General features: G+C 39.0%; 2 protein-coding genes and 1 non-coding gene across 8 annotated transcripts; 1 reads left to right on the top strand and 2 right to left on the bottom strand.

Annotated features, from left to right (window-relative positions):
- Positions 1 to 80796: 80796 nt before the first annotated feature.
- Positions 80797 to 80902, bottom strand: LOC116281674 (U6 spliceosomal RNA). The gene has a single exon (XR_004191135.1). It is a non-coding gene; the product is annotated as a U6 spliceosomal RNA (small nuclear RNA).
- An 18428-nt stretch (positions 80903 to 99330) lies between these two features.
- On the top strand, positions 99331 to 140768 carry SAMD3 (sterile alpha motif domain containing 3). 2 transcript variants are annotated; one of them, XM_072966311.1, is made up of 10 exons: positions 99331 to 99424; positions 100105 to 100296; positions 103387 to 103498; positions 113025 to 113210; positions 113459 to 113543; positions 119794 to 119961; positions 134769 to 134969; positions 139519 to 139690; positions 140195 to 140277; positions 140484 to 140768. In XM_072966311.1, exons 1-10 carry the CDS (start codon positions 99346 to 99348, stop codon positions 140766 to 140768), a joined length of 1563 nt encoding a protein of 520 aa, XP_072822412.1. In that variant the 5' UTR covers positions 99331 to 99345. The 2 variants fall into 2 exon arrangements, with proteins under 2 accessions (XP_072822412.1, XP_072822411.1); XM_072966310.1 differs by having other exon boundaries at positions 99346 to 99424; positions 100105 to 100273; positions 103391 to 103498.
- Positions 140769 to 143076: 2308 nt separating this feature from the next.
- On the bottom strand, positions 143077 to 251559 carry L3MBTL3 (L3MBTL histone methyl-lysine binding protein 3). Of its 5 annotated transcripts, none has more exons than XM_031680070.2 (23): positions 251481 to 251559; positions 247883 to 247961; positions 230001 to 230117; positions 223237 to 223348; positions 222794 to 222868; positions 221254 to 221413; positions 220004 to 220133; positions 217812 to 217896; positions 216219 to 216310; positions 214176 to 214280; positions 213225 to 213360; positions 211490 to 211581; positions 208567 to 208718; positions 200579 to 200655; positions 196005 to 196090; positions 194166 to 194276; positions 186035 to 186149; positions 184468 to 184570; positions 175134 to 175283; positions 163394 to 163473; positions 152160 to 152329; positions 151866 to 151928; positions 143077 to 144908 (listed from the first exon to the last, which is right to left on the bottom strand). In XM_031680070.2, exons 3-23 carry the CDS (start codon positions 230100 to 230102, stop codon positions 144765 to 144767), a joined length of 2340 nt encoding a protein of 779 aa, XP_031535930.1. In that variant the 5' UTR covers positions 230103 to 230117; positions 247883 to 247961; positions 251481 to 251559; the 3' UTR covers positions 143077 to 144764. The 5 variants fall into 5 exon arrangements, with proteins under 5 accessions (XP_031535930.1, XP_072821957.1, XP_031535929.1 ...); XM_072965856.1 differs by lacking the exon at positions 251481 to 251559 and adding an exon at positions 250425 to 250676; XM_031680069.2 differs by lacking the exon at positions 251481 to 251559 and adding an exon at positions 249493 to 249733.
- Positions 251560 to 278575: the final 27016 nt, after the last annotated feature.

Here is a 278575-nt window from a genome sequence, read left to right as displayed (position 1 = left end):
TCATTATGCAATCTGTTGGTCTCGTTTTCAAGAAAAGCTTGTTTCTGGAGGTGGAAAATGTAAGGAGAGAGAAAGAGAGAACAGAATCCCATGCAAAACTTTAACAGGAAAAAATAAACTTGGAAATCAGATACAACACTGAGGAGAAACTGCTGTTGAAATGGATTTCTTTGGTACAATCTTCTTGTCTTGACTAGAAGAATTTGGAGATTTGACACTTTCAGTAGAAATTTCACAAAATTGTTTTAAAAAAAAGTCTAAAAACTAAAGGGGTTGGAAGTTGGAAGGGGTGGAGAAATGAGTCACCCCTATAAACCATCTGTGATTTTGTTTTTACCCCCACCCCTCCACATCTATACTCTTGAGCCCACAGCCACCTGCTCAGCTCTCTTAGGTGTTCTTACACATTTATCCAGGCACCCGATCAAAGGGGTGTGATTCCATGGAGCCTTTTTTCTAGTTGTAGCTTCTACATTTTATAAAGAAATATCCTGAAGCCACATTTTTCTGAAAAGCTCCTGAGAGAGAATATTCCTGGTTATATGCACTGGCTGGTAAGGTCCACAGAGATCGCTAAACATGACATCCTAAGACAAGCAGTGACACATTTGAAATGGTCATCTAATCATTATACACATTGAAGGACTGAGCCTCCCTCAAAGAGGGACTGATGAGGGCCATGAAAGAAGGAATAAGCACATTCTTTTGGACCCAGATATTGATGATTCATTTCTGAACTTAGATTTCAGTGATTCAACCAAAAAATAAGAAGCAGAAAAATGGACTCCTTACATAGCCTTATGATCACCCAAAGAGAATTATTTACATTTCTTTTTATCTTCTTTTTAAAATAATGACCGTTAGTCTCAGAAAAGGCAGAGGTGAAATATCCTATAAACAGAGGATTATCTCACTTTAGTAGACCAAGCAGTTCCCAAGATATTAGTTATAAATTCTTCCCTGGCACTGAGTGCTCAAGACAAGCTCAGGTAAATTATTTAATCTCTGCTAATGGCCAGTATCTCTCCATCTGGAAAGACTGTGGTGAAAATACTTCGTCAGTAATGGATTTTGAATTTAGCTCCATGTCCTCTTTTGAAGTAATGGATGGAACTTCTCACCATCAAGCTGCATTGCACTTCACACATAATATTTTTTGCCGTGTCCTTCTGTGATGTATAAATTTCCAGTGGAACAAGCTCATCTTATAAGAGTGCATAGAGGGAAGAGAACATTCTCTGTAATTCAAGCTTAACTATATGCTGACAGAGGGACTTTGAACCTCATTTCTTCCATCACTTAAGTAGGAACAAAATACCTATCTCAAAGTGTTTTTACACAAATTAAATGAAATAATACATACAAGATTCTTTCTACCTGTGACATAGATCTTCAACATATATTTAGTTAAACACATGTACACACCAAACTTATTTTAATGCTATTAACACAGTTAAAAAAAAAAAACTCTTCCTCTGGAATCTAACAATTAACTTTGAGAAAAACAGTGTTGCCATCCATTGGGTTTACATCTATAAAGTACCAAGAGTGAACAGTGTTGTTTTTCCTATTTCAGAGTTCTTCACTTTTAAAAACTATCATTGTAAACCCAATGCATGCCAACACATTTTTAATAAATTAATTTTGAAAACATACATTGGAATAAAAAGGAGTAAATACTCTTAAGTAGATCATGAAGCAAGGCTAAAGGAACGCATATTAGAAAGTTTATGTGGGATTATACTCATTTTCTTTTGTCATAAAGGTGGCGCATAGCATCTTCAGACCTGAGAAAACAGAAAAAAAAATCCTCAGCTAGAAAATAAAAATATCTTCAATGGAAAACAAATAAAATTCTTCGCCAGACTCTTATCTGAACTACTTTGCTCCAGCAGTGAAATAAATTGGTAATGTTAAAACCCCTGAGGAATCTTTGCTGGCACCCATAGTTGCTGTTTCAAAGAAAGGGGTAAAGAAGGACAAAGTCAAAGAAAATGATCTATATGATTTTATCCTTAACATATGGAATTAGGTAGAAGGAATCCAGGAGAAAGAAAAAGGTAGCAGATATACATTTAAAAATAAAAATTTAAAGTCATCTTTATTTCAATGTGATTTTGACCTCCATTTTTCCATATTTTTAATTTTTTCTCTCTTATTATGTACAATTTACTAATAGTTGAGTAGATTTAGCAGCAGAAAGATGTTGATAATTTCTGTTCATTGAATGTGCAAGTTAGAGTACCACCCTCCTCAGACAGGTATTTTATAACGTTGAGGTGATAATATTAATTAAATATTTTATGAAATCTGTATTGACCTCCCTGTTTGATAGTAAGTCTGATTAGCTTCTTTTTACCTGAGGAGCACTGGCAGCATACATTTTAAAAATGCAAAACTGGGCATTTTTCTCCCCAGTTCTTTCCCCTGGACAGATTTTACACCTATATAAAGGGAAGGATCACCACATAGCTTCTGGCAATCCAAGAAGTACTTTTAAAAAATATTCTATTTTGTTACAAGAATCTACGCACAGAAGATAGATATTTGACTGAAATGATAAAAGGAAGTGGTGGCCCACCTGTGCCACTGTCCATGGTACTGAACCAGCCATAGGTCATGAACACTTGGCTACTCAGAGTGTGGTCCGTGGATCCACAACGTTGCCAATCACTGGGCAGCTGTTAGAATAGCAGGAGCTCAGGTCCCAGCCCAAAGCTACTGAGTCGTACTCTGCAAGTACTAACATCCTCAAGTGATTTGTCTGCTTTTGAAATTCTGAAAAGTGTTGTACTAGGACACAGTTCACATTGCCTTGTGAGTTCCCTGGAGCTCTGCTTATCTCAGCCTTCATTACAGTCCCCTCTAGAAGCACACCCCGAATTCTGCTCTTTTAGCTACATTTTATTTGGTAATGGCAGTGTGATGTTACCCAGAGAGCATAACCTTTGAGTCAAACAGCTTGGTTAAAATGTCAACTTGTACTGACCATTGTGAGCTTCATTGTCCTCATTCATAAAGTGTCAATAATTGTAGTATGTCCTTATAATGCTGTTTTAAGGATTCAATGATAATAAAATCATATTTTAAAAAATACTTAGCCTGGTAAACAGCAGATGTTCAAAACATCTTTCACCCAGTGTGTGAGTGCTACATCCTCTACCAAGAAGAGATGCCCTCTTAGCATGACACGTCTTAGGCACGGTGACATTTATTGTAAAACAGTTTAATCTCCAACTTCTTTTCAATCAAATCAACACCACAAACGTATTAAATTAGTTAATAAAATGAAACTTTAAAACCTACCAAATCTTTCAGTTTAGTGTTCCTCCGCCCATAATTATGAGCTGGAATAAAGATAAGGTCTTTGTTGACAATTACAATAGATCTGTTTTCACTAAATTAGAACAAGATGACTTGGCATTTTGAATTTGAAAGTGTTTACAAATATCTGAATGCCTTAATTATACCACCAACAGAAATCTGTACATCACACAGCTGATTTTGTAAACAGTAATCATTTACACTTATGTATAGACTTTAATTAAGCCATAATGTTGGTAAAATAGAATGCAGTTTAAGCTGTGCTGTTTAGAAGCCCTGGGAATACCCTTTCACACATTTGTTTTAGAACACGAAGAAATGTTGACATATTTATTTTTCAGAAGTAACGTCAAACGTGATCATCAGTTCTATTACAATAGTCATTTAATGTGTTTTGACACTTGAGATCATTGCTCATTGGGTAACTACTGATCTGAAAATACTTGTTTCTATAAGGGAATGAGATATAATGAACTTAAGCAGGTCAAATCTTCTCTTAGGCACTACATTTGATTTTTTGAATTGCTGGAAAACAGCCTTGGAAATACCTTAGCTGTCATTCCTTTCAGTGCTTTCATTTTTTAATTTATGAACACAATATAAGTTCCTATCTCAGGATCATATAACTAGAGAGTTGTAGGACTAAGAGTAGAGTGCAAGTCTTCCTATTCTTATTCAGTGCCTAGTCAACACTTATAAAACATGGCTATTGATAGGCTGCTTTAAAGTCTCTCAGGTGACTGAGAGATTTCACTGGAAGTAGATAAACTTCCCCAGCTTTACCATGCCTCCACAACCCAAGAAACCATCCTTATGATAAAATAAGTAGAGCTTCAGTTTTAGATTGTTCTTGTATTAATTCAGAAAGCACATATTGTATTGAACATTATATTCAGTTAGGGTTCTATAAAAATGATTCAGAGCCCTTTTCTTCATATTTGTGGCCTGGTATGTTTGGCACTTTCTTAGGCATATAATTTAAGTGTGAAAAGTGCCCTAATCAGGATACAAAATAGTGATACAAAATAAGGGTCATCAGAAGTCCTTTGGGAAGCTGTAGTTCAAAGGAGATTTCAAAGACCTGGAGATACAATATCTTGGCCTTAAAAGACAAGAAGGCTTCAAAAGGTAGAGAAAGGGGATCAGAATTCAGAGGAAGAACTGTGAATACAATTTACATAGGGGAAAACAGTGTGGTTCATTCAGAGGTGTGTCAGTAAAGCCAGTATGGCTGGGGTGTGGCCAGAACTATAAAAAGAAGTTTGGAGAGATAGGCAGGGACCAGCTCACAAAGGGCCTTGCACTCCAGGTTAAGGAGTTTAAGTTCTATCCTGGAGAAATCAAGGAACATGAAAATGTCCCTTTGGTAGCAGTGGTAGAGTTTGGATGGAAGGGATGGGTGACTCAGAAGAAAGCAGGCAAAAATGTTAGATTTTTTTAACAGCCCAGGTAAGGGAAGATGATGGACTGAATTAAGACTTTGGGAATAGGGATAAATTGGAGAAATTCAGAAAGTAAATGTCTACAGTTCCTAGCACTGGTATTCAATGGGCAGAGCAATGGATTGTCTTTTCTATTCATACTACTTCTGCTAAATAGGAAATGAAGACTAAGGGTTCACCGGCTATTTCTAACACAATGCTATGTCCTCAAAAACTTCTAATCCATTCAAAAGTTAAAATATAGATATATATGAAAGCAATGGATTGCAGTATTGTCCATAGAAACAAAAATATCATAGCGAAACTTCATATACTTACTATGAGGTAGGCACTATTCTGAGCATTTTATGTTTATTGACTCTTGACAACAATTTTTTGGAGTGCTATTTTGTTCCATTTTATAACTGAGATAACTGAAAACTAGGGAGGTTAAGTAACTTACATAGGTTGGTAAATGGAGGAACTGGGCTTGGAGCCCATGCAGTCTGATGTCAGAGTCTAGGCCCAAGGACTATGTTAGCCATCTCTTAGTGAAAACTGGAAATCACTCCTGTGCTTATCACTAGTTAAGTTATGATATGTTCATACAATAGAATACCATGCAGCATTAAACAGAAAGATCTATATCCAGTGATATGGTAGATGTCAAAGAGACAACTTTAAGTGAGAAAAGAAGTTGTTGAACATCTTGCATAGTGTGATCCCATCTTTGCTAAAAAGTATGTGTATGTGTGTTGGTGTGTGTGTGTGTTGATGTGTGTTTTGTGTAAGGCATGGACGGAAACATATCAAAATATTAGCAGGGGCTACAAGTAGGAAATAAAATTAGAGTGAGAGGATTCTTCTAGTTTTTATTTTATACAATTTTGTTCTTTTAAATTGTTTTATAGTGACATTATATTGCTTTTATAATGAACATTCAAAAAATGACAATAGCACCCATTAAGACCTTTCTCTCCTCTGTGGACCTAGCAACAGGGTGGATCTTACTTATAAATGACAGATTTAAGAAGGTCACCTTCATATTTTCAGAGCTTGTCTCCAAACCTGACATATATAAGCAACAAGAAATTTAAAAACCAGATTTCACGTTATAGCTCATCAGCTAAAATATAAAATTTCTGGGATCCTTACTGAGATCTGCAAATTGAACTGAAAGCTTCCTGCACTTTCACTGTATGTAAAAGAAAGTCCCAAGAAGACTTCTGCAAATGCAATCAATCTGCAGCTTCACTGTGTTTTCCTTCTTTTCTTTTGTATGTGGGAAAGAGTAATTTACTTCAAAATGTGGGAAAAGGCAAGGTAATGGTTGCCTGATTTTTTTTTATATCCTTCTAACAAGGGCATTATCTGCTTACATTCTTCTGCCTCTATGGGAGAATGCAACTTTTTGCTGTAGCATATTTGATTAGCAACCATCAAATGATTAAAAAAAAAAAAAGAAAGTGATACTTATTGCTTTTAGAGAAATTAATCCTATTAACTAGGCTTATACCTAATTTAGCATTTCTTTTCCTACTGAGAAGATGAATCCCCATGCTTCAAGTGTTTGTCAAATCAGCTCTTTTGTCTTCCTGTAAGCTTCCTCATTAATTACTTAAACAGAAGTCGACATGTGCCAACAATATTATTGAGACCGGCGCTTTCACAAAGTTTACCAAATATAATCATGAACAATGCTCTTTTACAGTGTGTTTTATAACGTTTATAATGTGTCAGAAGGTTTTCCTTCACAGATGTATTAATTACCCAATAGAGAATTTGAAATGACTTTTTTAACCTCAAGAGAGAGGATACATACTGGAATGTCAGAGCTCAAAGAGTCTAACCTGCTCAGATTCTGATACCTAATAAATGTCAAGCTAGAACAAGAACACGGGTTTCTTGTCTTGTTGCTCAATATCTTTCTATGCAAAAATACTCTCTTCTGGAAAATGACTGAAGTGAGAATACAAGTGGTTTGCCAGGGGTGACTACGAATGAAGAGATGAACGATGGACAACCTACTGGATCAGCAATTTTGAAGGCATGATTGAAGGAAGATTTTAAAAATTAAAATGAAGAGATGATTTATGAGAGAATTTTACAAATCACATGGCCTTTTAAAGACAAAACAATTTATCAAAGAAATTCAGCTTTCTCATCTAATGATTTAACCTATGCTCCAAGTTCATGGCACAGTAGTTATAAAGGTAGAAATCTGCTTTCCTCAGCAAAAGGGATATTTTGATAAAAGTGTTTGTGAATCACTTGCAGAAGGAGAAGCAAAGTAACACTGAGATGAGTCAGTCAGATCTGAGAAATATGAATTAATTACTGAATAGTTTAGTGTCTGATTGTCCTCTTATTTTTTTCCCTATACAGATGTACCACAGATGAGTGACTCTTCTACAGGAAGGGAAACTACTAGTTCTAGAAAAGGATAAAGGATTGAAGGTAGAGAACATTTTGATGGACTCCACCTTAGGCAAAAAAGAAGAAAGTCAAGAAGGCTATTGAGGCCTCTGTTACCATCTATGGGAAGGTCAGACGCTATAAAATTGTGGTAACAACTATTTATTCCTTTATTCAACACACTTTTCATGAGTTCCTACTACTATGTGCCAGGCCAACTGTCCTCACTCTTGATAACTTGGATCCCAGAGATGCAGAAAGTCATTACCTACAGAATAAAAGCATGAGGCAGTGATAAGTGCTATGAAGAAAATCAAGTAGGGAAACAGGCTAGAGAGTGATCCTGGGCTGGGTATGTGCTTTTAGACAGAGGCAACAGGAAAGTCCTCTCTTGGAGGGGATGTTTGAGCAGAATATCTGAATGGGACAATGGTGGGTCTGGCAAATATCTCCAGCAAGGGCAGACCAGGCTGAGGGAACAGCAAATGCAGAAAGACTCTGAGGGAGAACGTTCTGGGCATGTTTGGGGGCCAAGAAGAAGTCCAGTACGTTGACACAGATGAGGGTGAGTGGTAAGAGGTTGAAGAGGAGGAGGAGTCAAGGTCCCACTCTTCTGGGCCTTGTAGGAGTTAAGCATCAATTCCACGTTTGATAGGAAACCAGTGAAGAGTTTAAACATGGGAGAGATTTGTATTTTATACAACCAATCAATTCCTCCCTACTGACACCCTGCCCCCTTATACATATTTGGAAGGAAGGACGGGTGGAAGAAAGGAGGGAAGGGAAAAAGAAAGAGAGGAAGACTGTGTTAGCTTTTTATCTGGAAAATTTTCCTCCTGCTGTGTCATGACACCTGCCCCCACTATGGCCAACTGACCCCCTTCATCTCCTCGAAGTTTCCAATGAATCGTGAGTGACTAGAAAGTATCCTTTCATTCTCTTGGTCATGACTAATAATATAGTTAATTCACTTATGATCCCAAGTTGTGGAGACTGGGGCTGATTGGAGTGTTGTCAGGGAGAGTGAATATTCAGTGAAATGAAATCCTTTCTAAGTTAAAAAGATTAATTGAAATAGATTCTGAGAGTTGTTGATAATGCATCTTTGAAATTGCCCTTTATACCAGATTCAATATAAAATTATACACACACACACACAAAACCCAGAGTACCTAAAAATCAATAACAATAATCCTAAAAGTAATTAAATTCTATTATCATTTCCAAAAAGTTAAGTCTTCTCCCAGAAGTTTTCTAAAAGTACTTACTTGACTCCATTCTAGAAAAGTCAGGTTTTGTTCCCAGTAGTTTTGAATCAAGGCCCCCCACATGGTCTGAATTTCCTAGGTTCACCAGTTACGCTGCTTACCAAAGTGTGGTCAGCGTTTCCTTTTCTTTCACACACTATGGATAAAGACCTTGTCACAATAGATAAAGACAGTGTCACATTTTAAGTTATTATTAAAGAAAAAGATGTACATTTTCAGTATTATGGGATTCCATCAAGATGATATGGTATTTCATATTTTTTAAAAGAGAGAAATCCTTGAAAAAACAGAAACACGCTATGGTTTGCAGAGCCTTTAAAGTGAGTTTTAAAGTGACTAACGTTAATTAATTATGAATGTGATTGTAAGATATTAAAATTAATAGCCCAATTCTTGGCTAAAATTAATTGAAAATGATGCTTAATGCACCGGTTGCTTAGCAATTACATCTTTATGTTTTCAGATTAATTTTCCAAAACGGCTGCTCAGTTCATGCACGATAGCCAAAAACCAGCTCATTATGGATTCCAAACAATTTTTCCTGAGGTTTGTAAGCAAAAAAAAAGAAAAGATTTTAAAAAAAGAAAGATTCTAAATCTCTGGTCTTCAACCATTTTATTTTCTTTGTTATCATTTATTAGACTCAGAGCCATTTTGAGAATCTGGTGAAAGCTATGGCTTCTTACCCCAGGAAAAGACACGTGCAATCATATCCACAATTTTTCCCTGTGCTTAGAATTCACTGTTGCCCTGATATCCTTTAGGATATCCAGCCAATTATCCATAAACGCAAGGTTAAGAACCCCTGTCCAAAGGCTAGGTCAATGTTTTATGTCAAGGTTAGGAGACATGTCTGTGTCTTTGCTTTGTAGGAACTATTTCCCCGCCAAGTTTAATCCATTGATAAACTAATAGGGATCATTTTGGAATATTTGAAATTTAATGAACCAAATTTATGAAGGTGTTTGGATGTGGAAAGCACATAATTACACATTTTAGTATTTCAGCCAGTCTGCAGGGTTAGAGGAAATAGGGAAGACATAGTGAAATGCCATCTTTTTGTCGTTTATTTCCTGAAAGTCTCCCTAAGAGCATGTTTCAGTGCGTTTCACAACCTCCTACGATAACAACAAACATCCCACTCACACATGCAGCCATCAGCACTGCTTGAAGTGCACCAGCTCCAAGGTGCTGACCTGGTCCTTCCTCATGGGCGGAAGATGAAAGTCACTCCACACCGTGACAAAGCTCTGACTACAGGCACACCCCTATTGACTGTCCTATGGCATCTACAGTTCCAGGATGTCCTCATTTACCTGTATATAGTCTAAATGTCATTGGAATTTTTAAGCCAGAGTGGACTTCATTTAGCTTTAAGGCAAATAAAGCCTGCTTTTATTCCGTTTCTTATTCAACAAATCTCAGTAGTTTCTTAAGCAAGAAAAAAAACAACAAACAAAAACGAAACCTGAGTTAAAAATAAGAAAATAAGTTGCATTGCCATTGCATCTTTATTCTTAAAGTTACTGATGCTTTCTATTTTGTATTGTCCATAGAATAGTCGAAGTTGTCAATTAGCTGAAGAATGCTGATGTCATGTGTTGTGTTCAAAAAAGGTAGAGTGATAGCTTGTATTAGTTACCATCACTTAAATTTTCTTTCTTTCTTAACAGCTAATTGTCAAACAATACACAAAACCCTTAAAACTGAGAGTTTGTGGAATCTAATGTCAGGAGGCCTCAGTCATCAAAGGCACCTAAATCTCTGTGTGGTCCAAATGTATTGGCAATCTTTTAATGCTTCTGGCATCCATTTTTGCTTCCAGACAGATTTCACTCAAAGATGACACACCTTGTCTGGAGACCTGACTGCATCAGGGAAATTAAACAGCATCAGGGAGAAAAAAAGGTTCAAGAAGAGACTGAACACAATTTGAAGCAACATAATCTTGAATTTAATCATTGATGATGTCAGATGGCTGGCTACAATAACAGGAAGCCACACGAAGGTGTTTGTCAGGGGAAGAAAAGTCTCAAAATGTTATAAATATAAATACAATCAGAATATCAAATTTGGTTAGATACAGTTTGTGTTTTTAGAGATTTCAAGGAATTCTTGTGAAATTACAGGTGAGACTTGGAGACTCCATCCTGATTTTACCTTAACCCTTTTTATTTTCGCTTAAGTGATTAATGTTTGTGGTAAGCAGAATAATGACTACCCAAGATGGCCATGCCTCCATGCCCTAGAAACTGTGAGTTTGTTATGCTACATAGCAATGAAGAACTAAAGTTGTGGATGGAATTAAGGTTATTAATTAGCTGGCCTTGACATGGGGAATTTATCCTGGATTATCTGGGGAGATAGAGGGGGAGGGCAGTGTAATCACAGAGTCCTTGTAGATGAAGGACAGGGTAGGAGAGTCAGAGTCAGAGAGAAATTTGAAGATGATATGCTTCTGGCTTTGAAGATAGAAGAAGAGGCCACAAGCCAAGAAATGTTGGAAAAGGCAAGGAAACTGATTTTCCTCTAGAGTCTCCAGGAGAAATTAGCCCTGTCAACACCTTGACTTCAGCCCAGGCAGATTTATCTCAAACTTCTCACCTCCAGAGTTATAAGATAATATATGTGTGTTGTTTAAACCACTAAGTGCATGGTGATTTGTTATAGCAGCAATAGAAAACAAGTAAAGTATTATTGAACACATATTTTTCAACCATCTCTGCATTAAAGATTGGGTACATATTGAGGTATGAATCATAGTCCAACACCCTCAATAAGTTTAGTGGAGGATAAGATTATATTTACAAAACATCTCCTCTGCATATTATGTAGTAAGTCCTGGGGGGGGGGTAATTTCCCTGTGCTATACAGAGTAACTTGTTTATCTATTTTATATATAGCAGTTAGTATCTGCAGATCTCAAACTCCCAATTTATTCCTTCCCACCCTCTTACCCCCCTGGTAACCATAAGTTTGTTTTCTATATCTGTGAGTCTTTCTGTTTTGTAAATAAGTTCATTTGTGTCTTTTTTTTTTTTGGTTTGGTTTTAGATTCCACATATGAGTGATACCATGTGATATTTTTCTTTCTCTTTCTAAGTGAAGTAAACTTAGAATGATGATCTCAAGGTCCATCCATGTTGTTGCAAATGGCATGATTTTATTCTTTTTTATGGCTGAGTAGTATTCCATTGTATAAATATACCACAATTTCTTTATCCAGTCATCTGTCGATGGACATTTAGGTTGCTTCCATGTCTTGACTATTGTAAATAGTGCTGCTATGAACATTGGGTGCATGTATCTTTTTGAATTAGAGTTCCCTCTGGATATATGCCCAGGAGTGGGATTGCCTGATCATATGGTAAGTCTATTTTTAGTTTTTTTGAGGAATCTCCACACTGTTTTCCATAGTGACTGTACCAATTTACATTCCCACCAACAGTGTAGGAGGGTTCCATTTTCTCCACATCATCCTTAACAAAGCCCCAGTTTTGATAATGTTTGAGCAAATAAATGAATTAATGATTGTGTATCTGATTTGCTAAAGTCTATATCATGTAGTGAGTATATTGTCCTTCACTCAGCAGGTGTAGGCAATGGTCCTCTCTCAGGAAGTTTCACTGTGGAGTTGTCTCCTTGGTGGTGACTGGCTTGGGCTGAGTCCTCACGTTCCCTGATGCGGTTGTTCTGGTGACAGGTTATCCACATTGGACAACTGCTCCGTCAGGTTTAGGGCTGGTCTTGTAGTCGCGGCATATCGTTTCCCCTTTCTGAAACATACCTACCCATGAGGGGAGAGAACTCAGAATCTTGGCCTCATTTCCATTCTCCCTGGAGCATGACAAATGCTACTAATCAACTTCCCGCAGATTACTTGGCTTGTCTATGTGACTAGGAAAGCCAACCTGAGAAAATTAGCAGCTGGAGGCCTGACCTTTTGCTACTGTTAGGCCTTGGTCCATTCCCTACAGCTCAGAGACAAAGGTGATTTGGTGTTGCCAAGTATTTCTGCAAATGTTATACATCTTTGAAATAAAAAGGATTGATTGTCCTTTCTACACTGAGCATGCATTCTGCCTGTCTGCTAGTAACAGATTTGTCTACTGTTAATACGACCTGGTTGTCAATATTTCACTGCGTTTCTCAGATGACCTCACTGACAGCACAATGTGCTCTGGGAGCAGGGGAAGCTGGGCTTTCATTCTAGATTTGCCATATATTGCTTACGTCACTTTGAGCAAAGGGGAAGAAACTAGCATTGTTGAATGTTTTCTATGGACCACTCTCTGAGTAAGATACCAGATATGCACGTAAGCTCTTCAAATCTCCCAATGACTCTGTAAGGTAGGTATACTGATCCTCATTTTGCAGATGAAGAAGTTGTACCTCAGAGAGACTATAGAACATGCCCAAGATCATTGAACTAATAAATAACAGAATTAGAAAACTAACTTAATTCTGCTAGTTGCAAAGCCTTTGCTGTTTCTACCATACAATATTGCCTCTGGAACTTGGTCATCTCATTCATTAAGTGAAAAAAATAAATCAGATGGAACTCTGGGTTTTCTCGGTAGAGACTCAAACAAGATAAAAATCCAATGCTGTGTAGACCACAGCCTTTCTTTTTTTTTTTTTCTCCCATTTCTTTTTATGACATTTCTTTAATAGAATGCATTAGGTGGAAGTATTGCAGGATTATTCACTGAGATAGTTATTTGTTTAAATGTGTTTCCCTACTCCCAATTCTCCCACTGCCATTTTCAAGCAGTGGACAAGGCTCTGCTCTTTCGACTCAGAGGATATATGTGGCAGGTGGGAAAGCAGAAGCCACATGAAATCAGAGAATTTTCCTAGTTTTTGTGAAAGTCTAAACTATTTGAGATTACTATGATGAATGCTCCAAGCATAGATGAAAGAGAAAGTAGCACCTTTGAACAGAGGAAGATGGAAAGATTTCAACAGAGTAGGAGAAGAATGGAGATCTGTGTGCAGGAACCCAAGCATAGCCCCAGGACAGAGCCCTAGAGGAGTGGCAGGTCCACAGAGGGGTCTGGCTGTCCTCTGGTCCCACTGAGGCTGAACCTCAAGCAAGGCTTTGCAACCTCCATGTGGCATAGAAACAGAGCACATGGGTGTGAGGCATGAGCTTAAGGTGACCACGATGAACTGGAGAGGAAATAATCTTTCCTCAGTCTGTCAGTACCACGTACACTTCCTTGATTCTCATGCAGCCATCGTGACTAAGACTGAATTTCTCCCCTGTCTGTATAGAAGCTTAGAATAGATTTTATCTGAATGTAAAATAATAAATAAAGGTGATACTTCCTGCCACAGAGTTTATAGACTGAATCACACCTGCTCTACAGTACTGGATGTGATTCAAACATGAGTCAGGTGCATATGGAAGCTTTATTCAAACCTAGCTTCCTGTTCTTTATAATCTCTTATAAGGTCCCCTTTTCATGGTGTAATTTTAAAAGTATTAAATGTGAGCTACTCTAATTCTGTATTAAATTATACTGAGCTCCCATTAGAATTGCTAATTGATCCACGTCTATTTAACAATATAACCGCTAGTAGTCACTCATGGAAATATCATTCAGGAAAGAGTTCAAATGCACTAGATCACTGGGCATACTTAGGCTACAACACAGATTTCCGAATCTTGGTTATTTCTGGGAAAGAGGTAGAGCAACTGGATCAGAGGAGGATACACAGGGATGTGAGCACTTGTGATGAGTTCTAAAGTCCAGACCTTAAGTGAGTGGTAAGAGCACAGGCTCTTTTATTATATATACTTCATAATTTACATATGCATAACAAATACTGATTTGCATGTATCCAATAGACATTAAAATATTTTTCAAGGCTGAAAACCTCTAGCAAGACCCAGGTATTGACATCTCTATTTGAATATGTATTGTATTTCTCCAACTTAACATGCCCAAAAGGTAACTCCTGCTTTCCCCGCATAAGTTCTTTGCCCAGTCTTTTTCCTTCTCAGTAAGTAGCGCCATCTTCTACAGCCTTAGTCACTCAAAATGAAAAAGTTAGGAACCATAGTTCATTCTTCTCTCCTTCCCTTTCCACATCTAAATTCTCACATTCTGTCAATTCTACCTCCTAAAAAACACCCTGAACTATCAACTTTGCTCCATTTCTACCACTGCCATCCTAAACCAATCATCATCACATTTCGTCTTGGCTACTGCAGTAGCCTCCTAACTGGTTTCTTGCTTCCACTTTTCCATCCCATAAACCACCCTCCACATAACAGTCAAAGATACTTTGAAGCATAACTCAGATTCCATCATCAAGGCTCTGTGATCTACTACTGACCATCTGTGCAACTTCATCCCTAACCACTCTTCCCCTGCTGTTGTCTGTTTTGCTTTCCATTTCTTAAGCTTGCTCAATTTTCTTACCTGTAGTTCTTTTTTCTTGCTGTTTTCTCCACCTGGCATGATTGACCCCTAATCATTGGAGGGCCTACTTCACCTTGATGTCCATGTCTTTTTTTTTTTAACATTTTTTACAGATTTATAATAATTTTACAATGTTGTATCAAATTCCAGTGTAGAGCACAATTTTTCAGTTATACATGAACATATATATATATTCATTGTCACATTTTTTCTCTGTGAGCTACCATAAAATCTTGTATATATTTCCCTGTGCTATACAGTACAATCTTGTTTATCTATTCTGCATTTTGAAATCCCAGTCTATCCCTTCCCACCCCCCACCCCCTTGGCAACCACAAGTTTGTATTCTATGTCTATGAGTCTATTTCTGTTTTACATTTCTGTTTTGTTTATTTGTTTGTTTGTTTTTAATTTTAGATTCCACATATGAGCGATCTCATATGGTATTTTTCTTTCTCTTTCTGGCTTACTTCACTCAGAATGACATTCTCCAGGAGCATCCATGTTGCTGCAAATGGCATTATGTTGTCGGTTTTTATGGCTGAATAGTATTCCATTGTATAAATATACCACCTCTTCTTTATCCAGTCATCTGTTGATGGACATTTGGGCTGTTTCCATGTCTTGGCTATTATAAATAGTGCTGCTATGAACATTGGGGTTCCTCCTGAATATATGCCCAGGAGTGGGATTCCTGGGTCATATGGTAAGTCTATTCCTAGTTTTTTGAGGACTCTCCATACTGTTTTCCACAGTGGCTGCACCAAACTACATTCCCACCAGCAGTGCAGGAGGGTTCCCTTTTCTCCACAGCCTCTCCAGCATTTGTCATTTGTGGATTTTTGAATGATGGCCATTCTGACTGGTGTGAGGTGATAACTCATTATCGTTTTGACTTGCATTTCTCTGATAATTAGTGATATTGAGCATTTTTTCATGTGCCTATTGATCATTTGTATGTCTTCCTTGGAGAATAGCTTGTTTAGATCTTCTGCCCATTTTTGGATTGGGTTGTTTGTTTTTTTCTTATGAAGTCATATGAGCTGCTTATATATTCTGGAGATAAGCCTTTGTCAGTTTCATATGCAAAATTTTTCTCCCATTCCGTAGGTTGTCATTTTGTTTTACTTATGGTTTCCTTTGCTGTGCAGAAGCTTGTAAGTTTCATTTGTTTATTCTTGCTTTTATTTCTATTGCTTGAGTAGACTGTTCTAGGAGAATATTTTTGAGATGTATGTCAGATAACGTTTTGCCTTGATGTCCATGTCTTGTCTCAAATGTCACATCCTAAGAGAGGACACACTTTGCCACATGGTATAAAGTTGTAAACACATATGCGCACACACACACACACATATATATATACAACAATCACCCCCTGGCATGATATCAGGAGTGTTCATTGACCTGCTCCCCATTCTATTCCTAGGGCCTAGAATAGTTGCATTATAAGTAGCAGATATTCAGTAAAGACTTGTTGAATAAGGGAATAATGGCTATTCCAAAACTATGTGGCTAGATCTCACATTTCTGCTTAAAGTATTTCTAGTCATTTCATGGCTTGTTTTTACTACTATAAAAGAACCTTTATTTTTACCATTTTATCTTTTAACTGATTAGTATTAGCACATAGTAAAAACTAATGAATTTTGTATAATTATTTTGTAAGCAGTCACTCTCATAAATTGTCTCATCAAGTCTAAGATTTTTTTAAAGTAAAGTCTCTTGAATTTTCTACTAGACAATCTATTTTTCCAGAGATAATGTTCATATTATCTTCTCCTTTATCATTGCTGTATGTCTTATTTGCCTTACTTGTATTATTGCATTGGAAAGAAAACCCAAAGCAATGTTGGATTTTAATGACGATGGTAAACAGTAGTCACGTGGTTCTGATTTTAATAAAAACAACTGGTGACATCTTTATTTGGAGTCTCTATGAAAACTCTAATTTTTCCTGCTCATTGATCCAATATGTTAATGATTAAGTTACAAATATCTTTCATATTCAATCATAGCTTTATTTAATTTCTATTCATTTTTACTTCAGCTTATATTCTAAGAAATAGCTTATCCTTTAAAATGACTTCTGTAGATAGCTAATCTCATTCATGTTGGGTTAATTTTTTTTTTAGTATCAATGTCAGCAAATAATCTTATTTCATATTCTTAAAAGGGAGAAAGAGTGCTAAGGAATAATGCTGGTACCCAGTTATTTGGAGGTTATATATGTGATAGAGATTTGATGTTGGTAATTCAAAGCAACTTCTTTTCCCAGTTCTTCCAAGTCTGATCATGGGAGCAGGCAGCACTCTCAGAGCCAACACCTCTCCAGCATATTAGGAGGAGATCCCAAGACATCTTAAATCTACCCTTTCCACCAATGAAATTCGGTGCCCCTAAATCCTCTTCCTCCTTCTTCTCACTTGTAACTACAGTTCTGGGTTTTTAGCTTTGGCTTTTTTCAAAAGTTCTTCTAGCTCAAGATTATCTGTTATCAAATTCTCCCCCCTTGAAATACACTTGCTCAATAAAATATTTGAATGTTTCTCCAACTGAGTGGTCTTGGAGGCTGTCTTAGTCCCTTTGGGCTGCTGTAATAAAACACCAAGACCAGGTAGCCTAAAAACAATAGGAATTCACTGTTCACAGTTCTGGAGGCTGGGGGTCCAAGGTGATGGCTGGGGGAGGGTCCTCCTTTTGGCTCCTGGTCAGTGCATTTTCACCACGTCCTCATATGATGGAAGAGTCAACAGATCTCTCTGGAGCCTCTTTTATAAGAGCAATAATTCCATTCATAATTTAAACACCTCTCAAAGGCCACACCTACAACACTATCATATAGGGCATTGGGGATTTCAACATATGAATCTGGGGGAATACGAACATTCAGACCATAGCAGATCATGCACTCGAGCACTTTATTCACATAATACTTTTTTCCCCCTCTCTCCCTCTTCTAAGCTGTAAACTATCCTCAAAATCATAGCTACATAATTGAATTTCACAAGTTCGCCTCCATTGAGGTCCTGATATTAGTAATTTTTTGGTTAGTTGCGGAGATTAAAACTTTGGTAGCAACATAAACTCATACATACTTTTTAAGTGGAAAGTTTTCAATACAAAATATAGCCATTTTAACTGTACCCCAGTACCATCCCGACACTACAGCCATACCCTAGCATGGCATTCCGAGCCTACAAGTCCCCGTCTTGTATCTATCTCAAGTTTGGATAATATCTTCCCATTCTCGAGGTCTGGCTAACTTTCAGGTAACTACCTTACTCCATCATACATGAGATGTGTTATCCTGCAATTAGTCATTGTTTTCCCACCTTCAACAGGGTCACTGGATGGTTAGCTTCATTCCACGACCCTGCAGGACCTCATTTTGGGTGCTGTGTGTCTGAAAGTGGATAGTAAAGATGTGGGGCAGGTGTCATTGTTCCTCAAAATGAATGTAGTTTCAGTGACAGAGGCAAGCCTAATCAACTGTGCTAAAATTTACCAGTTTTTTTTTTTTTGAGATTTGTTGTTAGTGCTAATCTTTCTATTTAGCTATTATAAACAAGACCATGGTAATGATAGCAGCTACCATATTGAAGATAATTATTTAAAATATGGTCTATCTAATTCAAAACAGAAAGTGGAAGTGAATTAACAGTGATCAACACGTATAAATGTGATCATATTTACCATATAAATTCTGAGTATTAAATGACAAAATTAAAAGCACATAACATTTAGCAAGGTACCGGTTACATAACCCTCAATGTGTTGGTTATTATAAATATTAATATCTATATCTGTTCCATACAGGCTATAAATGCCAACTATTAATGTAGTAAGTCTGCACTAGGCCATTTGCCAAGTTGACCTTTTATTTTCATGCCTTTTTGATGCACAAGTTTAATGGCTATTTTTACTAGATTCATTTTCTTGAAATAGTACCTGGCTTATTGTCCACTAATTTATAATTTGCCAGCAACTGAATATGGAATTTCATGTTTTTTAGTCCTAAATTCTCTAAGAGTTAAGCTTTTCGATTTCCTAGAGAAAATTAACGACTTCTTTAAAGCTATAAATTTGAAATTTAATGATAAATTCAATTTCTGAGTCTAATTCTAGAATCTAGAGGAAGGTAATATCTTTTTACTGGTAGCCATTTTAGAATCAACTCTTTATCTTCTGATTAAAAAGAATCATGTTCCAATTTTGACTGGTCTGTTTGATGGAAATAACTATTTCACAAGGCAAGACTTATTCTTCATAGTGAACCCAATTGACTTATATCTGTCCCTCTATACAATTTTTATGTTCCAGGGGTTGCAAATGCAATCAAGGAAACGAGAATAAGGTCCAGGAAAGGAAGGTGAAAGATTTCACAATTTATGAGGTGCATACTGGGAAGGACTATATCACGATAAAACAGACGTTTTCCTATGAAAAGAGACAGAAGCAGATAAATTATCAGAGAATTACTCGGTTATTGAGTATAAATCTGGTATTTTTAAATCCAAAGTAAATTTCAATTTAAAATAGAACTGTCTTGCTGTCAGTTATAGTTGCTGCAGTGTTTCCTCTGTCTGCATCAGGGCAGCTAACCATAGTTGGGTGACTTGTATAGTTTATAAGTCAAGGGTAGATTGGACCTTCACATTATAATTGATGGTACCAGTACCCACCTTTTGAGCTGTGCAGTATACAATGTATACAACTGTACTCAGTGGCCTTAGATACATTAGACACACTTAAAATTAGTAGCAATATTAAATTCCTATTTATTCATTCCACAAAAAGAAAAAAAATCACATTTCAAAATAACAAATATTTATGGACTGACTTATTACAATGCTTAAGAAAGAATCCCTACCCAAAAGGAGTATAGACGGAAAGCCGGACAGAGAAACAGAGAAATAGACTATAATACATGTATTTAGTTCAGGCAAATGCAGACAAACAGAAAAATAGACCGTAAGACATGTATTCATTTAGGGAAATGCACAAGGTGCAATGGGACAAGAGAAAAGGAGCATTTAATACAACATGGGATTGCAGAAAAGAATTCCAGGAAAACATATCACTTGGACTGAGCAATGCAGATGACCAAGAGTTTGCAAATAAAGAAAAATAACCAAGCATTTCTAGGGAGAGAAACATCGTGGATAAAGTCGTAGAGGCAAGAAATGTAAGAGTATGTGCCAGGAGACAGAACCAGCTCAGTACTATTTAAGTTAAAAAAAAAAGTAAAGAATAAGGACAGATGAGGCTATATTTAAGGCAGATGCAGTGAGACATGAACTGAGTCAAAGAGTCCAAATTAGAGATTATTACAATAATCCAGATAAGACTATGGTAAATGCTAAAACTAGGCTCAGTATGGCAGAAACGAAAGAGGGACTAGATTAGATAAATATTCATCATTCATTCATTCCTCAAATATGTGTTGAGCATCCGGGACTGTGATACGATCTGAGTTTATAGACGAAATCCCTGCCCACACGGCAGCTGCAGTCACATGCAGGAGGCACACAGGAGACAAACTCGAGGATTAGATGTCTGACGAATGTGGTAAGTGAGCAAGTAAACCAACGCAGGCTGACTTCTGGATTTTCGGAGGGACAACTGATTACATTTCAGGTCCATTCCCTGAAATCAGTAATACTGGAAAGGAGCTGGACAATGACAAGTTCAGTAAGGGACACACTGAATTTGAGTCACTTCAACCATGACATTTAAAGAATAATCTCAGTTCTGAACTATGCCAAGAGTACAAAGAAATATATAAATTCTAAATGAACAGTAGTGAGATTTCTGCTAAACTAAAAACCTGCTTAGGTACAGCTTTTGTTTGCAAATGGATACAATTCTCCAGGGCTGAATCGCACCTGCAGAATTTCATTAAAGGCTACACTGAGATTTATAGCAATAAAAAACACTTAAATTAAAAATGGCAAGATTATCATTTAAAATGGTTTTAAAAAAAACCCCACAAGACCTCCTGACTCCTTGGCAAGCTTGCACAGCAGTGTCTCAGTGTGAGACGCAGAGAAGGATTAGTTTTTATGTGAAGGCTGCACCCAGACCAGATTAGGTGATGGCGTTTAGGCAAGTTTTATGCATGAATTAACATTTTTCTGTTTCAAGAAATTTTCTCCAAGATATAATTTGTGTTATTTTAGTTCTAGTTATTTTCAAGAATAACGGTCAAATCCTTTGGGTTTAGGAATTTACTCAATATACTGAAAAGATCATTTGTCTTCCTCTAAGTCTAATTTCCCTGATAAGTGGAGTTTTCACCTAGTTTCTTCAAAGGAAGAGAAAAAGTTTCAAGGAAGAGGACAACACTTAATAAATGGGTACAGAAAATGCTTCGTAATTTGAAAAAGGCTAAGAATAAAATTTTACGTTTTTATGGTAAAGAAGCCAGATACAAAATTAATTATGTTTTAATATTACATAAATTGATACTACCATACAAAAACATGGGCTGCCGAAAGTATTCCTCACACATATTTTTGACAGTAAAATTAACCACACTTAACATACTCATCATGCTAATGGCTTTTGCCAAATTGGGGCAGCAATGTACTTTAAAAAACTTACTGAATTTAAAGGCCTGGTTTCAAGTCTGAAAATAAGGAATTAATCAATTATCTCAAAGTAACTTCTAACTAGAAAAGTCTATTATACCAAGTCAATATTTTGGGATTCAACTAATCTTTCTTAACTATTATCCTAATGTTTAATAACAGTTGATCTATCTAAGATATAAAGAAACATTTTAAAACCTTCCTTGTAATTAAAGTGTTCTATTTCTCAATCATGCAAGAATAATATATTCATGAAAAATGTTCCAGATGTTAATTGCCAGATTGTATTTATTGTCTTCCCTTGTGCCTCTCACATGCACCATCATACTTTGGCCATTCATTTATTCATTCATTGCTTTAAATATGTATTGAGCATATGCTTCATATCCAGCACTTAGAAGGCACTAATAAAAGGAAACAAGAAGGCACAGATTTTTATTTTCCTTTTTCTTTACATTCTCATTGCGAAACTGAGCAGGACCCTACAAGGTCTTACCAGAGGCAGACCCCGGACCCCTACCCCATGTCCTCCACCTCTTATTTATGGAAAAGCTTTAGCCTCCTAGACCTTCCTTGAGTTCCAAGTACAAATTTATTCAGAGAAGTGGGAAAATGCAGAAACAAAAGAAAACAGTCAAGCAAGACAAAATGATAATAGTTTAGCCATAAAACAAAGGACATCTAGTTCCTTCTCAAGGGCTATAGATAATATACTGAGCCATATCTTTGCATTGTTTTGCAGGTACTAAAATCGCCACCAGGTGAAAAAAGTTAACTGCATGCTCACCATAAGCACACAGATAACACACTGGTTGGAACCAGGAGGTTGATGATGTTGACTCCAGAAATACCACCCTGTTACCTCACCACCAACCAATCGGAAGAATATACACAAGCTGATCAGCCATCCCTTGACCCTTTCCCTCATCTTGCCTTTAAAAACTCATCCCTAAAAGCTATCAGGAAGTTCAAGTCTTTCAAACATGAGCTGTCCACTCTCCTTGCGTAGCCCTGCAGTAAACACTATACTTTCCTTCACCACAAACTGGTATCAATAGGTTAACTTTACTGTACGTCCGCCAAGCAGACCCAAGTTTGGTTCAGTAACAGTGGGGGTATAAGCTATTATGTGGTGTTTACCATCTGCTCCATTAGTTTAAGCACTCATATTAACTCATGTAATCCCTGCAGTAACCCTATGAGGTTAGTACTGTTGTTATCCTAGTTTGCAGATAAAGAAAATGAAGCACAGAGGGGTTAAGTAACTTGTCCAAGGTCACACAGTTGGTTAGTAAGTGGTGGTCCCAGAAACAGAAAGGAATGGGGAAAATTCGCAGTGCAAAATGTTAGTGTGTCTTTGTACATAATTTCAGAGAAACACAAACAAAGAGAAAGAAGTAAGATAGCGAGATGTGGTGACTTGTCAGGGATTTGGCTCCAATAGAATTTCAAAAGGAAACAGGGAACGTGGATTGATAAGAAGGAAGTTGGGCCTGGGGACAGGAAACCCGTGCAGCCTGCTAGGTACAGCTCGGGAGCCTGGCTTTTGTAAGAGTTGGCAAAGAGGTACCCGTCATCCTATTCTGTCACTTGTCTATATTTTAGATATGTCTAACATTAAGGATCATTAGAGAACATAACAGGCAACGTTCTTTGCTGTTTTGACTTTTATAAAATGCTTCATCGTTAACTCCTGGTAAAACAGTTTTATTTCACATGTCAGTGGCTACTGGCTTGATAGTCATTGTTTGAACTTTTTGCCTCTTACTCCAGGAATGTTTTCTATTGTTAATATCTAAATGTCAGAAAGAGCTAGTAGTTTGAGATTCAAATTCCAGTTTCTGTTTACCAGGAAATCACAACCACACTGCCACCTAGTGGGTCTTAGCAGCAGCCACCATGATTGACAAATTGTAATTTAAGTATCTCAAGCCCACAGTTCTTTAAAATCTCTGTTGTTTTATTATATCGGGTGCTTGGAATACAAAACTCATTTCAATATAGAAATGATATCATGAGTGGTTGTTAGGTTTCCAGCTCGTTCACAGAATCATTCATTTCAATGTACTTTGAATGAACACTTTCCAGTGGTGTTGCTCCAACTGTAGTCACAGCTTCATGGAGTCTTCTTGTATCAGGTCACATGTTCCTTCTGCTTGTACTGTTTTGAGACTGTTTCCATGAGAAAGTGCCTGACTCCCAGCCTTCCACTCCAGCCAAGTTGTCTCAGCCTGTCCCCTGGCCTTGGGCAGAAAAGGAACGTCCCTGGGGGTCAATCCCTTTCTCAGCCTGCTGCTGGACCCTGGTGCTACAACTCAGCCACCAGGTGGCCGCAGCCTCTGTCCCTTGCCCCCGAGCTCGGGGACCAGCCCGCTTGAATCTCCTCCTCTTCTACCCTCGCCTGGCCCACTCCACTCCCTCCCAGTCTTGCCTTGCTGGTGGCTCAGTCAGCCTCACTGAGGAGTTCCTGCCAGCGACCTTCACCTTGCCTTCTTGGCTCCTCTTGACTGGAGAGGTAGTTTTCTTCCCTACTTGTTCCTCCTTCCCAAATATTTTAGTGCATAGTGAATTAATACCTTGGTTGCCTTATCACAGCGAAAAGGGAACACAGTCACTTAAGAAAGTTCTCATTCTTCTGATTTTCTGTGAAAGACTCTCTCGTTGAGTTGTGATCCATACATGTCTATGGGACTGTTTGCTGAAGAGAAGCTGCCTTACCATCTGGACTTTCGTTCTAATTATTTGGTTACTGATGTGTTATGACATTAGAGACTTTTGCATTTTTTATTGCATCGCCATTGCCTACGATGAGACCTAACACATACAGGTCTTCAAGAAATACTTGTATGAATGTTCAGTGAGCCAGAGAGCTCTAATTCTTCTTGGGAAGATGCTCGTGAACTGGCCACCAATTTGTCTAAATCTGGACAGTCACCTTCCCACCAGCATTTCAAGATCCAAAAAGGGGTTGGACTGTGCCACTGTCTTCTTTCTCCCACTCCCTTGTCATCTTATTGCCTATGGTTGCTAGGGAAAATGACAACCCATAGAAACAGTAAGAGCAGTAAGGCACAGGACAGCTGTGTGGTAAAGCCAAACCGCGTTTCCTAGGATTTCTCCTTAGTCCACCCGCATTGTGTTCTTAAACCATCGTAGACCAGGAGTCAGAAGGTCTGGGTGTGCAATCTGCTCTGTCATCTGGTGGCTGTGCAAACCAGGGCAGTTAACTAACTTTCTGAAACCATTTTCTCATTTATTAAATGGGAATGATAATAATACAGATTTACAATCCCTCATCTGCAATTCCAAAATCCTAAGATCTATGAAAACCAAATGCATTTTCATAGCTCATTTGGTTTCAAAATTTGAGCTAACGTTAGGCTCTTTGGAACTTTTATTTATACTCTTGATGTTTTGTTTAATGTATGATAAAGACATCAGCATATCTTTCTAAAAACTTGAACATTCTGAATTTCAAAATCTGGCTCCAAGGTATATACCTTAACACAGCACATCCTTGGGCCCAAGCATTTCCTAAAGAGGACTGTGGATCTTTTGATACCTCATGGGGTTGTTGCGAGGTGTGATCTTATCATGAATGAAAGCTGTTATCACAGTGCCCGGATGTATTAAGCCTTCAGTAAATGTAAGTTATTACCATTTTTAAATCTTAACTCCTTTTAAATAAAAGACATTTTCTCAGTCCTAGATGGGCACAAATGATCCATAAGCACGCCCTTCCCAGCAATATGTTCCCATTTTCTATTTCCTCTCTCGTCTTTCTTTTTTTTCTCACATTTTCTTCTCCTTCCTTCCTCTCCTCCTAATGGCCCATTTTCCCCGTCTCTTTGAGAATGTGATGAAAGATATGAATCTTCTTCCCAGGAAATCGCCCCTTAGCACATACACACATGTGCACTTCAGGGGCACCACCAAACTCCCCAAAGTCTATCAAAGGATCCTGCACTGGGGAGCTCATCTTTATGGAGTTCAGTAATATTATATATGTAAGAAAAATCCCATTCATCTGGTAGATTTTTTATTTTCTTTAATTTAAAATTATTTCTGAACTATGTCATGCTCAAAAAAATCCTATGCTTAGTTTTAATAACAATTGTCCGGTGTTTGGAGAAAATTGAAATATCATCAAAATAAATAAAAGGATTAAGTTACTTCCTGAATGGCTTAGTCAGGTGAGTAAACCAAGCAATCTCTTACAGACGCTCCCAGTTCTATTTTTTCCTATGATTCTGTTCTTGTCAACAACTTACATTCATGTAATGAGAACAGTTTATAAAGTGATTTCACATATGTCATCTCCATAAATCCTCACAAACCTCTTGAGAGCCAGGAAAGGCAGATATTGTCTTCATTTGACAGACAAAAAAATGAAATTTCAGAGGAAATATGTATATGGTGATTTGTATCTGAAGTCACATAACTGGATCTCCAAATGTCCGATCCAGTCATTAAACCACCATATATCACAGGCTCTTGTGACAAGTATTCCCATGTACACCTTCTCTGTTCCAAGTTTTCACTAACATTCTAAACCATATCTGCATTTGACTTCTTTTTGCCATACACATAATTATATTTGTATATATTTTTGTATATTGAGAATATATGCTTCATATATATTTCTGGCATACTGTAGGATGGTTGTGACCTCTTCTCTCCCCTCCCACGCTTTCTATTGACTTTCCATCCTAGCACATTGAAGTTATATGACATGCCATTGTAACATAGATGTCGTGAAAATCAAGGACAAGAACACTATGTTATTTCTCAATGCTTATTAGCTTGAATGTGCAATATACTACACAATTCTTAACAGGGCCTTTCTGGCCTGTCCATATACTGGGAGTCAAATAAGTTATAATGCAAAGGAAGTATTCATTTATATTTAGTGACTATGTGCTAACCAAAATGTGTTAATGTGCTAGTATTCCAAAAGCACTGATCATTCCTAGAATTAGCTAGAGGGCATTCTGTCACATATAGCTACACCTGGAGAAAGTTCAAAAGAAGTCAAATGACAGGTCAAAGCGTTACTGATGGGACACTTAGTCTATTTCAGCTGTGATGTTTTACGAGTCTCCTACTGAGAGACATTTACTCCTCAGGGATCCAGTAATTTTCCCAGAGCCAGACATTTATCTGTAAAGGATTTCCACCTGTCATTTTCTTAATTATTGAATTTAAATTCAATATCCTCTTTGGTTACTTATGGCTAAATGTCACCTGCTTCCCAAAAGTCACGAGTCGGGCTCTCAATAAGAGGAGATACACATGAGCAAGTATGACTAATACCTGAATAACTCTTTCAGATTGTGTTCAGATTTCAGATAGCTAATATCAGGGGAGAAGCAGCCAAGTGGGTCCACTGACTAGAATATTAATAACAATAAACCAAAAAAAGTCCGTAAATTTTTCAGGGGTTTATATCTCACTCTTAAACTACTTGGATTACTGCCAATGTTATTTTCAAAGTAGAGAGCAAGTTTACTATAAGGATATATGGCTTTGATTTTGTGGGTATAATTAAGACCTATAATCTTTACAACTTTAAATGAGGAATTATAACCTAACTGGTGTGTGTGACTGAGCAGGACCCTTTGGGGACTTCCCGGGACAGACCCTTCCCCCATGTCTCGCTTTAGCTCCTCTCTGAAGTACCCAGATAACAGTATCTCATGCCTGTTTCCTGAGTTTTTCAGATTCAGAAAACCACCACCAAATGGAAGAGATTAACTACTTGATGACCATGAGCACGTAGGCCCCAGACCTTCTGGCGCCTAAGGATTGATCACCATCAATCAATCGGAATTGTGCACAGCTGATCACACACCCAAGGCTGCCCCTCCCTCAACTGGCCTTTAAAAAGGCTCAGCTGTACCCCTTCCAGGGGTTCGAGGTTTTTTGGACATGAGCCACTCATTCTTACTTGGCCCAGCAATAAAACTTTCTCTGCTCCAAACTCTGACATTTTGGTTTGTTCGGCCTCACTGGGCATCCGGCACACAAATTTGCATTTGGTAACAATTTTGGTGAAGCCATTCTAGGAATCTGTGCCCGTGGCAGGTCACCCCCAGCTGGGGCAGCCCTGTTCCTGGGTCCCGGCAGCTGCCAGAGCTCACTCTGCACCAGGGAACTGGGAGGACTCTCCCTGGCAGCTCCGGCCCCCGCCCCGTGCATGAAGCTGTTTGGAGCTGAGACGCGTCTAGAGCTGCGGTTCACACCAGTGCTGCCTGTGGGTGAGTAGCTCCAGCTTGTGCAGGCTGGGGATTCTCTCCACTTAATCTGGGCTCATCCCCTTGTGGGACGGGAGCTGCTCTGGGTCCATTCTCTTACGGGAGCTGGGCTCACCTTTTTGAAGGTCTCTGTCTAGGAGTGGACGTGCATTTTGAGACTACATCTCCTCTGGTTTTCTGTCTGTGTGACTAGCTTTTTTTTTTTTTTTTTTTTGGTACATTGTTTTGGGACGTGCCACTCCGGCTTGCACAGGATGGGAAAATTCTACCTATTCCACCTGGGCTCATTCCCTTCTGAGAAGTAAGCTCTTCTGGGTCCATTGTCTTTCAGGAGCCAGGCCATTCTGGAAGCTTTTAACTTGGAGTGGAAGTGGAATTTGAGGGCTACACTGCATCTGATCTTTTGTGGGACCATGTTTGTTGTTTGTATGTGTGTGTGTGTATTAGTACTCACATTGGCTGGTTGAGACCTCTTTGGTGAGTAATGGTGTTAACAGAGAATATAGATTTTGTCTCACACAGGAAAGAATTCAAGAGCAAGCTATAGAAAAGTGAAAGTAGATTCATTCAGGGAGATATGCCGTAGACAGAGTGCAGGCCATCTCAGAAGGCAAGGAAGGAGGCCCAGGAGGATGGGGTTGTCTCAGATGGTGAGTGGGCCTGGGAGCTAGGCACACATTTCACAGACAGAATGCGGGCCGTCACACCCAGAAGGGAGAGTGGCCACAAGTTGTCAGGGAGTGGTTAGTTTTTATGGACTGGGAAATTTCATATGCTAATGAATGTGAGCATTAGTCTAATTGTTTTGGGGATGGTGTGGGGATTTCCAGGAATTGGGCCCCACCTACTTTGTGGCCCTTTCTGGTCACCCTGGGAACTGTCGTGGTGCCTGTGGGTGTGTCATTTAGCATGCTAATGTATTACAAGTAGCCTATAATGAGGTGCAAGGTCTACTGGAAGTCAAATCTTCTGCCATCTTGGGCTGAGTTAGTTCTAACTAATATCCTATCCTCAACTGCTGTGTCAGTCCTTCAGTGGTTGTGCCCTGTCCCCCTTCCATCCTGTCTCAACGGGACTCGCATGTGGTAACAACAGGGTATCCTCCCCTGTGGCATTGCCTGCAGAGTGCTGGTTGGGATTTTTCCCTTCCTAGCCTTGGTTATTCATCCAGCTTCATCTCTGATGGAGCACTGGTTGGAGCATTGATTTGTTATTAAAAGTAGGCTGGTGCAGGGAGATCCCAATCAGTGCTGTCAGTGACCGACAGGGAATCCCCCTCTTTGAGGCCAGGGAACTGTGACCGTGAGAGACAGTTGTAAATTGTGGTTTGCATGATAGTTTATAACATCGGCCATGAAGAATTAAGTATGGATGATCAGAGCTCTGTTTCCATCTTATAGTCCCTCTAGGGCATATTTTGCAAACTAGGAGATCTGCAGCTATGCTTCCATAAATGAAAGAAAATCTTATTTCTTATTGTACATTGTGTGGGCTCAGTACTCCCTGAGATCTGGAGAACAATGGCCCCTAATGGCTCTGTTATTATATCAAAATAGGTCTTTTGCAATTTGACTTTTATCTTGTGTGTGTATGGATCTCAGTACCTGAGTCCAAATCCTATTCTCTCTTCCTGACTTTGCTGAAAGTGAGCTATGCGAATGTGAGTGAATGGGAAAAAACCAAAAACACACACACACAAACACACACACACATTATTATCTAGTGGATATTTGGGAACTGAAAAAAAAATCCCTGGAAATAGGCTGGGTTTTGTAAAGCAGTCAGAGGAGGAATTGGCATTTCTCTTCCTGTGCCTTTGAGATATAGATGATCTACCTGGGCTCTCAAGGGGAGAGTCTTTGGTCATTTATAGGCAGTGAAGCTGATGCTTTGCAGAACTGCTTCATCTTCAGGAAGGTTCATAAAAAGGACTTTTTGACAAGTGCAAGTTTCTTTTAAATTATACTGCTGAGGTTTTTAAAAAACTCAAGTGGAAAACCGTGAGATCTCTGGTTCTGTCTGTCTTTATATAAAAATTAACTTGTAAATGAGCTCTAATTGCCTTAAAACTAATTGCCTACAAATTAAATACTTATAAAAGAAACTAGACAACAAATTTCAGGTTTATGTAGTCTAGGAAATATTCAATATTGAATTAATACCTGATATTAAAGCTAGTTTAAGTTTGTTGGTATAATCAATATAGACATATCTTTCATTGTAGCTAGATTTACTAAAGGTTTAATATTTATGCTTTTGTTGCAGAGTTTTTCAGCAGAGAAACAAATTAACTTGGTATGATAAAATTCTTGCGGGTGAATTGAATGCAAACGAAATAAGAGCTTTTGGGTGAACTCTTTGAAAATAGTTGTGTTTTAGGAGTATCTACTTGAAGATGATCTCTCCAGATATTTGGTAATTTGAAATTTTAGAGTTGTGCTGGATTGGGTTAAATGATGGAAGTGTATTGAATAGTTGAATAGCTAGTTCATCCCCAAACAAAGTAACATAATGAAACATTAACCGGAGATTGAGATTTTTAGGAGTTGAGAATACGTAATTAAAGTTACTGAAAATGGTAAAGGAAACATTTTGGTGTACAGTAGAAAAGTAGGATGTATGTTTTGAGTGAGACGAAGGTATGAGGAATGAAATTACACTTTGTTAGGGGGAGACAAAGTGATTTGATCTTAGAGCTGGGGATGGGGTTTGGATGAAGAAAAAATAAGGGACAAACTAATATGGATACAGAAAGTTGTGGAAAGTTTATAGAAAGAGAGCCCTAAAAAAAGGTGCATGATTGGGCTGAGATTAGATTAAACTTAATTAGGTAGATGAATTTTGTTATTAAAAGTAGGCTGGCGCAGGACTAGATATGGTTCCTCTCCATTAAGAAAACAAATTTATTTAGAGTGCTTCTGAAAACAGATTGTGTGAAACTTTTTGATATTTTTGACAAACTTCTTATCAAATTCAAATTAAAGTTCTTTTGACTTCAGCTGACTGGGATGCTTCAGAGGGCAGCTGAGGCATCTCAGAGAAAAATATTTAACTAGGACTGGTTGTGATGTTGAAATGCACAGGAAACATTGTCAAATGCGTGATAACCCTCTTCGGATTATTCGATATGGATGACTGTTGTTGATGTGGACTTTCTAGAGGTTATAAGATTCAGATAAGGCTTCTGAAATTCAGATATATCCCAGTATAATGCGATCAGTTGTGATTCTAGTTGTTATCTTAGAATATTGTGAGTCACAGCAACTTGATTAAGTTCCTTTATCAAAAACGTCCTAATCAGATCTTTTACCTCGCCTTTTTGAGTCTTTGGTCATTTATAGGCAGTGAAGCTGATGCTTTGCAGAACTGCTTCATCTTCAAGAAGGTTCATAAAAAGGACTTTTTGACAGGTGCAGGTTTCTTTTAAATTATACTGCTGAACTAGGTAAGGTACTTAAGAAGCCTAACGAAAACTGATTTCATAGAACTATTAGTAAGGAGTACTGAGTGCATGGGATTGAGTGAACTGGTGAAGATGGTCGCAGTTTTTTGGTTTTGTCTGAAACGTGACTGGTTTTTGATCTATATTTTTTAATTGAACTCTTTACCAAATGACTATCTCCCTATCAATATTGTCCCCAATGTTTAGGATAGAGAGTTCTCTAAGGGAGTTGTCAGTATAACTTCTCATGATGTATGACAATGCTTGTTTTAAGTCTATGGCTAAAAGCACATGTACAATGCTTGTGTATGGGCATAAGTGGTAAAATGTATAGTCCCCATTAGCACACCTCTGAGTCTGTTCATGATATCTGATTAGTTTTCCCTCAGTGTGGATAACTAGGAAAATACAAAGGGGGCCTGGCACTGAAGGACATGATCTGAACTTGCGGCAAGAGCCACACCCCAGTATCAAGGGACAGATACTTTGATCATCAATGCTTTCTGTCAAAAATTTATAATCAAAGAAGGAAATGGTGAAAAAATCTGCTCACACTGAAGTATGGGGAAGTCATTCTGGCTTATACATGATTTGACTTAAACTTTACTGACCAAAGCAGCGTATTTTATGGCCTTTGGGACCTGCATTGTACATCTGCTTTCACTTTGAGGAGGTGAATGCATTTGAGAGTCAAAATGGAGTAGCTGTGGTTCGGACATCCAAGGCAAAACTAGGTGGCCATTGTGGGTGTAATCACACCCATTCCTGTGTTGTTGAGAACTCAACTTTTCTGAGCTATGTCATATTTGGGATGCCATCAGCCATTCCAAAGCAGTGTCTGTTGGCAGATAGCAGCTGCAACCTTATGACCTCAAGGTATCCTCTTGTAACTATTAAATTTTTAGACAAAAAAATTGCTTTAGATCAGATATTAGCAGAAAAAAGATATGTGTAGTGGCCCATAGCTCTTGTTATATATACACTTAATACCACATCAGAAGTTAAAACCTAGTCAGACAATGTTTAATACCACATCACAAGTCAAACCTACTTAAATAAAAGTAGACGACTGGCTGCCTGGCCACAAGTCCCCCCTAAAGTGCCAGGTCCAGACTGGCTCCAAGTTTATTCTTCTGAATTCCTCAGGGAATTAGATCTTAATCACACAAGACTTGGATCCAGGAATTGGAATTCAGGAATATGTTCAACTTCGGTGTCCGTTCCCCAGAATGAGGTAGGACTATGCCCAGTTTCAGCAGGAAGTAGCTGTCATGGCCCCATTCCCTTAACGGTTTGGGGAGGAAAGGAACAAGATTGGAGACTGAAACCAAGTTTCTCTGCTAAATTTATGATGAACTTCTCTATTCAACATATTATTTCTCTTCTTGTCCACCTGTTCTCTTCAAGACTGAGGAGTATCAAAGAAAAGAGGGGAATTGTAACTGAGCAGGACCCTATGGGGCCTTCCCAGGACAGACCCCTCCCCTGCTGTAGCTCCTCTCTGAAGTACCCAGATGATTGTACCTCATACATAATTCCTGAGTTTTTCAGATGCTAAAAGCCACCACCAAATGGAAAAAATTTACTACTTGACGACCATGAGCACATAGTCCCCAGATCTTCTGGCGCCTAAGGATTGATCACCAACCAATCAATTATGCACAGCTGACCACATGCCCTGGGACACCCCTCCCTCAGCTGGCCTTTAAAAATGCTAAGCTGAAATCCAGGGAGTTCGGGTTTGGGAGGCATAAGCCACCCATTCTCGCTCAGCCCAGCAATAAATCTTCATCTGCCCCAAACTCTGATGTTTTTGTATTTTCTGGCCTCACTGTGTATCAGGCACATGAACTTGTATTCAGTAACTGGTGTATGTTTAAAATTTATAAAAGGTTTCAATAAATACTGTCTTGCTCAAAGATCCCTGCTTTTTGGGTTCCTTCACTTCAGAATTTCTTAAGAGCTACCTTCTGCACTTCAAATGTTTTATATTTTCCATTTCAAATGTTGTTTTTATTGAAAAGATTATAACAAAGTATAACAATCAGGGCTTTAGGCCAAAAAAAATGTGAAAAGAATGTATTTTGTACCTTTAAATTTCTTTTCTTCATCTTTAACCAAAATCATTAATAACACCTCCCCAACTCAGGTACTTTTATGCCTTTTCTACCTTCCCTCTCACCAAAACCTAGTATCAAAAAGCAGCTGGGAATTCCAGTTATACACAGTGGCTTAAACATATGTGTTTATTGTTGATCCTTTGTAATACTCCAGAATGAAAACAAATTCATAAAAGGGCACAAATCTACCAAAACAAAGAGAATGGGAGAACAGATAACAGCAGATGAAAGATGTCAACAAAACTTTGGACTCAGGGAAGCAGGTGGATGAATAGTAATCGACTTACCAGATCAGAGAAAATAAAACTGTGAGCTTGCGGGAGGGGAAGTTGCTTAGCTCTGCTGAACCTCAGAAAGACTTAAATTTTAGAGACAGTAGATATATCTGAAAGCAGAACTTGAGGGCAAAACTGCAAACTGGAGGATAGGTTGAATGTTTATGTGAGGCTCAGTTAGACCCCAGGTTCCCTGAGAGTTGTTTCGACCCTTTTCTACCTCTGTTGAAGAGATTTATGTCTGGAGAGATTTACAGTTGAAAATGGAGAGGGTGGAGGTATTAATGAAAGGCAAAATCAAAATAAGGGAGTTAGAATCTCCTGACTGAGGGGTAGAACCCTTCAAGGCCCTTGCTGTCTCCCAGCTTGCTACAGCTGGGCTTTCCTTTTCCAGGCAGGGGACAGAAGAACTTAAGTAGCCAGTGGTGCTCAGTCCAGGGTGATTTGCCCCTTACGGGGGACACTTGGCAATGTCTGGAGACACGGTTGGTACTGGCATCTAGTGATAGAGGTCAGGGATGCTGCTAAGCTTCCTACGGATGCACAGGCCAGCCCCACATGACATGGAATTATCTGGCATGAAATGTCAATAGAGCTGAGTCTGAGAAACTCTGCACTAAGGCAGTGATTTTCCAAAGTGTGGTCCCCAGATCAATAACAGCTGCATTGCCTGGGAACTTGACAGAAATGCAAATTCTCCCAAATCTCTCTACAAATCTACTGATTCACAGACCTGGGGGTAGGGGTTGGGAGTGGGATGGGAGAGGTGAAACTCACCCTCCAAGTAACACTGACCCAGCTACAGTCTCACAACCACTGCCGAACTGCTGCTCCGAGGAAACTGCAGCCCAAGGGAGAAGTCCTACAGACGCTGAGAGCTGGTGGTCCTCCAAGACTAAAGTCTGTCACTGCCTTAGCATTCTCATTGCATGCAAAACCCCATTCCTACCCCCTGAGAACCATCAGCTTGTTAGTGCTTTACTCTTTAAAAAGAACACACATCCAGATAAATCACAAGATTACCAAGAAAGCCAGGGGCCAAAATGCACAAGAGTTATATAAGTGTGCTTATATGTACAGTTGCCCCTTGAACAACGTGGAGGTCAGGGCTGCTGTACATATAAAAGTTAGGGTTCCACTATACTGTAGTCTATTAAGTGCGCCATAACATTATGTCTGAAAAAATGTGTATACCCTAATTAAAAAATACTTTATTGCTGAAAAGTGCTAACCATCACCTGAGCCTTCAGTGAGTCATCGCAGCAGCTCGCTGATCACAGATGATCACCATAACACATATAATCATAAGGAAACATTTGAAATACTGCAAGAATTATCAAAATGTGACACAGAGGCATGAAGTGAGCAAATGCTGTTTGAAAAGTGGTGCTGGTAGACTTGCTTGATGCGGGGTTGCCTCAAGCCTTCAATTAGTGAAAAAGCAAAGTACCTGCCAAGGGCAATAAAGTGAAGTAAAATAAAACAGGGTATGCCTGTAATTAATATCCGTACTCAAGAGAATAAGGTGGGTTTCCAAAACAAGGCACAGAATCAGAACAGGGACCTCAAAATCAGGGCTCAAGCTGTAATAAGAATAACTTGATGCTGAATCTGAGTGAACCTGCTACCAAACCAAACTTGGGTCCCCTCGCCCTGACACTGATCTACCGACACGGGGTTGTGGTGAAGGAAAGTGCAGCGTTTATCGTCAAAGCCCCAATACAAGGAGGGTGGGTGGCTTGGGCTCTAAAACCCAGAACTCTCCTAAAGTTTTCAGCAAAAGCAATTCTAAAGGCCAGGTGAGGGAGGGGGCTCGCAGAGTGGGTGATCAGCTCCTGCACAATTCTCCGATTAGTTGGTGTTGAGGTAACAGGGTGGCTAACGTTAACAATCCATAGGTCTGGGGGCTACGTGCTGATGGTCATCGAGTAGTTAATTCTTCCATTCGGTGGTGGTTTTAGCACCTGTAAGACAACTCAGGAATGTGCATCAGACACGCTCTTCTAGGTGCTTTGGAAAGGAGCTACAGCAGCAGGTAAGGGGAGGGGTCTGTCCCAGAAAGTCCCCATAGGGTCCTGCTCAGTTACAAATGAAGTGAAATGACTTCACTATCTTCTAAGGACTGAATTGGTTCTGGACACACAGTGGTTCAAATGAGAAGACTCTGGCTCTGGCTGAGGGGAGCTGCAAAACTTAGGGACCAGGAAGGTCTTTCCTGGCAAGGAAAGAGCACTTTGTAACAGTATCTCAGAAAAGTACGACTCAGGAATCAATGCACCACTTTATTTTTTGTTTCTCACTGTGGTTTTCCAAATTTGTTCAGTGAAAGTCATCTTCTGTTTTTGAATAAAACCTTTGGCAGTTTCATGACTTCTCATCATTAAGCTAACAGAACATTCAACCATCACTTAATCTCAATTTACACATTAGAAATGCCCGGCCCAGGATATCAATCAACATTTCCATATTTATTTGTTCCACATTTATTCTCCTGCCTCTCTCTCAGTTACAGCCCACAAAGGCAAGAAGCTGTTCATGAGGAACAGGTGTTTGCTGGTGGTGCTGCTTCTCTCCCTTTCACTCTGCTTCTGCCATCGTTGCTACAAAGGCTACAAATGATAAACACTGGAGAGGGTTTGGAGAAAAAGGAATCCTCCTACACTGTTGGTGGGAATGTAGTTTGGTGCAGCCATTATAGAAAACAGTATGGATTCCTTAACAAACTAAAATCAGACTTATCATATGATCCAGCAATCCCACTCCTGGGCATATATCTGGAGAAAACAGTAATTTGAAAAGACACATGCACCCCAATGTTCACAGCAGCAATATTTACGATAACCAAGATACGGAAACAACCTAATGTCCATTGACAGATAAATGGATAAAGAAGATGTGGTATATATACACAATGGAATACTACTCAGCTGTAAAAAAAAGAAAAAATAATGCTATTTGAAGCAACATGGATGGACCTGCAGATCATCATTCTAAGTGAAGTAAGCCAGAAAGAGAAAAATACCATATGATAATATCACTTATATGCAGACTCTAAAAAAAGGAACTTATTTATAAGTCAGAAATAGATTCACAGACATAGAGAACAAACTTAAGATTACCAGGGGGTAAAGGAGGTGGGAAGGGATAAATTGGGAGTTCGAAATTTGCAGATACTAACTACTATATGTAAAATAGATCAATGACAAGTTTATACCATATAGCACAGGGAACTATATTCAATATCTTGAAGTTTAACCTATAATGAAAAAATATAAAAATGAATATAAGTATGTATATGTATGACTGAAACATTATGCTGTACACCAGAAATTGACACAATATTGTAAACTGACTATACTTCACTAAAATCCCTTGAGATCTCAAAAAAAAAGAACTTCTCATAGATGCCACTCCTTCTTCCTGCTCTCAATCCTTTTATATTTGAAGTTGGCAAAGAGGTTAAAAAATACAGAATCAGCTCTCAAACAGTTTTTTCACAAGTTCTGCATATGAGGATTTGTCTCAGTCATTTTGATATCTGACACCTATTGCATTGATGCCTCAGTTGAAAATGAGGTAGAATGAATCCTACCCTTACTGACTTATATAATTATACATAGGGAGGAAAACGGGGAGCTCCAAGAAGGAAATGTATGGTATATCAATCCCCCAAATTAAATAAATAAAATATTTCCCTCCTCCAACTCTGGGTTGAAACTACCCACCCTTTTCTTGGCTAAAGACAGAGTAGTTTGCTCTTTTAAAAGTTCAGCCATGCCATATAACTCAGCAATCCCACTCTTGGGCGTATACCCAGAGAAAACTGTAACTCAAAAGGACACATGCACCCCAATATTCACAGCAGCACTATTTACAATAGACAAGATATGGAAACAACCCGAATATTCATTGACAGATAAATGGATAAAGAAGATGTGAGATACACACACACACACACACACACACACACACAGTGGAATACTACCCAGCCATAAAAAAGAATGAAATGTTGCCATTTGCAACAACATGGATGGACTTGGAGAGTATTATGCTAAGTGAAATAACTCAGACAGAGAAAGACAAATACTGTATGATATCAGTATTCGTACATAATACAAATATAATACTGTATTACATGTGGAACATAAAAAATCAGTGGTATTAATTAACTAACCGGGGTAGGGGATTAAGGGGTACAAACTGTTAAGTGTAAAAAATGATACAAAGATATATTGTATAATGCATAGAATATAGCCAATTTTAATAACTTTAAGTGGAATATAACCTTTAAAAATTGTGAATCACTATGTTGTACAGCTGTAACTTATATAATATTGTACATCAACTAAACCTCAGGAAAGAAAAAAGAAAACCTCAGTCATGGTTAGGAGGGAAAAAGAATCTAGGACTGGATGCCCCATAAACTGGGTCAGCGCACCAATCTATGAGCCAACCTAAATCTTAGGATAAAAGATGGGTATTCAGCAAAGCATTTCCTTTTACATGTATTTGATCCTTCCACTGGGATGTTTCCAGACTGGAATCTAGCAGATGAATCAGGAAAAAGTCTAAAAGCAGTAGACCCACAGATGCCTCTACAAATTTTATTGTGAACACTTCAGGTGTTCCCCTTGCTTTAAGTCTCAGCCAACTTTGAAAAGTATAGGATGACCAGCCCCTGGAAGACACTTCCCTTGCCTTCTCAGGAAGACTCAGAATACTGCTCTGCAGGAACCCAGTACCCTGAGAGCAGCAGCAGCCCTGCCCAGGGCAGGATGGTGGGCTGGGGTGAGGGCTTCCTCTTACCGCTGCCCTTTAGCTAGACACATAGCTTCTCCAAGCCCCATTCCTTCATCTGTCATAAAGTGCATCTTTAATAAAATCGAAATGATTTCTTAATAAGTTTCCAGCCCTAATATGTTGTGATTCTGACCATAAAATTAAACAATTTTGGTAGCTGGATGAATAAAATCAATACTCACAGCAGAAAAGACTCAATTGAAAGAAAAGATTCAATCCAAATAATTCTAACCTTGCTTCTGAAAGAATGAAAAAATGGAAGAATGGGTAGGAGGTCGATTCTGTTTGCTTACTCCATCAGTTTTCCTTTTTAAATATAACTCCTCTTTGCTGTAGCTGTGTGATTCGGCGGGAGAGGTGAGATGGAGCACCGAATGTGTAGTTCTTTGTCAGGGCTCCCCAGCTCTGCTTCCCAGTCTTTATCCCATCCTCCCAGCACTGCTCAGCCTGGGATCATAGATCTAAGGTATTCTTCACTAGTACCTACCGTTGCTTTACCACTGCCAGACTCTCCATTCTCAGTCCCTGGGGGAAGAATATCAGCTATGATTTTCATTTATTTTTTTAAAGATCTAAACCTTCTAAATTCAACATATTGCTTTGGTTTCTGAATGCCTCATGCTCAGATCTAGCCAATGCAGTAGAAAAATTTAGTGGCTGTGTTAATAGATACACATTTGCAATCAGTCTTCAGCTCATTATTTTTGCAATATAATTCAGATCCTTAAGCCTCTGAGATCTACAATCTACAACTGCAGGGCTTGGGAATTTACAGGTGTTAAATAATCCGCACAGAGCACATTTACTGTAATTTTGAATTCAATAGAAGTACATTATTTATTGCCAGGAAAAATTGTAGTACTAAAATAGAATAGAAAAACTATAACATTCAAGGAAATTGGGTTCCCTAGCTCATAACCAGAACTATATATATGTGTGTGTGCAGTGTATTGACATTTTGTTACAATGTGGTATATTGTGCCTTGATTTTTAAACGAAAAGAATTTAAATGTTTTTATTAACTGACAAGTATTTTTAGAAGACAAAGATAATTAATCTTGCAAAACAAATAATTCCTTTGGTCAATAACAAAGTGAAATATATGAAGTATTTCTTTTAATAATACTCTATCCATGAAGGGTTCTAAAATGCATTACATATGAAATGAAATCTTCTCATAAGGCAGTATAAAGGTTTTACTAAGATTACATACACATTATAGACATTGCAATATTTATAAAGACATGGAGGCAATTATGGTGATGGCATTTTACAGTCTTTGAAACACATTGAAACTGATTCTGTGACTCAAATGGAAAGGCCTGTCAGAAAATTCTGGGAGAATATTATCCCCTAATATAAGAATAAAGAAAACATGGCTACACTATTTTCTCATTTTTCTATGTGTCTGCAGTCTATGTAGGGTTTCAATTTAGGACAGGAGGTTATGCTCAGAAAAGATATTATCTTAATTGAATAACAGAATTACCTGCAATCTTGTAAATTGGAGAAAGCTTTTTCTTCTTCATATGATGTTATTAGGTGATTGCTTTCTGAGCCGGAAGGAGAACACTGGGCAGGCTGAGGTATACAATTAAAAAGGAGTTAGGTGTGGAGCTTTCACTTCCCAACGGGACAGGAGCTTAGAGGAGGACAATCAAGGACATCGTGACAAATGCAATGGCAATGAAAACAGTCTGGATTCTGACTCCCCACTCAGCACAATATTAGGTGCCCCAAATCCTGCAAATTGCCTTCCTTCCTCTGGCAAAGTGCTAAGAAGCTCATACTTTTTGGTGACGTTTAAGTTTTTGCTGCTGTTTCAAGTCCACTGCTTTGTTGGTGGCTGTGTGAGCTGTGACTTCACTACTTCAGAGGACCTGTGCCTCTCCATCTAATTTACTGACCTCGGTAGCTTCTGACGTCAATGATTTTAAAAGCACTAACACTGACTTCACAGCTCCAATATTAAAAGCAACACAAATACATTCAACAACAATAGCAACCATCTCCCAACATTTTTCTGTGTTCCAGGCAGAGTGCTAACACCAGCACCATCTTATCTGATTACTACCACAGCACCACGAGCTAAGGAACATTATTGTCCCTGTTTTCCAAGTAAGGAAAGCAAAACGTTCTGACAGTTACACAACAAGCTGGGCTACAAACCCAGAATTTAGAATCTCAACGCCCAGCCTCTTATTGCTTACAGTCTAGTTTTCCACTAGCAAAGAAAGAATATTTTCTGACAGTTTACAGCATGCCAGACATGGTGTCAAGCACTCCAGGTGCATCTTCCCACTGTTGACCACAGTACTGAAAATACTCTGACCCTCCTTCAGTGAAACTGGAGAAGCTTCTCTTCCCACTGAGGTCAAAATTATATAAAAAGACTGCTGAAGGCCACAAGTCTTAACACCAGTGATTAGACTATGAGTCTTAATTTTGCCACTCACTGATTTTGTAAAGTTTTCCAATTGTCTAAGCCTATGAGTTTTCATCATTAAAATAAAGTTAACAGTTGTATCTATTTTGTGAGTTATTAAGAGAATTGAGAATTATAACCTATAAAGAATAATGTGTATTCATATTCCTCTCTCAATAAACATTGGCTATTTGTATATTAGTATTGGTATATTTCACCTGAAAAGTGGCCTCATGAATCTCTCTCCCAAGTATACTGAGACACCTTTACTTGGAGCTAGGTCACATGGCCATTGTGAATCGTGTCCAGGAAGAATTTTCAGCAGCTTGATTTGCTTCTACATCAAAGTAACTCTACTTCTCAAAAAGGAATTTCTGCCTTGATTTGAAGCAGACGTTATAATCCCCTTGTTCCAGAGTCTTCATCTAGTTTTCTGGGACCTACCCACCAGCCCCCAATTTATTTCTCCCACCTGTATCTCTTACAAGATGTGGGCACCATCAAAATCGGGGTCTTGGAATCTTTCCAGATCAGTTTACAGATGAGATTTCTCTCCCAGGATCTTTCCTACAAAGAGATAAAGATAAAAATAAGTATCTGTAACTCTAGATATAGCAGCATAAATCTCTGAACTTGCCAAATCAAGAAGGTTGCAATGGAAGGACGGAATGAGGGACTCTTGGCCCTCTCGAGAATTTACAGACATCTAAAAATCTTCTGGGACTTTATCTTAACTTCCTGAGAAAGACTCCCCCAGGAACTTGTTGGTCATGCCTTCCAGTTCCTGGTTCAATCGAGACTAACATAGAGCTAAACAGAGCAAACCCAGTAAAATCAAGTGAAAACCAAGCAGAACCTTGTTTGATTGGAAAGGCCTAACGTGAACAGAATATGAGAGCAGACGCCTAGGATTTATCACATATAACTCATCAAGTTCTTCATGTTCCCTAAAAACTTAACTTAAAAATATTGGATGGGAAGCTTCCTATGAGATGGGACTCTTATGCCTCATGGTCAGCCACTTATGTCAGTGTCAAAAGACAAGTCTCAACTGGTAATACAGAAATGGACTTTTTACAAATCTTCGGTTCTAAAATAGTCACATTTGGTAGATGCTAAGCCCTTCCAGGCCAGCATCTAGCTACTCATATTTTCAAAAATTAATTAAAATGATCAAATTAAATAAAGTATTGGTCTACTACATTTTATAACCAAAGCTATTTAAAACTTATTCTAACTTCTGGACATAATCATTAACAGCCATTTGACCTAAATTAACTCTGTAATAAAATCCTATAAAAATGCACTGAGGGTTACAGTTATTCAATTTTCAAAAGTAAATTCTCTGTCTCTCCCACAGTTTGTGAAACAGTCCAACTAAATGTTAAGCCATTTCTCTCTTGTTAAATTGTAAACCTGGACTTCATAAATTAGCACTCTAAGTCCTCCCTTAAAAATATTTGAGTTATATTTTTAATAAGGCCTTAGAATACTTATTTTTGTGATTAATGAATACTTTTTTTAGCAATTACCAAAAACAGAAAGAAAGAAAAAGAGAGAAAGAGAGAAAGAAAGAGGAAGGAAGGAAGGAAGGAAGGAAGGAAGGAAGGAAGGAAGGAAGGAAGGAAGAAGAAAGAAAGGAAGAAAAGAAGAAAGGAAGAAAAGAAGAAAGGAAGTAAAGAAGAAAGGAAGAAAGAAGCAAGCAATCAAGCAAGCAGGCAAGCTTAACCTATCCTCCAATACTCACCACAGGACCAGCTGTGTAATTTGCAGGGCCCAATGCAAAATAAAATGTGGGGCCATGTTTTCAAAAACTAGGAATTTCAAGACAGCAACAGCAGAGCAATAAACCAAGAGTGGGCCCTTCCAAGCATGGGGCTCTGTGCAATGCACAGGTCACACAGGCATGCCGTGAGCTAGCTCTGCTCACGGCCGTATTCACCCCATATGCGGTCCCTCACACTTAGTGCTTCCTTTTTCACTGCATGTGTAAGTTTAGATATGTGTATAAAGTTTGTGCTTTGTGATTTTATAAATATTAAAGAATATTTTAAATACGTAAAAGCCCAGAAAATGCAGGAAAAATGGGTTAAAATAATTCAAAAATGTTAGTAGAGAGTGAGATAGCGTAAAAGTCAAAACAGCAGCTAGGTCATGCATATCCTTTGCCACATTATAGAAACAGAACCTCAGCAGTGATTCCATAGTTAAAACTTAAATCAGTACTTTCAAATCTTTACAAAAAAGAAATAACAGGTTCAGATGGTTTATCAGCTGATTCTATTGAATGTTCTATGAAGCAGTAATTCCATGTTCATGAACTTTTCAGAGAATAGAAAGAGTATTCCCTGGATCTTTCTAAGAGTCTAGTATGAATCTTGATGCCTGTTTTGGTTAATGTTCTCCCTCTACTCTGCACTTGCCCTCTACGCTCTTTTCTATACCCCTGGGGCTAGAAGCCAGCAAACTACGTGTCATAGACTCCTTGCCATCTGGCTTTCTGTTAGTTTCTGCTGATTTGAGGCACTGACAAGAGATTGAAAAATGAGAACAATGGAGAAGTGGTTTTTCATTGCTGGCAGCTCCTCCAGCAGTGGCAGCTCCAGCTGGGCAGTGGCGGCCGCCTATGACAGTGGTGAAGTGCTTGCTCAGCTCCCTTTCAACGGCAGCCTCAGAATCGCAGCAATCATGGGAACTAGATATCATCGAGTGATTACTTTTTTGTTGCTGTTGTTCTCCTCTAACTTGTCCAGTAAGTTTGTAATAAATGTTATTCCTTATATTTCCTCTTCTTGCAACATCTAGAACGGCCCTGTATTCCTCTGCTTGGATGCTGACTTATTCAGTGCTTAGATCATCCGAGAATAGTTTGAGAAAGAATTAAACACTTTTTGTATGAGTGCAAAGGTCCCAGATAAAATACTAGCAAATCAATTTAGCAATGCATTAAAAAAGATAATATGTGGTTGCCAAGTTGTGTTTATTCCAAGATTTCAAGGTTGTTTGAATATGAGCAGATCAATCAACACATTTCACACCAATAATATCCGAAAGGAGAACAAACATATGATCTTCTTTATAGACTCAGGAGAAACACTTGATGGAATTTAATGTGCATTCATGATTAAAATTCTCATCTAACTAGGAATAGAAAGAGATCTCCATAACCTGCTAAAGGGACTCTCCAAAGGCCTTATATAGCTGTCATTTTCCTGAATGTCAGAATGCTGTGAACGTTCTCTTTAGAAACAGGATTATAAAGGATTCACAATGAGTCCCACTATCACAATGTCTACTTAAGATTTTTCTGGAGATCACAGTCAGGAAAATAAGGCAAAAAAAAAAAAAGTAAAAGGATAGAGTATTGAAAATTAAGGGTGAATATTATAATTATTTAGATCACATATGTGATGTAGGTTATTATCTATACAAAACCCCCATAGAATCTATAGAAAAATTATTAGGATTAAGAGTTTAGCAGAGTTGCTGAAAACAAAATTAACGTAAATTAATAAATTTCATTTCTTTATACCAGCAACAAACAAAATGCAATTTTACTATTTATAATAGCAACCAAAAAGCCCATAAAAATGTATAAGCACTTTGCCGGAAAATTATAAAATTTTTATTGAAAGACATTTAAAATACATGAATACGTAGAGCAATGCCATATTCTTTGAAAGAAAGATTCAACATGATCAAAAATATATATCGATTTAATCTCATTACTTTGGATAGAATTCTTATTAAAAGCTCAGCATGATTTTTTTGTGTGTGGAGCTTGGCAAGGTGATTCTATGCACTGAAGATCAAAGAGTCCTGAGAAGAGCCAAAATTCTTCTGAGGCAAAAGGATAAATTGGGGAGATTTGCTTTAACTGCAGTAAAAAGATATAAAGGCCTGCTAATTAAGGTATAAATACGATATTAGCATAGAGATAGAGCATTTGGCTGAGGAACTAAAAAGAGAGCCGTAACTAATCCACACACTTATGGAAACCTGATTTATGAAAAATATGCATTTCAGATCAGATGGAAAATGAGGGAATATTCAATGATATTGACAGAACAATTGTTTAACCACACGGGAAAAAAAGAAAACTAATATGTACCTCACATGATACACAAAAATCAACCCTAGGAGGTTTAAAACCTGAAATTTGAAAGGGAAAACATTAAATTGTTGAGGAGAAAATATGGAGAAATAGTTTCAGACACTTAAGTAAGAACTGATTAAGGAAAAACAGAAACGACAAACTTTAAAGGAAAAGATTGATATACTCAACCACTTTAAAGCCTTATGCTAATCAAAGCATTTTTAGAAGATGTAAAGCTAGACAGAAACTGGGAGATTATACTTGCAACACATATAAATAGTAAAAATTAAAATCTGGAGCGTATTCAGGAGAGGGTGATGTGATTGTACATGTGGTTTTAAAAGCTCTCTAAGGCCATTGTTTGTTTAGTACACTGTATAGGTGCAAAAATGACAACTGGGAGAGCAGTTAAGAGGCAAGTTAGGTGAATAATAATGGAATTTTAGACTGTAGTAGTAGCAGCGGAGGAAAAAGAGACGTAGACAGGTTCAAGATATGTTTTTGCCTGTATTGCCTGTGGAACTGCTGACAAATTTTGTGTTTTGAAGAAAAAGAAAAAAAAAATTGATGTGGTTCTAATTTGATTAGGTGCTTGATCAACTGGATAAATGGGGTTATATGATAAGAATATTTATTTCTGTTTATGGAGATGCAGAGGGAGGAAGAGTTTAGGGTTGAGGAGGAATCAAGAGCTCCCTTACGGCCATGTCGAGTCTGAGTTGCCTATTAGATGTCTAAGTGGAGATAGTGGCTCCATTAAAATAGACCTTGGCTGCTTTAGCTCAGAACTCAGCAGAGAGATCAAACTGAAAGTGTTAATTTAGAGGGCAATGGCCATGTAGGGTACCCATGTGCCCTTTCTTCCCCCTCTGAACTGTGACCTGAAATAGAGAAGGTTGTGACTTTTGACTTTGGGGAAGAAAGACAGAGTGAAAAAGACTGACTTAGAGGAGACATGCCTCCCTAATGTTGGAGACAAGCAAGGTATTAAAGACAGCAATGTCCAGTAGGCAGGGAAGGCACTCAGTTGATTGGCTCCAGGAAGAAATATATGATGGTAAATAATAAGTTTTATTACCCAAGTTGTAGTTTTCTAACGTCTTCGCTGAATGCCTATGTGGGGGATAATTAAGCTGTTGTGTCCATGGCTACAGCCAAGCAGGGAGAGAAGCAGCTGCAGCCTAGAGAAGCAAGTAAAACATAGAAAGTGGAAACCAGTAGAAAAGCCTAGAACACCGTCCGCGGCAGCATACTATGGAATGATTGACTACTCAGATTCCGTTTCCTATTCTGTCTGAGGCAGAGGCTGGGGGACGGGGCAAAAATTACTGATTAATATGGACCAATTACATTTATTTCATCTCTCCTGCTAGAGGTTGTTGATGGAACTGCCTAAGCCAGTGTAAAAATGAGAAGTGAAGAGAGTTTTGCTGGAGACTTTTGGAACAGAAATGTCTTGATTCTTAAGAGAAAGCTATAAAAGGTCAACCTCCTTTCTCCTAGACTTAAAATGGAACTCTGTAGTTCCAGTTGCTATTGACCACCATCCTGGTACAACAAGAGAAATCTGGGATGAAACTGAACCTGAGGATGTAGTGGAGAAAGACAGCAAACACCCAGCTCTGAGGCATGCCTTGCCCCTGGAGATCCTCTGATATGAGTCAATATATCCCTTAGCTTTTGAGCCCAGTCTGGATCAGATTTCACGGGGGTTGAAGATGAAAACACTTTAACTGAAACAAATATTGGTACACAAAAATCAGAAGGATTTATGGAAAAATTAAACGTTTCTGGAGCTCCAAAATATGAGACAAAGAAAATGCAATAACAAGAGATGGATCTCCTGCAGAAATTCTAGATGAATGACTGGACCATGGTTGCTAGATACTGAAGAGAAAATTGACCTTAGAGATGAAGGACTCGAGGATATTTGGGATATTCAGGGTACTCAAAATTGTGTAATTTTCTGAAGAACCAAAAACTAGGGAATTACGTAACTTCAAGACCATCCTAACAGTCATATTGAAATCTAAATAAATCTTTGGGAAAAAAATAAAATCCTTGGAATTAGAAACAATAAAGATAGAATAATAATGATTAATATGTTATTAGAAAATGCATGAAATGAATTTAGAATGAATTCAAATGAAAAAGGAATAACATTTTACCTTGAAACTTATGCATTAATCCTTCTTTCTGAAGAGTCTGAAGAGCTTCACAAATAAGATAAACATTAATAACTGGTGACTGAGTAAAATTCTTTCTTAAAAAAAATACACACAAAAGACTGTTCAGGCAAAGATTTTCTTAGGCAGATTAGTCTTAAACACCCTGAAGAAAAGCTTATTCAAAACTCTCTGCAGTAATTTTCTGAGCTGTGTAGAATGTGTAAAGCCTTTTGAAGTCTAGTGTATATATTATTTGACATCCTTAGGCTAATCCCAATTGAAATACAGAAAAAAAAAGTGACCAGTTTCTTTTAAAAAAATATGAAACTACAATTTAAAAATGAATAGTTTACTCTTACTCACCAGCTCTTCAAATCCATATTCCCTAATGTCTACTTCCCCCAAAGCGTCCTGGGAGTGAAATCTATGTTCCTTACAGAATATGAAAGATCATTTAAATGAAGGCAGCCCGAGAGGTTGTCTGCCCTCTTCTGGTCAGTCTTGAAACCAAACCAGGCTCAGCCAGGCGCAAAGCCCAGGCTGTGAGTTTCTCTCCTTGGCCGTCTAGCATGAAACTTATAAAAGACAAATTCAATCCTTATTTAGAAAAGTTTGGAGACCTAAGAAACAAATCATAAAGTCTTTGTAGCATGAGGCACTAAATACAAATGTTCAGCCTAAGGCAGCATAGAGCACCCCTAAACTTAAGCCTAGACCAAACTCACTTCAGACAATAGTGTCAGCCCTCATTGAACTAATATGTCAATACCATGTATTGATCTTACATCTTTAAAGAGCGGGTTTTTTCAAGTGTTGTTTATGGAGACTATGGAAACACTACAATTCGGGTCTATTCTTAGGACTATACAATAACTAATAAAAACTGTATCCTACTTAAGGGTATTATTGTCACCTGCCAGAAAAATATCGGTATATGGTTTTCTGTGAAAGAAAGTACTTACCTAGGTAAAAACATTTTTTTCAATATTTGCCCAAGGGAAGCAGGCAGTGTATCTGGAAGGCGTCTGCATTCTGATGACTAGAGTGATATGAGTAGAGTGATGCCTTGTATTCTGGGTTGAGGATATTTGTGAGCTTTTTTTCAGTAGCTTAGATCAAAGGTGACAGATACATGTCACGCTTGGCTCACACCAGGAACCTTGGGCAGATGTAAGACATTGTCATTCAAGCACAGCATTCCATTTTCACTGGCATCAAATGCTATCCCCAAATACTTTTCAACTCAGTACCCCCAGGAAATAGAGTTGGGCCATAATATAAAACCAAATTGTTCCTCTAGCATCGATGCAACTGTCTGCGTCCTTTTACCCTAACTGTGGATTCTCTAAACATAATTTTAGACGCTAATGCAGGTTTTCAGGGACTTTGATACCGAAAGAGGGCAGTGCCCTAGATTTCTATCTAATCTCTAGATAGAAACAGCCTCCAGTGTAAATAAGTAAACCAGCATTCTAAATTATAGAGCAATCATTTATGAGTTTGATTTTTCAAGATTTGTTTCTGAGAAGCAAATTAACTAATCAAATTGATGAAATTGTGAAAAGCCAGGGTCCAAGCCTTGGGTCAGAGTGGCCCTGCCAACTTACTGCTAAGCTGTGAGTCTTCCTTGGTGCCAGTTCTCGATCTCAGCTCTGTAAGTGTAGCAAAAAATGACTTCTTACTCATTCATAATTTAGTAAATCCATGTTAAACTTTTGTCTCAAAGGCAGACAAGTATTAGGTTAGTCCTAATAATAACTTTGTTTAACTGACCTTTTAAAATTTTGAATTCCTTTTTTAAATTTCTATTTTCTTTTCTTAAGCTAAATTATTTTTCATCCTAACACAATTGGCTTATGAGGTACATTAAGAAATAGATCTGTCCACATACAGTTACTTCAGTGGAATGGGGAGCTGATTAAATATACACTTATGTGACTGAAGGAAAGCTCTCAGTTAATTAAGTAATTCTGAAAAACCAGTAAGAGTTGGAAATGGCAAATTCACATGAGTATTAGCAAATGAAATCACATATCAACAAATTGTTTCAGGTGATGCTGGTGTGGTATGTTCAGATGCAGAGAAATAAATAAACTATAACCCTCTGAGATTATGGCAAAAGAATTGATGAATAACTTTGCATGAAATTAAGGATGCATTACCAAGATACTGCCTACAAAAAAGCAGTGAGACTTCTTAAACTGACAGATGGCTAACTAATTTGCTGGTTCTCTATAAAATTATAGAATAAGCCATGAATCTGAGTCTCTATTAAATTATAGAATAAGCCATGAATCTGAGTAGCAAGGCTTAACTACCATCTTATGAAGGTCAATTATCTTTGATACATACAACACAAATATTTTGTAAACCAAACATCAGAATGAAAGTTCTGAAAAAAGAAGTGTGCCAAAGGAGCTATTAGAGCAGAATATTGCAATTGTGCTCGTTCCAATAAATCCAGGATGATTGGTTACTATCTTTGTACCCAAACCCCAAGGCAGAGGAAAACAACAAGACTAATAAACGTAAAAATTTATTTTCCATTTCAGAGTTTTGAATTGGTATAGTTCCAGACTTTAAGACAGTGATTATAATGGTGTACAGTTAATAATAATAGCCATAATTTTCTGCACATTGACTCTGTGCTACCCTACTCTGAATATATTACACGTATCATCTAATCTCATAACAACTCTGTAAGGTGCTTTAACAGGGAAGGAGACTGAATTACAGAATGAACACAGTATTTGCTCAAGGGAACTCGGCTCCCAAAAGGTGGAGCTAGAATTAAATCTTTGCAGCTTAACTCAAGAGCCAAGTATTAACTGTAGTGCTGTACTGTGATTAATTTGCCGTGTCACCTTGGCGAGGCTATTGTATCCAGCTGTTTGGTCAGACACCAGTGTAGATGTTACTGTAAAGGTATTTTTAAGGTGTAACTAACATTTAAATTGGTACATTTTAAGTAAAGCAGATTATCTCCCATAATGTGGGTGGACCTCATCCAATCAGCTGAGGGTCTGCAGAGCAAAGACTGAGGTTTCCTGAAGAAAAAGGAATTCTGCCTCAAGACTGCAACATAGGAACCCTGTTTGAGTTTCCAGCCTGCAGTTATGGGACACAGGGCTTCAACATCAGCTTTTCCTTGAGTTTCTACTTGCCAGCCTCCTCTACAGATTTCAGACTTTCCAGCCTGCATAACTGCATAAGCCAATTCCTTAAAATCAATCTCTCTCTTTCTTGAACTAATACATGTATATTGATATAATCTGAAAGTTCTGATATATTACTGTGTTTATTCCTCACTATATATAACCTTACGCTCTAGGTAAAACAAGTATTACAAACATATTAGAGATAAAGAAAATGAAGCCAGTACAGGGTGGATTATTTCTCTAAATCATAGCACTAGTAAGTGATAAAGCCTGCACTAAAATGTGAGCCAGAGATTACAAGACCTGCCAGCAGATGTGTTCTGTTTGGCTGCAGCAGATGTGTTATATTTCTGTAGAGATTTGAGTTTTTCACCACCTACCTGGGTCTTCCTACTCCATGGTTTAAAATATGTCCTCTATCTCACATTGCCTGTCAAATAAACAAGTACCACTTATCAGATAATTCAAAGAAACATTAGGAAGAAGAGAACACTGAATTGAAAGCTTTAGATATATTTTGCCTCCTAGCCACTTTCTGGGGCACGGCACGCAAATGGGCAAACATGTGGAAAATAGAATGAAGAAAACTAACATCTTCATTTGTTTATTTAAATACATGTAGAGTGTCTGTTGCACAGTGTGTACACTTGTCCTTTCAAAGATGGCAAAAGGAGTGTGTTAATACTGAGTCACAGAGCAGTGGGTCTATGCTAAAAGCCTCTTAAATATTCCTAGCATTTAAATTAGTTCCAATAGTCACAGCCTTCTCCTAAGCTGATACATCAGGTCACCTGTTTAAAATATCAAATTTTAATATTTATTATATGCACAGTATTACAAGGCAAGCAAAATAAGGTTGTCAAACAAGCAGACCACAGGTGACACCATTTAGATCTAACAGATACAATGGGAGATTATAGTGTGGTGCTGAGTCCTTAACTGAAGAGTGGTGCCTGGCAGCAGAAAGTAAAGAGCAGCACTGTGTGAACACTCAGATGTCATCTTATGTGAAATAGCCACACAGTGAGTATTTATTAAGGAGATTGTACTACTCATAAGATTGTGATCATCAGCCTTTAGCTTTGCTCAGCAATCTGACTCTATTTCACTTGGCAACTCACTCTCCCACATGCTTCAGTGAATTTTGCAAATCTTACCTCCTATCTTGAAATCTTCAGTCCCTTCCTCCAATCCCAGAAGAGCTTATCTACTTCATTAAGATATAGAAGCCATCTGATGTGCACTCCCTAACCCCCACATCATACCCATCCTCATTTCCCATTTACACAGGAGGACCTGACCCTCCTCCTGCCTAGAGCCAGAACTTCAACTGGTTCCCCAGCTTCCATCCTGTGACGGTGGATTTTCTGTCTTGGCTAGGCTATGGTACCCAGTTTTTGGTCAAACACCTGTCTTCATGTTGCTGTGAAAGTATCTTTTTTAAGTGATTAGCGTTTAAATTAGTAGACTGTGAGTAAAAACAGATTACCTTCCATATTATGGTTAGCCTTATTTAATTGAAGTTGAAGTCCTTAAGAGAAAGACTGAGGTCCTCAGATAAGGAAGAAATTCTGCCTCCAGATTCAAGACTAGATCATCAGCTCTTGACAGAAATTTCCAGACTGTCAGCCTACCCTGCAAATTTCAAACTTGCCAGCCCGCACAATCCCATGAGATGATGCCTGCAAATCCACCCCCTCGTCCTTCCTGTTAGTTCTGGGTCTCTGGAGAACGCTAATACAGCTCCCCATCTACCATCTACAGAACAGCCTCTGTGAAAACAATATTATCTGTGTAACATGCTGGCTGCTCATGGCTGGAAGCTCCTGCTACATGGAGATGAAGACACCATGACTTTTTAGCTGTGCTAAAAAGCTGCACGGTTGTAATTTTTAGCTGTACACTTCTCACGGGAGACCCTGACTACCTACCTCTTTGCTTACTTCTCTCCCTTATATGTTCTACTTCTCCTTGGCTTTTTAATAAACATAGGCAATTGGGTTAAACAAATAGGATATGAATTTCCACGACATCTTCAAATTACCATGTTATTTCTCTTCTCTGCTTCACACTTTTTATAGTTATTTATTCTGTTTTTCTCTTTTTTGTGCCTCCTGTTCATATACTTGCTCAATGAGTGAAGAAATGAATGAAGAGTCTTCCAGATGAAAAATGTTAGGCACTATGGAGACTATTGAAAAATATAAAAATTACTCCTTAAACAAGGCATATATTGGTATAAATAAGCATGTGTTATACATATTATATATAACAGATTTGTGTGTATATATTTATTTAAAGTCATGTGATAGCTATAAACAAGGCGGCATGGAGATGGGGCATCCAAGGGTTGGGATTCTTCAGAAGATTTCCAGGAAGAGATGAAACTTAGATGAAGATCATTGTAGTAAAGGACATATTCCAAGAGCCCATTTAGAGGACAGAAGAAAAAAACTGGAGCCAAGTAAGGAGACAGATAAGATACAAGGCAACCACAAATAATTCCGGAGGTAGACAAAGGTAGAGGGTGGAGAGGTTTTAAAGGAGAGAATGAGTTTCTCTAGGGTAAGTCCAGTTTTGTGGAGAGGACTAGGAGGAACACTTAAAGAAAGTGAAGAGGTGTCGAAAAGAATAGAACAAAAAGAAGAAAATTATATATGTATATATTTTCAATTTTAGGCAATTTTTCAATATTTTCTGAAAGTATATAGAGAAATAGTTGAGGCAGAAGCTAGACTATCCTGTGTTAAGGAGTATGTGAAGGATTGGAAGCAATGAATGCTAAGTCTTCTTTCAAGGAAAAAGGAAATGTTGTCCCTGCGATGCCTCCCTACCCTCCATCCCACGTCTGTCTGTCTGTCTGTCTGTCGCTAAGGCTCACTCTTCCTCTTACAGATGCCATCTATCTTGATCCTTCCTTTCCCTTTTTACCCCTCCTCTCTCCTGCTTTAATTTGTCTCCTAGACTCTCATCTCTCCTCTCCTCCCTGCATGGATGATGAAATGAGGAGGATAAAGGCAGCAAGTGTCACAGAAGGGAGAGGGCAGCATGAAAGAAAGTGAATAAAAGCCTGGCCTCTGGAGGGGAAGGAAACTGCCTTTAATCCTGCTGCTGTCTGATCTTGAGCCAGTTATTTAAATTCCATGGGCCTTCTTTTCTTCATCCCTAAAACACAGACAGTACCTTCCTTATTGGTTTGTTATAAGGTTCAAGTGAAATTAAATCTGTTGTGAAGACACCTATATGCATACAAGGTGCTCATCATTTTTATTATGATACCAAACGAATGTTCCTAAAACACTGCCTTTATTATTTTACATCCGTTGACCCAAAGCCTTCAGGGTCCTACCATTTCTTATCACTTTAAATGTAAATTTCTCTCTCCTAGATTTTCTTTCCCCTGGACCAGGGACCTGTCTGAGTCATCTCTGCAATCCCAGTCAACAGCTTAGTACATTTAGTCAACATACATGTCCTTTATCTAGGAAGTGGATAGAGTTGTTACCTTTCCACTAGGATAGAAATAAGATGATTTTGGCTTCAAGTTGCAGAAAATATAACTAGCAGTGACTTTATAGGGTAGATGCTTATCTCACATAACGTAATTCCAGAGGTAGTAGATTTCCGATTAGTCAAGCAAATTAGCCATGACTCTGTGAAGTCAAGTTCCTGCTCTCCTAATCCGCCATCCTCAGCGTGCTGACTTTTCATCCTCAAGCTTTTCTCCTTCGAGATTCCAAAATGGCTACTATAGTTTTGGGCATCGTATGACCTCCTAGGACCACATTCAAAGCAGGAAACCAAGCCAGGAGGACAAGCCACAAGAGAACTTTTCTTATTCGGCTCTCTCTTTACCTTATCAGTGAGGCTGCTTTTCTGAATTTCATTTGCTTGAGTCTCTTCCTCTCAACTTGCTCTGTAAATGTTGGGAAGCCATGACCCTTTAGGGACCTTCTCTATTTACCTCTCCTTGACAACTTTATGCATTCTCAAACTTTAAAGAGATAAATGCAGACAACTTCTAACTTTATATTCCAGCCCAAATCTCATGTCCAAGCTCCATTGTTCATATAACCAATTCATATCTCCACTTGGCATCATACTGTACGTAATATTTTTCAACTTTCCTTCATCATTTTGCATCATGTTTTAGAGAATTATCCATGTTGTCCATGAGATCTAGTATATTTTCAACTGTTCAAGGCTAATCTAATGTAGAAATTAACCACAGGTTAGCTATCTGTTTCCTTGACTTGGGACAGTTGGTCCTAACTTTCTGTTACAAACAGAGCTGCAAATGAAGAACTTTCACATGTCCACCTGATCTACTACTGCGGAATAAGGAGCACTTACTTCGCAGTATAACTGTGGGTTTGCCCATTTCTCCTTCTGATTGTATAAAATGTTCTCTATATATGCGACTGGAGGAAGATAGATTTTGAAATGTTATCACTCACTTGTGACTTGAAACATCGCAGTGTGTAGTAATCATCTTTATCGCTCATAATGCTTTTCCCCTCAAAGTGCACTTTTTATATTAATACAGCAACACTAGCTTACTGATGATTATTATTTACCTGGTCATCTTGTTTTCATCCTTTTACAGTGAATTATTTTGTGTCAATATATTTCTGTTTCCTTATAAAGAGAATTTTATTGGATATTTAAAACTCAATTTATAGCCTCTGTTCTTTACCTGGGGAATTTTGTCCTTTGACATTTCTTGTGATTAATGAAATTTTGGCAATTTACCTCCATCTTCTCATTTTTCCCCCTTTCTCTTTAAAATGCTTTTATCTTTCACTGCCTTCTATAATATTGACCAAGTTATCTTTATTCCTTTTTCTCCTCTAATTATTTATATTATTATGCAATCAATTTTTTATTATTCAAGTAATTATGTTGAAATTGTTAACATGTATACTTGATTAAACAGGGGCTAAAATTAATCATTCTATAGAACAGGGAACTATATGCAATATCTTACAATAATTTATAATGGAAAAGAATTGAAAAAATGACTACTTTGCTATAGAGCTGAAACTAACACAATATTGCAAAGCAACTATATTTCAATAAAAAATAGTAATAATAATTCTAACCTTCTCCCAGACAGTGATTACCCATTTTCCTTATTTAATGTTATAAGATGTATGAAGTTTTATCAGAGCCCAATGTTTTGGGGTCTTTTTTTTTCCAATTTAATTGAGACGTAATTGACATACAGCCCATATACGTTTAAGGTGTACAGCATAATGATTTGGCTTATGTACATAATGAAATGGTGACCACAGTAAGTTTAGTGAACATTCATCATCTCATGTAGACACAAAATAAAAGGAAAAATATTTTTTCCCTTGGGACGAGAACTCTCAGGATTTACTCTCGTACTGTTTTTTTAATTCCCCCCATTAATAACCATTGAGACAGCATTGTTATTATTCTAAATAATAAAAAACAAAAAATACCATTGTCTTTTGGCTTCTCTTCTTGCTCTTGAAGGTTTGTGTCAGAATAATTGTTTCTTTTTAGACAACACATCCTTCTCTGTGATTGCCTTCAAAAGCCTCCCTTGGTCTTTGGTTTTCTACAGTTTTACTATGAGGTTCTAGGTGTGATTTATTTTTATGTAACCTGCTCATGACTCATAGTGTTTCTATAGTCTAAGGATTCATGTGTTTCACCAGTTCTGGAAATATCTGTCATTACCTCAACACACATGGTTTCTCTCTTTTTCTCCCAGTCACCTCCTGTAACTCCTACCATCCGGTGTTCTCATCCCAACCACCCTATCTCTTCACTTCTCCTTCGTATTTTTTAGTTCTTTATTCCTCAGTGCTGCATACTCTGTGTCACGTTCTCCAGTCTCTCTGTTCACTTTATTTATTTATCCTTTATTTAGTTGTTATTTTATTTTCTATTCTGTGTACCTGTTGACTTTTTACTTCTAGAAATTCCACTTATTCTTTCTCAAACATACAGTTTTTCATGGTGTCCTGTTGTTTCCTTATGATTTAAATTCCACAGGTTTTGCTTTAGTCTTTTCAGAGAAACTTATTTGTGTTCCAAGGAGCTGAAATTCTTGGGTTTCTGTCCTGCTCGCTGTGACACGTGCTGACTTTTGCTCAGGACGAATTGTTTCTCTTCAGCACGGGTTGAGGGCTGCTTCTAGAGTGGTTTTGTATTTTCACTTCTCCCACGTGCTGCAAGGGTATCACCCTGCTGGCTCCAAGTTTTACGTAAACTTCTTCCCTGAAAGAGTTCCAGGGGTTGTGAGAAGTGTTACTTTTGAGCCCTAACCCTGCATGAAATACAAGTTTAGAGTTTAGAGTTGCAGAAAATTCTCTTGTTTCAGCTTCCTTGTCTTCTTTCTACACCAATGGGTGGATTTTTTTTAGACTACTCTGTCTCTGAGAGTTTCCCTGAGATTTAATACTTTGAGGGTCCCATATTTATTCAAAGGTCTGTTTCAATCTCCCTCTTCTTTTGAGTATAAAGCTTCAATTTCTGTCCCTCTATGGATGTGAAATTCTGAGCCTCTGGATTACCAAGACCCAGAACACTTTCCAGCAGCCACGGCAGCTCAAGGTCCCACACACTTCACTCTGCCATCAGAGTAGTCTGTCCTTCCTTGTTTGTTCCCCTATACATTTAGAATATTTTCTTTATAACATGTAGCCAGCATTTAATAGGTGTTGGTGGTAAGAGGATTCCTGCTTCTCTTTGTGCTCCATTTGTTGTATCTCTTTAAGGCCATTTCCCCAGTTACAGAAGCCAACATAAGGGCAAACAGCAAGTTCAAGCCTGTGTGTATGTGTGGACACAAGCATGGCTTGTGTGAATGCGTATTGCGTGTGAAAATAGGCCTCCATCCGGAAAGACTTTCCTGAGAACCTTTGGAAGAAGAAAACTTTGCTAAAGAGACACAGGAAGCCCGTCCCAGACAGAGGACACAGCGCTTGCAAATGCTCAAAGGCTGGCAGGAACATGGACTACTTGCGATTTGTAAGTAGGTCCATTCAACAGAAGCATAAGCTGAACATGGGGAAATGGCCAAAGTCTAGGACTGCATGATGTAAATCCATTTTAATTCCATTCTAAGAAGCTTAGATTTTATCCTAAATACAATCAAAAGCCCTTAAAGGATTTCAAGCAGAAGAATGATAAGATTTGGTTTCCTCTACAGAAGCCAATATGAAGAGATGCAGGGTGACAAGAGACCCTGGCGCTAATCCATATGTCTTCCTCCACGCTATCAAAGGTCATCTGGGGGCAACGATTCTGAGGTGGGGGAGGGGATACAGAGAAACAGTGCCAGGACAGATAACCTGACACCAAGGGTGCCAAAGCTGGAGGAGGGATCAGATGGGAGTCTGGGCAGAGGGTCTGAAGTCCAGGAGAGCCAGAAGAGGATTCACGAGGTTGCCAAAACAGGATCAGAGGCCAGCATCCAAGTTTGGTTAAAGTGCCAAGACATCTAGGCCAGGAAGACGCAGGCCAGCCTAAAGAAGTGGTGAGAACAGGGATGAAAGTTTGCTGCTATCAGTTACTATATGTTGTCAACAATAATAATAAAGCTTTTAGACAACAGCCATTTTCACTCATTCACATAACAGGCACTCAAGCCCCCTGCTTCTTCATACTGCCTTTCTGATCGGGTCTCTTTGATTCATCAGCACCACTGCAAATCCATCCTTAAGTAAAGTCAACAGTAAAAAGGATGAGCAAATGTAATAATAGGTAAATAATATTTTGCCCTGCTTTGACTACAAAGAAATAATTCTTTAATGTAGTTACAGCTGTCTCTCTGTGGGTACAGAGATAGGAACGACATGTGGGGCAAGGTGGCGGTGTTCTTGCCTGAAGAAACAGTCTGGGCTGTCTTGATGTCCCATTTTCTCTCTAAAAGGAATCTGGCAAACCTCTAGGTGCCTGGCAGGTGTTTATCTACCCTTACTCCAGTGAGAGAGAAACAGCATGACGATGTGATATTCCAAACTTATAACAAAACCCACTGTATCCCAGATGATGAGCTCTTACTGGTGATGCTCCAGGGAAGTGGACACTGTTGTCTGGCTTTTGGGTTATTTGGGGAAATGCAAGCTGTGCCTTCTCCATCTTGGCAGCAGTGCACCTCCAACCCTAATTAAATAGTGTCCACAGTGGTGCATGCCTGATAGCCATGAAATTTAAATAAAGAGGAAATAACCATTTTGTGCTGTAAAATCAATAAGCCAGACAGTTTCCCTTGTTCTATCATCTTGTACTGTGGTGATTCCCACTGTGCTCAGTTAGAGCACATTTTTAGTGTGAACAGTTATATTTGAGTATATTGTCACATGTATTAGAATTACCAAATAGACACTTGATGGTCATAGAGATGAATGATTACAGACTCTTTATACAAAAACGAAAAAGAGAATCAAAGAGGAAGCTACTGTCGCAAGGAATTTTCAATCTGCAATACAATGTTCCAAATAACCACAATACAAGACACTGTGTGATACGTGCCAAAATAGGGTCATGAACAATTGCCAGAAGGGCACCGAATTCAATTTGGGACACACTGAATTTGAGGGGCAGGAACCAAATTCATGTGAAAACTTGATTAAGCAATTGAGAAGCTGGAACAGAGCTCAGATGAGAGGCTGGTGTTGAAGTCTAGATTTGGAAGTTGCCCATCTAGAGGTGATATTTTGAAGCTTTGAGAGTGAATCTGAGCTCCAAGGAGAAACATGTGAAACAGTAGAAGAGAGCCAAAAAGTGAGCCTTCTGGAAAGTGCTCCTGGAGGGGACAGGAAGAGGAATGCCATCAGGAAGGGCAACTTGGGAATGGTTAGAAGAGAAAGAGGTGTGAGATTGTGTACCATTATCAAGGGAAAAGGAAGAGAGAATGTCAAGCTAGAGGGAAGACCTGCAATGCAAAATACTTGGGAAGTTTAATAATTTGGTCACGATGAGGCCTGTTACAATCTGCAAGAGACTGGCTTCAGTAAAAAGGAAGAGAAAAGGAAGATTATGACAGACTGAGTAGTGAATGGGAATCTGGAAAGCAGAAGCAGCAACTGACCCAGTCATTTACTTCTGGGAATTTTGACAGATTTATTCATACAAATGTTCCAAGGAATATGTACATAAATATTTCCTGTATTATTATTTATAATATCAAAAATCCCCTGAGGACCTTTATTTATTTTAAAAAAACTTTTCTTAAAGCACAGTTGATTTACAGTATTATATTAATTTCAGTTGTACAACGCAGTGATTCAATATTTTTATAGAGTACACTCCATTTAAAGTCATTATAAAATATTGGCTGTATTTCTTGTGCGGAACCCCTGAGAATATCTTAAAACCCATTAGTAAGATACTGACTAAATAAGTTATTATTTATTCATACAACAAAAACATTGTGTAACTATTACAATGAATAAGATAAATCAATGTATTAATGTATCTACAAGCTCATATGAAGGCCATATGAAAATATTTTGGAGAGGGAATTTCTGAAAAAGTGATTTTTAGACTATCTATGGTTTACATTTGTAAGTGATCACATCTTGACTTAGGTGTAACTACATAGGGAAATTCTTATTTGTTTAATCCTCTTGCCTAAAATCCCTGGGAGGGATGTTGAAGTTGAAACAAAGAAGAGATTGCTTCAGGCCAAAAAAAAGCCCCAGAAAACATCATGAGATCTGGAGTTAACCTCTGTTTGACTCATAGTTTCATGGGAACTATTAAGATATCCAGCTATACCTCCAGGCTTTACAGATGTGGAGCTGGAGGTCCAAGAATATTTATGGAACCAGTAATAATTGATACCCATTTGCATAATACATAAAGTCTTAACAAATTTTCAAAGATACATACTTTAAAGCAATTTTAATTTGACTTTAATGTCAGTATCACATGTATAATTCATGGGATGATTTGCATTTTGCTATGAAATGATAGTAATACTTTGAAGAAGAGCTGTTTAAATGATCAGAGACTTGTTGCTCATAATTACAGGTTATTCTGAACAAAATGACAACTGTCTTTTGTACACTGTCCAGATGGCTATGGTTGTTAAAGAAATTTCTTTTATGAATAACAGCGATAAAGTTAAATCTCAAGGTCACCAAGATATCTGTAAAGATAGACACCTAGGCTTTAAAGCACTTATAGAAGTAATTCATTCTATCCAACCATCTATTTCCATTCAGAACCACAAATAAACCTTCAAAACCACAAGGCAGATCATTTGTTCCTTGAAGACAGGGACTTTCCTCACAGAGTTTAATACATAGTCTTGCACTTAGTAGCTGCTCAGTAAATATTAGAATTAATTATTTGAGGAGACTGGACCAAAAGCATGGTCTTTGGAGTGAGCCAGACTGGATTCCAATCCTGGCTTTTCTACTCTCTAGCTGTGATGACTTGAAGCAAGTCAATCTTCTCATCTATAGGCAAACTATATTTCCACTGGGCTATGCCAACATTTTTCTGTGCCATTTGGGGCACACATGAAGCTCTCATTAATAAGAGTCATGCAGATTTTACTGGCTCATTTTTCCCCACATGCAAGTTTCATAACCTCAGTATGCTGTACACCCCTCCCCAAGTGTTTCTAGAAACCCTGAAGGGATCTCACGTACCAAGTTTGCTCCTTCTGGGTACTGCCTTCTCTGCTGTGCCCTATTGCTCCCCCAGGGACCAGCCCTGCTTCTGTCGGCAGGAGGCACCTCAGCAACACTGTTACTCCACGTGGGACAGGTAGGTCCCCGTGCTTACTCTGCCTGCTGCCACTCGACCTCTGTCCTGCGGCAACCTCTGTTGCTCCTCCAGGTGCCATCCCCGACAACTGCTCTCAGGGGCTCGAAGTTGTTTGGTGATTTGTAGAGAAGAGGTGCCCCTCCCCTGGGCAGTACTTTCTGTTAATTTCCAAAAATGTGGTGCTTTTTTTGTGCTGGTGACAGAGCTCTTTCATTCTCTCTTTCTTTTCTTCTTTTCCCTTCTCTCTCTGTCTCTCTCTCTCCATTCCTCCCTCCCTGTCTGTATTTCACTCTTTCTTTTCCTTCTCCTTTTTGTTTCCTTTCCTTAATTTGCAGAGCACCTGCTTTCTATAAGCCTAACATTTCAATAGTGGCTGTTCTAAAAGCTGACACGTGATGAATCTCATCCAGAATTCCTTTTCTTCTTCTGTTTATTACTGTTCCTCTCAAAGTGCCTGGCTCCTCTTTCTCTTAAGAAATTGTTTCTCCCAGAACACACTTCAGCCTCCATGAAACTAGAATTGTGTTGGCCCATGTAACCAGCTCGCCATGTAGTCTGACATGATGTAGACAGACTATACTCAAAGTGAAATCCCCAACAAACACAGAATAAATTATAAGATTTGTTATATTTTACAACCTTCTTAATAGGGTTGTTGGAATTTTAAAACAATCACTGACATGGAAAGCAGTTGGTAAATGTTAGCTATTAATTCTAATAGTAGTACTTTATGGTACTTTTTATTATATTAGCATGATTTATTTAATATGGTTGTTACTTAGTGTCTTATGTTCAATATAAGTTTCTTTTTGGTACATTTAAAAAATTTTCTATTTTCTAATATTTAGTTTTTTTATTGCATCCTTCTCTATCCCAGGAAAAATTAGCAGTTGATGCTCACCTACATTCAAGTTAAGGACTTTTAAGGGAGTTACTCTAATCCAAAATTTTAACACAAACTTTAACTGTAAAATCTTGGCTATTAATAAACTTAAAAGCAAGTTGTTTGTTTGAAAAATGAAAAACTAGCATGGGGATTTAATTAGTTAATAAATATATATCAAGGGCTGTCTGCCCACCACTAAGCTCGTATGAAAGGAGAAAACAGAAGAATTAAAACCCCTGAGGCCAGTCCTTCTGAAAAAATATAAGTTAGAAAGACCAAATTTTAAAATAGTAATAAGAGCTAACCCACATGGTAATTAAAAGCCTCTAATAGTTTATCAGGGAAAAGGTATAGTAAGAAAGGCTGAATTAGTCCTATACAGTATGATGGAGAGAGTCAAACTAGCAAAGAAGTCAATAAATGAACTTAAACAGGGAGACAAGGAAGCAAGGGATTGTAGAAAATCACTAAAGATCGGAAGACTTGCATTCTCGTTCTGATTGCAACTTTATTCAGTTACTGAGACTTCCAGAAAAATCACTTAATCTCATTGTTATCTCCATTATTAGCTCTTGTTTCAATTATAAAAATGAATTACTTCAATTTTAAAATGAGGAGTTGTACAAAATTGAAGTATTTTCACAGACTTTAAAGTTATAGAATTATAATTTTACAGGGTTGATATTATACAGAGTTTATTTTTGGACTACAATGAAATTAGAATAAAACTTGATAAAAGAAGGATACCTAGAAAATGTTTGATAATTAAACAACACACCTGTAAATAGCTCATTGCTCAAAGAAGAAATCACAATGGAAATTTTAAAATATGTGGAGTGCAGGTAAAACAAAACCAAGAGGAAAGTTTATAGCATTAACTGCTTATATTAGAATGGAGGAAAGGTCTCAAATAAACAGTGAGAGTTCCTACCTCAATAAAGAAGAAAAAGAGCAAAATAAACCCAAAGCAAGCAAAAGGAAGGATATGATAAAGAGCAGAAGTCACTTACATTGAAAACAGGACAATAGGGAAAAATCAGTGAAAATGCTGATTCCTTGAAAAAAAAATTGATTATAAAAACTCTAGCAAAATGACACAATAAAAACAGAAGAAACAAATCATCAATATCAGGATGGTGACTAGAGGTATTACTGCCAATCCTCAGCCATTTAAACGATAGTAAGGCAATACTACAATGCTATGTCCATAAATTAAACACCTTAGGGAAAACAAAACAAGTCCTCAAAGATCACATGTTACTAAAACTCAACCAAGATGAAATAGATAATCTGAACATTTCTATAACAATGAAAGAAATTAAAGTCATATTTTTTTTAAAGCTCTCAGAAAAGGAATCTCCACCCCAGATGGTTTCGCTGGAGAATTTTACCAAACATTTGAAGAATTAACACCAATTTTATGTAATCTTTTCAAGAAAAATGGAGGAAGAGGAAAACTTCCAAACTCATTTTAAGAGGCCAGTATTATCCTGATACTGAAACTCTACAAAGACAGTATAATAAAAGAAAACTACAGATCAGTGTCTCTCAAACTTAGATGTAAAGATTCTCAACAAACATGTTCACATATTAAACCCAATAATATATGAAAAGAATTATATGACATGACCAAGTGAGAGTTATTCCAGGTATGCAAGGCTGGTTCAACATTTGAAAATTGACCAATATGATACACTACATCAACAGGCTAGAGAAGAGAAATCATATGATCATATCAATTGACACAGAAAAAACATTTGACAAAATAAAACACCTATTGATGATTAAAAAAAAAACTCTCAGTGATTTAGGAATAGAGGGGAATCTCAAGTATTTAGGGAGAGAGAGATGAAAAGTAAAGGGATAGGAAAGAATATACCATGAAAACAATAAAAGTAAGAAAGCTGGCATGATTATGTTAATACCAGACAAAGAAGGCCAAATGAAATACACAAGAATGTTCAAAACAGCTTTCTGCATAATAGGAAAAAACTAGAAACCCCCCCATGTATTGCCATGTATTCATTCAATGGAATACTAACAACAGTTTAAAAGAGATCAAGCTACTGCAATGCAACAGCATGTATAATATGAACATGAACAAGCAGTAACATGTATTACCATGGACAATAACATAGATTATATGATTCCATTTATATGAAGTTCAAGAAGAGGCAAAACTCTATGATAACACAAGTCAGAACAATAATTACTTCAAAGGTATCAGCAGGAAGGAGCACAAAGGAGTCTCCTAGGTGGCAGGAAATGTTCTACATCTTGATCCAAATGCCAAGTTGCTGGATGTTTATACTTATGTTAAAAATCATCAGGTGTATACTTAAAATGCATACATTTTGCTGTGTGTATGTTATAGCTTTAACAAAAATATTTTAATAGTCAGTAGAATTTTATAAAGTAAAAATTCAGTAATGGAGGGGCGGAGGGTAGAGCTCAGTGGTAGAGCACATGTGTAGCATGCACAAGGTCCTGGGTTCAATCCCCAGTACCTCCATTAAAAAAAAAATAATAAGCCTGATTACCTCCACCCCCCCCAAAAAAACCCTCAATGATTCTATAACATTTTGAGTAAGTTAGATATGAATCATTGCTAGAAAGTTTGATTCTACTGGAGAGGAGAGTCTGTGTAGCGAGGTGGTGGGAACAGTTGCTGAGGGACAGAGAATCAGTGGCCTTGGACTCACTGGTTTTCTTAATCTATCAGCAGTTAAATTATTCTTTTATTTTAAAAATAGATTAAGTGAATGACAACTACTTATATTAACCCAATTCTCTATTATTTTTAAAATACTCTGGATCAGGCCAATGCAGCTATTGAGGCCAAAAGACTTGTACACCAGAAAAAAAAAAGGTTTCAGAGAATTATTAACAGAGCAGCTATTCCCAGAAGAATGTGAGCTAGCCAAATAATGATTTTTGAGTGCTTGTAAAATACCTTTGTTTCATGCAATTTCATAAAGCTGAGTTAAGCACCTTACAGAATGATAGAAAAGTGAACTCATCCATTTAATGGCATCTGGATCAGCTGGAACATCTGGATTGGATGTTTAAAATAAATTTGAAACCAAAAAATGTTTTGTTTTTATTCCAATCCTGTTTCATTTATTACATTGGGAAAAGAGCTTAGGCAGCAACATCTGTTTCCATGAAAACTGGAGAGGAGAGCGTATAGACAACACATATAATCATAAACAGACAAGTCAGGGGACAAAGACGCTGCTGCTAGAAAAAGAAAATGACATGAAGCAGTAAAACCTAGAGGGCTCTCCAAGCAAGAAGATTTGCTTTTACGAATCAGAGCAGGCAAGAAAATACTCTGTAAAGAATGAGAATGGCATACAGTAGATCTCCAGAACTGATTCATCTTGTGTTTGTCTTCTTTGACTGACACCTCCCAATTACCCCATCCTCCCAGTCTTGGGAACCACTCTGCTACTTTCTGGTTTTATGAGTTTGACTACTTTAAATTCCTCATAAAACTAGGATTATGCAATAAGCCATAATATATTGTCTACTTAAAAATTTGCTAAGAACATTATATTAAATGCTTTTACAGCAAAAATAAATAAATAAATGAGGCAGAAGGAAACTTTTGGAGATGACGGGTAAGTATAAGGGCTTAATTGTGGTGATGGTCACATAGGTGTATACTTGTCTCTAATCATCAAGTCGTATATATTAAATATGTATTGCTTTTTACATGTCAGTCATACCTCAATAAAATGGCTTTAAAAAATAGAATGATAACGGATATGCAAAAGGAAAAATAGTCCTTCAGTTTTACATGGCAGTAAGTAGTCAAGATTTAGTATGGAGTCATCAGAATCCTTAAAAGATCTCTGGAGTACAATTATAAATTACTGTCTTAGATTCAATATAAAGAGCATATAAATACTTTAAACAACAAATTCTTTTAATGTTTTAATGTTACAACTACTAGCTACAGAAGAGAATTTGGTATAAGGATCTCATTTCTAATTGTGCTAAAAGCCGTGAAGCCTGGAGTTCCATGGATATGCAGCAGTTCCATTAAGCAGCTCATCAGTGGAGTCAAGGATTCAACTCTTTCCATCTTTCCAATATGCCATCTTCAGCTCATCTGTTGGGTACTTACATTGGCCCTCATGGTTGCCAGGTGGCTGCTATAATCCAAGACATATAGACACAAATGTGGCTGAAAAAAATAGGAGTACTTTCTACTATGCATCATTTTTTGTTGTTGAGGAAGAAAATCTTTCCTTGCAAGATTCCCAGCAGGTTCCTCCTCAGTCCTCTTGACTAGAATGAGGCTACATGCCCAACTTCTTTACAAGAGAAGGATGGACGAGCAGGAAGAGAAGAATCTGATCTTATCTGCCTTCCTAGTAGGAGGAAAACTCTGTTATTGAGGGAAAGATTTGAGAAGGGAAAATAACTGTTGGGTATATGACAGCTACCCTCTCACTGTAAACATTTGAAGAGTAGGGTAAGTGAGATAATATAGAGGAATTGATGGGCATAGATCTGATCTTACAGAATTTATTAGAATCCTCACTCTGTATCACGGACTGGTTCTGTAAACCTAGGCTAGCCATTCTGATCCTTCATTTGTTAATACATAAAAAGAATAAATAATGTATATGTTGTAAAATTGCTAGAAGATTTAGAGATAAAGAATATACAAACTTTGTGTGGTGTCTGATTCATGAAACACAATAAATGATACTTATTATTACATTAAATCAACCCTGTTAGCACATGACCATTACTAACAGGATAGGGTTTCTGTCCAATTATACATTTAAATATTTTCTTATTCTTTGTAGGTTCATCTTCACATTCTTTTATTTCTTCATTTCCAGGGCTAATGTTTTGACTGATTAACAGGCATTAAAAAATTAAATTGTTTGGTGGTATAGAAAAATGTCTATAAAGTAAGATCAGTTAACAGGATTAAAATCAAAAAGTGTTCAAACATTAGTGCTAGAAATTCAAAACCTCATTGTACTAAGAGAAGACCTAATACAAAGTAGGCATTTAATAACTGCAAGTGAATGAATAAAGCCTGGTGAGGTAAAGTGAGTTTCCTATGTGAAATGTTATTGGTTGACTTCTTGTGTGTACATGGTGGCATTAATTCAAAATTCTTCCCTTTTGCTCCTGGAAATCACGTTAGAGCTTCAAATCACTTAAAAAAAAAAATAAAACCGGGAGAAAATAAATTTTCCAGACTCTGAAGTAGAGGCAAAGGCTGCTGAAAATAGCTGAGGTCAAGCAGAGAAATCAAGAATTCTAAGGAATGAAGTGGAGGGAAGATACACCCAAAGATAATTTAATAGGCAAGAAAACTCACTAGCTTGAGATATCAGCAGGACTAGAAAGCTATATTTCTTAGAAGTAAAGGACATCCACTGAAGTGCAGTAGCTGTTGACAGGAGCATTCCTGACATCTTTTTGGTTTCGAGGACCAGTGGAGGCAGAGGAAAGTGGGACATTCACACAGGCAGCCATGTTTTCAGGAAGCAATCTGTCTCTGAGACAGGAAGGAAGAAGAGCCTTTATACCAATTAGTGTGGCTTTCTCCATTGTCCGAGGAGCCTAACTTATGCCAGTGTTGATGAATGAGTATAAGCAAAATATGGCACGTTAATACATTGTAATATTATGTGGTCTGGGAAGGAATGAAGTATGATTCATGCTCCAATATGGCTGAACCTTGAAAACAGTGTACTAAATGAAAGAAGCCGGACACAAAAAGCCACACACTATATGATTCCATTGATACGAAATGTCCAGAATAGGCAAATCCAAAGAAATAAAAGGTAGATGAGAGGCTGTCTGTGGCTGGAGCAGTGGGGAGGGAGGACTTGGGGAATGACAGTGAATTATGTGTTCTTTTTGCAGTGATATAAATGTTCTAAAATTTAATTGTGATGATTACACAACTCTGTAAATATACCCATTTAAGTGACCTATACACTTAAATGGGTAAATTTCATGTTATGTGAAATGTATCTCAGTACAGATGTGAAGAGAGGGAGGTTTTTATTTAGTAGGTATAGCTGCTTCAACAGCCTTTCCTCACCCCATCTCTTCCCAGTCTCCTTGCATTGAGTCAAGGGTAAGGGCACGATTAGACCCTCTGTTGAGAACTTAGATCAAGAGGAGGAAAGCCTTGGAAGTTATCAAATGTGTTATGTTGCTGTGTCCAAAAATGGTGTTATTTCTGTGGCTGTCTTTGGGAATATAGTTGACCCTTGAACAACACAGTTTTGAACTGCAAGAGTCCACTTATACACAGATTTCTTTTTCAATAAATACATATACATGCTGTAAATGTATTTTCTCTTCATTATAATTTTCTTAATAACATTTTCTTTTCTGTAGCTCACTGTGTTGTAACAATACAGTATATAATACATATACAAAATATGTATTGATCAACTGTTTATGTTATCGGTAACATTTTTGGTCAACAGTGAGCTATTAGCAGCTAAGTTTTGGGAAAGGCAAAAGTTCTACATGGATTTTTGATTGCACGGGGATAGACCCTCCTAACCCCCTTGTTGTTCAAGGGTGGACTGTACTTTTATTTAATGTGCTAAGCTTATGCCTGTTTTTAGTTATGAATCTAGCAAACCTGTCTCACTGTGGCGTCGATGATTCAAATCCACACCCATAGTAGTGTGCATATGTTGCAGACCAATATGCAGGCTCATGTGCCTCTCCACCCCCACCTAATTCCCGTGACTTCATTCCCAGGAGGACCATGTTGTTTAGTTTCGAGCACCATGTCTGACCAGGGTTGGCTGATGTCATCGGGACGCCTTCCTGTAGATCTTGATCATAGAGCTTGTTTCTGGACTTCCTCTTACTGCTTATGGGTCTCAGTGAGACTGTTTTGAACATGAAATGACCAGAGAGGTTTTTCTCCCCTAGATAACCTCCAGTATGATGTCAAGTCCTACTCAGAAACATAGCTTCTCTGGGAATGCCTCTTTGATGAAGGACTTGCCCTGAGATCGGTCCTCCTGGGCACCTTCATATCGTTGGTTCTCCATGTCCCATAACTCATGTGCTTATGAGCTGGGTCTAGACTGGTGACTTCTACAAAGCAGTATAGAGTATGTCAAATATCCTTTGAGCTTGTCATTTCACTGTGCCCAGTTAGCACAACTCTCCTGCTGGTTTCTCACTTTTGCTCCTTGTTTCCTTAATCCTGTACAATAGGATTGAAAATGTATGCCTTGGAGTACAGGTATGTCTGATGATGCAGCAGCTAAAATATCGATCCTGGGGCGGCAGAACTCCAGCCAGTGTTCACAGCGTTCATAGCTGCGAAATGTTGGAGTGAAAGCATCAGAGTCTCTCTCCTGAAAGTTCCCAGACACCAGTCTTTCTCAAAAATGAGGTTTGGATGCAAAGAAAAAATGAAAACAAGGTTTGTTTTTGGTTTTTTGGTTTTTTAAAGCTGTTTCTACTAGAATAAGACAGATAGCTTTGGAAGAAGTACTCTTTGGGCAATTAGAGTGAGTAATATTAGAGTCATAAAGACAAAGAAGAGCTAAATTCAGGACCTTGTGTCCAAATCATGCTGATTGTTTAGACCGCCAACGCTTTTATGTTCTTTCCTGGGGTGTCTGATAATCTGCATGGCCCAGACTTATGGCTGTGGGGTATGCATCTAGCCCCTACCCAAGTTGTATTACCAAGTTTTCCAGGAAAGGGAAGGGAAGTCTGGAAAAGCAGATATTTGAACAATTAGCTCATTGATGATTTTTATTATATTTGTCTTTTCCAAAGTCCTCTGCACAGGCTTGTTTTACAGACCTAGTATTGAGTGCTTTATCAGATGCTCTGTGAGCCGGACATCGATGATATTTCTGCCCTTGAGGGATGGTTTTAATCAAGTTTTTTCCTGCTAGCCATCTAATATCAATTTAAAATTTCCCAGTGCTCCAAGAATAAAAGCAGGAGTCATCATTAAGATTTTTAAGAGGCGTCTTAGCCAAGCTGCTTATAAATGAAACCCAGATCCTTTCTCTAAAGCGTTCTCTCCCTACCCCTCGCCCCTCAAGGAGAGGCTGGCTTTTTACTGCAGTTTTATCCATTGATAGGGTTAGCGTTAATTTCTTCAATGCCAGATATTGCCAAGCTTGGAGTATCTTCCTTGCTTCCTTCTCTGTGCTGAGTCCCTATGGGAATCTAGGGTAGCATGGGGCAGACAGATGCAGTGGGCAGACTGGCATCCCCTGGGTGACAAGCGGTGCTCTTCCTGTTTGTGCCTCAGACATCTAATGTTTTCCCTTGTTAACGAGGTGGGCCCCCAACTCCTCCACTATGGTTTTGTTTCTGTGCATTTTCTAACTGTCAAGGGTATTCATGAGATAAAAGGAAAAAAGAGATTAAGATGCTTATGAGGCAGACTGGAGAGAACACAGCTCCCTGCAGTATGGCTTTGATCCAGACACCAGGTGGTCCCTTGTTGGAACCACTGGCTATCTTGTCTGAATAAATTTTCAAATGCTGTAAGTGACTTTTTGTTAGTAGAAGCAAAGAAGCACACGAATCAAAATTTTCAGATTGGAACACAAAAGACACCGAAAACAAAATGATTCATAGCAGTTCACAATAACAGGGGGAGCCAAAGTATACCAGAAAAATGCTAACACACAGAATGTGTGTCTGTGATGCAACAGCAGCAAGGTGGAAATACGGCACAAAATATTGAACTACACAACGAAGAGCAGAATGCACTTCACACCAAATATACTATGAACCCTTATGAACCAAACGATATAACAACAAATCATAAAAGAAACAAGACACAAGCAGGAATATCCAGAAACACTGGAGATAGGCAATTGCGACGCACCTCACCAGACCGTGATGGATACAATGATCCAAAAATTAGTAGAGACCTAGAAGTGCTATATAATGCTAGCAGTTTCTTCATGTTTTCTCCAAATACTTTAATAAAATTAACTACATGCTTGTCCTGAGGCACATGTCATACAGGAAAGACAGGATAGACACCTAACTTTGTTGTTGTTCTGGGATTTACCAGTTTGCAAAATATTGGGTTGTTTACCCAGCATCTTCCAAAGGTGATTGATCCAATGGTTTTTACTTATTATCAATTCATGGCTTTAAATCTACTTGATGTATTTCAATCCATTAAAGAGATTATTCATACTGATGCTCAAATTGTCCCATCTTTGTTCACTGGGAGCATTTTCAAGTTGATTCCTGAGTTCTTTGATATGACAACAAGAATCTTTAATAGCTTCTTCAATTTCTTATATGACAGAAAGACTCAGCCTTATTTAATCACTTCTTGCCTTAGGCTGGGACTCAGTCATTTCTTCAAGGAGAACTGGTTCCTTTGGAAATAGGTTTTAGGGATAATAATCTGTTCTAGGAGGGCTTGATGTTTCTGGACCTTTTCAGTGGTCAAAATTATATATATGCAAATATAATAAAATTATATATTTATACATTTTAAATAAATCATGAGTTCACATTGGAATTTCAAGTTCCAGTTTACAGGTAGAGAGATCTCATTTTAGATTTTTCTGTTTCACATTTTTAAATGCTTTTTCCCCACACCTAAAATCCTATTTTCTAACATCAATGTAATTACCCATTTCATATACACGTAGCAGTCTCAATACCAACAATACCAGCACTGCCACCAAAGATATGATTACTGAAAAGAGTTTATGATGTTTTTTGTTCTTTTTGTCCTTACAGTACATCCACTAGTGATGTACAGTCAAATTAAGGAATTTTAGAGCCATTTGAAATAATTCCACTTTTGTATGGTTATGCCAGCTTCACATATTATTGTGTTCCTTTGTTTCATTTTGCTTTTTTTGCTTTCAGTTTGTAGGGATGGCTTTTTAAAGTTTTTATTTTGCTTTATAATTATGTAACATATTTACATAGTTTCAAAGTTAAATACACAAAATGTGATATATATGTAAAACATTTTTGTGTATCATGATTTCTTATATATTTTCTAGAAGTTTAGTTTTGATCTTGATTTTCAAGGACTCTCAGTGGTTCTATGAGTTACTGAATCTCTAATAAACTGGTTCTTTTTGCTTCATCTGCTATAATTGGCTTTTGCTACTTGCAACTAAGAAACTTAACTGATATAGCAGGAATACCCCTTGGTTGGCAACTAACTCCATTTGCGGATTGATTTATACTTCCCTGAGACTAGCTTTGCATGAATGAAATCTTAATGTGTCAACTTGAGAGTTATTAAAGTGTCTATTACACATTTACCACCCTTTTACCTTGTCCAAGTGATTTGCCACGAAACAGAAAAAAAAAAAAAGTTTCAGGGCAACACTTGAACTCCACTTCTAGACATGGGAGAAGCTGGCATAAATTTTAAGTATCCACCTCAGTTGCCACTTCGTATCATTTCTGCCTCACCCTGTTATGTACAGTTTGACACATGTTTCAAGAGGTTCATTATATTCCCTGAGGCCCATTCATGGGTCTGTTCCAAAGAAAAGTTGAGAAGTTCGTATTCTCAAGAGTCTCCACTTAATTGTGTTGTGGCCACTGAGGTGCTCTTGGGGAGCACTTCCCTTTACTAGGTTATAAAACACACAAGGCAGTGGTGCACATCCTCCTCGCAGAACACAGTGACTCCTGATCTAAATGGAAAATCGCTTCCTCTCTTTGAGTTCTGTGTCAGTGTGAATTGAGATGTTATCACAGAGAAGTTGTGAAAGGGAGCGCTTCCTCTTAACTACACTCAAGTACACACAGTGCACTGAAAAAGTGAGAGGTTTGGACACTATGAATCAGATCTGGTGGTGAAACGTAGAGATGTCAAATCAAAAAGGAATCACTTGCTCCCTTTCCATGCTGAGTCCTAAGAGTCTCCAGACATTTCTGATCATGGTGTGTGTTTTCTCCTCATACTTTGGCAGCAGAAACACCTCTTAACTACCTTTCAGATTAGTTTAGCACCTGCCGCACAAGTTTACTTTTTTGTTTTTTGGGTTTTTTTCGGTTTTTTTTTTTTTTTTGAAGATAGCTATGCCTTAGGCTGTAATTTCCATTGTTCTGTAGAACATTTTCCTATGGGCATTCATAGGCATGTACCCTAAATATGCCAGATTCAAATGAATTTTGGAACTTCTACAGAGAGTTCACCCTGTATGGGAATTCATGTCTCCGTGAGCATATCGGGGCATTTCAGGCACAATGCTACTTTCCAAGTATGTGCGCTAACATTCTTCATAGCTGTGATCTCCTAGAATGTGGCTTGGAAGTAAAAACAGCGAAATTTACTCAGGGCTCACTAGGTGTCAGACACAGTTCTATAGTTTAGTTCTACACAGCTCTACAGCACCGTTCAGTTAATCACAACAATCCTATAAAGTCGGTATACCACTGAGCTATTTTATAGGTGGAGAAAAACGAGGCACAAAGATATTAAATAATTTACTCAAGAGGACATAGCTAAACACACATTAGCTAATAAATGAAGGAACCAGAAATCAACTCTAGACATTATGACTTTTGAGTCCATTTTTAACTACTATCCTTGCTGCCGTCTAATGAAAATTGCTACCATCCAAGTGTCTCAGTCACTCATATGACACATCTCATAAGGTTAGTGAAGCTTCAAATTGTCTGTTGTTCAGAAATTTTACTCTTTGTCAAAGGCAGGAAATAGTTTCCTCTTAATCAAATCATCCAATAAAATGAAATTTGGAATCCAACTAAAATATACTTTCAGTTTATTAGGAACAAATTTAACAGTCTTCTTTATACAGGAAAAGAGCCATTATTTGAAATCTACCTTCTATTTTATATTTGCAAACTGATTAAAACTTTACTAGTCGTTTATCTAATGAGAATTTAATGGCACCTACTCTTTTCATCTAGGGACGTAAACAAAGAATCCAAAATCAAGTTGTAGACAGTATATACTTATGAGAACAAAGTAAACATACAAGTAGCAGCTGATGAATTTCAAAGATTTTTATTATACAATTAATGGGGCGTTTGTGGTGTGTGTGTGTATATGAGTGTGTGTGTGTGTGTGTATATGAGTGTGTACGTGTGTGTAGCATAGACAGGAGATATCTTCTTCCCCCCCCACCCCGTTGGCCTTGGGGGAAACTACTAAGCTTCATGATTTTTAATGGTTTTTAAAAGAAGTGGGATTGTATACATATAAAGTCTTGCACATAATGAGTATTTTCTATGATTGAAGAGCTCAGAATTTAATAAGAACTCAGCTCAAATCTTGGTTCTGTGCCTAATAGTTATGTGACTTTGTGCAAGTTGTTAAACCCTGTTGAACCTAAGTTTGTTAAACTGAAAAAACGAAAACACTCCCTGCCTTGTAAGGAGGTGGTGAAAACTGAGATAATGGATGTCAAGTCCACAGCATCTAGCATTGCAGATGTCAGCGCCCACTCTCTCTTCCCGTTTTGTATTCTCTGCTCTCTTAGGAAAGAGCGGTGAGACCTGGGAGGTACAGTTTGGAAGTAGAGGTGCCTCCTACTTAGGGGAAAGCTTTGTCTCGGAAAGACTCAGCCAAACTTGGAGGGCCCCAAGAAGGGGGAGCAGAGAGCAGAGAACTCAGGTTCTAAATGTTAAAAAGGAGAGGAAAAGGGAGTCTTAAAATTTCTCTTGCATGTCCACCCTAACTCACCAGGACAGCAAAGTAGCTGGGATTCAAGTGGAGACATAACGAGCAGACGTTCGTCCCCATGTAGTTATCTGCCCTGGCACACGAGGGAGCTCTGAAGCTGTGAGCAAAGATGAGGTCCCTGGAATTGTGGGGCAGGAGCAATCGGGGAAGAGGCTGTTGTTCCTTACCTCGGCGACCTGAGACTACCACTAGTGGGCTGGTGCGGCAGAATCCCTGAATACCCCCAGGCAACTAGGGACCTGGGCTGGTGCCCAGTGACAGCCTGCTGTTGACCCCAGACTTGCTCCCTCCCCCTGCAGTGTCTGACTCCAGCTGTTAAAGTAATGCCACCAGAGCTAACTGCCCCCCTAAGCTGAAGGCACCCTATCCCAACTGCATTTCCCCATATTTTCCTCCACGCAGTGCATCCCCAGGGTCTTTATTATGGCTCTGCTTCCTGATCTGGGCAGAAGGGGCGCCTTGCTGGTGGGCCAGCTCTGGACATTACTTTACAAGTCATTCTGGGAAGCTCAGCTTGGAGCCTTCTCTTCCCAGATCTTTACTGGGCCAGCTGTGTGCTTTTCAGAGAGGCCTTCCCTGCAAACCTGATCATTGTAGCCCTCATTGCCTTGTCATTGTCTGTCATCTTGCCTGTTTGATTTCTTTTACAACACTTATTACTATTCAAGATATCTTACTTTATTTGCTTATTTATTTATGAACATTCTTTCTCCCACTGGAGAGCAAGCTCTAGCAGAACAGAGGCTTTCGCTGTTTTTGTGAATGAAGTTTCATTGAAACACCTTCACACCCATTTATTGACACATCATCTGTGGGAGATTTGTGCTACAACAGCAGAGTTGAGTGGCTGAGACAGATAACTTTCTGACCCACAAAGCTTAAAATATTTATTATCTGGCCCTCTATAAAAAAAAGTTTGCAGACTTGTGATCTAATTCATTTTCGACCATTAGAATAGTGTTTGGTATGTAATCGGCATTAAAGAATATTTGAAGAATAAATAAATAAGCACTAGAGAGAGAAATGAGGCCACCTGCTTCAGGGAAAATTTCCCCATCAGGAGGCTTTAGATGCTGTTGCACTGAAACGTTATATTAACACAAGTAGTTGAAGAATCATAACAGATAATGTTAGCATTTATTTTTAAGGCTCTTTTTCCCCACTGGTTTTCGTAGTTGTTGGTAGTGGTGGTATATATGATATGAATTAGGACTAAGATTCCTACTGTATTTTGAGAGCTATGCTAATATAACAAGAATTTTTCATATTTCTAAATTATTATAATTCTTTTCCTCTAATTAAAATTATTTTAAAAGATAATAAATATTCATCATTGAAAATGTAGAAGAGGACATAAATTATCTCTATCCCATTTTTCTGGGACACATAATGGTGGCATCAGTATTTCCTTCTCAGTCTTTCTTCCAAACATAGTTTTTCAAAGTTGTTTTTATATTATATGGAGAATTTTCTACTGTGATTTTTAATTTCACATAAAAATATTTTTATACACATTAGTTAAGTTTCTTTTGTTGCAAGCTAGAGAAACAATGAAACAAGGGCTATGAAACTTAAGTAAAAAAAAGAAAACGTGTTGGAAAGATTTTGGGGTGCAAGTAGAATCAAAGGGAAGATTAAATTGCAAAACAGGCTCTTGGGAGGCAGCAGAACAGATCTGCTGCAGCTGTTTCCAGCCTAGTGTCACATCATCGGTATTCAAATTTCAAGCAAGGAGAATCCAGCTGGTCCATCAGGAGCCCTGTGGCCGCCCCCTGGCCAGAGGGTACCTTGGCATCTTGACTGACAGCTCACCAAGGATGGATGCAATAGGAGAAAGGAAATGTGTCCCAAAGCACAGAGGTGGTACTACCAAAAGGAAAGGGAGTCCAGGCAAAAACAGATGCCCACTGGGACACGTTATTATAGATTCTTCATACATACATTTAGATTATTTTTGAAACTGATGTAAGCCTCAATGATTTAAAATGCTAGACGTGGTCACCAGGAAGGAGAGGGAAGGCAGGGAAAAGACAAGGGTAGGGGAGGAGGAGGTACAAACTACTATGTGTAAAAGAAGTAAGCTACAAAGATATATTACACAGCACAGGGAATATAGCTAATGCTCCATGATAAACTGTAAACATTTTGAATCACTATGTTGTACACCGGAAACTAATATAATACTGTATATCAACTATATGTCAGTCTACCAAACAAATTAAATAAAATTCCTTTGCCTCTGACCTCACAGATAGATTCTGTGATTACTCACCTCTCTGACATTTTGTTGTCTCTGAGTATTATGGCTTATTCCAGGTGGTCCCTCTTTTATGCTTTGGTTGTGTCGATATTTTACTAAGACCCTTTGAGGCACTGTTGATAAGATGCTTGTGCCAGGTGGATTGATCAGCAGTGGGGCTGCAGGGCTCCAGAGGACATCTCTGCACCTTAGGGTGTAGGCTAAGGAAAAGGTTATATTTGGGAAGAAAACTTCCAGAGCCCAGGTCAGCAAGAGAGGAGAATGCAGAGAATCTCCTCTTTTTCCCATTTTCCCCACGGAGAGGCACGCTAGGCCAGGCACTGCAGCCAGGGATGGCATCCCAGGAGAGAGGGCCAACTCGTCTGGTGTTCTGCCTTCATCCAGGGCGAGTGTGAGAACAGCTTCATGGAGAAGGCGTTTGCGTGCCAGGTGTTAACAAGATGCCAGCTGCCCAGCACCATGGGAAGCCAGTGATGCTCTAGGGAGCTGGACTTAGGTTCAAACCCTCTTTTTTGTTTGTTTGTTTATGAAACAATTTTATTAAAAGTTTTCACCTGTATATTCAAACCCTTTTATTAAGAGAAGTAGACTCTGGTCCCAGCTAGCTTGTCATTGGGACAATCCAATAGTGAGTGTGTCAAGTGGCATGTTACACTTTTCTCAGGTCCAGGACCCAAATATCTGCATTGTGGAAAGGAAAGGAAATTTTTTATGGAAAGCAAAACAAATTTTCCCTCAAAGCTTAAGCCAACCTATAAGTATACGCATGTGGGTTTTCACTTGCACAGTAGGATGTGCTGGCCAGTAGTAGTTTTTTCTGCCACTAACTGTGAGACCTCAGACAAATCCCCCAAATGCTTGCTCCTTCCTCTCTCTCTTCCTCTCCCCGCCCCTTGCCCTCAACAGTGTTCTCACCCACAGTAGAGGTTAGTTGGACTTGATATATCTTCAGCCTCTTTTGGTTCTCAACTTCTGTGAATTTATAGCTCTAATATGGGAAAACCAAGAAATGCCTTCAATACTGAGTTTTCTTTAATGATGTAATATTTCAAATTTCTTTGTAGATTTTTAAATTAAATCAACCTAGTCTCAGAACAGCTTGTAAAGTACCTCCATGTATCTACTGAAGGGTATTTGCTAGATAGCTGGTTTACGACTTATTCATCTCTAGCTCTTAGTTACACACAGGACACTGGAACACCCCATACCACTGAGCAGTATCGTGGAAAGAGCGAGAAACTTTTAAGTCAGGAAATGAAAGGGTGCAAAGTAGCTGTGCAGCCTCTGGACGGTCTCAGATGCTATCTTTAGGTGTTTCCCAGGCACCCTCCTCCACTCTCAATGTCTGAGAAATTGAGGGAAGAACATCTCCCACATTTACCTCCTGTGCCCCATCCTTTCCTGCTCCAGACATGCAGTCAGAGAGTAATGAGTTCACTGTGTCCACATGGGCATGAGAACTGCAGGGGGTCAGGTACCCCGCTTTCTCATGTCGTTTCCTAAGGTCTTTTTAGAACATTACAGTTCTTAGACCAAATTTTTTTGTGTATATTTTCTTATCTTTTTATCTTTCTTTATGATGGGTTTTTAAAATAGTCAAACATAGTCTCTTATTATTGTTCCTCCTTACTCACAGGATGCATTTTGGTTAAAAATTTCACTTGATGGAATCAAAAATGAAAAATTAAAAAATTATTCTTGATTTCCAAATATCATTATACATTGCCTTTTATAAGGAGAGAAAGAATACTAACTGTTAAAATAATCTACCTACCATCCTCCAAAACTATTTCCTTTTTAAATATATATCGGTTATTTGGCTTAAACGTCAAATTTTATCACACTGCTGTTAGGCCTCGAGTTTTAAGGCTGTTGGGGTTTTATTTCTGTGCATATGATTTTAGCTGAATAAAATTAATTTTATAAAATATTGGGAATGCTGACAATTTGGTTATATATATGGTTATTTATATATACAGGCTATACAGTTGTTTCATGTCATCATATACATTATTGCTAGATATATATATATATATATACTTTTTCCATTAGTAGTTTAGTTAACTCACTAGAGAAAAACATAAATGCTTTCATATTTATTATAACGAAACTAAAATATAAATTCAGTTTGTTAATTTAAAGAACAATAATATAAAGAACTATGATTTGTCATATATAGAAATACAGAATCACCATGTTGTTTACCAGGAACTAATATAATTTAAAACCAAACAAACAAACTCATAGGAAAAAAGGCCAGAGGTGGGGGTGAGGAGAGAGGGAATTAAATGAAAGTGGTCAAAAGGTACAAACTTCCAGTTACAGGTAAATAAGTACTAGGGATAGAATGTAAAACATGATCAATGTAATTAACACTGCTGTGTGTTGTATATGAAAGTGGTTAAAAGAGTAAATCCCAAGAGTTTTCATCACAAGGAAAATTTTTTTTCTTCATTTAAAATTTTGTTTCTATATGAGATGATAGATGTTAACTGCATTTACTGTGAAAATAATTTCATGATGTATGTAAGTCAAATCATGATGCTGTAAGCCTTAAACTTTTACAGTGTACATCAACTGTATCTCAAAACTAGAAGAAAAAAAGAACTGTAATTTTTCCATTTCCCTTTAAATCACAATGAAATTTAAAACATTTTAGGAAGATACATAAGGACAATGAGCTTTCAACCTCTGACATGACAGAGAATGAATATTAGTCTCAGACCACCCGTTCCCACCCATAGGATAGAAGAATCAGTGTAGGGCAGACTCCAAGCAGGGTCCTCCTGCAAGTTCAAGGACAACCATTTTACTTCCTAGGTCAAGTTTGTTATGCAGATTTGGTAGACTATGAAACTTTTGGGGTGATGGAAATGTTTGTTATCTTGATTATAGTGATGGTGTCACAGGAATATATATATGATATATACATATGTATCTGTATCCATATTGTGGCATACATTCAAGGATATATGTGTGTGTGAGAAAATTTATCAAATTATGCCCTTTAAATGTGCTCAGTTTATAAATTAAACTTCAATAAACAGCAATTAATTTAATAAATATAAATAACTCATTTAATAAAGTTACTTTTTAAAAAATTTCTTTAATATTGGGAGGAAATAGTCAAATGACAAAAAGATACATGAACGTCACCTAAAAAATATAGACGGGTCTTGAACATATGAAGAAATGATTAACTTTACACTTAAGAGAAATAAAAGTTAAACCTCAGCTAACTACATAAAAGTTACAGGAAGCCCATAGTTTGGCAACACACCATGGCAAGGAGGGGAAAGAGGAGCCACTCTCCCACATTGCTAATAGGAATGAAGAAAATGATAAAATCCTATGAAGGGCATTTGGCAATTTCTACCAAAATGACAAATGCATTTAATTTTGATCCAGCAAGCTCTCTCTGGGGAATATAGTCAACAGATTCCTGTACTTACAATAAATGGCATGTGCCAATATGCAACACTGCTTCTATGAGCAGGAGTTTGGAGACAACCCAGGTGAACCACTATGACACTGGCTAATGAAGCAATGGTGCATCCACACAATGTACTGCACAGCTGCTCTGATAAGGAAATAATTCTGAAATATCTTTTTTTATTGTTGGATATTCTTTAATTGTTTGTTTGTTTGTTTGTTTATTTGTTTGTTTGTTTTTTTGCTTTGGCAATTCTGGGTCTTTCATGGTCCCATACAAATTTTGGGATTGTTCATTCCAGTTTGGTGAAAAATTATCGTGAGCATTTTTACAGGGCTCACACTGGATCTGCAGATTGCTTTGGGAAGCATGGCCATTCTGATAATGTTGATTCTTCCAATCCAAGAGCACAAGATATCTTTTCCACTTCCTTGTATAATCTTCAATTCCCTTCATCAATGTTTTACAGTTTTCAGAGTATAGGTAACCTCCTTGGTTAAATTTATTTCTAGGTATTCTGTTGTTTTGATGCAATGGAAATGTTTATGCCAGTTATAAAATTCTGGGTTTTGAAGTGAAAAAAAAATATGGAACACTTCACAAATTTGCGTGTCATCTTGAACAGGGGCCACGCTAATCTTCTCTGCATTGTTCCTATATTAGTGCATGTGCTGCTGAAGTGAGCACTGAAACTTACCTTTAGTAAGAATGTGTTTGGTGTGCTCCTTTGAGCAGAATGAAGAAGCATCAGAATGCATACTTCTGTTCTCTTATGTTTGCACATAGAAATAATGTAAAAGTAGTAGAATATAATCAACAGGGTTACCTACAAGGAGGGGGTATTTGGTAGATGAGGACAAGAATAGGAACGAGAGACTTCTCTGTATTTCTTTTAATATTATTTTTATTTTTTAAATAAGTGTGTTTCTCAACCAAAAATATTAAAATATATTTTGTATTTATTAAAAAAGCAAAAAAAGAATCAGTCATTCTATGTCAACTATTTATTATTTGGATTTGCTAATAATCAAGGAACATTATCTGATCAGCAGTGATTCAAAATTCATGTAATTGCAATCCCTAATGAAAGGTTTCTTTCCCAAAGAGACTCTAAGAATTTAGGTATTTTGAGAAGCATACCAGTATGTATATCTAAATGTAATTAAACAACAAAACATAGTTCTGAAAAACCTATAGAATTGTCCTAGAATGACCATATGAGTGAATGGGTTTGTATTCATATTGTAGGAACATATGAAAAGCTTACCCACAAACCTCACTTTTTAAAAGGAAGTAATTTGGTCTCAACTGCAGAAGCAATTAGCATATATTAGAGAGTAATTTTCCATAAAATTAATTTTTAAAATACAGTTGATTTTTACTCTCAAGCGCTAGATTAATCTTCAGCACGTCAGCTTCCATGGTGATAGAAATCAAGTGATTGTACTTCAGGGTTTTGATTGAAAAGGAAAACCTAGCATACCCAAAGGCTAAATGTCACCTTCAGCCACTCTGGTTTGTCAAAGTGGTTCCTCCCTACGAAATCACAGTCAAATTGAAACTCAAGCAAGTGTTTGACATTTATTTCTCCACTCAACTCAGAATTCTATATGACCTCATTTGCTTTTCACTCACATCGCTGGATGGCTGGGAGGACCGTATGAAGCTTTTGTTAATCTGAATGTTAAATCAAATCCTTTCCATTTTGAGCTTGAAATTTAATGTCAGTAATCATTAACAAATCAGAGAGTTAAGGCTGTCTAATAATCAAGGGCTTTATACAAGATGACAAATCCATTTGGGGACAGTTTTGGTTTTTATTTTTCCTAGCAGCTTTCACAGTATAAATCAAAACTCCTAACCATCCTGGCCCACCTCCATGCTAGGCCAAAATTGCCTAAGAATAATTTGTTGGCGTGGTTCCTTACCCCAATTGGGAAAGGTGAACCCTGGGTGATGTGTGAAGGCAAATTGCCCCATGAATTCAGCTAATACCTCCGTTTGATTTTAGAAATGAATAGACAGTGTTTGGTTGCTGGTGTTTATTTCTTTGAAAGAAGTCAGAGGAAAGGAGAGGTTTCTGTTTTGTCCCCTGCCTCTTCTGTTCCTCACTTGCCTGTTTCTCCCCTGGATGCAGGAAACTTCAAGGGCAAACTGGGTTGCAGAATATAAAGAAGGTTCTCACGTCTCCCCTGCCCTGTATCTGGGTCAGCTCAGCCAGGCGATGTGGCAAACTTGGATGGTTTTCAGGAGTTTCTGAAGAGTCCTGTGGCTGTGGTCTGCTGTGAACTGTGAAAGAGTTCTCCTCCTGTTATTTCCGTTTTAGTCTTTGAAACCAAAAGCTTTCAGGGTGTTCAGGGAGAAATAGGGCACTGGGTCCACACATTATGCTCTATCTCCCCAGTAATTACAGATCCCATGAACTCAGTGCAGTTCGGTACAATTACTGTCAGCATCATAAAGGGCTTGGCTGGCCTTTGTCCCTGGGAGTTAACTTCTCACCCTTGGAATTTGCCAAGTGATGGAAATGTCTTTGTTGTGAATCAACCAAGCTTGCCCACCTAATAAACTCTTAATAAAACTTTGGACACCGAAGACTGAGAGCACTTCCCTGGCTGGCAATGCTCTGAGTATTGTCACATTTCAGTACTGGGAAGGGACCACATCTAGAGGAAGATGGAAGATTTGCATTTGAAACTCTCTCAGACTGTGTCCTAAATGTCTCTTCTCTTGGCTGCTTCAATTTATACCCCTTTGCCATAATGAAACTATGATCATATGTACTCTCAGTGAGCTTTGTGAGCCTTCTAGTGAATTATGGAACCTACAGTGGTTGTGGGGACATCCAAATTTGTAGCTAGCTGTTCAGAAGTGACGGTGGCCCTGGGCACCCCTAAACTTGCAACTGGATCTGAAGTGAGATCAGTCTTACAAAGGACTGTGCCCTCAGACCTCAGGGTCTGACAAGTTCATTGGACTGTTCTTCTGACGCCTCTAGCCAGGTCTGTCTCTGAGTATCAGAAACAGCACACGCTTCAGCTTGTGTCACAGTGAATGACCCGAGACCCGAGTGCCACACCTGTGAAATGCTCTCTTTATCTCCCCACTGGCCAATTCTTCTGTGAAGCACCTTAGAAGATAAACATTTTTCGTACACAAAGTTGGCCCACTAAGCGAATAGCACTCCACACTATTATTAAAATCACAGTTAGTAAAATAACAATTAATGCTGTGTCAACATTTGCTGTTTGCTTTTCATACACTGTCATGACCCTATGAGCAGGCACACGTATTATCTTCCTTTTTGCAAAAGAAGAAACTGAGACTTGGTTATATAATTTGCCCAAGGTCATTTGTGCAAAAAAAAAAGGAAAGGCCAAGTTTTGAACTTCAGCTGTCTGACTCCATTACTTGAACCCTTACTTTTTAAAAAACTGAGTTATAATTAACGTACAGTATTATATTAGTTTCAGGTGTATAACTAAGTGATTTGATATTTTTATACACTGTGAAATGATCACTGTGGTAAGACCAGTTACTGTCACCACCCAAAGTTGTTACAATATTATTCACTATATGTATATTACATCCCTGTGATTTATTCATTTTAGAGCTGGAAGTTTGTACCTCTTAATCCCCTTCACCTATTTTGTCTGTCCCTCCACTCCCTCCCCTCTGGCAATCACCAGTTTGTTGTCAATGTCTGATTCTGTTTTGTTTTGTTTTGTTTTGTTTGGATTCCACATATAAGTGAAATCATACAGTATTTGTTTTTCTCTGTCTGACTTATTTTACTTAGCATAATAGCCTCCAGGTCCATCCATGTTGCTACAGATGGCAAGATTTCATTCTTTTTATGACTGAGTAATATTCCCTTGCATATATACCACACTTTTGTATCCATTCATCAATCAATGGACACTTAGGTTGCTTCCATATCTTGGCTATTATAAAAAAATGCTGCAATAAATATAAGAGTATATATACATCTTTTCAAATGAATGTTTTTAGTTTCTTTGGATTAATACCCAGAAGTGGAATTGTTGGATTGTATGGTAGTTCTATTCTTATTTTTTTGAGGAATCTTCATACTCTTCTCTGTAGTAGCTGTACAACTTACATTCCCACCAACAGTGTACTAGAATTCCCTTTTCTCCACATCCTCTTCAACACTTGTTATCTGTTGTCTTTTTGATAATAGCCATCCTGACAATTGTGAGGTAGTATCTCATTGTGATTCTCATTTGCATTTCCACAATGATGAGTGATGCTGAGCATCTTGTTATGTGCCTGTTGGGCACCTGCATGCCTTCTCCAGAAAAATGTCTATTCAGGTCCTCTGCCCATTTTTTCATCTGGTTGTTTTATTTTTTTTTAATATTGAGTTATTTAAGTTCTTTATGTATTTTGAATATCCCCTTCTTATCTGATACATCATTTACACATATCTTCTCCCACTCAGTAGGTTGCCTTTTCATTTTGTTAGTAATTTCCGCCACTGTGCAAAAAGCTTTTTAACTTGATACAGTCCCTTTTGTTTATTATTGCTTTTGTTCCCCTTGCCCAAGGAGACACAGTAAAAAAAAAAATTGCTAAGAACCCATGTTAAAGAGATAACTGCCTATATTTTTGTCTAGTTTTGTGGTTTCAGACCTTATATTTAAGTATTTAATCCATTTAATTTATTTTTGTGTATGGTGTACAAAAATAATCCAGTTTTATTTGTGTGTGTGTAGCTGTCCACCTTTCCCAACAATACTGATTGAAGAAGCTGTCTTTTCCTCACTGCATATTCTTGTTTCCTTTTTGTCTTAGATAAATTGACCATATAAGCATGAGTTTATTTTGGGGCTGTCTATTCTGGTCTGCTGATCTGTGTGTTTGTTTTTGTGCCAATACCATTACTGTAGCTTTGCAGTATAGTTTGAAAACACGGAAGATAATACAGCTGTATTTTTTTCTCAATATTGCTTTGGCTATTTAGGGTCTTTTGTGGAGCCGTACATATTTTAAGATTATTTGTTCCAGTTCTGGGAAAAAATGTCTGGTATTTTGAGAGGGGTTGGATTGAATCTTTAGACTGCTTTGGGTAGTGTGGCCATTTTAACAGTATTGATTGTTCAGTCCATGAGCAGGTGTATCGTTCCATTTATTTGTATCATCTTCAATGTCTTTCCTCATTGCATTTCCTCATTTCCTCACTGCATGCTCCAAGAACATAGTGCCTTCAATTGTTCCAACATGTAGATATATTTCTGGAACTGGTAGTTTTGGTTTCCCAAGTAGATTCTGAGAGAAAGTAGATGCAAAGAAATATTAGGATAGAAGAGGAGAAGTGAGACAAGGAAGGTAAGACAGCCTGTAAAAGGTAAGCTAACAAGCCTGTTGCCTCGTTAAATAACAACTTCATCCTGCTTGGAACTCTTGAGGTTTGGATAGAATTTGTGCCTCTGAGATATCTACAGTGACTTTCCCCAACCCCGTGGGGGTATTTATACACCAAATCCTATTACTCCATTGTTAAGACTCCTCGACTTGCAGCCTGCCCTGAGCATCATGGGTGCTAGTTGCTAGGGAAGGCCCCCCAGGGCAGGAGAAGTAAGCCCTTCCCACACTGCAGAAGTTAGGCCTGGGAGGTTATGGGTGGCCACTGACAAGCTCCGTTACCCATTCCTCAGAGTTAAGGGTTTAGTGATACAGAAACTGTCTCCCTGTGCTTTCTAATATAGGAGCTGGAAGCACATGTAACTACTTAAATTTAATTAATTAAAAGTAAGTAAAATTAGAATTTTATTTCCTCAGTCACATTGACCACATTGCAAGTGCCTAGTAATCAGGTGTAACTAGGGGCTACTATGTCAGACAATGCGGATATAGAGCATTTTCATTAATGATAAGAGTTCTGTTGTTCAGTGTTAGTCTATGCTGTTATGTAGGAGAGTTGAAGGATATACGCTCTAGAGAGCAATTTGGGGAGTGGGGGTATAGCTCAGTTGGTAGAGCGCATGCTGAGCATGCACAAGGTACTTGGTTCAATTCCCAGTACCTCCATTTGAAAAAAAGAAAAGAAACCAAAATGAAAGCAATTTGGAAAAAATTAAAATAAAACCCTTACATTTTTGTTTACACCTTTGACTGAACCATCTTGATTGGTCAAGGAACTAATCTTTGAACTATGAGCTATTCATGAACAAATATGTTTACTGTAGCATTATTTTCAATAACAACACATCCACACAAAACCGGAAACAATTTAAACATTCAACATTTGGGGTGAGCTAATTAAATTACACTTTCATAAGTTGGAATGCTATCCATTAAAAATTATATTTTAAAAATTTGAATAATGTGGGGAAATTCTTTAACAGCAGGAGAAATGGCAGAAATAAAAATAAAAATAACTGTACAACTATATTAAAACATACACATTATAGGGTTTAAATATTTTTCTATATATCTTACATTTTTCCACATTTCCTATAATGATAGTTATCTCTATAGTCAAATAAAATAAAAACTGTACACACATACTTGTTAAGGTCTTTGAAATCTTTATTTATTTTCCTAAGGCATTAATAATGTTCTTAAACAGCACGTGACTACAGGCTGAATTGAGAAACCAGACACTGAAGACCTTCCCTCAGGTCTGATTTTGTCTTTTCAGAACTTTTCAGGAATGATTATTTGACCAATTTTTAAAAGTTCCTTACAATCTTGGCACTCAACCCATATTTCTATCATTTGACCACAAGCTGTTAATAAGCCTTCTTTAACCAGGACTGAATTTGTTCAATCAACATATTCAACAAAGGTGGGGTTGAGGAGCCCTCCTCCAGCAAACGGGAAGGGTCCCAGGGTTGTGCACATGAGAGGTGAACAGATCTCACCACAGCCGTAAGCACAGCGGACGCCCCGTCCTGGACATGGCTGGGGCAGCCCAGCAGTCCCCTTGCCCTTCGTGACTTCCCCTGCTCGACCCCAGCCTGCTGAACCTTCCCACCAGAAATTCCTTTGGGTTTGACATAAACGTTCTAAGTGCAAAGAGTTCCAGTATCATATCATTCTTCCAATAGGCTCAAAGTAATAGCTACAGCGTCCAGGTTCTTAGGAACTCCTCAGGAACTTGGTGGAAATAAATCTTTCTTTTCTTCAGTAATTTAATCAACACTATTCTGCATCACAGCTTTGGCTGCATGAGTAAGATACCATACCACGGGGTCATTCTTTATTTCAAGCTTTAGTTCCCAAACACATCACAACTTACTGTAAGACATTTGATAGTATTTGTATGAGCAGATACTTGTCTCATGAACTTTGACTACAGCAAACTAGTTTCTCCAGCCGTGAAACTTGCCTACATTTCAGAGTCTGCAGCTGTATCTGTTTGATACCCATTACACTGGTCACCGTGGGGACGTGTGCTGACTCTTTTTCCTTGAGCTTCTCCTCTACTTGCTATGCAGTTCATCCCCGCGTGGGGAGCTGTGCATTCCACTCGCTATTCAGCTGACCAGCTGTGAGCTTACTCATGAGGAGCTGCGCGGGCTTGCTTTGTGCCAGGCATAGTACTAAGTGTTAGAACTACAAAGCTGGATAAGACACAGTCCTTATCCTCAGGAAATGTCTAATGGAGAAAACCCAGGCTGATAATCAAACAATGTTATTTCCGTATGATGAATGTCATAATAAAAGCATAATATGATGTTATGGCGCACCTAATTCCTGCTTCACCACCTCCTGTTTCTCTTCATTCCTATGACTTACTTAATATTTTTAAAAAGTGTCTACACACAGGTATAAGTCTCAGTCCAATAAATCAGTAACGTGAGGCATTAATTTTTCAGTCTTTCATAGCAATTAAACATCAGTCTCTGTGTCACAGTTCCACCAGAGTAAGGAGAGAGAAAAGCAACCTCAGGTCCTCCAGGAGCTCCCCAACTCCCACTCCTTAGGCCAGTGCCACGGATCCCATAACAAGGGGACTGAAGTATTGAGAGGGGGCACAGGGACAGATGGCATCTGGACTTTGGTGGTTGGATACACAGTTTCCCATCAAAACATCCACTGTCCTCGTTGACATGGTCCTTGGGTCCAGAGCCTCGCTGCTACATCTGGACCATGCTTGGGCACAGGAAACTTGACCCAGGCCTCCCGGGGTCACATCTGTGCAGACTCAGAGCCCAGCGTTGCTGCCCGGGTGTGGCTCTCTCCCTGGCTGTGCTGCTGAGAAGGCAGCGGTACCCCCCTGAGAGGACGCTCTCTCCAGTCTGGGGAAAGGCCTTCTCTCTTTATGTTTCACGAGAAGACTCTCTAAACCTACTTACCTAAACTTCCCTGAGAACCCAGGCTTTTGTTTGTAATAACCAGAAACACGTGTGTTCACTTCTGGTTCTTGTCCTATTCCTCTCCAGTGGCAATGAGCCCACAGCCCTCTTGGGAGAGGGGTGGTAGTGAGAAGGAGATGCGGGCTTGGGAGTTACCTCAGATGTACACAGGAATGTGTCTGCTGAGCTCTGTCTGCCCGCACCTCCCACCGCAGGCCTCCAGGAGAGCCTCCCTTGAGTTAATTGCATACAATTCAAGAGGAGGCTCAAAAAGAAGGTGTTTCCATGGCAGTCTTTCCTTGTTTCTAGAAGTCTGTTCTCTCTGCCTCGCTTTACACCATTAGTTCTCAGCCCTGATACACACTGGATTCCCCTGAGAGAGCTTTAAAAAATATATTAATGCCTGTGATGCCTTCTCCAGAAATTCTCCTTTAATTGGACTGGCAAGGAAGCTGGGCACAGCTCCCCTGGAGATTAACATGCAGCCAGAGGTAATGATGAAACATTGCTATCTCCATCTCCTCCTGGTCCTTCCAAGCTCCATTTTGCCAGCCTGGCCCTTTGCTTTTTACTTTTCCACATCACAGCATGCAGAGGAAAAAGTTTATTTTTTGTGTACAGTGGGTGAAATGCATAAGGTTGCTTGAAGGCTCTGTGCACCTGGAAGAGGTGCTAGCTATGGCAAAGAGAGAGGTCAGTTCTCACCACCTGTCAACAGATTGTGGGCAACCAGTCTATTCTGGCACTGCGGTTGGGCACCTCTGTGTTATGACAGTCATCGGCCCCTGTATTTACAACCTGTGTATCATTTCCTTCAAAGCATATTCACACAGTTGTTGTATCTACGCACGGGAATATTTTACTCAATAACCTCTGAGGTCCTATTATGTGTTGTTAGTGCTCAGCACAGGGTTACAAAAGGGAAAAGACAGAGTTGTCACCATGCAAGGGCTTCCAGTCTATATTAGGATGAAAGTGCCTATAAGGTTGGTTTCATTAAATGCAATTCATTTTACGTGCCTTGCTGGGCCTGATAAAGAGTACATCCTAATTCAACAAGCTGTGTGTCCTTGGGCAAGTCACTAAGCATTTCTGAGACCCTCTTTTCCCCATCTAGGAAATGAGAGGATTTTGCCAGATTTGGAAGATCCGCGTAAGGTCTCCACATCTGTTACTGATGTAGCGGGAAATCAGAGTATATTGAATGAGTCCTCTGACATTTATAACCATGAAAATCCACTTACTAAAGCAGGGACGTGAACAGATACTTGTACATCCGTGTTCATATCAGCATTACGCATCATAACGAAAGGTGGAAATGACCCAAATGTCGATCAACAGGTGAAAGGATAAATAGAATGTGATGTAAATATACAACGAAATATTTCCAGGCTTAAAAAGGGAGGAAAATACATTGAAAGCATCACACTAAATGAAATAAGTCAGACACACAAGGACAAATATTCTATGATTCCACTTATATGAGGTACCTAGAATAGTCAGATTCATAGAGACAGAAAGTAGAACGGTGGTTACCAGGGATGGAGGATGGGAGTTATTCTTTGACGTGTAGAGTTTCAGTTTGGGATGATAAAAAAGTTCTGGAGATGGACCATAGCAATGGCTGCGCTCAGTGTGAATGTGCTTAACGCCACTGAATTGCACACGCAAAAAAGGGTTACAATGGTAAATTTTATGTTATGTATATATTCAACCACAATATAAAATATCAAAAAAAGGTTACTACATTTATTTTATATTCTTAGTTTTATGAAAATCTTTGTGGATACATTACTACATTAATTTCAGTGATATTTACATGATTATTTTTATAAACTGCTAAAAAAAGTTCTCAATGGTATAATTTATGTCTAATGACATGTTAGGATGGTTTGTAAATTTGGCCTCTTGGGCCCTATAAATTGAAATGAATCATGATGAATATTTCAATGTCTTCTCAAACTTGACTAATCACAAGAACTACTAGAAATGATTCAAAATACTCATTACAGGGACTCGCCCCAAGCTAGCTGAGTCAGGATCTTCAGGGGGAGAGTTTGGGAATCAATATTTTCATGATCCTGTATGTATTTCCCTGTGCTATACAATACAGTCTTGTTTATTAAGTACCCCCGGTGGACTCTTATATTAGGTAAGTTGAGAAATAATTTTTTGAGATAAAATTCTGAGTCCTGAGTTCAACTGAGAGAGAAGCAGGGACTCAGCAGCAGCCCTGCACCCCTCAACAACACGTTACCCCTCTCCACCCCTGGCCTGCCCATCAGGCCCCACTGGGGGACAGCCTTCACCAGCACCCTTTCCTGGGAAAGCTGACGGTATGCTGAAGTATTGCAAATATTTCTGCAACAGTGGGTGGAAAACTGCACCAGAAAGAGGACAACCTGATGTGGATAACTCAACAGGGGATTTGGGCAATTGGATTAACAGGGTAATGTGATCAGTAGACAATGAAGCTGGGATTAAGCCAATAGCAGGCTGACGGCTTAATTCACTTAGGCATCTCTCCTTAGCATTTTACCAAGAACAAGTGGCCAGGCCAGCACTTTTTAAGATGTATTCTCAGTGCCAAAAAATTTGAAATGACAAGTTAGTTTTAGGACTGGTCATGGAAATACTGATTGTTTTTTTCCTATTTTAATCTTTGGGGGATGATCTAATTTCTGAACGCAATTTATTTTTCTTTCTCTTCTTCCAAACTACTCCCACCTTCTCCCGGGTATGCCACACTTGTTCTCAAAGGCAATCAAAGAACGGAAGAAGTGAGGAGGGTAAGAGTTAAGCCTGAAATGCAGAGATTTTTACAAATTTACCATAAAATGAATTTTAAAAATGTGTTTACCATGTTCAACATGAAAACTGCATTACATTCCTGTAGTCTTCATTTCCAATATGATTGTCTCATCGTTTACTAGTTATCATTCATCATAATCTTTTCCTTTTCTCCTTACTCTCTCCCCTGTGCTGGCTTGCTCTTTTGTTCAGTCTTGCTTTTATTTTCTCTCTTTCACTCTCTCTCTCTCTCTCACACACACACCACCCTCGCACACAAATTCAAGCACACACACTCAGACCAATCGACTGTAGACTACCTATTGGTACCACTTTTACTTTTTTGCCCAATTTTTTTTTAAAAAGAGTAGCTTGATATCAACAAAAAGTTGGAACATCCCAGTCTGTCTTCAGAGAAACCAGGGCTGACAAAAGTATGAGCGTTGGTCATTCAACCTGCACCAGCCTTGTAGGAGAACCACAGAATCCTGTGCCTTTTTCGTCCCCACACCTCCCACCTGTGGTTTGAGTCACAGAGCATTAAGAAGATCCTCCACCTTGTGTCCTCTTCCCTCAGAAGGGATCTTAATAAGTCAGACCGACACTTGGTACAATGGATCAAGATGCCCCAGCTTGGCTCTGCCAGGTAAGCCTCCTAGGAGGATGGAGAAATCAACTGCCATGTGCTCTAACAGAGGAGTGGCTCTGAAGAAACAGTTTAATAACTGTAATATTTTAATAGCATCAGTTCTTGCCACCATTCAGAGCTATAAAACAAGCAGTTCTCACCTGTGCCGTCGCATGCTTGTTGAGCTTTGCAACAAAAATTACACTAAGCCAGTGTCTACAATCAATAAATTCTCGTGCATTTTACTTCAAGGGTGGAGTTGCCAGGAATATGAAAGCCCCAACACACTGGGGCTTGCTGACACACGAAGTTTTAAGCCCTTGACTTTGATTCAAGGCCTAAACTCTAATACGTATATTATCATCTCTGCCTTAAGGTTGCTATGGCAAATGCTTTTCTGATATGTATTATTTCTTCTAGAAGTTAAAAGAAAAGTGAATTAAGAACTAAGTGTATTCAGAGATAGTTATTGCACATACACACACACACACACACATATATATATATACACGTGTGTATTTATCATTCTTCTCAAACCTCTTCCTCCAGAGCTGACAAACACCAGCTATCTGAGGCCCGGCCTGCTGCTCTCTTGCTCTGTGCTCCCTGTACCAGACACTGCATCTGAGTGTCTTACTCTTCTCTCAAGGGAGCAGCCACTACTCAGTTTGTTGCCGTTCAAAGTATGAACCCAGTGTTGCAAGAACTCTGACTTTTCGAAGGAAACCAAGATTCCAGATTTGTAGGCGAAATCTTCTGTCTTTAAAACAGAACAAAGTAACCAACCCCACTTTGATGGGCTGGATCCTGGCCCCGCACACTCTTTTAATTTTCTGGTTTAGAACCGATGAACTGAGGCCTCTCCGGCAGTCATCCTTAAATATCACTTTTTATCTTTCATTTTTAAAACCCTAACTTTCCTGAGAATAACAGTAAAGTTCTTTAATGGAAACAATTGTGAGAGTAGCAAATTAAAAAATAAAATGCATAGATTCCACCAAACCGAGAGAACCTCTTTTACCTTTTGGTGTATTTTCCCAGTCAACCTATGCATGTTGTTCTAGTTTTATTTCACTCTTTGTACAAATTGGGTTGCACTATTTTAAACCTATTTTCAGTTAATTATATTTCACAACTATTTCTCTAAAACAGGCTTTAATCACTGCATAGCATTCTATTTTAAATATCAATGACCATAATTCATTGGTCAGTTCCTATTGCTAAAACTTAATTTGTCCAGTTTCTTTGCATTTCTAACTATTGCTTTGGCAAACATCTTTGTGCTCATTCTGTTAATATCCTTAATCTTAGAACTGTTATTTTGGGATCAAATTGTAAGAATATTTGGAAAATTTTTTGTATATAAGTAGCCTTTAAAGTTGGATAGATTGAGATTCAAATCAGCTCTTCCTCTTGCAAGCTATGAGGCGTTCAATGAATTTCTTTTGTAAACTTCAGGATTTTTATATATAAAATGAGAATAACACAACAGGATAAATTGTACCAATTTATACTTCCCTTAAGAATATGTAAGAGAATGTTAGACCTTACACTCTTGCTAATATTTTTTCACCTTTTCCAACAAAGTAAATGAAAATGGTATTTAATTATTTTAAATGTGACGCATTTTTAGATATTTAATTGTTTAAAGTCTTGTTTATGAATTGCCTATTCCTATTTTTCTATTGGCGATTTACCTTTTTATTGGTTTTAAGGAATTATATTCCTTATAACAATATATGATGTGTACGTATACATACATCTTTTCATTTTTTGTGGTCAAATCTCCCAATCTTTCATTTTTATTTTATAATCTTATTTTAGATTCATTTGATTTTTAAATTTAATTTTTCATATTTACTTATTTAATTCCTCTGAGGAATTTATTTTGTAGGTGATGTGAGGCAGCATCCGAACAAAATTTCCCTCACCACCAATCTGGAAAAACATCTTTTTAATACTTCCATATGTTTCTGTTTCCAGGTTTCTATTCTGTTTCAAGGATCTGTCCTCTTTTGCTCTAGAACCATGCTTTTATATTTATTATAACTTGATACTTTTGAGCATCTGGGAATGCAAGTCCTTTTACCAAGCATTTCTAGGTCTTTTTCCCTATGTATTCTTTGGGAAAACTACCACTATCATAGTAAGTAAAAATATATAAACACATCTGTCTATGGACTGGAATTTATAAATTAATTCTGAAAGAATTGATGTCTATCAAGTCTTCTCAATTACAGATTCAGCTTTTGATAAAAGTTAACAGTGCAGCTCACAGTTACTGTCTCTGACAAGAACCCAGAGAATACATTTCTTGTTGCTGATTCACAAGCTTTGATCGTCAGCTAAGCAAAAGCAAGGACACTTCATAAGTCTGACTCACAGACCAAAAGGCCTGGGTGTTTGTGACTCAAAAGCCCCAAAAGACCTGGTACTCTGGCTCATTGCTATTTTTGTTCATTAACTTAATTAAACCTCCCAGATAGATTGCTGCTTAGTTTCTTTATATGTGTAAAAATAAAAAATTTAAGTTCCTATTATTCTATTCCTCACTTCTGTCCCTCAAACTTTGGAGGTGGTGTGAATTACAGATACCTCTGATAAGTTTTGCTAAATAAAGGGAACCCAGAAAAGTAGTAGTTTTTACAAAATCAAGATTCAGTCAGATTTGCAGATACTAACTGCTATACATAAAACAGACAAACAACAAGTTCATACTGTATAGCACAGGGAACTATAGTCAATATCTTACAGTAACCTATAATGAAAAAGAATATGAAAACGAATATATGTATGTGTATGTATGACTGAACTATTATGCCATACACTAGAAATTGATGCAACATTGTAAACGGACTATACTTTAATAAAATAATTAATTAATTTAGAAAGATTCAATCAGTAAGTTCAACTATAAGAAATGACTAATCTTAAACTCTTGTATGTACAATAATCGCAATTTCATTTGGCTTAGCTTAACGTATACTGACAGCTCCTTTTGGTGTGTTTCACTTGCCTGGTGTCAGCTAGCTTTGTAGATCTCACTCCCTTTTTGCCCATGATGTATGAAAAAAATAAAAGTTGTATTTCCACAATTTTTGAAAGATTAATATAAACATCTATCTTTCTAAAATGAAAAAAAAATTGGTGCATATAGGAATGTTTAGTAAAAGTTACACCATTCCTTCTCATGTGCAATTTACTTCAGAAAGAATACCCTTTTCTGTAATTCATCTGGCTCAGCTGCATAAAATAATCTTTCTAAAGCATGGAATATACAATCAGCTCAATGACTTTCCCAAGCTTAAGTGTATCTATAAAGTCTGAACTCAGTATTCCATGCTCTCCAGAGATCTTTCCGACCCCGTCTGCTGTTAATCACCGCAATGTGTTCACCATTCTAGGCAGTGTGGTTCCCTTTCAAGTCCCAAAACATGACTTGTTTACTTCTGGCCTTTTACTTTTAATTCATTCTGTTGATCCCACTTCTTCTGGCTTCTTCATTGTCTAAGCTGTATCTTTAATTCAGATTCCAAATCAAGATTCATTCCTTTCCAGGAGAATGGGAAAATTCAGCCCCTAGTGCTATGTACAGCAGCCATCGTAATTGACTTATACTCTGCTTGTGTGATACAGGAAAATGGGGTACGAGAGGATGGCCATGTCCCAGGTCTCAGGCGAGTCCCTGATGCACCCCGCCGAGTGAGGGCCATTGGCTTCATGCAGGAAAGCATTCAAGAGTGAGCCATAATTGAGTGAAAGTAGATTTATTCAGAGAGATGCCCACTCCGTAGACAGAGTGCAAGTTGTCTCCAAAGGTGACAGAGAGTGACCATGAGTTGTGGGTTTGTAACTTCATATGCTAACAAATGAGAGGTTTATTACAACTATTTGGGGGAAGGAGCTGGGATTACTAGGAATTGGGTCATTACCCACTTTTTAACCTTTTATGGTCAACCTTGAAACTGTCATGGCACCTGTGGGTGTGTCATTTACCATGCTAATATATTACAATGAGCATATAATGAAGCTCAAACTCTACTGGAAGTCAAATCTCCTGCCATCTTGGGCCTCAGAATTGAATTTTGGGGCCTGGGAGTTGAATTTTTCGCCACCTTGGTGCTAGTGCTGTGTCATTCCTGTAATAGTTGTGCCCTTCCCTCTTCCCTCCTGTCTCGTATGTACATGTCTTATCATCTTGGTAAGGCTTCTAACTTCTTTGGTGTATCATTGTAGACCTAGCTCTGAGCTATCTAGGCAGTGAACACTTTGATGACTAAGGCACGCACGCTATTTTAGTTGACTGTTCCAGTTTTCATTCCTCCTCATCTGGTGATGGTTGGAATGAACAGTGGCCCAAAGTGGTTGAGATGTTGTGCTCCAATGAAGTTCAATGATATCAGTGCTTCATGTTGAAGCAAGGCTGCAACCCAACAGCCTTGGGTTGCAAGGCTGGACAGTGCTCCATGTGACAGCCACATCCCTATTTTTGTCTCTCAATTCTCCTTCTTTTTCACCAGTGGGACCTGAGTTTTGCTAAATGGCTGGTCCTTTCAAGTGCAGCCATGGTAAGAGATGCCCTTTCCCAGGGCAGGATGATACATTGATCCAAGGGAGGGTATGTGCTGCCACCAATGCTTTAAAAAATCCTTTTGTTGTCTTAGCTTTTGGACCCTGGGAAAATAAAAATAAAAAATGCAAACAAAAAGCAAAGAGACAAAATATTTTTGTATTTTCTTAAAAAGTATTTATTTGTGGCTGATGTTCTAGGCCACATTGCTCTTTAAGATTATAAACCACATTCACAACAGTTTGCACTATCATCTTCCTTTGGAGTTTTACCAGATTTGTTAAATAAAACTTGCCCACATTTAGGTTGCTTTAGCTAAAGTCTTACTTCTTCCTGGCTTTAATTAGATGCTATCCTTTAAGATTTAATACAGGTTTATTTAATTGAAATATAATTTAATCAAATAATGAGATGGGTTTGGCTGGAGTATTCAAACAACATACTCAATTATTTTTATTCATTTTTATTATTGTGTCTTAAAATATTTAGTGATAATACTTGCCCTCACATTTCAACATCTTCAGATATTTCTGAAACTGCTGGATATGCAATAAAGCTGCTGGATACCGCTCTTCTCATTTGATATATTTTTTATTCTTTCATGACATATAAGATCATAAATAATATATCCATGATATATGTGAGAGGAAGTTGTAAGGCTGGTACTTAAAGATGTCACGTTGTCTAAGTATCTTTATCTTATTAAATATTCAGAAAAACAAATAGGCAAAAACTATACTTCTTTAAATCTTATTATGTCTGTATGAGGTTATAATTTGATAACTGCTTTGGTTTTCCCAGAAGTAGATTTTGTGAAACTCCCGGAATTAAAAAAATATGAGAGGGTTTCCAAGGATTCATTTTTTTTTTCAAATTTCCTTTTATCCATCGATGGCTGCAGGGCAGTATCTTCTGCTCTGCATACCTTTTAATCTTGAAGTTTAGAGAACTGTTGTCTTTTTTTTCTTTCTTGTCTATTTTTTTCTAAGTCCTGCTCTTCACAAGGAAGCCAGAAGTGTGACAGGAAGGTGTGATTTTTAATTTACACCAGAGTCTCGCAAATAATGACTTTTCACACCCTGCTATTGCTGCTTAGCCTAGGGGAGGAGTTCTGGCTACTGTTGTGGCAAATTAAATCCACTGCTGTAATTCAGAAGGACGTTCTTCTATATTTAACCCTTGTTTCCAATTTTGCAACTTGGTATATGTGAGTACTTATGAGAATGAGGCTTATTACTTTGAAGTGCTCTTGTTTTCTAGGAAATGATTTTTGAAGACTGTTATCTTTTCAGATTGTCAAGAATGAAAGGTAAATGTGTTCTCTCCACCATCCAACTGTGATGTTGAAAACTGTAACATTCAAATACACAAAAATGAAAAATACAATATAATATTCATTTTGAGAACTTCTAGCAATAAAACTTAAACAGATGATCTAACAGCTGTTTTTATCTTTCTTTGTGATTCCATTTCTCTAAAAGTAGCTTTCCCTCTGTCTTAATAGAAGAGTTAGTATCTTACTGCACAAGTAAATCTCTATCATTTCATCTGAAAGATGAAATTGAAAGTAATGTTAGCCACTATATATAAAAATAGATTAAAAAACCAAATTTCTTCTGTACAGAACAGGGAGCTGTATTCAATATCTTGTAATAACCTTTAATAAAAAAGAATATGAAAACGAATATATGTATATATATGCATGATTGGGACATTGTGCTGTACACCAGAAATTGACACGTTGTATGCAATTGACTGTACTTGAATTTTTTAAAAAATAGATGCAACTAAAAAAAAGTAATGTTAAAAAGATTAAACTGTTAAAGCTTTTTTCAGTTTCTCCTCAGTCCATAAAAGTAATTTGGATTGAATTATTAAGGAAAAAACAGAGAATGTGCTGCCTAAGGGAAATAAGAAAAATTATTGTAATTGGCTTGCTTGTTTTAAGTTTTCCAAGTGGTTACAGAAGAATAGTGCCATGCAGATATAACTGAAGAGCTAAAGAATATACCTTGTCAACTTCTTATGCACTTCTTTCACTTACAATTATTAATATATTGAATTATTTTCCCATTTTGAATCTGCCAACTAATTTTTTCTTTAAGTTTTCAATTAACCTGCTAGTGTGTCCTAGCTATTTTACCAATCATAATGGTGTTCAATAAAGTTCTAGAACTGAATGGAATATGTAAGAATATCATTGAAAGGAAGGAAAGAAACATTCAGATTCTCCTGAGAATTTGGCTCTTACTTCCTCCTCTTGCTGAAGCAAAGCAATCTCTCCTCCCTGGGGAGCAGCAAGGGGTTAACCAGTCTTGGTTTACTAAGTATCTCTGTCAGGCTTTTATCTGATTCTTCCTCCCTTGCCCACCCCTTTTGTAAATGTCAACCATTTCCTGATGAGCCTAGTAGTGGTGAATTTCACACCTTTCTTTTCTTTGTGAAGAAACCTGGGTGTTAATGGTACAGGATTGGGTACCATTGTACGTCTCTAGCTGTCTGTTAGTAAAGCTGAGGGATGCCTGTAGAAAAAAAGTAGGAGAAGGTGAAGAAATTTGAGAAATGAGACTAGGAAATAGGTTCAAATTGATCTCATTTTTAAAAAGAGTGTTTTATTAGCAAATTTTAGATGTGTGTTCAGAAAAGAATAATTTTAAAGAAGCTTAGAATTAAGAGTCTAAAAGAGTCTGGCAGAGGAAGGGCTGAGATTAGAGAACAGATTGGTAAAAACAAATGAATAAATGAAAGAGCAACAATCAGAAAGAAAAACTGAAGACTCTCTCTTTTTATTCTACAGGTGTACCTACAGGATACAGCAATGGAAACCTGGTCAGTTGAGCAGGTCTGCAATTGGTTGGTGGAGAAAAACTTAGGAGAGCTAGTTCATAGGTTTCAAGGTGAGTTGTTTACACTTTCAAAAATGTTAATTGAGCAGCCTAAATACTGAATGTCCTCTGTTACTGATTTTTTTTCCTAATGCATGTGAACATTGATGTGGAGTTGCTGTGGGGAACTTTCATTTCTCTACTGACTGTAGTAGGAGAGTTTGCATTTGACCTGATATCCACAAGAGAATCTGATATTTCAAAAACAACTCAAATAAAATAAATCTTGAGTTACTTAAAATACATATTTGATATATGAATTTGATACTGCTTTTGTCCATAAGTATGCACTGTGTGCATTGTTTGTGCAGCCTTGTGCAGTGTTGGATTTACACGTAGTGAATATTGCCTGGGAGGTACCATTAAGAATACTTTTCCAAAAAGATTTCTTTTTCCTTACAAAAGCAATGTCTGTTAAAAAGAATCAGAAGAGGGGAGGCGTTGATGTGGAAAGAAAATGTTTTTATTATGACTCCATGTTCTGGTACTTTCTTAGGGGCAGACATGGATTTGGAATTATGCAATCTTAGTGTTCTATTTTTGTCAAAAACACAGATAATTTTATAACTGCAGAGCACAACTTTAGATACTCCTTCTAACATCAGAAATAATTTTGCCTGCTCAGAGCGTTGTATCTGACAGTCCTTTACCTGGCAGGCATGTAGAGACATTCTTTTTCTTCTTTTTCCCAGAGGAAGAAGTCAGTGGGGCTGCTCTTCTAGCGCTTAATGATCGAATGGTTCAGCAACTAGTAAAGAAAATTGGGCACCAGGCTGTTCTAATGGATTTAATTAAAAAATATAAGCAGAAGAGTCAAGAACTGAAGTCCCCGGGAAGCCCTCAAGAAGCAGCCCAGGTCCTGCAAATGGAAGCAGCCCCAGAGTAAGTCTGTGTGTGAATGGCCTTATTTTTGATGCTGTGCTTTCCCGATGATGGCTGTAGCATGACCTTTAGGGTTTAAACCTCTTTGAAAATTGTTACTGTTTTCAGCTAGATCGTGTGTACAGTATCTCTGATACCGGTATAAAAGACACTCTTTGCAAAGTTTTGTAAGTCAAGATACATTTTTCTTTAATGCAGCAGTTTTTAAACACTAACTCCAGTTGTTAGGGAAGACCTATGAGCCCAGAGTCCCTATATAGAAAGCTCTGTCACAAGCAGTTAAAATGCACGTACGACACATGTGGAAGTGGACTTCTGCAGCTTAGGTCTTAACATTAGGATTCGAGAAAAGCATCTTTTTCTGCTCTCCTGCTTTCCCTGAAGCTATTTATGTGTGTATTTATTTATTTGCCAAGGATTCCTTATTGTAACTAATTTATATTCTCCTCTAGAGGCCTTCATAATATAATTTGCTAAAGACTTGCTGCAATGGAGTTTCTCATTTTTCACAGTATTCTGACTGCTATCATAGCATCCTGCAAAATCACGTATAAAAATTTGTGGTGGCTCTGAGGTTTAGGGATGTTTTTATTGTTTCTTGATTTATTTTTAAGCTTTTATTTGGGGGGAGGGATGGTAATTAGGTTTGTTTGTTTGTTCTGCAATGGAGGTCCTGAGGATTGAGCCCAGCACCTTGTGCATGCTAAGCACACACTCTACCACTGGGCTATGCCCTCACCCTTTGTTTGTTTTTTAATCAAATAACAATAAACTGCAATCGCTGACTTCTGCAGTAAAAGGGAATGGTAACAGAAATTATAAAATCAAAATCTTCACAAATCTATCCCCCAGGATCATTTTAGGCATTCTGATTTGGTTTTTCCATATTTGAGACTTTTTGGAAGGTTTCTAAGGTTAAATAACTGCTGAAGACCAATTATTCATGAATTTTAAAAATAAGATTATGATGTTTGGTGAAATCCATTTTATGTTTTTACTTTAGTTTTTCTTTTCCAGATTATGTCTGTAAATATATATATATATATAATATATATAAATATATTATATATATATATATATATATTTTTTTTTTGTCTTGCTCTTTTAGAAGCAGCAGAGAGACCTGACTTAAGTAATCAGAGTCCTTGAATAGTTGGATGTTTGGGCCATGGGAGGGGATAGGCAGGCTTAAAGGAATGGTCCACGGCTGGTCTGGAGATTCCACCATCTGATTTATTTGAAGGATTTCCTCTAAACGTGGTTTGACATATCTATGTAAAAGCATACTCGTCAATATATGACTTTCGATGAAGTTCCCATTGCATGCTTTCACTCCTTTCCAGCAAAGGGAGGGTGGAAACCTCAAGCAGAGCTCGAAGTAATTTCCCAGCATTCTTGGACGAGTTGGACTCTTGAGCTGGAAGTTCCCCTCAGTTGCCTGGAATCTTGATACTGCCTTAGGCACAGCTTGGAAGAAAACAGACAGCCTTGTTTCCACTGCAAATCAGTTTATAATGTTCTCTAGTAAATGAGAACTAGCTGGACTGCCAGGAAATCTGGGCTTCATTCCTGGTTCTACCACTGACTTGGACTGATTATGGTAAATGTTGACACTCCTGTTGCTTCATCTGTAGGTTGTGAAAAGGAATACAGTACTTAACTCCATGTTTACTCATACGGATGTTAGAAGTAGCATTATCTTTGAGAAAATCTCTCCTCCTTCACTCAGACCAAAGTAGTCTTTTGTTAAGTAATCAGCTTTGTTAACCTGGTTAAGAAAGCCCTTTTCAAGGAGCCAAGCCTCCGAACACCGGTCTTCTAGGGATTGATGAGTGAAGGCATTTCACTCAAGCCAGTAACTAGTTGACTCTAAGGATTGTTTTGTTTTGCATTCAGATTAAATTATTCTGGTGCAAAACCACAATTGCTGGTGGGTTTATTGTTTATATATGGTTGAAATGTTTATTGGCTGTATTTGCTTATTGTCAATGTATTGTCACTTGACAAATATATTGTCACGTGGGAATCATGATAATGGAAAAAGGCATGAGGAAATATTATTTATTTAACATGCTATCTAATTAAATTCTTTTAGGAAGGACTTAATAAAGATAGGAAACTCGGTGTAGTAAAAAGAACCCTGAAGCTAGGTATCAAAACACTTGATTTCCAATCACTGTTCAGATATTAGCTACTCATCTAACCCTGAAGGTTTGCTTGACTTTTCTTAGTTTCAACTGTAAAATGAAGTGGGTAGAATAAATGATGCTTAAGACTCCTTCTAAAGAGTTTATAAAACAGCAGGCTAGATCAGAGATTGCAGATGGATTTCAACTTGAGTTCAAATTTCATTTAATGCCTGATGATTGCCTGGTATGTTATTTTGGAAAAAAAAAATTTACAGGCCACTTCTAGACAGGATATTTTGCATCCTACTCCAACTTAGGCAAATGATAGGAATATGTAACAGGAGTATTTGCCGTTGCTTTTTGGTGGTGTTCTTGTGGAATCTGGTAGCAGAATCACTGGACAGGAAGTTGGAAAACTAAGGTCAGCTGGTGCTGCTACTGAGTAGCTTGTGGTGGTGAGCAAGTTGCTTTCCTTTCTGGGCACCACTCAGAAAATGCAGGAGTTAGTGGAGTGTGATTCTAAGATCATGAAATTTCACAGAAAATAAAGATCTCCCCAAATGGCAGGGAACAGAGAAGGGGTCTGACAGAGTTCACCGTTTTCTTTGTTTTTTGTTTTTTTTGGCCAAATAAGAATATTAACCAATAAAGGTACATTCTACTATCACCATTATTTCATAAAGCAAACAGTTATCATACCGCCATTTATAAATATGACAGATTGGTGGAAACAGCACTGTGGACTAGCATCATCTGCCTCCTGGCATGGATACCCTGATACTGAGAGATGGCCCCCAAGGGTTCTCCTTTCAGTTCTCTTAGTCATGACTCTGAAGTGGAGCTTGGAAACGGACACAGATCACGGAGTTGACGATGGGCTGACCCCCACCTTCAGAGCCACTGTGACAGCAATGGTTGTGGCTCCTGTCAAACAGCCCCTGACCCACCTTTTCTTTCTTGGTGACAGGGATGACCAGTCCTCCAGTCCAGCCAGTCGTGGGGAGCAGGTGCCATCTTCCCATCCAGCTGAAAACCTTGATCATGGACTAATTGACCAAAGAGTCCTGAAACAGAGGTGGGATTGACAACATCTCGACCTTTTAAGGCTAAATCATAATATTTACCATTATTTTTATGAGGTTTCATGTACTTACATGTATTTCTAAGTGGAAGCTATTTGCTTTTCTGGAAAGGATTTTTGTATCAAGTGATGAAGGCTACTTGGTAAAAGACAAAGGTTAAGTTTTCTGATCTTTGCATTGGAAAAGTGAAGTCTGAGATGATATTATGCATTTTTCAAGTACACGTTGTTAAGGAAAAAAGATTTCTCTATCATAAACTGTCCACAGGGACAGAATTTATTCTGTGAATAACATCCTATAGAATATGACTTCCATGGAGTCCTTGTTTTTGTTTGGTAGTTGTTGTCTTGGCCTGGCTGTTCCTGATGGAGACACTGCTTTGGTAAACATTTCCTTATATTCCTACACCGGGTTTTGTGAGGTATAGTATTTCATTGTACAGGCTGCATTGGAAGAGAGGAAACCTATAGACCTAGAGAACCAGACGCAGGAAGGGGGCGCCCAGGCCAGGTCCTGAGGGGGACTGTAGGTGAGACATGGTACAGGAGTCCTGGCCGCCCAGCCGGCATATCCCAGCCACCCGGCCTTGTGATACATGTTGTTTCCAGCAGCTGATGAGCAAATGCTTTTTGTTACACGTACTGTCATTGAAAGGAGAGAGGTCAGCTGGTATAGAAGCGTAACTAGGCAATAGTCAGGCCAGGGCGTGGTCCTTTATAGTTTTCACAAATCCTTAAATTATTGTCTCATTTTGTCCACACAGTAGTCCTGCAAGGTGGGCATTCTTGTCTCTTTTAAAAAAATACATTTTTTTATTGAGGTCCAGTCAGTTTATAATGTTGTGTTAGTCTCTGGTGTACAGCATAGCGATTCAGTTACACACATACATTTTTTTTTCAGATTCCTTTTCATAATAAGTTACTACAAGATATTGAATATGTTCCCTGGGATATACAGTAGGACCTTGTTGTTTATCTGTTTATATATACGTTCTCTCTTTTTTGTGAATGAGTGAAACCGAGTTTAGAGAAGTCAGGGAGCTTCTAGCTAGGTTTTCTGTTCGGGCCCTTCTCACCTGAGCACGGGCTTTACCGCTGTCAGGGTGGGAGTCCAGGGGACCAAAGGCAGCAGCCCCGCCCCCGGCCACCGGGCCCCAGCCGCCCTTTGAGCACAGGGAACACTGCACCTTCGATCAGGAGCTCCTACAAAACAGGTCAGCTCTGGGCATCCTCTCTGTTCTCTTTCTCTCTCTACCACCTTCAGCCTCACAGTCTCAGCCCTGGGCTCAAAGCTCCTCAGGGCCTCCCAGTCTGAGGGTCTGTCTTCCTCCTTGGCTCTGGCTCCCATCTGGGGTGGCGAACAGGACGGTGGGAGGCGAGGTCCTAGGTGAGACTTGGTCCCCGTGGTCTTCCTGGTCTGTGGTTCAGGAGATGTAAAGACATTTCAGTGGTGGCATCATTCATCTCCTTTCTGCTCCTGGGTGCTGGTTGGTTCCAAGTGCTGTCCTTCAGTGTGGTTCCAGGTGTGTGAAGTCAGCCATGAGGTCTCAGTGACCGCATCATGAAGCTGCCACAAGCAGCCAGTCCCTCCTCTGACTGTTCAGGTGTGAGTACAGACAGGAAGAGCGACGACTCTCCCAGGAGTCCAACCCTAATACCGCTGTGAATCAGTTTCCAACTCTGCAAAATGGGAATAATAACCACAATGCTTTCCTCATGGTGCTCTTGTGAGGACCACCATCTAAAAATAAATAACACCTGCTCAGTGCTGAGCACAGTGGAAGCACCGGAGAGCACTCAGTGTACCTGTCTACACAGCACTGCTCCAGGTGGTAATCCCCTCTCCTGAGGGCTTCTTTCCTCTCTCTACTTACTGCCGGTGCGAGAGGAGGGTGCCACCTCTGTAGGTTCTATGGGCCTTTTCTCTTTCCTAAGCCCTCTGCTGACAGTCCATTCTCATATGGTCCTGCGATCCTGGCCAGGCAGGATTATCATGCCCATTTTTTCCCGTGGCTGGTCAAAGGCACAGCCTGTGCTTCATGGTATTTCTCATTTTTATAGTGTCTGGCAAGGGGGAGAAAAAAACAGAACTGGATTAGAAATGGAGAGAAATAAGAGGGTTTGGAAACCAGGGCCAATACCCCCATATCTTCCTTCTAATCATAAAGTCTCTCCTAGTCTATATGACCCCTGCCGCCCATCTCTATCCACGAGCATGTCAGAGTTAAACATGTCCAAAAATCAACTCATGTCCCTTGCCTTAGTATATATTTGGCTGTAAGAAATACGAATCCATACTAACTTAAAACAAGGGGAGTCTATTGTAGGAAAAGCATTTCACAGCATGCAAGGGCAAACATGTAAAGTCCCCTGGGCACAGAGGAGCTGGTGCTGGAAAGCCAGGGGTGAAGCCGTCCCCCTCGCTGGTGGAGCCAGGCGAGGGCCACCTCTGCCTCTGCTCTGCTTCCTGCATCTGCCTCGGTCCCTTGCTTCTCCCTCTGAGGACGGGTTTATCCTCCTACTCCTGGCTGCTCTGCCCGGTTCAGACTGGCTGGCCTACGAGTGCCTTGCCCCAGCACTGCCTCCAGGGGGCGTTCTCCCTGGAAACAGCTCAGGGCGTCCCAGCCAATGGATTCAGTCTTTCGGTGTTGCTTAGTCCAGGATCTGGGGAAGAGAAACTGAGGGGTCTAGTGTGGGTCAGGTGTCGCCCTCCTAGGGCAACCAGCTGTGTAGGGGCAGATAAGGACAAGGCAGGGCTACCTGTTGTAGATACTTTTGCTCTGATCCTGCCCTTTACCTGGGGCTGTGGATTGGGGTGGGACAGATTCTCTCCCTTCCCACATCCCTTTTCATCCAGCCATGTGAGAAATGTATATTTAGGTCTTCTGCCCATTTGTTGATTCGGTTGTTTGTTTGTTTGTTTCTTTTTTGTTATTGAGTTGTATGGGCTGTTTATATATTCTGGAAATTAAGCCCTTGTCAGTTACATCATTTGCAAATATTTTCTCTCATTCTATAGGTTGTCTTTTTGTTTTGTTTATAGTTTCCTTTGCTGTTAAATACACTATCTTTCAAAACAGAGTTAAACTCCAGGAGTTTATAAGCCATGCACAAACAACAGGCTAGGAAGCAGATGATTGGCTACAAGGCTTTCATGAAGCCAACTGCTTTCATGAGGCAGGGAAGGGTGGTGGACCACGTGCCAACTTTGAGGTCTCACACACCTGTCTGGGAATCCTGACTCTTCCATTCCTCACCAGGTGGTCTCAACACAATGTGAGATGGGAACACCCACCCGCATGTGTAGTCTCTGAGGTCCAAATGAGTTAACAATTAAAGTATCTAAACTGTTATCACACCATATAAGGTGCCCGGCATTATTCTTGTGATCTTTTTTCCTATGTTCCCTAAAAGGAACATGTTTTTTCCATCCAGATTATTTGCAGACAAGAAGTAAAGGAAGGCTCTAGAGACAGGACGTTCACCTGACTTTGGCTCTTGAAAATTCCTTAGTAGAAATGTGCGAATGCCAGTGGGTGAATTCCGTGTCCTAAGGAAACACTAGGGTGCTGTGACACAATGCAGTTTTCTTCAGTGATAGGTGATTTTGTGCTCTTTATCCAATTGCTTAAATGCCCTTTCATGATGAAAGGTTTATAAGGTCCCATCCTCAACATGCGAAATCTTTAGAAAGTTTGTTTATTTTTGCAATGCCAGTCTTAGTTTTTCATCTATGCTATTTGAAACTATTTGCTTCCCTTTTAGTATCTAAAAACGCATGAAATCAGATAAACGGGTAGAAGTTTCCTAAATGTTATTATAAAAGCACTTTGCTTGAACTTTAAATATATATGTGTAGTTGTTTTGCTTCAGCCTTTGGGGGTAATTATAAATTAGTCGTGGTTGCACACATATTTAAAAATTACTTTAACAATTTTTTTTCCTGAATCAGGTGCTGCTATAAAATGTTGTAGAATGATCTTACCCACCTGTCTAAGCTCAGTGGGGCAAATGTCAATGGGTCGACACCTGGTGTATTGTTTGTAGGCACTGTCACACACACAGCTCAAGTAAGGGGCAGCACAGTTGTGTGTGCATCTTCTCCAGCACGTAATAAAGGGAGGTTCAGTGAAGTGCACCAAAGACAGCACGAGTGGTAAATGATCACATTTAGATGCTGAATCCCAGGTCAGTGAAACAGCAAGGATCCCTCAGAGTGAAGTGCAGGATCCCACATCTCCTATCCCATGGGTGTATAGAACACCCATACCTAAGAGCTCTGTGTTTTGGAAGTGTTACGCTCGAACTCTAGTCCTTGATTGGAGATTCCCAGTGTCCATGAACATAGTAAATGCTCTGAGGAGTCCTACAGTAAGAAAACCCATTTAACTCTGTTTGACCAAGAGTTCTTTTTTTTGTATAACGTCTATTAACATTACAGGAAACACCTGAAGAAATACTGACCTCTTATCGAAGCCAGGATTCATTCATTCCATAGTAAATATTTATGGAGTGCTTACTCTGTGCCAGGCTCTGGGGTAGGCACTGAGGAGACAGTAGTGAGCAGAGCAGACCAAGCCTCCCACTTCACAGAGTTCACATTCTAATGGTGAAGAGAATAATGAGTATATATGATATTACATTATATGTGTGTGTTTAAGTGCTATGAACACCAATACTGCAATGGAAAGGGGAGAATAGAGAATGAGTGGTGTGTGTATGTGCATGTGTGTGTTAGCCACAGGAGGGTTCTATTCAGATGGGGTTTTCAAGGAAGCCCTTCAACTGTGAACTAGGTGATGCTTGAGCAGTGGTCCAAATGAAATGAGGAACATTGGCTCATGAAGCTAGAACTGAAATTTCCTTCAGTACAGAAGATATCTGTGGACCCATCCAAACAGGAATTGCAAAATCAGGGAAAATTGGGCTTACATGACTGATAAATAATTTTCTGACTCCTGCCTATTCTCATTAAATCTAATATGGAATCTTTAGAGAGATGAAAGTAATCTTGATTTCTATTTTTCCTCTTTTGTTCAGTCCAAAAGTTACTGAATATACACCATGAGCTAGGGATGAAGTCAGGGGCAATTTAATCCTTGCCTAGGGGAACTCAGAGTCTAGTAGACAAGACATATAATTCTGAACTACAAAACAGTAGTACTGAACCATTCTGCAATAACAGAGTAGGTAATATATCATTACTTTTTCTTTTGTATGAGGAATGAGAAAGAAAAAGAGGGACTCAGACATGATAGCTCCATGAGATCTGTTTTTGTGGCTGTCATGCTAGTAAGTGTAAATATAGAGGGTAAAGGCTAGAAGTTTCTGGATCTTTGTGCATCCATCAATGCAAAGAATAACTAGGGAATGGGAAGAAATAAAAGATTTATTTATTTTATGCTTCTTTTTTTGATTAGTCAATGCCCCCCAAATCTTCTGGATCTTTGAATCTTGCCCTGGCAACCAAGGTCAGGGAGGATTTGAGAGGTGTCTGTCTGTCTGTGCCACAGCACAGTGCCTGATGCCAACCACCTCTCTACCCTACTTTATGCTTGATTATATGTTCACACATGCCTTTCAGAAGCTAAATTCCTTTGCAAGTCTCATAGATTAAATGGCAGATGTGATAGCCCAGAGCTATTAAACATAAATTAAAAGCAAACATCAAAATGCTGAGAATGTGGAGCAAACATTTTCTGAATTAGGGGTGGATACCATCAATTGAGCAGTAGAGCAGCATTTCCTTCATAGTCCACGCATGTTTTACAGCGACATTGTTCACTGTTTTCAGAGATGGCCTCTCCCCTTGTCATTGGCATGTATCTCTCTATTGGGCTTTTAAAACTTCTTGTTTACTTTGTTTTCTTAGCAGTGGAAAGTCTTGCCTAGGTAAAATAAAGCAGGTAAATCTCAGAGTACTGGCATAATAACATAGAGGCAACATTTCTGTTTCACTTTGTAGTTTGGTGAAATTTGGTCCCTATTTTGAAGATACATATTATAAGGTCCTTTTCTGTCCTATGGTAAGATGACAGCAAATTCTTTAAACTGAGCCTCCTATAGCTTCCTTTCTCTTCCTCTATGTTCCAAGAACATTTAAGCGTTTAGATGTTGCTGTGGGTACATGCCATTTAGTTTCAGAGTTGATAATATAAAACTGGGCATCCCAATATATACCATTTTCAGTGTATGAAGTCATCTGCGAGTTTGTGTGTGGAAAAGAATCAAATAGAAGTAGGATCTCAAAACAGAGTGGCTTGTGGAACACAGTCTTTCAGTTCAGCCCCTGGGGATCACGGTGTTTGTCACTGCCGTTCCTTGCAGTGGTGGGGGCACTGCCACTGGTGGCATGTCATGTGTGAAGGGCCAAGCCCTGTGGTGGGACTGGCTGTTCTTCACTGCAAAGTGCTCCCCTTGCCCCTTGCTCTTCTTCTTTGAGGACCAGAAAGCAAAACCATTTTACAAGACTAGAAGAGCATCACAGTCCCTCGAGGTAGCAGATTATCTCCAAGCTGGGGGCCCTTAGAGAAGGGGAAACCTAGGGCATTGGGGTGAAACAGCTGCTGACACATGCATGGTGTGCTCTAGAGAATTAGTAGGCTTGAGTCTTGGACGGAGCTGAGCATTTGCATTGGATACTGGATGATAATAAATGGCACACAAATTGGACCACATTATGAACTGCCCTAATTATTAAGCTATACACACAGGAGATAAAACTACTAGTCCCACCCTCATTTATGCCTCCTCTGCTCCCTGCCAAGGCTTAACTTCTGTCTTCTGTACACTGAGACTTTTTCCTTAGAGAGCTGGAGTTCAGCTGGATTTGTTCTGCACAGAGCCATCTTCCTTACTCTAGGTGAGCCCCAGATTGTCTGTTCTTTGGGAGCAAAAGAATTAAATGATTTTTCACTCTTACCATGGCTAGAAAAAGTTTTTAGAGTCCGTGAGCTTTTTCTGGAGAACCTCCATCTCGTAATTTTTTTTTAATTAGCACATACTGCAGTAACGATACTGTTAATTATCAAATGTGTCAGCTTAACTTTATTGTACGTTTTATTTTATTACAAGTATAAACTGAGTGCTTACTGTAGTAGACTCTGATTCAATTAGACTGGGATCATTAACACGTTTTAAAAGTTTTCCAGATGATTGGACTGTGAACCCAGGACTGAGGTCCACTGGCCTAAAGATCTCTTGTTTTGTGGTGGCTATCTTGTTGAAGAGCACTGGCTATCAGATTGGAACAGAAATATTAGCATCCTCTTAGTTTAGGATTGCTTTCTGCTCCCTGCACTTAGTTTGGGCTGACTTCCAGGGTGTTCTGCCCAACTCTACCTCCATAAAGATGTGAGGAATCTTAACCTCACAGTAAAGATTTTTAAAATCCAATGCAAATATCATTTTGTAGTGGATAGTGGTTGTGCCTGCAGTCATCTGCACCCAAATTAGAATATATTTTAAATTTCTGATGAGTCCCTTTTCTTGTTGTAATGCTAGTTTTGACTTGTATTAGTTAGCATAACTTGTATTTTATTCACTTCCAGAGTATCTTGTTAAATTGCTTAAATGTAAAGGAAAGGAAAATTTGATGCCTCTGATTTTGTCTGATGATTCTGTTAGGAGCAGGACGGAATATCTGGCTTGGATAGAGCCTGCATGTGACTTGATACATTCTAGGCATTTGACAGAAATAATACTGTGCTATATAGTCCCTCCCCCAGTGTGGAAAAGAAAAGACATATAGGAAAAAATACAGAGAACAAGAAGGTAAAAATTGTCTCAAGCCCTATTTTACAGCATTGGAGTATTGAAGTTATCCATTGATGCTGTACTAAATAAAGACATGGCAACCTCAGAAGTTGAAAGGGGGTCATGCAGTTTAATTTAGCTGCTTGAAACTCCAGGGGAAAAGGAAATAGATGTTAAGATGTTGTACTGAAACCAAGTTTAACACCTGCACAGTTACAGCACCTTTAAAAAGAAATCCTGGAAAGGCACAAAATACAGAGAACAAAACTTGCCGTTACTTTACACGCTTGGCCTGAGTAGATAAGGGAGCGATCATGGGAGAAAGAAATAGGAAAATGGAAAAGCAAAAGACACAGGGATTGTAGGAGAGTAATTGCCACAAAGTACACCCCCAGTAAATACTGGCTGAATGAATGAATGAAATGAGAGGAGAACATACTGGAAAATAGCCTGGGCTGCAGCACAGATTTCTCCTGGAAATTGCCTGTTGCTGTATTGAATCACCTGTTAAATGATCAGTGTACTTATTTTAGCTAGGGCATATTTTCACCACGGATCCAGCTATTGCCAAAGAGGGAGAAAAGGAAAAAGAGCTTATCATGAAAAGAGAGGGGAGGGAGTTCTTTCGCATCTTGTTTTTATTCCCTGTGTTTCATTATACCTCTTGCTGTCTTACAAAACGTGACCTAAAATTCTAAAGGAAGCCTGGCCTTTCAAAGCGCGTCTGAATTTTGTCTGGACTTCTACGGATTCCATGCTTGTACCAGAAAATTAACCTGCTTGGGCTCATATAGGAAATCTCTGTGTCTTTGTCTTCTGCTTGGCTTGACTCTTTTACTTCACTTCCATTCCAGTCATCCTATTAGGGAAGCAGATTGAAAGCTCCCTATTGCCTCTGGTTAACTTGCTTGGAAATTTTACTTTTTACACACTTGATCAGTCACTAACTGTAAGGTTTCAAAGTGATTCTGATACTTAATTTTATAAACAGTCTTATTGAGGTTTAATGTTCATGACATAAAATTCACCCATTTCAAGTATACAGCTCAGTTAATTTTAGCAAATTTATGTGGGTATGCAACCACTGTCACAATCCATTTTGGAATGCTTTCATCACCTTAAAAAACTGTTTGGTGTCCTTTTTTTTTAAGGCACTCTCCACTCCCATCCCCAGCCCCAGGCAACCACTGATCTGCTTTCTGTAGCTGTCATTTTCTGTAGCCTTCTGCAGTAATTTCACCCGAATGGATCAGAGTATCTGATACTCATATTTAATTTAGAAACTAAATTTATTAAAATAGTCAAAGACCAACTAAATTAAGTGGCTCTTGTATTTCACTGCGAACAGCAGCCGAATAAATTAATTAGAAGAATTTTCTTAATCAGATGCTAACTTTTTTATTTGTGTCATTGGCTTTGCTGAATTGCAACTGACTCTCTTTTAGTTAGATATCTTGTTCAGTTTTGAGCTATGCATTACATATTACGTCTTCAAGATATACGGATCAATATTCTTTCCAACTTCAGACTTTATTCTATAGTCTATATTTGTGATGACATTTTCCCCAGAAGGACAAGTATTTATGGGGAAGGAAACAAAGATGCCTACGGAGACTTCAAATATTTGCAGGTAGATGATTGGATGGAAGATGGATTGATGACTTTGACATAATTCGATCTCAGGAAAGTGGTTTATATCGTAAGTTTTCATAAGTTGCACATATCTGAAACAGAATTTCACTCTTTGTGTGTTTATATTTAACAGAAGGAATGTGAAGCATGTCCTAGCAAGAAATAAAGCATTACAGTGGATGAAGTCCTATGTTTTACCAGAGTTTCCTTACGACATCAAATGCATGTTAGCAGAACAGAAGTGTCCTGATCACAGCATGAGGATAAGGATCATCGAGTTTCTCCAGGCTGACATGACTAAATATCTGGAAGGCTCACTGTGAGTAATAACAGGGCAGACTCACTGCTTTGGGAGAGGGTGTGTTTTCAGAGTAGAGTTGAATTCATTGGGAACCAATTCTCTTCAGATTTTGGAGGACGTATTGGTAATTAGTCCAATTTTGCCCAATATTTGAATATCTACCTTGTCAGATAGAAAGAATTGAAGAGAAGTAAATGTAGTTTGGACTTATCAGAAAGGATGTGGGCTTCTGGGACTGAAAATCTCCTCCTCGTTGTGCTGAACAGGTACCCCACCACCCAGCAGTACAACGACGTGGTCAGCACCCTGCTGCAGGCCCACCCCTTCCTGGACGAGGACGGCGGTGGCTTTGTAAGTGAGCACGTGGCGCCATTCTGCTACTCTCCACCCATCTTAATATAACAGCCTGTATTGTACAGTAATTGCGTGCCTCATTCCCCTTTCCTCAGTCCCTGTCTCTGTCTGTCTATCTGTTGCTCTTTCTCTGTCAGTTTCTCCGACTCTAGTCTCTCTCTGTTTCTGTTCCTTTGGCCGTCCCTTCAGTCTCTTGCTATAAATCTGTTTCACTTTTAGCTTTGGTCTTTCTCTCTCTCTCTCCCTCTGGCTCTGTTATTTTTCATTTGTTCGTTTCCTTTTTTGGTTTTGTTTTGATGATTTCTCTGTGTCTGTCTGTCTTCCTTTGTCTTCTTAAAAAAAAAAGAACTATTTTTTAAAACAGCCTTAGGTTCACAGCAAAAATTGAGTGGAAGGTACAGAGATTTCCCATATACCCGCTGCCCCCACACATGCAAGTGCCTGACATTGAACACTGCCCGCCAGAGTGGTACCTTTTTTACAATTGCTGACCCTTCATTGACACATCCTTATCACCCAACGTCTATAGGTTACATGAAGGTTCACTCTTGGTGTTGGACATTCTATGTGTTTGGATAAATGTATTTATCATTATTGTAACATATATAGTATTTTTACTGCCCTAAAACTCCTCTGTGCTCCACATGTTCATCCCTCCCATCCTCCTCCTTTGTCTTCTTCCTCTCTCTGCCATCATCTTCCTATCTCTCAAAGCTGTTTGGCAGCTCACTTGTAATGATGAATCTCTAGGAAGGATCTTTAAAGAGATGCGATGAGCAGAAAGAGAAGGATGTGGCCACACCTGCATCCGTACTATCATCACTAGGCTAGGGTGGAGTGGTTGTCCGGGTTTGAGGTCTGGCCCTCCAGCCTCACCTCTCGGTTCTCGGCTGTTCTGACAAAAGCCAATCCTGAAGATGTTCTGGGATCGCAGTTCCCAATTCTGGCTGCACGTCTGGATCCCCAGAGACTCTAATTTAGTTGATTGGAAGACGGGACCATTTTTTTAAGTCCCCCAGATGATTCTAATGTGCGGCCAGGGTGGAGAAACACCGCTCCAGAGGTTTTGGTACGTGCTTTGCTCTCCAGACCCACATGCCACTCGGCTTTAAAAGCCTGGAATCTTCACTGCCCAGTACTTAACACTCCTGACCTGTACTCTTAAAGATAGTCATGGTGGTTAAAAAAAATTGAATGTAATGTGATACTGGAACTATATGATTTAAAGGACAACTGGGAAGAATTACATCTTTGTGTACCTAAAGACGTACTGTCTATTAGTTCTCATATCTCTATATGCTGTGTACATCCACATTGGTAGTCGTATCTAAACAAGATAGATGTCTTTTGTACCTTATTGCAGATATTTGTGTGAAATTTTTTTTGCTGTGCTTTCTTGAAGACATAGAATTTAAGAATTAGTTCCAATTTGAATAACAAAAGATAAATGCTAATATCTGTGAATATAAAAACAATTTAAGGTCTCTGTTTTCCTTCTTTCTTCCCTCCCTCCCTCCCTTCCTCTTTCTTTCTTTTTCTCTCCTTTTCTTTCTTTCTTTCCCTCCTCCCAAGAAAAGGTTCATTATATATGGATAGAATTATAGAATTTTCTGAGCAGGGTGGAGAGGGCCTTAAAGATTCTCTTTCACCACCCAGACTCAGGAAAGACATAATATCAGGAACCAGTAACCACTGAAGCTCAGACTAGTATTCAGGAGTACTTGCTTTTAGTGTGACATCCGTTCTAAAATATGCTGTTGCATATAAAAGCGCCCTTCAAAATAAACCCAATTTAGTCTTTAAAAAGCAAAAACAAAAAAACAAAAAAACCCCAAACAAACCAGGGGTCCTAATGCTGATAATCACCCCAACATGACTGACAGAAATTAGTTATAAGAATTCCTTCTACACTTGAGATATAATGTCTGCCAACAAATTCATGTTATGGTGTATAGAACTAGTTATATTTTAAAGGAACAATCTAAATTTTCTACTTCAATAAGTTATACATTCATGGGATTCAAATTCAAAAGCTAGAAAGATATAAATGGAAAAATCTTCCCTCCTCTACCCTCCAGTCACCCAATTTTCCTTCTCAGAAGTAACCAGTATTATTAAAGAGTCCTCCCAGAGAATCTTTATATATATATAAGCAAATACATATCTATCCAATTACATTTTGATCTTTACTTTCATGGTTATCAAAGTGAGACAAATAGAAAGTAATGAATAATGCTTACTTTAATCTTGTGTGCATTTTACCCACTTTTGTTTCCAGTCATCTTGACTAAACATGGTTAACTGATGAGACCTGCAAAACTGCTTAACACATTCTGGCCCAAGTTTGTACACATAGAGTGGAAGGGGAAACTCTGGTGCATGGTAGATGTTTACCCAAACTCTCTCTGCAAGTATGTTCAAGGTTGTATTTCTAATGTAACAGTGGAAGATGTAGAAAAGTTCTTAGAACATTAATGTGTGTGTCTGAAAGGGGGGGGGGGGGAGAAAGAGCACAGACAAGGAAGCATTTGGCTTTAGGACTAATTTAATTCTCAAATTTTTTATTGAAGTATAGTTGATTTATAATATTGTGTTAGTTTCAGATGTACAACAAACTGATTCCATTTTATATATATTTTTTTTTTTCCAGATTATTTTCCATTATAGGTTACTATAAGATACTGATATTCTCTACTTTTTATTTCAAAAATTGTCAAATCTACACAGAAGTTGGAAGACTGTTACAGTGACCACGCTTTACCTAGATCCAGATTTCTCAGTCTGGGCAGTGTTTGCATTTCAGGTGGATAATTCTTTGTGGTGGGGGCTGTCCTCTGCATCGTGGAATATTTAGCACCATCCCTGGAACTCACAAGTTGTAACCCACCCAAACTGTTGTAACAATCAACCGTGTCTCCAAACTGCCAGATGTATCCTGAGGGGGGCAGTATCTCTGATGACTGAGAATCACTGATCTAGAGTCACTAGGGATGACCACTGCGCCACACTGACTTTTCCTCTCTCATATTCCTTTGTCTGTTTCGACTGAACATTTGATAAAAGGCATGTTGCAGGTGCCTTTCTTAAACACCTCAGCTTCTATCCTGTAAGGGTGAGAGCAATCTCCTATGTAACCACAGACCATTTTATACCTAAAAAATTAACAATAATTGCATATTATATACAAACCATATTCCTATTTCTTCAATTCTTCAAACAATATTTTAAAAATAGATTTTTTTGCTATAAAATCTAAGCAAGGATTATGTATTGCATGTAGTTATTATGTCTCTTTAATTTCTTTTTGTCTAGGACAGTCTCCCAGCCTTTTTAATTTTTTCCTAATGTTTATTTTTGGAATAAGTCTAGTCCAGTTGTCATGTAAGTTGGTCCACACTTTGGGTTTGTCTAAATGTTTCCTAATCATTGTACCTGGGTTTAACATGTCAGGCAAAGATCTGCTAGTGATGCCTTGGACTATTTGCATATCTGATCAGGAGGCCATGACTTCAGGGCTGTGTTTTATTTCAGAGTGACCAGGGGAGAGCAGTGTCCATGGAGCAGTTTGCATACCCCTCTAGCTGGAGAAGCATGGAGAAAGGGGATGACTGTTCAGTGACAGGAGGATTTGCTATTGCGGCATCTGCGTCAGGAACTCTCAGTGCCAGGCCTGTAGCAGACACTCAGGAAACACACATTGATTGAGTGCTCACGTGGACCATTTCATTGATTTGTCCTTTTTCTGTTCCCATCAGACACTTAGTAAGGAGAGAAGGGAGAGGCTGGGAAGAAGATATTGGCAAGTTTAAAATGTCCTAGTTGATTGCAATGATACCTCCTACCAGGTCAGCAGGTTTGGAAGCCCTTCAGAGCTGTGGGAAATATGAGGGAAAAAATGCATTTGTACTAGTTCATATTTCAGGGCTAAGAAAAATATAAGCCACCCATTACTTCTGTACTGTTGTAAAACAGTGATGGCAGCATCCAGACCCACAAGCCTACGTGAGGTAAGGAAGTGTCTCTGACCCATACACACCCGTGCGCTTAATTGTGGTGAAAGCCGTCACCCAGTCCCCAGCCAACAGCGCTTCTCGCCAGCGCTGTCCAGGGTTTATGAGCAGCACTTTACTGTACAAATATTTCCCATGAGTAGCTATCCATTTGAGCCTCCCAAAAACCCAGTGCAATTGGCAAGACTAATCTTAATGTTCCATTTTACAGTTGAAGAAACTAAGGCTGAGAGGTTGCTTGTTAAAGATTTCTTAGCTAATATATACTGGAGCTAATCCTAGATCCTGGGTCTTTCCAATTTAGGTCCCAGTGCTTTTTCAAAGGCAGAGAATATTCGTATTGAGACTTAAGCCAGGGAACCAGGAATGACAAAATCTAAGTGCCAGACACTGGACTAATGTGATTTCAGTGGCGTTTCCCATTTGCCTGAGCTCGTAAGATATGCCCAAAGTCACTCCGTGACTTAACCGTCTAGTAGCCAAGATGAGGGGGTAAATATGGACCCCATTAACTGCAAAGGGCCATTTCCTTCCCCACCCCTACTCTTGGGCCTATTGAAGCACATGGCATCGCAGGGAAGATGAGGGGCTGAGAAGCAGCCTTGAGGCCCAGGCTTTAAGAGACGTTGGGTGACTCCTCACACAGTGAGTTACTTATCAAGCAAGGCCAAGACTAGAGTCTTGCTTCTAGTCTGTTCCTTCAGCACCTGGGTCCCTCTACTTTGCAGAGGACTGGCATAAGCCATGCCGTGTTTATAGTTTCCAGGGTGCATCAAGCACTGGGCTGGGCTTGGTCAGCAAAACAGGCTTGGGCTGTCCCCATGTGCTTATAGCCTAGAGGAAGGAAGGCGAAGGAGGAAGCAAGGGGAAAACTGAAGAGAAGAAAAACGAAAAGAACAAAAAAGAAAAGAAACAAAACGAGAAAACTATCCCATAGATGAGGGTAAACTACCAGTGTGGTAAGTGTTGACAAGGAAAGGGAGGAGCTGATAACCAAGGAAACTGAGCTGTTAGTGAGGCCATGAGGGAGTGATGGCCAAGCTGAGATCTGAAGGGAGAGTAAGAGTTACCTACATGCCAGCAGGGTTGGGGAGAAGAAGGACAGAGCTTTCCAGTCCAAAACCAAAGGCCCAGCGGAGGGAAGGAATGTTAGGAACGTTGGCAAGTTGAGAAAGAACCCCAAGTGTGTCCCCAAGCTCTTGTCCACCTCTCTGGTCTTCCAAACTATCCACATGCCCGACAGATTCTTCCAGAGCTCAGATCTGACCATCTAGGCTTCCCATTCAGCATAGCCTAGGAGGGCTTCCTAACCCGGATCTGCAACCGAGTTATCTATAAAACTTTTTTAAAATACAGACATCTGGGCTCCTCGAAGACCTTCTGGATCAGAAGCTCACCCCAGAACTTGGAGGAAATGCAGATCCTCAGTCCTACCCCTGACCTACTGAATTAAAGGCTCCAAGGGTGGGACCCAGCAACCTGCGTTTTAACAAGTCCTCTAGGAATAGTGATTCAGGCTGGAGTTTAAGAAGTGATGCTTCAGAAAAAGAATCATGGGTGAAGTTTTCCTATGGGAGTCCAGTGCAGCCTGTTCACAGAGAGGGATTTGAAAAGATCTGGTTCCAGATTACCTTGAAGGCCTTTATGGGGTAACCATGCCCTTTGGGATGGGGCTGGCTTCTCTCTCCTGCCTTGTTTTCTACCACATCTTCTACCATTTGGCATCTTGGGCTCTCGTTCTAGCTGCGCACAACTCTCGGCTCCAGCCCATCCTCTCCTCCACTGCACGTGCTGCTTCATCTGATGATGCATTTAAAGAAAATGCGTGAGTCCACACATGCATAAGCGAGTATTCAGTTCTTTTCTAGGAAAGTGGAGTGCATTGTGGAGACAGCAGAGTAAGGCGGAAAGTGTCCAATTTTAGGAACTATGAAATCTAGACTCAAGAGCCAGTATATTTAGCTATACGATGCTGTATATAGTTGTACACACACATACACACATACAGCTATATAGTGCTATCACTGTGTGCTATATAAAATATATGTACCTTTTATAGCAACATTACAAGATTGTTGTTAGGATAAATAGGATAGAAATATTATTTCTATTACTGTGATGGGAAAATAATTTCAAGCCCAAAGCCCTTTTGACAGACAAATAAAGATTTTATTGTTTACATAGGATTATTCCAATCTCCTTGAAGACTAACCACCCTGTTTTATCATTTTACACAGTTTTTATGGAAACGAGCCCTCAAAGATCGCTTTAAATATGTTCGAAGACCCATAGAAGATGATGAACAAGTGCTGAGAAATAAGTGTAAATTTGGCCACCGAAGAGGCCAGACAAGAAAATCTCTTGCTGATGTAAGATTTGATGAAATGAAAATTGTCCAGATAAAAGTAAGATTGCATCTTTCATTGTTCTGACAACTTAGTGATTGGTTGATTGATTAAGGGATAATAAGTACTAGCATTTAAAAGAATTAAAACAAAATTTGCATTTTTTATCCATTTGAAAATTTGAGGTATGGATCAGAAAACAAAAAAAAAAATGTTTTTGCACATGAATGATAGTATTTCCAAAAGAGGACTTCTAAAAACTGATCAGAGAGTGTTTTTGAACATCTCAAGTTTATTCTTTCACAACCTTCAAAAAAACCTGGTGAAACCCTTACGTTCCAGATCTTTGAATGATTTCTTCTCCTCTCATCCTAAAATGCATCCTGTGTTCTTATTGCTCCAAAGTTATCAATACTCATATTGTAGGATCAAGTAGCTGCTGGCCGAAAGTTTTCCAGGAGAGACTAATCACATGCATGGACACAAGACTCCACACTGTTCCTGCTTTGCCCAGAAGGTGTCCAACACCAGCCTAGAGGCAGCTGTCAGGATCCTCAGGCCGAGGGCCCCAGGCGGGACCCCAGATTCCTCCCTCTGCAGTGGGTTTGCTATATATAATGTTCATGTGGGTCCTAATTATCTGAAATTCTATAAATATTGCTTAACTACCTCACAGCCGCCAAATATGCTCAGAAACAAAAATGTCGCCTGCTAATCAAGTAAGTTGAAGTCCCTAGGAAGGATGTCCAAACCAACAAGTATAGTAGCTACATCTCATGTCCCCCCAAATTCTGTTTCTACCTCAATGCAACATGAATACATAAATCTAATTTTCACTACAAACACATTTAACGTTAGAGAATATACTTGTTGTCAATATTCTATCTTCTACTTCAGCTGGTGTAATCATTTGATTGTAATAGAGTGACCTATGCCAGTTCATCTTAGTTTTATTTTTACTGCTTATAAACTCCAGGGGACTGGAGTATTTTTTAACATATTTTGTAAACCATTCATCCCAACATTATACATTAAAAAAATTTAAATGAAAGTGTATTTTTAAACATCTTACTATAATTTTCAATGGAATTTTCAAATGACAGGCCAGTTAAGATAATACAATTTTATGTCTACTCTTGATGAAAAGACAAGACAGATGAAAGGTACCTATATTCAGTGATGTAACTTTATTAAAACTTTGACTGCAATAGTCCAATTATAAACTAAAATCATAAGACAGAATTACATTCATTTAAAAATATCTTTTATATTCTCAAAATAAAAGGCACTTTGTAAAGGAACATAATTACATTATGCATACATATACTCAAAATATGTGATTTTCAATATACTACAAATGGAGTTCCTTTGTAAGTGAATCAAAATTTTACAAATTCAGTCTTCCTTCTTCCTCTATGAGGCATGTCCCACCAACATTCATTGGAATAGACGAATGGTAAAATCAGAAAAGTAGCAATTATCCCCAGCAAGAGTAAGCCCATGGGGTCAGAGGCCACCCCAAGTGACACAACTAAATGACAGTTCCTCTTTTGGGTTGACACATTGTCATTGACCCAGTTTGTACAACCATCTTTCTGTTCTCTCTTGAAACCACCTCAGTTCTTCCTGTAACTACATCCTTTGTAGTTCCTACAAGACATGTCTAAGGTGAATCCTACTAAGACCCACATGGTGGTCTTTGCTACCAAAAAACAGAGCAGGAATGTACCAGGGCCCAAGATGAGCTAAGTTGCAACAGAATGTAGTTTTGATCTTCCTGCCAGTTGGGGCAAAAAGAGATCATAAAATGGTCATTGTTTGCATCTCAAGAGCCAACATTTTTCCTGCCAAGCAAATCTAATTGGTAAGGATTCACTTTTCTCCCTCTTACAAATGGAGCTACAAATTGCTGTAGCATCCCTGTTTATGACCTAGTGTTCTGTTAAGGCAAAAACATGAAAGAATGGAGAAAAATTTAGACTAGAATGTTACAGAAACAATGTGTTTCTATATTTTGTCCTCTCTGTGGTGACTGAGCAAATGGAAAAACACTAAGAAGAGTGGAGAGACAAATCCATTGACTGTATCACTTATCTCATGGACATTTATACTTCAGGCGAGTAGCCTAAATTATTTCCCAGCCTTCATTTTGAACTTCTGATGGCTCCTTTTTAACATCTTTACAATTTCTGAAAATTAAAAATATTTGGATTAAGCTACACTTTGGCAACTTTCACATCTTTTGAAATTACTTGACTGGGCACGATATTTCTGTAATATAGAAAAAAGTTATTTCCTGTGCTGTGGAGATGGAAAATGTGGATGCAGGCAAGAAGCCAGGAGGCAAGCCATTCCCTCAAAGGCAGGGAAGTGGGTTTGCTAAACTGGGGTAAGATTTGGAGAAGGAGTAAGGGAGGGGAAGAGATTTTTCATTTGATTTGTTTCGTTTCTGTTGCTTTTCCCTTTGGTGGTTGGAAGGAATTTCTCAAAGCATTAATGGTAGATGACTTAATGAAGGAAGGTGCATTTCTTTGTCCTGTTACATGGGCTTCTGCAGATAACCAGGCAGCTACAGAATTTGTATGAGTCTGAGTCTAGCCACAGATCTTTTATCCCTAGCCCTCCACCTCCCTCAACCATAGAGTTCAGTGTAGCACTGATTAAACTCTGCTACCAAACCCCAAATTTCAGCAGCATCAAAGCATCCACCCATGAGTCTTAAAAATGCCTAGGTTCCTCATATCCACTTCTAAAAAGACTTGTAACTGTGGCATGCAGATGGTTATACTTGTCCGAATCCCAGACTATGTTTCCAGAACAATCCTATAAAATACTGGGTTTAAATGCAATGTTTAAAAATCCTTTTTCAGCGTAATGATACCACGTCACTGCTGCTTGTACACTGATGCAGCCAAATGCATCATCGGTGGTATCCCTACCTATACCTCTGACGTTTGTTTTACATCCAAGCAATGTAGCCCTGTAAGTTGATAAATCTTTCCTTTGCTTAAATGCCCTTTAGTATACTTCTTTATTTATAAGCTGAGATACAATTAGATTCTCAAAACAGTAGATTAACTGAGTAATTTCTTAAGTTGCTGACAGCATTATCAGGTTTAAATGATGAAGGCATTGGTTTTTAAAGCTTACAGGAATTGTATGGAGCCACGTGGCTGTGTAGTGGAATTAACTTTGTAATGCATTACTCTGTGAAAATCTCAGGTGTTAGAGCTGAGCGAATCAACCTCCTCACCTCATGGCATGTTATTTTCACTGTGTAACTGAGTAGGACCCTGTGGGGCTTTCCTAGGACAAACCCCTCCCCCATATCCCCTGCTGTAGCTCCTCTCTGAAGTCCCCAGGTAATGGTATCTCATGCTTATTTCCTGAGTTTTTCAGGCAAGGAAAACCGCCACCAAATGGAACAAATTAACCACTTGATGACCATGAGCATGTAGCAGCCCCCAGGCCTTCTGGTGCCTAAGATTGATCACCTTCAACCAGTCAGAATTGTGCACAGCTGATCACATACCCTGAGACGCCCCTCCCACAACCGGCCTTTTAAAAGGCTCAGCTGCAACCCTTCCGAGTGTTCTAGGTTCTTTGGGCGTGAGTTTCTCGTTTTCCCTGCTTGGCCTTGCAGTAAACTTTTCTCTGCTCCAAACTCCTAGTTTCTGGCGTTTTTTGGTCTCATCAGGTACACAAATTTGTGTTTGGTAACAGTTTTGGTGAAGCCAGCCCAGGGGTCTGTGCCCATAGCAGGGAGACCCCAGGCGGGGCGGGGCGGGGGGTGGGGAACGCAGCCCCTTCCCTGGGTCCCAGCAGCTGCCGGAGCTCACTTCACTCTGGGGAACTGGGAGGGACTGTCCCCGGCAGGCGCCAGCTGCCCCAGCATGAGGCTGTTGGGAGCTGAGACACGTCCGGAGCTGCAGTCAACGTGCCATGCCACTTAGCGGTGAGTCGCTGCAGCTTGCACAGGCTGAGAATTCTCTCCTCTCCATCTGGGCTCTTCCACTGGGAAATGAGCCGTGCTGGGCTCATTGTAAGCCACTCTGGGTCTGTTCTCTTTTGAGAGCTGGCATTCTGTTTGGAGGCCTCCGTCTGGAAGTGAAAGTGGAATATTTAGACTGCACCTCCTCTGATTGTCTGTGTGCCTGTAGCCTGTTTGCTGTGTTTTTGTGTGTATTATTTTAGGGTGAGCCACTCTCGCTTGTGCAGGATGGGAAAATTCTACCTGCTCCACCTGGGCTCGTTCCCTTCTGAGAAGTGAGCCATTCTGGGCTCTCTGGGAGCCGCTCTGGGTCGAATCTCTTTCGGGAGCCATGCCACTCTGGAAGCCGCCATCTGGAAGTCAAAGTGGAATGGCTACACCTTATCTGAGGGGACCATGTTTGCTGTTTGTATAGTGTGTGTTGTAGTACTTGCATTGGCTGGCTGAGATGTCTTTGGTGAGTCAGAGGGCTCACATGTGACGACAGCAGGGTATCCTTCCCTATGGCATTGGCTTTGGAGCATTGGTTGGAATGTTCCCTTTCTAGCTTTGGTCATCCATTCAGCTTCATCTCTTAAGGGGCATTGGTTGGGGTACTCCTCTTTTGGGACTAGGCAACTGTGACCCTGAATTGTTGTTTGGTTGATGTTTGATGACATTGGCTATAAATAATTAAGTATGGATGATTCGAGCTCTGTTCCACCTTATAGTCCCCCTAAGGGTATATTTTTGAAAACTGGGAGATCTTCAGCTCTGCTCCCATAAGTGAAAGAAAATTTTTATTGTAATGCTGTGTGGGCCCGGTACACCCTGAGATCTGGCGAAGAGTGGCCCCTAATGGCTCTGCTGTTATATCAGAGTGGGCCTTTTGCAACTGCTTAGGCTTTTGTTTTGGGGGGCAGTGTGTATCTCAGTACCTGAGTTCAATTCCCGTTCTATCTTCTGGTTTTACTGAAAATGAGGCATTGAATGTGAGCAAATAATTTTATAGACATGTACGTATGTATATAAAATTATCCATTACTCTTACTGTTATATGTGTTATTGTCTAGTACTGTTCTTTCTTTTAAATGAAGTGGATATTTGGAAACTGGGAAAAAAAAAAACCCAGATGGTTGGGTTTTATAAAATCAGAGGAGGAATTTGCACTTTTTCTTCCTGTGCCTCTGAGATGTAGATAATCTATGTGGTCTCTCAAGGAAAAAATGGTTTTTTAAACTCAAGCAGAAAAATTGTTAGATCTCTGGTTCTGTCTGTCTTTATATAAAAATTAACTTTAAATGAGCTCTATTTAACTGACTTAAAAGTAAGTGCTTATAAATTAAATACTTCTAAGTATAAAAGGAGCTAAACAGAACACATTTTGGATTCATGTGACCTAGGAAATATTGAATTGATATCTGATATTGGTGTAATCGATACAGACATGTCTTTTACTGCACCTGGGTTTCCTGAAGATCAGTAGGTTCACGTTTTTGTTGCAGAGTGTGTTAGCAGAAAGAAAGCAATTAACTTGGTATGATGAAGTTCTTGTGGGTGAATTAAATGCAAATGAGAAGAGCTTTTGAGTGAACTCTTTGGAAACGGTTGTGTTTTAGGAATGTCTGCTTGGAAATGATCTCACCAGATATTCGGTGACCTTCAGTTTTGGAGCTGTGCTAGATTGGGTTAAATGATGGAAATTTATAGAATAGTTGAATGGCTAGGTCGTTCACAAACAAAGTGAGATGTTAAAATATTCACCAGAGACTGACATTTTTAGAAATTGAGGATTCCAGCTTAGATGTGTAATTAAAGATACTGAAATGGTAAAGGAAAACAAGGGTGTACAGCAGGAAAGTAGGATATATGTTTTGAGTGAGAAGAAGGTATGAGGAATGCAATTGCACTTTGTAAGGGGGAAAGAAAGTGATTTGGTTCTAGAGTTGCTTGTTTCTGGGTGGGAAAAAATAAGGGACAAATTAATATGGATACAGAAAGTTGTAGAAAGTTTGTAGAAAGGGAGCCCTGAAACAAGATTGTGTGCGTGGCTGGGCTGAGGCCAGACTAAGTTCAGTTAGGTGAATGGATTTCATTATTAAAAACAGGCTGATGCAGGACTAGATCTGGTTCATCTCTGTTAAGAGAACAAGTTTACTTAGAATGCTTCTGATAACAGATTGTGTGAAACTGTTTGATATTTTTGACAAACTTTCTATCAAATTCTAATTGAAGTTCTTTTGACTTCAGCTGACTCTGGGGTGCTTCAGTGGGCCCTTGAGACATCTCAGGAAAAAAATGTTTTCACTAGGATTGGTTGGTACGTTGAATTGCATGGGCAGCACTGTCAAATGAGTGACAAGCCTCCTAGGATTATACAATATGGATAAATAAGGTTGATGTGGACCTTCTAAAAATTATGTAGTCTCTGAAATTTGGACCTGTCTTGGTATAATGCTTTCAGTAATGATTCTGATTGTTTTCTTGGAATGTTGTATGTCATAGCAACCTGATTAAGCTTCTTTGTCAAAAACATTGTAATCAGATCTTTTACCTCACCTTTTTGAATCTTTTGTCATTCATAGACAGTTAAGCTATTTTGCAGAACTGCTTCATCTTCAAAAAGAGTCATTGAAACAACTTTTGACAAGTACAGGTTTCTTTTAAGTCATGCTGCTATGCTGAATAAAATATTTTTAAAGTCTAATGAAAATTCTGAATTCATGAAATTGTTAGTAAAGGGGATTGATTTCATGGGATTGAGTGAACTGATGAATATGGCTATAATTTTTTGATTGTCTGAAGTATTACTGGCTTTTAATTTGTGTTTTCTAATTGAATTATTTAGCAAATGTTTGTCTCCCTGTCATTATTGCCCCCAATATTTAGGATAGAAAGAGAGTTCTCTAATGGAGTTGTCACAGAGTATAACTACTCATGATGTATAACAATGCTTGCTGTAAGTCTGTTGCTAAAATACTTGGCTCCAGGACTCCAACTTTCCAAGATAACAACCAGAACCATGACTGATAGCATCATACCAGGACATATCCAAATTTCAGAGACTATGTAATTTCTATAATGTCCACATCAGTAATTGGTTATAAGAGATTAAATATATGGCCTATAAAGTGTTTTCCCAGTGACATAACTCTGAGCCTGTTCATGGTATCTGATGAGGTTTCCCCCAATGTGGTTAATTAGGCAAATAGAAAGGAGATCTAGCACATGATCTAAACCTGGGGCAAGAGCCACACCCAGCATTGAGGGACAGATATTTTGATCATCAATGCTTTTTATTGAAAGATTTGTAATCAAAAGGGGGAAATGATGGAAAAACCTGCACATATTGAGGTATGGGGAAATCATTCTGGCTTGACTTAAAGCAGGATGCTTTGGTCAGTAAAGATTATGGGCTTTTGGACCCACATTGTACATCTGCTCCAGCCTTGAGGAGGGGAATGCACTTGAAAGTCAAAATGGAGTAGCTGTGGTTTGGATATTCAAGGTAAAACCAGGTGGCCATTGTGGGTGTGATTTCAGGCATGCTCCTGTTGTTGAGAACTCAAATTTTCTAAGCTGTGGCACACTCAAGATGCCACCAGCCATTCTCAAAGCAGTGTCTGCTGGCAGATGGCAGCTGCAACTTTATGACTTCAAGGTCTCCCCTTGTAACTATTAAACTTTTAGACAATAAAATTGCTTTAGATCAGATGTTAGCAGAAAAAGAGACATGTAGTGGTCAGCAGCTCTTGATATATACATATATATGTTAATACCACAGCAGAAGTTAAAACCTATTCAGATAAAAGTAAACAACTGGCTATAAGCTTCCCCTAAAGGGCCAGGTCCAGACTGGTTTTCAAGCTTATCCTCCTGAATTCCTCCAAGAATGAGACCTTAATCATAGAAGACTTGGCTTCAGGACTTGGAACTCAGGAATATGTCCAACTTGATGTTCATTCCCCAAATCGAGGTAGGACTATGTCCTTTTCAGCAGAAAGTAGCCAGCGCTGTCATTGCCCCATTCTCTTAACAACTGGGGAAGGATGAAACAGGATTGCAGATTGAAACCGAGTTTCTCTGCTGAGTTTATGATTAACTTCTCCATCCAAAATATTATTTCTCTGCTTGTCCAACACCTGTTCTCCTCAAGACTGAGGAGTAGCAAAGAAAAGTGGGGAATTGTAACTGAGCAGGGCCTTATGGGGCCTTCCTGGGACAGACCCCTCCCCCATATCCTCTGCTGTGGCTCCTCTCTGAAGTAGCCAGGTAATAGTGTCTCATGCCTATTTCTTAAGTTTTCCAAATGCTAAAAACCACCCCCAAATTGAAGAAATTAACTACTTGATGATCATGAGCATGTAGCCCCCAGACCTTTTGGTGCCTAAGGATTGATCACCATCAACCAATCGGAATTGTGCACAGCTGACCACATGCCTCCCTCAGCTGACCCTTAAAAGTGCTCAGCTGAACCCTTCAGGGAATTTGGGGGGTTTTGGCCACGAGCCACTCATGCTCCTCATTCATCCATCAGTAAACCTTTCTCTGCTCCAGACTCCGTTTAGGTTTGTTTGGCTGCACTGAATGTTGAGCACAGCAACTTGCATTTGGTGATGACTGTCCTGAAAGGCTAGGCCTTTCTCTCATTCTGTTCATTTTTTTTTTTTTGTGCTCATTTCTCTCTGCCCTCTTCCCCACCTCTGCTCTTGGGCAACCCTTCTAATGTGTTTCATAAGTGTCTTTCTGTTTGTAAAGTGTTCCAAAATGTGTACTATCATTTTGGGTTTATATATCTGACTTAATGTAAGTGATATTCTATACTTCATTCGTGTTTCACTTTTTCACTGACACCCTTTAAGACTCATTTGTGTTACTATGTGTATTTCTAGCCCATGACTGCAACAATTAAGTAGTCCTTCTCTCAGGCCCCATTCCTCCCCACCAGGAATTGCACAGCAGTGAACACGGTCATTCCTGTCTGATTATGGGCCCAGCTGTGTATTATTTCTTTGGGTTGTACACCCAGAAGTGGAACTCATGGGGCAGAGGGCTTGCATGTACTTAATCTAAGCAATTATTTTCCAGAGTGATTTTGTTAGTCTCACTCCCACAGTCCTGCAACCTCTGTATTCCTGCCAACGTTTGGCATTAGCAGCCTTGTAAAATTTGCCTAGTCTGATGGGTAAAGTGTAACCTCATTCTTGTGATTTGCATTTCCCTGGATAACTTGATGCATCTGAGCATCTCTTCATCTGTTTGTTAGACTTTTGAGTTTCTTCTTTTAGAAAATTACCTCTTAAGATTCATTGTCCAGTTTTTAATGCACTGGCATCTTTTCCCTGTTAATCTGTAGGAAGCAATCCTTCCTGTGCCCTAAGTCACAAAAATAATCTCTCTTACTCATTCTTCTGTTAAGTTCAGTTTGCACATTCATGTTTAGATCTTTCTGGAGCCCATCTTCCTATATGCTAGTAAGTAAGGATCTCCATAGAGTGAGTCATTCTTACACCACCAATTACTAAAAAATCCAACCTTTTTCCATTGGTTTATGGTGGCACTTTTATTGTATGTTAAGTTCCCCAATAGATTTTCAGTCTCTCTTATTCCATTGGTCTCTTAATCTATTCTTATATCATTGCCACATTACATTTGATTACTTAATGTTACTTAGAATCATTTAGCACTTAGTGTAGAGGCATCTCTTCGGTGGTTCACCCTCATCTTCTGAAATAAGGAGAAGAACAAGCAGTCCTTTGTCAAGAACCCATCCCTGGGACTCCTTTTTTAGCACCTGCCTTCTCCCAGGAGAACTGGAGTCTGGGTTAAGGGTGCTGAGTTCATGTGGGAGGTTTGGACCAAAGGAGGGTTTCAAGCATCTGCCAGCACAAGGAGCAGCAGGTAAACTCTGTCTTGCTCTTGTGGGGAACCTGCTGTGACAGGATGGAGATGGCCTATGGGGGGATCCTGCTCCTGTCCTCCTGACCCTGGGGTGAGGGTGGGGGTGACATCCAGTTGACACAGGACACTGGACCCTGGACACTCACACTGACACAGCCTGATGCACATCCTTTCCTAGGAGTCTCTTCATCCAGAGGATTTCCTTGGTGATCCTCTTTGGGCCTCTACCAAATGCCCTATTTGAAAAATCAGGATGTAAACATACTTTTAAGATGCTTCATTTCTTTTTTAATGCTATTTGACAAATGCACACATTTTCTTTCCTTAAGATACTGAGGTTTCTTTCAGCCAGTAGAGCCTTCAACTTATTACCATGAACTTTTCACTCATGGGATATAAGCTGACTTTGATAATAGTCAATGCTTCTTTCAAATTCTTCTGAAAAAAACTTGGCTCAAATCTTTCATGTGTACAGCTCTTCACATTTATGCCTGATCTTTTCATTCACTTTGAAAAGATTCTCCTCTGTCTTTATGGAGTAAATCAATTCTGAATTGGATATTTGAACATTTATTTAGTTTTCTTGAAGCAGTACAGGAAGGACTTTGAATTTTCTACAGGAGCTTTTTCTTTTTCTTTTTTTCCTAATTGCTGTGAAGTCCTTTCAGTTTGGAAGCAATTAATGTGATTTTTAAGTGCATAGATTTTTCTCTATATCAGTTAATTTAAACTACATTTTGTTTCCTTTTAAGAGTTTTAAATAAGTAGCGTAATCCAATCAGTTTCTTCAAAATTCTTTTTGATATCATCTTCTCAGAGATTTTCATTTTATGCATGATTTGTTATATCCAGCTCCAAGTTTCTACAGTTCATGTCACCTTCCCCAGAAATAGCCATCACTGTAGTCTTTCAGTTTCCTGCTTACCATCTATTTAGTGGTTCTCTTCATTATTGAAAGTGACATATTAAAATCCCTAACTATTATTATTGAGTTGTTTCTTTCTTCAGTTCTGTCGGTTTTTGCTGCATGATTTTTGAGATGCTTTTGTTAGGTGTATGTAAGTTTATAGCTCTTATATCTTCCTAGTGTTATATCTTCCTAATGGAATGTTCTATCTTCCCATTTCAAATATCGTTTTTTTGTCTCTAAGAACAATTTTTGTCTTAAAGTTGATTTTGTCTGATGTTTATATAGACATACTGTCTCTTTTGGTTATTGCTCACATGGTATATCTTTCCCCATCTTTCTACCATCAATCTACTTGTGTCTTTGAATCTAAAGTGCATCTCTAGTAGACAGCATGAAAGTGGATCATTTTAAAAATCCAGTCTGTCAACTACCTAATGCAATTACTGATAAGGTAGGATTTATGTCTGCTATTTGTTTTCTATATGTCATATCTTTCTTGTTACTTTATCCCTTAATTACTGCATTCTTTTTTGTGTTTAAGTAGATGTTTTCTAGTGGTTTTAATTTCCCTTATTATTTCTTTAGTAAATAAACATTTTTAGTTATTTCCTTAGTGGTTGCTCAGGGCATTACAACTAACATCTTGATTTATAATAATCTAGTTTGGATTAATCCCCCCATTTAATTACAATAGCATATAAAAACTTTGCACCCTTCTCTCCTTTTGTGCTGTTAGATAAATTTTATACACTGTATGCACATCAACACAATTTATAACTATTGCTTCATGCAACTGTTTTTAAAACAAGAAGGGAGAAAGAGTCACCAACAGAAAATACATTTATATTTTCTTTTATATTTACCTACGTAGTGACCTTTATCAGTGTTCTATTTTCTCACATGGATTTGAGTTACAGTCTAATGTTTCTTCACTTCAGCTTGGAGGACTATCTTTATAATTTCTAGTAGGACCGATCTGCTAGTGACCAATTGTCTCTCTTTTATTTATCCAGGAATGTCTTAAGTCTCTCTTTCATATTGAAGGATGTTTTGCCGGGTATAGAATTCATTTAGGGAATTTTTTCTGGTTTGAGAACTGGGTGTTCTGGTGTTCAGTTATTACTGTTTTGGCTGTAGCTCAGAGAAACCCCTGTCTGAAACTGACTAAAACCATAAGGAGAGCTGTGCTCTCACATAATAAGAAACCCAGAGGTAGGTGAGGGTGGATGTGATTGTTGCTCACCAATTTAATCAGTTTGTCTCCTCCAGACAGTCAGCAGGGCTGTACTTCTCATCTTCCTGGAAGGGAGATATGGCCATGAGACTGATTCTGACCAATGAATGGTGAGCAGAAGTGATGGCGGCACTGAAGACCCAGCATGCAGTGCCCCATCTTTCCCTGTTCTTTGGCAATGATAATTGACATTCTAGATGGTGGAGCCAGTTTTTTGGGTGAAGAGGATGAGGATCTGGGCCCCAAGATAGACATTTCCCATGAGTGATAAGCTTCTGTTGCTCTCAGGTCTGGGGGTTCTTAGGTAGAACGGTAGCATCTTGCTCATGCTGAGTAATGCCAGCGGCCCCAGGCATGGCATGGCAGACTTTGGATCCATGCCTCACCAATTCTCCTGTTCCTGGGCAAACTTCCTCAAGTGATGGAGGCATTTTTGAGCATCTGGGTGATCTGCCATCCTCCCCAGGAATTTCACGCTCTGTGTCTTTGTACTATATCTAGGTTGGCGAGACCTGTGGAAAGTATTGCCATATGTCATAATAAAAATGCTTAAAACATGGGGAAACACTATTTCACTTTAAGTACAAATACCTAGTTTTAATTTTTTTTCAGATAATTTATTTAGAGATTCTTTCCAGTTCTTCAATTCTAGGAGTAGATTATCTCCATTATCACCTTAGTTGTAAGAACTTTTCTCAGTCTGAAACATGAAGAAAACAAAACTAATATTTTGCCTGATTCTGATGTGAAATGTCTTATCAGATATCCACTGGGAATATCTAGACAGTTTCTTTAGAGAGGTTAATTTGTGCTTTAAAAGAAAAAAAGCTTACACCCTACCTGGAACAGCAATGCAGGAGTTTAATAAATGATTATAGGGTGTCCTTGCATCCAAAATCCTCCAAGTATGTGTTAAGTTAACTAACTGCCAGGTGTTCAGTTACTAACACTGTATTTATACAGTAGTCCTTTATTATCCATAGTCACACTTTCGGAGGTTTTAATTACCAGTGGTCTGAAAATATTAAATGGAGAATTGTAAAAATAATTCATAAGTTTTAAATTGCATGCCATTCTGAGGAGTGTGATGAAATACCTCACTGTTCCACACTGTCCCACCCGGGATGTGAAACAACCCTTTGTCCAGCATATCCTGCCATTAGTCACTTGTAGCCACCTCTGTTATCAGATGACTGTGGCGGTATCACAGTGCTTGTGTTCAGTTAACTCTAATTTTACTTAATAATGACACCAAAGCTCAAGGGTAATTGTGTTGGCACTTCAGCTATGCCAGGGAAGCCATAAACTGCTTCATTTAAGTGGAAACTTGAAAGTTCTCACTTTCATTAAGAAAGGAAAAAAATCGTATGCTGAGATTGCTAGGATCTATGGTACGAATGAATCTTCCATCCATAAGATTGTGGAAAAAGAAATTTGTGCTAGTTTTGCTGTTGTACCTCAAACTGCAAAAGTCACAGCCACAGTGAGTAGTAAGTGCTTAGTTAGGACAGAAAAGGCATTAAGTTTGTATAAGATATTGTGAAAGAGAGAGACCACATTCACACAAATTTTATTACCCTATATTATTATACCTGTTCTATTTTTTTTAGTTATTATTGTTCATCTCTAACTGTGCCTAATTTATAAATTAAACTTGATCATAGGTATATATTAAGGGAAAACCACAGTATATACAGAGTTCAGTACTGTCTGCATTTCACGCTTCCAGTAGGGGTCTTAGAATGTGTCCTCTGCAGGGAAGTGGGGGCTACTGTAATTCACTTCTCTTAGAACATTTTCTTCTCATACTTACTGGGAATATATGTACCCTATAACTTTGAAAGTCACAAAGTCCTTTTGTGTGTTAGCTTTCTTTGGCTTAGAAATAAAACGTAATTGAAAGTCATGCAAAAACTGCTTAGATAATCAAATGCTAAGAATATCTGCTAGGTTCCTTTGAATAGACTTTTAATGATATACTTAGAATTATTAAATTTTCATAACTAGATACTTCCTTTGCAAACTTATTCAGATTGCAGGATGTAGAACAAAATTATGTTTAAGAAAAGTTGAGGTTAGTTTTTATTCATCTCTGGGGGAGAAGGGGAATTATAAATGTATCTTTGAAATCATGCCGTGTCTTACTTCTTCAAAAGCAGTCTCAATTTTCTGTTGAGATATAACCTAGAAATACTGTCCTCCTCATTTCCTGCACCCGCTGCCGGCTTAGACTAAAAGCTGGCTGGAGCTGAGCTTTCTGCTGTTCCATTCAACCCCAGAGGTGCTGCAGTCACTGTGATGCCGGAGAAGAGAGCCTCTTCACGTGACCAGCCTGGTGCGATACAGGAGGCAGGGCATGAGCTTGTTACCCAGTTTATTTGGGTCCAACTCAAGTTAATGTTCTGGTTGGTTTATGCTGATTCCTTTGAAGTCACAAAGCCCACAGGTGACTCCTACAGTTCCCCTTCATCTGTTGGCATTCCTTGGCCAGGAAAGATCTGTTCCCTGCTTCATGTCTTCTCCCTTTGATTACGTTTTCAGCACCACCCCTCCGCCCCCAGTCTATCTACAGATACCCAGCAGTCCGCTCTGCTGCTACTGGTCTGTAAGATTCAGATGTTTCTCATCCACTGGTTCCCTCAGTGTGCGCTACTGAGGAAGCCAGCCTGTCAGAAGGAGGACATCCGTTTCCTTGGAGAAGTGGGGAGCTACACTAATACGGGCTGAACTCGTGCTCGCCGTATGAGTGCATTATTGAGTGTGCAGTCACAGCCCATAATTCAAGTTTTCATGAAGCATTAAACTGCCACTTGAAACGTGGAACATATTGATATTTTGAAACTATTTTGCAGGAGGAAGCTGTTTATTTAGATTCTGAGGTAGATGAACATATTAACTGGTTCCAACAAGAATATGTGAAAACAGAAAAGGACTGGAGAGAAGTTGATAGAAGGATGAGCCAGACTTTGGAAATAAGAAGAAAGCTGATCAGCAGCAGAACACCTCTGAAGGACACTCTTCAGATGTTTCCTTTCCTGAAGTGCCCTTATCAGGTATCTTTATTTGCTTTTAATACTCCGATTAGAGTGTCCAGATTGATTTTTCTCTTTCCCCTTGGAGTGGAGCGAGATGGTGGTTGTGAATCACAGTCGAATATGTGAGGCCCAAGGGGCTACCCCCAGGACTCTTTGGTAAGACTTTGGGATCATATTCTGATGATACACACTGGCTGCCTTCAGATTTGAAGAGTTCGCCCTCATTGGACACGTTGTGGAGCCTGGGACTCCACTTACTCTGGGGTAGTTTGACAGTGGGAAACAGTTTCCCTTTCATGCATTTAGACAATCAAGGTAGTTATCAGAGGACTGTTAGTATATAATATTACTCAGAATCTATTTCCTTTATGATCCTAAGTCATTTCATAAAGTGGTCTTAAAACATACAACGTTTAATGGGTAAATTAAACACTTTACCATTTAGTTTATTTAAAGTGGCCATTAAAGGGTCCTACTACAATTGTAGCATAATTTTAGTTGTAGTATATAATGAAAAACTCATCAGAGAGTACATTTCATGGAAGAATTCTGTGAGTGCAATCGACCAAACTGGAAATGAAGAGTTTTACGTGCTTTTCTCCCCCCCAAAAAAACTGAAGTAAGAATTTGCCTGCGTATTTTATTTTAATAATAACATTTATAGCAAACATCTACGTGTTTATTATTAGTAGCCAGCATGCTCTCAATGCTTTACATGGATTGTTTTATTTAATTGTCTCTCTGTAACCCTACCTCATTTATTACTTTCTTTCTCCTTAATCTTTGGGTTGCTAGGAACAGTAATAGCTGATAGCCTCTGGCTTTTAGAAGAGGATGCCAGATTGACACATGTACAAAATATACTTTCAGAGCAAAACTTGTCAAACAGATGGTCTATAAACTCCTAAAATGTGAGGAGCATGTTCTAAACGTTGTAGTATTTCCCAAAGTACCTCGCAGAGTACTATGTGTAAAATACAGATGAAGTACTGATTTTTTTTTTAATGCTGAATGAGTTAGTAGATGGTTGGTGTCTTAGTCCATTCCAGATGCTATAACAAAAATACCATAGACTGAGTAGCTTAAACAACAGAAATGTATTTCTCACAGTTCTAGAATCAGGAAGTTCAAGATCAAGACACCTGCAGAGGCAGTGTCTGTGAGAGCCCCTTTTCCTCCTAGCTGTCACCTTACAGAGATGAGGGGGCAAGCTAGCTCTCATGGGGCTTTTGTATAAGGGCACTAATTCCATTTATGAGGGTGCTGTCCTCATGACCTCATCATCTCCCAGTGACCCCACCTCCTGATACCATCGCATTGCTAGGTAATTTTGAGGGAGGGAGGCGGGACACAAACATTCAGTGCATAGCAGTTAGTAAGGCTGCTCTGGTCGCTGATGCTGCAGCCTTTGAGGTTTTCATTGAAGTGCAGCCTACAAAGTTTTAGTGATTAAAGCAGATGAGCTACACTTCAGCGACCTTTCAAAGAATCATGGTTGATAGTAAATGTGGGGTCCATTATAGCCTGAATGAAGGGCAGAGGGATTTCAGATCAAAGGCTGTCTCTCTCCTGCTCTGTCTAGGTCCCCCACCCTGGCATCTGTAAATCATTTCCTCCCATTCCCTCAGGTATTTCACCCTTTGTATCCAAAATGCAGACTGAGGTATAGCTTTGACAATGACTGTACTTACTGAATAAAGTTGGCTCTACTTGTTGTTTTAAACAAAAGGTTTAAACATTTGAGGCTTCTTCAGGAAGTGCCTCCCTGACTCAGCCTCCTGTGACTAGCTGGGATTTAGAATTTATAACACTCTTACTGTGTTTCTGAAAATAAAGCAAACTTGACTTTACTTAGAAATCCAGTTAAGCGGGGAGGGTATAGCTCAAGTGGTAGAGTGTGTGCTTAGCATGCCCGAGGTACTAGGTTCCATCCCCAGGATCTCCATTTAAAAAAAAAAAACAAAAAACTCAAAAAATACCCAATTAACAATCCCTATAGGAGGACAGCTGTCCCTTCTTCAAACCTCCCCATCAGCTGTTGCTACTACCAGTTTGAAAACACCTGGTGACGCGCTTGGGGATGCAGGTGTGATGGAGTAGAAGCAGCCACTCGGAGAAGCTGGTCCCAGGAGTTCACACAGACCATCCACCACCACCGGCACTCATCATTGTCCTCCTCTCAAAAAACTTTCAACAGAAAAATTAAAAACTTAAAAAATGTACTTTATGAGACTAAAATATTATCAACTAGCAATTTGTTACTGGGACCCAGTGGATGTTGGAACTGACAAGCTGGAAGATGTTCTGAGGAGAGAAAATATCAAACTCAAATTTAAATGATTCCTCAAATTTTCCAACAAATCTTTTGTGATGCTCCAGTTTTCACCTTATTGAGACATGATTTCAATAACAGAACAATAACACCAATGTAGCAATGTGCACATCTAGGGCTAAAATCTTAGTTTAGAAAAATCATTCTCCATTAAAAGGTACCCAGGGCTCTTGGGAAAGTAACTGACTCTAAGGCTGGGGCAGGAAAAAACATAAGATGAGCCTGAAATATTGTGTAGTGTCAGAAATTAAGGACATGCTCACAGAATGTCAAAAAGACACAGGAGTCAGCTTGAAGAAGCTCCTATTGGCCAAATCTGGACAATCTGAGCTTTAATATAAATAATAAAAGGACCACATATATGGTCATTTGAGTAAAATGGAAATTTATTATTCTGTAGTGATATAAATAAATAAATAATTAACATGGGGGAAAAGAAAGCTATGCCTCAGAATAGAAAGCCAGTAAATTTAGAAAGAATGACAGGATTTGAAAAATCACCATTTGGCAACTATCATAGTAATATCTGATTCAGGCATGGATCATTAGTGGATGCTAAATCTTATGGATGAAAGTTACAGGAGGGACAAGATACTTAGGTCAACTAGAGTTATCTTTCTATAAAATACAACTATCAATAAATATAACATATATGTTAATTAACCTGGCAGAAAACATCTTAACCAAGTGATAAAAGTACCTTCAATGATAGGACAAATTACCATCTTCTCGATGGAGTGAGAAGTGCTAGCATTCTTGCCAAAAATACACAAATCATGACAAAACATCATACAGACCTAGAATGAAGGATGTTCTGCAAAGTTATTGGCCTCCACTTTTCAGAAACATTGAGGAATATAAGGAAAGCCAAGGTGCTGTTTCAGACTGGAGGGGACTAAACAAACATGTCTAAATCTCACATGTGTTCCTGGATTAGATCCTGGACTTATAAAGCATGTGAGTGCAACAACTGGCAAGCTTGCATGGGGTCCTTGAATTAGCTTTTCCTATTTTGATGGTTATGCTGTGGTTATACAGGAGAGTGTCCCTGCCCTTCCTAAGTACAAGGACTAATAATACACAATGAAGATTTAAGGGTTAAGAGGGCATCATGTCTACAGCTCACTTTCAGATGGATCAGAAATGTTAGCATTGGGGGTAAGTTGCATGAAGGGCACTTGTGAGCTCTATTTACTCTTTCTGCAACTTTAATATAAACTTGACTTTTTTTTTTTTAAGTTCTAAAAAATTCCTAGGCTGTGCACTCAAGATAGTGGGCAATATTTACCCTCCTTATGCTTCACTTCACATCTCCCTACTGAGAGAGGTTCTTTTTAGGGTGCTAATCTAGATTAGTGGTCCACTGAGAGTTGCCTGATAACAGAGCCACTGCGCCTTTTCGAGAGTATGCATTCCAGTTTTCTCATAACTTAACTTTTGGACCTTATCTTTGGGCAATTTATGATCCACCAAAATATTCAAGAAACGATGGGACCCAGTGGGTAGTATGTAACTGTTCTTTAGAGTTTTAGGAAAGTGATGATTACATAATTCCTACTTGTGTGGGTGATGAACAGTCTTTTAATGCCACTCTATCAAAAAAAGTCGGGAGGAGGACAGTGATGGTGGAATTCTCTGAAGAGAAGAATTTAGACAGTGGTAGGAAGAGGTGTTTTTGAGTAAAGGGGTTTCCATACAGGTAAACTGGTTTTGCTTTTATCTTGTAGTCAAACCTACACTTAAATTGTTTGTCACTCTTTGTCTCTGTCTGATCGTACAGAGTCTTTAAAGTTCTTTCTCCTTTAGGATACCATGGTTAGGTATTTTTCAAGGTTGCCTTTCTAAAATCTGACCGTCACCTTCTTTTGCCTCCTGTTCGACACTGCCGAAACATACCTATGTAGTTTACCTAAAGGAATGTAAGATCCCATAATATTAGTGGGGGTCATCCAAACAGCCAAAATATGCATTATGTACTTTGTAACCCTCATTTACTTGAGTCTGCATCCAGTTTTAATTCTACATGCTTAGAAGTCTATCATGCCCATTATCTTTTCTTATTCACTTAAGGCTTTCATTCTTTTCTCCTCCTCTGTCCTAAGTCTTCACTTCTGCACTAAATATAATCAAATATCTAGTATATAGACTAGCATTCAAAGCTTAATATAATTCTAAAGAGTAATTTACTTCCTTACATTCTATACATTAGCTTTTCTTGTAATCTTTTCCTTTCAGATGTTCAGAGAATTCCAGCTTCTCACAAGAACAGATATTTATAAGAAAACAAGGCACATTTTGGAATCCTATTCGGAAAATATACTGGCTTCTTTTTCTTTGGTGGACAATCCAATCAATATTGCATTGCAAGAAAAAATGAAACAGCACACAGATGAAGACACGTTGAAACGTTAGTAAACCTGGGGGATAGGGTAATTTGGTCTCTGTTATCTGTGAAATTCAGGATAATTAGGAAAGGTATACGCTGGTAATAAGTAAAAATTCAGTGAAACAGCATGTGGAAAAGAAAAATTCTCAAATAAGAGGACTTGAGGTATAGATTTAAAAAGTACACTCGATACTGTAAAATTATATTTAGGAAACTAATAACCTGTTAGTTTCACACACAAGGTAATTTACAAACCACAATGTAAAGTACAATGAAATCATCCTGGCTGATGAGCGGAGTACTGAACTCTTATCTTCTGGCAGTGATCTGGAGGGCAGAACAGATCTTGAATGTTTAGTAGAAGGGAATGTTGGTCAAAAAAGTTAGTAAGGAAACATTGACCTAAGGAAGGCTAGTTTGTTCTCTGCAGAAGGTGACAATTAAAAAATCCACATGTTTTTACACTTTGCTGACAGTTGTAAGAGCTTATTTTTACTTGGATTGTAAGCATGTTTGCTTTGACAGATATGAAGATGACAGCCATGTGTTTACTCCTACCAGATGTTTTTGGGGAGGATCCCAGCCTTTTTGTCATTCTGAATGAGAAGGTATGTCAGTGATCATTGGTATGACATTTCATATCTTTGTATGGTAATTTATTTGAAGTAGGATGGTGGCCTGCTGTTTATTTATAAATACACTTAATTACAACAAGTTTACTTATTGTAGTATCTTGGTTAAATTGAGGCGCCTTGTATTATTCAGCTATTTCACACATCATGCAGTGGTGACTCTATTGTAGTCTTTTTTTCAGGTGCAAGTGTCCACACCTGTGTTAGAAGTTAAGAACCCTTTCAACAGGGATGTCTGCGAATTTTCTCTGTATTTAGAAAAAGAGAGACTCACAAAGGTGGATGACTGTGTTACAGCTTTGGCTTCTCTCATAGCTGCCTTCCGTGTATTTGGGATCCAGTGTCCAAGAAGACTGTCCCAAACCCTCAACTTCCTAGACACACTGATTTTTGATGAGCATAGTCCGTATTTTCCTTCCATGAAAGAAAAGGAAAAGGAAGTAGGATTTCAATACTCAGTCACTTAATAGCATGCTAGATATTTGATCAGAATTGATCTCCTGGATGGCTGAAACTATAAAAAACTGTTTTGATTTAGTAGAGGTAGATATTAGAAAATCAACTTGTCTCGTAAGATTCGAATGAGTATTAATGCCTTCTAACTTTACCCTTCCATACTTAAATTCTTTGTGAAGTTCTGTAATATACTACTGCTTAATTAAAGAGCTATTTTGAGGTCTAAGAATTTCCAATCCAAGTTAACACTTTCAACAGGACATTAGATTTTAAAAGATTCTATGCTTCAGATTTACCTAAATCCTTCGTTTGGGTTAGGGTTTGGCCTTGCATTTAATGTGCCCGCTTTTGAGACTTAATGCCCAGGAGCTGCACATTTGTGGCCTGGGGTTCTGCCTGTTTGGTCTGACATTGCTCGGAAACACCTTAAACTTGCACATTTTAAGAAGATGCACATACTCCCTGGTTCCTCTTTCCCTCAGCTGACCTGCCCCGGGGGGTTTGTTTCCTTGTCACTACTGAGAACCAGGGCTGCTGCATTCCTGAGGTCTCCTCACTGCTGGCAGGTCTCACCGGCACAGGTTTTGATCATCTGTGACAGTGTTTGTCTTCCACGGCTTCCCGCCTTGAGGTACAGTGACATGCCTGGTTCCTGTCTTCCCACACGGTTTCTGGTTTTCCCTCATCTTGACTTCTGGTGTTCTCGTCTGTCCTGGTTGCCCCTTAGGCTTGTTTGGCTCTGTAATAAGAAACTAGCTTTTCACTTTCAGGGCCACTGGGGCCCCGGCTTCTGGTTTCCAGGTTAGGGCCCTTCCTCGACCTCCCTCAGGAGCCCCTGTCCTGGTGCTCACCCAGCCCACCGGCCCACGTTGTAACTCATCCAACATTACAGTTTTAAGGTGTCCCTTGCTGTCTCCATCACAATCTCATTGTTACTTAGTTTCGACAGAACCAGCTGGTTTAGAGGCTGAAGAATTTGAGTGGGCTAATATTGCATCACAATGCGATGGACATTTTTCCTGGGCTACTTCATTCAAATTAAATTTTTAAGTTTAAGAAGGGGTTTGTATGAATTATTAAAATACATTTTTACAACATACATCTCTGAAAAATTCTGCAAAATACTATCTTCCTCTCTGTTCACTGAAATGCTTAAGTCAGTGAGATAAAAGAAAAGACCAGCCGCCCACCTTGGCGAGGACTACTTCCCACTAACACGAGAGAGGACGGGCAGAGTAAATAACAAATCTGTACGTTTCACTTTTGCATAACTAGTCCCTATTCCAGTCATGATACAACATGCCTTTAGTTCCTTAGAAAATTTCTTTCTTGTCCCCTGATTATTCAAGTTTCATGATCTTATTCCTCTTCTCCCAAATGAATTTACCAAGTTCTTAGAGTCCTTTCCCTAGGTCTGTAATCTCTGTCTTGGCCTTGAATGAAAGCCTCTCTTTGTTCCTTTAGGCTGGGGTGGAGAGAGAGGGGGTTGGGCTGCAGGGAAACTGAAGAGAAGTCTGGCTCCAAACTTGATAGATGTGAACTGATCATGAGGGCAGATTCACGTTAAGCTTTATTGTTTCTTTCAGTGGTGTATCATTCTCCAGTGCCCAGCATGGCCATGCTGCTTAGCGAATATTCAGTATTGCTTGACCAACCTGGACCTACTTTCTTTGGAGGATGGGTCCAGTGAATCTAGAATTTGAAAAATGGTGGCCTGGGGGCACTTTTCAACCTGCAGACAGGTCTCTAAGTGGCTGGCAGAGTGTTTGTGATTTTTAAAAAATGCCTTTAGATGGGAAAGTCATGTCAGCTTCCACATTCCCCATCCCTCCCTCTTGTCTTACCCCAAGCCTGCTTCTCTCATTTCAGGGACCTCCCTGTCATCATGGCTCCCTACTTCCCCTGTTCAGTCTTATTAGACTGTATCCCAGGGGTAGAATGGTGAGAGGTTTCCACTTCTTGTGGTGGACGTTCCACCCTCATAGGAACACTCAATGCCTTGCTTCTAACATATAACATGCTTCTTAGAATGAGTAGATGTTTTCAGTAAGATATAAAAGGCTCTTTTTAAAAATAATACATGCTTTAAACTGGAAAGAAGTCCCCAATGGGTGTGAATCCTACTTAACAATAAGATTTTTTGAATTTTTTTTGATGCTCTTCACATCATCTGGGACATAGTTTGACAAACAACTGCGAATCCTACAGATGCATCCCCACAGCTATCTAATGCCCACATGTTTGATATTGTTGTTGTTCTCATTCGCCCCTCCTGTTTGACAAACTTTCTCAAAAATCATACATACGTAAAAAAAAAAGTATCTGTAATTAAGATTTTTATTTCATTCATGTCAGGTATAACAAGTGCAACTTGAATGTACAAATTCTGAACAAAACATTAAAAAAAGTCAACAACAAAAACCTTTTTTAAAGCAGATTCATGCAAAGAAATGAATGGGGGCACTGCAGAGGTCACGGGCCCTGTTTTACCTTGAATTATGACAAATGCGAAGGACCACTAATAGACTTCCCACAGGGATATCAAGGGAATCCTACATGAGAAAAAATGAGAGCAAAAGAGGAGAGGGGTGGAACTTTCCCCAGAATTCAGACAGCATGCTACAAACTTACTTTCTACTTTTAAAAGAGTCCTTGAATAAAAATCCAATCCTGGAATCAGAAGTTACATACAAAGGCTGATAAAACAATTTACCTTTTGGAAATGCATTCTTGCAAAAGAAACACTACCAGCTATCAGTCTATAGGTTATCAAGGGCTTTCATTTAAAGTGCATCTGTAGGCTTATACATTGAGGCGAACTGTTTTACAGTCTCCAAAACGGAGCTTTTTGAATAATTGCTTTGTAAAGTCGCCTCCCTGATTTTCGAGCATTTAGAATCTCGGTATCGATTGATGTTGCTCCCTCACATCTTGCCTCTTCAGGAAAATCTATATACTCTCTCTTCAGCCAGTCCTGAAGAAAACCTTTGGGTGTGGAGGACCCTGCGAGGTCTGAGACAGAGCTCTTTCTGGATTAGTGTTTCTATCGACAGAATGAGCTTTTCGTCTCTGAGAAGCACCACAGTTACTTCAATGCCGATTAGAGAGAAGCTCAAGATAATCTCATAAATAGTTCAAGATCAAGATCATACAAACAGCACCCCCTCCCCCCATATTCCTTTTTTCCTTTGATATCACTGGAGTCTTGTAAACACGCAGGGCACCACGATGTGTGAGACTGATGCCATTCAAATACGTCACCTAATTTATTTATGCTTATATATTTTATTTTTCAAGTTCATTATTTATATACATGTTTTTGGTAATTATAGTAAAGATGCTGGTGAAAAGTAATTTAACATTTCATAATGGCGTGCAAAAGTAAAAACACTGATTTAAAGAAAGGTAATTTTTACTACTATTCAGCCCCAACAGATTATGACAAGCAGTTAGGCAGTATCAGGACTTGCAAAGTTATACTCAGCATAATGCTGCAATTCAAAATATGGCACAGAATTAACAATACCGGTAACAGTCCCACTGGCTAAATTTAGCCAGGTTTTGACTAATTTGGTTTAAATTGAAGTTTGATTATATAAAAAGGCTCCTGAAAGTATTGAAAAAGAAAAAGTGTACATGAAAGAGAATTCAACAATGTTTACAAAATGCCAGAAGTTCTTATTCTGCCCCACCCCGACTTTGTCCATAAATAATTAATGAAGTCCCCCTTCCCCCCCAACTCCCCAGCCTCAAAAAGATTTACAAAGATAAATTTAGCTCAGTGAACAGAACCGAAAGATGACTGTTGTTAGACAGTACCTGGTTAAAAGCTCAAGCACTTTCGTAAGAATTCATATATATTGTCTCTTGAGGAATATAAATAATCTGATAGCATTGCTCTTTAGAGTTTTGGAGACTTCTCACTTAGGAGTTATAACTGTCTTTGTGCTTTGAATAAAACATGAGCTTTAAAGCAGAAAGCTGATGGTAGTCAGAATTCACCATCTTCAAAGTTCATTATGAGAGTTCTTCTCTGCGGCTTTGAACATCAGGATAGAATTGAAAATTTTGAGAGCAGGGCCCAACTTAATGCTCATAATTTTCACAATGTCTGTCTGGGTCATAAGCAGAAATGCTTCTCCATCAATTTGCTAAAACGGGAGGAAAAAAAGATTGTGAGTTAATCGGACATAGAGTCTTGAAACATATTCAAGGTTAAATTATCAGCTGTCTTGTACGTAGCAACACTGAAACGGCACAGACGGGAGTTCATGTGTACAAACATTTCCTGGTAAGTGGACCTTTCTTATCTACAACACCACCCACCCCCCAAATGTGGACTGGGAGAAAGTCAAATTCATTCATCTGAAAAATCAGCCCATAGAAAGTGCAAGGAGCCCATATTTTTCTGTGATTATTCTGACATAGGCACTGAGTCAAGAAGAACTCGGAAAAATCTAGAGTGCCCCAAACCCAGTTCTTATCATGCCAGGTTTTATTTTTTTATTTATTTTTATTCAAGTATAGTCAGTTACAATGTGTCAATTTCTGGTGTATAGCACAAGGTCCCAGTCATGCATATACATACATATATTTATTTTCATATTCTTTTTCATTAAAGGTTATTACAAGATACTGAATATAGCTCCCTGTGCTATAAAGAAATTTCTTAAGTCTACTTTTATATATAGTGGCTAACATTTGCAAATCTCAAACTCCCAAATTTATCCCTTCCCACTCCCTTTTCCCCAGTAACCATAAGATTGTTTACTATGTCTGTGAATCTGTTTCTGTTCTATAGATGAGTTCATTACTATCCTTTTTTTTTTTTATAGATTCCACACATAAGTGATATCATATGGTATTTTTTTTCTCTTTCTGGTTTACTTCACTTCGAATGATGATCTCCAGGTCCATCCATGTTGCCGCAAATGGCATTATTTTATTCTTTTTTATAGCTGAGCAGTATTCCGTTGTATAAATACACTACTTCTTTATCCAGTCATCTGTGGATGGACACTTAGGTTGTTTCCATGTCTTGGCTATTGTATATAGTGCTGCTATGAACATTGGGATGCATGTTATCTTTTCGAATTAAGAGTTCTCCCCATATATATGCCCAGGAGTGGGACTGCTGGATCATTAGGTAAGTTTATTTTTAGTTTTTTGAGGAATCTCCATGCTGTTTTCCATAATGGCTGCACCAAACTGCATTCCCACCAACAGTGTAGGAGGATTCCCTTTTCTCCATACCCTCTCCAGCACTTATCGTTTGTGGACTTTTGAATGATGGCCATTCTGACTGGTGTGAGGTGATACCTCATAGTTTTGATTTGCATTTCTCTGATAATTAGCAATTTTGAGCATCTTTTCATGGCCTGTTTGTCATCTGTATGTCTTTGGAGAAATTTCTATTCAGATCTTACGCCCATTTTCTGATTGAGTTGTTTGTTTTTTTGATGATAAGTTGTATGAGCTGTTTGTACATTTTGGAAATTAATCCCAGGTCAGTCGCATCATTTGCATATATTTTCTCCCATTTTTTTATGTGCCTACTGGCCATTTGTATGTCTTCATTGGAGAACTGCTTGTTTAGGTCGTCTAGCCATTTTTGGATTGGGTTGTTTGTTTTGTTTGAGCTATTTAAGTATTCTCGAAATTAAACCTTTGTCAGTAGCATCATTTGCAAATATTTTCTCCTATTCCATAAGTTGTCATTTTGTTTTACTTATGGTCTCCTTTGCTGCACAAAAGCTTATAAGTTTAATTAGGTCCCATTTGTTTATTTTCTGCTTTTATTTTTATTGCCTGGGTAGGCTGCCCTAGGAGAACACTGCCAAGATTTATGTTAGAGAAAGTTCTGCCTATGTTTTCTTGTAGGAGGTTCATTGTATCTTGTCTTATATTTACGTCTTTAAGCCATTTTGAGTTTATTTTGTGTATGGAGTGAGGGAGTGTTCTAACTTCATTGATTTATATGCTGCTGTCCCATTTTCCCAACATCACTTGCTGAAGAGACTGTCTTTTCTCCATTGTATATTCTTGCCTCCTTTGTTGAAGTTAAATTGACCGTAGGTCTGTGGGTTTTCTAGGCTCTCTGTTCTGTTCCATTGATCCATATGTCTGTTTCTGTGCCAGTATCAGGCGGTTTTGATTACTCTACCTCTGCAGTATTGTCTGAAGTCTGGGAGGGTAATTCCTCCAGCTTCATTCTTTTTCTTCATTATTGCTTTGGCAGTTCTGGGTCTTTTGTGATTCCATATACATTTCAGTATTATTTGTTCTAGTTCTGTGAAAAATGTCATGGTAATCTGATTGGGATCACATTAAATCTGTAGATTGCGTTGGGCAGTATGGCCATTTTAACAATATTGATTCTTCCAATCCAAGAACATGGGATATCTTTCCATTTCTTTAAGTCATCTTTAATTTCCTTAATCAATGTTTTATAGTTCTCCATGTATGTCTTTCACCTCCTTGGTCAGATTTATTCCTAAGTATTTTACTGTTTTGGCAATTTACTGTATTGCTTATTGTATTTAGCTATTTTAAAAGGGATTGTTTCTTTACTTTCTTTTCCTGCTATTTCATTGTTAGTATAAAGAAATGCAACTGATTTCTGTATGTTAATCTTGTATTCTGCTACCTTGCATGGCAGGTTTTAGAATGAGATCTGAATAAGTACATAAATATTTGTGGATATAATCAAAGGAATTCAGGCAAACACATCAGCTACATGCTAACATTCAAAAAAAAAAAATCAGCTTTCCACCATGAAGAAAAGAAAAGCGATTACTAACAAGGGCAACCCACAGTGTAGCTGGAGAACATGAGACTGGTGTGAAGAGTTGTAGACTGGTTCTTCTCCAACTTGGGTAATTGTAAGACACATCTTTCCTCTCTCTGAGTCTCTTCTAAGACTAAACGTCTATGCTGTACAGAATAGAATGCTGTGACGTTCCAAGATACAACTCTATGAAGATAATGTCTCGCTTCATGGGTACAGCACAGGAGTAGTCTTCTTATATAATTTTCAGCTCTTAGGGAGTTCAACCACCTTAAAAAAATAAATTCACTTCTCTGTTTTCTCATTTTGTACAAAAAGCAAAACACACATTTGCTCTCTGCCTCAGTACGTAAGGAACCTTGACAGCCGTGTGGAATTAGGGGTTGAACTGTGTCCTTCCCAAATTCATATGCTGAAGAGCTCATCTCCAGTGACCTTCGAATGTGACTTTATTTGGAAGCAGGGTCACTGCATTGTCATCAGCTAAGGTGAGGTCATACCATAACAGGGTGAGCCCCTAATCCAAGATGACTGCTGTCCTTATGAAAAGGGGAGATTTGGAAACAGACAGACACAGAGAGAGAGGACGACGTGAAGACAACCAGGGAACACCATCCACAAGCCGAGGAGAGAGCTTCCTCCTGGCCCTCGGAAGGAAGCTACTCTGCTAACATGATGACTTCTTCACTTCTTCAGATGTCTGGCCTCAGAATTGGAAGATAATAAATTTTTGCTGTTTAAGCTGCTGGTTTATGGTACTTTGTTACAGCAGCAAATGAATTTCAGTTCACTAAATAAAGGCTAAAGTAATTAAGTAGCTGTTTCTTGAAATTTTCCTCTTTCCTCTAAAAATAAAAACCTGTAAATCTAAATTGCTTAATAAATACTTAATCAGGAAGAACTAGAGTCATCTTATACAACTCCAAGTGACAATATTTTTGTGGAAAAAATTTGCTGCTTTTCAGCAAAGAAACATCCTACTGTTATAAACTAAAAGTAAAGACATTGTGATGTTAATGTCTTGTGACAGCCATGAGAAACACGTTTCCATTGTTTTTTGGAAACATTTGCTGTGGTCCCATGTGCTTGTGCTGTGACAGCCTTCTGAGAAGCAAGGCCAACCAGAGAAGCAGATCTATTTACACTTCACTCAACCCAGGCAGACCCTGGGAGAATGAAGGGTCTGATGGAAGTCTTCTGAGTCATTAACAAAAATGTCAACTCACACACTGGTTCCCAAGGAGCTCACTACAAAGAGTGAACGGTTTATTATAACCTTGGACCCTACTGAGTCTTCTTCTGAGACTGTAGGAGTTTAAAGTGACAGATGACTGATGAAAAGGAACATTCAGAAAATTACAAGGCTGGGCTCTGAAAGTTACAAGTGAGATGAGAAGGATAAATTTTGGTAGGTTATTATTTTTAAGGTTACCCTGGGAAGGCAAAAATCATCTTGCGGCTAGAGTCAGTGTATTACATACACACTGCTCTGAGGTGGGGCCATAAGGATGAGCCTCCACTGGAAAGAAGTAAACAGTTCAAGAACTTGCTAAGAACAGGGATCACTGCAGTGTATTCCTGGGTTTATTTTTTGCTTGCTTTGTAATGCATATAAATTGGTCTAACTCCCATATAAATTGCTAACGTCCCAAAACTCTGAAGGAGGATTTGGAACTCGGGGGTTTCTTGCCCAAATTTCGTTATTCTTTCCACTGTGGACTGATGGTTCTTTTTGCCGTGTTTTAACTCTGCAAATCACAGCGACACACTCTTTGAATGTCGTTCTCAGAGTGTAAAGGTATGAGTATATTCACCCAATAAAAACTTACTAAACATCAATTATATTCTAGATATTCTTCTTGGGTCTGGGCATATAACAGGGAATAAAACAGATAAAAACAAAAGCAAGTAAGCAGACAAAAATTCCTTGTGGCGTTTACCTTCTAGTAGTGGGAGACAGACTGTATAAGCAAAAGCCATAAGAAGCAAATTAGTAAGTCTAAAAGCAATTAGTGCTATGAAGAAAGCGCTGGTTGGGCAGGTGAGTGGGCAGTAGGGGCCGGGACAGATGTGTGGTGGCAGATGGCAAGTTGAAGGAGGACATTCAGGATAGGATAATTGAGAGGTGGCGGCTGAGCAGAGGGAGTGAGCCATGTGAACATCTGGAGGGAGAGCACCAGGCAGAGGGAGGAGCCACAGGGAGCCTGGATAACATGTGGAACAGTGTATAATGTGGGGGAACAGAGTGGACCAAGAAGTCCGGTGGTCAGATTGTAGCCCTTGTGAGGATTTTGGCTTTTGCTCTGATTTAACTACCAGAGAAATCTGAACAGAGGAGTGGCATGATTTGACTTACGTTTTAGCAGCATGAGCCTGGCTATGCTGGAAATAAATTATAGGGGAGCAGAAATGGAAGCTGGGAGGATGGTTAGGAGGTTACTGCTTTAATCCAGGTGGGAGATGATGGTGGCTCCGACCGGACAGGTAGTGGTGGAGGTGGAGAGGTAGTCAAAAGTCAGAATCCCTGTATGTTTTTAAAATACACTTACTAGGATTTTCAAGAGATTAAATGTGGTGTGAGAAAGAGAAGTCAAAGATGGTTTCAAATAATAGCCCATCCAAACACCTGCACTTCACCTTTTAGAGATGAGTTACAAGATTTTAGTTAGATTTGTTTCTGCTTTACATCTAGGATCCAAAACCAGCGCTTGCTCACCTTGTGGGACATTTGACAGCAAGGATCGTGTTCTATTATCTCTGAATTAACCTTCTTACCAGGGCATTACACGAAGTCACATACCATGGTAGGAATTTAACAAGAGTTCACAGGTAAGTGAATAATGGGATGAATACATGAATGACACATGTGGACAGAGAATATTCACTGACTCATTCTTCAAAAGGATCTGCCTTTGAGGATATTTGGTGCCTGAGGAATGTCTCCAAAGATAATATGAAGAAAAAAATTACTCAAAAAATATCATCTAAATTTGAATCTTAAATAGAGCAAATGTATATGGATTGTCTAGAAGCAATAGAACCAAAAATAGAATTTATAAAATTGATGAACTAGAAATCTATTTTTAAAACTGTTTCATCATTTTCAAAGGTAATGACTACAGGACTCCTTCAAAGAAAGAGCAACAGCTCCCTGCAGGGATCTTAAGTCCACTCAGGGATCAGAAATTGAGAATAATCCACAAAGACCCTTACTAGGACTTAAGGAAAGACTCTCCAAACCTGAGTAACTGCAAATTAAAGACCGACTAGGAGGAAGCTAGAACACTTCTGAAATAAAAACATAAATCAGAAAAAGGACGATGAAAACCAGATCCCTGTGCATTTTCACAGGCGTCCACCTAAAGCATAAATGATGTCGAGGAGCAGAACGACACTGGAGGCCGGTGGCTGGACTCCTGGCTGTCCCGACACTCACACTGCTCTTCAGCGAAAGTGTGCTACTCTGAACAGCTGAGGCTAAACACAGGCGCAGACGAGGTGTATATGGTTCTGACTGCAGAGAGCAGGGGCTGCACGAAGCCTCCTGAGATGACTCAGTCCTCGTTCCACCTTCTGGGAGCCACACTCAGAGAGGTAACTGACCGTCCTGCTTGGAGGAGCTGACAAGCACGTGGCTTACTTTTAAAGGTCTCTGGCGAAAAGAGCCTCCTGCTGTACTGAGACAGCACTGCTTGTAGTGCGAGTCAGAAGTCAAATTTGTTCTAATGCTCCACAGAGGTGGTATCACTATTAATCATCCCCTGTATGAACATTTTGGATAAGCAGATGAAAACAAACTAGTAAAATAACCTTCCAACAGCAGATGGTAATGAATATCAGTTAGTATAAACATCACTGAGAAATGTGTAAGATCTAAGGGATTGTTTTAGTAATAATGGTGATATTAGTTGAAGTTAATCTTGGTGTTGTTAAAATGATGTTTGAAAATAAAATAATGGGAACTAATTTTACCCTATTAAAAATGAAACGTTGCTTACTTTCTTTGGTTTCTTTCTGTGCTATAAAATATATAAATGCATGCTATTAAGTTTTGTGGTTTTTTTTTTTTTATAATGAGTTTAGTGCTACTGCTGCAGGGCATCCTAAAATGGTACAAATGTTTCCTTTGCATCTAATCTTACACAAAGACATTTTTATACAACTGATTAATGCTGCTTGTTAGACAGCCTGGTATCAATTTGTCAGTTTCAACATAACCCATCTCCTTCTTCCTCTGTCAATTCAGAACATTTCACCACTCACTGCATTTCGGTGCATGGTCCCCATTAAGTACCACACTGCAATTTAGTGGAACACTTACTTCATCTTTAAATACCTTTCCATGTTCTTCACATCCAGGTAAGCTCTGTATGAATTCTGACACCTGTTAATAATAAGATCAAAATTCCAGTTTAAAAAAAAGAAGCCAAGATCTAAAAACTAAATGTGACAGACAGGTTCAAAATATTTAACCTATATGTTTTCATTGTTTCTCTCAGAATAATTTCTTCTCTTTTAGAAAAAAAGGCTAAACCCCACATGCATTCATGTTGCCCACTCCTTAAGTCAGTACTCCTACACCTGATCCCTGGCAGACAAAGAAAATACAACACACCTCGTCTGTGCTCCACTTGGAAACTTTACTGGCAGGGATGCCGGCTACAGTCGGGAGAAGTTTGCTCTGCTGCTCCCAGCGCAAGGGCAGACACGGGATCGGGGACTTAAAGGACAGAAAGACAGCTGAGCGACGCTGTGCCTGCTGTATGCTGGGCTCTTCCCGGGCACCTGGTTGACAGAAACAAACAGGAACTCACTTTCGGAAAAGCAGCCAAAAAAGCCCCCAATGCCATACGTCTCCCCCAGTGAGTGTCAGGGATGCTGTGTAAAGCATTGGTTCCTTTCAACATGACATCCATTGAATAATTACACTCTTCTTTGTCCTTATTGAAAGTCGTCATAATTATCAACCTAAAATTCAACTGACATGTTTGCTATATCTAACCCACGACTGAAGATATGCATCATTAGTCATTCAGTGTTGCCTCTTTAACACTTCAGGTAAGAAATCTGCTCCCGAGCTATAGTGACAAAGAAAGTAACTCTCACCTCAGAAAATTACATTTGTTTCCCTTTCGGCTCTGGATGTCCTAAAAGACCCAACATCCAGCCACTGTGATTACTCTGTACTTCTCTCCTTTTATCTCAGCCCTGCTTTATTCGTCTGTATTCTTTTTACTAATCATATTGACTTTTTTATTCAACAGTATTTTTCATCCAATATATGCAAAATTTATCATTTCAATATATAATCAGTATAAAATTATTAATAAGATATTTACATTCTTTTTTGTTCTAAATCTTTTTTTAAATTGAAATATAGTCAGTTTACAATGTGTCAATTTCTGGTGGACAGCATGTTTCAGTCATACATATACATACATATATTCATTTTCCTATTTTTTTCATTATAGGTTGCTACAAGATATTGAATATAGTTCCCCATGCCATACAGAAGAAACTTGTTGTTTACCTATTTTATATATAGTAGTTAGTATTTGCAAATCTTGAACTTCCAATTTATCCCTTCCCACATTGACTCTTTAAATTTAGCCAACTTAATTGTTTTGAAAGGGGATGGGAAATTATTGCAGTAAAAATAAAAGCAGAAAGGCAAATGCCCTTGTCACTCTTCATTTGAGAAGATCAAAATTAAAGCTGCAGAAATTTATTTATCTGCTAGTTCTTCTGACTCCAAACCTCGTTTACTCCTTCCTGCTCTCCTGAAACATCCATTTTCTAGCAAATGCTTTTTTTGTCCTTGGGACTCTTAGAGTTTGTCAATCATTATCTCCTCAAGATCTTTAGAACAGAGGTTTTTTTTTTTTTTCTGGAAACTACCTACTCAAAGCCCATCAGAAGAAATGTAACTCCTCCTCGTCACTCTCCCTCCCACCCACCAGCTCAGCTACACTGGTATTTAAATTCCACCACAAATCTTGGTCACCTCACTACCTAGTGTAGACTTTTGTATCTCTAAGAATATTTCAAACTTTGTTTCCTTGATGAGTAAGATGTACAAAAAGCTTACATAAATCCTAAGTGTAAAGTTTAGAGCATACTTGGAAAGTGAACACAAGGCATCCACGTAACCAACACCCAGATCAAGAAACAGAATGTGGCGGCACACCCAGAACCCCTTCCGATCACACCCCACCAGCGAGGGGACCCTTCCCCTGACTTCTAACGCCGGCACTTCTTTCGCCCTGTTTCTGAATTGTAGTTGGATGAAAACTTGGTACCTGGCTTCCTTCTCTCTACAGGGTTTGTGAGATTCATCCACATTGCTGCAGGTAGTTGTAACTCAGCTGCTCTTGGCTGATGTTTTTTCATTGTTATGGATATGTCACAATTAATTTGGAGCTGATGGACATTTGAGTTGTTTTTAAATTTTGGCTATGACCAACAGTGCTTCTAGGAACATTACTGTATGTATCTTTTCTTGAATATATGTAAGCATTTCTGTTGCATACATACTGAAGAGTGGGACTCTGTGGTTACAGCGTTTGTGTACATGAAGCTTCAGCAAATTCTGCCAGTTTTCCAGAAGAGTTGTACAATACAGACCCACTAGTAGTGTAAGCATGTTCCAAATGTTCCATATCCTCACCGACAGGTGGAACTGTCTCTTTTTCATTGTAACCATTTTGGTGGGTGTGTCGTGGTATTACACTGTGGTTACAACTGCATTTGTCTGATGACAGAGTTGACCGTCTTGTCCTGTTCACTGGCCATATGGAGATCCCCTTTTGTGAAGCACTTATCTATTTTTATGCTCATTTTTCCATCGTGTCATCTTGCTGTTTGTTGTCTTATGGATTTGTAGAAGTTATCTCTATATACACTCCGGGTAAGAATCCTTTCCTGAAACTATGTTTTACAAATATCTCCTCCTACTGTCTTCTTTTTACTCTTTTAATAGGGATTTTTTTTTTTATAACCAGAAGTCCTTAATTGTAGGAAAGTTTAATTTATTAATTTTTTTCTTTAATGGTTATTAGCACTTTGGAAGAAATCTGAGTAATCTTTGCTTACCCCAAGGTCCTGAAGATAGCCTCCTCTGTTCTTCTCTAAACACTTGGTTTTACCTTTTACATTTAGATCTACAATCCGTCTCAAATTTTTGCAAGAACAGAATAAACACAGAATGGAGCTATAATGAAGAAGTAAACAGTGCCAAGTGTCAACAAAGTCTACGGCATGTTATGAGGTAAAGATCAGTATGTTTTCTTTCACATGGATTTCTTATTGCCCAGCCATAATTTAATGAAAAGACCAACCATCCTTTTCCCCCACTGTACTGCAGTGGCAGCTTAAAAATAAACATAAATCTGTGTTTCTAGATTTTCTATTCTGTTCCACTGGTCTCTTTACATGAACCCCCAGATTTTAATTACTCACATAAGTGTACTGATATCTGTGATCTAGGTCTTCTTCAAGGTCGCCCTGACTATCCTTCTCCCTTTGCATTTCCAATTTTAGGATCAGCTTGTTAAAAAAAAATGCTAGGATTGAGCTTGGGATTACAACTGTAAAGACATCAATCTGGTAAGATAACATCTTCACGATATTGAGATACTGAGCCTTCCAATCCAAGAACAAGGCATCTCTCTCCATTTCTTTGGATCTTCTTTAATATCTCTCTTCAACCTTTGTCATTTTCATGTAGAGGTCTTGTATATCTTTTGTTAAATTTATTTTTATGTATCTGATGCTTTCTGCCACTCATAAGTAGTACAGTTAAAAAAATTATTTCCTACTGTTCTATTGTCATTCTTTAATAAGTTTTCTCTTAAACTAGCCTAATCTAAATTTGAATTGCTCTTAACATTAGAGAAGTCACTATGTTGAATTAAAAAAAAAAAGTCTTTCTTACTGGAGCTACCACCCACTGGTCCTGGTGCTGCCTGAGTGACCTCATATAGAGAAATGTATCTGTTCCCCATAAAAATGTTCAATTCTTCAAAAAATTTTTAAAAAGCCCTCATGGTCCTCTTTCCACACTTCACACAACGAATCTCTTTATAATTGGTTTTAAACTGCCCAGAGTTCAAGATATTTTTGTTTAGCATAAAGATATTTTTGTTTAGCAAAAATTAATCCCAAATAGTCCCAAGAGTTTAGCAATTATTTGAAATACAGTATTTGTAAATCTTTCAGGAGATAGGCTTATATGAAATGGGAAGATTTCTGGTCCCACAACAGAGCAAAGCAACAGTAAAACAACGGTTTTACTTTACAACTTGTATTCTAATTGGTTGCCACATAATAAGTATCAGTCTATTCCAAAGCCATAGATAGACTTTGTTGACACTTGGCACTGTTTACTTCTTCATTATAGCTCCATTCTATGTTTATTCTGTTCTTGCAAAAATTGTATTATTCACAGTTCAGTTCGAATGCTCCTACATCATTATTCCTTAGAAAAGTAACAGCCATTCTAAAGGAATGACTAAAAACCCTAAAGGTCCTATATTTCTGGTAGCGTTTGCATGTCTTTGAAGCTGATACTATAAACAGGCCTAGACACACATACCACCACATTCCTTCCTAATGCCAACTTCGCATCCTTTACAGTAAGGTCCCCCTTCTCTTGCTGACTCTTTCGTGCTGACTGATGTCCTGATGGCCAGTGCTATTTTCTCATGAATGGGGCAGCTGTAGCGTCTGCCAACCACAGAACATGCCACCTCTCCTCAGAAACACAACACTGTGTTAGGTACGACCCCAACCCAGAAAGGACAGAGAAGGCAACCTCCTTTGAGTGGATACGTATTTGATCCCTTGAGTTGCATAGAAACGTGACTCCAGGTTTTTGTCTTAAGGTGTGCTATAGACTAAAATAAATGCACATAGACATCAACTCAAGTAACTGGCTCAGTGAGAAGAGTAAGGAGCAGGTTTGCACATGCACAATGGGCTTCAGACAAGGCCTTGTATTCAGGAAAGTATTTCAGCCATCATCGTTCTACTAAGGTCAGATTTCTCACCACCCTCCTCTCAAACGATTTACTTGCATGAAAAATTACACTTCAAGGAATCCTCTGTATTTTTTGAAGTTTCCTGAAATGGAGATTTACCAAAGGAATATAGTCAAACTTCTCACTGCTCCCTCCCCCTGACCCTCTTTCCTACTGGGGAGAACACTTATTGAGTGGCCAGCCCTCCAGAACTACCTCGACCAAGATAAGGCCTTGGGAGCAGACACTCTGCAGGGCAGAGCAACAAGAGAGATGGAACCTGATTTCCCGATGCTGCTGAGTACCATTAAATCCCGGAGCACCTACCTCTGAACTTCCTCGATGTCAGAAAGAAATAAACTGGGTTTACCTTACATAAGCCACCTGTAAGCATTTTATGTCACACACGCACACCTAGTCCCAACTGCTACTAAGGTCTACTGCAATAGCATTTGTAACAGTGAGAGCCTAGATGCCCAACACAGACTGGTTCATTAAATGACGCTGCGTCCATCCACAGAGGAAATATTTAATATTACCTTGTAATTAGTATAAATATTTGTGTGAAAATGGCTGTAATATTATGTAGTTAAAAAACTGAGGGTTACAAAGTAGTATAATATTTTAGATATAAAATATCCACTCCCCCCTAAAGATACCAAAATTCAGAAAATGTGGTAGAAAATACATTTATAGAAAAATCTTGATTTTCTTCTTTTTAGTTCCCTGTATTGGCTAATTATTCTATAATAAATGTTATTTTGACAATGAATTATGTAAAACCAGAAGGTGATCTTGAGTAAGCTACTTACTGTTACTCAAAAATAGTAACAAAAAATGGAAGCCTCACTTTGGTGACTTGGAAAGTAATTTAATGCATTTTTGGAAATATATTATTAAAGCATCAATTGCTGGCCTGCCTTAATATCAAAGGCAAGAAAATATTAGATGTGAGTAGCATTAAAGAAATGACTTTGTGGATCTTTGTATGGTTTTTACTGCTACTTCACCTGTAGACAATTATCAAACAAAGACTACTTTTTATGTTGATACTTAATGAATGGATAGTGAAAGGCCTGCCTCTACAATCTACAATCAGTATTTATTATATGGAAATCATTCAGCAATTATTTATTCAGCACTTACAATGCATTAGTAACTGTAGAAGGCTACACTGATACAGCATAGCCATCTTGAAATGAAGTTTAATAGGTAATAATGTAGTTGTCCATCTGTAAATACAAATGTCTCTCAATTCTGGTTGAGAACAGAGGTATTAAAATTCTTGATCTGACTTAGGGTAGCAAAAAGTGAGGCAGAAGATCAACCATCAAAAGAAGACACATCTGATAAAGGTGATCCTCAAGAAATATATCTTCCAATGTTTCATGTAGAATCAAGACAATAAGTCAGATCAGGGAACACCATCTAAACCAAACATGGAATCCCCTAGTGGAAAGACATCACATCCTCAGTACCATGGAGCAGGGAAGCTGCCTCCCACAGGACTGTTCCCATTCAGACCAGCAGAACCACTGCGTGGTAGGCTGAGCAGGATGAGGAAATCCCAGAGAAAAGGAGACATACTCATCATGCTCCCAGCTACTTGCAAGCCTGGATTCCATTCTACTTCCTATTTCCAAGTCTGAAAGACGCTAAATCACAAGCTACTGCATGAATTACCACAGACCACTTGTCCTCACCCATTCCTATCCCTTTACGCCAGTGACAGGAATGAGATCAGAATCTCCAACTGCCTAGTTTCATTTTAGTTTCAAAACAATACTAGGAGGTAGCTCTCCTTAAGATAAGGAAAACACACTGTGAGATAGGGGCAAAGCCCAAAGCCATATTGTGAGGCAGGGGATGCATTAAAAGTGACTCTGGATCTTTTGTCTCCTAATACAAAGTCATGGTCATGGTCATGGTCATGGTCAAGAGGGTGAGTTTAAGAGTCTGATAAACCTGGATTCAAATTCCTGATCTGCCACTGACTAGCTCTAAATTTGACCTAAATCAAAGTTAACAGGATCACTGCAAAGATTATATGATATTTAAAAAATGCTTACCCTAGTGTCTAACATATAGTAAAGACTCGGCAAATGGGAGAAATGATTCCATCTTGAAAGAAAGGTATGCTACTGTGGGTGTATTGGATATAAAAAGGCAAAAATGAAAAGGAGTCAATGATCCTTTTAGGCTAATATTCCATGAGTCCATAAAACATGCTCTTAATGTGAAAGGAAAAAAATAAAGCCAGAAGAAATGGGATACATCTGCCAACCAATTTTTTTTAATGGATTTACTAACTGATGACTAAATATAAAAGGATGAACAATTAACAGTGATTGGGTAAAACAAATGGATCACAGCATCAAGGAATGTGGATAAAATTAGCTCCAAGATACTAAACTCAGGCATGAAAAATATTTGAGGATCATTTCAAGGTTAACAACCAAAATAAAAACCAAGTGCTATGGAAGCAAAAAGCAAGCCTGAGTTTTTCAAGTGAGAATCTAGCACCTTACAAAATGGAATTCAACTCTTTCTGCTTATCAGCACCCATGAGAGAGCAGGTTTACAGGAGGGCAAACAAAATCACACCTTTCCCAGGAATGTAAGAGTTCAAATTTGAAGGCCAATTTATAGACTCCTTTGTTAAAGGGCCTTCCTACAATGGAGAAAATGAGATATACTTTATCTTTCAGGTAAGGGAGATAAAAGCCAATTAAAAAAAAAGAAAAAAGAAAAAGGGGAAGAGAAAAGTGATGAATTGTATTCAGTAAGGTCCCCAAAGGTCAAATTCAGTAGCATGATGGGAATCATTAAAAAATTTAAAAGGCTCATAATTATACATATTACATGGAATTAAACTGAATTAACTGAAGAAACAAGGTGGGAGGATTTTTTTTAGGGGGAATTGTTTTAAATATCAATTTGCTCTAAGACTTCAGACAAAAGAGTTTGGGCTTCCTGAGTCCAATCCTATTGGCTTTAAGGAAATACAGGGGGGCTTCTTTTCAGTCTCCTCTATACTCAATAGTGCACCATCTGCAAGAGAGAGTCTCCTCCCCTTCCCCCAGGCCACCCTCCAGCCAGGTCAGGTTCGGGAAGCGCTGTTTCCATCACTGGAAGAATGGGGCTGTGAGTGAACACTGCTGAGCACCCTCTAGTGTCAGTGTGACCACCCAACCCTCAGGCTCACGTGTGAGAGCGGAATTCCACCAGCACCCAAATGGGAGTATTGAGGGGTAAGTGTTCTTCACAAAAGACCTGAGGAAACTCTCTGGACTCAAAAACAATAAAACAGAAAACAATCACCATGGGGTCCTCTGATAAGAATTCTACAAAACATCGGAAGAGGAGCACAGATTTATTGACAGAAGAGTTTCATGATTTTAGTAAAGGCACAAGGGGCCAGGACCTCTAGAAGACAAAAATGGGCCATGAAAAGAGAAAAACAAGCCAGTGCAGGAAATTAAAGGAAAATAAATACCACTACTAAAATTAAAACTCCTGTTAAAGGCAGTAAATAGCAGGCCTGGCAGTAAGAACCTAAGATGCTTGAACTGGAGAAATATGTCTAGAATATAGAGAATATACATGTTATCAAAATATTAAAATGCTTCCAGATTGACTGACCCTCAGCAGCCAGGCTCTTGCAGGACTTCCCTAAGATGCAGCAACGAACAGTAACTCTTGGTACAGCAGGGGGCTCCCAAAGCTCTGCTCCAGCTAACCGTCCTGGGCAATGCTGGCTGCCAAACCAATTGTTAACTATTCTAGATATTATCCCTTGGACCTAAGCCAAGAATAATAGGTATTAACAGTCAAAAAAGAGAAGGGAGCAAAAGTAACAATGAAAATGATAACTGAAGGAAGTTTTTTAGATTTAAATAAAAACTGGTCTAAAAATAAAAGAAAAAATGAAGCAAGCTCACGACATCTCAGGCAACATAATGAGCGAAGACTGAACTTGGGAGCCAGGTTCACTGTTCAAAACCAAAAGATTGGATTGACTGGGGCTGGCCTAATCGCACGTATGTGAAAGGAAGTTTTGGTTTAGTTTTTAGTTTTTTCAGTTTTGTTTTATTTTTCTTAAAGGAAAATCAGAGACCAAATGATTAGCCAGATCTGAGTGTGGGTGTGCCGCTTAAATCGCCCTTCAGAACTGAGAGGTCCATTCTCCCACCAGCTGACTGCTGGTGGCTCAGAGCTGCCTCCCTCTCCAGCAACTGCCCTCGGCCCAAGGAGCTTCCTTGCCTAAGCACGTGGGCCCCTCTCAGCCAACGTCCAAGGCCTGGTCAATGCAGAGGTACGAGGCTCGGTTCTCATGACTGAATTCAGGATAACTCTGAGGGGTCACGGGAGCTCCTCGTGGAATCGATTGAGGCCTCGGATGTAACTATCACAGTTCAGCTTCTTATTCTGCTCAGTGTCGCTTCTCTCACTCTCTCACTGGTGTTGCTCCCAAGGGTTCCCACCAACGAACCTCCTGCACACAACACTCTCAATGTCTGTTTCCAGAGAGCCCAAACTGAGACACTAGATCATGACTATTGGGACCTGAGAGACAAGAGGACAGAAAGAACTAAACACATCCACCCGTGGACTCGAATCTGAGATGTCCCCATTATGACCCAGATATAGGAGCCCTCAGGCCCCGTAACATCTCATTTCAGATTAAAGGTCCACAGGGTCCAGGGAAAGACAACCAACAAACCATTAAATGGTTAAGTCAGGAAGTGAAATCCTAATCTTTTCCATACAAGATAAATGTGGAATTTTTTTTTTAAATACAGGACATCTAAAGCTGAGAAAGCAGTTAAATGAAAGCTGACAGTCATAAGATGATTTCACTACAGATAAAAGTAATTTTATAAAAGTTTTCTACAAAATGTTTCAAAAATTTGAAAATGAAGGAAATTCATCAAACTCATTTGAGGAGGCTAAAACTGGATGAGATAGTAACAGGCGAATCTCACTTCATAACATATGGGCCAAGATTCTCAAGCAGCTTGTTTTATGAGGCTCCTTTTCACCTAATGAAAAATAAGTCCGTAAGTAAAATGTACATACTGAACTATAGGTTTTGTGGGTGAGAAAAATAATTAAGAGTTATATATGAACCCTAGCAATGTTTCTTTGGAAAGAATAGTAAGAAAAACTCAGGCAATTCAAATCAAGAAAAATAGGACAAAATATAAAGTTTGAGAAGACATAAATCTACCATAAAAGAGAAGACCAGGCATATCATATGTTAATAAATCTGAAATTCTCCACTGAACAGACTATTTTCAGAAAAAAAATTATCAACATCAGCTCAGCAAATCAAATGAAAAGTGAAATACACCGAGTTAGGAAGAAATTGAAATGGTTATCAAATTATTATTCCCTCAAAAAGTACAGAGCCCAGAAGATTTTATTATGAATGTCTAAACATCCAATGATCAGGTAATTCCATGCAATAGACACTTATTTCACCCTACCACCACCACCACCACCACTACTAGCAGCTAGCGCCTTGGCCATTGATGCATTTATTCCTCACAATAATCCAATCACGTGGGTACTGTTACGACACTGAGGCACAGAGAGGTTAACTATTTTTCCCAAAGCCACACAGCTAGTCCTGCTGGAGCTGAGAATGCAGGCCATGCTCCTAACCACCACTCACAAAGAAAGGCTCAAGCCTTTGTCTAAGAACCCATTACACCCTGATGACAAAAGCTTGTAAATTAAATGTTTTTCTTCCTTTCTAAATGACCAGAAACATTTTAAATAATCAAATACTTGCATGGCACTTATTATGTGCCAGGCAGTGTTCTAAGCAGGTTACAAATATTACTGTACTCAACCCCCATAACCACTGTGGGAGGCAGTTGCCATCATCAACCTTCTGGACAGATAAGGAAACAGAAGCACTGAGAGGTATTCAATGAAATGTCTAAGATCACACAGCTAGCAGGTGGCAGAGCAAGGATTTAAATCCTGGCCATCTATAAGGTTTGTATACAGTGCTAGATTAAACACCATAAAACTTGCTAAGGACAGCAGAGACTATAACTTTTAAATTAATCATAAATTACTACTTATGGAAATCAGATATGGAAATCAAAGCATCACTTAAGGAACAGGTCATTATAAGCAAACAGTCCTTAGGTGCCATTCTACAATCTCACAAATAATCTAAACCAAAAAAAGCACATGAAAAGCAAAGTCCACATGGCCAATCATTAAAATCATAATCAGGCCAATATTTTTGTATAAAAAAATAATAATTACAGAACTATATGCAAATCATAAGTACAATCTATACTATGACTAATAGTCATCACGGCTTCATTGCCTGGTTAAACCACTGTAACGTCTACTCAGCAAAGATGTAAGACACATTACTTTCTCCAACACAACCTGAAACATTTGTGCAAGTGATTTCCTTTTCATTTTGTGGTATCAGAGTAAGACCATATTAGTTCTATTTGGATTTCAACACAGTCTGAGATGAGTCTGAAACGTAGGAAGCACATGACATCAATGACCCCAAGGAGACTGCGACCAGGATCAAAAACAAAGCCTTCCTTGAACTTCATACACAATATTGTGCAGACTGTGAGAGAGACTGCAAATACGGGTCACAGATGAATCCATAATTATGAACTGTACACCAAATTTATCCGGAACAATAAACTTTTACTGCCTGCGATAACAGAACCAACCAACCAAACGACGTTTATCTTTAATATAAAAGTGACTGTTACATTCCAGTTAAATTTTGATTCTTGAGTATTCACAGTAATACCCATCAATAATATGAGATTATTATGGGTACCTCTGGGTTCATGTGACGTCCTCATTTCACTCTCTGTTCTCTCTTCAAAGTCTTCTTTGACATCGTCAGCATGCTGGTCTCTGGAAAAAAGAGGTGTTTTAATATTTTATAATAGAAATTTTTTTTTAAAGAATGGTTCAATACTACATCTCAGCAACTGTTTTTCTTAATTTAAAAACAAACGATACCACTGAAAAGTCAGACAGGATTTTCAGTTTTACTAAGAAGCAATTAATATTAATAACACCTATAACGGTTCATTGTCCTCATTATCAATTTCCATTACTGTTCAGAAAGGAGACTTTAAAGCGAGGAATGGTATAAAAGTTAACTATTCTGGAAAATGTGGCTATGGAATAATTCCACTTTAAGTTGGGATATGTATTCATGAGGAATTTTTACTTGTACTGTTTGGGAAGACTACAGTCTAAAAAAGGAAAATGAAAATCTATACCAGTCAATCAAGTCATTAAATACTACCCAGCTCCGGGATTTGGGATTGAGGCTGAGTCTGGCGCAGGAGAATCAGACTCAATTCCAGGAAGCTTTTCCTGGCTTAATCAGATCAAATTCAGAGGCTGAACTAATTCCACCTCTTTCTGACCAGGAATGACCATGCTAATCCAACCGCGCCAAAAGCGCTCTAAGATGGAACGGACCATTACAATCTGAAGTCAGAGCTTTACCCTGAAGTCAGGGACAAAAAGGGCTTTGAAGGAGACCAGGACAGGCTTACTTATAATTCCTTTAAAACTAAACTCTAGGGATTTAAATTTTTAAACCTTATCGATTCCATTCTCAGAGTTGGAAATAAATCTGCTTTTGCAATTTATTTCTCAGGACTATCTCGGGTGTGATAACTGGCCTACACACGCATTTATGATGCTCTGTCATTTCATCTGTGATGATACCTTTACAAATACACCCTGAGTTTCTTGAAGACCCAGACCATACTTCCCCTGTTCAGGGTTAAAAAGGGCAAATACATTCGAAACCAAACATCGTAACAAAATATTAAACACTTTTATAATCTTAATTACAAAGGCACTAATATATTCTCCATTTGGAACAGTAATTTAACACTATGATGCCAACATAGTTAGCATGTGATAAATAAATGTTCACTACTCCTTAGAAAGATCATTTCTAGGGACACATGAAATTTCTTTGGAATTTGAGCTCCCTGGCTTAGTTCAGACTAAAAACAACTTTTCAGAACTGCTGAAGGATACTTGCTTATTTGAGAATAGGGAAGATTCACTGTCATTATGTAATGAAAGTATTGTTTCCCAAGAGAACTCAATTAAATGACTACGGAGGCTCTTACTACATAGACAGAGTGGAGATCCAGGTATAGTGAAAGCAAACAAATCACTGATTGGAGAAAGGACATCAGCTGAAGTTATAATAGAAAACTTTGTCCTCTCCGTAAAAACAGTGTTGAAGTTAGCCTTGGTAATTATGTGTTCAAATGAGATTATGCTAAAATTAGCTCATGTGATCTTTTGAACTTTGTTTCATGTTAAACTGGAAGCAATTATCTTTGAGTTCACAAACCTATCCCAGTAAGTACTGTGGCCACTGAAAAGATGTGGATGGCTACATCAGTATTAGAAACAATCACACATTACAGTGGTATCACAGTAATACCAGGCATTTCTCTGAGTCAAAGAAAACAAATTTCCAATTAATTAGTGCAGAATTCCTAAAAGCTTTAATGAATGGTTAAACAAAAACAAACAAAAACCAAACAATAGACCAAGGTCTTAGAATTTTCCATAGTTTTCACTTTTCATGATTAAAACTGTCCACTGATAATTAAGAGTTACATTTTTGTCCTTTTAATAAAGCCTATTATACATTTCTTTAGAGTAAACTTTATTAAAATAACACTGTAAGACCAAAGGATAAGGAAAGTTCTTTTGTATTCTTATGCCCAAATACAGTGCAAATGACTTATTTTATGAAATGTAAAAAAAAGGACCATTTTCTAGGAAGGAACAGAGATAGAAAAAGAAAATAAGGCCCTTAACACAGAAAGTTTCTTTGTGCCTCAATCTGCCATAATCCATCCCAAGAGAAGCAAAATAGAGGCTATCTGCTCTTATATCTATGTTGCTTCATTATAAAAGCATGTTCACTTCTCACTTTCCTTACTTTAACTCATGATATTTAATTAAATTTAACCCATATATACTTGGGAATATATACCCAGACATTTACCCTCACCAAATACAATTCCAATACAGGACTCCACAAGAAGTGTTTCTTGAACGTTCTATTCCCAATTAATATATTGATTCTGCTAACTCCTTAAAACTGTAAGTTTTCTAAGAAGCCCCTCTGGGTTCTATCTGATGTTTCCTTTAGTGAGAGGGCTGGAGGGGTGGTCTGAGAGTGGGGTCAATCTAAGTAGTCTATTAAAACAGGCATTATAAATAGGTAGACAAATAGACTGAAGGAAACAGAATCCTGATCAAGCACATCCAGAAATGCGGAAGCAGTATTAGTAAGAAGTAATAAGAAGGAAAGTTAATATACTTAACATACTATGCAGCAAAGATTGGCTGAGCTCTTTACAAGTCCAATATTTCATAACAATCACTGGAAGAAGGTTCTGTTGTTACTGAAACTTAAAGAGGTTAATCCTAAATTTTCAGGGCATGTATAGCACCAGGTCTTATTGACACCAGAATTCATAATTAGATGCAATTACTATTTGTTTTTCACCCTTGTGTTTTTCCAGAGTGGTACATATCCTTGTTATATGGCATTAAAGGGAACTTGCCTTCTTGCGCCATAATCTTATTTTCAAACTTTTATTAATAAGGACAGGAAGGAAGAATCTGACTCATTAATATTCTTACCTGTTTTACATTTTATTTAAAATAAAAATTGCTTTCTCATTGAGCAACGAATACTTCTCTTGCCTATACAGTTAGGAATTTCACTGCTAACTCTGAATAGGTAATGTGATGAATTTCTTTCTCTATGCAAAAATGAAATGCTTTAAGATTTCAACAACCCAAGCAAAAAGTTATTCTTGCTGCACAGCCTTCCAATTACGAACAAAGTATGTTTATATCAGAATGTCAGAACTCTGTGATAATACTGTAATACACTCTTGAGCATAGTTCAAGATACATTCCTTGACAGGTTTTTTTTTAAGTGACAACCCAAAATATTTTTATGTTGTATTTTAGTATTACAATTTTGCTCTACTTAAAAACGCCTTCATCTTCCCCTCTTGATCAACATTTTTCATTGCCAACAATTTCATTCAGGAAGGGAGTACAAGGTGATTAGGCATAGGGGAGCAAATTCAAACATGGAGAAAGCAGCCCAGCAGGGGTTACACATAAGGTCTATGGAAGTGGACAGACCTGGTTCATATTTCAGCTCTGCTATTTACTAGTTCTATACGACCTTCAGCAAGTTACTGAACTTCCCTAATTCTCAGCTGCATCATCTGTAAACCAATAATGAATCCTTCACCTCTACAGGCATTTTGAGGACTTGATAAAATAATGTACAGAAAGTGCCTAGCACACAGCCATCCGGAGGAGCGTGATAAATGGCAGATATTACTATTTGAGAATTACTTACACTTTGGGATAAAATTATTTACTGATACCTGTTTTCTTTAAATTAACCTGCTTTCCTCAAGTTTTAAGACAGCTTTTAGAGTAATGGTTATGAGCCAGACTACAGGCAGACCACCTAGGTTGTAATCCAGGTCTGCTACTTACTAGCTGTGTGACGTGTAGCCAAGAGAGGCTCTGCCTGTAGAATGGAGATGTAATAATAGCACCTACCCCCCACATAAGGCATATGGAGGGTTAAATGATCTAACATAAGTAAAAGCACCTAGAAAGTGCCTGGAATACAGCAATTTCTCTGGGGATTTTAGAATTTTTAAGAACCAATTTATTTCAACATTTCTTTAAGCTTGAACTGAAATAACATCACAGCTTAAAAGCTTACTCAAGAATACTCTTCGGGCTTTTAATTAAGACGGTGGAATCCACTCAAATGGAAAAATGTTTTCTTTCTGAGTCAGCATTCTCTTTTTCTCTGTAATTATGTGTCATGCTTTAGATGTCTTACTATCTTACTCTAATTATACTCTGTGGTAAATATTAGTGAAACAAACATTCGGAGAGTAAATACAGAGTAACAGGACGGCATCTGAATGTAAATAGCTGTATTCCTTCAAGTTTGTTAATTTTTCATGTAAAAACAATCCCCAGTCATCGGTTTGTTAAAAATAATATTGAAAAATATGAAACAATTGCCTATTTTGCTTCAATTCAGGGATTTCAGCCATCTCTCTAAATCCAGCATGAGTTTGGCTTGGCGCGTACCTTAAACAACCCCAATCCTTCTGTTTTCAGGAACTTATTCAGTCTCAAAGGGGCTTTGTTAGAGCTGCAAAGTGCCTGTATCCCCAGTAGCAAGCAGGCACACAGTGAATGTAGTGAGAGCTGTAAAAAAGGTAGGGTTTCCTATTTTGAAAGTTAAAAGGATGTCTCTTTGCATGCCCCCGACATTAAAAAAAAATTATAGGCTGAGGTCACCCACAGGTAAAAAAAAAAATCAGAGAATAGGAATCTCAAGGCTGTATGTTAGAGGAACTGTAAGAATGTTTGAATTGCCTCCAAAATGCCTCCTACAAATGAAGAGCCTGTGCTTGAATAGCTTCAGGACAAGAAAGTCATCATCTTCAAAGAGATTTGGAAAACACAGCAAATAAAACCAGTGGCATTAAAACATTTATGTCTATACTTAACATCTGAATGAACTGTTTTGATAATTAAATTCCTTTTGAGACTATACGTTAACAATAGTTTTAATAGTGTTTTCATAAACAAAGCCCGAGAGTTTTGGTTTACTATTTATATAATGATTATAAATGAAACATTTTCATTAATAAGTCTACTGAAGTATAATTTAGCATCAGGAACATATGTTAGTGAAGAAAGGAACATAATGAGTAAATATAGTGGATATTATCAAGATGCTAAGGAAACCCACCAGTAAGATGAATTCAGCAATTAATTAATCAATTCTAAGATGAAAAGCCCTAACCAATAAGGTGAGAGGCGGGAAACAAAGACCACGTATCTATCCTAAGAAGAGCAGGGCTGCACTGCCTTCACGCTGTTGGCAAAGGAAGGAGAACAGATGCCGCTGCGTTTCTACTACACAGAAAAAGGTGTCCTGAGTCAGGAGCAAGTGCTATTCGAGGAGATAAATTAAGCCCCTGCAACAACAGCGTTCTAACAACTTCCCAGGCATCGACAATAACACACACTCTGAATGGCTGCCTTGGTGTCACAGTGGTTGGCATCAGAACTGGGAGTGTTTTAACTAAAACCTAGCTTCTCCTCGGAGCACACAACTCTATAGATTCGACTCAGATTCCCAAGAGCTGGAATATCTGAAAACTTCCACAGCTCCTAGTCCACATCCCGCAGCCCATCAACAAAAGGGGGAAGGGACTTTACATCAGCCAGGGATTGCCTAGCCATTCGATGACTTTCTCCAACCCTCGACACCAAGCCCTCAGGACCAGAGGACCTTAGGAGGCAAAGCAAAGTTTCTGAAGATCCCTAATTAACTTCTGCGATCTTCCAGAACTTTAGGCTGTAAATTAATTTTATTCTACTTGATTTTGCAGTTTTGCAAAGTAAAGAGACATATATGCTTATAGTTCCGTATTTGATGTTAGCGTGTGTTCCCATCTGTTTCATAGGGCCCTTCTCATGGGTACAGATGGGTAAATCCGATTCATCCTAAAAATATAAATCAGACTGAAGCTGCAATTCCTACATCTGCTCTATGTAATTCGCAGAGTAGAAACAATGGACCTACAACTTGAAAAGCCATTTTAATGGCATATAAAGAACTTAACTGATTGAATTTTTTCACTGGATTTAGGTTAGTAATGGGCATTTGTTTGCAAGGTAATATGAACATTAGCAGGTATTTTTTAAATGCTTTATTGGGTTTCTGCGGTTATGGCTAAGCAGGCTTAAACAGCATGGGAACTTGACACATTATGTGATTTTTAATAGAGACAGCACCTAATTTAGAAACACAATTACAAGCAGCTGTAGAATAGATTTCAGGAGAATAAGAGTAAGTGGGATAGACACTGATGTTTCTATTTGTTAACACACTGTGAACGATTACTCCAGGGAAGGGTCCTTATATTCAATAACAATTCTCAAAGTCTGGTTATAGATCACTTGCCTCCACCACCTGGGGGTGCTTGTTCAAAACAAACTGGGATGCACCTTAACATTTCCTGAATCAGTATCTCTGGACATGGTACCTCAAAGGCTGCACTTTTAACAAGCATCTGATCCTTCTGATGGAAAACAAAGTTTGAAACCCATAGGTTTTATTAAGATATATAGAGAAATATACACTTTCTTTTACTCAGCTGTAGACACACACAGACTTAGGGTTATCAGTCCCCAGGAAAGGTTCCTCCACTGATTGGTAGAGCCCCAGCCTCACCATCTTGCTGCCAGGAGCACTGTGAGGGCAAAGACGAACTGCTGCTCTCCCAGGTAAGGAAAACATCTCACTGAAAGCTCCAGACCCAACACATACACTCCTTTCGCACCTGATGAATGAAGGGATAACTGGGAAAGGATTACATCCTCACACTTCGATCTAAATACACGGTGGGAATTTGCTCATCACCTGACCACCCATTTGACAAGTCTCTGTAGGAAAACAAATCCAAACATTCAGCACACTACCTACAAAAAGACTCAAGGTGGAGCCCTCTTAAGGTGGGGCAGGGCTTCCCTGCTGGACTGCCTTGGATCCCTGGGTACAAGTGTGCTGAGGTATTGTTGGCTGAAGCCTTGTTAAGAGCCAGGACCCTGTCTAGTCACCCAGAGGCAGCCCTAACCATCTCGGTGCACCATATAAATGTCTTTCTGTGGTATCATTTTCTATGTGGGCAGGTAGTTAAACAACAGTTTGGGAAACACTGCCCTAATTTATAAAAGTGTAATTACATATTTGGGGGATTTATCTCATCATTTAATAATCACCCCTTGGATAGCAGGTGTGGGATTTTACAAAGTTGAGAAGGAAGTTTTACTGGAACAAAAACAAGCAGCAGTCGCCTCTTAGGTTACATAACTGCCGTGTTAAGGCTGCTGGGGGATGACTTGTGGCCAGGTGTCCTCACTGTGTGCCAGGCAGTGTGATGGTGTCTCACAGAATCAGAGAAGATGTGGCCTCTGCCTTTATGGACCTTACCACCAAGAAAGTAAGCAGACTTGGCGGAAGTGTTTCCACAGAACCGTCAACACTGTTGGGATGTGGACAGGAAAGCACGTAATGAGGAATCTGATCTTCAGTCTAGAGCATCAGATCCAGCCTCCATGGAAATGAGAGCTGCCCTGAGAGCCTGCGAGGTGAGAGACTCCCTAGGAGAGGGATGGGGGTTCGAGGCAGAGAGAAGAATGCTGGAGGACCAGGGAGGCTGAAGCATGACGTTTGAAAACAGCCTGGCAGCAAAAAAGGTGGAAAGTTAAGCAGGAGCCAGATAACACTGGGTGGGTATGCTTCATTCGGATCTGCGAGGGTCTTAATTCCAAGAGTGATGGGAAGTCACTCTTTTAAGCAATTTTAAGCAAGGAGATACACTCCCAAATGAATTTTTAAAATGCAAACTCCTAGGCTCTCGCCTGAAAGATTCAGGCAGCCTGGGCTGGGCCCCTACTTCTGAATTTTAGAAATGGCAATTAGAATCTACAGAGAAGCCAGGTTTGGGAAGTACTGCTACGGGACATTAGTAGTCCATCGGTCCATCCCGAGCAGGTGGCCTATGAACTGGCCCTTAAAATAATATTTACAGTATTAAAAGGACGGACATACATGTTCCCTGTATTATTAATTTATCTGGCCCTATGATGTCTGCTCCTGGATCAAAGGCAATGCCAGGATATGACTTCATTCTGGTGACAGGCTGGCACGTGAATGGACGAAGGCGATGGTGCAGGAGACACCACCAGCCACCTGGACCGCCCCACACCTTCCGCGCACAGCTCCCATCTCTCCAGCTCTGCTCCCCTACAGGGTTCACCTGGGCTCTGGCTGCTCTGTCTTCCCACCTCCGGCAGCCTCACTCTGTGACTGAAGGGAACAGGCATTTAAATAGCTCAGCTTCCTCATCTCAATGGGTGGAGAGCTGAGGTGTGCGTTTTCTAGTCTCCCGGTTGCTCCCCACAGGACTGGTTCCCGCTGTCCACAGCAGTAGCCAGTGTGGCAACAATGCTTTTATTGGCTGTCTCTGCTTCCTGGCCTCACCTCCTCACACCTCCCCTCCTCCCTCCACTGGTGTTTTTTTTCCTCACCTCCCACATAAACCACTTGCAACTAAATCTTTATCAAGACAAATCAGGGTCTGCTTCTGGGGGTGCAAACTGTCTCTTGCTCTCCCAAATGACTTTTTTTTTTTAAAGTGAAGTCTGGCAACCAATTTTTAGTAAATTATTAAGAAGGATGCAAAGAAAATGTGTAAAAACCTGAGCGGGAAATACTACCCACGTGAGCAATGATCATGAGAAGAGAAGAGAGAACATACTGACATTATGAGAATCAGCCTGTCTGAGTACTCTATTCAAGTTTAACCCAGGGATAGCAAAAAACGGGCCAGCCTCACTCACGCTCCTCTGGAATGAAAGAAATACTGTGAAACAAACAAGGACCCACAACGCTAATAAAAATGAACATTTATTGAGGGTTTATTAAGTTAGTCACTGTTCTCAGAGCTTTGCACAGCTAACGATTTCATTCTTAAGTCCAGGGGAAAGAGTCAGTGATACAAAATTTTTATATTTGCTTTTAAAATGAAAAACTATCAACTATGTTCACACAGATTCACTTATACCGAAGAAGCCAGCTAACTTCTACTCTGTTAGTTCCACCCTTGTATCAACCATCCTGGAGCCATCAGATAGACTTGTTAACAACCTTCCTTTTGTTTGTTAACATTTACTGTGTTTCCACCCCATAATCATTCATATCTAAAATGCCATGTACCACTTTGATTGTTGAGAACTAGTGACTGCCCACAGAAGAAAAAATAAAATGATCTAAAGCCAATTTTTAAAAATGTAAAAGAATAAAATTTATATTTAAAAGAGTAAATGAATATACGTTATTCTGGTTATTTTGGAAATGTTTTTATTCATTAAATAGAGTATTTGGACTGGAATATCATGATGCCTGTAATCATTTCTTAAAAATACTTAGCATAAAAAATAAAATGAGGGTAGGGTGTATAGCCAGTGGTTGAGCATATGCTTGGCATACATGAGGTCCTGGGCTCAATCCCCAGGACCTCCATTAAGGAAAATAAATAAATAAAAAAGTAAAATAAAATAGAATTTAAAAACTCTTCATCAGAAATGTCCAACTTAAAAATTCAGGGATCATGAGGGATTGCCTCCTTCATGTTCCCTTTGACAACACATAACTGATCAAATCTCTGACATTTCCGCTAGCCTCAAATAATTAAGTAAATCAGTTAATAAATAAATTAAATAGAAATGGTAAATCTGGAAAGTTGAAGAACAAGAAATCCAAACAAAGTCTTTGAAACCATGAATGATGTAATGCCCATTTACCAAATCCTAGCACCCTAGAATGAAGGTATATCACTTAAAATAAGTGTATTAATTCACGGAGATGTAATGGCAGGTTACAATTCACTGAATCAAGACAGTATGGACTAAAAATCTTTGTAATGTAAAAAAATACTCAGATAGCAATCACATGCAGTGAGTCATCACAGAGAACTTACAGTGTCCGAGGTTGTCTCCTGAATGTGATGACATGAAAAACCATGATCACACCTCACAGAAGACAGATCACTGGAATGGTTAGATCCACTGAAACATCACTCTTTTCTAGAGGTCACACTTGTGGTTCCCAAAGGCGGCGGGTGGGTGGTGGGGTTGGAAGAAGGTGGTCAAAAGGTCAAAACTTCGAGTTATACAATAAATAAACACCAAAGACGTACAGCATGGTGACTATAGCTAACACTGCTGTACGGTATATTTGAAGGTCGCTAAGACGGTAGGTCCTAAAAGTTCTCATCACTAGGAAAAAACTTTTTTTTTTTATCTATATGAGGTGATGACTGTTAACCAGACTTACTGTGATAATATCACAGTGTATGTAAGTCAAGTGATTACGCGCTACACCTTAGACAGGGCTGTATGTCAGTTTTCTCTCAATCAAACTGAAAGAAAAACCATTACTCTTTTCTTACAATGATTTCAAGTTTAAAAGAACCCCCCCCACACACAAAATCATCTAAAACAATCACCCCTTTCTGCTGTGAGGAAACTGGCTGCAGGTATCTGGCCCAGAGCCCAGAAAGTTAGTGAAATGCCTGTGAGATGGAACGGCTAGCCCTTCAGAGTATTCTGTTAAAATTTAAAATAACATCTCGGTTTTTGAAATCTAAACTTCAGGTGCCCTTACCAACTTGTGAGTCAATGAACTTTTTTCTGTAATTATTACTATGTGAATTAGTACTTTGTTTTAAAGTAAACTTCCTAAAGTGATATGTCCACATTTTTAAGGCACTGAATTGGGTAAATGAATTGATGTTGCATTAGTTATGGTTTCAAGGATTAAAAAAAAATCACCGTTGTTAATAATTAAAGAAGTTACAGCTCTCCCCCATCTGTGGGGCAAAATTGCTTTTCTATAAGGATACTATTTCTTTAAATGCCATTATGCCAATAACACTGCTGTGAACGGGGAATCAGATGTATTAATTCAAATGTTCACCTGGTTCATCCTTAAGAACAGAAGATATGAAATATTAAAATAAACAAAGAACTATATTGCCTTCGATTTTAAAAACATTCCATTAAAGAGAGCTCCCAAATCTAAGTGCTAAGGATCAGATTTCCAAAGTCTGCTTTCTTTTAGTAATATCTTTAGTAAATATCAGGGCACCGACCATTTACTTAAGGATGTATCAACCAAAACTCGGTTTTTCACTTAATAATCCACAGAGGTTAAAACATTTCAACTCAACTCCACAAGTGAAATCAAAACTAAATGACTGAGCATATAGTCCAATTAATGTCTTAATAGTTAGATATTAGATAAGGGGTAGGGGATTAAGAGGTACAAACTACTATGTATAAAATAAGCTACAAAGATATATTGTATAACACAGGGAACATAGCCAGTATTTTACAGCAACTATAAAAGGAGTATGACCTTTAAAAATTGTGAATCACAACTGTATAACCTGTAACTTACCTAATATTGCACAAAAACTACACCGAAATTAAAAAATCTTAATAAAGTGAAATAATGGAGATGTAAGTACTTGGCAACATTCTTCATAAGGAGTTTGCCACCTTTCTTACAAAGAATGGTTTTATGTAAGTATTGATCAGTTCATTCAGAAATATGAATTGGCATGAAATAAAATGACTAGGATTTCCAAACTTTCAACATCAAGCAAGTTCAACTAAAAGGTGAACAAGTAAAAAGTAATCCTGCCTGATCTGGACATGCTTTAAAGTCCAAGTACTGATCCCCACCATCATTTTACATTAAATCAGGTGAATTTTCAATAATGTTCCAGAAGACGTCACCATAGAACACAAAACACCTAAAGAAAAAAGCCTCTTTCAACCACAGTGTTTCCAAATAACACTAATATTATCACTTTAATTACCTGATTTCAGGAGATGAAGAGATTTCATTTGTGTCTGTCCTTTTACTTCTTGGAAACGAGGGACTAGCCGGAGGCATCTCACCACTTAAGCGGTCTGGGAAAATGCGGTCTTTATTCAAATTGATTTCTGAATAGGGACAGTTGGCAGCACTAAGATGTTTTTTAAAAAGAAGAAAAAGAAAAGAGCATTCCTATTAGAACATAATTCTTCCAAATGATAGTCTACAGGATATAAAATTCAAAAATTTTACTAAATATACATATTTATATACGTGTACATGTATGATGAAACATACAGTATGAAATACTTTTATCTTCAAAACATAATTCAAGTATATTCTGATAGAACATATATCTCTGCACTAGATTTTTAGATACAATCTTCGAAAGTAGCCAGTGATCAACGAACAATTCCCTCTGTGCTGTCCAAGGGCAGGGTCTGTGCAAATCTCTGGGAACAATTAGCCCCAAGAAAGAAACGTTTAATGTAGGAAGGTTGGTGGCAGAGGAGGGACACAGAGAGACTGACTGACACATAAAGCAGACTGCTTCCTGAAGCGATCTTCCAAGCCCAGGGCCCTCACACAGTGTTTAACCTCCTTTGTAACAGCCACTGCCCTCCAAAGAGGCAGGTTCCTCCCTGTGCCTGTCTCCAGGCCCAGGTGTGCACCTGATATCCCAGGAAATGCACAGATCAATCTGTAGCTAATCCGGTCCCTCATGTGAAAAGGGACCAGAGGCCACTTGGATAATGACCCATCTAGCTCACTGCCCTTCCATTGGTGACCCTGGTTGGTCTCTCCAATTCCATCTGGAGATCATTCCTGTTATCCAAGTAAAGGGAACCCGAGGCCACTGACTGTTAATTTAACATTAAGGCAGCACACTCCTGTGCCCAGGCCTCAGCTCTCCAGCCTCCAGAACAACTGGGCAGCCTCTGCATCTCAATACATAATCAGTCCCTCCAACAAACTCCCCGTCTTGCCCCTCGGTTTTAAGGAAGCTTCCTGAAATCTGGAAACGGTCTGGACTTCGGGAAGTTGTATTAGTGTCTTGCACAGTCTTTTCCTCAGGTTAGGTGATACTGGGAACGCTAACAATCACTCAGAGAAAAATTTTAAATAGCGTATTTTTGCCCTCCACCAAGAGAATCTGACACGTCCTCCTAAGAGGAGAGAAGAGTTTGAAAGTGCTCCCAAGTGATTCTGATAACGGCCTATGCAATTTATCACCAGTTATCGTGCAAGCGAAAGTACAACCTTTTTCTCTTTACATACTGCTACTCTGCAGTGGTATCTATGCAGAAGAGGAAAGGAAACAACATTTGACCCTGTGTTGACATAACGATGCATAAGGTTAACCCAACGATAACAAAAACAAGAACCAGTGGTATTTATGAAGCACTTAACTATATATCACACACTGTGGTAAGTACTTTACATCCAGTATTTTCCCTAATCTTCACAACCACCTGTGAGGAAGGCTTTCCATGTGACAAACTAAGGTTTAACACGATTAGACACCTTCAGTCTTGAATCATTTCATTCGTTTGTGCAATAAGGATTTATCAACTAAATATTTATGTGCTAATGACCTTTCTGGGCATTAGAAACACAGTGAAAAATAAAAAGACAAGCTGCCTGTCCTCATGGAGCTGATATTCTGGGGAGAGATGGGCAGCACATGATTGAACAAGTCAGACGACTTCACACAGCGACAACAGCCATGGAGGGTGACGCAAGAGAGAACACGGCGCTGAGGGAGGGCCTCCCTGAAGGAGCAGCTTTTGAGCAGTGCCCTCAAGGTCAGGAAGAAGACCATTCTGTCAGCCCAGGGAAAGAACATTCCAGGACATGGGAAGAGTGATGCACAAAACAGGGAAAGTCTGGCAGGTGTGAGGGCAGGACAGACCAGCGAGGCTAGAGGAAACGAGCAAGGGCAGGAGGCGGAGCAGAAGCTGGTGGGGAGGGGTATCACGCAGCGCCGAGCAGGCCAGAGTCCCCAGCTCGCATTGTCAGTTTAGGTTCAATTTATAGCCACTGGCAGACCTTCTAATAAGGGAATGATAGGCTTTCATTTACAACTGAGAACCACCACTCCGGATTCTCCGTGAAGGGAGGACATCAAGGCAGCAGAGTTGGAAGAGAAGCTATCTAAGAGTAAAGATACGACAGTGACTTGAATGGGTGCTTGAAATGGGGACAAAGAGGGTAGCCATGGTTATTCTGGGGATCCCTCCAAAGGAACCTGTGGATGGACCAGAGATGTGCAATGACATAAAGGACGGATTTAAGAACGGCCTTTAGGTTTTTGGTTTGAAGAACTAAGTGGTAATAGGGAAGCCTCCCTTTTTTTTTTTTTCTATTGTTCTGAGATGAGAATGACCAGAGGAAAGGAGACTTGAGGGCAACATCAGGCACTGTGGAGTGTTTAATACGCATCCAAACAGAGATACTATGGTCACATAGCAATGAAGCAGCTCAGAGGAATGAGCATACTAATGTATGCCCCCAATTCAGAATGGACATACTGCTTTACTTCATTTTTACTCACTTAGCACTGATGTGGAGGAAAATCCATCTCCAACCACAATGTCTCTTTTGAACGATAACCCTTCAGGTGCTTCATGGGTTATCTGTACTAATCAGTGTTCATGGACATGAGTGACAGCAACCAACTCTAACCTGAACAGAAATGAATTTACCGCAAGGATGCTGGATGGCTGAGCAGGAAGGCTGGACAGTCAGGCTTGGGCAGGAAGCAGGGGATAGCTCCCTCCCCCAGAAATGATCTGCACTGGATGAGGCGGCCCGCCTCTCCTCCCAGACCCTCAGCCACGTCCACGCCCCACCCAACACTCAATTCCACGGAGGCTGCAAACGCAGTCTGCTTCACCTGCAGGGCACCCCTCATAAAGGAAGGTCCAGACAGCAGCAGCTGCTGGGCAATGTCTCTGCGCACACTGACACTGCCCACAGGCCTGAGGAAGGGGACCCTTTCCTATGGGAGGTGGAGCCCTGCCTGACACTTATGCTGATTTCAGGCAAAATGCAAAGGCCCTAGGGTTGTCTTATAATAAACATGTTTAGAACCAAATTAATCTTTAATGAACGCCCCTCCCTGGGTAGGTGGGGATACAAAATACAACTAGCTCCTCCTCCCGCTCTTAATTCTGATAAAAGAACTGTATTAACCACCTTCCAGATCCTGATCCTCTTTGACTCTTTTCTATTCTTTCTCCCTCAAATTGTGTATCTATTTCTATTGTAAATTCATCTACTTAAATTTTGTGGCAGCAGGAGAAGAAATCCAAATATAATTTTGGGGGTTTGACAGTAATGCTGCTCTTCCTAGAATATCACAATCAAATGTTTCACTCATTGTTAAAACACCTGGCTTTACAATGACTGAATAACTGTCTGTACATTTACTTTGGAAGAAAGTAGGGGAAATGAGGGTCCTGTTCCTAAACCCACACACGTCTCCAACACTGGGAAGGCGCTGGGATTTTTAGATGGCTGGGTCCCAACCACGCGCTCTAGTGACCAGTTGCAGTTTAGAAGGCTTCTATTATAAGCTCCATGAGGGTAGCCCCTTTGTTTATTTGCTGACTAAGTGAAGAAAGAATGTGTGTCTCCAGGTCACCATACATAAACCTGTGTAGCTCCGAGAGAGGCAAGACTGCAGGGCAGAATGAGACTTGTCATCTAAATACACCCCCCTGTCTGGATTACCAGAGCCAGAGACAAATAGCAAACTCTCAACTGGAAGTAGAGGAAACAATCACAGCCTTCCAGGCAAAGATGTGCTAACAGGCCAGGACGATCTGCCAAGGTGATGATCGGCTGTGGGTATGGCACCAACGCCTTCTCTTCTTTTGAACCCTGAGAAAAGTCAAGTGGGTTAACATACCTCCTACTCTTACAACTACTCTGGGGTAGAGAGGGAAGCAAGCTGGGAGTGGGAGGTGATTAAAGGAAGAAGAAGGGAGATGCCACAAAATGCAAGTGAAGTGTGCACAGAGGGATGGGCAATGCCAGAGACAAAAATCAGGAACCTGGTTCTAATCATGCTCTGCAGCTTTATCCACGACTCAGTAATGAGCAGACACAACTTGGGAGACTCCACTCTCATCTGTAAAGTGAGGATGCTAACAACAAACATTACCACGGATTCAGTGTGTTCACCGGGCTATGGGCTTTACCTGCATTACTTCATCTAACACCCACAGCCCTGGGAAGCTGTCCATATTCTAATGCTCATTTTACAGACGTAGAAACTGAGGCTTAGAAAAGGGAACTTGCTTATTAGTATCACTCCATCAGTCCTTGGTAGCATTCGAGTGTGAGCTCTGGCTATCTCCTGTTACATTGTATTGGTAACAGGCTCCTTGCGATACTGAGAAGTTCCTTATCCTGAATCCATGACGATCAAATCCACCTGACAGTACCACTGCTAAAAAGATGGTGCCGTCATGCAGCTTAAATACACTGAGCCAGTACTTCACCTCTCTGGGCCAATTTCCTCATTTTAAAGTTTATAAAATTCATATGCAGTTGTAAAAGTTAATGACTTCATAAATGTAGCAGTGCTGATCAAATTTCTGTGAAAAAAAGTGAGTTCTCACTAGGCTTACAGTCATTTCTAGTTTCTCATCCACTGAGTGTCTGGCAACAAAACATAAGTAAGGCATGGCTCAGCGTGCGTGTATTTAGCCATGAGCACACCCATGCGTACACGACACACAGCTCTACCATTACTCAGATCCTCAGATGGCAGGGCAGCAGATTCACGCAGGATGGCACGGCTCTGTTCTATTAGCAAATAATTCTATATCTGCTAAATACACAAATACTAGTCCTGCTGGCCCCTGTAAGGAGGCAGTTTTCCCTTGGAAAGACCGGTCCAGCTTTATCAGGAAAGGTAGAAGGACCGCCTTGTCCACTGCGCCCCACTGCCACCTTTAGAACCCTTTTAATTGTGAATATATTTAAACAACTGGACAACGTCTTCAGTTTTCCAGCAGCTCACGTAATCACTCTCACACTCTGTTGCGACAAGAATCTGTAAAATACATCCAGCCACTGTGCTTTGCAGGAGATCTTAGTGGTTAAGAGCAGTGACTCTGGTGCTAGAAAAGCCTGGGCTGAATCCCAGCCCCATCACCCTTGGATCTTGGGCACTTTCTTCACCATTCTAACTCTCTTTCCTCTTCTGCAAAACAGAGATTAGAACAGTGCCGGCTTCACAGAGCTGCTGTGAGGATTAAACAACATAGTCCGAAAATAGTTTCGGGGACGTCAGAAGCCACCAAAAATTCTTGTGTATGATTATTATTATTTAAAAAGGAGAAGAAAAGGAACACTTAACCCCAACTGTGTAAAAGGACATCAGCAAAAATAAACAACAGCATTAAAAACTCCGTAACATGGCTCATTTGTGAAGGCCCTCAGGAAGGGCTGATGCTGTTCTCCAAGGGCTATTCCATCCATGCCGCTACAGAAATCTGTTTATGCCTCTTTAGAATCCTTAGAAATCTGGTCTCTACACAAGTAGGGACCTCACCTAACCCAGCATTTGGCAAAAGCAGGCACTCAGTAATTGTTTACTCCACAAATGGGTGGATGTTGAATTAATACGATAATTATAGCTTGCAGGTTTGCATCCAGAGTTACTAATTTTTTTAAACTCTCCATAGACTTTATAAATATCTTTTAAAGAATATAGGAAATACTTTTTTCTTTTCTTGCTTAATTTCACCAAGATAAAATCTTACACAGAGAAGATTTACTTCTGAAGGTAGTAGATACACAGAATGTCTACTTTTATGTAACTTCAGTTCTCCTTTAATCTCCTCCCATTATGACCTCTCAGGAGGCCAAATCTGTTCAAATGAACAAATCAACATAGGGAAACACCTCGACACAACCCATTATTAATGCTGCCTTGCTAGAGAGAGAGAATTAAGTAATCTGACTACTGAATATCCCTAAAGATGACAACACCATATCCACATTCAACCCACTGTTTATATTTCAACATTTAAAAACTTCACGTTTTTAAATTTCATTGTTGAGAATACATGTTCAATTTCTAACATTTCTTAGATCAAATTCAGCTATTGTAATTTTCAGAGAAGCTAACAACACATGCTAGTCAAAACACAGGCTTTTGCTTATGTGTTCATAAAACTGATTATTCCTGCCAAAAGAGCTACTTTCCTTGTTATCTAAGCAAGGAATGCATGTTTTGATTTACGCAGTTTCTCAGTAAATTAATCCAAAGAGAATTTTCTCATTATGTTTTCCTAAACACAGCATTCTCGGCAAGGACAAAATAAGTGCCAGTGAAATGAACCTTTCAGAAAATATCCATGATGCAGCAGCTCTTCCCCGGGTCTGCCACGGAAATGGGAAACAGGCTGTGCTTGTGAAGGATTAATATGCTACCAGATAAAGAGCTTTGAGCATCGTAAATAGAATAGCATATTCAGGGAGACTAAGAAAAGCCAGTTGAAAGCTGAGAAGAAGAGAAGACAGGACTCAGGCAGGAGCAGACACTGCCCACTAGTTCTCTGAATTGCATCCCTGTCCCAGGGTTGAGCACAGACCTGCCAGTTATGCCTGATATGTGACAAGGAAGTGAACACAACTTCTTAATCAATGTATGTCTTTTAAATCATCAGGTCTCCTTCTTCTTTCACTCCAAAAAACAATGAGTCATTCTCTACTATGGTTCCAATTATACAGAAAGTTTTTTTTTTAAACCACATTTATCCATAAAAGCTTTCATGATTCTTTCCAAAATCTGTCCCTTCTTTTGGCAAATACAACACTGCATCTTGGAAACAATGCTCCAGAGATTACCACTGAAACTTGGTGAAATGGGAGTGGCCCAGCTGAGGGACCCTCAGAGGTCCACAGAGCACTTGGAGAAAGGCAGTCTTAATGAGTGGCCGGTGCCAGCAGGCAGGAGACAGGACTGTCACCACAGACCTCGCTGTGAGAAGCAAAGCTCTCCGCTCAGACCTACAGCACTCCCGAAGAGGCGATGCACATTGCTACACGGTGGGTTTTCTTCCCAGAAGACCAATCAATCAATCTTTAAACATTTTCAATGGTACCCCCAACAACATAATGTAAGTCTTCACCCATTTTTAAGATTTCTTTTTTCTTTTCCTTCATAATTTCAGCAAACTGCCTTTAGTCCAATGAACATCTTGAGATTGTACAGTAGAAAGGTACATGTGTCCAAATTTCATTATTAGTTACTGTTTTAAAGTATCTTATACTTTAGTTAATTACAGCTTTCATAGTTCCATCAGTCCCTGAGTTCTTGAAGGCTGGATCTGACACTAAGTCACGGAGCGGGGCCCTGAGGGTCAGGGAGAGGGGAGTGGTCAGGAGCGCAGTTAGACTGGGGGCCACTCCTGGCTCCCTCTCACCAGCTGTCAACTAGGCAAACTGGAAAACCTCCCCAGGTCCATGACAGCCTCACCAAAAAGTAGAGAAAACAAAAGTTCTATATTACAGGGTCGTTTGAAGGCTATCCAATACATGTCAAACTATTACATGTATCTTACAGAGAGAAAATAAATGCTCAAAAAATGTTACTAAAAAAACCCTGTTGCTCCAGTTTCATTTGTTGAATGAAAGCACTTATAAATGTATAATGGAAATTCAGCATACTAATGTGTTATTTCTGGCATTTAGACTTATATACAGTAGTTCCCCCTTATCCACAGTTTCACTTTCTATGGCTTGTTACCTACGGTCAACTGAGGGCCAAGAATATTAAAAACAAAAATCCCAGAAAAAACAACTCGTAAGTTTTAAACTGCACACCATTCTGAGTAGTGTGATGAAATCTCTTGCCATCCCCCTCTCACCCACCCAGGAAGTGAATCATCCTTTTGTCCAGTGTATCCTGACAGCCACTTAGTAGCCAGCTTGGTTATCGGCTCCACTGTCTCAGTTTAGCAGCCCTTATGTTCAAGTCACCCTTATTGTACTTCACAATATCCCCAAAGTGTAAGAGCAGTGATGCTGGCAATTTGGACATGCCAAAGAGAAGCCGTAAAGTGCTTCATTTACGTGAAAAGGTGAAAGTTCTTGGCTTGATAAGGAAAGAAAAAAAAATCACATGCTGACGTTGCTAACATCTACGGTAAGGATGCATCTTCTTTCTGTGAAAATCGTGAAGAAGGAAAAAGGTATTCACGCTAGTTCGGTCACATCTCAAACTGCAAAAGTTAGGGCCACAGTGTGTAGTAAGTACTTAGTTAAAATGGAAGAGGCATTAAATTATAAAATAAGACAGTGAGAAAAAGACCACATTCACATAACTTTCATTGCACTACATTGTTAGAATTTCTCTATTTTATTATTGTTATTGTTAATATCTTATCGCGACTAATTCGTAAGTTAAACTTTACTACAGGTATGTATGTATAAGAAAAAAGAGTACATATAGAGGGTTCAGTACTATCCAAGGTTTCAGGCATCGCCTGGGGTCTTGGATGTATCTTCCATAGGAATAAGGGAGAAAGGGGGGCTACTGTATGCAAATGACTGAAAATAAACTAGCTGCCTCCAGTGGCAATACTGAATGATTTCTAAGATGAAGTATTTTTAACTCAGGGTAAGTTAATCACACAAGAAAAGGTTTTTAAATGGATATTTGCAAATGGAATCATCATCAAGTCTATGTGCTTTTCAGTTGTATTTTAAAGTGTCTACAAAGACCCCAAATCGCCTAAACAATATCTCAAATTTCAAATGTACAGATTTGGATTTTTTTTAAGTTACTTATTTTTTTTAAGTTAAGAGAAAAATAATGAAAAACACTTTTTTTTGACCAATGTATTCTGATGTTTGCCTATTTATATCTGTGCCTTCTGTGATCTTTGTTGCTAATCTACAATAATCTTACCCCCCCATAAATTCAAATTGTTGAGTCACCCAATCACAGAAAATTCTACCGAACAAGTACTTTCAACAAAGCCTATTCTCTTCTCATTCTTAATGGTCAACCCAGAATGACTATTGCAGTAGCTAAATACCTATAAAACTACCAGGTTGCCAGGAAAAGCTAAGTAGAAAGAGTAAATCTATTTTAAATTACGAATGCATTTTCTCCCAGGAAGATTTAACTACTGATACACTCTTCATTTTTACATGATCACCATGGTAACCACACTTCATATGGATCTGAATATAAAATTAGTTCATGTTTATTTAGTATACACGGAGATCATTATCTTCCACGTATGTGGGACAGACACCCTCCATCAGACTATATAAGGAGTCTCCATGTGAGTGGCAGAACCATGTACCTGTGAGGGCCCAGGTGTCTCGCTCTCTTAAAATGACCAATCCCTTTACATCCTGGGGTTGAGCATCCACCATGTTCTGAGGCTTCCATTAATTCTAAGGGACCTATTGAAAAAAAAAAAGGCAAACAGTTAAGGTTATTAAAGTCAAATGTCTCAGATTAGAATAGTGAAAAAAATCCAGTTTTTCAATCAACACTTACAAACAGAAAAAGAAGCAGATCCTATAAAAATTTAAAATGTGTTTAAAGTCTCTAGTTCTAAAGGTTTTCCCCTAGGATTTTGTTCACTATCTTTCTTCAATAGTGAAACAGTAACCTTTGATCTAACCTTCTTTCAAAATGTTGCAAATTCCAGAGATACCTAAATCTGAAATTATAAGAAGATTCTAACAATTTTGATGAGGTAAATAACATAATTAATATATGAATACTTGCACACTGTGAAAACTTCAAACAACACACCAGAATATAGAAGAACAGTTACAGACCCTCTTCAAGCAACTCCTCACACATTTCATACCCTCCTTAGTCCTAATTATGTTATTGTGTAACCTTTCTAGATGTTCTAAGCATTCCCATAGGTACCTACATTTGTGCATATAAACATGTATTGAGTTTTTGATTCTGCCACAAAAAAGGGACCACATGGAGTATTATCCTGAAACATTCTTCCTTGGTCTTTAACTTCATGTCTTAAAAATCTTTCCATCTCAATAGTAATACTCTTTATAACTATTGCATAGTAGCTGTAGCATGAGTGTATTATAATTTATTTAACCAGTATCTGTTTCCATGGTTTATTATTTCAAACATACTGCAACCAGTGTCATGTCTGTGCCTTGTGGTGCCCTTATGCACTTTCTATGGGCATCCAGAAGTAATGCCACTAGTTGGGGAAGGTATGCTTAATTTTAAAAAACCCAACAATATTTTATTGTATTTGCTACATATTTTTTCTACTGTGTATTATTTATTTTCCTCCAAAACTGAGATCTGGTATGTCAAATTCTCAGTGTATCTTTTTTCTTTCTGTTTTTTTTTTATTCAATTGAAGTATGGTCAGTTTACAATGTTGTATCAATTTCTGTCTGTGTACCTTTAAAAAACTTTTTAATTTAACTGAAATTTTTATTGAGGTGATTGTAGATTCACACCAATTGTAAGTAATAATACAGAGGGAGATCCCCTGCACACTTTGCCCAGTTTCTCCCAATGGTAATATCTTGCAAAACAACAGTATAAAATCACTATTAGGATATTGACATTGATACATTAAATTTTGATAGTCTGACAAACTGTCTTCCAAAAATTCAGTACTAATTTTAAAAGATGGTGACTACTGCTAAATAAAAGGATGTACAGGCACACTTTATTTTTTCAGATATTAATTTTTCCTTTTATATATTTTTGACTATCAAGTAATTGAAAATGTAGGAAGAGGATAAAAGATTACACAAAGAAGAAATGTACAGTAGAGAAGCACAACAAGAAGGGTAGAGGAAAAAAATATTAAGGACACTACACAAGAAAATGGAAACATCTCTTCAAGTTATTCTTGTGTCTCTTACTCAAAGGAGGCTGAAGTGGATGCCCAGTTTTGGAACACCAACCGACAGGGTGAATATCAGGAGAATCTGCGTCTATCCAGTAATCATAGCAACTATTCCAGCCATCAAAGTGAACCTGGAAAACAAGAGGAAATTAATAGCATAACTCAGGCCACAAAAATCCTACAGTAAAAGTTCTGCCCACAGTAACCATTTTCATGCTCTTCTAAGTAATGTAGTACACATTTAATACCCAAGTGAATTGTTTTAATTATTTAAATTACTTGATTTGAGTATAAGAAAAAGGTACTTTTGAACTACCTTCAACATGTTATTTAACCATCAATAAATGTCTTGCCAAAGGCATGTTTGGGCAACACTTCTACAGATACAGTGTGTGTATCTCCCAATACTATCAGCAAGTTTAAGTACTTAACATCTTCATATGAGCAACACCAAACACCCAATAAATACTACCAAGTCATGAATAAATCAGGGAAGGGAGGGAGGAGGAAGGGAGAGGGGAGAGGCAAGATCTTTCATACAAATGTCAAGTCTCCTAGAATTATGCTAAAAAGACTTCAAAAAAAAATCAATGCCCTACTACAAATATACCCAATTTACAAAACATTTCTCTACCAAATGTATTTTTAAATATTTTTCTAATATGTCTCAAGGAGATTTTAAAGAGTCGTCAGGGCTACCCAACTTTATTGGCCACCATGTGAAATGCCAGTTGATCTTTTAGGTATGGTTACTATAAGGACCAGCTACATATCTTTTAAGTAATACATATTTTTTATCTTTTAGAATGGAAGAATATACTAAAATGCTATATATATTTTATTTTAGATCTAGTTTGCCAGTTAGACATTCTTTTTGAAGTTTATGAATCTCTTATTCCTAAAAATACAATAGATGCCAGACGGATTAAAACAAAAAAATCCGAACATTAAAAACTGAACAATAGAAAGTTCTAAAAGAAAGCATGAATGAATGTATTTATCTTAGAGTGGGATAGCCTTTGTAAGCAAGATGCTAAACTCAAAAGCCAGATCAGTCTGACTACATCAAAATTTAAATCTTGAGAATGGCAAATATTACTGATAGCAAGGTGAAAAGAAGTCCAAAAAACACATTTGTTAACATGTGACAATGTACTTTGTTCCTTAATTTATAAAAACATCATATATCAACATAAAAAAGTGAAAAATCTAATAGAAAGAAAAGATACAAATGACTCATTAACAATAAAGTAGATATAAATGTCTAGTAAACATATGAAAAGACAATCAATTTCACTTATAACTTAAAAAGTACAAATTAAAACCACAAGATGCAATTCTCCTTTCAATCTGCCAGAAAATAATCCATTCTGGTGATTCTTGGAGCTGGTGAGTATGAGGACAAACAGATGTTCTCATAGGCCACTGACAGGAGTATTGACTGGTGAGATATTTCTGGAGAGTTATTTGGCAATAATGATCAACACTTAAAATACATCATCTTTGACTCAGTAATCTCAATAACTCAACTTGCTGTTTGTAGTGGAAAAAAACCCAGAGTGTTTACCATCAGAAGAATAGTTAAGTAAATTATGGTATTCATATGATGGAACAGAACAGAGTTATTAAAGTACATAAATATGGGTTCAAAATAGTATCCTTTGCAATGAATTCACTTTCTCAAGCTTAGAAATCAATCAGTCCTAGAACTGAAACCCACAGAATTCCACACCTGGAAGGAATCATGGATATTATCTTAAAGAGGAGAAAAGATCACAGAGCTAGGTAGGAGGAGTAGCAGGCTTAAAATTCAAGTATCCAAAATAAAATTGTTCATCATTCATATACGTTGCAGATAAAAGCAGCAGTTAAAGAAAAGTTGTTTAACTCAAAACAACCCCTTACTTTCCTCTGACCAAAACCTAAGTTCAAACAACACTGAGAAAGCTATTCATGATAATCTAAAACTATCAATTTATGCTATCAGTGCCACCAATAAATGAGCAGTCATAATTCATAGTATGCTAGCAAGTTTTAAACGTTCTAATTCTCAACTAATCATCAGGTGATTATGCTCTATTTTACTGGACACATGAAACTCATGTTTTCTGATCTTGCCATTCCTGAATTCCATTTCTTCGACAATGGAATCAATGTTTACGCAACTCATGTTCCACTTGTTGCAGATTAACAATTAAATTTTATAAAATTCAGCTATCTTCCCATAGGGAACAAACTCAATTCTAACAAGTAAATGGTTCTCCATCCTGGATACACTTCAGAATTACTCAAGAATATTGAAAAGAAGAAGGTGAAAAAAAAGAAAAAAAGGCCAAGCCCACTAAGAAGGCTCTGAATTTAGAGGTGCAGCTTGGGTTCTGTGCACCTATATGCTATTTACTTTACTTCTAAGTGACTCTGCCGTGCACTCAGAAGTGAGACCACTGACAGTAAATAGGATACATTTTAAAAGGACTCCAAAAATCTTGACGACATCATAAATAAAAGGGTTCTTTTCAAAATCTTCCTCCCACTTACCTTTCAGAATGTTTATGTTGGAGCTACTATACCTGGGGATGCCATAACCCTTTCCTAGTTTTCACTGAAACTGACATCTCAGTTTGAAAAGTCATCTATCTTCAGTGATAGATGTAACTTAGCTACTATAAATAAACTGAACACCTACAAGCTAGGCTGGCAAGCAATCTGGAGAGTTTTAGTACTTTAAGCTTAAATTTCAGAGTTAAAATTTGGCTTAGATATTATGCACAGAGGTAACACTACAACTCTCTGGTAAGCAGCAAACATACTCAAATACTGCTCTCTGAAATTATGTAAACACTCACACTACACACAACAATTAATATCAGCCCTAATTAATATCCTCATTCTGGGAAGCCCAAATGAGGTCATTTTATTAAGGTCAGTATAGTTTCATTTCATCTTTTGCAACTTGCTACTTCAGTCCCTGGCATATTTGGCATATTAAGAGGTTTTAAACAAACAAACAAAATCTAGAAATGGTAAGCGATAGTTTTTCTCCTGCTGGGTCCTATTTGGAAATGAAATCAAATGCCTGACAAAGAGCAAGAGAGGAAGATACATAAACATACAACGTGAAATATTTAAACATTTTACAAACACAAGAAAGACATCCAAAAATATTCATAATAGAAATGTCCCACTATAAAAACAATTACATATAAAAGCAACTCAGCAACGATGCTGAATTTAATTAAAATTCTAAATTAAATAGACCATTACGGATCAAAGCACAGCACAGATGATTTAACTTACACATATTTAAAATTATAGTTTGGGAAATTGGATACATTTTTAACCCAGAAGTACGATTTGGACTCTTTATAAAAACTTAATATTCATTACTGACAACTTCAAGATTAAGACAGATGATCTCTTTAGAAAGTATACTAATTCTTTTTTTTTTTTTAAAAGAGTTGGTTGCATTTTCTGCTCAGGTGAAAGGCAACTCATATTTTAGCCCAGACTGCTTATTTCTGCTCTCTTCTGAAAGGAAAGTTATGTTTGAAAAGGTAAAAACCCAGAAGGACAAGTGGAGAAGGAGAAGTGACAATGACAATGATGTGTCTGTGGGGCAAAGCCAGGTGAGGGGGTGCTGAGCTACTGGAGAGAGAGGGTGGGTCACAACTCAGATGTCTAGAGTGGGAGCGCGGGACCAGAGGGACCTGGCTCACCGTGCAGAACCCATGGACTCGATCTAGAGGTAGCAGGTGTGTGAGGAGGTCTGGAAAATGGCAGGGTTGGCTCAAAATCTGAAAATGGAGCGGCAGACCCTAAGTCTAAGCCTCTACTCCACCCACCAAAGTAACTGCACCTTCGACATTCCTGCAAAAGAGAAGAGGTTTACTTTCTAGAGACACGCAGCTGCGGAGCCTCTGAATTCCAGGACAGTGGTGATGGCTGGATGGAAAGTCCAAGGACAGAGTGACAGTCTGCATACTCCAACCCAGCCCTCGCTGCCTCACACAGCGGCCGCCAGGTTCGCCCATCCCCAGGGAGGGGGAAGAGAAGAAACTGAAAGGCTACAAAGAACCCAGATGCTGACCAGTGGGGACCTCCCTGTGGAAAAGCTGGCGCTTTGTTCTCTTTTCCCACCGTGAAGCTCACCAATCAGTAAGTCCCCCCCATAAAAGCAGATAATTTCAAGTGCCTTTTTCTTAACGTGAACAGCCAGTCAAGGACCTGACATCTGAAGAGAGGCTCTCATATGAAAGCAGAGGCCAAATTAATTAACTAAAAGAAATTTAGAGGAAATAAATAAGGAACAGGAGGAAAACCATCACTGGTGTCCTCAGATAAGGAACGATATTGCTTCAGGAAATAAAAAAGAGATTCCATTAAAAAGGAGAAAAGGGAGGGAAATGACAAGAAAATAAGGAAAAATTCTTGAAAGTTAAAAAAAAATTCTTGAAAGTTAATTTAAAATGTAACAGAGTTGGGAAAACTGAGTAGATATCTCTAATCAAGAATTAAAAAAAAAAAAAACAGAGAAGAATGAGAAAGAAAATATAAGAAAATCAGGGAGGGGGCCGGCCAATCCAAGAGGTGTAATACCAGAGGTGCAGCACTTCCAGAAAGAGAACAGAGAGGGAAGGAGGACATCATCAAGGCAATAATGGAAGAACATTTCTAAAAACCAAAGGATCTGAAATTCCACTGTGAAAGGGCATGAGTACCCTGCATGATAAACGAAAAAAGACCCTCACACCGAGACATGGCCACCACAAAACGTCAGAATATGAGGGACAGAGATGGTCCTAGAGTTTTCAGAAAGAAAAGGTACATCACCCCGAGAGAAGGAACTGAATGGCCTTGAATGTCTCAAAAAACAGCTCCCGATGTGAGAAGACAGCAGAACAATGCTTGTCGTTTCTGAGGGGAAATGGTTCTCCGTCTTGTCACAGCATGAACTAAATGAGAGGCCAGTATATTGACATCATCAGATGTGCAAGGAGTGAAAAATTATGCTTCCCATACACACGTCCTCAGAAAGCTACAAAAAGATATGCTTCGGCAAGGTAAGAGAGTATGCAAAGAAAAACAAAGCATGCAACTCAGGAAAAATGAAATGCAACACAGTGTGTCAGCAAAGAGGAGCCTCGGGATGAAAGCTGAGAGGGCAACCAGGCAGATCAGAAGAGGCGGCTGTCAAACTATGGGAAGGAGGGTTCCAGGAAAAAAGATACAGATGCAAGGTTTAAAAATACACTTGAGCTTTTTGACCAAGACATGTCAGATTTATTATGGCATTTGTAAAACTCTAATAATAAGAACATAGACAATTTAAAAATAAAAAAAAACCCCAATTATTGACGTCAGGAAAAGCTAAATATCATAAGAAAAAGACTACATTACTCAGCAGTGAACAAAATCTGTTTATTTATAGTATGAACACAGAAGAGTGGGGAAAAAGCCAAACGCTGTGGATAATTACTGAAAGAGTAAGGGGAAGGGAAGGATGACAAGATCTCCATCCTGAACTACCCTAACAGAAAGGAAACAGCATATTTAAAATGGATGGGCTGAGAAACAGCAGGATACTTGTATTATTTTTTTTAATCACAGATCAAATGTCGTAAGCAACAGCCAAGAGTGGGAAGTTCTCGACTGTGGGGAACCAGACCTGGGGGTGGGGATGGACGGGGCAGAACTGTCTTATATTCTGTCACCAAAAACACAAAGACAAGAGCAAAAATGTTCTTGCCATTTTTCTTCAACAGCAAAGTATACAAAGGATAAACTATTTTAATTGTAATAACTCACAGTGTGAAATGTTATATGTTACATAACTTAAAAAGTTGACTTGACCTGAGTTGATTTTATCTGAGAAACTCAGAATATTAAACTACACTAATGACTTCACCTCTATTTTCCTCTATCTTCCTTCCTAAAAAAGAAAAATACGTGTTCTTGCTCCATTATCCCCCATATTAGAAAAACTCCTACTACTGAAAGTGTCCTATATTTTCAGAAGTCTCTGATGAATCCTGAACCTGAGTCACTGTCACCTGTTCACTGAGCTTTTGTGGACTTCATAAACACACTGATATTTGTTCAGTGGTTCACCTTTAGCTGAAATTCATTCCAGTAAGTGAAAAAAAAAAAGATTGTCAACTATACACCTCATAGCCAGCTCTTTTGGGGGTATAAAAGACTGACCAGGATGTTGCACTGGGAAGAAAATTTAGCCAGAAGCAAAAAGAGCTGGATTCTAGTCTAAACTTTTCCCATTAACTAACTGAACAATCGACCCTAGAGTATTTAACCTCTCTGGACCAAAATTACAAAAGTAATCGTGTTCCTGAAACCAGATAATTAAAATGTAATCATTTACATCCTAACAGAAAATCACTGCCATTGTCTTGGTACATTTATTTCCATAACTGCTCATGTATACATATATTCTTCTAAAAGGCAATCCCAGACATCACAAATGGTATTAAACTGAAATTTTCACTTGTCAGTATTAAATATTCTTCTAAAATATGTAACATCGTGGAGATATACAGTCATTTACTTTACCCATCATCTTCCACTGCGCTTGTTCTAATGCTAGACACTATGAACAGCTGACTCTACTGTATTCTCCCTGCAGCTCTTCTCTGTGTACACTCCCTTTGGTTATTCCCTTAACGAATTCCTGGGACTGAAATTCCTGAATTAAAGGGTAAATGACATTCTAAGACTTCCGATGCCTATCACCAACTGCCTTCCAGAAAGGCTGACACACTTTGTATTTTCACCAGTTGTATATAAGAATAAACTTTTCATGCATCCAAACCAGAGCATATATTTGTTTTCAATTCTGATCAATCTGCTTATAAAAATATTACGTTGCTTAATTCTACATTTTGAAGGACAGTAAGAAAATATACTTCAAAAAGATGGAGCACAGGTCTTACACAATTTACAAATTTCCTGAAATGTTATATGATTACATAATCTTAAAAACAGTGAATTAAACACTAAAACTTCTATTTTATAGAAATACTTGAGTTGAGTTTATAGAAATACTTCCGCAAAGGTTTTCCATGTTATTTTATAATTTATTTTCTTATACATTACCTCATTGGAGACAGCTGAAGATGTAATATTGTTTTTTAAAGAACATGAACTTAAGAGTCAAATAGTTTAGAACCATGACTTAGCTCTGTCACTGCCCATAATTAATGAGTAATTCATTTTGTGCCTCAGTCTCATCGATGAGGTAATAATACTGAGATAAATCTCCTGCGCTGTTTTCACCACAAATACCAAATAATGGGAGAGCCCTGATACCCTATAAAACACCATGTAAATCTAATGCCTTGCTGTTACTAGAACTAGTATTATTCTTAACAGAAAATTGTTTTCTTTTTCTTTTTTAATGGAGGTACTGGGGACTGAACCCAGGACCTCGTGTGTGCTAGGCATGTGCTCTGCCCCTGAGCTGTACCCACTCCCAGAAATTCTAAACGATCCTATGAGGTAAGCAGAACGTGCATCTTTCTGGTTTGAGAGTGAAGTTAATGCTAAAGCCAGAAACAGAGACGAGACCCCCGGGCTCCTGGCCGGGAACCACTACTGCCCTTCACTTTACCACACCTGGACGTAGACGGAACCTATTTTTCTAGAGGTTTGCTACTTCATGAGAGGTTCTTGACTTTTATTAACCCAACTCTAGTTAAAATCTGACTTTACTTCCTCATTTCTCTTTACTTGTCCTATATTAAAAAGCAGGATATTCTTTTGAAAAGTCTACGTGTACCATACCCCATTAAAAAAAAAAAGTGACCTTAATTTTTTAAAAAAGAACACACTGTTGGAGAATGAAATATTATATCTTCTTCTGAATAGATTACCTCAATATGCTGTATCTACTTTTTTCCTCCAAATACACACTTAAAATATTAGAAGTCAGTCATAATTAAAGAGAAAACTTATGTAGATTAAAGGGAAAAGGTAGAAAAATACAGACTTAGGATGCACAGCCACTTAATTTGCATATTCCTATGGTTTCACTAATTTAAATTATAGGACTTCACAAGTTAGATATCTGCTAAGGTGTTCATCTAAAATGTCTTGTAAAAAAAAGACAAAACAAAACCACAGCAGAGAACACTTACTTTTATTCGATGATCATCCGTGTCTGCAACTGTTGCTACTCTAATAAACGCGGGATTTCTTTTGTCTATGACCTCAAGCTTCATTTTTTTCTGGAATCCATGTGGAGGTTTCTGCCATAACAGACAATTTTACACAGTGAGATTCAGAGGAACAGAAGGTGGGCTCTATGTCATAAAGATAGAATAACAACAACAAGAAAAGTTGAGCTATTTGGAGAACCAGCCTTTCTAACTCAAGTTCGCAGGATGGCTTTGAACCTCACCCTTACGATTAAAAAAGTTCCAAATCATATGGTCAAGCCTGCAGGCAACAGAAACAGCCTGAGCTACTAGTCACAGGCGCAACGAGAAAGCCAAAGATCTTAGATGAAATTCAAAAACACTGTGGCTATTTGATTAGCCATAGGGAAGACAAGAATTTTTTTCTCATTAGTTGGAGGTGTCTTAGCGAAAATCAACAAACATGAAAATTATTTTTCAAAAGAGAAGGAAGAACATTCAAGTGGCAGAGACAAGACAGAGATTACAGGCGACAATGAGACCAAAAAGCAATAGATGTCTTTTTAAGAAGAAAATTAGCAATCAAGACATGCAAGATGGAATTGCTCTGCTAAGAACAGGAATGAGAATGAGGACCTACAAGCTCCCTACACTTCAATACTCAGCAGAAACTCACAAGCCTCTGAAAAATTTACAGACAGAAGGCAAGGTGATTGCTAATGGGTGTAAGAAAACTGTTGCTGTGAAAATCAAGTGTGGAAATCACATAAAGGATGCAGAACAATTAATACAAGGCACCTAAAGGCAAAACTAGAGAAAACTTAATTTTCTCTCTGATACCACTGTGACAGTAGATATGCACACTGAGCTCAATTAACTGTATCCAGTTCAAAGCAAAGTGTAATGCAGCTCTTCTCTGTACTAGGCTAAGTTAAGGAGTTAGATAAAAACTCATAAATATGACATGACTCCTAACATTACTCATTTATAAATCCTGAATTTACTCTCAGATATAATCATACATATTCTTTGATATGCTCTTCTTCATGTAATCCAGTTTTTCTCTCAAAAATTTCTGATGTTCTTTCCTTCTGTATTTGGGCCTGAACTTACTAATTAATTCTACCATTAAAAATCCTAGGATATATATACGTAGAAGGATCATTTAAAGAAAAATGTTTATGAGAGACCGTGCAACATTTTTTTTAAATCAAGTATTTAATATATCTTTCTTTTCCTTTGAATTAATGGGAAAATACAAATTATAAAACAAGGTGTTTGAGATTAAAAAATATATTTCAAATTTTATTCTTGCCTTGCACGGAAATGAGGTTAACTATGAATCTTAACAGGCAAGAAGCAATGACTGAGTTAGGAAAGATACTATAATAAAAACAGATGATCCTGCATTTTGATAATCAAATGCCAATTTATAGCCATAAAATAAAAAGCAGTATCTCAGCTTGCCATAAACTAAAAGGAATGATCAAATATAGTTTTCATTATAAAACAATACCTTGTCCTGTTTGGTCTTTCAGAGCATCTAGCTGGAAAACAGAATTTTGCTGTACAACCAACTCACTGAAAACCGATTTAAATATAATTATTTTCCAAGGAGACTTTAAAGTCCAAAATGGAAGTATTTTTTTTTTGATGCCAACAACAAAATCCCCAGTAACAATTCTGCCTTTCAAAATCGCAAGAATTCAAAAACATCTCTGGCCTTCTGTTTCTCTCTCATTCCTGTTCACCAATACTTTTTCTGTGCTTAAATTTCAATGAACATGACCATCAATACAAACACAAATTAATCAAATACTGTAAAATATATTATCTCACCACTTTGAAAGCTCTTGCAGGAGCAGGTAAAGAATTGGTTTCTTCTAAGTATTTATCCCAAGAAAAATGTTTCACGTTTGGATAACCTAAGAGAGAAAGAAAACAGTAAATTCTATCAGGTTTATCCAAAACGACAGTGAGAACCACAGATTGACCTAATAAAATTATGAGATATTGTTATTGTTATAATGTAGAAAGTTACTTTTACATTACACAAAACTACTTTAACCTAATCACACATTTAGAACTACTTATAATAAAAAAATTATTTTCATCTAGATCATGATTTCTCTATTAACTTTTAAATGAAAATTTAATGTATAATCCACATTCCCAGGTAAGGATCGTCTTACAACACAAGATACACACAAAGACATACATACAGATACCCTTTAGCAATTTTACTTCGACTAATCCAGGAAAATCTCATATATGTATACAAAGACAATGCACCATTGTTTATAAATGTGAAAATGTAAAAACCAGTTAAATAACCATCAATATGGAAATGTGCAAAACAAAAGTATATAGTATATTAAAGTAGAAAGCATGAGGCAGGTTTATATAGACCGCTGTGTGAAATATTCCAGCAGATACATCATCATATTGTTAGGTCAAACAAACAAATAAGCTAAAACAAATTATGGAACAGTACTGATAGAATGTCTAAAAACAACTGTCCTGCCTCTGTTCCACCCCTTTTGTCTCCTCCAGGGTCCAAAATTCACTAGTAGGAAGTAATGGTGGCCCAGTAGGGTGGGAAATTGGCTACATAAAGGGAACAAAAAAAATAAGTAAATACACTGGAGATAACAGAAGTCAGCTCTCTTACTGACTAAAAAGAGCAGTATAAACATGTGAAGTGGAAAACTGGATTGAATTCAGTGGTGTTAGATGTGAACTGGAACTAATGGTATAAATTCATGGTTTTCAAATCTATAAATGGATACAAAAATAAATATAAACTTCTACGTATTTACATATATATGTCCTATGTCCACTGAGAGGATGGAAGCAGCAACACTTCAGCAGCAATGAGCACATCTTGTGTCCAGATCTTAGTTTCCTAATATCATTCTCTAAGAAGAGGAACCAAAGAGCCTGGGAGAAATGGCTGACCTCAGGGCTGGTCAGGGAAAGTACAAGATGAGCCTCGCTGTGCCAGAAAACAGAGACTTCTCAAAAAAATTATAAAAACATGTCAAAAGCACACGGAAACCAGATTAAAAGGGCTCCCACTGGCCAAATCTGAGAAAATTTCAACATGAAAATAAATAATGCTAGTAACAGATTATAACCCATTGATAACAATAGGAATGTATGGGTCCATGCTGATATAAGTAAATTAATTGAATAAATCGGAAGATGAGAAAGCTATTCTTTGCAGAAAAATGTCCACTAATTATGTACACAGAATAATGGAATTAGAAAAATTACCATTTAGCAACTGTCAGAATAATAATTCATACTAGAAATATCAATAGATACTAAAACTAATGAGTGATACGGGGATAAAGTGCAAGATGTTTATATAATTTCAAAGTATCTTCCCAAAACACTTATTAATTACAGAGGAAAAGTAACTACGTTAGTGACGAAGCCTGGTTACTACTGTCTTCATCAATTAGTGGTAAATATCAACCATTAATGAGCCAAATGAATATCACATGCCACCTGAGATGATGCAACTAGAACACAGCGCTGTTGCTGTGATATTCCTGCCAGAAATTCAAAACCTGGGTCTAATCACCAGGAAGCACCAATCGTACCCAAATTGAGTAATATTCTACAAAATGACTAATCTGTTATCCTCAAACATATTCAGGTCATGAAAATCCAGGAGAGCCTACTGGAAGAGAAATACAACTGACCGATATGCCTGATCCTTTTGCCATAAATGACATCGCTAGCACAACTGACAAACTTGAATGTGACAAACTTGAACAGATCTCTGGTTCAAGAGTATAGATGAGCTCTGTACTGTTCCTGCAACTTTTCCGTATGTTTGGAATTGTTTCAAAAAGTTTTAAAGAATAAATACGCCTGCAACTTTTCCGTACGTTTGGAATTGTTTCAAAAAGTTTTAAAGAATAAATACGCAAACGTTTCCATGTATGCAACATTTTACAACACAGTTTTAAGGCACACAGCTTACACAATTTAAACAGTACTGCAGCCGACTGGGCATGCATGCATGTATGTGTATGCAGAGGCAAAAAGGTTCTTCTGAAAAGATACAATGACCAACTGTTTATCCATTCAGAGAGATAACAGTAGTTATCTCCAGTTTTATTCTCAACTTTTAAAAACAAGCATGTCTTAATGCATAATTTGGATAATTCAAAATAAAAATCATTTTAAGACACAAAGACTTTAATTTTGGAAAAAGAACAGTAGGTATGCTACGTGTTTAGAGAGAACAGGAACACAGGGCAGCCGGCAGGGCTGCTTGGGGTGGGGGTGGGGAGTGTTTGCAGAAGGGGGCTGACCCTGAAGTGGCAGCAGGAGTCAGGAAAGCAGCTGCTTAGGGAGGTGGGTGATTAAGGTCCCTTCTTTTCAGACAGGAGATCCAAGAACAAGCTGCAATCTGGCCTTAAAGAAAAGGGACCAGAGCAAGAGCATCTTTTTCGCCATGGAGCCAGAGTAGAGCAACAGCACAGGCCTTGCAAACCAGTCTTATTATTTGGCAGGTTTGGTCCCCCCACCCCCACTGTTTTTGTTGGTGTGGCAAAATAAGTATCACATAAAATTTACCATTTTAACTATTTTTAGGTGTTACAGTTAGTGCCATAAAGAATATCACACTGTTGTGTGTCTGGCACCTTTTAACATGCAATTTTGTATTTTTAAAATTTGTCAAAAAGCTGTGTACTTTCTCTTCTACTGAATTATAAAAGTCCACGAAAGGAGACGGAAGACTTGGTGATTTGCCTCACATCAGAAGTCAGCAGCAAGGCCTCACACTGCCCCTCTGAGGGTACCTAACCCAGTGCTGTGAAGGAGGCTCTGTTCACAGTCCTGATTGCTTACCAGATCCCTGATGTCCAAAAAGGTGATAAGGGGGGAAAAGGTCAATATCAAGTTGGGAAATCCAAAAGAATCCTCACAGCAGTTCAGATGGTGACGGTGACAATGATACTCACTAGCTTCTAATATTATGTGAGCCACAGGATACAGGGGGCTGAACAGGAGAAATCTTCCAGGCGGCACCATATGTGGGCCACCGTACCATTAATACCTTATTTTAATGCTTCATGATTTATGTAAATGCCCTTTCATTTTCCAAACATCTCTATAAATCAGTATAGGACAGGAGCTTTTGTTCCTGAACACAGGAGAAAACTCAGAAAGTAGCAGGGACTAGCCGTACCCATCAAAGGAGGGGTTGGTCCTCTGAGTGAGAAAATGATCAGGCACTAACCAAGATGCAGTACCAAGGAACTGAGGACAAGCCTACAAATGAAACCAGCTATCAGAATGGAATGAGACAAGTACTTGATGCTCCAAGCTGAGTCTTTGCTGCTTCCGTGCCACAGGCGACATCCATACAATAGCTTCTAACAAACCAAGGAGGCAACCTTTCCCTGTGATGAAGGCAGTCTTCATCACTCACAGGAGCATCCCAAGCAGCCACCTACAGCATGGTGATGCTTTGTGTTAGCTGACGACTCTTGTCATTTTGTATCAGCAGTAGCCACGGTGAGTAAAATAGTGACATGCTCAAAAACACACTGTCTTATGATAAAGCCACAGAGTCTGTTCTTTAGCATATGAAAATAAACTCGAATTGACATAAAACAAGGAGACTATTTATCAGCAGTTATATACTGTTTCCTGTCAAACAGAGTGAAAAAATTGAGACGCCTCCATGGCCAGAGGCAGGGACAGCTGAAGTCCCTGAAAACTTCAGGGAACAGGTGCATAAAGGTGCAAAATCTGTTTTGGAACCAAGGATCGCAATAGAGAAAAGGAAAAGTCAGTGTGTGAGTTCTGATCTAGGAGGAAAGAAAAAGAAAATCTAAAGCCTCAAGTTCTCACCAAAATGTGAACATTGTACTTTTGCCAGAACTGATCGTGACTTGACGTGTGGGTCAAGGCTCTGTCTACCAATGCCGTGTCCTGTGTTCAATTCTCTATACTTGCCAAAGCCTTAGATAATTCACAACTATGGTTAGACAATATACGAAATGTACATTAATATAAAGTTTAGAAATGAATCTTAACTTGATAAATGAAACATCTTTTAAAAAACAGAACTTCTTATTTTTCCCAAAGGAGACATCTGTGACTCTGTTATGGACTAAGCCAATGTTCATATACGTTCAGGTGTATTAGGGACCAGCAAACTGCCACCTGCAGGCAGGCCTTTTACAGGTGAACATTTACTACAACATACCTATGTTCATTCGTTTATGTATCATCTATGGCTGCTTTTGTGCTAAAACTGAATCATGTAGTTGTGACAGACTGTGTGGCTTCCAAAGCCAAAAGTAATGACTATCCGGCCCTCTGCAGAAAAAGTCTGCCGCCAACTGATGTATGTGAATAACATTAGACACATAATCAACACAAACCTGGAGGAGTAATAAGGGTTCTTCTGTGTTCTTTACACCAACCAACTGGATGTATGTGTGGACTGGACGCTTCACACCTGTAGGTTATATAGATTAAAAAATTATAAGTGTCAGGATAAATTCTCAAGTACTAGTAAAAGAAAAACCTTACAGAGCTCTATTTTATTTTTACAATCTATCTAATTTAAAAAAAAAATCTGTTAAACCAAAGGAACTTTCATTCTTCCAATATATTAATACTGAGCAGATTTTTATCAGAAAAATATCATACAAACTTGACACCATAAGCAAACAGTTTTCGTTCCCACACAAATTTTGTTATATTCTACAACTTCAAATATAGCCAAAAGTCAAAATTATGTCATTAAAATTCAGAATTTCCATTTACAAGAATCATTTGGAAAAGTAAACAAATGTACATAGATATCATATACACACAGGCAAGCTAAAATTATTTCCATATTTCTAAGGACAAATGTGCAAAAGCAGGAAGCTCAATCACTCTCAAAAAACAAACACGCTATTTCTATCACCCATTAGAATGGCAGAGATCAGGTATTAGATGGTGCATTTTTCCCTCACCTTTTCTCCTCTTTGTCATCTTTACTTCAGTCAGGCATATATTTTTCCAAGGCCTCTTTATCAACAGGCACATTGCTCTTAACCAAACTTGTTCCACACAGTCCTCATCTCAACATGCAACATGCTTCATTCACCCGCTCACTCAACAGTGAGTGTTTATGGTGTGCCAGACACTGGGGTAGGCACTGAAGCTACAGTAGCAAATAAAACATATACCAAGTTTCTGCTTTCCTGGAGCTTACAGTATAGCGGGAAGAGAGGAAATAAATTTAGCAAACAAAATATATGTTCTGGTGGCCCATTGCTATGCAGACAAAGAACTCGGGTAAAGAAGTAGAGAGTAACAGTACACCAGTGGAAAGGTACTCCTTCGTAAGACACAGTCCAGGTGACCTCTCAAATAAAGTGACATCTGAAGGAGGTGAAGAAGGAGAGAACTGAGCCACTCAAATATATAAAGGAAAGCCATTCAATGCAGAGGGAACAGCAAACAGAGGCCAGGAGGGGGCAGTGCAGCAGGACTGGATCAGGAATAGACTGAGAGAAGCGGCAAACAGGAAACAACACCAGGAGGGGCCACCTGGCCATAGTGAGGCCTTGGGATCCCACTCAGGGTAAAGTGATGTTTGCTAGAACACCATGTGAAAGGTTTTAGGCAGAGGAGTGGCATAATCTGATTTATGTTTTCAAGTCATTATTCTGACTGCTCTGCAGACAATAAGCCACGCTGGGAAGAAGAGAAGAGGCTGCTGGATGCCTCTGTAAGAGCTGTTGGTGGGCGCCTGGACCAGAGTGCTGGTGGTGAAGACAACAGGAAGTGATCATGTTTCTAGGTCTACATTTTAAAGGAAGAACCCACCGGAAGCTGACACAGAGTGTGAGTGAAGTGAAGCCCAGGACATTCCGAGCAGGTGCAGTTCCGGTTCCCTGAAGACAGGAAGACTGCAAGCCCAGCCGGACGGTCCCAACAGTGAATGAAGAGTTCTGTCAGTAACATGTGTTTCACAAACAGGTGAAGTCAAGTAGGTAATAAACATGAAAAGCTAGACGGAGTTCAAAGGCAACATCAAGGCTAAAAATACACAGCTGGGAGTCATCAGCGTTTGGGGCGGCCTTTACAGCCATGAGCAGAGACGAGAGCATCCAGAAAATGAGCACGGAGAACAGAAGAGGGTGGAGGCAGAGAAGTCCAAGAAGGAATGACTAGCAAAGTAAGAGAGGGAAAGAAAGAAGTCAACGGGTCTACTTTAGGTTTAGAATTATTTCAAAATAAAACTTTTTTTTTAAAGATGGGAAATATTACTTCATTTATTCAAGAAATACATGCCGAGTGACCGCCATGCTCAGGGTACTGCTCTGGGTGCTAGGGCTACAACAGAGATCAAAACAAACAAAAATCCCATCTCCCGCTTGGGTACTGGTCTGAATAATTCAACAGAGGGATGACCTACCGACGCAGAAGAGAAGAGAGCTGACTGAGTGAAAGGGAAGGGAGTCCTGCATATGAGAAAGGGGACGTGCCCACAGTTCCAGAGAAGCTGCGGGCTGTGGGCAGAGGGCAGGAAGGTGGGGACACGAGAGGCGGGGAGCACGCGGGCCTCTCTTCCGACTGGGTCTTTTTTCTCAGTGATACAGGAAGCAAGGTGATCAGCTGAGAGGCAGACTAGGAAAGGGGGTGTGAAAGATCAGAGGGCAAACACAAGGGGGAGTGAAATTAAGTGGAAAAATGGACAAGGACATGTAGCAGAATGATGGGGCAAGACTCAGGGCCCCTTGAGGTCAGCCATGAAAGTGAAGTTAGACCGGTCAGCACGCCGTGTCTCTCTCCAGTTACAGCGAACTGCTCAGGCAGAGTAGGCAAAGTCAGATTCAACCAGAACTGGGATTTTGCCAGGCAAACACAATATAAGGAAGCAGAGACTATGGTTACAGGGGAGCAGTTACAACAGTATTACACATACAGGCATCTGGAGGCATATCACCAAATCTTAAAAAAAAAAAAAAGTTGGTAGAACATTTCCCATCTGTGTTCTCGGAGATGAAAGGTATAATGAAGTGGAAAAAAAAAAAATCAGGACCACAAGGTCAATTATTTCAGAAAAATACTCCATCTCCCTCTTAGAGATTTACAAAATGCGTCATTAGCATGTTAAAGCCCGTGAAGTTACCCGCCACCAGGCACACCTCGCTTCATTTCACCCTGCCTTCTGGTGCTTTGCGGATACCACGATTTTTTGTTTACAAATTAAAGGTTTCAGTTTCAAATTGCTTAACCTGGCCTTCCCTGAAGATATTTAACCAGGAAACGCCGCCTTGGCAGGCAACCCGTTAACGCCACGATGAACACTGGTGGTTCAGAGAACAGAGTTTGGGAAATGGTCTAAGGGATGCCAAGCAGTCCAGTCTTGCTCCATTAATCCGACCTGTTGAATCAATCCTGAACGATCAGGAAATCTCAACGTAGCATTCAAGATGGGAAACCAGAAGGCAGAAAGCCAGGACGGTAACAGTGGCTGGAGTTCCTGGCATATAAAAAAGTCTTACGAGTAGTGAAAAACAGAGAACCTTCTAAGAAATGTTCTAGGTGAACTAACATCTAAGAGGCACCACTTTCCAAGTCAGCAGCTCTGGACAGTAATACAAGGTGAGCTGATGGAACCCCTCTTTGATGCTGATTTTTCTCAAAATGATTTCAGTAGAAAATACCTTTAAACTTACAGTTGAAAACTTCTTCCTTTCATTTATCTTCTACATACCCACCCCAACACTATTATTTTTCTTAATCTATACAGGGTTACATACGTACACGTATGTCATTATTTCAGAAATGTGAAAGGAAGACACAGCACTGCAGGTCAACGCCACCAAGCTCACACAGTACACTTCTTACACTACACACGTCCATAAAAGATGTTTTAATACCCAGTTCCTTCAGAAACATTCTGCTATAAACTGTGTAAGGAAGGTTGTGGATATTCTTTCCTTGATAATCATTGGGTTATGGATTATCACTAACGATGCATTGCTTTTATTTTAGGGAAATTTCCATTTTATTTTAGGGAAAGCTGTTAACTGACATAGGGCTCATTAAAAATAAAAAAAAATAACAAGTATAAAACATTTAATTTTTTTCTTCCCAATATAGTACAACTATCAAGTACTTCTAATTATCTGTCAGGCTTCTGGTGATTAAAGAGCATGAGACATTACTAACTCTTTTGATTTTATTGGATTTCTCTATAAATTGCAAGTAAAGAAAATATTGTAGTATATTTTGGCCACCCATTCTGGTAATACCTAAATCTTACATAAGGTTTTAATATTCTTTAAATATTGGTCAAAGTCCCCATGTAAAATAAACAAGGAAGCCATCTCAGTAAGAAAATAAAAGCAGCCCTAAAAATCTAGTTTACTTATCCCCCCGGATAAATAGACAACACTTCGTTCAGAAGCTGGAAGGCTGTGAAGTCCTCGTCACTAATGAAACACAAGTCATCTCTTAGTCCCATCTAGTGTTCGGACGCAGAAATGTAACCGAGGAGAAATACAATGAAGAACTAATGATGAGGTTTGACAGATGGTTGATGGCTATGCCTTTCCTTTCTTCCTTCTGGGTTTTATGGGTATCATCAAAAGAATTCCATTTCAAAAAAAAATTTTTAAGTCCATTTCACCAGTCAGTGCAAATTATTCACGAAGGCAGCTAAGAATCTAATCAGATCTAGACTGGTCAGTGATAATAGAAATAATGATTCATGAAAAATCCATGTTTGGAATAGAAAGTGAGTAGACATTAAGATCCTCATTTTATGGAAACGCTGGCAGGTTAAGTAGCTTCACCAAGCCCTCAGGTCGAAACGAAAGGGATCCTGGTTCTATCAGCCCAACGCACACACTGGGCTCCCCAGATCCTGGCAGAGAGTCAAACAAGAACATTTCAAGATGCTTACTTCAGGGAAACATCAGTCTTCATTTCAGGCAATAATGGCTTAGAATATTTGAAGAGATACAGCACATTGGCCTTTCCCACTCCCTGAGTCCAGGGCATGATGGCTGTCAGTTTATCCCGCGTGCCCACGTTCCTGGCTCCCACTATGTGCTAGGTCTTCAGGGCCTCCATCACTCTGTGTTTTATGACTAAACCCCAAACCTCATCCTGCTGAGTCATCTGGTTCTCCCTGTCATCCCTAATTCATTTCCCACCCCGTTCCCCACAGTAGCTGTTTTCAATATTAGTAATTTGCTTCAGCTTAAAACCTGGTTTCCACTGACACACGGACTACTAGGAAAAGATAAAGAAGGTGCCATCTCATTACTCTGGAGTCCATTTTCCCTTCATGTCTTCATTTCCTCCAGGCTGAGAGAGAAGAGAGCTTATTTCTTTCCAAGGCAAGCCCCTCCCATGGGACCCGGTGTCCTCAACCACCCAGTCTCAGGTATCTCCAAGCTCTCCCTCCACTTGTCTCCTACCATCAGCCTAAAACCAAACTCAGAACTCTCTGTGTGCAGGAAACCCTCCTGAGGGGTTGACTCCCCACCGAGGCAATAACCCACATTCACTTTCAGGGCCAAACATCTCTGCTCCATGTCCCCGACAGCCAACTCTTTAACCTTTTGCAAACGGAGTTCTGTTTCTAAAACTCTTATTCTAATCCTCACAACACCTTGTGAGATAGGTATTATTCATCCTTTTTGCAAAGGGGGCAACTAAAGCCGAGAGGAGACAAGTCACTTACTGAACACACTGGCTGCCAAGCCTCAAACACACCCTCGGCTGCTCCCTGGGCTTATCCGTAAGAAGTGCTTTCCTTGGCCAGAAATATTCCACCCCAACATCTAAGGACTGATTCGATCATTCTTCACAGTCCAGCTGAAATCCCATGTCCCCGGGAAGACCTCCCTAGGAACCCTCCAATGAGCCAGTCAGTCCTTCCGTGTGCCACCCTAGACAGCAAGCAGCTGGTTCTAACAATTAAGCACTAACCACCATCTACCCTGCAGTCAAGGCAGTGGTGGTATGTTTCTCTCCGGCCCCAGACCCTGAGCCCCTCAAGACTGAAGCGCAGAGTTGGCTAAGTCCCTTTTATCTCTGTAACCCGTCACCACCACCGAGGACTGCTTCCCAAGTTTGATGGACAATGACAAACCCATTAACTCTGACACTGCTCCAGGAAACTGACAACACGATGTAAGGTTTTCAACATTATTTTGGGGAAACACATAAAATTACTACTATTCTCAATGTATAAATGTAAAAGAGCCTCATTTCTTAAAAAAAAAAAAAAAGCCTGCATTGCACTTGGAAACAATCAGTAAAAGGTTCCAGCCCCTCGTTTGTTCTACTTCACTAACTCAGTGCTTCTCTTCTTCACAGATCTGTTTGATAATCTTTCACCCTGACTCACTGAGACATCAGACAAATTCAAAGACGGCTGAAGGGGCAACCTCACTCTACTCCACAGTCACCTAAGTCCTGCTGTCATGCCTTCCTGGTTCCCAAAAGACAACGTCACGTGAAAAAAAAACATTTCTTAAAAGCAAGATTCCTCCCCAGGGCCTGATGGAAAAGAGGAGGGGACGACTCCTCACTGTGGAGCCCAGTCCTCGGGCATCGGGAGAGGACTGAGGGAAGGAGGCCCCGCACCGCCCTGGGAGGATGGTGACATCTTCACTGTGAGGGCTTTCCTTCCGCCATCTTTAAAGTTCTTCTTAGTTCCAATAATCGATGATATTTAGGATTATTTCTAAGTCTAGTGGCTGTCAAGGGGATAGAATTAAATAGCTACCAACTATCAATAACAAATGCATGGAGAAAACCCAGAGGGAAATCAATTTTTATTCTAATATACATATACTATTTCCTTTCATTAAAAACTACTTCAGTCCTCCATGAAATGAAATCCAAGACAGTACTGCATTTTGGAAGAAGGAAATGTTTTATTGCAACTAAACATGCAGTACCACGTATGTGTGTGTATGTGTATGTGTGCTTTCAAATTTCCACTAGGGTGAAAGAGATGAGATAACCATTCAATTCAATGGGGGGAAAAATCTCATTTTCAAACTATTTTAAAATTGGGAAAGGCAATCCAATTTGTAACCTCAATTACATACCTAAGTAAGTAATTTATGCAGATAAAAACCATCCAAAATTCAAAGATCAAAGAACATAATATTTAATAAGGCTGGAGAAATTCCAGTGCACTTAAGCAATTTTCAATGTGCCTTAATTGCATACTGAGGAAGAAAACACACCATATTCTTTTTCTGACAATTAACAAAATATAATTTCATGTCAATAGTTAGAAGTATATCCTCAAAGTACATTCCATTCTAAATATAATTAGCTTGTGCTCATAACAGTGCAAAATCAGAGATGAAAGAGATCAATTATTCCCCCTGCTCTTTCTAAAAGGTTCCCAAGATGCTTCCTATTCCCTAGGCATTTGGCATCAAAGGAAAATATAACAAATTCTTCTAGACTTCCTTATTATTTTTTTCCAGAAGAATGCTTGTAAAGAAAAACATCTTACGTCAAATAAGCAACTTCCACTTTTAAAATCCTGTAATACTTATAAGACCACAAAAATAACTGAAACCACCATTTGCCCATTTTATTTATTAAATCAGGCAAAAGTTTAAAAAAAAAGTCTCCCTAAATGAATCAGAACTTTAAAACCAAGAAGCTCTCATTTCAACAAATTCTAACAACTGCTCTAAAGTATCATTTCTTAATGAAAGGACTGGATCCCAGTCATCATGTTGGTACTGCCATCATCATAGCACATGGAACACGTGAGAGAGAAACATGTTCCACCCAGGACAGACAGATGACAGTATTTCAAAGTTTACAGGTTAAACGTTAAATAAAACAGGAACCATCAGTTTGCAGAAAACACAAAGAACAGAAGAACGTGGTAGGATTCAATCAATCAACAACTCCTGTGGGAGACTCAACAAGACAATCTGGTTTCCATAAGGATTAAAAACAACATTCCTCAACTAATATATTTGTATTCAGGAATTCTGAAGTTAAATCAGCTACTGGGCATGAAAATCTGAAAGGAAGATGAAAATATTTTCCTAAAAAAATGAGAGACACCCCAGATGAAGGGGAAGTGTGTGTGTGTGCATGCACTCACATATGAGCATACATCAGTACTGTGATGTGAACTGCACTTCCACAGGAGAAAGTCAACTAAAATACAAATCACGAAGAAGAATTAAAGGATGTTATTTAGAAAATACATGTCATGTGGAACAGATAAAAAGTCAAAAATCTGAAACGGGAAAGAGTGAGACAGAGCACTGTTACTTTTGTTGTAAGCTTTGCATTATTATTGTTTTTAAACCATGTACTTGAATAAACAATTAGAAAAAGCACATAGTAATGGAAAATGTCTCACCAATAGTCATAGCTCTCATCCCAGTTGTCAAAATGTACCAAGAAACGATTGTCCACCATATCTGTTACCGTAGCAACACAGATGAATGCAGGGTTCTTTTTGTCTACAGCTTCAAGCTTCATTCCAACTCGAAAGCCTGATGGGATCACTGTCTATGAAAATACAGATTTAATTAGAGATAAGTACACACTTAACAGCAAGGATCCGCACCCTCTCTGTGCCTCAGCTTGAAGGTCTGGCATCCATCAGCGGTATTCACATAATTTAAAAATCATGGACTACTCCTACAGCAGGGCAGCTTTCCAACAAGCAGCAGTAAGAAAAAGGCCCTGTTGCTACAGCCAACTGACTACTATCTGGACCTCAAAACTAGCACACGCACAACCTCACAAAGTTTAGCTAATGTCAACATGGGTCTTGGTACCTCAGTTAGATGACTGTACTAGTTAGGCACTGTACAGTTTACTTTCAGTTTCTCTTTTCCTTTATTACAGACTTAACAACGAAAACTGTTTCACACAAAATGTGCACTTAATCAAGTTAAAAATGTGTATGAGTCAGTACAAATTCACTCCCACTTCTGAAAAGGTCTCTCAAAAGAGTACTCTACTGAAAGTAGGTCACCCTCCCATACGAAATGCTGCAATTGGTACAGCTTTTATTCAACAATCCAGATATTATTCACAATAGCACCAAAAGAACTCGTTGCTAGTACAGACATTCAACATAGTTTGTAACACAAGGAAATCCACAGACTATCAGCCATCTGGGGCCTGGAACTAAGACAATAAAAGTTCGGTTAAGACTGAGTGCTGCAGGTGCTGTAAAATGTAAACACTCCTTACCATTTCTTGTGAGGAAAGTTACCCTACTCTCAGAAAAGGAGCTGGATGTCAGTTATGCCAGTCACAGCACACTGCCAGTCATTTCTGCCCTTCTAAAAAACCCTTCTGTCCAGACTGAAGCCTACAGACACTACTCTAATTACTTTGAGCAAAATGGATGCTATTCGTCTTTTGACTATGACGATACAGCTCTCATTACAAAAATGTGGACAGCCACGTATCTGAATATGTTAGAATTCAGTCCTGTCTTAATCAAAGGATCAGGTACTACTGCTACACAGATACCATTACTATCTATTTTAAAGTCCTGAAATTATTTACCAGTGTTCTGACCTAAATACTTGAGTATTCTGAGGGAGAGGAATCTAGAAATAGAAAAATTAATTGCCTCTGAGATACCAAACACCTAGCCCACCAATTAAGTTTTGTGCTAGCAATGCAGAGAAGTCAAGATGACGGTTCAAGGCTGTGAATCAAATCCCTGACTGAACTCATCATCAGAGAAGCAGACAAGGAGTGGGAAACTTGGAGCAGAGACAGCAGGAGGGCTGCTAAGTTTTCCACCTGGCTGACCTTCCTCCCTTGTCTGGACAGAGAAGGCCAACTGACAATGCAGTATCTGCATTTCAGCAGTTAAGCTATCTTTTCCTCTCAATTAAAATATTTAAAAATAATAACCTGGCTCGTTACCTCTGTTAATTAACTAAACACACACACACCCTTCTTCAGTTCTCTTAATTCAACCTGGCTTATGATCAATTTGATTAGAGAACATTTCAGCCATTAGACTGATGCCCTCAAAACACGCACCTAATATCATTTCCCAAATGGAGGCTATTTGGTTTTCTCCACTCCTGTATTTATTTCCATTTGAAGGGAATCCCTAGTGCAACATGACTGCCTTTCTCCACACTCACTTACTGTCAACTGACTTGTGAATTTGGAAGGAGGAACTGGTCACTCCTGTAAAAGTAAGCTGGCCTACAGGGCACACAGCTCCCACCCTGCTCCTCCAGTGCCAAGCTCTGTCCCTGCAAGAGGGTAGTCTGTGCTGGTTCAGGGCTCCTGGGCTTGGGTGGTGGGATGGGAAGGACCCGTAACCCTCTTTAACTCTAGCGCTCAGAATCAAGAAGCTCAACTGCCAGCAGACAGAGCCCATACATGTACTCCAACTGAGCCCTTTCAGGTTATAAAGATGAGATTTTTGGCTTTTCATCTGCTTGCTCTCTGTTCTTTGCAATAAGATCAGAACTTGGGCAGGGAAGTAGACTGTAATGTGTTGGGCCTCCTCAGAGATGCCAACAGAAAGTGGGAATACAAGTCAGAAAGTAGAAAATAGGGGGAAGTATAGCTCAGTGGTAGAGCACGTGCTTAGCATGCACGAGGTCATGAGTTCTATCCCCAGTACCTCTATTAAGTTAAAAAACAATACATGAATAAACCTAAAAAACAAATTATTAAAAAAAAAGTAGAAAATGCACACACATCTAGACTTTGCTTCTATTAATACTGCAAAATAGAGCCAGAAACTGAAGTGAAGCGTTAAATGATCGTCTCTAGCATGCAAATCTAAATGGGGCTCCGTTCATCTCACTATGTGAATCCCACTTCAACAGCACTCCTAAAACCGAGTGACAGGGGGAGGGTATAGCTCAGTTGTAGAGTGCCTGCCTATCATGCACAAGGTCCTGGGTTCAGTCCCCAGCACCTCCATCAAAAAAATAATAATAAATAAATAAAATACACAAACAAACCAACCAACCTAAAACCAAGTGACAATAACAATAAAATCCCCAACTTAATTTTCTCTTATGCCCCTTAATTGTAAACTATACCTAGGTTTTAAACTACACTGCCTTTTATTATTTAATTTGAAAATGACAACCATGATATGGCTATGACACAGATATTTATTCATGATGACTTTAAGATAATTTTAAAGTTTATTTAAGACAGGAGCACTCTACTTACCAAAGCAATAAAATTTATTACAGTTTCTTGTTATCACTTGTAACGTATTCAATGAAACACTCAAAAACCCCTTTCTGAGAAAAGACAAGTATTTTGGACACACTTACTATATTCTGATTTTCAAACAGTGACTTGGGAGCAGCCTGAGCTTTGCATGTCTTAAGATATGTCTGCCAATTAAATTCTTCTTCTTTATAACCTAGGGTAAGCACATAAAACAGACAGTAAAATACCAAAATATTTCATACTTAGCTTTCCATTCCTACTTTCATCTGTAGCTCCAACACGCAAAATCAAGCAATCAAGTGACTTTTTAAATAGATAATATTTAATTCATAATTTGTAACTATGGATTTTTATACACAGGGTGTTTATTTCCAACAAATTGTATTATTTTTTTCAATTCTGAATGAATGGTAATAATGAATGGATATGAAAAAATGTGTAAAGAAGCAAATACATATTGTACTCAGATGTACTTCTTTTTATTACCAGGCCATTTCTACCAGTATTTTTTGGTGGAATTCCTCAGCAGCGAGCTGCAACAGTCAAGTTTCTTGTTTTCCCCTCACCTATTCTATTTTGGGAGACTAACTTGCAGGAACAACTGGGAAGCTAGAAAAAAAACAGTAATACAACAGATAAAAATGTTTGGCCTATCACACCACAAGTGTGACAATTCAAGATTTATGAAGCAAGCATGTTGGCCAGTTCCAGTGATGGCAATGTCCTTGTCTTAATTTTCACAATTTCATGTTTCATGTTGTTAAATCAAACATTTCCTTCAAAAGGATATACGTAAAGCATTTCACTTCATCCGCGCCTGTGCTTTCTTCTACTTCCATCCAAGTCCAGGAGGCGGCGTGAAAAGAAGAGCTGATAATTCCCCATATATAAGAGACCAATTTATATAAAGGTTTATAGATTTTCTTTTTCATCCTTATCTTTTCTATGCGTTTTGGTTCAGTCCTCAGTCATCTGAAAATACCACTCTGCCATTAATTTTTCACTTAAAACCAAAGGATGGCTTGTCCATTAAAAACCAACAGCCCTGAAACAGGCCAAAAATATCAAACTAGTAACCTGATTCTTTGACATCAAGCAAATAATAGTGAATGTAACAGCTGAAAAGGAAGAAAATGCGATTTATTAAATATGCTGGAGATGAACTGAGAAAGATGGTCTCTGTTATTCTTTAGTCTTTTGTAAACATGAAACAGACAAAATCACTGACAGACCAATACAAAGCATTTAGTAATAAAAGAGTAACTGCTGTTAGTTCAACCTTCACCTTCACCAATTTTTAGTGTTCTCTACTCCTTTCCAGTCTCCTAAATACGAAGATCTCTAAGTTCAATACATAATGTCTTAAGATTTTTTATGTGCTGCAGTATCAGTAGTTACGTAAACAGGTTAGAACTAATTTTTCAAATCAAGGTTTTCGAGGATGTATGTACACAAACACATGTGTGTATAGAACAGAAATCCATACCGAAATTTGTTTGTAGTCAAAATTAAACATCATGCAATTGTTATTTTATATGCAAATAAGTACATGGACACAGTTTATTCTCTTAAGAAGGATTCTACTTTTTAAATTTCTTTCACTTTACATATACATACAACCGAATTGCTTTGCTGTCTATCTGAAACTAACACCGTAAATCATCAATAAAAAACAAAATTTAAAAAACTCTTCTACTTTAACCAAATACTACAAATAAGCCTAAATTGGGGCCTACCTGAATTTTCATAAAGTCTGAATTCTTAAAAATCCAAATTAAGATGTAAGAAAATAAGTGTTCTCAGAATATAAACTATGAAATTAAAAACTGACAATACCTTTTGGAGGATGGAGTTTATGGCCAGTTTTCTCACACCACCCAACTGGGTGAATATCCAGAGCATCTGCATTGACCCAGAAATCGTAACAATCAGAATATCCATCAAAGTGCAGCTTTATCCGGTATCCACAAACCTGAAACAGGTAAAGGAGGCTGATTAAAAACGGCAACAACAAACCTAGAATGTCTGTGCATGTATGCAAAAATAAACTAACATGGATATCAAGTGTGATATAGATTATGTTCATCAAAGTACCCTCACTAACAGCCACAAAGACAGTCAAACAAATGACAAAACCTGAAGGCAAAGGCCATTATGTTGGGAAGAGCTGAGGTGTGCTGGCATCATCCCCAATTCCGTTCAGAGCACATGGATACAGGGTGAAGAACAATTCTCCCCTGTACACAAGTCCTCTCTTCGTTCCCTCTATTGCACAAGCACGTGCTGCCAGGAGAGCCGGCAGGGAAGCGGCCAGCCCAGCATGGGAGCACGGCTCCTGCAGGGCCCCAGGGTGGACGCCCTGCTGTGCACCGGCTCAACACTGGCTCTCTGTCCTCTACAAAGCTCCGCACACGGTGACGTCCAGCCAGACCAAGGCCAGCGCAGACACAGGGAGAAGTCAACATATTCTCCTCTCCAGCAGTAGCAGAGTTGAGAGAAAGAAAGAAAATCTAGGGAATCTGGATTCTAGTAAAAACTCACTCTCTGGAAGTATGCCAAATGCTGAGGCCCCACATCTGCCTAAATTAGGGTCCCACCTGGGGAAGTTCTGAGTGAGAAGGTCACGTGGGCTTATGGAGCTTCAGCTGGGTCACGCTCAGCCGTGGGCTCTCAGATAGAAGCTCAGCCTCTCAATCTCCTTTTCACTCAGCAAATGGCACCTTTTCCCATTATTAAAACCCTACAAGGGCTATTTCACTTGAGAACTAAAGATGAGGCAAAGCTTACCTCAGCCACCGTGAGGACACAGTACACAGACTGATGTTCAGGGTCCACGCCTTCTAATTTCATGCCAACTTTAAACCCATTTTTGTTATAGGGAAATGACTGATACTAAAATGCAAAATGAAAACAGTTTTAGCGAGTGATCACCATTCTTAAATAAAGATTATATAACCAAATACAAAACAAAGCCCAAAAGTCCAAAAGAAAAGGGCCCCTGAATCATCTCATGGAAAAATGGACAAAGACTATAAGCAGGTCACAGAAAAGGAAGTTCAAGTATCTCATATATTTGAAAAGACACTCAACCTGACCCGTAAAGGTCAGACAAAGTAAAATTACAGTAAAATAGATTTCATCTATCAGGTTGGTAAGAAACAGTAAGCTTGGTAACACTGCGTGGGTAAGGCTCTAGGGAAAGAGACACTTAACATCAGTAACAGGGATATAAACTCATATAAACTCTACCGATCTCATGATAGCTATTAAAAAAAAAAGAACATTCTCTTTGACTCAGCAACTCTAATGCCAGGAAATTATCCAACAGAGATACCCACACATGTGCAAAATGAGAGGTGTACAAGGTTATTCACTAAAACATTTACTTAGCAAAAGATTCATACATATACAAAACATATTCCATATATACATGTAGTATTCCATCTATGTCTGTTTCATAATAACTCAAGCTGCTCCCTATTGATTGACACATATATGTGTGTGTCATACTCATTATGTGTCACATACATAATGACACATATATGACATGTATGTCAATCAACAGGGAGCAGCTTACTTTATTAGGGAACAAACACAAGATGGAATACTATGCATTAGTGTGAAAGACTGATGAGGGAAGTAGACGAACTGAGATGGGATAATCTCCAAACTAAGTTAAAAAGGCAAAGCCCAAACCAGTTAGGTGACATATGTTATCCGTTGATTAAAGATAGGGAGGGGAGGATTCGTGTTCATACGTCTTATATTCATATACAATTTTCTTATAGCACTTTCATATTCCGAATCACATGAATGTACTACTGATGCAGGTAATAAGCTACATTTAAACTTTTTCTAAAAGTGTAGAAAAAGTCTATTCTGAAAAGGACCAAAGTTGCAGAAAATAATTATATAGTTTAGTGTCAAATGCAATTACTATTATATTTAGATTAAATATTCTTAATGTAGATGTAATCATCCCAACATTTACTATTCACTACTTCTTAAAAACTCTGTGTTCATACATACATAACACGGTATTGATGGCAGATTCATTTCATACCATGATTAAATATAATTAAATAACTTAGACTAGGGCTCTGCAAACCAGTCTTTGTGTCAAATCCAGCCCACCACCTGTTTTTGTAAATAAAGTTTTTCTGGAATATGGCCATGTTCATTCATTTATATACTGTCTTTGGCTGCTTTCACTGCAAGAACAGAGTTGATTTACAACTAAGACCACATACCCCACGAAGTCTACAATATTTTCTATCTCTCTTTATGGAAGGGGTTTACTGACCCCTGGTTTAGCCCATGGACAGCAGCTCCTACTCAGAACTACTTTTACTGATTTTAAATCACTTATGACAAAATATTTTCATTATGGTTCATATAGTAAGCCATTTGTAGATGTTTTGTTGTGATATTATGTAAACCTCAGTAACTCATTTTTATTCTCCCAAAGCCATGATGTTGACATGACACTGCATGCCGGTTTTTCTTTATCTACTAGTTTTTCAGTAGTAGTAGAAGCATCCTTCTCAAAATAAATGCATGAAAGCCTGGTAAATGTTGAAAGAGTGTGTGTGTGTGCACGCACATGTGTGCACACGCGGTGGTGTGTGCTTGTGCATGTGGCACTAGGTAAGGTGTACATATATAATGCCAGCTGCCCTGGGAGGTGACCCTCCACATATGAGAAACAATACGTTTGAGAGATTATCCCAAGTCACATTTCCTAAACAGACAGTAGGAACGGCAATACTATTCCAGACCAGCTTTCCAGCCCCCGCTGTTACGGACAACGCCTCCTGGAAGGGCCCGTACCTCCTTGAACAGCTTCGCCGGCACTGCCACAGCTTTTTCCTCTTCCAGGTAGGATGCCCAGCACCAAGCTTTCTTTCCTTTTGGAGGCAAACCTGAAAGCCAAGGGAGACGAAAATGACAGGATGTCCAGATCTGAGAAAGCAGAGTGGCAGGTATACTGCGACTTCTCGCTTCCCTAGCCACTCCCAGGCCTGGCTCATCTCTTACTTCCATGGCTGGTATCTGCCAGTCTCTCTTCCTGGCTCCTCTTCCAAAGAAATGAGAGCTAAGAAGTGAACTGTGTGTATATCCAGGTATAAGGGTAGAAGATAGAAGAACTTAGTGTAAATGAAGACGACGTAGTAGGAAGCCAAGATAGAAGAGTATAATGGAAGCTACAGGAAGTGAGAGCTTCTGGAAGCAGGAGGCTCAAAATGTTGTCCTAAGGGATCAAGAAGTTGAGGATCAAGAAAAGGCCAGAGTGCTAAGTGTTTGGGGACTAGCCGCTAATCCTGGAGAGGGGGGAATAAATCAATGCATCAAGGGCCAGATCTTAAGCAGCAAAAGAATACATAAGTGATAAATATCGAGGCAGCTCTTATCAACTTTATTTGGGACTAAGTTGACAAAAAATGAAAAATGAAAGAAAGAGTGTAACAACTTGACAGGCAGTAAAATTGGGGGTAAGGTATTTTAGGGGTGGGATCAGAACAGGCAGTGATGAAGCTCATGAAGAGGAAAACAGTGGAAGAACTCAAGGTGGGGAGAGACTGAAGGAGCAAGGTCACAGACCAGCCAGGGCCCTGGGAGTAGAACTGAAGGACAGAGGCAGAGTAACTGAAGATTATTTACTCCCTTTAATCTCCGTGACGTAAAAATAGAAGGTCATCTCTGAAATGTAAAAGTTAGGCTGTCTGCTCACAGGTAGAAATATCTCAAAACTCTTTTTGAGGAATTAAGAGATGAACGAACGAAGAATGCAGCCCAGCCCTGAAGAGAAGCGCTGGGTTCGGGCCCCGTTTTGGAGGGACAATGTGGCTGGTGGGCTGGAGGCGGGGCTGTGCAGTGCCATGAGCTAACAGGAAGGTCCCTGGGATACAGCCTAGTGCAGCACACAGAGGCGTCTACGGAGAGGACCCAAGGTCCACGACGAATAAGGCAGCCAGTTCATCCACCAAGTACTGAAGGGCAGGGCCCGAGGACAAGATTCCTCATGAGAATAAAGTGTTCCTTGAGGAACAAAGAAAGGAAAAACAGTGCCATGTCAGGAGGTTGTGATCGAGAAGAAACATTAAAAATCTATCATCTTAGGAAATGAACAAGAACAGAAGTTGTAGTAAAAGTGCTGAAACAGAAGAAACCTACTTGATGGAAAAGTAAATAATGGAAAACCGTCTCAAGTTTGCCCTGACACTACTCAAAAGTTACTAATTTCCACTCCCCCCCCATCTACTTCTTATAAACTCTTTTATTAGCTCATTTAACCAAAGAAAACCGCCAAACAACACTTTACCTGCCAAAGTGCGCATGACAATTAAGACTAAAACGTCTACCTGGGTGAAACATGTTCGATTTCATAAAGCTGTAAGTAAAGCCTTCCTCCCACCCGCTCACCCTGCTTTAACACGGCCGCATCACCTCGCCGTTTCCTTCGGGCCCTCTGGGAGCCCCTCAGGATTCTCCCATCTTGTTTGTTCTCCTACAAGAAGGAAGAAAAGATTACAGGTTTTAAAAAGTTCATGAAATTGGCACCAATGAAAAGCTAGAGAGCTGTCAGAAAGCATCATTTTTTTTCGTACGGTTCTTCAATTTCACTTCATAACTTCTACAGAAAGTAAGAATATAGGTCACTTGAGAACTGTGTTGCTTTTGGCTTGAGGTCCTCACAAAATAAGAACATTTCCAAGAATTATACGCTGTTAACAGTACAGATACTGCTCCCGCCTCCTTGGAACGCTTTTTTCTTTCAGCTCCTTGACCACTCTGTTTTGGTTTCCCTTGTACCTCACTGGCCCCTCTTTCTCAGCCCCCTTGCTGATGTCCTCCTGCAGTCCAGCCCCCTTATCTTCTCTACTTCATCCCTCTCCCTAGATTTGAAAGATTACCTGTCTGCCAAACATCCCCAGTCTACGCACCTCCAGCCCTGACCGCCTCCCTGACTCCATATCCATGAATCCAGATGGCTATGTGGGATCTTCACTTGGATGTCTAAAAAAGCATCTCAAACTCAGGACAGCCGAAGGCCTCCAGATTCCATCCATGCTCCACTCCTGGCCTTCCCATTCTCACGAAATGGCACGACTGTTCAAGCCAAAAATCTAGGGGTTAGCCCTAGTTCTTCTCTTTCCCTCACGCCCCGTGACAACCCTACCTCTAGCGTGTATACCAAGTCCACTGACTTCGATCTCGCACAGCCCTCTAGCCCTCTGTTTGGTCTCCTGCAGTGAACTCCTAACTGGTTTCCTGATCCGAGTCTTCCTCTCACATGTCAAAGCCAGAGTGATCATTTTAAAAAAATTAATCATATGAAAGTATTCTCTTGCCTTCAGCTTTCCAGTGGCTTCCCATCACACTCAGAATAAAATGAAAACTCACTGCTCTGGTTTAACATAAAGCCCTGGACCACACAGACCTCTTCAGCCTCATCTTACTCCACTCTCCCCTAATCCTCAAGGCTCAACTACCTTGTCTTCTTTACTTCTTTAAACAAAACATGCTATGCATATTCTTTTTTCTTTCTGTATGTATTTTTTTAATTGAAATATAGTCAGTTTACAATGTGGTGTCAATTTCTGGTGTACAGCACAATAATAAAATGCCATTTGCAGCAACATGGATGGCCCTGGAGAATGTCATTCTAAGTGTAGTAAGCCAGAAAGAGAAAGGAAAATACCATATGATATCACTCATATGTGAAATCTAAAAAAAAAAAAAAAGACAAACAAACTTATATACAAAAGAGAAACAGACTCACAGACACCTGTCCTTACCTTACGGACTTCCCTGGCATTGCCCTGGGGGGCTCCTCACTCCTAACTTTACGTATCAAGCTCCTTCTTGTTATTCAGATCACACTGTCCATGCCACCCCTCCTGATAACTCAACTTAGAGCAGTCAGATAATCTTACTGCCCTACTGTAATTCTCAGCATCGCGCTTATCACAGGCTGACATTTCCCATTTATTTTATTTACTGTAAGTCACCTTAACGAGAAGGTAAGGTCCCTGAGAAGAGAGAGACCCCGTCCTGCTACCTTATTCATCCCTGCACTCCCAGCTCCTAGAATGGTGACTGGCAAACAATCGCTGCTCAATATTGATCTTAAGGAAAATGCTATGAGATCTCCAAGTTCTCTTTTCATAGAGCTACTAATACTTTAGAGATGAGATATTTATTGTTTAATTAGCACATTCTGAATGAGTTTTCCCCAAATATACCTGACATTTATCTGCCATTTTCTACCTACTCACATGGTTTTATGAGACATCTGCAATTGACCGAAATGAGATTGGCATTTTGCTGTCAAGAGGAATTTAAAATTCACATGTGGAACTGAAGGTTCTGCTACTGCCTCTCTCACCCCAACAATGAAGTCCAGGACCTCCTACTTCTTCACCCTGAGGAAGGGGGACTTATTATTCCTATTCTGAGATGAGGACAGCAGCTCACAGAGAGGGCAGCTAGGTAACTTGCTGACGGTAAAACAGAGTCCCGGAACCAGCATTTGAACTCAGGTAACTGGCTCCACAGCCAGTGCCTTGGACCACGGCACTCCCAGCTTCAGAAGCAGCCCCGCGAGCACTAACCATCTCATCATCTCGCTCTTCCTCCTCCTTGGAGTCGGCTTTCAGAGATAACTTTGGCTTTTTCTTCCGACTACACTTAGGATCTTCCTCCTCGTTGTCTTCTCCCACGTCCCTTTCCTCCTTCTGATCTCTGTTGTATTTATGAACCCAAAAGAATGTCAGGAAACAAAACCTATCAAATATCTACAAGTTGATTATCAACGCAAACATTATTTTTTAAAAAGTATGTAACTCCTAGGAGAAATGTGTATATATAAAAATACCACAGATAAGAGACACTTCAAACCAATATCACGCATGACATTGTCAAGGTTGAGAGTGGAAATTAGCTTATATATTAACTTACGTAATTAATTATTTATTAGAATCAGATAATTAATGATGTAATTTAAAGATGGGACCAGGCTACATGTGAAAAAGGTTCTAACAAGTTTAAAATTACTTGTCTTTCACAGCTGCCATCCATACTAATAAAAGAATCAACCACTGAGAGATATTCTAGTCTTCAGGGCAATTTTAAAGCTAAGTTCTAGCAATTATTAAGAATGCCAAGTCCAACTGAAAAAGGCCAAGTGTAACTTTGTAAAATATCAGTTGGCCAACAAAAACAGACGATTCCCCAGTCTGTGCTGATTAAAACACATGGGAAACTCCACTAAAACATAAATGTCAAGTCATTTATTTGTAGTAAACAATCATATGCAAGAAACACACTTTCTGGACGATAAGCTGACTTGGTCAGACAGTCCCCAAGTGGCAGTCCCGCACCACCGTCGGTCACAGCTGTCCCGTAACCCTCAGTCTGTCCTGAGCTCAGCCGCAACACAACTCACTACACTGCTCCCTGTGCCATGGAGCTGCTTCCCAATCAGGAAAAGCTTTACTCCAGCTGTGGAGTTTTAGCTCAATCACCTAAGAACCCCCAAATATAAACAAAAGTATGTTTCCATAAGCACCAGTATCATTAAAATGTGTACAGAGCCCAAAGAAACCTAAATGCTCTTGGCTAGGGAGCAATCCACTTAATGTAAACAAAACTCGAAAGAAGTGGGCAGAGACATGACTGGGGTCACCAGGTCCAATAATGGGTACAAGGTCCAAGGGCCCCTGGGGGAAGTCTCCGGGGGTGGGGGGGAGGCATCTTTCAGTGACAGATGTCAGAGAGCAAGCACAAAACCTCTGTATCCCCAAGCACCGTGATCTTGGACTCTCAAACTCATTTTACAGATGGGATGGGGGCAAAAACCTACTTGTCTTTGAGATGCCGTGCACAGTTCTGGCTGCAATAGTTTCCTGCAGAAAGACACTCGTCTCCACTGCCGTACTGGCAGCAGTTCTCACAGAACTGAAGGCCTTCCACTTTCACCGGATCTTTCAACCTGAAAGGCATCCCAGTCTTCTCGGAAAAGACTAGAAGATGAGAAGAAGGAGACAAAAAAACATAAAAAAAATAAAAATAAAGCTGCGACAACAAACACTTAAAATACATGTATATTTTTTCTTCTAGTAATTTTGTTAGCAACACAATAAAAGAATGATGTTTGTTGAATGAATGATCAAACTACAGCGTTTGGTGGGGAGAAGAGGATGCCATCACCCAAATTATTTACATAACAAAAACCACCCTGCAGAAAAGATAAGCAGAAGCTTGTCTGAGTAAAATGAAGACAATCTCACGAGTCACTAAATTCAGAAGATGAAACCATCCATATATAGACCCTTATGCAGTGGTATCTTTCTGACAATTTGTTAAAAGGGTTATCTACGTTATATCATGTTCTACTTAATGGGCTAAAGCAACGTTTTTCTCGTCTACTTTTAACGTAGCAGGTCTCCCGAATCCATGCCATCCACAGGAGCTCACGTTTCCTTTCACCTAAATCACTAGGCTGGCTGATCAATCATTCAGCAAACATTTATTAGGCACCAATTTACGCTAGACACTGATAATGACAGCACAGACCTTGCCCGAGAGAGCTCACAGTCTAGGAGAGAAGACAGGCAAGAAAACCGGCATTTATAATAGAACGTGATGCATGCAATAATTGAAGTATGAACAAGGTCCAGAAGTAGCACAGAGGCAGAGGTGACTCATCCGGCCTGGGGGGAGGTCAAGGAAAGATTTTCTGATATAAAGCCTCAACAGGGGTTCAAAGGCCAAGGAGGAATTTACCAACTGGACAAAGAGACAAACGGCATCCCAGCCAAGAGAAACAGCACGAGCAAAGGCAAGGAAGCATGAAACCACACGGAGGTGGGAGAGTTTGATGTAATTCAGTGCTGCTGGCCCCGCCAGAACACAGCGTTCAAAGAACAGAACAGAGAACAAAGAGACAAAGCAAGCAGGTGGGTGCGGGTCACCCAGATCTTTGCTAAAGAGACAATAAGAAATTGGTGAAGCATCAGATAAGCAATCTATGTAAGTTCCTCTGACTTCGGTGTGCTGGATAAATTAGGGGAAATCAGAAGCAGAGTGATTCTTTAGGAGACGTCTGCAGTAGTTCAGGTGAGAAGGGATCAGGGTCTATGTTAGGGCAGTGGCAGTGATAATAGGCAGAAAAGGCCAGATCCAAGACATATTTAGGAAATAAAAACCAAGAGGATTAAGTAACAGGCTGTGGGGCCGGGGGAGAACAAATTCAGGATGACTCCTAGATTTCTTGCTTGTCCGTGGGGTGGGTGGTGCTACCGTCAACTGATATGCGGGCTACAGAAGAAAGAGCAGGTTGTGGGGAGGGGAGAAAGAAATAGAAAATGAATCGCATTTCAGACATGTGGAGTTTGAGGTACCTGTGGGACATCCAGGTGGAGATGTCCAGTAGGCAGGTGGAAATACGGGCCTGGAGCTCGGGGGAGAGGTCGGGGCTGGAGATATAGATTTAGGAGTCATCAGCATATAGGTGTTAGTTACAACCATCGGAGTAGATGAGAAAAAAGTGGCAGGCTTTTGGCTAATATCACCTGGGTAGGCTATGACAACATGGTAATACTTGATAATTTCCAATTAACTTTGTGCTATGACAGATCTGGCATTAGAAAAGAAGACAGTTTCAAGTTATTTAAAAATATAAAAGCTGGTTCCATATCAGTTTCATCATAGAAATTTACCTAAGAATATGTGACAAGAAGATCACCCAGGATTTTCAAAGTTGCAGCCTATTATAAAACCTTAGATGTTCTTACTGTAAAACTCTCCAAAGAAAGAAATAGCCATCCAGATGACCCATTCTTACCTTCTTGCGCAGTTGGTACCATCCAGGTTGTAGTAGCTGTTGCTTTTTTAACATTTTCCATCTCACTCTCATCTGTAATAACTTCCAGGGCTCCAAACTCATTTACGCGAAACTATCGACAAAGGTAGAAAGAGGCAAAATTTACAAAAGTGCTCAGAAGAGTCATCATTTAATGGCTGGTACAGTTTTAAAGCAAGTGAATTAGGTTTTAAAAGTTAATTTAAATAATTATATGTAGATCAGCTCACTACCACTATTAAGCACCTTACATTTACCAATTTTGGAATTCTGGGAAGCAAGAATAGAACAAAGCAGCAACACACTTCTTAAGGACACAAACAACCACACCTGAACCATCCTGCGGAGTTGCCAGCTCACTTATACAGCTTGTAACTTCAAACACTATTTTTTAAATTTTGCTGAAACTTCTTTTTCTTATTTCATATCACTGCTTATTTAATCATTAAAGTTAAGTATAAGGAGAATTACTGTTTTCCCAGGAATCAACCTGTCTCACCCCAGTTCACCTAGTTTAAAGAAAAGGAGTGCTGCTATTCTGGAAATTACGACCTTTGCATTCCTAGCCTCATATTCCAAGATGTAAACAAGGACGGCTGAGCATGAGTCACGGGTCCTCCGGCCCCCCCGCACTTCCTCTTTCACCGGTCTTTAGAGTTCTCCTTTCTAACCAAGTCTCCTAGCTCGTGGACAATTTCATTACTAAAAAGTAAGGGTATTTTGATTTCATGGACGTTTTGACTCCAAATATTGAAAATTTCCTCTCACCTCCCAGAAAGCCTCAAACCAAATATTCTTCTGCAATTTCTCAGACATCCTGTATATGTGTTGAAGGCTTTTCACTACTACCTGTGTGCAGGGAGGGGCCCCATCCTCCCTGAAACAGCTAACTTTACTCTCACATTCATGAAGTTCAAAGTCATTCGGTATTTCTTTTGTTTTTCCATAAAACAGAATGACTTTAGAGATCTACTAACTTTAACAGGGGATGAAGAGCTAGACAGCTCAAAATTCAAAAGGATTATAAAACTTTTTGCTTAAAGTTTCTAGATCTCTCACAGAAATATATATGAGCATGCAAATATGCAGTATTTAAATGAGGCCTTCCATTTCTTAATCTAAAAATTTATTTGATCAGCATGCCAACAGAATGATCTATTTTACCAAACCAGATGCACACTACAAGCCAGAAAAATCTTAAGCAAAAACTACACCTTTCTTATTCTTAACTATTCCTTCCACCAGGTGAAAAGAGCACCTTAAACAATTTTCTGCACATAGTCCATCATCAGTAAAAAGCTTTCTAGACTGAACAAGCTGAAACAGTTAAGGAAATTGAAAACGTTTTCTCCCTGTTACACACTCCAGATGCAAGTTCCCACGTAGCATGTATATACTAAACCTAGTGGGTTCACCTAAAAACGTCAGTTTAGGAGGTGGTAAAAAGTCAATTGGAAGGGAAAGAGCTAAAAATAACTTTACTTTTGGGGAAAAAAATAAATTTTTAAATGATCAACTCTGAAAACAGAATATTTCAAAATAAAGCTGACAGTACCATCTACTGGGCAAGAGTAGAAAAACCAAGCCATCATGATTATTAATGAACGATATTTAAAAATTTGGCAGAAAATCAATTCTGAACGAAAGAGTTTTAAAACTGGCATCAGCCCAGGTAAGCAGTTCTACTTTTATTATATGTTGATGTTAAACTTTTCCGACAAATGGGAAACATGGGGAATAGCACCAAACGTTTACATCACACAGAAAGTCTCCCATGGCTTAAGGTTCCACATTGCTGCTCACTACAAACCACCCTGGCATTTCAAATGCTGGAAAAGAGATCACTGCTGAGTGGAAACTTGAAATAAAAAATCAGACTATGACACTTGGAAGCTTTAGGCTCAAATACTTTCAAAGCTAAAAGGTAATATTCCCATAGTATAACATTTAATCCCAGTTATTTTCTCCTTCTCCTTCTCCTAATAGTTATTGCCAGTAACTGATCTACAGTCTAAGCACAAAGTAAAGATGCAATGGCATTTAAAGACACAGTTACCTCCTGTAAGCCAGGGACCCATGAATGGACTTTAGAGGCTGATAAATCCCATGACATATATGCAAAATTATGGGAAAGGCACATATATTTATCTGGGGATAGGATTCATAAGTTTTATCATATTCTCAAAGGCATCCTACAACCTTGAAAAAAATTTGAAAGCATCTACTCTAACCCAAGTTACTTTATCTCAAAAGTAACCTCAAAGTGTTTTCAAAGTATACCATCATATGCAAAAAGACACAGGGATCAGTTTTTTCTCTGACTTCACAATTTGGATTTCTTGTTTCTTCCACAATATTACTAGGGTTATAAAAAATGTTGGACAACATAGGTTGTTAGTTAGGTGTTGCTGACATGACTGAGTTCCACAGATGGAATTCCAGAAAGACTGACACATTTCCTAACATTTTTTCTCCAATAAAACACTCAGGTTCTGAAATTGGTAATGCTTTTATGAATGATGCTGGAACAATGGAAACTTAATATGATCACTTTCAATTCTTTTTTTTTAAGTTATTAGTTCTTTTAACCTAGATATCTAAAAAGCACTATAAAAAATTAGCAAATGACTCCATTCTACAACCAAGAATGTCAAAATTATAAACATTACAGAAGGGCTTCATTAAGCAAATCACACACATCAGCTGACAATGTCACTCATTCTGCTAGTGGATACATCCAGGTCAATCAGAAAATTACTATATGCCTGAAATACATAAGGGGTTGTAAAGGTTTTGTTTGTTTGTCTTGCCTTAAACCGCCGTTAGGTGATTCATTCTCTTCCTTATTTTTGCTTGTAGAGGCAAAGATCTTTTGTCTATTTTTGCCTGTCTTTAATAGTAGATCATTAAAAGAGACTGCTGAGGTTACTATTTTTATTACTTTCAATGTTGACACGAGAGTTCTACTTACCAATCTGTTTTAAGGGCAAAGATATTTAATAACTGAACTGTTCTGAGTGTCAGTCAAGACAAGGTACCCTGCACTAAGAGTGCAGTGACTTCTCCAGTTGGATTTCTGCATCGCTGCTGCTGGGTCTTGCTCTCCCTTAAGTGGCAACTATTCTTACGAGATAAGATGCTATCGCTCTCAGGAGTGTACCTACAGTTTACCGAGGGACTCCAGGAGACTAAATCCTTATGACCCAGAGGAATAATTCTCTGCAGATAAATTTCAGACATCATAAGAAGTTCGGGTAGAGAAATCGTTTAGGGACAGCAAACCCTACCATGAACCTTCCCACGAGCCTTATCGCTTAGTTGCCTGCCTGATCTTACAGCTGGCCTTGAAATACTAATCTACAAACACCAGTTTAAGTTTTAAAGAAACAAATTAGGCAATGGTAACGTTTCCAAAGCTTGTTTAAGCAACAATGTCTTGTTAATGACTACAACATTTTCAAGAAGGCCAGTGGACACTTGTCTTCTCTCCTATCACTGCATTTCGGATGCTAGTCCCTCTCCTGGAGGTCCTCTTCTCTCCCCGTCCCTGCCCCCGAAAGTCTTCACACAGACTCCTACCTATTTTCAGGCACCTAAAGCTCACATGACATCTGCTCCCAAAGCCTTCCCGATCCCTCCAGCTAAAGTAACACCTCTTCTAAATTGCTGTAACATTTTCCTCGCATCTCTTTCGATATAAAAACATTTCTCTTGTTAGACTGTAGTATAGCAGTGGGAAGAGAATTTTAAAATCAGAAAAGGCTGGTTGTTAAGACCCGGTTCTGCCAATAACTACCTGACCTCGAGCAAGTGACTTAACCACCCCAGGCCTCTGTTTCCCCGTCTGTAAAAGGATGACAGTGACAGAAACTACCTCAAGTGGTTTAAATAAGAGAATTAAATTAAAAGGTGGAGGTAGAGTGCTCACCGGAGAGTAAGTTCTCGATTCTTTCTGCTACTGCTCCCAAATCAGGAGCCTGTGCGCTGTTTCACATAAGGGTTGGTCAGACCAGTGTCAAGAGGGGAAAGGGGATTCCAGCAACAGGGAACAGTAAAAGGGACCAAGAAGGAATGCCTTCAACTAGCTGCCTGGGCTGGAAAGGGAACCAGAAGGCAGGGAGGAGTGAAACGAGGTGCAGCTGGAGAAGAAAGCAGGGGCTAGGCCACCAGAAAGCTTCTGTGGTGAACTTACGGGGCTTGAACTTTACCGCCACAGACGCAGGAAACTGCTAAAGGATTTTAAGCAGAAGAGTAATATAAGTTGATTAGCCAGCAATCATGAGGCTTTTACAGGGAAAAGTCCTTTCAAAACGGCAATAAACTGAAGCATATAAAAACTTGTTCCAGCGAAAAAGAATGCAACAATGAATATATGCATGTTCATGTATAACCGAAAATGTGTGCTCTACACTGGAAATTGAGACAACATTGTAAACTGACTATAACTCAATAAAAAAAATTAAACAAAACAAACAAACAAGCAAAAAAAAACCTGTTCCCGTGATAAGACCCTGCCCGCCACGTACCAGCTGAATGAACTTCAGCTGGCTGTCCCAGGGATGGCACATCAGGAAACCCACATGCCTTTGCCCATTAAAAAGAGAAGCTTCCAGAGTGTAAAACAAGCAAAGCATGATGTGAGAGAGGAGATTTCATGATTTATTCAAAGTTCTTTCCAATAACTTAATTGTGAAAAAATCGATTTCTCTATCAGACCTCTTAAACAACTTAAATTTTAATATTAAGAGCAAGCGAATTAGAAATTCTTAGTAATATAATCAACTGGCTTGAGCCTCCACAGATAAAAAGGGTTATAAAGTAGAAAATATTTTTTAAATTATTTTTTTAACTGGAGTATCAAACTGTCAACAGCACATAAAGTGAACTGGATACATGGCAATTACCCAGGTAATTAGATGAGCCTAAAAGTCAAATCAAATAACCCAGATTATAATACCCACTAAGTGGCTTAATTACCTGATTACCTTAATAAAAGTAATAGGTTAATTCCTAAAATCCATTACTTAGAAAACCTTAAGGCAATCTAAATTTCTTTAGGGATGGAGACTTCACTCCATCGTCAACACTTAACAGAACAAAAATGACAGATTTCATCATCCACCTGACACACACACAAAAAGCCACTCAGAAGAAAAGGGATAAAGATGTATATGAAAAATAAGAGACAGAAGCAATCAAAAAATAAAAAGCAGTTTACAAAACAGACCATGAAGCAGTAAAAGATACAATTTAAGTGCTTTACATATATTACTTTTTTCAATCCTATGACCACCTTATGATCTAAATCCTATATTCCATTTTATAGATAAAAATTCTGAAACTTAGAATTTAAGTAATCTGACAAAGCTCATGTAACTAATACATGGCTGACACTATCAGAATCTGGAACGGCTTTTCTTTCTCAAAAATTTCAGCACTCTGGTTCCATCATATTTAATCCAGATGAACATTTGGAGAATGTTAGAGCAGATAAAATCCTTGGTATTCATTTAATTCCTTATTTTACCAAAGAGGAAACTGGATCCAAAGAGATTAACTGACTTGTTCAAGGTCACACAGAACTAAAACTAAAAACGAAATCTCATCTCCAGATTTCACTAAATCTCACTGCAGTGTTTTTGTTAAACTAAACTCAGATATGTTGGCACACTGCACTTAATTAAACCTAAACCAACTAAAATCTAAGTAGTTTTCTTCCAACAAGAGGCAAACTGTCCAAATCTCACCACTGAGGTCTTGAATTAGGATAGTTTTGGCTCAACTCAGATACTTGTCAAGTAGCCACTAAAAGGGATTGAACTCCAAGACGTCAGTATTAGGGGGCAGGAATTTCTATCTTCAAGACAGGCCAGAATGCCAAGCATTACCGAGGCAAGCCAAGAGACAGCCAGTTAGGGAGACAGGACGTTCAAACACCTGAATGACCAAGTACAAACACAAAGTCCAAAGGGCCACAGGCAGGTTCAAGGTCCCAGAGACAGGATCAGAGCAAAAGCAAGTCAGAAATGAGGGGTGGGGGCGGTGGCTTTCCAGGTGGGGGCTTGCACAACCCTGCACCATGGTGCAGCAGATGTGGTCCTGGGGTGGCTGCAGGGGGCTGGGGCAAAGGGGCTGGGTGAGCACGTAGGAAAGGAGCAGACTGAAGCACTGCTCTCTGAGGGAGTTCTCATCTACAGGAAGGACCAGCTTCTGAACAAGGGATTAGATAAAAATCCATATTTAAGAGTTACAGTATAAACAAAGGAGGTGAATAGTACTGTTTATTCAATATTTTAACATTCCCCACTTTTTAAATAAGACAATTCTTCACAGGGAATGTGGTTTTTCCCTTAGTTATAAAGCCTATTACTACAAAACACACAAAGCTAGGTCTTCTAAGTCCGCTGCTTTTACATATATTGGCCATCATGACAGAGTAAAAACTGAAATGATCTTCCTTGAAACTATACATTAATTTCTACCTAATGAGTACAGACTGCAGAAATATTCTTTAGTCTCCTCCCTCAAGTGACAAAGGCTTCTGCCAATCCACCAGCAGTTCATCACCATGAGATGCTAAGGACCATGCATTGTATAAAACCAAAATCACTATGCTTAATTCTGTTAACTCTTATTTCACGAATGTGCTCACATTCATCTTAGTAATAATCAAAAGCAAAACAAAAAAAAAAACACACAAGCAGAGATACACACACATACAATTTTATGTAATAAAGACAGTTTACCTTTAAGTCACTTCCTGGTAAGGTACCTACTCCATCTTTCCAATCCATAACACTGAATACATCAAACTCCTGGCCACTTGTGCTAGAGGCAGACTCAGTCATGATGTATTTTTCAATCTGGAAAAGGGGAAAAAATGTATATCACTAAATATTCTACATACAATCAGTTGTTATTTTAGTGGTCATTCCTTCAGTTTCCCTAAATTACATAATTTTCTTAATAACAATATCCCATATCCACAGATTTAGAAATAACTACTTCAAAAATGTCATGAACATATTTTCTAGTATAATTCATAGTAAATTACAGAAGATAATATTAATAAAAGTTCTAAGGTAAAAAGGTATCACAGTAAACTTCTGCTATTGTTAAAAAGAAAAGGAATACATTGTCTCATAGCATATTCACTTAAAACAAAAAATCATGACATATGGATAGAATTCTTCACCCTCTAAAGAGTTTTTTTTTCCTAATACTCTGACATTGAAAAGAGATTAGATATGGATAAAGGATAATATCCAATATAAAATACTGAAAAAGAAAAAAGAGGTCATTTAGATAAAAAAGAAATGAAAATTCAGTCCATTATTGACTGCTATCTATGCTAAATTTGTAATTAAGTTTGTTCTATCGATACAATGAATACACAGTGTGACTAATTCTTTCAATAAATGGATTTGTTAAATTCAGTTGAAATATCTGCTATGTTGATGTTCTGGGAAATAGGAAAACAGTCTAAAAATGTACAGCAAACACAATAAGGCTATGATAAGATAACAAATTTGGCTAACTACACTGTGATAATGCTTTATTTTCAAAAAGATTTCAAAACAAACTTTTTCATAATCATGTATCACTGATGGTAGTCTTAATACAGTTACTCTGAGACTTTTGTCTGTGTGGCATGGGATATAACAAATAAGTAATTTTGCTGGTGTCACTGACAGGTGATCAAAGATCAATGGGTCCTAAATCTGAATGGAAGTATCAGTATGATTACATGATGCATTTTATGTTTAGAAAATACGCATATTTTCTAGCTTTGCCCACTCACACACTCTAAACCACCACCAATCAACAGTAATGAACAGTCCTTGCAGATACTAAATACTATATATAAAATAGATAAACAAGTTTCTACTGTATAGCACAGGGAACTATACTCAGTATCTTGTAGTAACTTATGGTCAAAAGAATATGAAAACAAATATATATATATTTATGTATGACTGAAGCATTGTGCTGTACACCAGAAACTGAAACAACACTGTGAACTGACCTTACGTCAATTTAAAATTAATTAATTAATTTAAAAAACTCAGTAGCGAACAGTCTAGTGCTCAGACTGTGTCTCTAAATATCGTTTCTCTCAGGTCTTCCCAGAGAAGGAGCTGATTTCTGCTTGGTGACAGGGAACGTGCATGATGAGCCTGCAACGTCCTGTCAAATAAGCAAGGAAGCTCTCAAAGACAGCAGAGGTCTTACCAACAGGACTCAGAAGCCAATATGAAAAGGTTTCTGTCGCCCAAAGTAAGCACACTAGCTGAAGTGAACTGAAACACATCAAGGAAGTTCAGATTCATGAGTTCATAACAACATTCCAAACCAACCAAGAACACCTCACTGATCCCCTTTTGAGGCTACAAGGGAACCAACTCATTACTTGGAAAAAGAGACAAGGAGTCATCCTGCCTATATTGCATAAGAGCCATGAGAACTGTATCTAAGGGTAACCAAATTGTTGGTGAGAGGAAGTTTCTCCCTCTTTAAAAAAAAAAAAAAAAACCCTTGCTAGTAAACAAAGAAATAACGATAGAACTGAAACAACCATTTGGAAACATTAACATAACGGCTCTAGACAACAACCATCAATGTCTTCTAAGAAAACCAATCCAACACCATCTATGAAGTAGTCCTGCCAGGAAAAAACTAAATCAAACCTGATGTAAGTATCAAGTCTATTTACAGGAAATACCAGAGTCAAAGGAACATGGGAAATCACACCACAAAGATACGAAGAAGCAAAATTCGGACTGTCAGAAACTCTTCAGCAGTATTTCTCAAAGCGTGGTCCATGGATCCTGGGAACCCTGAGAACTTTTCAAAAGGTGCAAGAAGGCAAAATTATTTTCATAAAAACACTACCACATTATTTGCCTTCTTCATTACACTGGTATTTACACTGATGGTGGATAAAACTGCAGGAGCAGGGGCACCCAGGTGAGGTAGCAATCATTCTATTCTTCACTCCCGTGCACTCACAGGAAACAAACGTCAGTTTCACCAAAGACTGTCTTTGATGAAGTAAAATAAAACATATTATTAAGTTTTGATATTTGAATATATATCTTTTCAATATTCTGTGTGATGAAACAGAAGTATGCATAAAGCGCTCATGCATGGCAAAGTACCATGGTCATCTCAGGGAAAAGCACTTGTGAATTGTTTGAGATGCAAGCTGAACAAGCTGCTTTTAATCTGACTTTTATTTAAAAAATTATGTTTATTCAGGTTTGGATACTTGGCAAATATTCTGTTAAAAATAAACGAAGTGAGCCTGACATGTCACGGAAAACACTGACAGCATTTGTTGCTAATGATGCAATTCGAGCATTTTGGAAAAATTTGTATCTACCACCATGAGCTTGACAGCTTCCCAGCAGCGAAAGACTTTTCTAAGGCAATGGGTGGTAATATTTATGAGTATGATTTTTTCAATATTTCATAAAGAAATAAGTCAACATTTGGAAAATCTGCATAACTCAAGTGAAGGAGTATTTTCCAAACAACCAATGTTTGAAGTTTCAAAATTATGCATGGCTGAAGGATCCATTCAAAGGGCAAAATAGACCAATGGATTTTAATGTAACAAAGTATAAAAAGCTCATTATTAGGGTTCAAACTGCATACTGCAACCCACCTGTAAGAAACTACCACATGTCAAGTTTTGGTGTAATATTAAAGAAGAATACCATCATGAAATGAAAATTTTCAAACATCCCTCCCTTTTCCAAACCCATATCAGTGTGAAGCAGATTTTCTTCATATGCTTCAGCCAAAACAACATATTTCAACAGACTGAATGCATAAGCAGATATAAGAGTCCAACTATCTTCTACTAAGCAAACATTAAAGACATTTGCAAAAATCTACCAGTGTTACTCCTCTCACTTCTTTTAAATTCTGGAAACTATGATTGTATTTCACAAAAAATATGCTAATATACACCAAGGTAATGGGTTTACTATTGTTATAAATAAATAACAAATAAATAACCAATATATTTTAATTTCTAATGCAATAAATACGTATCTCTATATATAGATACATATATAACCCACACAAACAATAGCTCTTTAGGTTTTTCATTTTTTAGAGCAAAAAGGAGACCTGTGTTCAAAAAGTCTGAAAGTCACTGCTATACAAAATTATAAACTTATTTTCTGCACACAAAAAAAATATATAAAATAGTAACAAATGAAAGAGGAAATTTGAAATTTAGATTGAGATTTAGCAGACATATTAACCAATCACAATACTGCATTTCACAGATCTTGTTTTGACCCTGATTTAAACTATCAAAAAGATTATTAGATAGGAGGGGAAGTATGAATGCCAACTGACTATTGGATGATATTAGAGAAATATCATTGCTTTTTTTTTTTTAGGGGAATGATGACAGCATGTACATTTAAGAGGGAGGTCTTCCCTGTATTTGAGAGATATAAACTGAAATTGTGAAATGAAATTATATACTTCAAGGAAGTTACTATAAATCAATCAAGGGGTAAAGTGGTGGAGTAAGACTGGCAACATGTTGGAAACTGCGAGAAGACAAGAGAGGGCCTGGTTATTATACTACATTCTACATCTTGGTTCTTTTTCCTATGACTTAAAAAGAGTAAACAAGAAAAAAAAAACCCTGTACTTTTTTGAATCATAGCTATCTTTTATTGGTGTTTACTAGATGCTTCAATATTCTTTCTTCCTTTATCATTAAGACTTAATCCTCAAGAGAGGAACTAGGTTGTAAAGGCCTGAGGAAGAATTAATCTAAGAATTAGTGAAACCATGAAATGAATTAAGACTCACCCTTAAGTTCTCTATGACACCGACCTCACTAAATAGATAAAGATCAGCCATAAAACTGGCTTCCCTATTAAGTAATGTAGGAGTTGCAACTCTTTCCTGATAGACAGCAGAGTGACAGAACAATTTTCCCCCTGGTGGATAAACTAGGTAAAACCTCAGTGCTCCTTTAAAAAGAAAGATTTTACTACTCTTTGTATACACTGCCATTTGCCCACCAGGTACTCAGTGTCAGACTTTTTGATTTATGAATTCAATCTCACTTTCCTCCAGAAAAGGATTCAAAACATCAGACAATTTACACATACGATTTCATGTACTTCTTTCTCACAGAAAGATGGGTTCTATTATGCCTCCAATCAACACTGAAGAAAAGTGGGTTGCAGAGCTCAGTAACTCACCCAAAAAAGTATTTGGTGGCATAGCCAGGATTTAAACCCAGGTCAGTCTGATTCCAACCACAGACTTTCTTCCTTAACCGCTGTCTTGTCCTGTCTCAAAGTCTTATCCCCTCTGAGAATCTGGCTAGATCTACTTTTCCCTATTTAGTCCTTGGAACATGGCAAATCCAGAAACCAGTTTACTAGTCCAAAGTTCTTGATTTATATAGATCAGTAGTACAGTATGTATCCTTTTAATAAAATACCATCGAATATATGCTCCTTAACAAAAATGTCATTAAGAGATATATTCAACACAAATAAATTTTTGGTATTTTCCTACCTAAAACCCATAATGTATGACAATTTCAACAACAAAATCCTGTCTGTACATAGAAGAAGGAATAGAAAATAGAAAAAAATCTAAGAGCTATCTCTGTACAAAAGCTGTAGTAAATGTTCACTACATACTTTAGGAAATACTTAGAATACGTGTTTGCTATATAAAACCCTGGCAATGTTACATCGTATTCTCTGCTTATAAGCACATATCTAAAATTTATAAAACTTGTTTCCATCCATTGTTTCATTCTAAGGCTTGTGGACATTCTGTATAAAATATTACAGCATAAAAATATTCACTACATTGTCCTTCCCATTATCTAATTTTGAAGCCACTGGCCACTTTCACTGTCACAAGAAGTCTGAACAGCTAAGGCAGATCAGGTGTTTTTTTTACCATCTCCTAGTCAGGTAGAACCAGCAACCAACATCATTTTAATAGAAGCTGCTTTTATGACCCCCTAAGTCTTCTTCCTTTTTTGTTTTCCGTAAGTGTTCACATTTGTATACAAACATACAAAGCCCTTCCACTTCAACAAATCATGTTTCTAAGAGTTAAGCGATTTTTTACTAATACTTAGAAATGCTATGTTTTGTATTTTCTTTAATTTTCACCTGGCACTGCTCCATCATCCCATTTGTAACCTCTATTCCACGGGCCTGAAAAACAGGTAGATAATAGTCACTTACGAAACAAATCACAAAACAGTATTTCTCATTTTGCAGAAAATCACATCCCAAATTTCTTGTTAATGAGGCTAAGATTTCCTAAGGAAGTATTTCAAATGTGTACCATGATAGGTCCTCTGTGTTATCAGCCAAGATATACCATTTTCCTCCTAGCCTCTTCTAAATTCTAATGGTCCCCAGCCACTGGTGATGTCAAAAGGGACAGCTTTGGAGTTCACATATCCAGCAAACGCACCAAAGTGGCTTTTGATTCCCACTCACATATCTCACCACTGACAATCCAATGTGCTCCCACCAATGTCCATGGCAGGTGTCTCATCAAGGAGCTGATAACTTTACTGAAGGTGGAGACCATTACTGTTGGCACCAATGCAGTGTATCACACTCCCAAAGTCCCTCTTTTGTGAAACTTTAGCTTCTACTCACCTTTATTACAATCTTCTTGCCCAAAGAATTCAACAAAAGGGCTGGAGGACAGACTAAGCGACATTTAACGCTGTCCTCAGAATGACCTCCTGTACCTCTCTCCTGGACCACTCCTTGTTCCTAAACCAAGGCTGTGCAACCTGACTCTCCCTTGGGATTGTGTATCTAACGGATGAACTTCCTCACTCTCCCATGCAAAGAAGTGCCTGGAAACCCTAGCCTACCACATAACACTACTAATCTAGAAATATCAGGTAGTGATGAAACTAGCTAATATCTTACATTAAAAAAAATCCTATGTTACAAGAATATGGAGAGGCAGGCCCTCTCGTACACTGATGGTGGCATGACGAGCTGAAACCAGCTCTATGAAGACCAACTTTCAAGAACATATCCTCCAGTTCAGCACTTCTGCCTTAGAAGCGCATCCTACAGATACTTGCACGTATGTATAAAAGGTGTAAGAGGTGATTCACGGACCACAGCACTGTTCAGAATGTCAAAAAATTGGAAACAACCTGGCTGTCCATCTATAAAGGACAACGTGGTACATCCTTACTATGGTATAAAATGCCACTGTAGAAAAATAATGAGGAAACTCTTTACATTCTGATATAGATAGAGTTCCAAGATGCTATTAATACCACTAATTTCACACAAGGTATAAAAATGGCATGGCACCATTTGTGTAAAACACATGGGGATATATAAATATGTGGATTGTTTATACAGGCAAAGACTATCTTCACAAGGATTTGTCAGAAGCTGGTGACACTGGCTACCTCCAGGAAGGGGCAATGGTTGGCTGAAAGACGACCATGGAAGGGAACCTTTCCTCTGGGCACCCTTTTGTACCTGTTAAATGTTTTTTTCCTTAAAAAAATTTAATAAAAATATGTTTTAAAATCTTGTTTCATATTTATTTAAAATACTCTATGTTATAAAAGGCGTGTCTTCTTATGGAAATATTTAGTTTTTTTATTGATGCCAACAACAGAAGCTGCAGCCTAGAAGTCACTAAGGGAAATCAACGTCCCCAAAGATCTTGTGTCATTTAACTAGTAGGTACTTAACTATATATGCAAATGTGTCAGCTCCATAGATGGATGAGAAGAGAAAGGATAGGGTTCACTTCTCCACAACTCAGGTATCAGAAATATACAGCAGATCCCTGGCATTTGCAGACTATTTACGGTTTCTACCCTCCCTGAGTGGCAGTGGAGGTTCCTGTGACATTTAATAACTTGCCATTCTGCAGAGACGTGACTGAACCACACACACCGTGAGCTGAGGGGCCCGGCCAAGGTGCAGGTGAGCTCTGGGTCAGAGTGCCTAGGCTCAGTGCTACGGCTACTGTGAACAAAGCGAAAAAAACTGTTTGTTGCTAAGAAATGAAACAAAATTAGTGGCTAGTTGATTCTTGTGTTGACGACAGAAGGAGGAGAATATGGAAATGTTTATGAAAGCAATAGGTCCCAGCCACGAAATAGAAGTTTCAGATAAATTAAAGACTAAAATGTCAAATGCAATGATGACTCAGACACATTGTGTGAACAAGACTACCAAATGCTCCAAGAGGAAATAAGTAGAAAAGACGTGTGAGTTTGTTTCAATAAGTGCTCCAGACAGTACAAAGATTGCTCATCAAGTGAGATAACTAGTTAAGGTCTAGAGAGATCATTTACATTTCTCAGTTATACTTTAGTAATTGAAGGGAGGAATTACACGCTACAATGATTTTTTTTTTCAGGTTGGGGACTGGCGATGATCTTGAGATCTATCCCTCACAAATGTCAAGAATCTACTGTATCTTATTTTGACAGGAGATAAACAGAGTCCTTCATAATCCTCCCCTCATACAATTCCTTCGCCCACATCTGCCGTGAGTGGATAAAATGATGGCTCAGAGGCGGAGGCACAGACTCCCCCAGGGCGGGCACCTCTACAGCACAGTCAAGGTGAAGAGCCTGCCTGGGGCTGAGACGAAGAGAAGATAACGGTCCCCTGAGAGATAAGCAACGCCATCTTGAACGTTCCCACATCAAGTGAAAGAGTGGGCCTTGCCTGTAAAGGAGAAGTCTGGATCTGCAGATAGGGTGAGAATTACAGATTACGAAGAGAGCCTACTAACTGTAGCCTGGCCATTCCTGCTCAAACCACTGTTTTCAAAATATTATAGTATTTGCCAGAACAGCTAGTTAATATTCACTAGGACCAGTTAAATAGTTTTAATAATTTTACATAAAGGTGTTTTCTTAAGAGTTGCATTTTATAGCTTTACAATTAACGGGTGCATTTGTTAAAAAAACCTACAGAAATGACATGGCCAAGAATTGGGAGTGGCTGTAAAATGAGGGTAGACGTTACCTCAAAAGCAGCCTCTGAAAATCCAATTTAAGTTCTTTGGTTTGGGTTGGAAATTTAAAAAACAAAACAAAACAAAGAAACCACCCTCCCCTGGCTTATGGCAAGGCTTTTCTTCCAATGCGGGTGGCAACTGAAGGCTGGGAATACATTCAAAGAAAAGGTAAAAGGGCCAGGGATGCAGCTACAAGAGAGCCCATTAGATGTAAGACTGTCAAATAGTAATGATATTAAAAATAATAAAAACTTAAATATTTGTGAGAAAAAATCTTTCAGAGAGATGACAGGAATGAGATATCACTGCCTGTCAATGAGCTAAACTTACCCATTTTTGGTATAAGAGGGTAAAGTATCTTTTGTAAAGAGTAAGTCAGGAACGCCAACCTTAAAATCATGACCGTGAGTCACAGAAAAATGACAGCTACGCAGAAGAGCGATATGGTGATGAGAAAAACCAACCTCCCCAGTAGGGATATGACGCCCTGCTGCTACCACACCCACATTCATGCCATCAACTGAAGGTGGCTTTTGGTTTACTTTGTAGCAGTCATCGCTCACTAACCAAATGCTGTCTCAGGCACATTGTGACATTCTCAGAAGTTCTAAGGGCCGTTCTTCAGTAACATCAGTAACAACTCTGCCTACTGCTGAACACCTTATAAAAGTGGCACAGAAAACTGCTTTGAGCCTCCTTAACCCCACCTACCCTGCTCCCATCATCCTTTCACGGACGCAAAGCAAGTCACTTCAGAGATGATCCTCAGACTTGCCACGCTCTCACAAACAAGTTCCTCTTTCCACCCCTCACCCTTTCCCAGACAAACCACCACCTTCCTTTCCTCCTCTTCAACTCACTTTCCAAAGTTTGACAAATACTTATTCTGTGACTTTAGACCAACCAATCTCTTGAAACTTCAATTTCCTCATCTGTAAAATGTGGGAAAATAACAGAACTTTTCTTCGCTGGGCAATGGTGAGGATTAGATGAGACAAGACAGGAAACATCTCAGCGCACTATCACGTAGTAAGCAGTCAATAAAACGTGAACTTTCTACTACAACTATCTGGATTAGAAACAATTATTTGAGTTCTTGAGAGCTGTTCAGTGAACTTAAAACAATCAGGCAGTGGTTTTTTTCTTCTTTCCTTTCATTTCAATAGCATTTCTCGTGGTAAACCACCTGTGTTCAAAGCTCCATCAGATGATGTCAAGATCACTACATGAAAGTAGATGCTGTCTTGTTAATAATAATAATCTCTTATACTTACATGGGTCCAGAAATGACTAGATTTCTGCATACAATACCTCTGAAGTAATGGAGAGGGATCTGCCCATGGGGAGGGAGCTGGACCTGAAGGCTGGGCTCTCTCTGCCATCACACTGGGCTGAGAGCACACTGGGGACCAGCCTAAGGCATTTCAAAAAGACTGGGTGAAATGCTAGAATGACATTTCCTGAAGTCTGCCCCCCAAAACACAACTTTTAGAAGACCATTTACTCATGTCTCATGATAACAGTTTGGTGCTGAGGGAGATGTGTAATCCCCTGGGGTCTGTGAGAGACACATGGCACACATCAGCAGCGGTGCAGCAATCCGTGATGTGCCGTCCGGGCCAAAGGTTCCCACAGTCCCTTAGCCTTGTGACTCTGTTACCACAGTATGGCGACTTCCACGGAACCCCCTTTTTGGAAAATGCTGAGCTATGGAACATAAATTCAAGAAAAAATAATATGAGAGTAGGCAGTATCTCACAGGATAGAATTTATTCATCTTCAGAGATGCTACTTTCTGGCCGAGCTCCCTATCTGCATCCGCGCGTTGAGATTTGTAGTGCCTAATGCTGGGGAATGTCCTCAGGTCCTAGAAGTCGAGGCCGGAGAAGGTGACCCCGAGAAAGACATGGCCCCTGCATCCTAAGGTCTAACAATGGTTTTCTGATTGACTGACTGCTGGCCTCCTACATACTTTCGTTAACACCAGAGAGGTCCGCAGCCTGTAACAGGAGAGCTCACATACCCACAAATACAAGACCACGCAGGGTAGTCTGACAAAGCCAGTAATCCTAACACACATTCAAGGGATACAGACCTCCTGGAACTGGGAAGGTTTCTTCCACACTTTGTCATTCTAAAGGTTCTTACCAATACTAGCTTATTCGACCCTCACAGCTACCTTTTAAGACTGCCAAGAATTCTCAGCCTCCTTTTACAGATGAGAGAAATAAGACCACATAACCAATAAACAGACTTTCCTCTCCCAAGACAGTGCCCCTCAGACTATCCCACAGTGCTCAACACACTGTACTGTAGTCAACAAAGAAAGCAACTGAATATAAAGATGAAAACCACAGCAGCCAGAGTGCGGGGGCTGAATCCTGCCTTCACAATTTACTAGCTGTATCATCCTGGACAGGTTACCCAGCCTCTCTCAAGCCTTAACGCCTTCACCTAAGGAATGGAATAGGAATATCTACTTCATAGAGATTAAAAAATATTTTTTAAATTATTCATGTTGAAGAGCTTTGTACTTTGTGGACACTCAGTCCACAATAGCTACAGTTACTTTGAAGAAAAGAAACCAGCTGCTCTCCAGAAACAACCCCTCCAAACATGGGTTTACCAGATGCCTGAAGCATCCCAGAGCAGAGGAGTAACTATGCAAAAGCCAGTACCTTTGGTACCACAAAGCCCTATTTGATTACTCAGGAGTCCAGAAGTAAAGGTGGGGAAAAGAGAGGCTTAAGAACAATGGCAGGACCCTGGATTTCAAGGACAAGTAAAATTTCAAAATGAGTTCGAGAAACTGATACAAGGTCAAACAAACTAATAATTTAGTTTTTCCAATCTCTGTTACAAAGGAAAAAAAAAAACAAACATTTTAACAACGAAAAAAAGTATGAAGGACATAATCTCTGAACAACGACCCAAGGCTAAGTAAGCTATTGGCAACCTCGTTGTGACGTTTTTGCTGAGGAGGCATAAAAGCTTCCTTGCATACCGACTGTGGACCTGCTTTCAAGAAAGCTAGCATAGAGGCAAATGAAAAGCACCGTGAGAGATCACAGCAAGAGGCCAGGAGAAGGAGGGATGAAAGCTATGGATCTTCTCCAAAGGGGACTCAAATGACTGCAGTGAGAGTCTTTCTCTGTACAAGTACTGGAGTATGTGCATGTAAGATGCCAGGAGAAGAGGAGATGGAAAGACATAATCTACACACCAATTATAACACTTACTACATCATATCATGACCATTTATTTACAGGAGGTTTTGGAGGAAAGAGACCTTGATTTATTCATTTCAATATTCCGTGTGAATATCCACTGTAGGTATCAATAAAATGTATCAAACGAATGAATAAAAGAGAAGGGGGAAATGCAACAAACTAGTTGGGGGAGGGACTAGGGAGGGGGAAAATCAGAAAAAGATCTTCATTTGTCCGTCTGTCTCGCATTCTCCAGTGAAAGCTCTAACAACTAGGCTGCTAAGTATTTATTTACCTCTTTGGCAGAAGCATAACACTCCTGCTCCAAGAAACCCTCCTTATTTAAGTGTCAGTGGAGAACACATCATAAGAAGTTAAATTCAAACCTCTTAAACAGGCTCATTCAATAAGGGTAAGAGAAAAATCTAAACTCACACTTGAAGCATCTCTCAACAAACACATATTGCTACAAAGAAAAATTCTCCTTTCAAATCAAGCATGACAGATACCAGCTTTGATATTCTACTCACCCAGCCTGATAAGAACTCTGAAACACACACATACTGGAACTGAGAGCTGTTGTGGAGAGATGTGAAATTTCGCCCCAAGGACCCAGGTTCATAGATTGTAGGCAGACAAAACTCTAGACCATTTCAGTGTGAGAACTGAAATCCCAGTAGCATCAAGAACAAATCCTTGAGAACCTGGGTCTTCTGCCCACCATCTATGCTTATGTAGTACAGATGCCTGAGTAGCAACTCATCTATGCTTCTTTTAAATATGAAATTGGTTATCAGGACGGCTCCTTCTTATTGATTTTTTTTTCAAAAACACCCCTGCCCCTGTATCTACTGATCATATTTTCATGAATACGACCCTGTTTATAGTGTAGCAATGGTTTACCTGATTTGCTACCTTTTCTGCCAGGGAGATCACACGCAGAGGGGTAGTCACTGAAGGCAACCTTTACAAAATCTCAACTTCCTGCCCTTCCGTTTGTTACTGTAAGAAGGATGAATTATTTGAGATTCTGTGGCCTAACCTACTTACTTCCTCTGAAGGAGGAACAGAAAATGAAAAATGCCTTTCAAGAAAAAAAAAGTGCATAGAAAATGAAATCACAAACTGACATTAACAGGCTTACAGCATACTTAATATATCTATAGATGCTTTTATTTGAAGTTCATTTTCAACGTACAGACAAGATACCTCAATTTGAGGCAGAAATATCCTGAAAAATGCTATCATGTCATCAACATACTTCTCCTGTTGAGTAATAATAGGAATTTTACACACATCAGAGGGACTCAAAGGGCATAAAAAGAGCAAGAACCTGTCTGACACAGATATTTCCATGCTTATGCAAAATACACATGAACTTAAATTAAAAAAGAAAACTAAAAGTAGTATCTTGTTCTTTTTTCTTATTTCACTTCATAACTTTTTAAATGCTAAAAGTAGTATCTTCTTTTTTCTTATTCTGCTTCATATGTTTATAGAAGATAGAGCTAAAATTAAAAGATTTACACTTGACTTCTCTTTTGCATATAACAAATTAGATTTGACCAGATTTTATTTCTCTCACAGAAGTCATGTGCATGGCTTATCTTGATAACCATTTGTAGCTAAACTCCTTATCAACAGATTGAACAGCTAGGCCTCAAATCTGCCCAATAAGATCACAAAGCAATAGGGTGAAATTATTTAGATCATTTAACAACCAGACCAGGGATTTCAAGTCACACTTCAGGGTTCGATCAGTGTAACAGATGGGGGAAAATAATAAACTGAATTTGGTGCCTGAACCATTCTACTCAAAGTGTTCTAGTAACTGAACTAGCTTAATTTTATAAAATTACATATATCATAAAGCTATGGTCCAATTTGAAAAGGCCTGGCACACAGTAGGTGCTCCAAAAACTTACTGGATGACAGAGTTTCAATAAAGGAGAAATAGTCCATCACCCTACAACCAGTGCACACAACAGCATCCTTCTAAGTCAGATTAAAGCTCTGCTTGATGGACCATAACTCAGATAATAGAAATATTTATTATATGACTTCCACTGTAATCCAGGACCACCCAATGAATCAAAGACTCTTCACTTCATTGTAAATTGGCCTATGCTTCTGGTTAAAGAGTGTAACACCAGTAATTGCAGCATTTTGGTGAATATATTCTTAGTCATATTCTCTATTATCTTTTTTAAACTTTGTTTCTAACATACTAACATTCCTTTCAACCCCCAGAATCTCACCACCATTATCTCTATCCTTTATTTTAATTTTCTTCTTTTACCATGAGAGTAAATTCCATCATGTTTCGAGTTCCCATCATGTTTTTAGGTCCCATTTTTTTGACTGACTGATTGATTTACACTTTTTGATAACTAACACTACTGCCTTATCAGGTCTCTTTTTACAAAGAACAAAAGAAACCTTCTTATAAGCAAGCCCAGTAATTCCCAAACCTAATCTGAGTAAGGTTTTAACAGTTCGTGATCATTTCAAGGCCTCGAGCTAGATAAAGGTGTTCTTTTCAGCATACTTCAGTCTTTTTCCAACTCACAATTAAAAAAAAAAGAGGAAAGTGAAGAGACAGGGATTTCTTCCCATCTTTTATACATCTGTTCACTACTGCTCATCTTAGTGACCAATGTATAAGAGCAAATATATTAATCTAGAATGTGTTCTCTTAGAAATATTCTAACAATTACTATTTCGAAAATTAGAAAGTCAAAGACATAACAAAACAAAAGCCAGTGTCACTTCCCCTGGTCCCCGCTCTTTCAAACTGCATGATACAAACTTAGACAAGTTACTAAGTATCTCTGAGCACCAGTTTGCTCTAAAAGAGAATAATGCCAAATGCTCAAGGTTAGTGAAAGTATTAGAGATAATACTCAGTGCTCAGAACAGTACCTGGGCACACAGAAGGCACTCAGTAAGTATTTGTTAGATGAATGAATAAATGAATGAATGAATGAATGAATGAATGAATATACAGTATCTAGCTTAATGCTTGACATTCAAAAGGCACTCAATATACAATTACACGGAATATATCAACATTTCACAGTGTTTTGCAGAGGGCACCCACCTCCCAGGCCCCTGCCTAGAAACACATGTCGCACCACATCCAGCAGTACCACCACAGTACTTACTGCACTTTCCTCCACCTTTCACTAGCAATGAACCATGCCTTCGTTTGGGTAATTACCACTGCGTGTGTATGGGTTATCTCCTCAACTAGATTATGAACACACTGAGGTCAAGGACTGTTGCTTTCTTTGTAGACCCAACAGATTCATTCATCCCACCCTACTCTAACGTGTTGATTATGTGAATGACGCATTTCCCAACAGAGACTTACACAAAACAGACACTCAATAAATACTTGCTGACTGACACAAAACACTGACTTACAGAAAGAGTAATAATACAGAGGTGTCGCACTGTGATATATAATACATATGCAATTCTTTCAATCACTATCCAAGTCATTCATTGTAAGTCCACTTCTGAGGCAGAAACTAAAGCTCATCAGAAGATCTCACATCCAACATCACCCAGCTTTACTCAAGTTCCTCTTGAAAGTCCTGGTTCTTTCCTTCAAATCACTCTGACTCTTAAATAAGGATTTCTTAAAGGCCTTTTTCAATCTGACTTCATAAATCAGACTCCTGAGGTAAGAATGCAGGGAACTCCTCCAGGGCAAAGATCTAGTCTTTTAGTGTTCAGCACTATAGGAGCTCAATAAAAACCAGATAACTCGTAGAAACATTGCTAGGGGGACTGCTCAGGTTACCCAACCCTGGGACCCCCAAGGGTACCCTGGTCCACACCACATAAAGTAACTAACTTCTTTTGTAAATTTCCTATCCTAACTGTATCTACAGTAAATAACCTTGGTTGATATATATATTTCTTAGAAATAAACTACAAGGAGTGGGGAGGGAAATAGCTCAGTGGGAGACTGTATGCTTAGCATGCATAAGGTCCTGGGTTCAATCCCCAGTACCTTCATTAAAAAAAAAAAAAAAAGAAGAAGAAGAAGAAAAGAAATAAACTACCAAACAAATCAGGACTTATTCAAGAATCAACCTTCAACTACTCAGGGACTAATTAACAAGATATGTATTTCTTTCTTCCTCCATCACTGAGTTTTAGGGTTCTTAGAATATTGATTGGATAATTTACAAGAAAAAGGAGATAAACTAAAACTAAAACTTGCCAGGGTGTGTCAAGTTCAGTATTATCAAATTGAAGATAATGACAGATAGTAACTGATTTTTTTTTCTATCTAGATAATAGATAGTGGATTAGAATTAGAATAAAGTAGCAAAGGGATCTATAAAACACGGTGGGGTGGGAAAGCCCTACAGGGACCCTCCCCTAAATCCACAGTCATTTGCAGGACCCATTTTCTAGCCCCCATAGTCTAAATTCTTACTAGTCTAGTTAGCTATTTTCTCATCCTCATTTCCCAGCTGACTCTTGTAACTCAAGTGTTCATTACAGCACACGAATTCCGCTCACATCAACCCTTCCACTTTCATCACCCTACCACTTCCACAATTCGGCATCATTTTCATTTTAAAGTACTTATTTCATTTACTCCTACCTATTATTTGGCTAGTTTGGGATAAATACATTTCAATTTGTATTCAACACAATGTTAAAACACGATCCCTTCCCTCAAGAAGCCAAGGCTGTAAAAGATAAACTACATTTTCCTAAAGAAAAGAAATATCCCCTGGAAATATCGTGACAAGTCCATGTAATATACACACCAAAAACCAATCTAACACTTTTAGCCAGGAATTAAATCATTCTGTTTGGCTTGTGACAATCTACCCCCTGCCCTTTTCACAAAACATGGCTAAGGTAAAGTGGTAACATGACTACCAAAAGTTTAGATAACTCATCATAGTTCTCAAAACCTTGTACCTTATTTGATCCCTTCAACAGAGAAAACAAGGCAAGCATTGTTGCTCCCAATTTCCTGATGGAGAAATCTAGTCTGAAAGGGTTAAAATGACATTCACCAGGTGACACATTTAGTGGCTAGACTGTCTTCTGATCCCCACTCTAGCACTCCATCTACAGTTACAGTGACTCCCCAAAGGAAGAAAAACAGTCTCCACTCAGCACATCTAAACTCGAAACTCACCATCCTAGGAAACACATTTGACTCCGCTTGAACTCTACTTCCAACCTGCATGATCTTTAGCTGTTCTTGCCTCCTTATCCCCACTGCATCACCTACTTGGATCACATCTATGTATTTTGCTATTATACTATACAAGATGATCCACAAGCAGAAAATGACAATAAATTTCCATTAACAATCATTTTTACATAGGCATTTATTCAGTTTCGACATCACTTATGGTCAAGACTTCCATGCATTCAAAGGGGCCCTTACAAAACCACACCTACCCTGGTTATGAGGTGGCCCAATAAGGATTACTAGTCCTGCCAATTTATTATGTTTTCTTTTGCTTTTGCCAAACAAGAATTAGGAGTTCCTTTAATACTCAAGTCAGAGGAGGAACATGAAAAGAAGCAGAAAAAGAAAGGGAAAGATTAAAAGCAAAAGAAAGAAAGAAAGACAAAGAAGGAATAAAGGAAGAAAGGACAAAAGGAATTAAAAAGGTATAAATGGTAGAAAGCACTACAGTAGCACAAATATACTTTGATGCTCTACCCAGAGAAGGCCCCCCTTTGCCTGAGAATGACTTCTGTCCTGAAAGTAGGCCCTGGATTACTAGAGACAAGCCAGCACCCTCCAAAATTACCAAAGGGATCTTACTGGACAACAGCTGTATTCCCTATGGAGATATGCTTAAAAGTTGACAAGTTTATGCTAACACACTGGAAACTCACTACAACCCTATGACAAGATATTTGGCACGAGTTAGCCCACATCGGATTTGAGCCATAGAAAATATGTTCCTTAAATACCCTCAGATATCTTGTTGCAGATTTCACCTACAAATTTTTACCAAGTTCCAGAATCTTCGATATCACTGTTGTACTTATGCAACAGTTATATTAGTTTACAGTTGCTTTGTTCTAGTTTTTCGACTTTCTCAATTCCAAAAAAAGAAACTATTTACTTTATATAGAAAACAGGTGCAACTGAAGTGTGAATTAAAAAAAAAAAAAGCCAGTCCAGATGATCCAGAACAATCTCTTAAATTTTCCTAATGTTTTATTTCAGCCTCAATCACACTTAGTGTCAAAACTTCCACGCATTCAAAAAATCATCGCAAAATGTTTTTTCTGCCAACCCTGTCCCACACTCTCCTTCCTGATTCCCAATCGCACCTTCTAACAATTGCAAGAATATCAAGCAATTTGTTTCAGCAAGCAACTCTTACCTAGCGGCAGTGAACAAATAATTGTCTGGTCGTCTTTACGATTGTCGTCCCCCTCAAGACTTCACCTGAAGGTCTAGCACTGATTTGAAGACAAGAGAAGTAAAACCAAAGTATCATCATTAAAAAAAAGAAAAAGCAGCAGCTGTCAAACTCATAACTAATAAGTTTAAATTTGAATCACTGACTTACTGCATAATTTTATAATTACCACTCAGTACATAACAAAAAATTAAACTAGTTCTGGATGAGGTGAAATGGATTTTATCATTGATATCATTGCCCTAACCCTAAATTTCCCCATTAAGGTCTCTCCCATTATATAACAAGCAGGTGAAAGTTATGGGGATCATTTGATTCAACTTTAATTTCTCTCATTGCTTTGATCCTTAAAATTAAAGTTACCATACAGAACATTCTGGCAAAAGAACAGATACTATGCAATCAGTTTTTGTCCATATATATAAATGTTGAAATCACAAACTACACAGAGTATTCAGAAATAACGTCTTACCCAGTGAAACAAAATTACACTCTTAGAACTGAATGGGACTATTTATTTTATGACTATATATAACTGTATGGTAAGGAAACGAAATACCAGCCTTAAATTACATTTATTAAAGGATAAAATGATCAGCACATACAAAAGGCAAATTTCAACCAAAAGTCCTTTTCAAAGTTTTAAACACATACTGCACTTTGTACTTTTATTAACATTCAAATGAAATTATACCGTGACTCCTGATTGAAAGTTGATCAAATGTATAGACAACGGTGAATATAAAAAAAACAATTGTTCCTAACCCAGAGAGTGACAAATCTCAAATCCCAGAATAAAAGCAAAGTGTTTTTCCCATAGAAGTAATGAAGGATGGAAGTTACAGGGTCTGGGTCCTCAAATCTCATTTGCTCTCCAATTTATTAAACTTTCTATTTCTGATCAGCATCCTTTCATACAACATCTGGCTGCTCGCTCAGGTCGACTAATTACTTCCACGTCGGAACGGACTACGTAGCTAAAAGTAAAGGCCAAAGTTTGCTCTCGGCCTTCCGAACTTAAAGATGCGTTTAACCACTAGAGGTCTCCCCTTGGCCAGTTTTGCACGTTCGCTATTTTGCTGCACTTGAAACTTTCCGGAGAAATGCTCTACTCGAGTCAGTGTTTTTCTAAAAACTTGCGCAAAAATCCACGCGACCGAGCTAGCCAGTACAGAGACTCTAGGGCTCCCCAAACCAATAAAGCTACCACAAACAACGCTCTAGGAAAATCAAAATTAAAATTCGACGCACTCGCCCCAGCCGCTCCCCCCACCCCATTCTTATTTCTCATCTCAGTTTCCCTTAACTTAAACTTGGAACAATCAAAAATCTATTTTTATTTCTGTGCACTCTGAATGATCTCTAATGCATTTTTCTGGCGGTAGACCCGTGGTGGTAAAGAAGCGGGCCGAGGGATGCAGGGAGGGGGAAGGGCCGTGCTCACAGCGCCCGAGGAAGTTGCATAAGGAAAGAGACTCCGTTTTTTGGGTCCCCTCAAAAAATCGGCGGGGAGGGGGAGGAAAAGGAAGCGGGGAGGGGGGAGGTAGGAGGGAAATCGAAGCGACGTTTACCTTCGTCTCCTGGTGGAAGGGTGGGGTAAAAGCCACAGTCCTCGCGACCCCGGAGGGCGGCTCAATACCCCCACCTCTCTCCCAGCGCAGACGGACAAACAGATACCCCCACCCCTCCGCAGGGAAGGCGGGGAGAAAACTGCCCGCTTTTAAACTTTCTCTCACGGTCGCGCTAAGGCCAGGCTTTGACCAGAAAGGGTGGGGGAGACCAGAGGGCCTTTTTCTTTCAAGGTAATTAAAGTTTTACCACCAGCACAAAAGTTGCGCCCTCCCCCCGCCCATGCCACCGTTCCCCCCCACCCCCCGCCTCCAGGGCTCACAAGTTTTCCTCCCTCTCCCCCCCCCACCAGCTCGCGAGGCGCGCGGCGGATGCCTAGGCTCCTGCGCTTCCCGATCCCCACCCCCGCCGGCCTCTACTTCCCCCCGCCCCGCCGCCGCGGCGCGAGGACGGCCCGCCGGGCCCAGGACGCTAGTGTGCAAAACCCATTATTCCGGAATGGCACACGCACGCGGCGTGAGGCGGGCGGCGGCCCCGCCTCGGACCCCTCTTTGCCTCCCCAGTATAAGGACGGCGTAAACAAGTTGCAGGAAAAGCAGCCCCGCGCCTCCACCCCCCCCTCCGCCCGCCGCCCCGGCGCAGCCGCCACCGCCGCCCGCCGCTACCACCGCGGCCGCCGCCTCCCGACACACGCCCGCGCCCGCACCCGGGCCGGCGCGGCGCGGCACGGCACGGGGCGAACGCCGCGACGGCGCGGGCTCCCGGCCCGGCCCGCGGCCCGCGCCCTCCCCCGCGCGGACGGCCGCAGCGGGCCCGCGCCGCCTCGCTTCCCGAAGCACTTTCCTGCCTCGGGCAGAAATAAACCGGAGGGTTTATTTTTGTGCAACTTTCCCAAAATGGCGGAAATTGGAACTGATCTATATGAAATTCTCACACAGTCGGTCGGGAAGGGGGAGGCGGCGAAGAAGAAAACGCAAACTCTCGGCCGCCGAGCCCGCCGCGGGTCCGTGAGTGTGTGCGTGCGTGTGAGTGTGCGTGTGCGCGGTGGGAGTCGGGGAGGCCTTTCCGCCGCGCACACACACAGCACACGCCGGGGAGACGCGCCTGCACATTCAACCAGTCCATTCTCCGCAGCCCGAGCGGGGAGAAAGTGGCCCGGCCTCTTTTCCCACTGCCTCGGTCTCCCGTACTTGTACTTCTCGCGCTCGCTCGTTCGCTCGCTCGCTCTCCGGTGCGCGCCCGGCACAAAGGCCACACGGGCGGAGGGGGCCGCAGGGGCGGCGCGCGGGGCTCGCGCCTCCCGCCGCACCGATCCGCGGCCCCGGCCGCCCCCGCGCCCCCCGGCCGGCGCCCCCCGCCTCGGCCGCTGCGCTCGCCGCCCGGGCTGCGGCTCCGCGGCGCCCACTCGGGCACGCACCCCGGCGGAGCCCGGCGCCGCCGCGCTCCCCCACCCCGCGCCCGGTGTCATGAAAGCGACCAAAGTGACAAGCTCGGGGGGCGCGGGGGAGGGGGCCCACACGCATCCCGCCGCCTGCGCGCGGGCGAGAGCCCGACGCGGCCGCCTCGCCCCGGCTCCCTTCCGCACGGCCCCCCACACCCTTCCCCGTGTGCGCGCAAAGAAAAAAATACAAGTCTCTCCTCCCCCCATTTTTTCCTTTCTCTTTTCTCTCTTTTGTTCCTCTTTCACACTCGCACTCACTACTTCAGAGTGAGATACCCAGAGACTCCCCCTCCAGCCGTTTCCGAGTCACTTGCCCACTTTTTTCCCCGGGATTAAGTTTTCTCCTCTTTCCCAGAGGCGCAGAGAAGTGGGGGAGAAACCCCTTCTGTCCTTTCCCCTCCCCTGATCTGTTTCACAAGACGAGGGTGCGCTTCCTTCTCTCTATAGGTCTCTTAACTTTCATCCTCACCCAGAAAAACAAATGAATGGCTTTTGCACGGACAAATCTTCAGATTAATTAGAGATTAGATCCGATCAACCGCTTCTTACCCCCAAATTTTCTCTTTTTTTTTTCTCCGTCTCACGAGTAGTCCTGACAAATGGTCCAGGGCTGCGGGCGCAGTGCGCATGTGCGCGTAGAGTCAGGGCTGGGGAGAGGGGAAACTGCGCTGGTGCCGGTGCCGCCGCCGCCGCCGCCGCTGCCGGGGAGGCTCGCTCTGGCTTCCCTGTTAATGCTGCTGCGCCTTCGCCGCTGGAAAGCAGCAATAAAGCCGGTTGGCAAATGCAGCAGCCCGCAGATACTGTTTCAGGTGCATCTTTTCAACCTCCTTGTCACCGGCTCAGAGCTGGTTCAGGAACAATCAAAACAAATATGAAAGACTGTTAAGGTTATAGATTTCTTTTGTCTATTTTTCACTTTACTTTTTTTAAAAAAGGCAATTTTCAGAGCAGCTAATCCACCATGTACTGTTAAACGTATGCTTTCAGCCATTAAAGAGTGGGCCTTGGTCTTACCCAAACACAATCCAAACGTTCAATGCATGCTACAGGTCATGAAAAATAAGAAATAAAGTTTGAAGCTTTGATGCCCCCCCACCTCGCTTTTAAGAATGGGAGAATGCATTATCAAGTGTGCACGTAAAACTTGGGCGGGCTTTCCGTTTCTTAAGTGTTGGTCTTTATTGACATCTTAAACGTGTTAGGCCTCTGTTGTGAAATATGTTGGGATTCGTATGTCAACTTAGAAATCAGTCTTAAAGTCCGGTGGCAAGAAGCAGGTAGAGGACTACCCTCTGAATGTATTCAGACAAGATGGCTGAGCGGTCCTAAATAGCAAAACCTGTCTTTGTTAAGGCCTCAAAACTAGATCAAGCGACAGTATTGTATTTTGGTATTGACAGCTTTCCACCTATTGACTGCAGGCCTCCTTTTGGGCAGCTCACCATCCTCCTTTTCTACTAGATACAAGTATTTACAAAATAATTCAAATAATTGAAGTTGTGATAAACATTTTTATGTCAATAACAGTTTGCTGTGCGAGGGGGAAAAAAAGTAGCGCTAGTGATTTCAGAAATGGTGGAAGCAAGTTTTTTGCAGGGGTGGTGAGATAAAGTAAGGCCCCGCCCCTCACAGTGGACTATTTAGCTTGCATCTAATAAAGGGTAGAGGAGGCCCTTTTCTGAAATTGCTGCCTGAGGCCTAGAATTTAAATATATCACAGATGGAAATTCTGTATTAAAAAAATCCTTCTCCAAAATGTAAGTAATAATACTGTTGATTGAATTTTTTCATTTAAGGAATGTTCCTTGAACCAGTTTCAGAAAATAAACTGTTAAATTCTTTCCTCAGGACCATGAAATTACCCTAGAGAAGCAGATCATGGGACTATGTCTTCTGTCGGTACAGGGACCAAATTCTCCCAACCAACACCCAGAACATACGTCTTGACATGTACTCAAGACAGAAGAACAAACCCTGTGAAGCTGGAATGAGTTCATGAAATGTGCTTCATATGTTGGGCAGCCATGGGTTTAGGGGTGTGAAGTGGGGAAGGCTGGGTTAATGAGAGCTATTGAGAGTCTCATTGATTTCACCCACCACATCAGCCTTTTTCAGAGCTACTCCCAAACAGCCTAATTAACCGATCTGAATTTCAGCTTCTCCTTCTCCCCAGCCCTTGAATAATAAGCAGTGAAATGGCCAAAGGCAGACAATGGGAGGAAAAGGAAGGCAAGGCCAGGAGTTATGTGCAAAACTCAGCCCTGACCCCCAAAGAGACAGAATTTAATTTTACACTCCTCCTTCTAAAAGTCTGTTTTAGATTTGTTCTCTCTAGTTTCTGGATGATGCGTCTATATCACATGTATTTTCAGAGATGTTGGTTCCACAGTCTGTACACTTACATTAAAGGCCTACCTTGCACGAATTTCTACAAGGTGTTGGGGATAAACAGATGATCGGAACTAGGCCATAAGGAATTCAGTCTGGCCAAAGAGCCAGTCTAGTGAACTGGGCACTGCTTCACAGCGTGGTGTTTGTTGTACTAGGGGTGTGTGGGGCAAGAACAATGGAGTGAAAACTAAGCTGGTTCTGGAAGGACAAGCGTCCAGGGTTTGTGGTTCTCCTTTTTCTCTGGGAAGATGAACCAACAAGAGGAATCCTGAGTAAAGATCCAAGGGTTTGGAGAGCAAGGTTTTCCTGGGACCTGTGCACATACTGAGGTTCACTAACAAAAATAAGGATGAGTTGAGGCTCTCTACAATACGTTGTCTTTCTTTCCCAGAGATCATCAGTAAAACCTCAAAGATTTAATCTAAGTTGCTCCCAGGATGCAGTTCCAAATGGGAGATATTTTGAAAGTACTCACGTGTAAGGATAATGCTACCAAATTTTTCTACAAAGAATCCACTGGTGTCACCACCTGCAACAGAGGCAGTGATATTAGAATCTAAATAACATCATGTTATTCTTTATATAAATTGGTAGTATTTACAGGACCTTTCTCCATCTGTTCCATAAATGGTAATATGTTAGTAGAAGCTTCTTTGTTGTTCCTTCACCCTTCCACCAGTTACTGGTTAATAATTCACAATGAATCCCTTCTATCCCACATCCCTTAATTCCATCATTCTCCACCCTTCTCCTGTCCTTCCCATCCCACCCTGCTCTACCCAATCACCCAATCACACCAACATACCCAATCCATCCTCAGAACAGGTCTGTAACTTCCCTGACATCCCAAACTAAAGTAGTAACTCACTCCTTCACTTTTCTTTGTATTTATTTATTTATACAAACTTGTCCCTCACCCCCACCCTCAATGATTTCAGGTTATTCCACTCTTGTATATTTTGAGCTGAAGCCATTTTACATGGGAAAATGTTTTAAACAAATCATAGTACTCACTCTTCGGAGACTTTTTGAGACTCCTCATCACCTCCCGGATGAAGGTCATTCAAAACCTCTCTCACTCTACTTCATCCTGTAACCTCCACTCTGTATGAATTCAGTTTAGAAACCTAACACTCCCTTTTCCTAACACCAAGCTTATTCTGCATTGATAGGACACACTCCTCCTTCCTGGAACAATTCAAGGACGACCTCCTCCACCAGCCAGCCCTTCACAAATTGAAAGTGACCAGGACTGAAGTCCAAGAGATTTTTATTATAATCCAGTTCTGCCACCACCCACTGGGAACCACTAGGCAGGTCACTTCATGTTTCAGGGTTTGAATTCTCTCACTAGTTACACAAAGAATAGAGCGTCATAATTGATTTCTGAGATCTCTTTGAAAGCCATGTCCCTCCCCATCCTTCCATATAACAGGAACACTGCCACATTTTAGTACAAATAATATGGAACCAAGAAAAGAATTTTAAGTAAGGAGTAAAAAAATCCATCTATTTGCTAGGTAGCAGAATGTTACCAGTTTATTGCTTATTCAGTTGGTTTAAACCTAGTACTAATGAGATGAAGGTCAAGGGTTCCGTTCCCTGATGGCTAGTTAGTTTTGATCTGTTTCATAGCCACAGACTGCTTTCCTAACCCCAGTTTTCCCATGTTGTAATGCGTGCTATTGGGCACAAGTCTTAAGGTAAAACTGAATCTTTCCATAGAAATTTTCTAATGTGAACAGTACCTGAAACCATTCTTTCAATGCATTATCTTACTTTTAAGTGTGAGTCAAGCTATTGATTTTTTTTAGCCTACATAATTGTGTGCTCCATGTTCTTCCAAGTATAAAAATGATGTTAACATTGATTTGGCCAAGATTTTTATTATTGATATTTATTTATAAGAGCTGAGTTTGATTTTCTTGTTAGTGTTCCAGATAACACTGAAATGTTCATATAGTACTCTAATTTCAACCCTAGTTATCTTTCTTGTGACACATCTGTATACATTCTTAGCACAGAGCTTTTGATAGTGAAATGTAATTGAAATGCTGAAGGTGAAAGAAAAAGGATATATTACTCATCAGGTAAGGAAAGGATTATAATGTGTATCACATTCTCAACATCTTAAGGAAATTACTATATAACGAACTTCTGGACAGATGTGAATGTCTGCTATAATTCTGTTTAGATGCAAAGGTAAAGATAGAAACATGACAGACATATTCAAAAGTGTGAAATGATATAGGACTATAAAGTGACTTCTAAATTAAAAGGAAAGAGACAATTTATCATTTTCCATAATACACTTACTCACTTAAAGCTTAAACCCAAAAGCCTTATAACTAAACAGTGTGAGAGGGACAAGCCAGACTTCAGAACATGTCTGTGACAGTAGCCCCTGATACCCTTAGAGCCTGGTTCTAGAATGTTCTTTCCATTTGACCTGGCCTCCTAGCGACAGCTGACTGGTCCAGGAGTGGGCATTTAACCCAAGGACTGAATCAAGTAGGGGCAGACTAGGGGTGCTCCCCCAGATGAATAAAAGTGATGAAATGGACCAGTCTATTCTCACACTTGGCCATATGAACTGGAAATACCGGAGATCAAATTAGTTGATAGGCATTATGCAAACTAAACGATTCACAGAGAAGAAAAGGTAGAGTGCAGGTGCGTTAACTGTTGGAAACCATGCATGGTAGCAATAATAAGACAGACCAGAGCAGAAGTGAACTGGCCAGATGGAGGTAAAGGTGCTGGAGCTGCAGTGGGCCCTGCATGACCTCCTGGGCCTCCTCCTTCTCCTGTTCCTTCTGCTCCTCCTATTCCCAAATGTCATTCTCGTCCTGGAGAGGCCTGGCCACTCTGGGCCACCATGAAGACCACCTGCATAGATAGAATTTCTGTCTTCACTAGTATCATCATCATAACTCCCCATTCCTTATGGAAAATTGAGGTGGTTTTTGAACTGGGTAGATAAACCAAAGACCCTAAGAAACAGCCATGTGTATGACTCGTTCTCTTTAGCCCTACAGATTTAAGGGGGACCAAGTTAGAAAGTCAGTTTAGTCAGTCCAGGACTCAATCACTGTTCCTATTAGTGGAACATGCCGGTCAGAAGGTGAGAATCAAATCCTAACTCCATCGCTTGCTAACGTGTGATCTCAGGCAAATGGCTGAACCTCTCTTACCTCAGATTCCACATCTGTAAAATGGGGATATTTACAGTGCCTTGCTCATAAGGTGGTTGTACAGGTGTAATAGAATACTGCAAGACTAAGCCTTGGCCTGTGGTTGGTAATCAATAAATGTTAGCTTCTGAGTTGTTCCCTGCAATATTCCTAGCACCCAAACTTGTACGTGCAACAGCAAAGTAAGCAATAAATATTTATTGACTGACTTAAGGAAATATTACGGGAATTATTATGGCCGCTCTTTCACTTGTCCCTTTCCCCGCTGGTTACTAGGCCATGGTGTCACATCACAGGCTTGCCCGTGGACAACATCCTCCTAAAAGTTCCTAAAAGCATGTAAACAGAGTGCTAATGGAATTCATAGGCCCTATTTCAAAGAAGCCTGCTGTTCAGAATATATTATCTTTATTTAGCATTTATATTACACTTATACATTTTCAAAGCCCTTTTCGGTTTTTTAACTAAATATTTGTTATAACATTCCTCCGTTATCTTTCATGAAGGAGGTAACTGAGGCATGGTTCCAATCGTTAATACCTATATCTGGAATAAAATTCATCACATAAATACAGTAAGTGTAACTGTATATATAAAAAAAATCTGGAACATGACTTTGTTCGTGTAGAATGCCGAATGGAATGTCAGTGTTGGGGAGAAGACAATCTGTTACTTGAAATTATACTAGCAGTGCCTTTCACTTGGTTCTATTTCAGAAACTAGAATCAATAGAAAGGTTTTTTAAACTGAGGTTTCTCAATAGGTTTGACAACTTTAAGGATAAAATTTTGAAAGTCAGTATCGAAACCTTTCACCGTATCTCAGTAATTTCCCAGTCTTTTTCTATGAAAATCATTTTGAGAAAGTTCTTTCCTCCTCATGTCCATGTGCTGGGGGTTTCTGTATGTCTGCCCTTAGAATTTGTAGAGAGTGAAGAATGAAAGGGTAAAAAAAGCAGTACACTGCTGATGAAATCAGTAAAGAGTAATCGAGTTTAAGGAGACTGGGGAAATGCCAGATCCAGTCAGGTATTTCTGTGGAGTTTCAGGCAAGTCTGAGAATGAATGAAACGGAAAAGGGGTACTGAGTTTTGGTCACTATTACAGTTGACTGGCTTCACTACAGATGAAAACAATCCTAACTCAGAGGCGCCCTCGGTAAAGCTGGATAATGTCTTTCTTTGACTCTAGTTGACTTCCTCTTCCATAGCCCAACCAACTGTTTACAAATGTCAAGGCCAGAGTCTACTCCAGGTTTCTTCTAGTCCAATGTAAGTTCCTTCAGCTCTTCCCTTCAGCTTACAAACTTCCTCTTTTCCCCTCCCATTTCCAGGGGTAAATACCCTCACTTCATCCCCAGGATACCCTCCAGGATACCCTCTCTCTGTTCCTCCATAAATGTTCACTATTCTTTTGATACTTGCAGTTCCTTACTCTCCACTGGTTTTTTTACAGCCAAAAAATATCCTCATATCTTCTCAGTCCTAAAAAGGAAAAGCTTTGTCAATTCTACGTCCCTTCAAATACAGTACCATAATTTCTTCTTCGCTGCCAAACTTTTTGAACAAGTAGTTTATACTCAACTTTTTCAGTTCCCCTACGTCCAATTCAATCCTCAATCCACGGACATTACTGAACATGCTCTCTTCTTTGTAAAGTCTCCCATGACTTCCTAAATGTTAAATCTAGTGGCCACAATCTAGAAGCATCTGACAGTGTTGAGTAGTCCCTTCTTTGAGACTGTCCTCACGTAATCTGTCAATTCCCTTTTCTGGTTGTTCTCGCATCCCTTGGACCTAGTCCCTCTTTCTCCTCTCACCTGATGAACGGTGAGTCCTTGTGGAATTAAGTTCTGGCCTTCCCTTCTGTTTTCACACTCTCTCCTGAGGGCACTCCTGTACTCTCTCAGCATCATTTGAACTCATCTTTGGTTACAGAACTCCTGGACCATATTTTTGTCCATGAGCATTCAATAGAGCTTCAGACTTAACATTTCCAATTTCTTGAGCCATAAATCCACATGGATATTCTTTGCGTTTGAAGACAATGGAATAATGTGGTGGTTTAAAACAAACAACTAAAAAAAGCTTTGGGGTTAGGCCTGTGTTGGGGTCCCCCTTTCCACCACTTAACAGATATTAGTAACAGTCTACCTAAACTGAGTTTCCTTGCATGTCCAATAATATCTACTGTACCAGCCCTTATCAAGATCAAATGAGATAATGCATGTAAGATGCCTGACACATAAGAGCTTAATGAATGGCAACTATTGTTTTTGTCTGCTTCTTCTTCCTTCTGCATTCTTCATCTCAGCTTATAATGTCCCAGCGCTCTCAATCACTGGCTTAAATGAAGCTTCCTCTTGCTAACACTCACATGCAGTTGGTCAACAGATCCTATTGACTGTCCCTCTGTAATATCTCTTCTCTAATCCCTCTCCCCTTTTACTGTTTCCTCTGCCGCTGCCCAACCAGGTCTCCTGCCAGGTTTATTACTCTATATTTCTAACTACATCCTTGCCATTATCATCCTCTTTGAGGAGAGTTGGTAATGTTACTCCCCTGCTCCAAATTCCTAAATGGTTTCTTAGAACTTCGGAAAAGAATTATCTCCTTGGTCTGGTGTTCAGTGCCCTTTGAGCACAGGTACAAATTGACCTTTCTATCTTCAGCTGGTATACCCCACAAACCCACAAGTAAGCCATGCCAAGCAAACCCAGCGCAGTGCCACCTGTCTTTGCTTTTGTTCATGCTATTTCCTAAGCTTAAAATGCCTTCTCTGTGCCCTCACATGACCTATCAAAATTTCTAACTCACTTAAACAGATACCTGTACACCCATGTTTATAGCTGCATATTCACAATAGCCAAAAGGTGGAAACAGCACAAATGGCCATCAACAGATGAATTAATAAGCAAAATGTGGTATACGTGTACAATGGAATAGCTTTATAAAAGGAAGGAAATTCTGACATGTGCTATAACATGGGTGAACTTTGAAGACATTATACCAAGTGAAATTAGCCAGTCACAAAAGGACAAACGTTGTAGGATTATACTTGTTTGAGATACTTAGAGTAGGCAAATTCACAGAGACTGAAGGCACAATGGTGGTTGGCAGGGACTAGGGGAGGGGAAAGGTGGGGGTTATTAAATGGGTACAGAGTTTCAGTTTTGTAAGATGAAAAAAGTCTTGGAGATGGATGGTGGTGATGGTTTTTTTGCAACAATGCAAATATACTTAATGCCATATGACTGTACATTTTAAAATGGCTAGAATGATCAATTTTATGTCATGTGTATTTTACCAGAATTAAGTTTTTTTCCAAACTCATCTTAGGTCACATATATTAAGTACCAGGGACTGTGCTAGGCCTTGGGAATACAAACAAATGAACAAGTAAATAATAAAGTTCTGTTTGTCCCAGAGGGGCATATAATTGAGAAGAGCTCAAATTCTACCTCTACCGTGAAAAACTCCAGGTGATTACACTCGAAATTTAAAGCTTTCTTCTGTCTCTGTATCAATTTTAGCCCTTGTCACATCCTGCTCTATATTGTATCTGGTCCTTGTAAACATTTGTCTCTCTTTTGAGACAATAAAATACCATAAGGTCAGGAGCTCTGTCTTATCTATTCACTTTTTTATCTATCATAGCACTTAATACAGTTCAATGCACATAATGGGGGCTCAATAAATACTTGTGGAGTAGAACAGAATGGAATGGAAGTTAGATTCAGCCATCAGTGATGTTTTGGGCCAAAAATGATACCACCTCATAGACAGGCCTTCCTCAGAATGGGGGTACTGACCAATAACACACTCTAAAAAACGATCAAAGGAAAGCCCCACTTCTAAAACACGACTGCATCACTCACTACCAGGGACTTACAGCTGCTATGGATTCTATTTATGATCCTCAGTAAATGGGCCATCATCTCACATCTGAATTAATTTTCTAACATTTCAAGTTTGAAGCCACGATTTAAACCCAGATCGATGAGTGTAGGCACTGTCTGGCGCATTTCCTATCAGAGCTGTGAGCCATCCATGAAGGGTTCTGTAAGAAGAGGATGTGCCACTAACAGCTGGTTTCTCCTCCTGACCCATTGGAGTTTGGAGGGGTCCACCTGACAGCTGGTTTGGTTTTGAGCACATGGCAATAATCAGCGCAAAAAGCACTTGGAAATCTGGAACTTTCTATCCTCTGATAATGCTTTAATTATAAATTATCCAGGTAGCGTCAGACACTTAAGCCTATTTTCTTGAGTGCTAAGAAGATTTTTCCCTCATCAAGATGGGATCTTTCTCTTCATCTTCAGGAGCAGAGTTCTTTGTTTTACTATCTAGATGAGACTTACATGCCCTGGTGCTTAATAATTATGCTTAAAATTTACTAAGTGATTACTATGTGCCAAGAACCATGCAGGGCACTTCCTTATGGTATCTCCTGTCTTCTTGACAACACTATGGGGAAGTAAGGTGGATTCCTTATTTTTGTAACTCCCCCAGATTCTTTCCCTCTTCTTTCATTGTTAGCACCATCTTCCCCTTTAGGGAGCTCACCAACTCATTCCATGTGGTCTTGGGGGCCTGTCAAGTCCACAGCTTCCTAATATCAAGGAATGGGTGGGGTGATGGAAGTGAGATCATTTAGACCCTGTCAGGAGTATTGATTATCGATTCATGGCCCAAGTGACAAGAGTAGGCTGGCTGTAGGCAGGGTTTTTCAAAGCACACTCTCCCAAATTCCTAAATGATATCCTGAGTAGCCCCCATGCCTGTTATTCCCAAGGCCTGATCACTTAGCTTTTCCTTCAATTTTGTGACATACTAAATTTTGTTTCAGTAAATTCTTGTTTTTGAAAAAAACTAATTTTAGCCAGAATCAGCAGTTGGTAACCTAAAAATCTTCCTGGTAAGTATATTTGTTTTCTATTGCTATATAACTAATTACTGCACATGCTGCTAAAGACAACACACATCTATGATCTCACGGTTTCTGTGGGTCAGGGCTCCAGGCAGAGCTAAACTGAGTCCCCAGCCCAGGGTTTCACGAGGCTGCAGTCAAGGTATCGGCCAGGGTTAAGGTCTCACCTGTGGTTTGGAGTCATCTTCCAAGCTCTCGTAGTTATTGGCAGAATTCTGCTCCTTGTGGTTATAGGACTGAAGTCCCTTTTTCTTGCTGGTTGTCAGCAGGCGCTGCCTGTTGTCAGGTCCTAGAGGCCCCTGCAGTTCTTGCCATATGACGCCATCCATAGGCCTCTCACAATATGACAGCTTGTTTCTTCAATCCTGGCAGAAAAATCTCTCACTTTGAATGTCTCCCTTCAGGGAAGCCGTGGGCCCTTCTTTAAAAGGCTTCCTTGGTTAAGTGAGTTCCACACAGGATAAATTCCCTTTTGATTAACTCAAGGTCAAATGATTAGAATCTTTAATTACATCTGAAAAACCCCTTCTCTTTTGTCACTTAACATAATCTAATCACTAGAGTCAATTCCCATCACAAGCCGAGGAGTGGTGATTAGACAGAGGATACACACCAGTTAGGGGGAGTCTTGGGGGCCAGCTTATAATTCTGTCTAACACAGGTAGCTACTCTTATTATCCCCATTTTACAGATGAATAAACTAAGGTTTAGAGAGATAAGTCATTGGCCAAGATGACAAACTTCTAAATGTGAATGTCAAGATTTGAACCAGTGTTTAAGCTGAGTTGTGATATTTTTCAGATGACTTTTACCTTCTTCATCTAAATCTTGTACTTGCAGAAACTTTTCTGGATTTTTAAGAGTTTGTCCAGCTACCTCTTTCCACCTGTTCTGAATACCCTGGGTCTCTACACCCATGTCCGTCACTATGGAGATACTAAGGCATTTGACAACATGTATAGAGCATCATCACATGTGAGTTATTATGGTAGATGGCATGAGAAAACCCAAGGTAGACCCCCGAGAAATCCATTTTCTATCAGTAGACACAAAATCAGTCACATAAGTATGAACACATTGTGGGAAAATAGTAAAAGACTGCACAGAAGAGGGAATAATGAATTCTGACTGGAATGAAAGAAAGAAGTCTTCTCAAAGGAAATGAACAGGATTTTGCCTTATGGAAAAGTGAAGAGGTGGCAGGGGCCATTGGGGAAGAGGCTTCCTGGAACTCCAAGGTTTCCTGAGGTCCTCCTCACTTGAGCCTTGCTCACATAAGTCAACACACAGGAAGCCTTTTTAGAATTAAAAGATGATCATGTTACCTCACATATTGCCTTCTTTGCTTGACCTAAGGCAGTTTAGAAATCAAGGAAAATAAATCAATTTTGGTCAAAATATAGAAAAGTAATCTCATACTTAATAATACCATCTAAAGCATGTTTTCACTGGCTATTAATGTGTATTTTATACCAGCTTATTGACTGCTATTTTTCTTATGTGATTTATCGTATTATTTCTTGGAGAATTCATTCTCAGGCCCAAGGTGCCATTGATGGACAAAAAGGAAACTAGCACTGATATCACTAGAGATAGAACAGAAAACAGAGGAGAAAATAGCATTCTATAGTGCGTCAAACCATAGCCTGTCTACAGTATGTAGAAATACTATGTTTATTTATTTTGCTAGAAATTTTATATGAAACAGTAAAACAAATGATATTAAAATAAAACTGTTTAAAGTAGTTGCTAAGATACTGGGAACTTTTAAATTAAAATTCCCAGATAGTCAGAACCCATATTTGTCCTTCTGTTGACTCAACAAATATTTATTGAGTATCTACTATACTCCAGGCGGTATATTAGGTTCTGGGAATAAAACATATTGAATAAAACACATATGATCACTCTCCATAGGATGTACATACAGTGGAGATGTTATCAATAAATAGGCAATTATAATACCTCATATTTGTATCATATCTCATGTCATATATGATAGAGAAATATTGGTAGCAAAAGTACAAAAATAAAGAATGTGGCAGAGAAAGTACAGAATGCTATGGGAATGTGAAGGAAAATAATTTTGTTGCACTTAAAGGAAACTTGTGAGGTTTTCTGGAAAAGATGGCATTTATGTTGATATGTGAAGACAGAATGGGAGATATGGGATCCCATATAATGAGCAAAAGATCAGTAAGTACCCAAAAAAAATTGTGAAGGTTATTTGGGGGCAGGGAGGAGGTAACTAAGGCCTTTCATTTCTTTAAATTTATTTGAAAATGTTAAGACTAAAAAAAATCCATCCTCCCACTCATTATATCACTTACCAGCCCATATCTATGAGCTACACGGGCTTACCTACAACCTCTAGGCAAGAACTCAAGAACTTATCTTGCTTCTCTGCAAAAATCTTTGCCTGGAATTCATCTCCTCTAGGTTCTGAAACCTTGCTTCTGCAATGACAAGCACCATCTCTCCACTGGCCACTGTGAACTTGGAATTTACAAATGCTGGGACCTTGTGTTCATTGGTACAGTAAGTGCCAGCTGCTTTAGGACCTCCAGCAAAAGAACAAATCATTTCAACTATAGACCAAACAAACGCCAAAACTTACAACTTCTCCAAAATTACATCCATGATATAGGACATTTGTGAACAACTAACAATATATCTTATACATTACAATAGATTTTACAGCTTTCTTAATTTTTATTTTTCAAAATCAATTTTTGCTCCCAAACACGTAAATTGCATACATGCATGTGTGTACATACCATTCCACTCTGCTATGTTCACCTGACCACAACTTACATATAACATTGATGTAGTCTATTTTTATAAAGCTATAACAGATTACTTGCTTTAAAAAAAAATGAGCTTGTAAGTTTTGCAACATATATCAAAATGATATATGCACTTAAATATTTGACCAGCATTTCTATATCTGTCCTACACACCTTCCCAAACATGTGTGAAACGACATAGGTATAAAGTTACTCATTGTAGCATTGTCTCTAAGAACAATAACTTTAAAAAAATTCATCCATATGAGACTAGTTTCTTAAATTATGGCAAATTTTTACAAGGAGATAACATGTAGCCATAAAAAGAATGAGGAAGATCTATGTGTCCTGATAATGGAATAATTCTGAAGACATGTTGGTTGTTCAGAAAGCAAGGTGTGGGATCAGTGAGTGTAGGATGTTCTGTATAAGAAAAGGAGACTACATAAAGAACACAGATATACATATATATTTAATATATGTGGATATAGACTGCTTGTTTGTGTCCCCCTAAAATTTATACATTGAAATCTAATCCCAATATGATGGTGTTAGGAGGTGAGGCCTTTGGGAGGTGATTAGGTCCTGAGGCAGAGCCCTCATAAGTGAGATTAGTGCCCTTATAAATGAGACTCTGGGGAGCTCCCTTGCTCTTCCCATCATCTGAGAGCACAGCAATTATGAACTCATTAAGTGTTAACATAAGTAACAAATAACTGGGTTTTAAAAAAAGTTAAAAGTGGCATAATTTTGCAAATCTCTTGAATGTCTGGCTCAGGAAAAGACACCTGGATTCTCATATCTGCTTCTGCATTCAATCTATCATATGTTGTTCTGATTGGCATATAAGAAGAAAATCTGGGTTCATATAGATGAGACGTTGGAAAACAGAGAAGTGGTTTAACAGCCTTTTCAGGTAATTGTAGCTATTCTTTAATATTACACCAAAACTCAACAGCTAATAGTTTCTTAAAGGTTAATTGCAATGTAGTATCTGAAACTATCAAAAAGCTATTTATACCCAGGTACATTAAATCCACTGGTCTATCTTGCACTTTGAATAATTCTTTTACCCATGCATGATTTTTTAAGATCATGCATTGGTCATTTGGGAAATAATGGTCCACTGAGTTATACACATCTTTCTAAATGTTAACACGTCTCATTTTACAATGCTAAAAATTGCATTTGCTGTATCACCAATTGCATCAGAAAAGTTTTTAGATTCTATGAAGCTATTGAGCTCACATTGGTAGATACAAGTTTTCCAAAATTCTAATTTTTACTTAAAAGCTCAAATTTTATAATTTACAACTCACATTGTCATTTGTTTTTCTTGAATTAACAGGCACATTATGTTCATGTTTAAGAAAATGTTTCCCAAATACTTGTATGAATAACCATAGTTTCTCTGTCATTCTTTCAAGTAAAAATGATGTTCCGTGAAAAATACAGCCAGTTGGGTTTGCAACTCAAATAACCATGCAAGTGCATTCCCTCGAGACAACCTGGCCCTTTGGTATGCAGCAGAAGTGCTTTATACGTACTTCCCTTTGCATCAGACAGAATATTAAAAAGGCACTCAAGAGTCAAGATTTAATAAAATTATTAGCTTTTCCTCCTTCATCAAAGACATTCTTAAGTGAAATTTGAATGTTTTTATCTGTGACTACCTGGTAGGGAAGAAGACAATGACTCCTAGTATGGTCTAGTGTCTCTGTCTTGACTCATGTCAAGGTGTCAGTGTTTTTACCCACCACCACTTTTGCATCACCCAGGCAAATGTCAACAGTGAAAATGGCAAATGTGTTTCATTATCATTATAAAAATGGTTCTGATCTCACAGGTCCCCTCAAGGCATCTTGGGAACCCACAGGAGTCCATGGATCACTAAGATTTATAATATTTGAGAAATATTAGTGTAAACAGTTTCTGGAGTAATATATTAGAAACTGGTAACATTATTTGCCTTCCATGAGGAGCACTGGATAATCAGGGGGCAGGTGTGAGTGGAAGATGTTTCACTTTCTGAATTTGAATGTAAGGGAATGTATTAGTCCTTCCAAGAGAAATTTAAAAATACTTTTAAAAAGCTTAAGAAACTTGAAAGCTAGATAAAGGAAAGTAAGGTGACAACTTGTATTTATGCAAGAATTATATTCTGCATGGCTACGTAGTTGCAAAGTGTCTTGACCAGTATAAAATTCAGATGATTTCAGAACCATGGCTCACAAAGATGCTTAGCCTAGAGTCATTGGTTAGGCTCACATGCAAACTGCTAATTGGCCCAGTAGTTCAGGCACAGAGAGTAAGCAGAGGACTTGCAATAAATCACATTGTAATTGTATAATAATGAAACTCAGGGAGAAAAATCAGAAAGCTATATGTTACTGAAAACAATTAAGGACACTGACTTCTATCATCTCTACTTCATTAAATCTACATGATGAAGCTAAGTGCTGGTCATGTGAAAGGAGCTGCCCTTTTCTATAAGCTAACCATCATGTTTATCTGTATCCTAATCTTGGCCTACCTGACCCACCTTGCCCTTCTACCATCTAAAGCAACAGTCATACAGCCAGATGCTCAGAGGTTCCCAACAGGTAATGAGTAAAGCAGGCCAAAGAAAAAAAGAAATCCATTGTTCTCTGTTTGTCTTGTATATTTCTACTTGAGGTAGGACATATATCATGTTCCTCTTGACTCTACCAGGTGAAAAACAAAAGTTCAGGTGTGACAATAAATGGGAACCACCAGCTGGCCTCTGTGTCAGGAGGATGACAACTGGTGGGACCTAGTGAACTGGAGAGCACAGACCTGTGTCAAGAGGACACCTGCCCCTCAGCTCTTCTTAGCAGCTCTGGACCTGGTGATGCCATTGGAAATGTGCATTTGGTGTGATTGTCACATCTCTCATTTAACAAAAAAGATAGAAATTTGGATTTATTGAGATATTTTTGAAATTTAAAAAATAAGCAACTAATTGAAAAAAATATTTTAATGAATTTGTGTGCAGGCAAAGGGCATGTTGGCCAAAGAAAATGTGCCTGCGAGCTGATTTCATAATACAGGCTTATAGCTTGACATCTTTGATCTAAATTAACTTTCTAATATCTTTGTGAATACCATTTGGGCCCAAAAAAGATTCCAAGACCACTGACCTATTTCTCTTCATCAGGGTAACTCATCAGTGAGGGGTAAAAACCCCCCAAAACTACTGACAAAGACACTTTGGTGCCACATTAAAATAAAAGGGCTCAATAGATTCACTTCCCACTTGAAGGCTGTGAGTAGGACAAGCAATCTGGAGAACTCCACTTGTATCAGAGGAGGGGAGCTCCATTTTGCTATCTGTATCACTGACGAGAGACAAGAGCTCAAAAAAACCACATAGATACACAGCTCTGGAGGTCCAATACCAGCCCATCACAAGAAATATTCCAGTATAAAAACTGTGATATCTCAGCCTCAGTCAGAGTTAAGGAAGGCAATTCAAGGAAAGCCAGCCAACGCCTAGAGGCCCAGGGCTTGATCAGCATCCGGGGCCACCAGTAGCGTGGTCCGGAGATAGGAAAGATCTCTTAACCAAACCAATGAGGCATCTTGGCATGAGATGCACACCCACAGATTCTGTGCTTCTGTATCTGAGGTCACTGTGAGCCACTAAAAACATTGAAAACAGCCTTCTGGACTATCTGATGACTCTACCTTTGGCATATTAACATTCGAAATACAAACACCTGTGTCACATGCACATAGCAGGACAGATCAAATGGTACAGAATAATTGTTTCAAGTCCTCCTGACTCCCAAGCACCTCTGGGATAACATTACCATGTATTTTACCATTGGCTGCTCCCCTTCTCCTTCCTAAGGTATGAAATTTTCTTGGTGGAAGCATATGCCCTCACCAAAATGATATATTATCTGTGCACAGGAGGACTATGTGGAAGTTTTTTACCTCCATGGACTCCCAGCTACTTCATCTACCATTTTAGAAAAAAATTCTGTCCATATCTTTTCAAATATATTTATCTTTTTATCTACAGCAAACCATAGACCATTGGCCAGGTGGAAAGAATCTTACAAAACTCACCATCCTAATAATATATCTGGTCTACCCCATTTGCTATGTGCAGAAGTCATCACAACTCTCCACCAAGAGCATGCTCCTCCATAACAACAGTGATTTATACTCCTCTTACTTCTTTACATCATCTTTCCGGCAACTGTTGAGTGCATGAAACCACTTCAGGTTACCCAAGAAGAGCTCAGGACTTGCTCGAACATGAGAAGAAACAAAAACCAAAGGCAATGGACCTAGAAGACAAAATCAGAATCAGAGACACCATCTGGCATTCTTCTTGATGTATTCATACTCCTTGGCTTTTCAAGGTTCCTAGAAGACTACTTCTCAGGACTGCCAAAGTCAGGAAAGCAATAATCACATCTCAAATTCTGATAAGGATAATTAGATAAGGAAGTCTCAGCCCCAGGAAACTTCTGGTTACTTGTTGAACTTGAAAGTATAAAAATGAATAGTCTAATATCAAGGTAAAAACCAAATCACCTACAAAGAAAAAAAAAGGTTGGCATCATACTCCTCTCCACAGAGTATTCAATGCCAGGGAGATGATGGATAAATGTGAAAAAGAGTTCTAAAGCAAAGAAACTAGGACCAAAGAATATTTTCCCAGGCACAGTGTCATGTAAGTAAAAACAAACATACTTTAAAAAGAAAGACCTCAGGGAATATAACACACTGAGCTTTTCTTGTAAAGTAAAATATATTTGATGACACAAACTCAGCTGAGTAAGAAATGAATCAAAATTAAAAATAAAGGAATGGATAAGTGGTGGCAAAAAAAAACAAACCCAAAAACCCACATGGTGAGCAATTACTCCATTTCCATATAGAATACTGGAAGATACAGAATACAAGTGTAATAAATCTTGACAGTATAAAAACAAAACAACTTGCAAACAAGGCAAAATTGAGAGGGGCAGGTGACAATAAGCATAAGAAAGCTGAAGTCAACATCTTTCATAGCAGAGTCAAATGATTCTATCTAAAACCAAAACGTTTAGTTGAAACAAAAAAATAATTTCAACCTCTTTATTTTTTAACAAATTCTTTTTTAACCTAAGAGAATTTTTTTAAAGAAAATAATGTATTTTATAATAAAGAAACATATTTGAAATCCACCAATTCCTTTCATTTTTTTCTCTCAATTAAAATTAAAGCTATTACTTTTATTTTTTAAATGAGATAATTTAACAAAAGTTCATTCATCCATCTATTCATCCAGTAAACTACCTTTATCACATGCATTCTGGATGAATGATGACCGCTTGAATGGTGTAATGTGGCAGTGCAGATGCTTTTACCTGTGTGCTTGTATGTATGTTTTCTATACACTACCATGTGTAGAAAGATGGTTAGAATGATGTTCCCCTAGTGTTAATGGCTATTTCTTGAGGGTAAGATTCAAAGTGATTGTTTCAACTTTCTTCTTTGCATTTTTCAATATTGCTGAAAAATTTTTAAGCATCTATGCTTTTTACAAAGAACATTTTTCTTTCAATAAAAGCAAGTAAATGTAGTTTTAAATGAACTATTCTACCTTGAATACTTCCCCTGTATGAGGCAATCATTCAGAACTTCACACTCTTGCTGCAATTTGATCTCCAAACTCTTGACCCTGCAAGTCCCAGTTTTGAGCCTACCCATGTCCTCTTTATCCCCCTTATTTGGAACCTAAGTTTCTCCTCTGGATTCCTATTCATTCTCCAAGTGTCCTGGAGGAAGAAGGCTGCAGTTTTTGCTACCTCAAGACTTCTGCAAGTCTGATACCACAGTATGTTGTCAATGTTATTTTACTCAAAAATTAATTTGAGAGCCCTAGGATTTTAATTAATTTTACCATTTTATAACACTACATAAAATTAGAAACTTTCTAAAAAGTTGGCTGGCAGTTTCTGAACTCCTGTCTCTGTTTGGGGAATTCTCCCAGCTATGAAGCTTTGCTCCACATGCTGAGATGTCCGAAAGTGTGCTCTCGCAGCACCTCCACCCACCGCACACACATACCCTTGTTCGGTCATTTGAACAGTCTGAGATTTCAATGGAAGGCAGCAGAGTAAGTGGAGAATTCATTTTAGTGACAGCAGCCACAGCAACAGTCACTAGAAGAGGCACCAAGTGCAGAATCGTGCCTCGTGCTGGAGGAGACAGGTGGGTGAGCTGCAGCCTCCACTACTCAGCCGCGGCGTGATTCTAGCTGTTTAGCCTTCCTTTGTTCCTGCCTGTTTTCAAAGCCTGGCATTTGAGTCTTCCTGGAAATTCTGTGGGCTTCCCAACAATCTTTCAATAGATTCCTTTTCTGTTCCAATCAGCCTTTATCCGTGTCTATCACTTGCAATTAAAAACTTTGACCGATGCTGTACTTACACCATGATTCTCTCTGTGTATATCTACATACTTGTATTTTAAATAGTTGATATAGGAGCTCCAGACTTAAATTCAAATTTGGATAGTTGTCTGTATTGTTAATTCTGCCTAGGATTTTGACAACTCTGTTTACTTTACAATGGACGCCTCCATTTTCATTTTCTAGTAATTCATTCAACAAACATATTATGCTCAACATTGTGCTGAAATCTGAGGATAAAAAAAAAAGGCACTTTGTTTACTATCAAAGAATTCAAATTCTAGTGGGGACACTAGATAAGAAAATAAAAAGGTGGTAAACAGTGGAATAAGGAAGAGCACGGGGTGTGATATAAATACAAGAGCCCAGGAGAGTGGTACCTGAAGAGTCAGGAAACTCCACCTCATGAGGGACCTTGAAGGATAAGTAGAAGCGAGCCAGGTGGGAGGGCACAGGCAAATTACAATAAAGATGTGACACAGTGCAGTACAACCAGTAAGCCTCAAGCAAGTTGGCTTTCTAAAGTGACAAGTGGAATGGGTCTGTCTGAGGGCTGTTTCCCAATCTAGTGTGATCAGCAAAATCACCTAGGGCTTGTTAAATATTAGATATCTAGCACTTTTCCTCCAGGGAATCTGATTCTGCAGGTCTGGCGTGGGGCCCCAGGTGACTCACTCGAAAGGGAAACTGTCCCAGAGAATGAGGCTGGAGGCAAAGCTCATGAAGGGCTTTGTATGCTTAAAAGTTCGAATTTTATCCTAATGGCAAGGTGGAGCCATTGAAAGATTTTAAAGCGTGGTGATAAGATCAGATTTGCATTTTTGAAAGTTCATTCAAGCAGCAGTAAAGAATGGGAAGAAAGCTGAGAATTGCAGCCAGGAAATTAGCAGCAGGGAGACCAGTAAGGTTATTAAAAGTACTCTGGTTCAGAGATAACATGGATCTGAACAAGGCTGTAATCTGCAAAACAGAAAGAATCAATAGTACAGAATTTAGTGTAGCTGAGTTAGTTGCTGTTGGCTATAGGGCTAACAGAAGTCAGAGATGGTGGCTAGGCTTGGGATATGTGCACTTGTATAGGCAGGGGTGAAGTTCACCTGTACGAGACGCAAGAGAAACACGGAACAAAAGAAAAAATTGAGGAGTTCAGCTTTGGCCGTGTTGAATTTGAAGTTCTTGTGGCATGACAGCCAAATGTCCTTGGGATCTTACACGCACGGGTCTGGATACAGAACACGGACAGGAAGGGAAGCTGTGGACAGAATGTCCTTCAGATACTGGTGGGAGTTCTATCACGGTGCCATTCAAAACACTGGAAGGCAGGCAGCAGTGGTCTGGCCATAAAGGCCCACTTCAAGTTGCACACATGCAGGTAGTCAGTCCCAATATTCCGTTCACCCCGGAGACTTACAAAAAGTAAAGACTCCTGGGTCCCAGTGGCTGAGGTCTAAGGTAGAACCCCTGAATCTGTATTTTTTTTAAGAAACTTCCCTAGTGATTCCTATGAGTAGCTGGGCATGAGAACTACCATATAGGGTGGTAGTTGCCAAATTTACTGCACAATAGAATCATGTGATGAGCTTTTTAAAGTACCCCTCCTCTGCCTTACCAATTAAATTAGCATGTCTGGGGTGTGGGGATCAGGTGTCAGAATTTTTTTAAAGATCCCTAGGTGATTCCCATGTGTTGTAAAATCTGGAAACTATTGATGTAGATTACCAATAACTAACTAGATTGGGCCAAATGAAGTGATGACACATAGTAGCGGAGAGCAGGGTAGGCAAAGGCCTAGGCATGAATATAGTCAAGGAGCAGAGCCCAGATCAGAGCTGAAGTCACGGTATCTGCTGAGAAAAGGAGGTAAGTCTAGTTGACCTATGTGACCTTCTCAGAAATGAGTTACAGCCCTAGTTATAAGAATGTTATATGCTTAATGAGGTTCTCTGAATAAAAACAGTGAAATAAGTATAGCAGTCCAGGTCCTCTTATTCCTGTGAACTGACAGTTGAAAGATTCTAAGTAAATTTATCTGACATTGTACTGGAAGCAACAGAAGAACTGAAGAATGCTGAGCAAACCTTGAGGAACATGGTCCTGTAAGAGGCAGGCAAAGGAGCGGATAGTTAAGCACGATTTACGGGGGATGGAAAGGCAAGTCAGAGTGGTAGGAGGAAAGTCAGTAAGAGTAATATTGCAGAAGTTAATGGCCAAGAGGACTTCAAGGAGGGAATAATCAGCAGGGTCGAGTGCCACAGAAAGAAGTGTTAGGATAACTGGAATATGGCGATTGGACCTATCTCTCTATTCATCTTCGAAACCATTGGCGGGTAGGATGTTACCTCTCTTGCAACCTGATTGATAACCGCTATCCTAACCTCACGATTGGTGCATTATTGAGCAATGGAGGGAGAAGTACTCTTCCAACTGCACAGCTCATTAGCATCATCCTTTCTCAAGCCCACATTGCACAGGAACGATCTCAATTCTAACAGAAGCATCCTGAAACAGACTTCTAAAATAATCAAAATGAAAAGAATAAAAGGCTGCCTGTGAGCTTTGACTAAAAGGGGTAAAACGCTTTAGTTTAGAGAGGGCTGTGATTGAGGCATTCAATTAGTCATCAAGTCTTCTCTATTCTACCTTGGCAACATATCTCATTTCCATTAACTTATTCCGTTCTCCAGGCTGTTGGCCTTATCCAGTCCCCAGTGAACAGCTCCCTTATTGGTCACTGTGACTCCAGAGTCCACCCAATTCATCCCTGATACTGACCATGCTCAGCCAGCTCTCCCCTCTTCCAATGCCCTTTCCTCATCCTATTCCTTCCCACAACAAATCGATAAAGGACTTAAGCTCTGAGATTGCCTTGGTTTGTGTCCTTGCTCTGCCACTCATCTGTCATTGTGACCTTGAGCAAATACCTTAAGTCCTCTGTGCCTTATTTCTATCACCTGTAAAAGGGTAACAGTACTGCTTACCTCATAAGAACGTTATAGGAATTAACTGAGCTGTACATGGAAGGTGTGTGGTAACAGCTGTGTGATGTTAAGCGATTAATCTTGCTTAGATTCCGTTTTCTTATCTATAAAAGGCCTGTGAAAATCTTATCTACCTCTTATTGTTATGGAGATTAAATTTTAAAATGTACTTAAGGTAAATCAGCATGGTGCCTGGTGCCATCAGAAAATGGTAGCTGTTATGGTTTCCACATCCCAAGTAAAACGGTACCTGTGGCAGGAAGGCTTTCGTAATCCCAGCAGAAATAAGGCAATTCTTCCGTCACGCTCTGCTCCTTATTTTAATTCCAGTGTGGCAACTGTTTCTCTCTTGCACTCTTTTTCTTTTCTATTCTTTTCTGTATTGTTGTCACTTGTTTACATCTTTCTCCTCCAGCCCCCAGATTATTAAATTGAGGAAAGACACTAAGAACCATATTTTACCAATCTCTCTCATTGGTGTACAGTGTATAATACCATGGCATGATTTCCACATTCACGTAGTAGGTGCTGATTCACTGGTAGTTGAATGACTTTCCGACATTTTTATATAGGGCTTTTTTTTTCTTTTCAGTATATATTGTAAATGTTAATGATAGTACAGATGCAATGAAAATATGGGGAAACTCTGTAAATGGGAGTGCAAATTGGAGCAATCTTTAGGAAGAAAGTATGGCAACCAGAGTTTCCAAAAATGGGGTACTGGATAAATAGAGTATGTTGAGATGATGGAATGATGTGGAGTATTATCAAGGCCGTATTAAAAATGTGTATCTGTACATATATACATATATGCTGATACTAGAAGATCTCTAAAATGTATCCGAAGTATAAAAAAGGTATAAAACTATGTAAATTGTGTGCTCTCTTTTGTGTGAAATTAAAATAAAGATAGATAGATGTGAATTTATGCAGATTTATGCTTTTTAAAATTAGGAAGTATAATAAGCAATTGTTCACTTGGAGATGGTGGTAGGGGAGAGGAAAGACAGAAATGAGGCCTTTCACTTTTCATTTTGTAACTTTCTGCACTGTTTCAATTTTATAACCTCATACACGCATTATTCCTTATTAAAGTGTTGATGAGAAGGGAGATTAGGGCCTACCCCTTTTCGGTTATTTTATTCTTTGTATCTCAGTATATTTTTTAAAAAGTATTGCAAAAATTTCCCCATATTAAGTGCCTTTCAAACCATATTTTAATAGTTGTGTAACATTCCATCACATGATATAAATCATGATTTGTTGGGCCTTTTTGTTGAGTATTTAAATAGTTTATGTTTTGGTGGTTATAATACTGAAACAAGTATTTGATTATTCTTAGTTCTGGATACGGAATTGCTGAGGCAGTAGTAAAATTTTGCCATTGATGACCCTTCAGTGGGTCTTAGAATGCTCTCCAGGATGCCTTTTAGCTTACTATGCAACTTGCGAAATAGAAATTTGAAGAGCTGAAGTGCTCTGCACACTAGAGAACTTGGAACACCCAGAGACCACAGCGGGGAGGGGATGAGATGGGGCCTGGAGGGCAGGAGTAGAGAATAAGAGTGAGAAATAAGATGTAAGGCTGTGTGCTCCAAGGACGCGACCCCCTCCCTCTGAGTGGATTTCTTTTGGAGACTTGTGAAGAAGCCAAATTGTTGGAAAGAGAAATAAAGACAGCATACAAACACAGGAGCCTGAGGCCAATCACACTGCAGAGCATAAACCTGGGTATTAATAGGAACCATGGGGAGGACTCCAGGAGTTTCAGCAATCAGGGAACTGGGGATGGGGTCAAATTCAACTAACTAGCTTTCGCAGTGGCAAGACTTTCCACCCAGCCTTTACAGCACATACACCTGCTCCGAGGACCTCTGTGTTGTTGGCATAATAAAATCTTGTGATTCATAGGACCAAACTGCCTCCTGAAGAGAATGTACACATTTTGCTTTCACCAGATGTGGAGGAGTAGGCCTGATTCACCCCACCGTTACCAACAGTGGGTACTGTAGTTCTTAAATCTTTAGAAAGTTAACAGAAAAAAAAATGTTCTCATTGTTTATTTATGTGACTGCACCTTAGAAAGGTTAACATTTTTTTCATATTCATCCCATTTCTTGAAGAAAATAGAAGCCATCACCAGGACCTTCTTTACCATCCCACAATGACTTAATCATAGCTACCATCTGTACAGCACTTGGGAGGTGCAAGATATTTTTTAAGTGCTCTTATAAATGTTAACTCATTTAAAAATTTGCAAATCTATGAAATAGGTAATACTTTTCCTCCATTTTACAGATGAAGAAATTGAAGTCCAGAAAGAGCAGATCTTGACCAAGCTAGTAAGGAGGAGTTGGGTTTCAGCCTGGTTTCATAGTCTGGCTCCTAAATGTTCCACCATGCTACCTCTTTTTCCTTCATCCTTTCTCTACAAACCTGTCTGCATCGTCAGCCTTCTGCTGCCTTTAGCCGCTTTAAAGTGTCAAAGACCAACCCTTCCATTCTCCTTTGGAGTACATCACTCCTCACCATCTAAGAATTCTCAGTCATCAATTCTCTTCTTTCTTGTTCATCTTCAACCTCCGTTCAGCCCTGATACTACTCATCCTAAAAAATAAACTTAGTGCCAACTAAAATAAACTCTCTACTTTTGGCTTTTAAAATATAGTCACCTAATTTTTTAAAATAAACAAACAGCATGGTAAGAGAATTATACCTGAGATTATAGATTCAATGGAACATTTGGAATTAGGACCTGTGGTGGTTCTTCTAAAAAGGGGGCAACCATTTCTTTCAAGTGTCCTGTCAGTGCCAGGCACTTTACACACCATGTCTTGTTTATTTCTGGCAGCTCAGCAGGACAGGTATGATAACCATTTTACATGTCAGGAGAGAGCAACTCCAAAAGAACAAGGGATTTATCTAGAGTTACATAATAAATATGAGATGTCATTTAAATCCAAAGCTGAAGCTATGGCATAAGCTTTTCCCCTCTGATGAGCTATGTTTTCCAAAACAGTGAGAAGAAAATGTTATTTTCCCAAGGACTAGACTATGGAGTGCAAACTAATTTTGGGTAGCACAGGGCAGAAGGAGGAGTGGAATTAAACTAATTTCTTTCTTTTAAATATAAAATTTATATAAGTACATACATATCAAAAAAACTTAAAGAGTTCATAAAGACCAAATTCTAACTTGTATCTTAATGCTTTGTTTCAACTTTATTGAGGATAATTTACATAAAGGAAATGCATCCATCTTAAGTTTACAGTTTTAATGAGTCTGACAAATGCACATACCTTTTAGTCATCACCCAAATCAAAAAATATAATATTTCTATCATACATAAAATTTCATCACCTCTTACTTCCTGGCTCAAGGCAATGACTGACATGCTTTCTGTCATTTTTAAATTAGTTTTGCCTGTTCTAAAATTTCACGTAAAAGAAATCATAAGGAAAATATTCTTTTGTTTGACTTTTTTCACTCAGCATAATGTTTTTGTATGTTTTATATGCATATATATTACAATTACCAGTACTTCACTCTGTCTTGTAGCCAGGATCTAATTGGGTTTTTTTTTTTGGTCCAATCTGTCAATATCTTTTTTTTAATTGGGGGTGTTTAGGCTCCAATTAACATTTAATACAATTATTGACATAGATGGATTTAGTCAGCCAGTCAATTATTTGTTTCTTGGGTTTTTTTTCCCCCCACTGTTACTTTGTCCCTCTGTTCCCTCTTTCCTGCCTAATTTTGGATTATTTCATTATATATCTTTTTTAGTATTCCATTTTAATTTATCTATTGGTTTTTAAGATACACTACTTTGCATTTTTTAAGGGAATGATCTAGGAATTACTCTCTATCTATCATCTATCACGTTTCACAGTCTACCCAAAGTTAATATTATACTAACCATTTCGTGTAAAATATAAAAACCTTTCAACTATATAGATTGCTCACCCTCCCTGCTGCCATTCTTTATGTTACAGATATCATTATATCTATATACATTGAAAACAACACATGAGAATATTATAATTTTGCTTTAAAAAGTCATATGTATTTTAAAACATTCAAGAGGAAAAGACAGACTCTTGTTTATTCAGATATTTATTATTTCTGATGTTTGCTATTTGATCTGGAACCCAAATTTCCTTCTAGCACAGTTTGCTTCAGCTCAGAGGACTTCTTTAAGCATTTTTTATACTGCAGGGCCATTGGTAACAAATTCTTTTAGTTTTCTTTTCTATTAAAATGTCTTTATCTTGCCTTATTTTTTGAGGGATATTTTGGCTGGATATAAAGCTCTAAGTTGATAAAAAAAATTTTTCCTTTCAGCACTTTAAAGATGTTTTTCCATGTCACCTGGCCTCCATGGTTTCTGATGATAAATCTGTAGTCACTCAAATCATTGTTACTTTGTAAGAGTCATTTTTTTTTAATGACTACTCTTAAGATTAAAAAAAACTTTTGGTCTCTCTGCAGTTTGATTATAATATGTATAGGTTTTCTTTACATTCATGCTATTTGGAGTTCTTTGAGCTTCTTGAGTCTATTAATTAATTTCTTTCACAAAATTTAGGATATCTTAAAATTAGGATATTAAGATACATAATATTGCTTTAAATATTTTTTTCTGTCCCACTCTCTTTTATACTTCATGGATTCCAATTATATGCACAATAGACCTTTTGATATTTTCCCACAGTTTCCCGAGGCTCTTTCTTTTTTACCCCCTTTTCTCTTCATTCTTTAGGTTGGAAAATTTCTGTAGATCTGATTTAAAGTTCAATAACTTTTTTTTTTTGGTCATCTATATTCTGCCATTGAGTCTATCCAGTGAAATTTTTATTTCTGTTGTTGTATGTTTTAATTCTAAAGCTTTCCCTTTGGTTATTTTTTGTAACATTTCTCTGCCAAGGTTTCCTTTA

Source organism: Vicugna pacos, chromosome 8 (assembly GCF_048564905.1).
Source record: "Vicugna pacos chromosome 8, VicPac4, whole genome shotgun sequence".
Taxonomy (NCBI): Eukaryota; Metazoa; Chordata; class Mammalia; order Artiodactyla; family Camelidae; genus Vicugna; species Vicugna pacos.
The sequence above is the reverse complement of the archived record's forward strand: the minus strand, read 5'-3'. Positions and strand labels throughout refer to the sequence as shown.

Coding starts and splice junctions, on each gene's coding strand:
- SAMD3 (XM_072966311.1), top strand. CDS start 99,346: ATGGAAACCTGGTCAGTTGAGCAGGTCTGCAATTGGTTGGTGGAGAAA. Junction 103,499..113,024: donor CAAAGAGTCCTGAAACAGAG/GTGGGATTGACA, acceptor TATATTTAACAG/AAGGAATGTGAAGCATGTCC. Junction 140,278..140,483: donor TTGTCATTCTGAATGAGAAG/GTATGTCAGTGA, acceptor TCTTTTTTTCAG/GTGCAAGTGTCCACACCTGT.
- L3MBTL3 (XM_031680070.2), bottom strand. CDS start 230,102: ATGACTGAGTCTGCCTCTAGCACAAGTGGCCAGGAGTTTGATGTATTC. Junction 163,474..175,133: donor TCTTCATCTCCTGAAATCAG/GTAATTAAAGTG, acceptor TCTTTTTTCCAG/AGACCAGCATGCTGACGATG. Junction 152,330..163,393: donor GACGTCACATGAACCCAGAG/GTACCCATAATA, acceptor TCTGTCAACCAG/GTGCCCGGGAAGAGCCCAGC.